The 288,358-nt window shown below is 45.0% G+C and overlaps 4 protein-coding genes and 1 long non-coding RNA gene across 14 annotated transcripts in view; 2 read left to right on the forward strand and 3 right to left on the reverse strand.

The window, feature by feature from the left end:
- Positions 1-17,971: 17,971 nt before the first annotated feature.
- LOC133156190 (N-lysine methyltransferase KMT5A-A-like) lies at positions 17,972-45,345 on the reverse strand. 2 transcript variants are annotated; one of them, XM_061282000.1, is made up of 8 exons: positions 44,667-45,345; positions 22,247-22,363; positions 21,869-22,025; positions 21,397-21,589; positions 20,653-20,757; positions 19,830-19,934; positions 18,911-19,015; positions 17,972-18,432 (listed from the first exon to the last, which is right to left on the reverse strand). In XM_061282000.1, the coding sequence occupies exons 2-8, from the start codon at positions 22,353-22,355 to the stop codon at positions 18,415-18,417; spliced, it is 792 nt and encodes a 263-aa protein (XP_061137984.1). In that variant the 5' UTR covers positions 22,356-22,363; positions 44,667-45,345; the 3' UTR covers positions 17,972-18,414. The 2 variants fall into 2 exon arrangements, with proteins under 2 accessions (XP_061137984.1, XP_061137985.1); XM_061282001.1 differs by lacking the exon at positions 18,911-19,015 and having other exon boundaries at positions 44,667-45,337.
- Positions 26,562-32,514, reverse strand: LOC133156219 (uncharacterized). 2 transcript variants are annotated; one of them, XM_061282045.1, is made up of 2 exons: positions 28,639-32,514; positions 26,562-28,590 (listed from the first exon to the last, which is right to left on the reverse strand). In XM_061282045.1, the coding sequence occupies exon 1, from the start codon at positions 30,679-30,681 to the stop codon at positions 29,614-29,616; it is 1,068 nt and encodes a 355-aa protein (XP_061138029.1). In that variant the 5' UTR covers positions 30,682-32,514; the 3' UTR covers positions 26,562-28,590; positions 28,639-29,613. The 2 variants fall into 2 exon arrangements, with proteins under 2 accessions (XP_061138029.1, XP_061138030.1); XM_061282046.1 differs by having other exon boundaries at positions 26,562-28,593.
- Positions 45,346-51,345: 6,000 nt separating the features above from the next.
- On the reverse strand, positions 51,346-241,029 carry brip1 (BRCA1 interacting helicase 1). Of its 5 annotated transcripts, XM_061280148.1 has the most exons (18): positions 240,673-241,010; positions 225,759-225,870; positions 213,400-213,521; positions 207,820-208,086; positions 206,485-206,706; positions 206,114-206,313; positions 205,874-206,006; positions 189,511-189,665; positions 189,016-189,193; positions 168,525-168,665; positions 148,856-149,017; positions 122,575-122,734; positions 118,413-118,534; positions 100,835-100,947; positions 89,563-89,645; positions 67,683-67,916; positions 52,013-52,084; positions 51,346-51,940 (listed from the first exon to the last, which is right to left on the reverse strand). In XM_061280148.1, exons 1-18 carry the CDS (start codon positions 240,760-240,762, stop codon positions 51,450-51,452), a joined length of 3,057 nt encoding a protein of 1,018 aa, XP_061136132.1. In that variant the 5' UTR covers positions 240,763-241,010; the 3' UTR covers positions 51,346-51,449. The 5 variants fall into 5 exon arrangements, with proteins under 5 accessions (XP_061136132.1, XP_061136133.1, XP_061136134.1 ...); XM_061280149.1 differs by lacking the exon at positions 148,856-149,017 and having other exon boundaries at positions 240,673-241,029; XM_061280150.1 differs by lacking the exons at positions 213,400-213,521; positions 225,759-225,870 and having other exon boundaries at positions 240,673-241,029.
- LOC133155124 (uncharacterized) lies at positions 74,001-80,975 on the forward strand. Of its 2 annotated transcripts, none has more exons than XR_009714585.1 (2): positions 74,001-74,413; positions 79,166-80,975. It is a non-coding gene; the product is annotated as an uncharacterized LOC133155124 (long non-coding RNA). The 2 variants fall into 2 exon arrangements; XR_009714584.1 differs by having other exon boundaries at positions 74,001-74,350.
- A 44,827-nt stretch (positions 241,030-285,856) lies between the features above and the next one.
- LOC133155560 (aldehyde dehydrogenase, dimeric NADP-preferring-like) overlaps positions 285,857-288,358 on the forward strand; it is a 102,435-nt gene continuing 99,933 nt past the window's right edge. Inside the window, exon 1 of one of the 3 annotated variants that reach the window (XM_061280993.1) lies at positions 285,857-286,601. The gene's annotated coding sequence lies outside the window, so the exon portion shown is untranslated. The remainder of the gene's footprint in view (positions 286,602-288,358) is intronic. The other 2 variants (XM_061280994.1, XM_061280995.1) reach the window with 2 other exon arrangements.

Below are 288,358 nucleotides of genomic sequence, written 5' to 3' on the forward strand. Positions count from 1 at the left end.
AAAGTCTCACACGGTCCCTCTGCCTTAGGCGACCAGAATGCTATCAATAAGAAAATGAAAATAAAGCCATGATCCGTTCTGAATGAAGCAGGTCCCGTCCAATGGTGGAGCCATGTTGGCATGAGAGCCCTTACGCCTTGAAGTGGCTCTCCCATTCTGGCACACAGCGGTGATGTCCAAAGCTCCCATCCAGTTTCCTCCTGGAGAGCAGTAGTTGTTAATGCATTTGTGGGTCATGTTTTCTTGGATGAAACACGTGTAGTCCATTCCAGGTAGCGTTCTGGTTTAGTCCACTTGTGGCATCTGTCGTCCTCCAACAGTCACATTGGGATTAATCCTAAAGAGTTTGATCACAGATTCATTCCTGCGAGTCCAGGGCGGTAGGGGTAGCGTCACTGACTGACAGATGCCAGATGTTGATATCAAACTCCTCCCATGGATGCCATACATTTTGCTTCAGTGACATTCATTGCTCTGGCCTCCAAGTGAACTTGTGTGGAGCAAGTGTAGTTTTTGAACACACACATAACATCCCACCTGTGTGTGCGCTCTCACAGTGACCTTCACATACCGGTACCAAGCGTTGGTTTCGTATGGGTTTCTGGGGTCTCATGACCAGTCCTCAAAGTTCTCATCGTGTGACCATCGTTTCCGACGGTCAACATTATCACTTGGTCTGTTCAGATGTGTCCACAGACCATAGCATGCTCCAACCACAACGCAGCAGAGGATCCACCTGGCATGTGGAGCCCCGTTGCTACTAAGATGACAGGAACACCGAGACATACCCCCGCCTAGCGGAGTTGGGATCATTGTTCGCAGACTTCGCCACCGTCCCGAAATGAGGGGTCCAGCACTCCTTGTAGCTTGCATTGGCTAAGGTGAATCCAGCTGGGTCGTTCAGCGATCTTCACTGCGGAAGGGGGTAGTCAGCAAGACTTGGAATGGTCCCTCCCTCCCACCATGGCTGGCCCAGTTCTTTCCTTTGATGACCCTGATGTAGACCCAGTCTCCTGGATTGATGGGGTTGTCGACCTGTGAGGAGGAAAGATCAGGCGGCAGTAAATTTGCATTTGACATATCTTTCGGTTTGAGGGACCTGATCATATAATCTGCCAAGGACTGTTCTTCATCTGCCCTTTGCAACTCTTGTAGTCAATTGTAATGCCCTTTTTAACGAGGCAGATAGGAGTGTTTGAAAGAAGGGTTTGAGCACTTCCTAATGATTCCTCCTAACCAAAGACCGTTCATGGCAGGGGCTTTCCCATTTATTGCCTCCTGTCTTAAAGGAGATTCCCTTATCCATGCCGTCTTCTTCCTAACACATTCGCACCCACACAGGTTGTGCACATAAACGCACACACACCGAGCGCGCACCCAAGGCTCAGACAAACGACAACAGCCTGACACAACTTTACAGAGATTACGCACGAACACAGACAAAGGGATTCTATACATCTCTCATGTAGCTCCTTTTGATAGAACCTCCTATTGGTAACTGGACTGTTCTGCATATAATCCCTTACTCAACTCCCTTTCTTCTACTTTTCCATGTCGGTGCAGTCGTAAGTGATCCCTATTACAGACATTGTCTTGTTAACTGTCGCCTTGTGCGACTCCTATGCATGATTGTGTGAAAGTCAAAAATTTAACGTATCCAACTTTCTGACCACCCAAACTCCACTGTGGTTCAACGAATTTACTATTTTATTGAGTAGGTACATTGAGCAACCTAGCTTCCTCTTGACTGAATTCACTTTAGACCAAATGTCCTATTCTAAAATGTATCTAACTCAATTTCTACTTCTTATGCCTGATGAGCCAAAACATCAGATCTCGCTCTTGTTTCTCACCGTTTTAGCCTATTTGTTTTGTCCAATCTGTTCAATCTCTGACCATGATGCTTCTCTCTGTAGCTCTACGCATTATTCAATTTTTATCAAATCTCCTCAGTTCTGTCAAACTCGGTGCACAATGAAGCTCCTGTCCACTTTGACTCAAGCCCCACCAAGTTTAGCCACGCCACAGCAAGGAGTGCGATTTGGCCGCCGGCCACTTCATGTCCATGTGTCTTCTGCTGCAAGTTGGTGTTCTTTTGTTGTTGCTTCAGAGCCAACCCATCCATCACTATCGAATGAGTCCATTGTTCAAATGAGTCCATTTTCAACATTGTGAGTTCCTCCGCTTCTCACTGTCTTTTTTTTGTCCCCGAGGATGTCGTCTTTCCTCCGGAGTGTACTTGTCCCCCTCCAAGTACAACAACAGTCTTTCTTTGTCCTTGCCAAAGGCCAAAGGTGCCTCAAAGCCAGGCACCGTTTTGTAGACGTCCATGGCTGCAGGCAGAGTCTCGGGATCGAGTTTCAGGGATCCTGGCACTGAGAGTGACAGACTGGGACATCAAACTTGTAACCAAATGTAGCTGCTGCCATCAATTCGCTAGTAACGTTTGTTTACCAAACTTCAAATTCTCCTAGTAACAGCGATCTCGTCTTTATATTGTAAGTCCTGCAACTCATCCTATTTTTGAGCTACGTTCTGTCTATAGTTCCAATTTACTGAGACAGTACATTGTCTTCAGTATCATTATTCAATATTAACTCAACGAGGTCTGCGTTCCACATCTAGCCCTGATCTATGTCTTGACCTCTCAAACGTTATTACCTGTGTAAATTACCTTGCTCAAAAATGTGACTTAGAATATGGTGTTGTGAATTTCCAATCTCCCTGATCAAATTGGATCCCGCTTCTTAGCTCTTCTTTCTCATGCTCCTGTTAGCCTGCAACTGTCCAAATTAATAATGTTGTTTTCTTTTAACTGTCTTTCTTTTGAACCTCTAAACCGCTCCGCAGCTGGTGGCTAACAGCTAGCCACAGTTAGCTCCCTGCTAACTCCCGCAAATCACGGACCGCTGTCCCTCCACCAACTCCTCTCTCCTCTCCTCTGTCATGCTGTGGATCGTCGCGCTGTGCCTGTCTCTCCATCTCTGGCCAACAAGTGTGCAGCCGTCGGCCAACGATCCACTGCCAGCATGCTACTCAAATACTCCGCTCTGCAACTCCTCAAACTCAACAACCACACCACCATACCTCCAGACATCACAGCAACCATCAAAACACACGGACTGTTTCGCCGACCCAGATACATCCACAGAAGCTCCCGCAGAAAGTTTATTTACTCCCGGACTGAACAACACTGCATCCCATCACTCTGGTCACGCAACCGATCCACCCCCAGTGACGTCACACGTCATCACAATAACAAACCACACGTGCGCTCTGCCTATCTACAACCGTTAACCAAAGCTCCCCCACCCATCCAACTTCACCCATCCCTCAAATTCGCTCTGCTCAATACCCGCTCACTCAATAAAAAAGGACCAATACTCAGTGAATTCATAACTGACAACAACATAGACTTTTTCAGCATAACCGAAACCTGGCAAAAACCACTGGAATACATTCACCTCAACAGAGCTACACCCCCAGGATACACCTACATGGATAAACCACGTGACGGTCGTGGTGGCGGTATAGCCACAATATAACACTTGAAACCCACTGCTGTAACCATCACCACCCCCTCCTCCTTTGAGCACCAGTCATTCAAGCTGCCTGGCCCCAAACCCCTGGTCACTGCAATCATCTACCGCCCCCCCAAACCCAACCCTGCATTCCTTTCCGATCTCTCTGAATTTCTCACCCAACTCTGTGCCATTTCACCTTCAGTCATCCTACTGGGAGATTTCAACATTCATGTCGATTCCACCACCTGCAAAACTGCCACTGAATTTCTGGACATTCTCAACTCATTTAATATCACTCAACACATTGACTTCCCCACCCACAAAAAAGGACACACCCTGGACTTAATTTGCACCACTGGACTCTCCATCAGCAACCTCACCAGCTTCAACCTCACAGACATCCTCTCAGACCACCTGGCCCTCACCCTGGACATAGACATCCCCACCCCCCTTATCAAGCAGCAACGCTCCATATCATACCGGAACATGAAATCAATCCACCCCCCCTCTCTTTCCGCCCTACTGACTAACACCACCTCCGATCACACCCTCACTTTGAACGCCTCCCCCACTGAACTGGTTAACAGCTACAACAGCGCACTCTCCTCCTGTCTCAATCAACTCGCCCCCATAAAAACCAAAACTGTCTCCTACACCCACACCGCCCCCTGGTACACTGACCACCTCCGTCACCTTAAAGCCAAGGGCCGGCAGCTTGAACGGCTCTCAAAGAAAACCGGTCTCACTGTTCACCTGGACATCTACACACTACACCAACAGGAATACAGAGATGCCCTCAACAATGCACGCACTTCCCACTACTCCTCCGTCATACAATCTGGTAGCAACAACCCCAAGATACTCTTCTCTACCGTAACCCAACTCCTCAAACCCATGGACACCACCACCACCTCATTCACCACCAGCAAATGTGAAGAATTTTTATCATTTTTTCAATCAAAAATCAACACCATCCACACTGAACTGGCCGCCTCCTCTCCCACCTCCTCCCCTACCCCCGATCATGCCCCCCCCCTTTACTCTCCAACCACCCACTCAACTTCTTCTCCGAAATCACCACAGCTGACCTATCCTCCATAATTTCTGGTATGAAAGCCTCCACCTGCATCCTCGACCCAATCCCATCCACTTTAGTCATAGCCTGCCTCCCCTCACTCTCACCTCTCATCACCACTATAATTAACTCCTCCCTATCTACTGGCTCTGTCCCTCCTGCCCTCAAGCTGGCTGCCATCACCCCCATTCTCAAGAAACCCGGTCTCGACCCCAACTCCCCCAACAACTACAGGCCCATCTCCAACCTCCCCTTCCTCTCTAAAATTCTCGAACGTGCAGTTGCCTCCCAAATTAAATCCCACCTTCACCACAACAACCTATACGAAACGTTCCAATCCGGCTTCCGCTCACTCCACAGCACAGAAACTGCCCTCCTCAAGGTCACCAACGACATCCTCCTCTCCGCCGACTCTGGTTCCCTCTCCATCCTCATCCTCCTCGACCTCAGTGCTGCCTTCGACACCATCAACCACTCCATCCTCCTATCACGCCTCCACTCCTCCCTTGGTTTATCCGGCACTGCCCTCTCCTGGATGAAATCCTACCTCTCTGACCGTCAGCAATTCATTTCAATCAACAACTGCACCTCCTCCACTGCCCCAGTCACCCACGGTGTCCCCCAGGGCTCAGTACTTGGCCCCTTACTCTTCACCATCTACCTCCTACCCCTCGGTCAGATCCTCCGCCACCACGGCCTTCAATTTCACTTCTATGCCGACGACACACAACTATACCTTTCCACCACGACCATCACCACAGCCACCCACTCCACCCTCACCACCTGCCTCACAGACATAAAAACCTGGATGCAAAATAACTTTCTAAAACTCAACTGCAAAAAATCTGAAATAATCATCATTGGCCCCGACTCCCTCACTCGCTCCACTCAGGACTTTTCACTAAACATCGACGGCTCCCTTGTCACTACCTCCACCCACATCCGCAATCTAGGTGTAATTTTCGACCCTACCCTCTCATTCCTCCCCCACGTAAACCACATCACCAAAACTGCATTCTTCCACCTCAGAAACATTGCCCGTCTCCGGCCCTCCCTCACATCCTCTGCTGCTGAAACCCTCATCCACGCCTTCATCTCATCCCGACTAGACTACTGCAACAGCATCCTCTACGGCATCACCTCCAAAACCCTCAACAAACTGCAATATGTCCAGAACTCCGCTGCCCGCCTGCTCACCAGAACCCGCTCCAGAGAGCACATCACACCTGTCCTTCATGACCTCCACTGGCTGCCTGTCAAATATAGAATCACCTTTAAAATACTCCTCACCACCTACAAGGCACTCCATAACCTGGCTCCACCCTACCTCTCTGACCTCCTCCAGCCACACGTCCCATCCCGTTCCCTCAGGTCGAGTGATGCCGGCCTCCTGGAGGTCCCCAAGACCAGGCGCCGAACCTGGGGCGACAGGGCCTTCTCCGTGGCTGCCCCCTCTCTCTGGAACGCTCTCCCCAGGCACATCAGAGATGCCCCCTCCCTCCCTACCTTCAAAACCACCCTAAAAACCCACCTCTTCACATTAGCCTTTCCTAACTGACCCTGCCCTTGGTGTTTCTTTGTTCTTCTTATTTTCTTGTTTTCTTTCTTTTCTTAGTTTTCTTTCCCAATAAAGTTGTTCTTTATCCTCCCTCCTCCCCCAGCCCCCCCCCCCCCCACACACACACATGTAAAGCGACTTTGGGTATCTAGAAAAGCGCTATATAAATCCCAGTTATTATTATTATTATTAAATCTCTCTTGTTGCTAACCTATCTGCACCAGGAAGGGTCTTAAAGAAAAGGACCAACAGATTACTCCCAATATCTCCTCATTATTTATGAGTTAGCCTCCCTTTCCTCACTCGGGTGCATATCTTGTCAGTTGTTAATGGAAACCAGATGTCTCGTGCCAATGAGATCATGGACCAAGGCCCAAACAATCCCGCACGAACCTGACCCGAAACATGACCCGGTCACACTTAGGCTTACTAGTGAGATATACATTGCATGATACCAGAATAGAATTTTACCACAGTGTTGGAATAATTTAAGTGAAGCCTTGGCCTGCCAGACCTGTAGGCCTTGTCTTTACGAGTTTATGGCTTTCCTTTTATCTACGTTCTTTCTCTTTAGTGACAGGGATGTCTTTTGATCCCTGTCAGCCATATGTGTCCTTCCTGTCCTTATGTTGTCTGTGTGTTTTTGTTCCTGTAAGTGGCCTTCACTAACAATGAGCAGAGCTTATTTGCATAGGCGAAATGTTCCTATTTGGTTGAAAGAAACTCCATTCCTTTAGGTTTGGTTCATAGATTGTTGTTGATCAGAACAGTTTTTCTTTGTTAAGTGTTAAACACAGTTTGAAGTGGTTGCGTACAAGTTATCCCATATTTACTCAAGTCTTGTTCAAGTGTTTAGGACAAGTCACTCATTGTTATTGAGTGTTAATTTACTAAGTAGATAAAGTCTAGCCAAGGTTTAGTTGCATTGTTCCACAGGAAAAGCGGCAATTCAAGTTATCTGATCACACTCGAGGACGACTCGGCCAACAACTGGAGAAGAACAGATGGACAAACTCTGCGGGGGTCACGGGCCGACAATGAAGTGCTAATTCACACCACACTACAGTCCTTAGCTAATCAACGTTGCTACAGACACAATCTTCCCTCCCTTTAGTGTAGCAACACCTCTGTAACCAGGGCAACCAAAACATTAAATAGAGGAGCACGTGGAGGGAGAACTCAGAATTGATGGAGATTGTAACAGAGTTTCCTCTCTCTATCGTTCTCCTCGCGAGAAAATACTTAATATTCTGTCTCACTTGTGGTTTGTTTGCTGTTGCTCTTCTCTTAATAGTTATTCAGTCATTGAAATAAACCTGACACACAGTATGACACTAAATGTATTAGAAAATCCATATGTCGTAAAGGTTTGTATTATTACTATCTTCCACTATCTGTCCTATTCACTCCCTCCTTCTGAAGCTTGGCAACGCCCATGCCTCACACCTTGACAAACTTTTTGGGAGAATGTGTTCTTTACTACATATGATTCCATCATTTAATTTGACTTTCTTTCCAAAACGCTTCTCAATTTCCCAGTTCACACATCTTCTGCATGTGTTACTGGTTCTCCAGTTTTTTCTCTAGTTAATCATTAATCCAAAAGCTATGTTTTTCATTTTAGCATTCAACTTACTCAAAACCACTCTTTCAGCAAAGTCGCTCTACTAATTTTCCATAGTAGTCGCCAACAGCTTCAACCATTCAACCTGTATTTACCTATCATTCAAGGCAATCATTCATCAATGCTCATTTGCATCTCACACACAGTCTCCAAAAATGAGTCTTTCCATCACATTGGTCTCAATTCATCCAAGCTCACCACACAACATTCATATACCATTTTCAACTCAAGGTTCCTGATAGAACAATCCACCAATCCAAAAAAAACTCAATCATAAAAACTACTGGCAAATTAATCTGAATTTTTCTTTGCTTTTAGATTTAACTAACTCAATTTCTCAGATTTAGCTCGCATATAGCAGTTTGTATAATTTTAAACAACAATAAATCAATTATTCCTATTAAATGTAGCATTGCAATGTCTTAAATTCACAATTTTGCTTCTTCCAATTCCTGAAAGCATGTTCTGTCGTTTTTTTTTTTTAATTTCTCATGAGGGCTCGACACTTAACATGCACTAGTGTGGATCAATTTCTGCTCGCAAACACATTTCTCTCTTTTCCTCTCATTTTTATCTTTCCAAGTCGTTTCTGTTCTGCGGTGCAAATTGAATAGACCACAGTCTAGCAAATTTCTTTACACTAAAAGTTTAGCCAATCTTCATCATTTTAACACACATGCACAGCTCTCGTGCGCGAAAGGTGGATCCCAGCACCAATGATCACACAGTTTCAATACAAACAGATAAAACCTCTAGGAGTTCTTTAATGTGTGACCTCTATTAAGTTAAAAGTGGGGCCAATTTAAAAAGAAATCAAATACCGAACTTCCTCTTACAGATTGCTCCAAAAGACTTTTTTTTGTAGATCTTTGGCTGTTACACATACTGTAACATAGAACATTTTCATAGTTCTAGGTGAAACATACAACAGAAACTTTATCGATAAAATTTTGTAAAGGGCACTACTGAGCCATTTTTTAAAATCCCATGTGAAACTAATCAGGAACACCCTTATCTGTTTGTTTCCGTAAGTGGTGCAGCTTCACCCTGAGGCACTTACCATTACATATAAAATTATAAAATTTGATGAATTGACCGAAGATAGCAAAGCGGAATCCTCACTGGAAGGGTCTGTAGAAGATAGCTAAACCTTGGAATACAGGTTATTTTAATAACATTAACCTTGCCTGATATGTAAAGACAAATACAGAGGAGCCAACATTTCTGTTCTGGTCCTACAACCATTCATTCATCTAGGTTTTCCCTTGAGTCATTTGCGATGCGTTAGCGACATCTGTTGTCCACTTTTAGTATACATGTTGGTGAGTGTTTTTCCGGTTCTCTTCTCGTTTGGAACAAGAGCTCAGTTAGGCGACACGAGGCAGTTGAAGCTAGCGGTTAACTCAGCTCCGCGAGAAAAGTCTGGACGAAAGCTTTACAGTTGTGATTCCCCATGAAGGCAATGCTGTTTTACAGCTTTCTGTTTTGCACATCTGTGTAAAATAAAGGAGAGAAAATATCAGAGGATCGTTCGGCATTCCCTTTGTTGTTCTCCTCACCTAACTGTTTACACATGCTGGATATCTGAATACCTACACGTTTAGTGAGGCCAGTATAATTTCAATATGACATTGAGAAACCTCTAATACCACTCTGGCTCGTGCAGCTTTAGGACTCTCGGACCACTGTTTAGTACATCTGATCCCGGCCTACAGGCAGAAATTAAAAACTTCTAAGCCTGTGGTGAGGACTTTGAGGAAGTGGACAGTGGAGTCAAGGCAGGACCTCCAAGCCTGCTTTGACTGCGCCGATTGGGGAGTTTTTGAAGCTGCAACTTCAGACCTACATGAACTCACTGACACTGTGACATCATACATCAGTTTTTGTGAGGATCTGTGTGTGCAGACTAAGAACTCTGCACGTACAACAACGACAAACCATGGTTTACACCGAACCTCAGGAGGCTGCGCAAAGTCAAGGAGGAGCGGCGACCGGGACCTGTTCAAGCAGACCAGAAACACACTGAACCGAGAGGTCAGGAAAGCCAGGAGGTGTTACGGAGAGAGCCTGGAGAGGCACCTCTCTGCCAGTCCTGATCCCTCAACAGTTTGGATAGGTCTGCAGAGGATCACGGGCTTCAAGAAACGAAGCGCCCGTCCTGTGGAGAGCCCAAGGCTTGCAAACCAGCTAAAATGTTCTACTGCAGGTTTGATCGGTCCTCCCACTCAACAGGACCTCCTGCACCCACCTTTGCACGGATCTACAACCGTTCCCTGGAGCTGTGTGAGGTGCCCTCGTAATTCAAGAGCTCCATCATCGTACCAGTGGCCAAGAAGCCCGCCATCAAAGGTTTGAATGACTATAGACCTGTCGCTCTGACATCTGTGGTCATGAAATCTTTCGAGAGGTTAGTGTTGAACCACCTGAAGGAGGTCACGGGCCTCCAGCTTGACCCCCTCCAGTTTGCCTACCGGGCAAACAGGTCAGTGGATGATGCAGTCAACATGGGACTGCGCCCCCATCTCGGCTCTTCAGATTACCTATCTGTTATGCTAATCCCTGCATACAGGTCCCTACTGATTAGAGCAAAACCCACAGTGAAGCAGGTGAGGGTGTGGTCTGAGGGGGCCATGGAGGCACTCCAGGACTGCTTTGAGTGCTCTGACTGGGACATGTTCAAATCAGCAGCAACATATGACAACCAGATCAACATTGATGAGTACGCCATGACTGTGTCAGCCTACATCAACAAATACACCGAGGACGACAGCACCACTAAGAACATCATCACCCGGGCCAACCAACGACCCTGGATGACTGAGGAAGTACGTCAAACGCTACGAGCACGGGACTCAGCCTTCAAGTCTGGCGAAAAGGAGGCACCCTCCCCTCGGTGGGTAAAGTTGATGCTGACTTCCTAAATGGACTAAATAACTTCTTTGGGAGGTTCGAGGCACTAAACAGCACTCCAGCAGTTAAAACTGTTCATGTGCGGATGCTGTTCCTGGACATCAGTTCAGCGTTTAACACCAAAACTGGAACACCTGGGCTTCAGCACCCCCCTTCGCAAGTGGCTGTTAGACTTCTTCACCAACAGACCTCAGTCAGTCGGACAGAACACCTCCAATGTCATCACCCTCAGCACAGGCTCCCCTCAGGGTTGCATCCTGAGCCCCCTGCTGTTCACCCTGATGACACACGACTGCGTCCCCAGGTTCACCACCAATCACATCGTGAAGTTCGCAGACGACACAACGGTGGTGGGCCTCATCAGAGACAACAACGACCTGGACTACAGAGAGGAGGTGGAGCAGTTGGTGGGCTGGTGCAGAGACAACAGCCTGATCCTGAATGTGGAGAAGACGAAGGAGATCATCGTCGACTTCAGAAAAAAACAGCCTCACCACGCTCCACTGATCATCAACGGCTCAGCTGTGGAGGTGGTCAGCAGCACCAAATTCCTGGGGGTCCAAATCACAGACGACCTCACCTGGACTGTGAACACCACGGCACTGGTCAAGAGGGCACAGAAGCACTTGTACTTCCTGCGGAGGATGAGGAGAGCCCACCTGCCCCCACCCATCATGAGGACGTTCTACAGAAGCACCATAGAGAGCATTCTGACAAGCCGTCTCTCTGTGTGGTGTGGAGGCTGCAGCGCCTCCGATTGGAAGAACGTGAGGAGAGTGGTGAGGACAGCAGAGAGGATCATCGGGGCTCCTCTTCTCTCCATTCAGGACATTTCCTCTCAGCGCTGCGTGTCCCGAGCCCGTAACATCATCAGTGACCCATCACACCGCCACTATAGACTGTTCTCCCTGCTGCCCTCTGGGAAGAGGTTTCGCAGCATCCGCTGCAGGACCACCAGGTTCTGCAACAGCTTTTTCCCTGCTGGCATCAGACTGTTGAACTGTTGAACTCTAAACTGGACTCTGCATCACACATACAGAGAACTGAACAATATGACACTACGAACCACTATCCTGCACTGCCAACTTTGCTGAACTTTCATAAATCCATGTAAATTTAAATGTACGCAATCTGGTTTAGCATTCCTCTGCACACTTTTTAAATACTGCTTTGTTTCTTTGCACTATTACATATTTATCACTGCTGCACTTTATACTTATTTTATTCTATATTTTTATACAGTATGTTATTTTTATTCAACCGCAATATCACTGCATTGTTGTAAGCCGTATGCAACGGAATTTCGTTTTCTAGGCACCCTGTGCAGACAAAATGACAATGAAGTTAGTCTAAGTCTACGTCTAAGACTGCACTACATCCTGCACCACCTGGACACCCCAGGAACGTACGCCAGGATCCTGTTTGTGGACTTCAGCTTGCCGTTCAACACCATCGCTCCTGACATCCTCCAACAGAAGCTCATCCAGCTCGCGGTGCCTGCCTCGACCTGTCAGTGGATCACCAGCTTCCTGACCATCAGGAGACAGCTTGTGAGCCTGGGGACCATCACATCTGACGCCCGGACCACCAATACTGGCGCCCCTCACCGGTCTGTCCTCTCCCCACTGCTCTTCTCTCTCTGCACCAACGATTTCTCTTCAGGTGACTCTCCTGTGAAGCTCCTGAAATATGCAGACGACACCACTCTCATCGGACTGATCCGGGACGGTGACGAGACTGCATACAGACAGGTGGAGCAGCTGGTCCACTGGTGCAGCCAAAACCACCTGGAGCTAAACCCGCTCATCACCATGGAGATGACAGTGGACTTCAGGCGAGACCCTTCACCACTTTCACCCCTCATTATCCGCAGTAATATTATTCTCTCCACAGAGACCTTTAAGTTCCTGGTAACCACAATTTCTCGGGACCTGAAATGGACCGGCCACATAGACTCTGTCCGGAAGAAGGCCCAGCAGAGGCTGTACTTTCTGATACAGCTCAGGAGGTTCAACCTACCACAGGAGCTGCTGAAGACCTTCTACACTGCAGTCTAGCCTCTGCACCTCCATACTGTCTGATTTGGATCGGCCTCTAAACAAGACAAGCACAGACTGCAACGGACAATCAGGACTGCAGAAAAGATAATTGGAATCAACCTCCCATCTATCCAAGACTTGTACCTGTCCTGGACCAGGAAACGTGCAAGTAACATCTCTGCAGACCCTTCTCACCCAGGTTGCAGTCTGTTCTAACTACTCCCCTCTGGACGGCGTTATAGAACTCTGGACGCCAAAACCAGCAGACACAGAGACAGCGTCTTCCCCCAGGCTGTCGCTCTGATGAACTCACACCACTCTCAGAGTCGTTGCTGTGCAATAACATCCTGCTCTCCACACCTTTTTTTAATTGTCTACACTATTTGTACTGTGTCCTCTGTCCATCAATTGCAGCCTGGTCATCCTAGAAGAGGGATCCTCCCATCTGTGGTCTCTTCTAAAGGTTTCTCATTTCCCCTAGTTGGAGTTTTGAGGTTTTCCTTGCCCTCCCGGGAGTTTAAGTTCAGGGGATGTTTGAGAATATTTGTCATTTTTCACACGTTCTGAGTGTTGTGACTGATCATACCCACGCCTTGTACAAAAAGGGCCAGAGTCACCTCCACCTGCTGGGGAGACTGAGGTCCTTCGGTGTGCAGGGCTCTCCTCCGGACCTTCTATGACTCTGTGGTGGCCTCAGCCATCCTCTACGCTGTGGTCTGCTGGAGTGGGGGCAGTACTGACCGGGACAGGATCTAAATAAGATGGACGGAAGAGCGAGCTCTTTCCTGGGCTGTCCCCTGGACTCCATTGAGGTTGTGGGTAAGAGGAGGACGTTGATTAAGCTTAAATCCATCATGGACAACACCTCTCACCCCCTCCATGAGATTGTGCAGTCCCTGAGCAGCTCCTTTAGCGGCAGACTTTTGCACCCTCGGTGTAGAAAGGAACGGTTCCGCAGGTCCTTCATTCCCTCTGCTGTCAGACTTTACAACATGCATGCCACCTGATAAACCTGTTTCGTCTCTGCTAGCAGCACTTGTGTTTGTCCTTGTCTGTTATTTACCCTTTTTTGTAATTCTGGCACTTGTTTTTATTCTTGCACTTGTATTGTTCTTGCACTCATACGCGCTGCTGTGACAAGTGAATTTCCCCGCTGTGGGATGAATAAAGTTCTAACATCATCATCATCATCATCATCATAAATAACAAATAATGGGTAGCAGATAATGGATAGCAGGAATTCAATAACAGATGTCCTGCAAAAGAAATCCAATAACAGAGGTCTTAAAACAGAGAATGTAAAATATCAATTAGAATATACACAATACTGAACTAAATGTCACATCTTAACATACAAGTAGAATCAGACTTAATCAGACATTAGAAAGAACCTATGGAGCAGTGGTGCCCAACCTTTTTTGCGCCGCAGACCGTTTTACGTCTCAAAAATACTTTCGAGGACCGGCCTTACAATAAATAAAAAATACATTTATATAAATAGATAATACATTTACAATAAGTATATAAATACGATGAAGTAAAATTATACATCTAGCATAAAAACAAATATAAACCACATAGAAATCAATCACACGAAAATCAAACTCACCATTTCGTTGAATTAGTGGGAGCACTGAGCATGTTTCTCAGAAATGAGGCGGTCCCATGTAGGCGTAATCGGAGACAATGATGCCCAACGTGTGGTATCGTTCACGTTTATTTGTATATATACATGTACGTATATACACACACATACATACATAGTATATATATATATGTATAAATATATATACGTATATATATGCACGTATATATATATATATATATATACACGTATATATATGTGATATACATACATACATACATACATACATACATACATACATACATACATACATACATACATACATACATACATACATACATACAGTTTGTATGGCCGAAGGGAGACACAGTGACAACAGCTAATGAAATTGATTTCATTAAGCTTATTTAACTTGATTAACCGGATCATCTGGCCTTAAAAAATCTGTCTACCGAAGCAGCTGTTAGAACTTGGCTTGAGTCATCGCTTTGAAACTACTCAGAAGAATAAACCCAGATTTATTTCAGAGGGTGAGGAGAATTAGACACCTAATCTGCCTGTGTGGTTTCATAAGTATACTAATCTTGATTTGGACATTCCTTGTTTGGTCTTATCTGTGCTTACAGCATTAGCCAGTTAATGCTCTAAATTATTGTGCTATTTGTCAGGTGACTGTCTTTTTGGTTTACAAAGTGATAGAGGCTTAATAAAGAACTATTAAATTATTACATATTATGCAACAACATTTTTCAATTACATATTCAGAAATACAATTTGAGGTTGTTTAAATACCACTAGTTTCATTTGATAGTTACAAATTAAATAAATCATCAATTGGTTAATAACATACTGCAGAATCCTTCACTATGGTAATTTAATGAAATCTCAATTTTACTCGCTTCGATCCTACGTGACTTTCTGTTCAATGCGGTTTGGTCATGGACCCCATTTTTTTGGTCATAAATACATCTTCAGGTATTATTTTAAATGGACGATATAAGAACCGTACAAAGCTAAATGACTAGCGCCTGAGCCTTTGTGCTAGTAATTTGAGGAACTTCCGTGCCCAATTTAAAGGTGTTTGATAATAAGAAGTGGGGCTGTCTGATCTTTATGACTGCTTTATTACAGTGATACGAAGAGCGAAGATTGTTTTGGATACGTAAAGTGGGGAGTTACGAAATCATCTCATCCACAGTCATTCGCGGGTCACAGAGCATGGCCGGAGACAGTAGTAGAATAAGTGGCTGCTTTATTCTCTCTTCCATCCAATTCACATGGGATCAGAATGACTTACTCAATTTGCCTGAAATTATCATCTGCAAATTGCTTCCCTTTTAATAAAATGTCAACTGTGTGAGTGACTGACAGCAAACTGATCCCTTTGGCCGCTCAACAACATGCCTGACATTAATTAATGTAACAAAGGATCCGTTCGGCTGCCTAAAAACATGCCTTTCTAAAAGAACACCATACGACATGCTTTCGGATTTAACACCATTCCCAAATTCTGGACCCTAAACTCCGCATTAAATCAAAATTTTGGTTTAAATTACTTTGTGCAGCATATACCATGATTGTAAAATGACTAAATTCAATAGAATCACTGCAAGTAGCTTTATTGTAATCAACTAAAGAAATAGTGAAATTGCTAATTTAGTAAATTATTAATTTTAATCAATTGTGTAAATCTGTAAGAAAAGAAACATTTATGCTAACTGGTTATTTTATCGAAGCATCAGCTTTTCTACACCTTTTCAACTTTTCAACACCTCACCCCCATCTAAAGAATTTAATTGTGCCATTAGAAAACAAATTACAAACAATTTATAATAATAATAATAAATTATATTTATAACGCACTTTACATTTGGGGGAATCTCAAAGTGCTACATGGCAGATAAAAAACAAGAAAAACAAAACAAGGACAAGTTTAGAACAACTGGACGACAACCAAGATATGAGAGAAATTACGGAAATGCTAAGGTAAAGAGGTGAGTTTTAAGTCCAGTTTTGAAAGAGTCAGTGGATTGGGGTGCTAATTTAGCAATTAGAAAGTTAGATACAATGCACAATCTTAGTTTATATCTGTGTGAAAGAAAGGATATTTAATGCTACTTTAAGGCTGCTGGATTTATGTGTAAAAGAGGGACATAATCCAATTTGTTTTTGTGTTTATAATGTAATAGTGTCTTGTAAGCCACCAAGCCTGGTACGTTGTACTTTGTGAATTGCTTGTGCTGAGGGTGTTTTTGTTGTTGTTTTTTAGGGAGAGGGTAGATTGGGGGATGTCGTCACTGACGGACAAAGCTGCGACCCCCACTAACCAGTTGACACTCCTACTGTTGAATCTACTAAATTCAATCAGACTATATTGTCTCAATTGTGTGTATTAACATCTTCATGACCAGTTTACAAATCACTCTAACCTCCTCCTTTGAGGAAGAAAATGTTTGCAGTCTTCTGTGAAACCCATCCATTTTCCACCGCTTATCATTTTTCCCTTTATTATCCCAGGCTGACCACAGACAGTCGGGTAACCTTTAATTTGTTTGTGGATGCTCTATGTTTAACATGTTCAAGTGGTATGTCAAACATGACAAATTAATGTTTGTGCAATGGAGTTAGCATTATTTTTTGCAATCTGATGTTTAAAGGGCTAGAAGGCTCTCTCTTCCCCTTCCTAAACAAAGTGATGCACACGACAATAATACACACAACTATTATTGAAGTATCATATGGCCACTTAATAATCCATCCATGATGATCCATCTGTGCATTTTCTGTACCGCTTGTCCCCACGTGGGTTGCGGGAGTGGTGGAGCATCAGGCAGTTGGCAGGGGACATCCTGAACCGGTTGCCAGCCAATCGGATGGCACACAGATAAACAACCATCTGCACTCGCAGTCACACCTACGGGCAATTTGGAGTGCTCAATAAGCCTACCATGCATGATTTTGGGAAGTGGGAGGAAACCGGTGTGCCCTGGAAAATCCGTGCTAAAGAGTCTTCTGGAGAAAGAACTGATGCAAGTTGAAGAATTTTAATTATTTGAAGCCTCGCACGCTGGGGGGGAGGAGCTGCAGATCCAGTGATGGATAATGTTCCTAGTGTCTTCCCCATTTATTGTTCAGTGTCAACGAATATGCTTCACTCAAATGATCGATCTGTTGCATGTTTATTTCTTATTAATATAAATTATGTAAATGAACATTTCAGAAATATAATGAAAAAAGTCTTGTCACTTTGTGTGATTTCTAGCCGGAATATTGAAATTAAATGAATAAAAATGTATACAAGCATCCATTTTATACCCTCACTATAGGGGTCACAAGTGAGCTTTCTTTTGAATGTCTTTTTATTGATTTTCAGGTTGACAACGACAAATCAAATATAATTAATCATTTTAGTTCTTTTAACAAAACAAATCTCTTCAACAGCAAACACACACGCGTGCGTGCGTGTGTGTGTTTGCACGCACGCACGCACGCACTCACACACACACACACACACACACACACACACAGCCTTGTTAAACTCCATCTGCAGGACCCAAAGTACTTTACTGAGTTGTGGGGTCCACCCTTTCTAGTGGTCCAAGAACTATGAAAAAAATCAGGCAAGTCCCAAAAAAAATCTTGTTACTAAAAATCAGTTTCAATAAACACAATTCAAAACTTTATTTTACATGTCAGTTTTTCCGTCACATGTGGGGCCTGTTTCTAACCTTCAGGCTTTGCGGGGTCCACCTTTACACACATGAGATTTTTAGTCAGTTATGGGGCTCGCTTTTAGTATTTCAACTTTAAGAGGTCCACCTACACACACATGACAAATAGTGAACAAATGGTGAAACAGGACCAGCCATGTGTTTCTACCTCTGTTAAGGGAAGCTCTTTCACTCATATTTTCTCCTCATGGTGGTTATTCTATTTTTGACAAAGTACTTAACAGCTTTCCAGTCTCTGCTACTCAGTGCTTGTGGTTCTGCAGCAATGCATCTCTCGCAGTCAAACTTACCAGGAACCTGATTTGTCAATATATACTTCCTTAAATGTTTATTTACTGCAGCACATTCCTCTGGGGTCCAGCTTCTTTTTACAACTTTTTCTTTACCTAAGGGCATGAGAAGAGCACTTTTTAGTTGACAACTTAATTAGAACAAGACTGCATAAAGAATACATTCACTTTATGTACAATAGTCCGACAAAATAATTTAAATGAGATATTTTAAAAAGTCAACGACAGTCAGTTGAACGACACATGGACGCATGTTTCAACAATCCATCTATAGGTGAGCCCCACAAGTAGCCATATTTCAGAAATCTGTTATTATGTGTGTGTGAATGATTGGCTTGGTTGGACTTCACATGGAAGCATGTTTCAACAATCCCATCTATAGGTGTGTGTGCCACTGGTTCGTTTGGGCTCCATGAGGAGAACCACTAAAACCGTGTGATCCAATGGTTGGCTGAATGCTGTTTAAGGTACCTTCTGACTAAAGAACAGCTTCCCAACTAAAAGCTGTAAACTAAGAGAACAAGAAAAGGTCTACAAGGTTTATTTCTTACAAAAAAGCCTAACTGACTGCTACCTGTAGGCTGGCATCCTGTTTGATGCTATCATCAGGGTAAGAGTCCTGCAAAGTTCTGGCTGGTTCAAGCAGCGCACCATCAACTAGAGCCTGAGAGCCTGTCACCTGGAATTAAAACCACAAATAAATTACCAACATCATACAGACAACATAAATGACAGACTCAAGACCTGTATAGTTAAATCATGTGAAGTTAGTCCCCAAAACCAAACAAGCCCTTCTAACTTAAGTGTTCCAGTCAGTTCTGGATGTCTCATCAGGTCCTATAACAGCAACTTTATGGATGTAGTGGAGCGTCATTCAGCATGACATTTTAGCCGTTTAGCTGTTGAGGATGTGTGGAACTATAGCCGTAATATAATCAGCCTCCATAATGTCCGTAACCAAAAGTATGATCTGAAAACATAAGACAACCTTCGATCCATACGGAGGGCCCCACAAGTAGCAATATTTCAGAAATCTAATATGTGTGTGTGAATGATTGCCTCGGTTGGAATAACCAAGACAAGCTTAGAGCCAAACGGAAGGCTCCACAATTAGCCATATTTCAGAAATCGGTTATTATGTGTGTGTGAATGATTGGCTTGGTTGGAATAACCAAGACAACCTTAGAGCCTTACGGAGGGCCCCACAAGTAGGCATATTTCAGAATTCTGTTATTATCTGCGTGTGACTGATATGCTTGGTTGGACCCCCATGGACGCATGTTTCAACAATCCATCTGTAGGTGTGTGTGCCACTGGTTCGTTTGGGCTCCATGAAGAGAACCTCTAAAACCGTGTGATCCAATGGTTGGCTGAATGCTGTTTAAGGTACCTTCTGACTAAAGAACAGCTTTCCAACTAAAAGCTGTAAACTAAGAGAACAAGAAAAGGTCTACAAGGTTTATTTCTTACAACAAAGTCTAACTGAATGTTACCTGTAGGCTGGCATGTTGTTTGATGCTATCATCAGGGTAAGAGTCCTGCAAACTTCTGTCTGGTTCAAGCTGCCCACCATCAACCGGAGCCTGAGAGCCTGTCACCTGGAATTGAAACCACAAATAACTTACCAACATTATACAGACACCACAAATGACAGACTCAAGACCTGTGTAGTTAAATCATGTGAAGTTAGTCCCCAAAACCAAACAAGCCCTTCTAACTAAAGTGTTCCAGTCAGTTCTGGAAGTCTCATCAGGTCCTATAACAGCATCTTTATGGATGTAGTGGAGCATCATTCAGCGTGACACTTTAGCCGTTTAGCTGCTGAGGATGTGTGGAACTATAGCTGCAATATAATCAGCCTCCATAATGTCCGTAACCAAAAGTATGATGTAAAAACACAAGACAACCTTCGATCCATACGGAGGGCCCCACAAGTAGCCATATTTCAAAAATCTATTATGTGTGTGTGAATGATTGCCTCGGTTGGAATAACCAAGACAAGCTTAGAGCCATACGGAGGGCCCCACAAGTAGGCATATTTCAGAAATCTGTTATTATGTGTGTGTGAATGATTGGCTTGGTTGGACTTCACATGGAAGCATGTTTCAACAATCCCATTTATAGGTGTGTGTGCCACTGGTTCGTTTAGGCTCCATGAGGAGAACCACTAAAACCGTTTGATCCAATGGTTGGCTGCATGCTGTTTAAGGTACCTTCTGACTAAAGAACAGCTTTCAAACTAAAAGCTGTAAACTAAGAGAACAAGAAAAGGTCTACAAGGTTTATTTCTTACAACAAAGTCTAACTGAATGTTACCTGTAGGCTGACATGTTGTTCGATGCTATCATCAGAGTAAGAGTCCAGCAAACATCTGTCTGGTTCAAGCTGCCCACCGTCAACCGGAGCCTGAGAGCCTGTCACCTGGAATTGAAACCACAAATAACTTACCAACATCATACAGACACCACAAATGACAGACTCAAGACTTGTATAGTTAAATCATGTGAAGTTAGTCCCCCAAACCAAACAAGCCCTTCTAACTAAAGTGTTCCAGTCAGTTCTGGAAGTCTCATCAGGTCCTATAACAGCATCTTTATGGATGTAGTGGAGCATCAGTCAACGTGACACTTTAGCCGTTCAGCTGCTAAGGATGTGTGGAACTATAGCTGCAATATAAACAGCCTCTATAATGTCCGTAACCAAAAGTATGATGTAAAAACATAAGACAACCTTCGATCCATACGGAGGGCCCCACAAGTAGCCATATTTCAAAGATCTATTATGTGTGTGTGAATGATTGCCTCAGTTGGAATAACCAAGACAAGCTTAGAGCCATACGGAGGGCCCCACAAGTAGCCATATTTCAGAAATCTGTTATTATGTGTGTGTGAATGATTGGTTTGGTTGGACTTCACATGGAAGCATGTTTCAACAATCCCATCTATAGGTGTGTGTGCCACCGGAGCCTGAGAGTAATTCAAGTAAAAGAGACAAATATCTTCCTTTTTTTTTCATAACAAATTAATATTCCAACTTGCATACTTGATCTTAATGACTTACTTCTTCATGCCATGGCCATTTAGAATCACCATAGTTGTAATCGATTTCAGTTCCCATTTCTATGTTTTTGATGGCAAAAAGGCACAAATGGGGCTCATCATTTACTATTATTTTTTTCATGGTGCAGTTTGGAGACTTGTGGTTGTCATTCAGTAATCTTCCAAGAGAGCCATCCTCTGTTGATGCATCAATACTAGGAAAGAAAAAAAAGAAATCAAACATTTTGTATAATATAACAAGTCTTTTAGTAAGATAAAAGTTAGCTTACTGAAATAAAAACCTGCAACATTTCAAAAGAAAATTTGTGAGGGAAACAAAACGTCATAGCACTAATTAGAAAAAATGTTAAGGTCACAATCCTGATGTGTTTTTGAAATATTTCTTCTGAGTGACTCACTAATTTAGGGTATTTTATTTCCGTCTCTTTCTAGAGTTCATAATTCTTGTATAGAAAATATTTGGATATACATACCACCAGTAATGATTCTGCCATTCAAAGTCAAAGAGAAAAGTACTCTCCTTTTCAGAGTACTTGCTTGTTTGGCATTTTTCTACTGACAGAAGTTGACCCCTGTATTCTAAGATGAAATCTCCTTGTTCAGAGGGCTGAGTAGCAAACACGTCTCTTCCTGCAAGGACATTTTATATAAAACCATTGGTTATGAAAAAATATTTATTTTAGATACACCTTTAACCAAATAATTGTGGTGTTATCTTACAATTTTAATACTAAGTTATTGCTTAGAAAGAGAAATACAACCACCAATCTGAATTTGATTGTTTTTTGTGTCATTTTCTAAAAGAAATAAATCAATACTTAGGATAAATGGTCTAAAAATGAGTTTATTACCTTTTTGATCATCAATAAATCTTTCTACTAGTCCAGGTTTGTCCTTTGATGACTGAATGTAAAAGGTTGCTTCATCAGCAGGCTTTTTTCTTGCTTTCCTTTTGGACATTTCTGGCTCTAAAAAATAATTCAAAACAGGGCAGAGAGAACTTTAACAAGCACTCTAAATTAATTGTAAAAGATTTGTTATCATCCACTGTATAAAACCTGAGGGAATAAGCCTGGCCTAATAACAGAACAAGAATGATTAAACAAAGAATATTTTTCTATAATCTTTTTAAGAAAATAATGATATATTAATGAACATGTTTGTCGGTTTGAAGCTGAGCTTTGTTATTTTAACTAGTCACAGTTCCAACCAGATCCAAAAAAGGACTGAAACAGCCCTTTCCCTTTGAAAAGTGAACGTAGCATAGCGATTAGCGCTAGCTAATTAGCTAATTTCTGGATAGTTCTATGTGCGTCAGAATACTTGTGTTATTTAAAGACAGCATTCTTACATGATAGTGTGGTGAATTCTCTTCGATGGTCAGCTGGTCTTCCAAACAAGATGGTGAAAAAGTGGTTGGCTTGGGGAAGGAAAACTTCAGTCACACATGGTTGATTGGGGAAAGATTTTATTCAACCGATGTCAGAGAGAAGTGTCTCGCGCCCTAGCCAAAATGTCGAGTCCCTTTGTCTACTCTCGCCCTAAACCTTATACTCTTGCGCTTCCCTCCACGCGGGAGCGCGCACATGGGGCTGTTGGCTGACCTATGACCGCGCTGCCTGCCTCCCTACCGCTCCATGGTGGTATCTTAGCAGTTGTTAATGGAAGCCAGATGTGTCTGGCGCCAATGAGTCTACCTTCCTGGACCAAGCCCCTAACAATCCCACACGAACCTGACCCGAACATGCCCCGGTCACACTTAGGCTTACTAGTGAGATAAACATTGCATGATACCAGAATAAAAATTCACCACATTCCCCCCTGACGGGGCACAACAAGTGCAACAACTCGACACGAAATGACATCGGTACATCCAAAAACCTTCCCCCAACCATTTTATGGTTTTCGTCTACAATTTGGACCTATTTGTCTCATCCTAAATCATGCCAAGGCATCAGAGCTGTGGACTCGGTCGGATTTTTGCACCGAGTCCAAGTCCGAGTCCGGCCTCTTGACCACGAGTCCGAGTCTGAGTCCGAGTCCGGCTGTCCATTTTATCTGTTAATTCATGTGACTGCTTAGTCTTTATTCAAGGCTAATTTAGATCAAAATCTAAATAATTACAACAGTTTTGTGATGGCTTTTTGGTTTATTAAACATATAAACAAAATACAATAAACAGATACTTTCAAGTTTCAATTCAACGACTTGAGTTTGTTCTTAGGAACAAAATCGCCTCAACCAAGTGAGCCTTCATTGTGCCGCGCTGATCAGACATGATGAACCTGAGCCCGGAAAACAGGCGCTCTACGCTGACTTGGCTGATTGGCATTGCTGTTAGTGTCCAAGTCGCTGCCTTGAGGCCGGACGGATAACGATCAGCTGTAACAAATGGGCTCTTTTTCAATCGACCAAGTGCCAACATTGCCCCAATGTCTTCATCTATGTCGGTTGGCGAGGTGGCGGCCGACAAACGCTGGCGGCGCTCAATGCTGAAGTTGTTTTTCAAACTCATCCTCCTCCGTCGATGTGGAGCAATCAACCTCGGCCTCCATCGACGGCTCTTCCAGGTGGTGGTGGGTACGAGACCGGATTCGCCTCACAACGGCACGGAGGCCATTCTTGGCGCGCTCCATCTGCTCTTCGCTGAGGAGAATGCGGTAACGCACATCGACGAAGACGGCTGCCAGAAAAAAATCATTGTCGAAGAGCTTGTCCTCTCGTTGCTCCATTGAATTGGCGATTGGTGAAGCCAGAGGGGGCTGCTTGCGCAACGCTGCCTTCAAGGCCGACCACTCCTTGAGAAAGCTGCCGGGGGTGATTGAGGCCGACTGGAGCTTGACCGTGACATCGTATGGCATCTTGAGGATCGTGGCCAAGGTCTCAAGCTTCCAAGTCCTGGACATGCTCTCGTAGATGAAGGAGCCGTTTTGTCATGAGGTAGGTGCTTCCCCAACGGGTGGGCACATCGACGACAGGGAGAAGACCTCCTCGACGACGGAGGACAGCAAGCAGATTGGGGGTCCGCAGTCTCTTCACCACCCGTCGGACTTTATCCAGTAGTTTCATGACATGCTCCGCCTTCAATCCGTCACGAATTGCCAGTTGCAGCGTGTGAATAGCACAGCGCATGTGATGAATCATTCGAAAATCGGCATCCTGAATCCCAGCGAACTTCTCAAGCTGGACCTCGTCATCCAGATTGACGCCCCCCTCGTCCTCATCCATTGATGCCCATGTAGTTCCGCATGAGCCTGGTGGCGGCGTCTGCCTTGATGAATACGCATTCCTGGCTCAGCTCCGACTTGATTTCCTCCTTCAACCTGTCGGCCTCGGCCACCACCATGTGGCGGATCTGATCTCTGTCTAGGCTGACAGAGAGCTATTAGCAGCAGGCCCTAGCAGTGTCCGCATAGCCGACTGCTGGAATGTTATGAGCGAGAGGCCATCATGAACAATCAGAGAAATGACCGCCTTTTGAAACTCCTCACGGTCCACCATGTATTGGATCGTCTTGCGCGTCACTTTCGCTGTCACAAACCTGAGAAAAAAATAAAATCATTAGTGAAATGGCCAAAGTAATAATGTATCTGACGATCTGCAATTTTCGTTTTGAGTTTTGATCGATACATTTTTCATCATTTGTAAAGATGTAAAAAAACATTTCAGACTATACTTACTTCATCATCGATGTCTGAGCCATCTGCGATGGACCAGGCGTCGCTGTCGTTTTTGGCTTTTTGTTCTCCTCTTCCACCTTTGGACAGATTTGAGTTTGAATTCAGGAATTTTTGTTATGTTCGACTATAGTAATCTCAACACAGTATTATACCGGAAATCAATTGTAATCCACTTATCAAAAGCTTACCTTCGCGAATGCCTCTGGGTGCTTCCTCTTGAGATGGCGCTTCAGGTTGGCCTGCTGATTTGCGCCAGCAGAACCCATCGATAAACAAGCATTACATGTATCGTTTACGATGCACACGACCTTCTCTTCTTGCACATCAAAATACGTCCACACATGACTCTTTCTGGATGCCATGATTATCCGAGGGACAAAATAGCATGCAGAACGAACGCAACTGCTTTCACACTGGCTGGTTCGGCTTATATAGGTTCCCTTGCTGAGAGCGCGGACGTAAAAGTGAGGCGACGTTCCAATTGGACGTCGGATCGCTAACATTTACCCTGCCTGTTGGAATAATTTAAGTAAAGCCTTTTCATTTACCTGTTATGACTTTCCTGTTATTTAAATTCTTCCACTTTAGTGACAGAGATGTCTTTTGTTCCCTGTCAGCCATCTGTCTCCGAGTCCTTACTGTCCTTTTGTTATGTGTGTGTTTTTGTTCCTGTAAGAGGCTTTCACCAACAATGAGCAGAGCATATTTGCATAGGCGAAGTGTTCTGATTTGGTCCATAGATTGTTGTTGGTCAGAACTGTTTTTCTTTGTCAAGCGTTATATACAGTTTGAAGTAGTTGCGTAAAAGTTATCCCATATTTACTCAATGTTTGTTTAAGTGTTTAGGACAAGTTACTTATTGTTATTGTGTGTTAATTTACTAAGTAGATAAAGTCTAGCAAAGGTTTAGTTGCATTGTTCCACAGGTAAGCTGCAATTCAAGTTATCTTTTTGAATTTATCTACACTGTTTTTGCCATTATTCACATGTCCTGAGTGTTGTTAGTCACCTACCGTTTTTTTCCGTGTATAGTGCGCAATATTTTACTAATTTATTGTCCTAAAATCTGGGGTGCGTATTATACATGGGTACAAAGAAAAAAATTTTTAATTTTTTTTTTTTTTTATTTATTTTTATTTTACTTATTTTTTTTTTAAATAAAGTCATGGTACAACAAAACCAACAACAGGACTGACCGACAAAGTCGTGGAACAAAAAGACAGGGTGACATTACCAAAGACAGGAACAGAATGACAGTAACACATGCAATGATCCAACGGTGAGCGAGGGGCAGACAGGACTTAAATACAAAACACGTTACATCGATTGAGGTGACACAGGAAGAGCGGGGTGACACGAACAGAAACTATGGCAACCTAGACACATAGCAAAACTGGGGACGAGACATGACAAATCTCCCCCGAAATAAAACTCACCTTTCTTCTTGTTTGTTGTCAATCGTGCATCGCATTCAGCCATCCTGCCCAACACACTTAGTAAAATTCATAATTGACGACACATCGTTTGATGCGATGGTGCAATCCTCGATGGTGTGTTATTGTCAAATATTGTTTGTTTTTTAATCTCCATCGCGGACCGGACGTCATACGGAGGCCGCCATTACAGATGCGCAGAACGGTTGCGCAAGACACGTCAGCTATATAAAGAGCGAGAGTTCAGTTCTCCACCTATTAGTTTCAATTCACAGTTTAATTAGCAGTTTCAATCAGCAAATAACAAAATGCGTATTACAGGTAATATTTTATTTCACAACACTTTGCCTTGTTCCTTTCGTCTCTGCTGTTCATTTCAAACACGCTCCATACGACCGCAATGCTCTTGTATCAGACGCTCGCTCGATCACCTGCTAGTTTGCCGTCTGTCACAATGTACCCTACACAAATCCGAAACATTTGTTGCGGCTCCGAGTCACGACGAGGGGCAAGTTTTGGTTTCCAAGGGTGTTTTTATTCCTCTTCAACGTCTCTCCCATACAGAGCCGCCGTGTGCGCACGGAGCGCGGTGGTGCGCTTAGGGGCAGTCGGAGAAATCAACGCCAACAAAAAAAATGACATCCAGCCTAGTTAAGACCATACCAAAGACTTTAAAAATGGGACCCATTGCCTCCCTGCGTGTGTGACGATCTTTGGGACTTAAAAAAAAAAAAAAAAAAAAAATTCATAAACATTGTATTATACATGGGTACAAGCTTTTTTCCAGCATCAGCATGCCATTGTTAGGGGTGCGTACTATACATGGGGGCGCACTATACACGGAAAAAAACGGTAAATGTTGAACAGAGGGTGTGTTTTTACCGAAGTCAAATTCCTTGTTTGACATGCTCAAACATGGCGAATAAAAACTCTTGAATCTCTTATCTGATCTCACTCGCGGACAAGTCAGCCAACAATGGGAGACGAACAGCTGGTTGAGTGCTAATTTACACCACACTGCATTCTTTAGCTAATCAGCATTGCTACAGACACAATCTCCCCTCCCTTTAGTGTAGCAACGCCTCTGTAACCGTAGCAGAGCTGTGGACAGTATTCCTACGCGCATTCTCAGCAGCATGATGAAAATAAAATTGAACGTATTTTTTTTATTGTCGGACTCAGTGGACTCGGTCAAAATCAGCACCGAGTCCAAGTCCGAGTCCGGCAAAAATGACCGAGTCCGACCGAGTCCGAGTCCCCGAGTCCGAACCGAGTCCACAGCCCTGCAAGGCATGCTACTTAAGGTTACATTAACTAGGAAAGCTCAACCTAATTTAATAGCAAATTCCTCCCTGACAGCAATCTGAGGCCTCTCAGGAACCACATTTGACCAAGATCGAATCCCCCAACCCCATTAACTGATTGACGCCGTCCGCACACTCCCCTTCGGTAATATATCACCAACGCCATCAATTTGGAGAGGAAAAGTTTGCTGTGGCCCGTTAGAAGCCCCAAAAAGTTGCCGGACCGCCGTCGAAAACCCCCCGCCAATCTAATGACGAGGAAAAAGAGGGAGGCCCATTCTACACCCCCGGAGGCGCCTCTCACCTGACGGGAGCCAGGTGAAGGGAGCTCCGGCACACATCACATTTCACAAAGCGTAGCATGAGCCCTAAACACAGCAACAAACGGAACCACGACCTTCAAATACAATCGGTCAAAATATAATGTCGAATAGTAAACATGCCACGGGGTAAGCAAACGAGGTAACATAACAAAGCAAATAACATGGCAAAAAAAAAAAACAACAACAACAAGGTAACACAGTGAGGTATACACAAACAAGCCATCAAAGCATGCAACAAAGTAACGCCCCACACACCCCCAGTGTTGCCCCACCCCTTGCGTGTGCGAGTGCGTGCATCAGCAATGTCCAGTCCACCGGGGCCTCCTCGTCGAGGAGCACCGGTCGGCGCTGCCCAGGGCCCGCTGTCCATGAAACGTCCCCAAGTCCATTCCACCGTCCTTAGCATCCCTAGAAAGGCCCCGGTCAGCGTCCAAGCGTCCTGCAACGAACGAGAACTACTGCCAGCATTGAGTGATGATAATGACATAAAATGCAAGGCACACCTGCAACATTGGTAAAAGGAACACGGCAATGTCGATCACGGACCGGACGGCCTCTCCATCCCCCCACCCGGACATCGTCCGGGCAACACTGTAGGGCAAACCACATAACAATGAAGAAAAGCAAAACAAAAACACAATCATGCAATCCCATATGAAAAAATAAGCAAAGTCTAAGCTAAAACACCTGGCAAACCGGGCGACCCCATTGTATAATGGTTCATTTCTTCCTCTTTTTTTTTTTTTTTTTTTGTTCCTTCATTTCTCTAAAACCGGTACCTATCATTTACCAGCACCTCCTCCACAAAACCCCGACCCACCCCGCGTCCAACCGGGATCAACGGCATCTGGGTTTGGTCCCCCGGCATCACCACGCCGAACCACCGCAACATCATGGCCTTCGCGCACGTCAATATCACTGTGCAAAAGCAAAACATTACACACAATGATATCCCCAGCGCCCCCAACAACTGAACCAGTACCGCCCCCATAGGCCCCACCCTGTCCTACAGCCAGCCCATAGCCGACCAGCCGGCGCCCTCAGAAGGCCCAAAAGAGTCCCGGATAGTTCTGAGCGCGTCAATGACACTGGTAATATTGTCCGTGTTATCAGGGATTAAAGTGTAACAGGCGTCATCCGACAAATTCAGGGACACGCACAACCCCCCTTGCCGGGCCAGGATATAATCCAAGGCCATGTCGTGTTTAAGCAGGGTCAAGCGATGGCTCTTCTGGGTAAGCGACAACTGCCTGAAGCTCTTGATTGTCTCGTTTGCAAAACCTTGGAGAGTATATGTAATGTTATCGATATGATCCGCCAAAAACGTAACCCCGTACCAGGGGAAAATCCCGAGTCCCCACTTCTCCCCCAGGCTAATCCTCCAGTGGTACGCCTCTGTAGTGTGAAACGCCGCCATCTCCCTTTTAGCCCGACTCGGGACATGACCGAAAACGCTACCTTGGGGCCTGTGGCCCTTCCTAATCGGCATCACCTCGAAAGGGAGTCTCAAGGTCGCCAGATAGCAGCAACCCCCCCCATCCGTAAGGCAAAAACAAATAGGCCCTAGACCCGCATACGTCTCTAAGATTACCTATGGTGGCATTACCAGGTACTGTACGATTCTCCATCCTCACAGTAACGACGCGTGGCGTGCCCGGCAACGCGAAGGTCACGGGAAGGACGGCCCCTCTCTCTCCCCCCTTCTGCACCGGGAATTGCATGAAGTAGGCCTTGCAGTCTGCCACCCCCATAGCCACCCCGGGTCCCCCGTGCGACACAGAACAAAAACAAGTGGGCACCCCTACCGATGGCACCTCTATTGACTCTGGCACCCCCACCCGGATATCATCATGCACGGCAAGCAAATCTAGATAGGGGCGTTCACTTATCCACGCACACTCTCCCGTGGACTCGAAAACCTTCCTAACCTGAGCATCGGTCTCGGGCGCTTTCCACGATTGCTCATACACCAACCAAAGCAGCAACCGGAGCTGACAGTTGTCGGACACTGGCACAGGGACGGTCTGAAAAACCGCCTGTAGTGTACTAGGCGTCTTGACCAGGACTAGACATGGCCCACTCATCGTCTTGGAGGACTTAATTGAATGCGCCGTCAGTTGGTACCACATATTTTTCCTCGCCCATTCGTCGACCCCCGATAATGCCGAGGCCTCAAACCCATAAGCCCTCCATGCAGCCGCTCGTCGCGCCACACTACGCAAGTTATCTCGCCCCTCCGTCGGGGACCAATCCAACTCTGCGAACGCTGGGTCAGTTGGCCTCGCCACGTCAGGCAACGGCCCCTCGGCCTCCACCGTCGTCACAATGCCGTCCGAGACGCCCGACTGGATTACAACGGTACCGTCATTTGTTAACAGGGGCGCGGCGACGTTCTTGGTCGCGACCGCTAACCCCTTCTCGGCAAGCCCAGCGATCGAGCTTCCTGGGTGCCATTTAGCACCCGGCTTTTTCTCTCCCAACTTCACGAAATTAATGCGTATCGCCTTGCCGTGCTCCTCCGAGCGGCCCGCTTCTTCCCCCTCCATTTAAAACAGGTGCATTTATACTGTCCGAAATCAGTGCCGCCAATTTTGGTCATGTACAACGCGCAATCCCCCAACACCTCGAACCGTTTATTTGTATTCAGAAACAGTACATCATCCGCAAATGTTCGGCCCGCCAATGCAAGTACGCTACCCGCATTGTCCTCCCATTGGGCGGTGCGTGTGCACCGAGACCCCTTCTCCTTGGGGCACCTGCACGGCAGCGTGATGGCGCCTCCCACCACCCCTTCAACACTGCTCCACGTAACGTTTCGGTCGGACTCTGCGGCGGACTGGACGTCTGCCGCTTTGTTCCGCCGGACGACCTTGTCCACCGAGGGGGCCCCGTCCAGCCGCACTTGACTCGGTCGTACCGCACTGTGGGGCGTCGCTCCCGGCTGCATTGGGTGCGTCGCCAAGATGGATGCAGTTGAACTGTTGGCCTTCCCGGGCATTGGTTGTGTTGACCCTGGCCCCGCTAGGCACAGGAGCTGCAGGCCCAACAGCATCCACATCTTGGTCATGCCTGTCGACCTCCCGATGCTGGTCCTCTGGTGATTCTCGTTCTGGTAGTCGTTCTGGGTTGTCGCAGGAGCAACTCACTCCTCTGGGTTCTTCGTCCTTGGGTACCTTGACGCAGTGTGTCAGGTGGTACCACGTTGGCGACCCTTTGACTTGCACCGCCGTCCCTGTACAGCGCACAACTTCAAATGGCCCCTGCTGTCTTTCGTTGAACCACTTTCGGCGAAACACTTTCACGTACACCTTGTCCCCTGTCTGAACTGCGTCTTTAGTGTTCGCTTCGAGTCTCTCTTGCACTTCTTCTTGTTTTTGCCTGTTGACAACATAGGTGGAAATGTTCCTATGTACCGTGGTTAGGTGTTTGACATAGGCCTTCATTTCGTTCTCCAAAATTGACAGGCTTGGGCCTTTGCCACTGGTGCGCAGACACGGTGACGGCATGCGTCTCCCGGTCACCAACTCGTGAGGAGTCAAGTGCAAGTCGCGAAGTGCACTTGACCTGCATACCATTAGTGCCAGTGGCAAGGCAGCTATCCAATTCAAGCCCGTATGTTGGCAAATTTTGGAAATTCTGTTTTTTAGAACGCCGTTCATTTTCTCGCAAATGCCTTGGCTTTGTGGGTGATATACGGCCCCTAGCCTGCGCTGGTGAGCTGACGGATGTCTTCACGGACATCTTTAACACTTCCCTGCAGCAGGCCATCGTCCCGTCGTGTTTCAAAGCTGCCACCATCGTACCTGTGCCGAAGAAACCCGCTCTGTCCTGCTTCAATGACTACCGCCCCATGGCACTTACGACCATCATCATGAAGTGCTTTGAGCGGCTTGTCATGGAGCACATCCGATCCGTTCTCCCCCCCACCATTGACCCCTTCCAGTTCGCGTACCGAGCCAAACGGTCTTCTGAGGATGCCATCTGCTCTGCCCTCCACTCGGCCCTCACCCACCTGGAGAGGAGGGACTCGTATGTGAGATTGCTGTTTGTGGACTTCAGTTCTGCCTTCAACACCATTGTGCCACAACGCCTCATCAGCAAACTTGACGCGCTGGGCCTCAGTACCTACCTCTGCAACTGGCTACTGGACTTCCTCAGTCAGAGGCCACAGGTAGTACGTGTTGGCGACAAAATCTCCGCCAGCATCACGCTGAGCACGGGGCCCCCCCAAGGCTGCGTGCTCAGTCCGCTGCTCTTCACCCTCCTGACGCATGACTGCACTGCAACCTACAGCGACAACCGTATAGAGAAGTTTGCTGACGACACGACTCTGGTGGGTCTCATCACCAAGGGAGACGAGACTCAATACAGGCTGGAGGTTGACCTTCTGACCACGTGGTGCAGGGACAACAACCTCCTGCTGAACGTCAACAAGACCAAGGAGATTGTTGTGGACTTCCGGAAGGGTCGCACCCAACACCTGCCGCTGACCATCGACGGTGCTGTGGTGGAGAGAGTGAGCAGCGCCAAGTTCCTGGGGGTGCACATCAGTGAGGATCTTTCCTGGTCCACCAACACCGCATCACTGGCAAAGAAAGCCCAGCGCCGCCTGTACTTCCTGCGGAAACTCAGGCGAGCGAGCGCTCCTCCGGCCGTCATGACTGCATTTTACCGCGGCACCATTGAGAGCGTCCTCTCCAGCTGTATTGCTGTTTGGGGTGGCGGCTGCACTGACTACAACTTGAAGGCCCTGCAGCGCATAGTGAACACGGCTGGTAAGATTGCTGGTGCTTCGCTCCCCTCCTTGAAGGACATTTACACCTCCCATCTCACCCGCAAGGCGACCACGATTGTGAGTGATGTGAGTCACCCCGCTCACTCCTTGTTCGAGCTTCTGCCCTCTGGGAAGAGGTACAGAAGCCTGCGCTCCCGCACCACCAGACTCTCAAACAGCTTCATACTCCAGGCTGTTAGGATCCTGAACTCGCTCCCCCATTCTGCGTAGCGTCCTGTACTTTTACTGTCTGTACTGTCTGTATGCACACTGGCTCTTATTTGTTGTGTTATCTGTTTATTTATTATTTGTTATTACTCTTATTATTTATTGTTTGTGCCTTTTTGTTTATGATGTTTTTTACTTTTGCGCTATGCTTGCTGGCTCCGTTTTGCTCCTCTTATTTATTGTGTTATCTGTTTATTTTTTATTTATTCATCACTCTTACTATTGATTGTTTGAATTTTTGCCTTCTTGTTTTTATATTGTGTCGCGTACTTGTATGTCTATCGTGTTACGTGTCTCGTCACCGTGGGATAGAGAAAAACGTAATTTCGGTCTCTTTGTTTGTTGTGACGTGGAGAGATTGACAATAAAGCTGACTTTGACTTTGACTTGACTTTGACTCCCAATTTTTGAAGAATTAGCTTGACCGTTTTATCCACAAACTCTTTTCCGTTGTCCGACGAAATCCTATCCGGAAGCCCCCATCGGCAGATGACTTCGCGGCACAGAAACTTGGCAACAGACTGAGCATCTTTTCGTTTAGTCGGACACGCCTCCGGCCATCTGGAAAACCGGTCTACGACCACTAACATGTATCTTTTCCCCTCGACCGATTGGATCATGTCGACAAAATCCACCACCAGTTCCCTCATGGGGCTATTTGGAGTCGGGATGTAACCCGTGGGGGTAGCTACCCCTCGCCTCACGTTGTTTTTTAAGCAGATTACACATTTCCCGATGACATGATCGATTTGTTTGAGCAAATATGGCGCCCAAAAGCCATATTCTGCTGTTATTTTTCGCTTCACCTCCCCCCTTGACACGTGGGCTAGCCCATGTGCCTCTTGTATTAGCAGGCCTAACAAATCTGGCGGGGCCACCACCAAGCCCTCGTGGTTTCTCCACACCCCGTCTGAGTCCCGGCACGCCCCCCTTGACACCCACAAATGTTTGTCGATCGGACTAACTGCCTCTTGCATCAGGGTCACATCACGGAGCGTGACCTTGTCCTCAAGGTCAACCTCGTGCGTGACCAGCAAGGTTTTGTCGGTCCGATCACCCTTTGTTATAGCCCTGGCCGCTTCATCTGCCAGTCTATTACCTTGTGTGACTCTAGACCAGTGCTTCTCAATTATTTTCTGTTACGCCCCCCCCTAGCAAGAAGAAAACTATTCGCGCCCCCCCTCCCCACCGTGACTATCCTAACTTGTCTTGTAAGTCGTAAAATGTTGCACTGTCGCAAACGTGACAGAAGTAACAATGAGAGCGCCACTGCCCCCTGCTGTAGTAAACGCGCAATTACACTTTATTCTAGTACTGCCAAAAAAAAAGCCTGTTCCCCAGGGTCACACGCGCCCCCCCAGGAATAGCACCGCGCCCCCCAAGGGGGGCGCGCCCCACTATTTGAGAAGCACTGCTCTAGACGCATGTGACTTGTGGGCAGCACACTTTGCGATGGCTATCTCGCTAGGCCTCATCATCGCATCTAGCAGCTTCAATATCTGAGCATGATGTTGTATGGGAGAACCGTCGGTCTTTTTAAACCCCCGATTTCTCCACACCGCACCGAACAAGTGGCACACACTATGCGTGTATGCTGAGTCTGTGTAGATTGTGACTCTTTTTCCCTCCGCGAGCAAGCACGCCTCTGTTAACCCCACCAATTCAGCAAGTTGCGCTGACGCCGGCTGTGGTATGACTTCGGCCTTAATTGTCACAGATTCTGCTCCGTGCGGTTGGATAACCGCGTAGCCCGCGCACAAAGCCTCCCCGACTCGATAACAAGAGCCGTCCGTCCAGAGTTCTAAATCCGCCTCCCCCAGGGGGATGGCTTGTAAATCTGACCGCAATCTGGAAAACCTTTCCGCCTCATGTACGCAATCATGGGGCTCACCGTCCTCTGAAGTTGGCAAAAAGTCAGCTGGGTTTACTGCAGTACACCTTGCCAGAGTGACATCCTCTTGCTCCAAGAGCCTGTAATAGTCTCTGAGTCGGGACTCTGTCAAGGTGTACTTCCTATGATTCAGAAGAGTCCGAAAGCTATGATGAGTGAGAATGGTCACAGGATAGCCCATCGTGACGGAGGAGGCTTTATCATACATTAAATAGACTCCCACCATCGTTTGATAACAGGGTGGCAGTCCCATCTCCACCTCGGAATAAGCTGTTGAGTAGTAGGCTACAGGTTGGGGTCCGGACCCGGTCCCTGTAGGCTGGCAGAGGACTGCACACGCAAACCTACCCCCCGCCGAGGTGGACGTGAATAAGACAAAATTCTTTGAGTAATCCGGTAAAGCCAAAGCCGGAGCCTCCTGCAATCTCGCTTTGATGGTTTCAAATGCTATGTGGCCATCCTGTGTCCAATCTAGCACTGCGTGGAGTTCATTATTGCCTATGTCTTTGATCATGGCCCTCAGAGGCCCCACTAATTTAGCGTATTCCTCCACCCAGGAGCCTGAATAACCCGCGATGCCCAGAAACGTTAACATCTGCCTGACAGTTCTGGGCTTCGGGGCCGTTCTTATAGCCTCCAAATGGCCATCCAAAATACGTCTCAATGCGCGCAATATTTTCTGGCCCAAATAGTCCACCTGCAATTGGCAGTATTGGAGTTTTTTCTGTGACACCTTGTGGCCCTTCTCCGCGAGAATTTGCAACATTTTGATTGAATCTTTGTGACACGTCTTGACGTCTGATGCACAGACAATAATGTCATCCACATATTGAATGACGGTGCTCTGCACCTGTCGTTCCAACCCTTCAAGATCATCTCTTAGCACTTTGTTGAACACATGGGGGCTATGTTTATAGCCCATCGGAAGTCTCTGGTACTGATAGAACTGACCCTTGAATGTAAAACCAAAAAGTCCTTGCGATTCGCGGCTGAGTGGGACGCTGAAAAATGCGCCACACAAGTCCACCACCGTGAAGCATTCCGCGTCAGGTGGAATTTGTGTCAGCAAGGTGTGTGGGTCTGGTACATCGGCCACCCTATCAACCACCACCTCGTTCACCGCCCGGAGATCATGTACCAGCCGGTGGGAATTGTCTGGCTTTTTCAGCGGCAATATTGGCGTGTTGCTAAGAGGCGTTTGTGTAATTGTCAACATACTTTTCTGGTTCTTCTATATCAAACAAATTTGTTTTAGGTTCATTTACCTGACATGTTTCGGCGGAATCTTCCGCCTTCATCAGACTCTGATGAAGGCGGAAGATTCCGCCGAAACATGTCAGGTAAATGAACCTAAAACAAATTTGTTTGATATAGAAGAACCAGAGAAGTAATTGAAAAAGAAAAAACAAGATGAACCTAGTACAACTAATTGTCAACATGTTTGCCACAAGCAGTCCTTCAATCTGTGTCTCAATCCCCCGCACTGCTTCCTCCTTCAGTGGGTACTGTGTTTTCCACGGAGGCTTGCAGCCAGGTCGAAGGTCCACTCTCACTGGTTGCGCTGACTTTACAAGTCCAATGTCCGTACTATGGCGTGACCACACATGCTCGGGCACCTGTTGTAGCATCTCCTCTTGGAGACGGTCCGCTGCCACACTGAGGACGGATTCGTGCGACAGCTGCACCGTTTGAGGTCGCCCGTATCCTTGTGCTGAAATCATGATCTTCATAAATCGGCTCTCATCACTCGCCCACAGAGCATGGTTCTCCTTTAGTGGGACAAATTTGAGTGCCTCCGCCTCCAACATCATCTCTCCCACATTTTGCTGTTCACAGTCCTCCGACACCATCAAGGTCACGTGGGGGACGCTGTCCTTGACTTTGAATTCCTTGTTGAGGTATCCGTCATTGTGCATCTTCATGGCCACTCCCTGTGGTCCCAGGATGATGCAAGCTCCGTTTAGTTGCACTTCGCGGGGTTGTTGCTGCAACCACTCTTCCGCTTGGGCCTGTGTTGAGTCTTTGGAGTACTGGAGCGTGCAGTGATACGGATATTCGGGGACCCTTGCTCCGTAGGTGTTGGCATAAATGAACATTTCCCATTTCCTGAAAGGTTTCAACAGGTCATTGCTGATGTCACCGATCCAGAACACTGTAGGCGTACTTTCTCTGAGTTTTGACTGCATCAGCACCTTATGGCATGTCTCGTGTGAGGCCTCGACCACACAACCATCAGGAGAACACTTTATGGTGCAGTTCAATCTGCACAGGGTGTCTCTGCCCAGGAGGGCAATGGGGGTACGGTCCGATACCAAAACTGGTATGTTTATTGTTTGATCTTTCCAGCAGAGCTTTACTGGTCTTGTGGAAGGGATCAGCTGTTTTATACCCTCGAACCCTATTGTCCTTACGAAATGACCGGACATGGGGAGATGAATAGCGTCTTCGGGCTGGACGCAAGTGAAAGCCGCTCCGCTGTCAACCATCGCTGTCAACGGTTGATTGTTTACTTTCACTGTTATTGTTGGCTCTCGTTCCGGACCTGACACTACCAGCTGACATCCGCCCCTCTGGGCCCACCGGGCACCTCTAGAATCCAGGTTCCGGGCCCCCGAAAGGGTTCACCGGGCCCTGGGGTTTCGGGGGATGGCTGCTGGACTCTCCTCCAAAGCCTCCTCTTGTGGGCATGCTGCAGTCGCGAGCCCAGTGTCCTACTTGGCCACAATTATAACAAGCGTCAGACCTCTGTCCCGGGCCCCCTGTGGGTTTTGACTTTCCTGCCTTTCCCCTGGCTCCACGCCCCCTGGTGCCCCAGGACTGCATTTGGTTGTGGTGCTAGACTGACGGGCACTGCCATGGCCACCTGCGGTGGTTGGCCAGCGGGCTGCGGGGGCTGCAATAAGATCTGTTGGGGTGGGGCTTGTCCCATGACCATCTGCTTTTTCTCCTTTTTACTGTCCGCGAGTTGCACCTGGTTCAATCTTCTCACCACCTCCTGATCCTGTTCTTTTTGAGCCAGCTCTTTCCTCCTGAACCATTCAACTTGATGCGCAATGTGATCGGTGAACACATTAATGGCCATGCTCCCCAGCCCCACAACTTCGGACAATTTGCTCCTCACCGGCAGGGGCAGACCCATGTGGATCTTCCCTCGCAAGATAGATTTCTCCATTTGGGTCGTGTCGGGGTCATTCCCTGTGACATGCCTCCAAGTCTGATAAGCTCCTGCCACGTACGAGCGGGGGTTCTCTGTAGGTCCCAGGGGCTCGAGTACAATATTGTCCGGATTCACATTGGTCGGGTACGCTGCCTTCAGTGCTCCCCACATCTGGCCCCGGACTGCCGCAAACAGTTCAGAGTCATTCGCTGCCGTTGTGGCAAAGCGTTTAGGTCCTGCCTTCCCCAAGACGTCCCTCATGGCATGAACTCCTACGACATTGGCCAATAGCCTCTTAATGTCTCCTATTGCAAACTGAGTTCCCACCATACATTCCTCCAACTTGGAGATCCATGGGTGCGCTCCGTCTTGGATGGTAGGCAACTTCTCGAGGACAGCTGACATATCCGAGCTTTGCCATGGCTTGTATTCCAGTTGTTGTCCCCTCACCATCACTGGCAGAATTGTGGTTGCTCGGGTCGATCCTTGTTCCCGGCCAAACGGTGTCCCTGGCATTTTGGACGGCACTTTTTTCAACTCAAGCTTGGCCACCTCTAACTTTTGCAACTGTTCCTCTAGATCCTCCTGCTGTCTTGGTTCTACGCTCCATTCTAACTCCTCCAAGCATTGTTCTTTTCTGGCTTCAATGCTCCTTAAAGCGCTCCATGGCAACTGGGGTGGAGCGTAAAGTAGGCACAGGGCATTCATCTCCCCAGCTGTCCTCGCAGCTTCCGCTCTCCGTACTGCTTACATCTGTCATTGCTCTTGTCTTTTTCCCTGGGGTGCGTCCTTTTTTCTCCGCTCTTCTCAACATGCTTTTGATTACGGGTTCGTAGCCCCCCTCTGCTCCTTCTGTGTCACTCTGGCTATCATCCTGTAGCTCCCTCTTGGTGGGCCCTTGTCTCCCCTCTGTCGCATGTCGAGTTTTATTCCTCTTATGGGTCAGGCTAGGACGCATAACAATGGTGGTCCTAGCTCTTCCGGTTTCGGCGATGCCCTTGTCTTCGGTCTCCAACTGATAGCTACCTTCTTGGTTAACTATCGGGAGTTGCGGATAGACATTACGTTTATCACTCACATCGTACGGTGGGGGACTCTTAACCAGGGCCACATGTGAGAAAGGTGTATTAACTTTTTCCATTAGCTTCCTAGCTTCTTCCACATTCTTCAGTACATCAGCTGTGATTCCCTCTTTTTTCTGTTTAAGATCCTGATCCAATTTTTGTCCCTGTTTGTCAAATATTTTCAACAATCCCAATTCCAATTCCTTTTTTTCCTTTCTCTTTTCCCCTTTTTTCCCTTTTTTGACTCCTGCTTTGTATGTCAATACGAGTACACGTATAATCTCAATTACCGTTTTTTTCCGTGTATAGTGCGCAAAATTTTACTAATTTATTGTCCTAAAATCCGGGGTGCGCATTATACATGGGTACAAAAAAAAAAAAAAAAAAAAAAAAATATTTTTTTTAATTTTTTTTTTTTTTTTTTTTAAGTCCCAATGATCGTCACACACGCAGGGAGGCAATGGGTCCCATTTTTATAGTCTTTGGTATGGTCTTAACTAGGCTGGATGTAATTTTTTTTGTTGGCGTTGATTTCTCCGACTGCCCGTAAACGCACCACCGCGCTTCGTGCGCGCACGGGACAGCAAACGAGCAGGTGATCGAGCAAGCGTCTGATACGAGAGCATTGCGGTCGCATGGAGCGTGTTTGAAGTGAACAGCAGAGAAGAAAGGCAAAGTGTTGTGAAATAAAATGCACAGAACGGATGCGCAAGACACGTCAGCTATATAAAGAGCGAGAGTTGTTTTCTTCCTATTAGTTTCAATTCACAGTTTAATTAGCAGTTTCAATCAGCAAATAACAAAATGCGTATTACAGGTAATATTTTATTTCACAACACTTTGCCTTGTTCCTTTGGTCTCTGCTGTTCATCCTAAAACACAAAGGCGCTCTTTAAGCAATGCGACAGTGAGCGCCCGGCGCGCTGCGGTTGCGCGACCGCACCAAATTAAGCTCCCTGCGCAGTGCGCACTGAGGTCCACTTAAATTTTAGAAAGTACATCAGGACTTTAAAAATATCTTCTAAATTTCAGCGACGGCTCTGTCACAATAATCGGCCAGCCCGGTGCAGTTGGGCGGTCGGCGGCGCGCTACGGTTGAGCGTTCTCTCGCACGCTCTCTCTCTCACTTTCTCTCGCACGCTCTCTCTCTCGCTTTCTCTCGCTCTCGCACACACGCAAACCGGATATCATACGGAGGCCGCCATTACAGATGCGCAGAACGGATGAGCAAGACACGTCAGCTATATAAAGAGCGAGAGTTCAGTTCTCTACCTAAATCCGTATTACAGGTAATATTTTATTTCACAACACTTTGCCTTGTTCCTTTCTTCTCTGCTGTTCACTTCAAACACGCTCCATGCGCACGGAGCGCGGTGGTGCGTTTACGGGCAGTCGGAGAAATCAACGCCAACAAAAAAAATTACATCCAGCCTAGTTAAGACTATACCAAAGACTATAAAAATGGGACCCATTGCCTCCCTGCGTGTGTGACGATCATTGGGACTTAAAAAAAAAAAAAAAAATTAAAATTTTTTTAAAAAAAATTCATAAAAATTCGGTGCGTATTATACATGGGTACAAGCTTTTTTCCAGTATCAGCATGCCATTTTTAGGGGTGCGTACTATACATGGGGGCGCACTATACACGGAAAAAAATGGTACTTCCCGGTTAAAAGTCCCTTCCACCGGCCAAGGCCTCTCAATGTCAGGCCATCTCTTGCTCCATTTGTTCGAAATTTCTTTAACCCCTTTGATAAGCGGGTTATTTTTCACCACAACCTCTATGGGGGTCACTGTTGGACTGGTAAGGCTCCTGTCCCCCATGTTTTTTTTTTTTTTTCTTTTTTAGAAAACAATCAAGCACCAGAGGTCACAAAACACATAAGACAATGCAATCAGATTTTGCCAACTTCAGATGTTTCTCACGACCGTTATACAAGTATGTTGGTCCGATATGTGTTTGGTTCCGTATAGGTATGACCCCCCAATCCCCTGTGCTGAGATTAAGATTCGAGATGTCACCTGTTTGAAAACAACCTTACATCAGTTTATGTCGATCAGTCTGTTGTCAAGCCCGCTATGTAATACCTTGTTCCCGAGTGAGAGTAACACACAAGAGTTTGTGGACAAAATCACACTGGCCTTAAGAATTTGGGGGCGGCGCTCCACGAAGCTTTTCCTCAGACGACCTGGGAGTTCCGTCCGTGTCTCTTTGTCCTCTGGGAGGAGACGTGTGCGTCCACCGTCTCGTATTCGTTATGCAAACAGGAGAAATAGAAATCTTGTTCAAGTTAACGTAATCACTCACTTTCTCATCAGTTGCCAGATGGACTAGGGCCGCTAGCTGCCCTCAACAGGCTCTCTCTTAATTTACGAGCGAACCCCCCTTTCCTCACTTTCTCCCCCCACCTATCGGTCTTGGGCCGAATGTGTAGCGTCCTGCCATAAATCACTGCTACCACGGCCCAACTCTTTTCTTAAGACACACAGGTACACATACATTAGTATTTTAATGAGTATTTCAAGCATGTCTCTCTCTTGCCTATTGCAAACTGTTAAACATTAGTGCCAGTGATGTTTCAGTTTCAATCATGCACGTTCGCTGTTGATCATGCACCCTTTGCTCATCAAGATTTTATCTCCCCTCGTCATGTCTCATTTCTCATCGACATTGACCTCTACCGAGGGGGACCCAGCCCCGCCTTTGCGGGCTCCTCGGCACAGCGCCCCCGGACAAGGGGGGGGTCAGCGTATCAATGTTGACGCCACGGTCTGGCCAGGCCCGCGCGTCTCGCCGGCCCCCACCTTTGCCGATATAGCACCGTTCCGCGCCTTGGAGCACCCAGGGCCCCCTCCTTTCTTGAACATTCTCTGATGCATGCCGTCTTCCTTCCCCCATGCGTGTGCACATAAACGCACACACACCGAGCGCGCACACAACCGCACGTGCACACACCTATCCGCGCGCACGCACGCTCGCTCAATACACACAGCGCGCACGCAGAGCTCACACACTCACACGCATCCGCACGCACGCGCACCCCATACACCAAGCGCGCACACAGCTCAGACGAACGACGACAACTGACAGAAACTTTACAGACATTACGCACAAACATAGAACACAGACAAAGGGATTCGAATCCATCTCTCATGTAGCTTCTCACTAACCGCTTCCATGCGGTTTGGCCATTCTGTGGCTTTTTACCGTGCACAGGTGCACTTACAAACATGCCCTTTGCACTTCTTGTCTTTGTTTCTCCTAAGAGCGCTTTGCATTTCCCCTTATACTGCAGATTTTTAACTTCAGTGTGCACACCAATTACTTTGCTTACATGGTATACCAAAATTAAACCTCCTGAGGCCTCTTTTTCCACGTTTTCCAATTTCTATCGGCTGCGCACTCCTCCGCTCTGCCAATTGCGGTCTGCTGCAAGCCGTAAATTTTATCAGACTTTGACAGGAGTGTGTGCTATTACAGTGCGCCTCGCCAATCGGAATCGGACCGTGACGACTTGGGTACGACCGCAGCGCACCAGTTCGCCCCGGTAAGTTGCCCGAAGAGTATCTCTCTAAGAGGCTAACGCACCAGCTGTCAGCCGGGGGAACCTCCAACCCGCACAAACTCCTAATCTGATCAGTGCTCAAATAACGTGGTCTGCGCGCATCATTGTCTTCGGCACCCTGGTCCCAGACCCAGCCGGTAATTTTCCCACATTCGTTCACACAGTTACGGATGCCAAGGCTGCGCACTCCTCCGCTCTGCCAATCGCGGTCTGCAGCAAGCCTCCCTTTTTCGTGCGACCCTTATAGAGACAAATGCCCCCACCGGACCTCTCAACGACCACATTGGGTGTGATCTCAACGTCCCAGCACGACCCCGGGAATTGTGCCTCCGGTGGCTTGGTGGTGCCCGTCTCTTGTCGCACACAGTGTTCAATCGTACCCGTGTTTTCGCCTCAATCACACAGCTAAAATTACCATCCTCCATCGGATCTGTCGCCAAAATAAAGTCCACGTTTTATGGGACTTTCTATTATTCTTCTCTCGTGACAGACGATCAGCGATGTCCCAGACATCCTGTCCTGTTACACGTGCCCTCTCTCGGAGCATTTTCTTTCTCATTCATCATTCACACCAGACATGTCACTCACACTGTTGTGCACATTCCCCATTAAGTTTTATGCTATTTTTTTTCCATTTTTATTTGCCTTTTTTCTTTTTTTTTGTCTTTTTTTATTGAACATTTTCATTTTTCTATTGGGGCTACTCCCCCCTTTCAAAATCCACATCTCGTCGACATCCAGCTAGGGGAGACAAATCCCCCCCCCCCTTTTTGCCAGCCACTGGCACACCAGGCCCGTTAACTGTCCCGCTTAGGAGCCACTCCATCCCCCCCACACCAGGCACGAGCACATTGCGATACTGTGAGTAAAAGCTTCTCACCTCAAACTCAGCCTGCCGGCCGGACGCTCAATACTCGCACCCAGGCGGGCGAGGGCTCCCCGAAGGACAAGAGAACTGTTCGTGACGCCAAAATTGTGGTAAATTCTCTTCGATGGTCAGCTGGTCTTCCAAACAAGATGGTGAAAAAGTGGCTGGCTTGGGGAAGGAAGACTTCAGTCACACATGGCTGATTGGGGAAATATTTTATTCAACCGATGTCAGAGAGAAGTGTCTCGCGCCCTAGCCAAGATGTCGAGTCCCTTTGTCTACTCTCGCCCTAAACCTTATACTCTTGCGCTTCCCTCCACGCGGGAGCGCGCACATGGGGCTGTTGGCTGACCTATGACCGCGCTGCCTGCCTCCCTACCTCTGCATGGTGGTATCTTAGCAGTTGTTAATGGAAGCCAGATGTGTCTGGCGCCAATGAGTCTACCTTCCTGGACCAAGCCCCAAACAATCCCACACAAACCTGACCCGAACATGCCCCGGTCACACTTAGGCTTACTAGTGAGATAAACATTGCATGATACCAGAATAAAAATGCACCAGAATAGAAAACCACGAGACATACAGAAGACATGCAGATATATCATAACACTGATCTTTAACACGTGTTTCACCGTGTTTGGCGAGTTTTGAAGCGGTTTTGGCAACTAGGCCAGAGTGCGATTAGCACACCATTTGCACATCGAAATTTCGTTTAATTTCAAACATCATCCCGAATAGAACACGGAGCAATTATACATTCTGTCGTTCTCTTTTACACCATTGTTTTTAAAACCACTGCAAGCTAAGATGAATGACAAGTTAAAAAGCCGGACTTTTTGAGGGAAAAACGTTACGCCATCCGAGTGACAATATACTCTAACCTAAGCCATAATCTTTGCATATAAACCCCTTGGGGTCTGGATTTAAGGCATTTCTACATCAGTTTCTTGTACTTAGTATTTACATGCAGTTGATTTACTCACCGTGTATGTTGTGTTACGATAGGAGCAGCGTGTCGTCAAGGAGCAGTCAGCCTGGCGCCGTCACACGTTATGAAGCCGGTTTTAGCAGCATGAAGCTAACCACACGTTATGGAGTGCTGTTAAGCCGTTAGCCGCACGAAGCTAACACATGCAATACCATGCAATTTACCGAAGTCAAATTCCTTGTTTGGCACGCTCAAACATGGCGAATAAAAACCTCTTGAATCTTGAATCTTATTTTTATGTTTAGAACATGAAAAATGCACGAGACATTTTTTTAAATAAGCTTAAAAGAATGAACGTATTTTTATAAAGCAAAAAAGTGTAATGAATATTAAATAACATGTAGATAAATTGCAATTGTAATGCAGGAATTTTATGTTTACACTATTTTAGTTGCTACGGTTACTAAAATAATAATTACCTGGTTTAAATCTACAGGAAATACCATTTTATTTTCTTAATCACAACTTGGATCACGAGGTGCCCTGATTGGTTGAATCATACACACTTCCTGTAGTGTGTATACTTGCAATACCACTTGCCACGGTCGGGGGGCCGCTACTGAGCACACACACTTCACACACATTTCTCAAAATTGCTACCGTGAGGGGCAAGTGAAAAAAATGCATGAGGCATGTTTTTAGAGCATTTCAAGCTGTTTTAGAGTGGTTTCCCGAGTGGGGTCCATGATTTTGGGCCCCACAACGACACAGGGCCCCGCTTTGTTGGTTGCCTTCGGACGCCCCATAGTAATAAAAAGTGCACACACACTAAATTACATATAATATTCAAACTGAGCTTAAGCCTATCACTGACTTTACGAAAGAGGGACCCAGAATTAAGACTCAAATGAAAATTTACTTTAACTCAGTATGTTGGACTATTTACATCATATGAATAAATAATATATACCGTGTTTTTCCATGCATAGTGTGCCCCCATGCATAATACGCACCCTAAAGATGTCATGTCGATGCTGGAAAAAGGCCTGTACCCATGTATAATATGCACCCAGATATTGACTCTTAAGTCCGTAAACGTAAAATTATTTCAGAAAAAAGATCATCTTTGGGAACAACTGGATGTTATTCTGCCGGACAGTATCACTGCGCATGCGTTAGCAAACTCGATCGCAAATGTTTCGGATTTGTGTAGGGTACATTGTGAGAGCAAAGGAGCAGGTGATCGAGCAAGCGTCTGATACGAGAGCATTATCTTCGTATGGAGCGTGTTTGAAGTGAACAGCAGAGAAGAAAGGAACAAAGCAAAGTGTTGTGAAATAAAATATTGTACAGACTGGAAATAAAAGATTTCAAGTTTTATTTCGAGGGAGATTTGTCATGTCTCGTCCCCAGTTTTGCTATGTGTCTAGGTTGCCATAGTTTCTGTTCACGTCGCCCCTCCCTTCCTGTGTCACCTCAATCAACGTGTTTTGTATTTAAGTCATGTCTGCCCCTCACTCACCGTCGGATCATTTCATGTGTTACTGTCATGATGTCTGTTTGGTTTCTGTTCCTGTCTTTGGTAATGTCACCCTTTGTCGGTCAGTCCTGTTGTTGGTTTTGTTGTACCATGATTTTCTTAAAAAATAAAATAAAATAAAAACAATTAAAAAAAATTGTACCCATGTTTAATGCGCACCCCAGATTTTAGGACAATAAATTTGTTAAATTTTGCGCATTATACACGGAAAAAAACGGTATGTGTCTTTCATAATTGAATAGTATTTTCTTTAAACAGCATTTATTTTGGATATAAGTATTCATAATAAATTCATAAACCCCTCCGTGAGTCATCACCTTATTGTGGTGGAGGGGTTTGCATGCCCCTATGATACTAGGAGCTATGTTGTCTGAGGCTTCATGCCCCTGGTAGGGTCACCCGTGGCAAAAGGGTCCTAAGTGAGGGGCCAGACAAAGCACGGCTCAGAATAAAATATATGGACCTAGTTTTCTCTCGCCCGGACGCAGGTCACAATTGTGTCTTGACTGTGACCAACTGTACAATGTATAAGAAAAAAAATGAAAATACCTTTGACTACATTTATATGTCAGATGCTTGCCTGAAAGATAAGTTATCTGTTCTTATCTATGCATTAAATAAACAGCAATAAGTTCAAACAGTCTGATGAATGCTTAAATGTTTCTACACACGCCATCAATGTAGGCATACGTGTTGACAAGCATCCAGGGTGTCTTAGACTCCAGGAGTGAATGTAACTAGTGGAAACAGCAAGGTTGGATGTTCACCTACCTAGCAGCGTTCTGCCTAATGACTGGTGGTAATGAGTGATTGCTGCAAAGCGACCTTGGCGGTCTGATCCCTGGCTGCAGAAGCTGTCACCTCTCTGGCTGGAAAAGAGCCCAAGCTGGTGTGTGTCAGGCAGAAAAGTTCCGACTAGACATAGTCGGACTTGCCTCCACACATAGTTCGGCCTCTGGTACAAGCCCTCTCGAGAGGGGCTGGACTCCCACCTCTGTCAGAGCTTTTTCCACGTCCCAGGGGAGGCGGGGCACATTGAGTCCGAGTCCGTGCCTCCATTGTTGAGGCAGCCGACTGGAGCTGTGGCCGTAAGGTGGTCGGTGCCTGTCGTGGCGGCAATCCCCGAACCCGCTGGTGGACACCGGCGGGAAAGGATGCCGTCAAGCTGAAGAAGGAGTCCTATCGGGCCGTTTTGGCCTGTGGGACTCCAAAGGCAGCTGACAGTTACCGGATGGGCATGGGAACGCGGCTTCGGCGGTTGTCGAGGCAAAGACCCGGGCGTGGGAGGAGTTTGGCGAGGCCATGGAGAATAACTTCTGGAAGGCTTCGAGGAAATTCTGGTCCACAGTGGAGATGGCGTGCTGCTGGCCTCGACTCGGGACGTCGTGAGTCGGTGGTGAGAATACTTCGAAGACCTCAATTCCCCCGAGGCGCCTTCTATTACGGAAGCAGGGCCTGGAGACTCCAATCTCTAGGGTTGAAGTCACTGAGGCAGTTAAAAAACTCCTTGAGGGCAAGGCCCCAGGGGTGGATGAGATCCGCCCGGTGTTGTGGACATCGGGGACGGTGCCTCTGGATTGGCAGACTGGGGTGGTGGCTCCCCTCTTTAAGAAGGGGGACCGGAGGGTGTGTTCCAATTACAGCCTCTCTGGTAAGGTCTATTCAGGGGTGCTGGAGAGGACGGTCCGTCGGGAGGTCGAACCTCGGATTCAGGAGGAGCAGTGTGGGTTTCATCCTGGCCGTGGAACAGCGGACCAGCTCTACACCCGCGGCAGAATCCTCGAGGGGGCATGGGAGTTCGCTCGACCAGTCCACATGTGTTTTGTGGACTTGGAGAAAGCGTTCGACCGTATCCCTCCGGAAGTTCTGTGGAGGGTGCTTCGGGAATACGGGTGCCGAACCAACTGCTAAGGGCGGTTGGGTCCCTGTATCACTGATGCCAGAGTTTGGTCCGCATTTCCGGCAGTAAGTCGGATTTGTTCCCAGTGAGGGTTAAACTCTGCCAAGGCTGCCCTTTGTCAAAGTCAAAGTCTGCTTTATTGTCAACGTCTTCACATGCCGAGACACACAAAGAGATCGAAATTACGTTTTCTCTATCCCACGGTGACAAGACATAATACACGATAGACATACAAGTAAACAACGCAATATAAAAAACAAGAAGGCACAAACAATAAATAAGAGATTCTGTTCATAAATTTTGTGGACAGAATCTCTAAGCGCAGCCGAGGCGTTGAGGGTGTCCGGTTTGGAGACCTCAACATTGCATCTCTGCTTTTTGCAGACGACGTGGTGCTGTTGGCTTCTTCAAGCCGTGATCTCCAGCTCTCACTGGAGCGTTTCGTAGCCGAGTGTGAAGCGGTCGGGATGAGGGTCAGCATCTCCAAATCCGAGTCCATGGTCGGAAAAGGCTGGAATGCCCTCTCCGGATCGGGGATGAGATCCTGCCCCAAGTGGAGGAGTTCAAGTATCTTGGGGTCTTGTTGTTAGTGAGGGCAGGATGGAGCGCAAGATTGGTGCAGCGTCGGCTGTAATGCGGACTCTGTACTGGTCCGTCGTGGTGAAGAGAGAGCTGAGCCAAAAGGCAACGCTCTCAATTTACCGGTCGTCCTACGCTCCTACCCTCACCTATGGTCATTAGCTATGGGTAGTGACCGAAAGAACGACATCCCGGATACAAGCGGCCAAAATTAGTTTCTTCCGCAGGGTGTCCGGGCTCTCCCTTAGAGATAAGGTGAGAAACTCGGTCATCCGGGAGAGACTCGGAGTAGAGCTGCTGCTCCTCCATGTTGAGAGGAGCCAGATGAAGTTGCTTGGGCATCTCATCAGGATGCCTCCTGGACGCCTTCCTGAGGAGGTGTTCCGGGCATGTCCCACCGGTAGGATACCCCATGGATGACCCAGGACGCGCTGGAGAGACTATGTCTCTCAGCTGGCCTTGGAACGCCTTGGGATCCCTCGGGATGAGCTGGATGAAGTGGCTGGGGAGAGGGAAGTCTGGGAGTCCCTCCTAAAGCTGCTGCCCCCGCGACCTGACCCCGGAGAAGCGGAAGAAGATGGATGGAAATTCCTAATTCACATCTCAAATTTCATAATTTCAGTATATTTTATTGTAATTTGTAATTTCACCTCTGTTCTGTCTGTCTACTTTTTAGTGGACAACAAAATAAGAGCATGAAACAATTGTGTCTTGACCAACTGTACAATGTATAAGAAAACAAATGAAAATACCTTTGACTACATTTATATGTCAGATGCTTGGCTGCAAGATAAGTTATCTGTTCTTATCTATGCATTAAACAAACAGCAATAAGGTCAAACAGTCTGATGAATGCTTAAATGTTTCTACACACGCCATCAATGTAGGCATATGTGTTGACAAGCATCCAGGGTGTCTTAGACTCCAGGAGTGAATGTAACTAGTGTAAACAGCAAGGTTGGAAGTTCACCTACCTAGCACCGTTCTGCCTAATGACTGGTGGTAGTGATTGCTGCTGAGCATTTAGTTGCACAAATGAGTATAAAAATTGTCACAGAATTCCTTAGCAGCTGACTGCTCTGTAGATCACAGCAGAAGATGCTGGCAAGTATCCATCCATCCGTTATCTGTACCGCTTGTCCCCACGTGGGTCGCGGGCGTGCTGGAGCCTCTCGCAGCCATCATCGGGCAGTAGGCAGGGGACACCTTGAACTGGGTGCCATCCACTCGTAGGGACACAGAGACAAACAACCATTCACACTCATACTCACACCTCTGGGCAATTTGAAGTGTTCAATTGGCCTACCAAGCATGCTTTTGAGATGTGGGGGAAACCGGAGGACCCGCAGAAAACCCACAAAGGCATGTGGAGAACATGCAAACTCCACACAGGGAGGGCCGGAGGTGGAATCAAACTCGCACCCTCTGAACTATCAGTCGGACATCCAAACCAATGCTCCAATGTGCCGCCCTAATCCATCCGTCCGTCTATCCATCCATTTTCTGTACCGCTTTTTCTCCACGGGGGTCGCGGGCGTGCTGGAGGCTATCCAAGCCGTCGTCGGGCAGTAGGAGGGGGACACCCTGAACCGGTCGCCAGCCAATCGCAGGGCACACGGAGACAAACAACCAACCGGACTCGCACTCACACCTAGAGGCAATTTGAAAGGCTCAATCAGCCTACCATGCATGTTTTTGAAATGTGGGAGCAAACCAGAGTGCCTGGATTAAACCCACGCGGGCATGGGGAGGTGGAATCGAACCTGCACCCTCCTAACTGTGAGGCGGACGTGCTAACCAGCGCGTCACCATGTTGTTGTATTTACCACTCTCTAAAATTGTTTGCCCCCTATTGTGTGTATTTACTAGGGGTGTAACGATACATCGATACACATCGATTAATCGATATTATGCTCTACGATTTATTGGCATCGATGCTAAAGGTAAACATCGATTTATATCGCCGTGTTTGACCTCGGACATTAGACGCGACTTTATTTTGAAATCCAGTTCATTGTTGCTTGCTTCCTCTTCCGGGAGCAGGGAGCAGGGAGCAGTGCGCGGCGTTGTTGTGTTGTGAGCAGAGCAGGCACGTGAAAGGGGAGTCGACAACTAGTACGCGGCTCCTGGGCAGGTGCTATGGCTAGTGTCCAAAAAGACGAGGAAATTTGCTCCCCTTTAGGCTTCAAGTCATTCGTTTGGAAGCACTTTGGATTCCAAAGAAAAGATGGCTCAACGGACAAGACACGTGCAGTTTGTAAATCCTGCCATGCGGTGATCAAATATTCAGGGAGCACAAATCTCGCCGCACATTTAAAGAAAAAACACGACATCAAAGTTAAGTGTTAAAGTAAGCAATTTGTATACTACAATACTCTTGTCATTTCCTAAATAAAGAGTTTGCAGTACCTTGTTGATTTTGCGTATGAATTGTTATAAATCAGGATATTGTTCTATATTTTTTATTAAAAAAAAAAAATCGATCGTAGAGCACTATATCGCGATATATCGTGATTGAATCGCAGCAGGCTTTAAGATATCGGCAAATATCGTATCGAAGTTCTTTATATCGATATTATATCGTATCGTGACAAAACCCGCGATTTACACCCCTAGTATTTACCGCTCCAAAATGTTTTTTTACAATGAAAGCTGGCGATGACTGTCTGAATGAAGCTTGGAGGCTTGTAAAAAATGTATATTAACAAAGTACAGTGATTGTTAAATGTTTACTTTATTGTTTCTAAAAACATTCTGGAAAGAATAAACACATACAATTCAAGCTGCATTTGCTACAGTATCTATTTGTTGACCCGAGGCTATGACTTATCTGTTAGAGAAAGGTGAGCTTTTTGTCTGGATCTTGACAACCTGATCTTGTTTCTTACATGCTCTCCTGCAACATTAGTATCTTCTCTGCCCGGTAACCCTATCTTTGTTGCGTCGATTGCAACCACGCACTTTTCATCCAACGGAGAAACTTGGGCAAGCTCAGATCCAAAAAGATTCTGTGGGTGCAGGGTTTGACGCTCTGCTCCAAAAATGATCTGCGATGGAGATTCAATCTCAGCTCCTTTATGGGTATCAGCTTCTCCTGCTTCTGCTTTAAAAAGTTCAGGTGTAAAAAAGACAGTCTTGTCCTCTTTGTTTTCATCTGTTTTGTTTGTTAAAGTCAATTTACTACTGGTGTTTGAATGGGATGTCAGTGTTTTCCATTTCCTCTTTTTGAATTCACTGGATTTAACTGCAGCTGATAATTCAAGGACTGAGTCCTCTGACTTCTTTTGCAGAGAGAGAATTTGTTGTCGCTCTACAAAGGCAAAAAAAAAAAAGTTTTTAAATGCTCTCAATTTTCGAACAGGTTTTTTTTGAAAATAATTACCTGAGGTTAGAAGGGCAGGTGGCGGATGTAAAAGTGGCGCTGAAAAATGATCGTATGTCACCCTTTGCCATTCTACAACAAAGACGACAAAGTTAGCATTTTTACATCTCATCTTTAAACAATATACTATTAAGAGATAAATGGAAACTAAATAAGTACACAGCACACTTGTGTCAAAATGAAATCAAACATCAAAGAATAAAACATTTCCTGTTAGCAAGTGGCATACATGACCAATACATTGAAAAAGAAGTTTGTCGCTGTCTTCAGATCTATCACTGTCATCAAATGTGAGCAATTATGACCGGACTGGATTATGTGAGTATTGTTCCAGTAGATTTTTTTAAGTAGACACTATGCCAAATTCTAAAGTTAATTCCAAATGGCTGACTTATTAAGTATCACATATGGCTGCAAAACCCTTTTTTAGGTCTTTTAGGGCTGTGACATGTATAGATCTTGGTGAAACGTACAAACAAATGCTCCGCAAATTTTTTTTTATGGGGAATCACTTTTTTTTTTTTAAATCACATTTGGCTGGCAACCGATTCAGGGTCTCCCCCGCCTACTGCCCAATGACCGCTCGGGTAGGCTCCAGCACGCCTGCGACCCCCGTGGGGACAAAGCGGTACAGAAAATGGATGGATGGATAATTCATGACATATTGATGATTATATCAAGCCTGATGTATGTGCAAAGTTTAATGACTTTCCCTGCATGTTTATATCCTCAAATTGAGGGTTTTTTCCTTGGGAAGGTCTGTTTCTACGACAACAATCTTTGCCAAACACTCAAACTTAAGCATGATGAAAGCCTTAACACTTTTCTGAGAAAAGTAGTGATAAGATTGACCCGCTAAGACAAAAACATCAAGGAATAAAACATTTCCTGTAACTAGGAGGTGGCGCTACATCTAAGTTAAAAAATAGGTTCAAAGTCAAGTCAAAGTCTGCTTTATTGTCAATTTCTTCACATCCCAAGACATACAAAGAAATCGAAATTATGTTCCCAATATCCCATGGTGACAATACATAGTACACAATATACATACACGTAAACAACACAAAAAAATAAAAACAATATGGCACAAACAATGAATAAATAAGAGTGATGAATAAATAATAAATAAATAACATAATAAATAAGAGGAGCAAAAAGCGTCGAAAGCGGTGTGCGAGGAGGCTGAAGAGGGGCAAACGCGGGGGCGTCCGGGCCAGGCTGGCGGCCAACCCTGCTCGCCCGTGCCTTCCATTCTTCTGGCGAATGTTCGATCGCTGGACAACAAAATGGATTACATTCGCTTGCTGCGATCTACAAACCGGACAGTGCGGGACTGCTGTGTGCTCGTGTTCACGGAGACTTGGTTGACTGTCAACATTCCGGACTCTGCTGTATTATGTATGTGATGCGCATTGTCACATGTTCCCCGATACAACACGTAGCACCAAGGCGGAAGTAATCTGGGGAGAGGACGCTGGCGCTGCTTGTTCGCCGCTTCTCCACCAGAATTAGTTTAGTTTTAGTGTTTTTATTTATTTATTTTTTAGCCATTATTAAGTTTAGTTTTTAGCTTCTAGTTTTAGTGTGCAGTGCGCCTGGACCGCGGCGAACCTCCACAGAGCCGGCTACCTACTACGGCGCGCCCACCCCACCACTCCCCGCCAAGGCATCCTGGCTAGGCTAGCCAATGGCTAACACTCAAGTTCAGTGTTCTCCAACCGGCACTATATTAACTTACTCCATCCCCCGCTTGCTGGAGCTGAGTAATCACACCATTCCAGGGTGTGTCTCAGTCATCAAACAACTTGGACTTCTCCGCAGACCACGTTACATCCACAGAAGCACCCGTCGTAACTTTGTTTTCTCCCAACCCGTCCATAACAGTGTACCATCCATCTGCTCCTCCTGCGCCCGACACCCCGTCGCAAGTAAAACACGTCATCAGATACCTGGCGCACTTGGATCTTATCTTAGCAACCATGCGGGGCTGCAGTACTCCAGGTGGCCTGGAAAACATGGTGCGGACTCTACTCCTACACGGAGCGGACTCCGACACAAGACGGACACCGGGTCGCCGGGAAAACACGGAGTGTTATTTTCTCCACTACGGAACGGACACCAACACGGAGTGGATCTTACTCCAACCCAGAGTGGATTGCACTGCATGCGGCACAGAAAACGTGGAGTGGATTTCTCTCTACTTCGCCCCCTACCTAAACACAGCCCCACAGCCACAATCAAAATGGATCTCCTCAACATCCAAGCACTCACCCGTAAATCATCATTTATTCACGACCTCATCCTGGACAAAGGCCTAGACATAATGTGCCTGACTGAGACCTGGCAACCACCTGATGTCTATCAATCCCTCAATGAAGCCTGTCCCTCTGGTTATAGATACATAACTAAACCTCGCAGCATTGGCCGTGGCGGTGGCCTGGCTGTACTCCACCGTCTTGATCTAGAGCTGTCCCCCCTCCCTCTACCTGATCACTCCTCATTCGAATCCCTTGCATTCAAATGTAAACCTCCATATCCCATCACAGTTTTACTTATTTACCGCCCTCCTAAACCAAACTCCTCTTTCATTCCAGAACTACACGATCTACTCACTACCCTCTGTACCTCCACTTCCTCTAATCTAATCATACTGGGTGATGTTAACATCCACGTCGACACCCCCTCCAGCCCCCCTGCCTCTGACCTGTTGCAACTATTGGACTGTTTACACCTCACCCAATATGTAAATGTCCCCACACATGACAAAGGGCATACACTTGACCTTGTCATCTCCTCATCGGCAATAAGCAACCTGCAAGTTCTCGAGGTCGGTGTGTCTGACCACAAACTTATTCAAATGGAACTTCCTTTCCCACGCCCCCACTCCAAACCCAAGCGGCAAATCTCATTCAGAAATTTCAAAAACATCAATCAAGACACTATAGCACAGGACCTCCAGTTTCTCTCCTCCTCCTCTGCAACCTTTACATCAGTCAGCAAGGCAGTGGACCATTACAATAACTCTTTGGCCAAACTTCTAAGTATCCATGCCCCCCAAAAAACCAAAACAGTCACTTTTTCACACTCAGCCCCCTGGTACACCAGTGAGCTGCGTCTGTTGAAGTCAACTGGGCGCATCCTGGAGCGTCGTCTTAAAGCCTCAGGACTGACCGTGCACAAACAGGCCTACAAAGAACACCAGAAGGCCTACTCAAAAGCCCTTGGGACTGCACGTGCCCAGTTCTATTCCAATATCATAAACAATACCCCTGGAAACTCAAAACAACTCTTTTCAACCATCAACCACTTTCTCAAACCACCTCACACCACTCCAACAGAATCCTCAGAGGTAGTGTGCAATAACTTTATGACCTTTTTTACCGCTAAGGTTAACAACATCCGCACCCAGCTCCTCTCCTCTTCTGGCCCCACCACTTCACCTCCTCCCCCCTTCCTTCCACCCGGGACAGTCCAGCCTCTCCGCTGCTTCTCTCCTATCTTGCAGTCGGAGGTAGAGGACATCATCAAAAAGATGAAACCCTCCACATGTGCCCTGGACCCTTTCCCCACAGCCCTCATTAAACAACAAACCTCAGCCATTAGTCCCCTAATAACCAATGTCATCAACCTCTCACTCCAGTCTGGCTCTGTACCCCCTGCACTGAAGACTGCCATTATTAACCCCCTGCTCAAAAAACCCTCGCTTGACCCGGACAACCTTGCCAACTACAGACCAATATCTAAACTCCCGTTCCTCTCCAAGGTTCTGGAAAAAGTGGTAGCTGCCCAACTTCACACTCACCTTACCCGCAATAACATCGCTGAGAAATTTCAATCCGGGTTCCGCTCTGGCCACAGCACTGAAACAGCACTTGTTAGGGTCACCAACGACCTTCTCATGGCTGCCGATGCAGGCTCCCCGTCACTTCTCATCCTGTTGGATCTGTCCGCTGCATTTGACACTGTCCACCACAATATCCTCCTTAACCAGCTTCACTCCACTGGATTCTCTGGCACTGCTCTAACCTGGCTTCAGTCCTACCTCTCAAACCGGACCGAGTACGTTTCCCTGGGGGGGAAAAAATCCGACACTCACACTGTCACCTCCGGTGTCCCCCAGGGATCTGTACTCGGTCCTACCCTCTTCACTCTCTACATACTACCCCTCGGCAATATAATCAGGAAGTTCGGCATCTCATTTCATTGCTATGCGGACGACACCCAGCTATACCTCAAACTTGACCCCCCGCCCTCCATAACCCAGCCTTCTCCATCTCCCTCATCCATCCTCTCCCTGTGTCTGGAGGAGATAAAGGCGTGGATGAATCTCAGCTTCCTGCAAGTTAACAGTGACAAAACCCAAGCCATGTTAATTGGCACTCCCCATCAGATCCATACCTGCCCAATAACAAGCATCTTATTCGCCGGTCTCACTATTCCCCTCTCAGCCACTGTCACCAACCTGGGTGTGAAACTGGACCCTCAACTCAACCTTGAGTCACACATAAAACACATCTGCAAAACCTCCTTCTTCCACCTCAGAAATATCTCCAAACTCCGCCCCACACTTACCCTGACGGATGCTGAGAAACTTGTCCACGCCTTTGTCTCCTCAAGGATAGACTATTGTAACGCACTCCTCATCGGGATCCCTAGCAAGAGCCTCCAGAGGCTTCAGTACATTCAAAACAGCGCTGCTAGGATCCTGATGGGGGTGCGGAAAAGCAATCACATCACACCCATCCTCCGTTCTCTGCACTGGCTCCCCATCAAATTCCGAATTGATTATAAGATCGCCCTCCTCACTCACCATTGTATCCTTGGACATGCTCCCCCATACCTCAAAGAACTCCTTGCCCCAAAACCTGCCACCCGAAGCCTCCGCTCATCCAATTCACACCTTCTCCACGTTCCTAAAACCAAGCTGCGCACCATGGGCGACCGAGCCTTCTGCTATACAGCCCCTACACTGTGGAACTCCCTCCCCGACCACCTAAGAGCACCCCAATCCACTGACTCTTTCAAAACTGGACTTAAAACTCACCTTTTTACCTTAGCATTTCCGTAATTTTTCCTCATATCTTGGTTGTCGTCCAGTTGTTCTAAACTTGTCCTTGTTTTGTTTTCTTGTTTTTTATCTGCCATGTAGCACTTTGAGATTCCCCCAAATGTAAAGTGCGTTATAAATATAATTTATTATTATTATTATTATTATTGCTGTACATCTGGAGCGGCTGGCGTGCTATTGGGCGGACCGGGCCATTGTACAAGGGGGGAAATCTCGAGGAGGTGGAATATGCGTCTACATCCGTGACGAATGGTGCCGGGACCCTGTAGTGGTATGCAAGCACTGCTCGCCACTGGCGGAGTTCGTGATCATTAAGTGCCGTCCTTTTTACCTGCCAAGGGAATTTACCGCGATTCTGCTCGTCGCGGTTTACATCCCGCCTTCCAACATCGAAGGCGACAGGATCGCGGCTCTTAGTGAACTGTACCAGGCTGTCAGTGAACAAGAGACAGCGCACCCTGACGGTTTCACCATCTTCGCTGGGGATTTTAATCATGCTAACCTGAAGTCTGTTTTTCCGAGGCTTCACCAGCATGTTAATTTTCCTACGCGTGGCGACAGCTTCCTGGACCTGGTCTACTCTTCGCATAAAGGAGCTTTCAAAGCCGCCCCCCTCCCCCATCTTGGACTTTCTGACCATATCACTGTTATGCTTTTGCCCGCATACAGACAAATGGTGAGAGCGTCCAGGCCAGTTCGCAAGCAGGTACGGGTGTGGCCTGAGGGTGCCTCTGATGCACTGCGTGACTGCTTTGGCTCTACTGACTGGGACATGTTTAGGAGGGCTGCCACTTGCGACGATCGGACAGACATTGAGGAGTATACTGACTCTGTTTCCTTCTACATCAGGAAGTGCATTGATGATGTGACTCACTCAAAATCCATCGTCACTCGGGCTAACCAGAAGCCATGGCTGACGGGGGCTGTCTTCAGGCTGCTGAGGGCCAGGGACAAAGCCTTTAGAGCGGGGGATGAGGCTGGCTTGAGGACTGCGAGGGCTGACCTGTCCCGGGGCATCAAAGATGCAAAGAGGGCGTTCTCGTGCAGAATTACCGCCCACTTCAAGGACAGCAGGGACGCACGGAGCCTTTGGCAGGGCATTCAGACCATCACGGATTACAAGCCCGCGCCGCAGAGCTGTGAGGGCGACGTCCGTCTGCTCAATGACCTCAACCGCTTCTTTGCTCGCTTCGACGCTCAGAACAGCACTTGCCCGCTGAAGGCCACTTCCCCTTCACACGAGCTGCCCCTGTGCCTCTCCGCCGACAGCGTGAGGAGGGCGCTTGCCGCTATCAACATCCGTAAGGCGGCGGGCCCTGACAACATCCCGGGTCGAGCGCTGAAGGACTGCGCTGGTGAGCTGACGGATGTCTTCACAGACATCTTTAACACTTCCCTGCAGCAGGCCATCGTCCCTTCATGTTTCAAAGCTGCCACCATCGTACCTGTGCCGAAGAAACCCGCTCCGTCCTGCTTCAATGACTACCGCCCCGTGGCACTTACGCCCATCATCATAAAGTGCTTTGAGCGGCTTGCCATGGAGCACATCCGATCCGTTCTCTCCACCACCATTGACCCCTTCCAGTTTGCGTACTGAGCCAAACGGTCCTCTGAGGATGCCATCTGCTCTGCCCTCCACTCAGCCCTCACCCACCTGGAGAGAAGGGACTCGTATGTGAGATTGCTGTTTGTGGACTTCAGTTCTGCTTTCAACACCATTGTGCCACAACGCCTCATCAGCAAACTTGACACGCTGGGCCTCAGTACCTACCTCTGCAACTGGCTACTGGACTTCCTCTGTCAGAGGCCACAGGTGGTACGTGTTGGCGACAAAATCTCCGCCAGCATCACGCTGAGCACGGGGGCCCCCCAAGGCTGCGTGCTCAGTCCGCTGCTCTTCACCCTCCTGACGCATGACTGCACTGCAACCTACAGGCGTGTGGCGGCGTGGACTTCCAGCCACGGAGGTGGAAGCGAGATCCATAGAATAGGACCGGGCGTGCGTAAAAGCCATGTCCGAGCCCCATCCACCGTGCCCGGACAGTCACCCGGCCAAGCGTCGGCCCCAGACTTCTATCCACGGAGGTGAAAGAGACATCCGTCGAGTAGGATCGGGCGTGCGTAATAGCCATAATAGTTTTTCAAACCTTCTGTGTCACTCCAAATCCTTAAATCCTTCAAACTCTTCATCCTCCTTGTCACTTAGAAACAAAGCCGCTAATGATGCCGGTAGTACGTGGGGCCCTTATTTATCTTCGTCAACCCGTGATCAATCTTTGTCCTTTTTGTAAACAACCGCCGCGCCACGCCGCGTTGCGCTGCTGACGTCACTTGAAATTTAAATTACAGTAATCCCTTGCTACTTCGCGGTTCGTTTCAAAGTCAAAAAGTCAAAGTCAAAGTCAGCTTTATTGTCAATCTCTCCACATGTCACAACACACAAAGAGACCGAAATTACGTTTTTCTCTATCCCACGGTGACGAGACACATAACACGATAGACATACAAGTACGCGACACAATATAAAAACAAGAAGGCAAAAATTCAAACAATCAATAGTAAGAGTGATGAATAAATAAACAGATAACACAATAAATAAGAGGAGCAAAACGGAGCCAGCAAGCATAGCGCAAAAGTAAAAAACATCATAAACAAAAAGGCACAAACAATAAATAATAAGAGTAATAACAAATAATAAATAAACAGATAACACAACAAATGAGAGCCAGTGTGCATACAGACAGTACAGACAGTAAAAGTACAGGACGCTACGCAGAACGGGGGAGCGAGTTCAGGATCCTAACAGCCTGGAGTATGAAGCTGTTTAAGAGTCTGGTGGTGCGGGAGCGCAGGCTTCTGTACCTCTTCCAAGAGGGCAGAAGCTCGAACAAAGAGTGAGCGGGGTCACTCACATCACTCACAATCGTGGTCGCCTTGCGGGTGAGATGGGAGGTGTAAATGTCCTTCAAGGAGGGGAGCGAAGCACCAGCCATCTTACCAGCCGTGTTCACTATGCGCTGCAGGGCCTTCAAGTTGTAGTCAGTGCAGCCGCCACCCCAAACAGCAATACAGCTGGAGAGGACGCTCTCAATGGTGCCGCGGTAAAATGCAGTCATGACGGCCGGAGGAGCGCTCGCTCGCCTGAGTTTTCGCAGGAAGTACAGGCGGCGCTGGGCTTTCTCTGCCAGTGATGCGGTGTTGGTGGACCAGGAGAGATCCTCACTGATGTGCACCCCCAGGAACTTGGCGCTGCTCACTCTCTCCACCACAGCACCGTCGATGGTCAGCGGCAGGTGTTGGGTGTGACCCTTCCGGAAGTCCACAACAATCTCCTTGGTCTTGTCGACGTTTATCGTGGTTTCACTTTTTTTTTGTGAAAATCTTTGAAAAAAAACATAAGTCGCTCCTGATTATAAGTCGCCCCCCCCACCCAAACTATGAAAAGAAAAAAGCTACTTATAGTCCAAAAAATACGGTATATCTTCTCCAATTTTTACATAATTGATGACAGTCCAGGCCTGTCAACATCCACAAACTCGATTGCAGTGGTCGCACCACCTACTGGGTGCAGAAAATGTTTTCTTCTTTTTTGTTTTTTCCTGCTAGTGGGTCAACCACTAGCACCGTTTTCCATTTTCCATCATTTTCCGCACCATATGGCGCAGACTCCATTCTGGGGGCTTTTAATCCACACATAGGATGCGCCGCATTATAGGGTGCATGCAAGCCATGATTTACAGTAAAAATTATTCTACTACTTAGAGATGCACCGATCCGATATCTGGATCGGATATCGGCCCCGATATCAACAAAATAGATGGATCGGGTATCGGGGGATGCAGCCGATCTGTGAGCCGATACTTTCCTTAATCTATTGGGACGCGGGCTACGTCATAAGTCGTGTGCACGTGTGCCGCATGCCACGAGAGTTTTCTAAACAAACGCAAACATGGAGCGAACGTTCGCTTCTCTTCCCCGGGTTGCTAAGCGGACGTCAAACCCTGCGCGTTCGCTTCTCTTCGGGTTGCTAATGGGACGTCAAAGGCTGCGCGTTCGCTTCTCTCCCGAATGGGGGGGGGGGAGGCTAATCGGATGTCAAACGATGCGTGTTCGCTTCTCTTCCGGGGGGGTGTTAATGGGACGTCAAACGCTTTGTGTGGCGGGCTCCATCTAGTGTGGAAACTGAGAAGCTGAGCTCAAGCTTCTTGTGCGGGCCATATTCAATTATGTTTTCAGAATTTGCTGCGGGCCAATAAAAACTGGACCGTTAGTTTGGACACCCCTAATTTAGAGCAAAGAACTGTGTAGTCTGCCTGATGCCACGGCATCGGTATCGAAACTGAAAAAGTCGGATCGGTGCATCTCTACTACTACTTAATCATGTACTGTATTGTAATCACATTGTTAATCAATATTATTACGCAAATCCATCAAAGTCTTCATCCTCTGTATTAAAGTTAAACAGTTGGGCAAGTTCACCATTAAACATGACCGGTTTCTTCTTGTCATTGTCATGTTATGTTTTGGCAATGATCCCAGCTTTCCAGAAAGCTTGAGTTGTGCCTTGTAAGCATGTCTCTCTCTGTTGATACCATTTTAGAGGGTCCTAATGCTGTTTGCTTTGCACAAACGAAAGTATTTATTTATCAATGGTGGCGGAGGGTCTTATTGCCGTAATTGTCGGACTATAAGTCGCGTTTTTTTTATAGTTTGGGTGGGGGGGCGACTTATACTCAGGAGCGACATATATGTTTTTTTTATGTTTTAAGATTTTCAAAAAAAAAAGTGAAACCGCGATAAACGAACCGCAATGTAGCAAGGGATTACTGTAATTTGAATTTCAAGTGACGACAGCAGCGCAACGTCGCGTCAGCAGCAGCTCGTCGAGTCAATCTTTGTCCTTTATGTAAAGAACCGCCGCGCTGCTGACGCAGGGTTGCGCTGCCTCGTCGTTATTCCATAGATCTACTATATAACTATATTGTAGCGTTAACAAAGTTCAAGGAAAGACGTGGGTTTGGTAAACGGCTCTATTTAACGAAAGAAATTTACAGGCGTGTGGCGGCGTGGACTTCCAGCCACGGAAGTGGAAGAGAGCTCCATAGAATAGGACTGGGCGTGCGTAAAAGCCATGACCGAGCCCCATCCACCGTCCTCGGACAGCCACCCGGCTGAGCGCCGGCCCTGGACTTCCAGCCACGGAAGTGGAAGAGAGATCCATAGAATAGGACCGGGCGTGGGTAAAAGCCATGACCGAGCCCCATCCACCGTCCTCGGACAGCCACCCGGCCGAGCGCCCTACTTCAATCCACGGAAGTGAAAGAGACCTTCGTCGAGTGACGCGCGACCGCGACGTCGCGTCAGCAGCGCGGCGGTTGTTTACATAAAGGACAATGATTGACTTGTCCAGGGACGGTGGATGGGGCTCGGACAATGCTTTTACGCACGCCCGGTCCTACTCTACCGAGCTGTCTTTCACCTCCGTGGATGGAAGTCGAGGGCCGGCGCTCAGCCGGGTGGCTGTCCGAGGACGGTGCATGGGGCTTGGTCATGGCTTTTACGCACGCCCGGTCCTATTCTATGGAGCTCGATGTTGACAAAGGACGAGGAATTTGGTCGATGGATTTAATGATTTAGAGTTTGGTAACATTATTGCTTATATAATAGTTATTTGATATATAATTTATATATCGTTATATGGGCCTGTGGAATATTTTGAACTGCAAGAGCCGTCAGCGGCGCGCACGCATTGTTGACAAAGGACGATTGATGGATTTAATGAATTGGAGTGACGCATATGGTTTTATTAACGCGTTATTTATGTAATAGTTTTTTGAATAACTCAGAATTTTACGTCAGGGCCGTTCTCAGCTCTTAGTTTGTGTTTATGTCACGTTAGCATACCTATCGTTTAGCCTGTTGTTGCTCGTTCATGACTGTTCTTGGTGTTGGATTTTGTGGAATAAATTGCCTCCAAAATGCGACTTACACTCCGGAGCGACTTATATATGTTTTTTCTTCGCTTTTTTGGGCATTTTATGGCTGGTGCGACTTATACTCCGGTGCGACTTTTAGTCCGAAAATTACGGTACGTACAGTCTTCTGATTGGTTTTCCGCCCCGATCTACGTAAACCATAATGTCCTCTGATTGGTTCATTGGGTCTACATATCACACAAAACAATTTTACAGATTTGGGAATTCGGTCCACACAAAAGGTGCACCTTATTAAAAGTCGCACCTTTGTTTTTGAAAAAGATTTAAGGCTTTTAAGAGCGCCTTATGGTGCGGAAAATAAAGTACCGTATTTTTCGGGCTATAAGTCGCGTTTTTTTCCATAGTTTGGGTGGGGGGGCAACTTATACTCATGAGCGACTTATATGTGTAATTATTCACACATTTTTACTTGCTCATTAACACATTACTTCCTTATTAGGGGTGTAAATCGCGGGTTTTGTCACGATACGATATAATATCGATACAAAGAACTACGATACGATATTTGCCGATATCTTAAAGCCTGCTGCGATTCATTCACGGTATATCGCGATATAGTGCTCTACGATCGATATATTTTTTTTAAATAAAAAATATAGAACAACTTGATTTATAACAATTCATACGCAAAATCAACAAGGTACTGCAAACTCTTTATTTCGGAATTTACAAGAGTATTGTAGTATACAAAGTGCTTATCTTAACACTGAACTTTGATGTCGTGTTTTTTCTGCGGCGAGATTTGTGCTCCCTGAATATTTGATCACCGCATGGCAGGATTTACAAATTGCACGTGTCTTGTCCGTTGAGCCATCTTTTCTTTGGAATCCAAAGTGCTTCCAAACGAATGACTTGAAGCCTAAAGGGGAGCAAATTTCCTCGTCTTTTTGGACACTAGCCATAGCACCAGCCCAGGAGCCGCGTACTAGTTGTCGACTCCCCTTTCACGTGCAGCAATGCCGCGCACTGCTCCCTGCTCCCGGAAAGAGGAAACAAGCAACAATGAACTGGATTTCAAAATAAAGTCGTGTCTAATGTCCGAGGTCAAACACGGCGATATAAATCGATGTTTACGTTTCGCATTGATGCCAATAAATCGTAGAGCATTATATCGATTAATCGATGTGTATCGATGTATCGTTACACCCCTATTACTTACTAGTATAGTTGATCACTTCACACGTTATTTTCACTTTCAAACGCATGAGGGCGCACTATGGCTGTGGACTGATTGGAGCCTCACTGACAATGAGTTCCATTCACTGACTTCCGGAGTACGGAGATTTGGAGTGGCACAGATGGTTCGATAAACTTATTCACGATATAGTTATTTGATATATAGTTTATTTAGAGTAGCAACGTCTATGTTGTTAGACTTCAGTAGTTTCCGATTGTATAGCAAGGCCGTGAAGGCAGCAGGGGGAGACGGGAAGAGCCATCATCATCGCTTGCTGTGTTGGATTATATGTTGAGCTCTTGTTTTGTGAAATAAAGAGCCGGTTACCAAACCCACGTCTTGCCTGGTACTTTGGTAACGCTACAATAGTTTATAACTATATTGTACTCTCCAGGAGTATCAGGCGCAATCGGCGGCATACAAGGAGTCTGCACCGCAATCGGCGGCATACAGGGAGTCCCAGCCGCAATCATAATCAGCGGCATTCGGGGAGTCCGCGTGCAATCGGCTGCATTTGGGGAGTCCGCGCCGCAATCGGCGGCATACGTGGAGTCACAGCCGCAATTGACGGCATACGTGGAGTCCCAGCCGCAATCGGCGGCATATGGGGAGTGACTATAATATATATGTAGAACTGTGGAATAATTGGAGCCGCAACTGATGACGAGAATGACGTCAGCGGCGCATGGAGTTCCAGAGACAACAGCTGTTGTTGTTTTTTTGTTTTTTTTAAGTGACACAGAGGACGAAGATTTCACTTGATTTAATGAATTCGAGTGACACGGATGGTTCGATAAAATTGTTGTTCATATTATAGTTTGAGCTCTACATTGAATTCAACAAGAAGTTGGCCTTTTTCTTAAAAAAAAAAGGGTCACTTTTGGCCTTTTATTGAGGTCATGTTCATATTATAGTTTGAGCTCTACATTAAATTCAACAAGAAGTTGGCCTTTTTCTTAAAAAAAAAAGGGTCACTTTTGGCCTTTTATTGAGGTCATGTTCATATTATAGTTTGAGCTCTACATTAAATTCAACAAGAAGTTGGCCTTTTTCTTAAAAAAAAAAGGGTCACTTTTGGCCTTTTATTGAGGTCATATTTTATGGCTGTAACGTTTGATAATGTATTCATTTTCTGGAAAATCCAATTCCAATGTGCAAGTATCTCAACGTGCCAGTACCCCAATGTTGCCAGGGCAGCAAAGCTGTTTGAGTCGAGTTGTTTTTCTTTTTACAAACACAAATACTACATCTTTAAAAAATATTTTAAGAGAAATGCTAATAAGATAAGATTTTTTTCCACAACTTCCACAAATATGAGAATCTACGGGCGCTGAATTGTTGAACCCTTTCCTATGGGCTCAACACCTGTGGGAGGGGCCAAGGGGTCAAACTTATGATGAGCTGGGCGGTGCCCAAATGCAGGATATTTGTTGTTCCAATCCCGGGGTAGAGATACAAGTTCCAGGAACATGGAATATAACCTGTCTGGCAGGGAGGTATACTGAGCTGGTGTGCTGACTATTGTTTGTGCTTATGCAGAGCACCCACCCTTTTTGGAGTTCTTGGAGGAGTTCTAGAGAGCACCCACCCTTTTTGGAGTTCTTGGAAGTGTTCTAGAGAGCCCTTTCCCAGTTCAAAATCGTTCAGCTGGGAGATTTTAGTGCTCATGTGGGCAATGACAGTGAGACCTGGAAGGGCGTCAATAGGAGGAACTCTGATCTGAACCCAAGTGGTGTTCTGTTATTGGCCTGTGTCCCACATAGATTGTCCATAACTAACACTATGTTCGAGCATAATGGTGTCCATAGGTGCAATTGGCACAAGGAGACCCGAGGCCACAACTCAATGATCGACTTTGTAGTCGTGTCATCCAATTTGTGCGACAAGTTTAGAACACTCGGATGAAGAAAAGGGCGGCCCTATCAACTGATCACCACCTAGAGGTGTGTTGACTCCAATGATGGTGGAAGATACCGATCTGACCTCGCAGACCCTAACTTATTGTAAGGGTTTGCTGGGAATGTCTGGCAGAATCCCCTGTCAGAGTGGCTTTCAACTCGCATGTGAAAGGATGGACAGATGGATGGACGAACGGATGGAATATATATGCGGAGGCGGACTAATACACTTTTTGTAACGGTTAAATGTGTGTAAAATAATTCAGTTTACTCATTTTGCAAAACAAAATGTTTGTGCCAGACTAGCTTCCTGACCAACAGGAGACAGCATGTGAGGCTGGGGAGCATCACATCTGACACCCGGACCACCAATACTGGGGCCCCTCAGGGGTCATCCTCTCCCCACTGCTCTTCTCTCTCTACACCAACGATTTCTCCTCAGGTGACTCTCCTGTGAAGCTCCTGAGGTATGCAGACGACACCACTCTCATCGGACTGATCCAGGACGGTGATGAGACTGCGTACAGACAGGAGGTGGAGCGGCTGGTCCACTGGTGCAGCCAAAACCACCTGGAGCTTAACCCGCTCAACACCGTGGAGATGACAGTGGACTTCAGGCGAGACCCTTCACCACTTTCACCCCTCACTATCTGCAGTAATACTATTCTCTCCACAGACACCTTCAAGTTCCTGGGAACCACAATCTCTCGGGACCTGAAATGGACCGGCCACATAGAATCTGTCCGGAAGAAGGCCCAGCAGAGGCTGTACTTCCTGAGACAGCTCAAGAGGTTCAACCTGCCGTGGGAGCTGCTGAAGACCTTCTACACTGCCATCATCCAGTCTGTCCTCTGGACCTCCATCACTGTCTGGTTTGGATCGGCCTCCAAACAAGACAAGCACAGACTGCAACGGACAATCAGGACTGCAGAAAAGATAATTGGAATCAACCTCCCATCTATCGAAGACTTGTACCTGTCCAGGACCAGGAAACGTGCAAGTAACATCTCTACAGACCCTTCTCACTCAGGTTGCAGTCTGTTTGAACTACTTCCCTCCGGACGGCGTTAAAGTGCTCTGTACGCCAAAACCAGCAGACACAGAGACAGCCTCTTCCCCCAGGCTCTCACACCACTCTTAAGAGTCTCAGAGTCATTACTGTGCAATAACATCCTGCTCTCCACACCTTTCTTGAATTGTCTACACTGTTTGTACTATCTGCATCCATTGCAGTTTGGTCATCCTGGAAGAGGGACCCTCCCATCTGTGGTCTCTTCTCAAGGTTTCTCAATTCCCCTAGCTGGAGTTTTGAGTTTTTCCTTGCCCTCTTGGGAGTTTAAGATCAGGGGATGTTTGAGAATATTTGCTATTTTTCACATGTCCTGAGTGTTGTTAGTCACCTAAATGTTGAACAGAGGCTGTGATTTACCGAAGTCAGATTCCTTGTTTGGCACGCTCAAACATGGCGAATAAAAACTCTTGAATCTTGAACCTATAAACCAGGAATAGACAACATTTAAATTTGACTCACCTTGTTCACCACATCCAGTGTTAATTTGTGAGTGAGATGAAAAATCCACTGGTTTGGGTAAATCTTGTAATGCCTTAGTTATGGTTATGCTGTTTGGGAAGGAGATGGTTGAGTTCTGGCTGTCTGTGGGATAGCAACATTTCTGTAGTTCTTGAGAGAACTTAACAAGAGATTCCATGGCACTGGAGAAGGTGTCATAATGCTGGACTAGTTGGCGAACCCATTTGGACAGACCTAAGGCACATCAGAAAAACAAGTTATTTAGCAAATTACCATTTTAAGCCCCTATCCCACCAAAGAGTGAACATTTGTGTTTGTGAAGGTAGTGAATGTTGCGTTCATATCAGGGTTTTTTAAGGGTTTCAGTCGCCATGCATTCGCCGTACATTTGCCTGTTGCAAAGTACTTTTGAACATGTTCTTTGAGACAATGGGGGAAAAAAAAAACGACTTGCCGCATGACCCTAACCCCAAGACAGACTGGGTGTATTGACTTTTCCCATATTGCTTTACGGTTTAATTATAAATCTTTTTCCTTTATTTCATGTTCTAAAATAAGAAAATTCCTTTGTTTCACAAAGCATGAGCACGTGGGCGAGCAACTCGGCTCAGCCAAGCTACCATGTGTCCTTTATTTGTTTCTGGCTGGCCCAGCACTATGGAGAGCGCTCTGTGTCTACAATGACAGTGTCTACAATGACGGTGGTTTGCCTCGTTGAACGCGTGCGAGAATAAAAATGAACCAGCCTTGTCTCAATCTTTCCATTTTCCATCTTTATTTTTGGTTAAACATTTTGCCTATTTTGCGGCCCAGGTGACTGCAGAACCACTCCAGAACCCCTTTCAGGTCACCCATTCAAGAACAATCAGACCTGTAGATTTAGACAATAAACATCCACAATAAAGCTGCATTCGTTATTGTGTGTGTCTAAACCTCTAAATTCTTCAAAACTAACCCAATCTTTTTAACTGTAGCCGCCCTCTACTTAATGACTGATTTCATATTTTTCATTTATTCAAGCCTTCTTAAACTATAAGAAAGAAACAACGTGGTGCCCCAAGTCGCGGTTGCAGTTGCGCGGTCGTCGGCACGCTACGGATGCGCGGTCGTCGGTACGGTTGCGCGGTCGTTGGCACGGTACGGTTGCGCGTTCGTTGGTGCGCTGCAGTTGCGCGATGGGACAAAATTAAGCTCCCTGCGCACTGAGGTCAACTTAAATTTTGGAAAGTACATCAGGACTTTAAAAATATTTTCTAAATTTCAGCGATGGCTCGTCGCAATAATGCGACCAGCGCGGTGCAGTTGCGCGGTCGGCGGCGCGCTGCAGTTGCACGATTGGACAAAAATGCGCAAATGCAAAAATGCTTAAAAAAGGCGGGGGTTTTGTTTTGCTTGGAACGGATTATTTATTTTTCCATTATTTGTAATGGAAAAACATGATTCGGAATTCGAACGATTCACTTCTCGAACAGCCTTCTGGAACGGATTGTGGTCGAAAACCGAGGCTCTACTGTATTTATTTTATTATTTATTTCAATAACTAATAATGTTTCCGCAAGTCAGTTTGACTTTAAACATTTTACAAAAGTGTTTAAAAATACAAAAAATGTTTAAAAAAACAAAGTGTATAAAACTACAATAAAGGTTCATAAAAGTCATGTGCGGAGATATTGTATATATTTACTCTTATTTATTTTTCTTTATCTTCCTTTTTATTTAAATGAAAAATGTTTAGGAAAATCAGTTGGACTTTCAAATATTTACTCACGTGTTTAAGAATACAAAAACATTTAAAAGTACAATATATAGTGTTTAAAAATATAATAAAATGCAATAAATGTTCATAAAAGTCAGAACAATAGGATTATATGGACAGCTGTAAGTGTCTACATTTCACTTTTATTAATTTTGTTATTTTTGGTCTGGTTTTGTATATATTTTGTGTTAGGTTTGTACTTCATGAATTTTTGCACTTTCTTATTTTGGTGCTTTTTTTGTTTTCATTATATTTGGATGCATTTGTTTGGTTTGTATGCTTGTGAAGTCATTACATTATCATGTGGAAGGGGGCAAGAACTATAAGATTTTCTTTATACTGTTCCTTCGCAAGCATAGACGTGTAGATATGTGTTTGCTTGCTGGAGTTGAACTGTCTATTGACCAGAAAGCACATCAATGAGGGAGATAAATAGAAAAGAAGAAAAATCTAATCAAAGGGGGACTGTGCCGGTCGTGCACAGGTGTCCACAAGAGGTCACCTTTGTGACACTGGCTCTCTCCTCTGCCCAGTTACACAATCCACTCATGGTATAAGGCAGATCTGGGCAAAATACAGCCTGCGGGCCACACCCGGGCCTTTGTACGTCTCTGTCCGGCCCGCATGAAGCCAATCATAAATTACTGATTAATCTGATTACAACTTAATTTAAAAAAAATCAGTGTCAAATACAACTGTTCTGCTTTTATTTTGAAAGGTGTCACACTTCCGTGTAGCGTACGTGTAAAGGTAGCGTAAAGGTGAACAGTGCGAAGTAATGCTGCCCTCAAAATGTGTGCTGATGCTAAGAAAAGAAAAGTTGACAAGAAGTGCCGTGTTTTCAACAAGACAGACTGCCAAGTATTTCTTTACAGAAATGAAAGGTAAAGCCGTGTGCCTGATTTTAGGTACCGTAATTTTCGGACTATAAGTCGCGTTCTTTCTCATAGTTTGGGTGGGGGGCAACTTATACTCAGGAGCGACTTATATGTTGTTTTTTTCAAAAATTCTCAAAAATGTTTTTTTTTTTTATTTAACAAAACAAACTCACAGGCGTGTGGCGGCGTGGACTTCCAGCCACGGAAGTGGAAGAGAGCTCTATAGAATAGGACCGGGCGTGCGTAAAAGCCATGACCGAGCCCCATCCACCGTCCTTGGACAGCCACTCGGCTGAGCGCCGGCCCTCGACTTCCATCCACGGAGGTGAAAGACAGCTCGGTAGAGTAGGACCGGGCGTGCGTAAAAGCATTGTCCGAGCCCCATCCACCGTCCTCGGACAGCCACCTGGCCGAGCGCCGGCGCCCGACTTCAATCTACGGAAGTGAAGGAGAGCTCCGTCGAGTGACGCGCGACGTCGCGCTGCTGACGTCAGCAGGGCGACGCGATGTCGCAGTCGCGCGTCAGCAGCGCGACGTCACGTCAGCAGCGCGGCGGTTGTTTACATAAAGGACAAAGACCGACTCGTCCAATTGTACTGATTAATGATTTTTTATTTTATTTGACCTATACACCACAATTTCACTAATATAAATATAAACAGAATAATTGTATTCTTCTAATTACCAGTACCAGCTATTTAAAATAAGCAATTTAGTGCATTTTAGAATGGAAGAACATTTAGCAGGTTTAAGTTATTGTTGGTGTGGCCTTCTGACAACTCAGGTTTTTCATGTGGCCCCTTGTAAAAATGAATTGCCCACCCTTGGTATACGGGCTGGTCCCATGTGGAATATGACACTGGGCTAACCAAGACACAATCTGAGGATGCTGTCGTCACTGTTGTGGCAGAAAATTCAAATACAGGGCTGTACTTTAGAGTGACACCTCACACAAAGACAATGTCCAACGAAATCAACAACATGGTGTGTATGCAATTTTGAGAACTTTGAGATTGCATTTGTGTTTCATGTTGTGATGCATATCTGATTATGTCTGCACAATGCCTTACCTACATTAATCTATTGGAATATGAGCTATATGTATTTTAGAATTAAAATGTGCCGTCTTTCAGATTTACTCATGGTTGGTTGCTTGAAGATTGATTAGGTTTCAAAGCTAGATTTGTTATATGCCAAAACTGTGAGCCATTTTAACCCCTGTTCGAATTACACCTAGTATTGGGTTACAGAAACCTTCAGACTATCCCTGAGCTGGGGGCGTGTCTGGTTTGTCTAACGCAGGGGTGGGCAAACTTTTGGACTCGCGGGCCGAACTGGGTTCTAAATTTGGACCGGAGGGCCGGACAAGGAGCAGATGGACGTAGGCGTTGTGTGAAGTCATATAAGCGACCTGTAAAGGTCATTGCATAAAAGATCTTGGCCTTTAGTAGGTAGTAAAGCATGGATATTCCAAACAAGTTTTTTGAAAACAAATGCATTTATTAACAGCATTAAAAAAAAAAAATCACTAAAAATCTGCTATCAGTGATTCTCATAAAATACGACACTGTTATTATGAATAACAATCTCCATCACTTCAGTGCCTGCAGGTCAGATTAATGAAAGATGTTTATCTTATGAGATCACATCAAACGGCAAACATTCTGACCAAATATATCATCTTGAAGAATCGGTGAAAGCATACATCCAAATAAAGTAATCAAAACAGCAACACGGTGAGGGGTATCTGAAAATCAGAGCAGAGTTTTAACTCGCAAACACCTGGTAACAGAGGTGAGGAAACGGGAAACACCTCCTTAAAGTAAGCCTTAAGAACTTTACAGGTTAAGATTAGTCACAAATAGGTGGTGCATCAATGTCCTTGAGCATCCTGCATTGTTTGAAAATGAGAATGGTCGCTAGTTTCAATCCCTGCTATGTGTACAAATCATATTCAAAATGCATTTTTTTACAATAAACTTGAGAGCCTCCCGTTCATTTTCAGTGGGAACAGTGTTGTTGGTCTCCCTTTTTTGCTAGTGCGTCATAGTCTGGAGTAAAATTTGTTGTGGCAATTCTTAGGCGAGATCCGAGGTGTTGGTCCGTTTACCTTGATCTGTGACGGGTTGATGTTGATGTGGCTGAACGTCACGTCGCGTACGTCGAGCCAAATTGTCCACTCTTTTTTAACATTCGGCACTCACTTCTTTTTTTCGGGCCACTCATTTTAATGGAAGGATTCCAGGGGAAGGTTTGTGGGTGGCTTTAGCGCAAAACTGCATCTGAAAGCTCAGCGCGCGAATTATAAGAATGCTGTCGTCAAAGCTCACGCTCTAAATTCGGGACTGATACGAATAGAGCGAGAGTGCGCCAAGTCCGTACTACTGAGTACGTACACGCACTTGTGAGTGTGCACCGAGCTTTCTGACACGGCTTCCGGTAGTAAATGCGCAGGCGAGCGCTTCGCCATCTACTGGGAAAACGCAGTCATTGCAGGCAAAATGACCAAAAAAAAAAAGTTTAATAATACAATTTGTTCAGGGTTGGCGGGCCGGATTAAACGGTCCCGTGGGCCGGATGTGGCCCGCGGGCCGTAGTTTGCCCACCCCTGGTCTAACGTATAAAAGCAGAGGCCACTTCCTTTCTCGCTCTCTTCGCTGGTACCCTCCTCTGAACCCTCTTGTTCTTTGGACATTCTGTGCACCTGCGGCCCTGAGCATGACCTTTTACAACCCCTCCCTGATGGGGGGGGCTGGTTCCCTTGATTCACTGCGAGCATATGGGCAAGCGACTTGGCTCAGCTTCAACCAAGCTGCCATTATTTGTTTTTGGCTGGGCCAGCCCTGTGGATTGCACTCCACTTGTATATGAAGAGAGCAGCGATGGCTTGCCTCGGTGAATGCGTGTCAGAATCGTTCCGGTACACGCACAGGGCAGGAGGCTGCAACAGCCAAGAGATAAAAAACAAGCACGTGCTAAAGAGTTCCCGCTATCACGTGCTGTGCGAGAACAGGATAACAGCCAGGTGATAAGAATCAGCCTGGCAAATGCTGAAAAGCTCCCGTGACCACGTGCTGTGCGAGACCAGCCTTGTCTCAATTTTTTCATTTTCCATCTTTATTTTTAATTTTTCCATCAACCTTTGCTGCCAACTCCTGACTTTGTGGCCCGGCTGATTGCAGAGCCACTCCAGTACCGCTTTCAGCTCATTCATTCAAGAACACAATCTGTTGGGAAAAATATACTTTTTATCATTGGATTCTATGTATCTACTTATGTGTGCAAGATTTTCCGCAGTATGTGACAGTTTGGCCTCGTGATAATGACTTGGGAGCATATGGCTGGCTAAGGAACTCATGTCTGGAGTCACGAGTCGCACTATACAATAAGCCCCATAGTTAGCTATCCATGAACAGATCATGAGGTTGTCATGGGATGGCTGAAGCAGACAAACGTCTTATTTAAGTAGAAGTCATGAGAACGCCGCAGAGGTATCCATCCCATGCGCACTAAGACTACGTCTTTGTTAAGCTAAAGTCATGAGACAACCATACTGCTTCTGTTCGTAATAGTATCGCTGTTGTGCTGTGGTCATGAGATGTAATTGTGGAACGTCTTTCCTGTCTAAAGAAGCTATGCATTCATGTACAATTGCCCCATTGTTGTTCCTCAATAAAAGGCACGACCAAACTGAAGGAAGGGCGCGGATCTCAGCCACACTTGCTGTGTGTCTGATTTGCGCCCATCTGCGGATGATCGCTTGCCATCGAAGACATATCCTGCCTCTGTGAGATTCTTTTCAGATAAATGTTGTGAACCCAACATTTTGTGGGGGCTTGTCCGGGATTCCTGGAAATCTGCTCGCTGATCCGAGGAGTGTTGAAGACGCCAAATCCGTGCACGGCAGAGGTCACAGGACCCTGAAGGAAAGCCCTGGGGAGCGATGTTCATCCACCAGGCCGGCGAAGTCCAGTTCAGCACCTCTCGGCGGCGACGATTGACAGAATCTTCAAGCGAAATCTTTCAGAGATTCGGTGAGACCTGTTCGTTGGCTGCGTGGTTGGAGTATTCTAGTCCCCGGAAAAAAGGGTACCAGGGTAAGGACGGCGGAGTCCTTGTTGTGAATTCCAAGTGATAGGAATTTGGTCTACAGATGGAACTTGTAGACGTAAATACACCTCGTTGTGTTGAGAAAATTCCACGGTGTGAATGTGTGTGTGAATGGTAGCACGTATGTGCTGCATGTAATATAGTGGGAAGAAATAACGAATTTCTGTGGAAGCACAGGCAAGAATTCCTCACCAGGAAACTGGTCGAAGCAAGAATTACCACAGAAAGTTGTTATCCCACTAAAGAAACATTCCAGCTTTAGAAATCCCTAAGATTTTTAGTCCAACTAAATTCATTAAAATGGGGGGGCCGTCAAAGTGCTGACAATGTATAAGGTAATGAGAAGTATATATGTTAAATAAGTTACCAAACCTGAGGCAAGTGTCATTAAGAGCGATGAGGCCGCAAGTATGTTTGTCAGACAATGAAGCCACAGTGCGCGGGCGCACTGTTAAGCAGAGGAGCCTGAAGCAAAAAGCTCCTTCTGCTCCTATGCAAAACATGCATCTAAATTTAAAAGACCTGAAACCTTCCCCATATAATAGCAAAATATGTCATGGTCAGTCAATTAGAACTCCTGTACAAACAAGAAGCATGACGAGGGCTGTTAAATTTCCCCTAAGTATAAACGATGCTGATGTATGCGAATGATACAGGTGTCAAACCTTATTGAAAGATAAGGCCACTTATATGAAAATAAATAAATAAAAATAGTAAAACCAAAACATCAAATAGAGGAAGACGTTTGCGCAGCGCTGTTTGTTGATGTTGTTTGTGTACTGTGTCTTTATTGTGGGCCCTTGTCTTGTCCTTGTGTTCTCTGTGTGTTATGTGTTAAAATTATGAAATTGGCTAAAATAGTGTGCAACGAAATTTACTAGACTGGGGTCCATTCGATTTGCACCACGACACAAAAAGCAAAATGATTTTGAAACCAGAAAATGCAATTTCTGGAGAAATTGCGTGTGAAGGCGTAAAATATAAATAAATACATAGAGGATGCAACAGAATGATGTTAGAGCAGAATTGAATCAGTTGGAAAAATGTAGAAATTAGAAGTGAAAAAATTTATTTTGTGAAATTTTGCAGAAAATTTAATCAATCAATCTTTTATTGGCCAAGTTTGAGCATGCCATACAAAGGATTAATAATTGAACGTGTGTGTGTGTGTGTGTGTGTGCGTGTGCATGTGTGTGTGTGAGAAAGAGAAATGCAAATTAGCAGGAATGAATAACTGACAAGATACAGGTTGAATGGTTTACGTTGTTGGAAACTGCTATGGGAAAAGTAGTAGAACAACTTTGAAAAAAGAGTGATCTTGAGCAAATTTAATGCTAAGAAAAGAAAATAGGGTTTAATTCACAGTGGTTGACTGATTATCATGAATTGAATGGCTGGTTTTACGCTGTCATCTAAAAGTCAAGTTTTGGTCTACATTGATGATAATTGCTTTTGAAACAAAGGAAGCGTGGGGATGAGATTCCTTTCTCCTCATGCAGCATTTAGGCCAGAGAGGAAATGAAGTCAAGTAACAGAAGTTACGATGGGTAAAACCAGAAGTAAACTATCTTGGTTTACTCTCAGGGAAAGGGAGAGCAGTGCAATGAGGCAGGAAACAGGCTATATTAGACACACCACGACCTATCACAAAGAACAGCTTATGTCTTCCTTTCTGTAATTGCTGCAGAGCTTGGGCTCCACATTATGCTGAAATTGCTAAGCCACTGACCGGAGTGGCTCATGGACAGGGGGGGGATGAGTTGTTAGTTACCTTCGGTTTAGATTCTTTAGTGATTTTTTTTTTTAAAAGCATGTCCTGTTTGTGTGAAACATGATCCACACGGGAACCTAAAAGAAACTCTATGTGAAAATCACCCCCACTTCAGAAGGGTTAACACCTGTTGAAAACAAAGTGGAAAATGTGTTCAAGTTATATGTGCTGCTGCAATGGCAGTAGAATCGTCAGATGTTAACTTGTTCCATCCCACAGACCTGTTTGTACAACATGCTGTTGATGTGTTGTTACTTCAAAGTAAAATGAACATGCTGTCTCCAGCTAGACATTTGTCTTATACAGCTCTGTTATTGTCACAAATCATTGCACTGACCAGAGCATGTACTCTCGCAGATGGACAAGACCTACCGTTTCTTTCCGTGTATAGTGCGCAAAATTTAACTAATTTATTGTCCTAAAATCTGGGGTGCGCATTATACATGGGTACAAAAAAATTTGAATTTTTTTTTTTTTTTAAGTCCCAATGATCGTCACACACGCAGGGAGGCAATGGGTCCCATTTTTATAGTCTTTGGTATGGTCTTAACTAGGCTGGATGTAATTTTTTTTGTTGGCGTTGATTTCTCCGACTGCCCGTAAACGCACCACCGCGCTCCGTGCGCGCACGGGACAGCAAACGAGCAGGTGATCGAGCAAGCGTCTGATACGGGAGCATTGCGATCGCATGGAGCGTGTTTGAAGTGAACAGCAGAGAAGAAAGGAACAAGGCAAAGTGTTGTGAAATAAAATGCACAGAACAGATGCGCAAGACACGTCAGCTATATAAAGAGCGAGAGTTGTTTTCTTCCTATTAGTTTCAATTCACAGTTTAATTAGCAGTTTCAATCAGCAAATAACAAAATGCGTATTACAGGTAATATTTTATTTCACAACACTTTGCCTTGTTCCTTTGGTCTCTGTTGTTCATCCTAAAACACAAAGGCGCTCTTTAAGCAATGCGACAGTGAGCGCCCGGCGCGCTGCGGTTGCGCGACCGCACCAAATTAAGCTCCCTGCGCAGTGCGCACTGAGGTCCACTTAAATTTTAGAAAGTACATCAGGACCTTCTAAATTTCAGCGGCGGCTCTGTCACAATAATCGACCAGCGCGGTGCAGTTGGGCGGTCGGCGGCGCGCTACGGTTGAGCGTTCTCTCTCGCGCTCTCTCTCTCGCTCTCTATCGCTCTCGCACACACGCGCACACACGCACACGCGCACACACGCAAACCGGATATCATACGGAGGCCGCCATTACAGATGCGCAGAACGGATGCACAAGACACGTCAGCTATATAAAGAGCGAGAGTTCAGTTCTCTACCTAAATCCGTATTACAGGTAATATTTTATTTCACAACACTTTGCCTTGTTCCTTTCGTCTCTGCTGTTCACTTCAAACACGCTCCATGCGACCGCAATGCTCTCGTATCAGACGCTTGCTCGATCACCTGCTCGTTTGCTGTCCCGTGCGCGCACGGAGCGCGGTGGTGCGTTTACGGGCAGTCGGAGAAATCAACGCCAACAAAAAAAATTACATCCAGCCTAGTTAAGACCATACCAAAGACTATAAAAATGGGACCCAATGCCTCCCTGCGTGTGTGACGATCATTAGGACTTAAAAAAAAAAAAGAAATCATAAAAATTGGGTGCGTATTATACATGGGTACAGGCTTTTTTCAGCATGCCATTTTTAGGGTGCGTATTATACATGGGGGCGCACTATACACGGAAAAAAACGGTAATTGTATACACAGACAGCCAGTATGCATTTTCAACAGTTTTTTACGTTGCAAAACAATGGGAAAGGCGTGGAATGATAACTTCAACAGGAAAGCAAATAACACATGCACAACTTCAAATCCAGCTCCTCCAGGCAGTAATGTTGCCCACAAAGCTTCCAATTTGCAAATGTGAGGCACAGACACGAAGGAAAGACTTGGTATCACTAGGCAATGCCTTAGCAGACAAAATAGCAAAGGAAGCTGGTATAGGCAAATACGGAACCTCAGACCTATTTCTGAGATTGCCGTCAGAAAAGGAAGAACTAATAAATACACAGATCTATCATGATATGCCACATTTAGCCCCTAAACAAGAACAGAAAATGTGGATTGCTAAAGGTGCACATCTGACAAAGACTTATACGTTGTAAATAATAAGCTTGTTCTCCCTAAACCCCTTTTTAGAGCAGCTGCATGTTCGACACAAAGAAGTACTCGTGTCGAGAGGGGGGATGCAGGAGCTAATATCACAACACTTTACAACGTATGGTTTCAATTTGTACTCAAAACATTTTGTAGAGCGTGTGAAGTATGTATAAAAATAATCCACAAGGGAATGTAAGACCAAAAAGAGGAAAATTCCCAGAACCAACATATCCGTTCCAAATATTGCATATGGACTTCAGAGAACTAAACAGGTGTGGACTGTACAGAATATTGTTTAGTCCTAATCGATGGCTTTTCAAGGTGGACAGAAATAATCCCAGCAAAGAACGCAGATGCTATAACAGTAGCAAAGGCTATCTGCAAGACCATCATTCCCAGTTATGGCATCCCAGAGACCATTTACAGTGACAACGGACCACATTTTGTCAATTCAGTCATTAACAAAATGGCTGAACATTTGCAGATTACTTCATTGTTCCTTTCATCCATCGAGTACTGGCCTTGTTGAACGGACAAATGGAACAATCTAAAATAGATGAACCAAATGCATGGCAGAAACGGGAAGACCATGGCCCAAATGTCGAGATTTGGTAGAACTCTATATGAGGAGTATGCACTGTAGCAAGGGTTTAACCCCTTATGAGATCATTCATGGCACAGTATACAGGCTCCCTCTGTTCTCACACGATCAAGACACAGCCACAGAAGAGCTAATTCTAGCTGACTACATGATCAAAACCATGCAAACGGAAAACGTGTCAAATGCAAATTTACTGCCCTCCACTCCTTTATCTCCACAGGATGACTCAGCAAAACCAGGTGACTGGGTCTTCATCAAAGTAATCAAGCGAAAGACGTGGTCTTCACCCCGGTGGGAGGGACCATTCCAAGTCCTACTCGCCACACCCACAGCTGTGCAGTAAGACCCAGCTGGATACATCTCAGCCACTGTAAGCTGCAGAGAGTGCTTGGCTCCTAGGCCCCGGTCAGGGCGAAGTTTCCGGGTACAAAGGGGTTGTCAATTATAGTTTGGCATCAGTCCCAAACCGGTGAAGAATTAAGAACCCTGAGCATTTAGCTCCCTAGGGGTTCAGGTGGCTCTGTGGAACTGAACGGAAAATGGCACTCAGAGGAGTGCTTGTCTGTGCTGTGGCTGTAGCATGCTTGCCAATGACATGGAGTGTCCAGGGTCCCCAAGGGGAAAGTGGAACTTCCGCTCGAATAAAGAGAATGACGACCGACCTGTCGACAAAGTATATAAAGATAAACCCAGATGTACCCCATGCAGACAACATGTGGTACCAGTATGTATCCATGTTGGCCGAAACATACAATCAAACTGAATGTTATGTATGTTCCATAATGCCACGATGAAGTCAACAACCCGTCCTACATGCCCGACCCATGCCAGAGAAAAATGGATGGTGTTTCGCAATACTAAGGGCTTTTGGGTTTAATCCCATCAAAGGACTCAGACGGTCGGGTATTAATGAGGCACAACTAGCCGCCCAACCCTGTTACAACATCTTAAGGCCATTCACAATAGTGTCAAGAAGTTCTGCCGTCACACCCGCACCAGCGACTCTCGAAGTGAGTGAAACCATCTCACATCCCCTGTGCTTCCGACGAAGACGTGTTGATGGAATAAAGGTGGGAGATACAAAACGCTGCATCACCACCGCACTTCTAGAACATTCCAGCGAGACCTCGATGAATACCACAGTAGCAATCAGACAAATCCTAGCAGGATGCGAAAATCCCCACACCATTATCGAAGGGGGATGGTGGCTTTGTGGTCGCCGAGGCTACGCAGTCCTTCCAGGACAATGGGGTGGGACATGTGCCCCCGTATATGTGTCAGATCACACTGTGTTCCTCAGTCTGACACATTTTCAGGAACATCATCAGCAAAAGACACGTGCAGCTGTTGCTCCCACCTTCCGTCCCTACGACAGCGTCTGGGGCTCAGACGTACCAGATGAATACAAGCTTTGAAGCACAGGACAAAAGGTGGCACTCACACTCTTCCCACAGGCGGGTCTGGCTAAGACTATTCTCCGAATGGAAACTATGGACTACAGGTTGAAGACCTTTGCCAATTTTACTCTAGAGGCCCTTACAGGTAAAGCGAAATGTACTTTCAGCAGTTTGCAAACACATTTGATTAAGGCTGCGTTGGACACATATAATCATATCAATATAATTTCTAGTAGTAGTGTGGTCGCTTAATAAGTGGAAAGGAATGTGCAGACTACATGAATTTGTTTTCTTCAAAGTATTGTGGAACAGGATGTCCAGAAAGGGAGGATATCTCAAGGCCGATGGGGAACGCGAAAAACAACTCGTCTTTGTGGTCCAGACACCTGTGCTGAGCAGGGGAAAACCCAAACGAGGAGGAGATGACCATCAACCATTGACCAATCACCACACAATATTTTGCATGCTTGAATATTCATATTGTGTTTCTTTAAAACTGGGCAACCCGGAAGAATGTGTTGTCTCTGATGGTCACGAAAGCACATGAGTATTTTTTGGTGTTAAGGACCCGGGACCCAGGCGCCTGTATTAGCTTGCTTTGTCAGGATTAAACAATTGGCAAATTCGGCTTAATTGATCTACTGGTCTTCTCTTTGACAGAACGAACTCGCAAAATTGTTAGGTGCGACAATGTGTGGATTTGGACATAATTCCTGAGTGGAGTGTTGATCGCAATTTGGAGTCAGATCAATAACTAAATTCCGTATCCTAACAATTTCTTGGCGACCCCGACGTGATGTCAAGAGAAGGGTTATTGACAACTCGTGGTCTGTGTCCAAGTCATCGGACAGTTAGTCTGGGACAGCTGTCTCCCGGTCGGCGTACTGTTTGGGAATAAGAAATAAGCGCACAACGTTGAGCTGGTACGACGTCTCCTAAACCCTGAGCTCATCAATGATAAGGTAAGCAGGATACCTGTTACTATATGTCGAAATTCTGCAATTTGAAAGAGGAAATTTAAGAGGAGACTGTCGTTCAGATCAAACAAGGTGTGCAAGAAGTTAAGTTACATATACGATGAATATGTTTGGAATTTACGTGTGTATTAAGTTACATATACGGTGAATACGTTTGAAACTTACGTGTGTAACGTGTACGGTAAAGTCAGGGACTTGCGCGTACTAAGGATAGGTCAGGGACCTAGTGCTTCGTCGTGGCGGACAAGGGTGCAGTGACGATCGCATTCAAATAGCTGGGGTGCTTGTGAGATCCCCAAGGAGAAGTGAGGCCTCCTCAAAAAGTATCCGGTGGTAACAGTTCCTCCCGTGAGAGACCAGACCGCTAAAATATCCAAAATGTGCAACCAAATTGTGGGGAGTGTGTGTGTGATGAGAAGAATGAATGGAGTGAGATTGAGAGAAATGTATGCTGATGTGGAAGCGCAAATCGTGAGCTACATGAGAGATGGATTCAAATCCCTTTGTCTGTGTGTTCTGTGTATGTGCGTAATCTCTGTAAAAGTTTGTGTCAGTCTGTCATCGTTCGTCTGAGCTCTGTGCGAGCACTTTGTGTATTGGCGTGCGTGCGGATGTGTGTGTGTGTGAATGTGCGGTTGTGTGCGCGCTCAGTGTGCGTTTATGTGCACACCCTGCGTGGGTGCGGGCGTGTGAGGAGGAAGACGGGATGGATCAGAGAATGTTGAAGAAAGGAGGGGGCCCGTTCGGCTCCAAGGCGTGGAATGGCGCCATACCGGCGAGGGTGGGGACCAGCGGGACGCGCGGGCCTGGCCAGATTGTGACGTCAACATTGATACGCTGACCTCCCCCCCCCTCCCTCGTCCAGGGGCGCTGTGCCGAGGAGTCCGCAAAGGCGGGGGTGGGTCCCCCGGGAGAGGTCAATGTTGAGGAGAAGTGAGAGAAGAGAGGGGGGCTAACTTGTAAATAGTGAGGAGATAATTGCTCAATTGATGGGGGTTAATAATTATCCAAATTCTAGTCACATGTTTTGAGCGACCACAGCAACAACTTTGTATTTGCAGGCCATTAATTTAGTAGGTGATGACAGTGTCGAGATAAGTAGACTGGTTTATCAAAAAATGTGAGAGTGAAGGAGGTTTGATTTGTAATCTGGCATTTAGGTGCCACTTTTAAGAGTTGGTGCAGGAGCATAGATTCTTTTTGGTTGTTTGTAAAGATATATTTAACAGTTTATTTCAGTGCAGTAAGAATAAAGCAATTTTGAAAGACTTAAAATTAAAAGCAAAATTACATTTTAATTCTGACATATGCCAGCTAACATGAGGATGGCAAATAAATAAATGAATAAATACTAGCTCAAATGTGGCATGTGTTTTAAATTGGGCGATAAGACATTCACTTTTGAGCACTATCATTTAGCGCTGCTGACAACAATAACTTATGAGATGGTAAATCAAGGAGGAGTGTCATAGTTGGAACACAGGCGCTGTATGACCTATAGATTGAACAATAACATTCACGGCATATGTTGGTAGATTGTTAAATTATATTACAGTTTATTACAAAGGATTTTGGAACTTTATTTCATGATGAACACTGGAACGAGGATTTTAGCCGTGTTAATGGGTAGGGTGGATGGATTGCTCAGAAGAAAAAAAACGGCATTTGATAAGGGCGGCTTGATATTAAGATGATGAGTGTGCGCAACTGATGGGATACAAAAATGTTAATAGGAAGATTTGGGGTGTAAGGAACAAATACTACACAGGAAGACTGATAACACGAAGATAGTTTTGTTAAATTTGTGTCCCAGTGTGTTCTTCCTTAGCACGTGGCATGATTCCTGAACTGAGTCCTCTTACTCCACTGGCTGTCTCAAAATCAACAGAGGTCATGAGACACCTTTGACCTTTGGGAGATCAACAGGAGCTGTTGTCATGCTTGAAGGGGGCAAGCACAGCTCTTCACAGGACAAGAACTATACAGTTGGTGGAATACAAACAGTTGCAGATCAAAAAGAAAATGGACTGAAAGAACAAAGACAAGATGGACGCATTTGAGAGTGGCGGACGATCCAGCCCTGAATCATCATCATGAGAATCTAAGAGGAGAGGCTGCTAAAGACTTGCATGAGTCACATGAAGTCAAACAGGACACGTTGCTAAAGACTGCTGAAGCATTACAAAGTTGGTGGAGTGTGGGACAAAAGGGATGGAAGTGTGTTTGGGTGCTGGGGCAGACATATCTGAAGAGTTTTGATAAAAGAGGGAATAATAAGGCTGCTTATTGAAACAGGGATAACAACAAAATACATAGATATGGACAGTGAAGATGCACTAATAATAACAAATCATACGACAGCGTGATCAGAAACTTTGAAAAGTGGATATTGATCGATAGAAATTAAATTTATCAAAATGACAAAATTTAATTACACATCAACTGCGATTGATTTATAGGATGCATATTTGAGCTTGAAGGGGTGAGGGGCCATAAGAAAGTTGGAATTTTGGATAGTCAGCAAAATAGTAATACAGGGCACTACTTAATTAAAATGGATACAGTAGGGCTTTAAATAACAAATACAGTGACATGACCCTTGCGACAATTGATTTAAATGACACTTTATGATAGGCACTTAGGGTTAGGGTTAAAAATCCATCCATCCATTACTGGTGCGGCTTGTCCTTACGAGGGTCGCGGAGGATTAAAAATAATAACTAGAATTTGTCATTTCTGGAGAAATTGTGTGTGAAGGCGAAGAGGCTGAATAAAAATTGGGGAATGCTACAAGATTATGTTTAAATTTGGAACGTGTTGAATTGGTCAGAAAATGGATGAAAATATCAAAAGAATTTTGTAAAATCGGGCGTGAATTTTAAAGTGGGATATTTTGGAATAGGTAGGCATAAGATGAACAGTTAAAAAGTTGAAATAGGTTGGTTCAGTGAAAAAATAATAATTAGAAATTAGAAGGGAAAAAGCAAATTTTGCAAAATTGTACCGCAATGTTGAAAGTGAAAATGTGAAATTTTAATCTAGAAAGTGAATCAGATGAATTCGTAGAAGTACTTAAGCTGAAAAATGAATAAATAAATAAAAAAGAGGCAGAAGAATGCAGAAGAAGTTGAATAATGATAAAGTCAAGGCAAGTCAAGTTTATTTATATAGCCCACAAGCAAGTCTCAAAGGGCTTCAAATGTACAAAAATTGACAATTTAAAGTACAGGAACAATAAGTGTGAGGGCCACAATGATGATCATGACAGCAAAAATATTCCTAATTGGTTTTGATAGGTAGAAAGGGGGAGCGTGGAAGGTTTTCAAAATTTGTGATATAGCGTGACTCCATTATCAAAAGTAAGCATTTCTTTTTAATTTTAAGAATTGGCATCAACAAAAATGAGAACGATAATCTTCAAGGTGATAGCGTAAGTGGCAGGAGGAAGCTGTGTATATTGTTTTTAAACATTATTTTTGGTATCATTATTGTTTTTTAGGAGGGTCAGTTATGGTTGTGAGAAGACGACTGAGGGAACAAGGTAACAGTAAAAGGGAGTGCTCTATAAATTGTTGTTTTTTGCCAGAGGTAGTTATTGGAGGGATGAATTTAAACTGAAAGCAAAATAGAACTGTTTAGTGTAGGGGTGTCCAAACATTTTGCAAGGAGGGCCATGTTTAGTAACGTGAAGGGGCCCGGGTGCCAATATTTTTTTTCGCTTCTCTTCCGGGAGGGGGGGGGGGAAGGTTGCTAATGGGACGTCGAACGCTGCGCGCTCGCTTCTCTTCCAGGGGGGGGGGGTAATGGTAATCGGACGTCGAACGCTTTTCTTCCGGGGGGGTGCTAATGGGACGTCGAACGCTGCGCGCTCGCTCCTCTTCGGGGGGGCGGTTTCTAATGGGACGTCGACCGCTGCGCTTGATTTCATTTGTGTGGCGGGCTCCATCTAGTGTTGAAACTGAAAAGTGCAACAGAGTTGAGCTCAAGCTTCTTGTGCGGGCCATATTCAATTATGTTTTCAGAATTTGCTGCAGGCCAATAAAAACTGGCCCACGGGCCGCAGTTGGCCCGCGGGCCGTAGTTTGAACACCCCTGGTTTAGTGGAAGAAATTTGGGAATGTGGAAATATTACAGCTCAACACAAAGTGTCAAATAGTCTAAGTGTGAGATGTGAGCAAACTAAATGGGGAGTTAAACCATGTTCCAGCATTATGCATATTGGCAAGCGATAAGAGGACAGGAGACCAGACAATTAGATGTTAATTTTGGATTTAACATAAAGGGAAATTTTAATTGAGGAGAAAATTTTGCGTAGGGACGGTTCCTTTTTACAATTTAATATTGTATATTTTTATCTGTGTGTTGTGGAATGACAGTTTGTTTGTAATGGTGTATGAATGTCAAGTCTGTGCTTGTGGTGTGGTGTTTGTGTATTGTGAATGGTTGACATGATTCAAAGTTGGGGTGATGTGATCACAGCAGAGGATAACATTCCTCTCACCTGAAAAACATAAAGATACTACAGATTTGAAAAAGCACGATTGATCAGGACTAATTTTGGACTAACTATGGGTTTAGGATTACTCAGGGGCACCATCGACAACAAAACAGTGCGATGGAGAAGGCCCATTTCAGTAATATAGTCAGACAAGACAGAACTAGTATCGAACATCAAGACTTTAGACGATTTGACGTGTGACGACTTTGAGCTCACCCAACGGGGTGACGGACTAGGTGGACAGTGACCAAATGTTTGACGCTTGAGGTTGCTTGCGACAAGTGCACGCTCTACTTTGCTTTTCTGTGTGACTTGATTTGTTTTTGCAGCAACAGCCACCAGCCAAGGAGCGGATTGCGTGCTGCTTGCGTAACTTGTTTTCGTTCTTGCAGGTTGTCGATTGCGTTTGTGGAAAGCTTGTATTGAATTTACAAGAATATGTTAACCCTTGCCCTTTTGGTTTTCATGATGTACTTGATGACATGGTTTTCAGGACATGATCCGCGGGCGCCAGGATTCATTTTATGACAGTTTTTATTTTGTTATTTGATGTCTGTGTTTGTGTGTACAAATGTCCGCTGCCAGCAGGGCTATAAGCTCACTGACAGGAGTGCGATGATTTTGTTTGTGTTGCCGAGTGTGTGGTGGACAGTCAAGTTTTAAGGACTTGGAGTGACGGTCCCGGGGCCCAGATGGGAGCTAGAGGTTCCGCGGGCCTGACTACAATGAGTGTGGTGATGAGAGGGGACGCTTTGCAGGTTCCTTTTGATACGTAATGACACATTGGATGAATGTGTCAAAAGGGGGAGTGGTAAAATAGAAATGGGTGAGTAGTAAAAAAGAAATGGGTGAGTAGGTTGTAAAATAGAAATGGGTGAGTAGGTTTCAATTTGTAATTGTGATATACGTTTTTTTTTCCAAATTCACTTGTTTTTAAGCTTTAACAGGACATGCCAGAATTCATCTAGCAGTGATGGACAGAGCAGAGGAAGACCAGTGACATCTGGTTGTGGTGTGCTGACAAAAAATTATATGATCGCTTGCCGAAGGATGCATCAGGTATCTGTGCCCTCGTGTCTTTGATAATGCCTATGGTGGTTGTCCCCATTAAAATGCAGAATCTCAATTGGAACATGGAGTTCCCACTGGCGGGGCTCCTGAAGCGAGCCAAAAGAGATGTTTTGCCCCCATGGTTGAGCGACAACGATCCAACATATATTGACGCCATAGGAGTGCCCCGGGGTGTACCAGATGAGTATGAACTCGTTAATCAAGTGTCCTCGGGGTTCGAAAGCATTTTCCTATGGATCACCCCCAATAAAAATGTATCATTTGCAGCGGTCCATGAACAATTGGCTGCGACGTCATTGATGTCGTTCCAAAATAGAATTGCGTTGGACATGCTATTGGCTAAGGAACATGGTGTGTGCGGAATGTTTGGTGATGCATGTTGTACTTTCATCCCCAACAACATGCCACCAGGGGGCCGACTGACCCAGGCGTTGGAAGGAGTAAGGACACTGAATAAAAAGATGAAAGATCACTCAGGTGTACGCACCGATATTTGTTCTGATTGGATGAAAACGTTCGGAAGCTGGAAAGGCCTCATGTCTGTGCTCGTTGCTGTGGCTTTACTGCAGTGATGATTTTCTGTGGTTAAGTCAAGTCAAGTCAAGTTTATTTGTATAGCCCTAAATCACAAGCAGTCTCAAAGGGCTTCACATAGACAGAAATTGACAATTATTCTCAAAGCATTCCCTGATCTTAAGCTCCCAAAAGGGCAAGGAAAAACTTAAAAACCCCTACTGGGGGAAAATAAGAAACCTTGAGAAGGGACCACAGATGGAAGGATCCCCCTTTCAGGATCACCAGGTTGGAATGGATGCAGGTTGATGTTGTATTCCATGTATTAGGTCACTCACTGTCCGGTTGATCGAGAAAACCGTTGGCCCGTTGTCACCGAATGGCCAATATACCCTGGTGACGCAACATGAGCCGCGGGGGGAAGAAAGGACCGACAGTGTGCTGGTCGCTGCTTGCTAGAGTAACGGGTGATGACCTCATAAATGAGGGCATGAGAGGGAATAAATTGAAATGTACTTTCAGCAGTTTGCAAACACATTTGATTAAGGCTGCGTTAGACACATATCAATATAATTTCTAGTAGTAGTGTGGTCGCTTAATAAGTGGAAAGGAATGTGCAGATTACATGAATTTGTTTTCCTCAAAATATTGTGGAACAGGATGTCCAGAAAGGGAGGATATCTCAAGGCCGATGGGGAACGCGAAAAACAACTCGTCTTTGTGGTCCAGACACCTGTGCTGAGCAGGGGAAAACCCAAACGAGGAGATGACCATCAACCATCGACCAATCACCACACAATATTTTGCATGCTTGAATATTCATATTGTGTTTCTTTAAAACTGGGCAACCCGGAAGAATGTGTTGTCTCTAATGGTCACGAAGGCATATGAGTATTTTTTGGTGTTAAGGACCCGGGACCCAGGCGCCTGTATTAGCTTGCTTTGTCAGGATTAAACAATTGGCAAATTCGGCCTAATTGATCTACTGGTCTTCTCTTTGACAGAACAAACTCGCAAAATTGTTAGGTGCGACAATGTGTGGATTTGGACATAACAATTCTTGAGTGGAGTGTTGATCAAAATTTGGAGTCAGATCAATAACTAAAATCCGTATCCTAACACAGGTTACCAGACGGAGCTGCAAGCTCTGAGACTAATGGCACTACAGTCCCGAATGGTTTTGGACCTCCTGACTGCCGAAAAAGGAGGTGTGTGTGAAATAGTTGGTACCTCCTGTTGTACCTACATCCCAGGAGAAAATGACACCCACATCGAGTATGCTCTACAAGGACTTTGGAACCTCCGTAGGGCTATGTCCCAGGACGAAGTCCATCCCTTTTGGTGGCTGTTTTACGGCAATTGGAGGCAACTTCACTTGAAAGTTGCAGTTCTTTTAGTTGCCATATTTATTTATTTCTCTGTATTTTTACATCATGCATCATACCTTGTATTCGTCACATGCGAGCGCTCCTTCGGCCGTCATGACTACATTTTACCGCGGCACCATTGAGAGCGTCCTCTCCAGCTGTATTGCTGTTTGGGGTGGCGGCCGCACTGACTACAACTTGAAGGCCCTGCAGCGCATAGTGAACACGGCTGGTAAGATTATTGGTGCTTCGCTCCCCTCCTTGAATGACATTTACACCTCCCATCTCACCCGCAAGGCGACCACGATTGTGAGTGATGTGAGTCACCCTTCTCACTCTTTGTTCGAGCTTCTGCCCTCTGGGAAGAGGTACAGAAGCCTGCGCTCCCGCACCACCAGACTCCCAAACAGCTTCATACTCCAGGCTGTCAGGATCCTGAACTCGCTTCCCCGTTCTGCTAAGCGTCCTGTACTTTTACTGTCTGTATGCACACTGGCTCTTATTTGTTGTGTTATCTGTTTATTTATTATTAACTATTACTCTATTACTCTTATTATTTATTGTTTGTGCTTTCTTGTTTTTTATATTGCGTCGTTTACTTGTATGTCTATTGTGTAATATGTCTTGTCACCGTGGGCTAGAGAAAACGTAATTTCGATCTCTTTGTGTGTCTCGGCATGTGAAGACGTTGACAATAAAGCAGACTTTGACTTTGACAATAAATTAGTTAAATTTTGCGCATTATACATGGAAAAAAAACAGTAAGTGAAAATTATTTAAATACACGATCTTACCTTTGATATACTTGTTAGGATTACTCCTATAACGGTCATCCACAAGAATTAGGGCACCCCAGTCATTTCTGTGTCGAATACACCTGAACAACAGGTAAAATTGAACAAGTAGGACATGTATGTTAAACGAGGTGTGTTAGGCTACGTTTGGTCTACAGGTTTACTGCTCATATCAGACTTTGGGGTGAAATCCGATTTTTTGGCAATCCCTCACATTATCTACTGTATTAATTGCAACCTCTGTCTATCTGGTGTGTGAACCAAAATGCATCCCTGTTAGGGTTTGCAGAATATCTTCATCGTATGATTATGTTGGAATGTAACCTGTAATAATTTACCCAGCTTGTCCTGTCTTAACAAAAGTAGTAGACCAAAGTGCTAAGATCTTTTCAACTGATTGACTAGCTGCAGAGGAAGCGATCAAAGTTGCTTTGTTTACACAGTCGTAAAAGGCCCCCTGCAATACTTTGATCAGCAGGGAAGAGGCTTCACCCCATCCTGTGTTCCCACACCTCCACTTTCAACCCCACTCTGTTTCTCTCAATAAATATGCACCTGAAAAGGCCTGGGTCAGACTTCATTCGACCATCGCTGTAAGCACAGCGACGAGTGAACTCTCCACCTGCAGGTGTCTGAAACGACTAACTTGTCTCCAGTGTGGTTCTTGCAAAATAAGTTAAGTGAGCACTACCCTAACGATCCCCAAAGTGACCCGCATGCACACAAGAGACAATATAATATAAAATGTAGTTTACAGAAGTAAATATGGCCAGGCAGTATAGAGCCTAATCATGCTTGGTAGGCCGATTAAACACTCCAAATTGTCCCTAGGTGTGAGTGCAAATGGTTGTTTGTCTCTGTGTGCCCTGCGATTGGATGGACTCCATGTTATTGCTGTGTGTGATGAATGAGTGCTCTACAAGTTAGAAGTACTAAGACTGGAACAGAAGTCCACTGTAAGTTTCATGTTTCAATAGGGAATACATTAAAGTCAAATATTAAGTCAATCCTGAAGTGGAGTCCATGCCTGCCTTCTGTTAATACACTCGAGGGGATCCATGTACAAACCGGATTCGGCTGAAGTTGAGAAATTGTGTAAAATGGAAATAAAACCAAAATACAATGATTTGAAAATCCTTCTCGACCCATATTTAATGGAATACACTACAAAGACAACATATTTAATGTTCAAACTGATAAACTTAATTGTTTATTGCCAAATAATAATTAATTTAGAATTTCGTGGGTGCAACACGTCCAGTAGAAGTTGGGAAAGGTGGCAAAAAATACTGAGAAAGCTGAGAAAAGCTCATCAAACACCTATTTGGAACCTCCCACATGTGATTAGGCTAATTGGGAACAGGTTGGTACCATGATTGGGTATAAAAGGAGCCTCCTTAAACATGCTCAGTCATTCACAAGCAAGGATGGGGCGAGGGTCACCACTTTGCGTGAGAAAATAGTTGAACAGTTTAAGAACATTTCTCAACGCAAAATTCCAAGGAATTTAGGGATTTCAACATCTACGGTCCATAACATCATCAAAAGGTTCAGAGGATCTGGTGAAATCACTGCACGTAAGCGCCACGCCCGAAAACCGGGACTGAATGACCGTGACCTTGGATCCCTCAGACAGCACTGCCCTAAAAAACGACATGAGTGTGTAAAGGATATCACCAAATGGACTCAGGAAAACTTCAGAAAACCACTGTTAATAAATACAGTTCGTCACTACATCAGTAAGTGCGGGTTAAAACTCTACCATGCAAAGCAAAAGCCATTTATGAACAACATCCAGAAACGCCGCCGGGTTCCCTGGGCCCGAGCTCATGTAAAATGGACTGATGCACAAAGGAAAAGTGTTTTGTGGTCTGATGAGTCCATTTTTCAAATTATTTTTGGAAACACTGGACGTCATGTCCTCCGGAGCAAAGAGGAAGCGGCCCATCCGGACTGTTATCAACGCAAAGTTCAAAACCCAGCATCTGTGATGGTATGGGGGTGCATTAGTACCCATGGCATGGGTGACTTACATTTCTGTGAAGGCAACGTAAAGTACATACTGAAAAGTACATACAGATTTTGGAGCAACATACGCTGCCATCCAAGCGACATCATTTTCATGGTCACCGCTGCTTATTTTAGCAAGATAATGCCAAGCCAAATTCTGTGGGCCCCTCTTCTCAGCTTGGTGAACAGGGCGTGCGATTTCATTCGTTTTTGTGAATTAAAACAACCTTGAGCAGAACAAGCTAGTTCTCTTAAAATTCTAGCATAAACAAAGTGCAACATAAGAAACTACCGTAATTTTTGGACTATAAGTCGCTCCGGAGGACAAGTCGCATCAGCCATAAAATGCCCCAAAAAGTGAGAAAAAAAACATATATAAGTCGCTCCGGAGTATAAGTTGCATTTTGGGGGGCAATTTATTCGACAAAATCCAACACCAAGGACAGTCATGAACGAGCAACAACAGGCTAAACGATAAGTAGGCTAATGTGACATAAACACCAACGAAGAGCTGAGAACGGCCCTGACGTAACATTCAGAGTTATTGAAAAAAAACAATTACATAAATAACACGTTTATAAAACCATCTGTGTCACTCTAATTCATTAAATCCATTGATCGTCCTTTGTCAACAATGTGTGCGCGCCGCTGACTGCGCTTGCACTTCAAAATATTCCACAGGCCCATATAACGATATATAAATTAGAAATCAAATAACTATTACATAATCAATAATATTATCAAACCATCTGTGCACTCTAAATCATTAAATCCATCCGTCAAATTCCTCGTCCTTTGTCTACAACGCCGCCCGTGAGCCCTGACGTCAGCCTCGGCGTCATTCCACAGATCTAGTATATAATTATATTGTAGCCTAAACAAAGTGCAAGGAAAGACGTGGGTTTGGTAAACGGCTCTTTATTTAACAAAACAAACTTCCAGGCGTGTGGCGGCGTGGACTTCCAGCCACCGAGGTGGAAGAGAGATCCATAGACTAGGACCGGGCGTGAAAGCCATGACCGAGCCCCATCTACCGTCCCCGGACAGCCACCCGGCCGAGCGTCGGCCCTCGACTTTCATCCACGGAGATGAAAGAGAGCTCCTTAGCGTAGGACCGGGCGTGGGTAAAAGCCATAATAGTTTTTCAAACCTTCTGTGTCACTCCAAATCCTTAAATCCTTCAAACTCTTCGTCCTCCGTGTGACTTAGAAACAAAGCCGCTAATGATGCCGGTAGTACGTGGGGTCCTTCGTCATCTTCGTGATCCCGTGATTAATCTTTGTCCTTTATGTAAACAACCGCCGCGCCACACCGCGTCGCGCTGCTGACGTCACTTGAAATTCAAATAACAGTAATCCCTTGCTACATTGCGCTTTGATTATCGCGGTTTCACTTTTATGGGGGGGGGGAGACATTTTTGAAAAAAAACACATATAAGTCACTCCTTATTATAAATCACCCCCCCACCCAAACTATGAAAAAATGCGATTTATAGTCCGAAAATTACCATCCATCCATCCATCCATCCATCCATCCATCCATCCAACCATCCATCCATCCATCCATCCATCTTCTTCCGCTTATCCGGGGTCGGGTCGCGGGGGCAGCAGCTTCAGGAGGGACTCCCAGACTTCCCTCTCCCCAGCCACTTCATGTAGCTCATCCCGGGGGATCCCAAGGCGTTCCCAGGCTAGCTGAGAGACATAGTCTCTCCAGCGCGTCCTGGGTCGTCCCCGGGGTCTCCTACCGGTGGGACATGCCCGGAACACCTCCCCAGGGAGGCGTCCAGGAGGCATCCTGATGAGATGCCCGAGCCACCTCATCTGGCTCCTCTCAACGTGGAGGAGTAGCGACTCTACTCCGAGTCTCTCTCGGATGACCGAACTTCTCACCCTATCTCTAAGGGAGAGCCCGGACATCCTGTGGAGAAAACTCATTTCGGCCGCTTGTATCCGGGATCTCGTTCTGTCTGTCACCACCCATAGCTCGTGACCATAGGTGAGGGTAGGAGCGTAAATCGACCGGTAAATTGAGAGCTTTGCTTTTTGGCTCAGCTCTCTCTTTACCACGACAGAGTCCGCATTACTGCCGACGCTGCACCGATCCGCCTGTCGATCTCGCGCTCCATCCTCTCCTCACTCGTGAAAAGGACCCCAAGATACTTAAACTCCTCCACTTGGGGCAGGATCTCATCCCCGATCCGGAGAGGGCATTCCACCCTTTTCCGATCGAGGACCATGGACTCGGATTTGGAGGTGCTGACTTTCATCCCGACCGCTTCACACTCTGCTGCGAACCGCTCCAGTGAGAGCTGGAGATCACTGCCTGAAGGGGCCAACAGCACCACGTCGTCTGCAAAAAGCAGAGATGCGATGCTAAGGTCCCCAAACTGGACACCCTCAACGCCTCGGCTGCGCCTAGAAACTCTGTCCATAAAAATTATGAACAGAATCGGTGACAAAGGACAGCCTTGGCGGAGTCCAACCCTCACTGGAAACGAATCCGACCTACTGCCGGAAATGTGGACCAAACTCTGGCATCGGTGATACAGGGACCGAACCGCCCTCAGTTGGCTCGGTACCCTGTACTCCCGTAGCACCCCCCACAGAACCTCCCGAGGGACACGGTCGAACGCCTTCTCCAAGTCCACAAAACACATGTGGACTGGTTGGGCGAACTCCCATGCCCCTCGAGGATCCTGCTGAGGGTGAAGAGCTGGTCCACTGTTCCACAGCCAGGACAAATGCCACACTGTTCCTCCTGAATCCGAGGTTCGACCTCCCGACGGACCCTCCTCTCCAGCACCCCTGAATAGACCTTACTAGGGAGGCTGAGGAGTGTAATTTCCTTTTCGGGCTGTGCCCGGCCGGGCCCCATGGGCGAAGGGCCGGCCACCAGACGCTCGCCTTTGAGCCCTGCCTCCAGGCCTGGCTCCAGAGGGGGGGCCCGGTGACCCGCGTCCGGGCGAGGGAAATCTGTGTCCATATATCTTTTTCATCATAAGGTGCGTTTTGAGCCGTGCTTTGTCTGGCCCCTCACTTAGGACCCGTTTGCCATGGGTGACCCTACCAGGGGCATGAAGCCCCAGACAACATGGCTCCTAAGATCATAGGGGCACGCAAATCCCCTCCACCACGATAACGTGACGACTCACGGAGGGGCGGTCGTTCTCTTTTAAACCCAAATTTACCTCATCAGGATAAGCTGGTTCCTTTTGCATTAAAACTTCAAAACAAACCATTTTGATAAAGTGCTCCATATATCTAATAATAATAATACATTTTACATGTAAAGCGCTTTTCATAAAATAATCTCAAAGTGCTACATAAACAAGACTAGAAATAAAAACACACAAGAAACCAGATTAAAAGCATAAAAGCACAGAGGCAATAAAAGACACCTATGAGGAGCCGGGGAAAGCCTTTCTAAACAGAAACGTTTTGAGCCCCTTTTTAAAAGGGTCCACAGGGTTGACATAGGTGCACAGGGAGGGAGTTCCAGATGTGGGGGGCAGCGGCGCAGAAAGGTCGGTCTCTTATGGTGCGGAGTCGTGTACGGGGCTGATGGAGGTGGTTGGAGCTTTGTGACCGGAGGTCACGGGTGGATGAGTGAGGGGTAAGGAGGTCTTTGAGGTATTGAGGGGCGTTGCTGTAGATGCAGAGGTGGGTAATGAGGGTGATCTTATAATAGATTCTTGATGTTATGGAAAGCCAGTGTAGGTGTTGAAGAATAGGGGTGATATGTTCATGTTCGCGGGTTTTCATCAGAGTTTGGGCGGCACAGTTCTGAATGAATTGGAGTTTCTGGAGGTGTTTGTTGGGGATATCGATGAGCAGGCTGTTACAGTAGTCCAGCCTGGAGAAGATTAGGGCGTGGACGAGCTTTTCTGCATCGGAGAAGGTGAGGAAGGGGCGGAGTTTAGAAATGTTTTTTTGCAGGTTTTGTACAGAAATTTGATGTAGTTGGTAAAGGTAAGTTGTGGGTCGAACTTCACCCCGAGGTTGGTAACAGAGGTGGAGAGGGGGATAGGAGATGGTGGTTATGGGTGATGACCGGTTCTGGTGAGGGGTGCCAATTTGTATGGCTTCAATTTTGGAACTGTTCAGTTGAAGTAAGTTGTAACTCATCCACGCCCTAATCTCCTCCAGGCAGTTGGAAAGGGCCTGTGTGGGTGATGATGAGGGGAGCGTGGATTAGGGTCAGTCCAGAGGTATAACTGGGTGTCATCGGCATAGCAGTGAAAAGAGATGCCATGTCGGCTGATGACCTGACCCAGGGGGAGCATGTACAGAATAAAAAGGAGGGGTCCTAGGACAGATCTTTGAGGGACACCATACGTCACAGGGGCTGTATTTGACTTGGGGGAACCCAGGCTGACGTACTCTGTCCTGTCAGTGAGGTATAAGGGGAACCAGTCCAGTGTGGAGAGATGGAGACCAATGTTGGTGTGGAGACGGTTAAGGAGGATATGGTGGTCGACGTTATCAAAGGCTGCTGAAAGATCAAGGAGGATGAGCAGGGAGGGGGATCCAGAATCGGCGGAGTTGAGGAGGTCATTGGTTACCCTCAGCAGTGCTGTCTCTGTGCTATGGGCAGTGCGGAAATCAGACTGGAAGGTTTCAAAGAGTGACTGGTGTTGAAGGTGTTCCTGTAGCTGTATGGCAACAGGTTTTTCAAGGACTTTGGACAGGAATGGAAGAAGAGAGATGGGCCGGTAGTTGGAGAGACGTTCTGGGTCGACAATGTTTTTTTTCAGGAGAGGCTTGATAACGGCGGTTTTGAGTGATGGCGGGACATGGCCTGAGTTTAGTGAGTGGTTTATTATTTGTGTGATAAAAGGGCTTATGGCAGCCAGGTTAGATTTGATGAGAGTTGTAAGAATAGGGTCCAAGGGGGAGGTGGAGGGTTTCATTTTTTTGATGATACTCTCAATTTCGGACTTAGTGACAGCAGCAAAGGTGCTGAAAGGTGGAGGTTGAGGGCAGGCAGATTGCAGAGATGGTGCTGGGGAGCCTGAGAGCTGAGACCGGATGGAAGTGATCTTGTCTTTGAAAAAGATAAGGAACCTGTTGCATTGTTCTACTGTTGATTCTGAATGTATTTGGTTTTTGGGGTTAAGGAGGTAAAAAGCTGCTTTGAATTTCCAGGTCTGCTATTGATGATGTTTGAGTAGTAGATGGACCGGGCTTCTTTAAGGGCTCCTGCATAGGCCTTCTGATGTTGCTTGTAGGCCAGCTTGTGTACCACCTGGCCAGATGAATTAGCACGCCTTTCAATGGCACGGCCTGCAGTTTTCATCCTGTGCAGTTCATCAGTGAACCAGGGAGCAGTGCGGGAGAAAGACACAGTCCTTGTCTTGAGAGGGGCATGTACATCCAGGAGGCAGCTAAGGGAATGGTTGTAGTGTTCAACCAATTCAGTAGCTGAAGGAAGGTTGACCGAGGCCAGCATTTGGAGGTCAGAGTGCAAAATGGCAGGGTTAATGTTTTTAAGTTTGCGAAAATGAATATCCTGTTGAAGATCATAGATTTGACAGGGACTGAACATTAACAAAAATCAGTATTAATGTGGAATTGATCAGTAGATCTCTGGATGGGACAGAGCAGGCTGGGATCTACACTTCTCCTCCCTCGACAGACAGTATGGACAAGTCTCACGATGTTTCCAGCGCTATTCATTACGGCGGTGTCGGCGCTTTGATGACGTGATGCGACCAAAAGAGCGGAGGACCAGGCGGGCGAGATGGATCCGGCGTCAGGAGGCCGGATGCAAACAAGCCCTCTTCGCAATGCTCCATCCCTAAACTGCGCCAGGGTACCAGGTCCGCCCACCGGAGAAATCAGCGGGAGTGGCACCGGAAAGACGGGCTGGATCCAACGGCCGCACACGAACCGGGCAGGAGGAGAAAATCCGCGGCGCAGCTCAGCCGAGGAGGAGACTCTCAGGTGAGCTTTGAGGCGGACAATCACACCGGCACGTCTTCTTCGTCTTCTGGAGCGCTTTCTCTGGGGGAGAGGGCATGACAGCCGGCGTCGGTGTTCGGAGCCGCAGAGTCCGTTGGAACGTTCGGTCGCGATCCCTCCGGGGAGAGACAGTAGACAGTCGGCGCAGGTGTTCAGGAATGTCCGCCAACACCGGTGTTTGCTGATCGCAAAATGGGCGATCAGGTAGCAGTGAGGATTCAAACCAAGCCTTGAGGTCGAGGAGGGTTTGGCGATCAAATGTCAGCAGAGCAGAAACATATCGGAAGGCAGAAAGCAGCAGGAGCAGGGAAAAATACTTAACAGCAAAGGAGCAAGGCACACAGCTTGCCATCACGGGCGCCATCTTTTTATGGCTTTTTTTTCCTTTTTTATCTAAACAACATTAATAAACATTATCTTTTGTATATGGAACAATTTCGGCAAAGGGTTACAATGGGTCTCATTTACAAACCGGATGCGCAAAATGTGGATAGATATCCATTGATGCCTAGTAACTGATTGTGCTTTTGAATAAATGAGGCAGAAAAACCTTTTTGAACTTTTCTGCTCCCACTACCTTGCATGGCATCCGTTGCTGTTGATTCATACCTAAGGCTTTAGACGGTAGCTGTCTTGTTAAGATTATCATCTTTCTTGCTAAATCCAAAGTGTGTCCATATTTGCATTGTAATCTTATCTATATTCCCTCATTGCCATTATCTATGTTTTGTGCTTGCAGTCTCTGGAGTCAACAGTAGATGATGTGTGGGAGTTGATTAAAAATGACATTCACACTTGAATGAAAAATTATAAATGTATTGGGAATTTTGAGGATACAAAAATGTCAATTTTATCTGTGCAATCGATTGCGATCTGACAAAATTTCTGTGTTGATGAGTGGCCACTGCCCAGCAATGTTGTGCACTTGTCCAGCGTCGTCCGATGTAGCTAAATTGAAGGGCAGGCACATTGATCAAGTAGATGTATTGTTAAAACCCTATTTCAGGCTGTCATAAAGTAAAAACCTATGCAGGTCATATGGGGGAAAAAAATGATTTGAGCTGTATTTGCTTGCATTCTGAACATAGCCTTAGATTTAAAACATGTTTAGGAGGGCTGCCACTTGCGACGATCGGACAGACATTGAGGAGTATACTGACTCTGTTTCCTTCTACATCAGGAAGTGCATTGATGATGTGACTCACTCAAAATCCATCGTCACTCGGGCTAACCGGAAGCCATGGCTGACGGGGGCTGTCTTCAGGCTGCTGAGGGACAGGGACAAAGCCTTTAGAGCGGGGGATGAGGCTGGCTTGAGGACTGCGAGGGCCGACCTGTCCCGGGGCATCAAAGAAGCAAAGAGGGCGTTCTCTTGCAAAATTACCGCCCACTTCAAGGACAGCAGGGACGCACAGAGCCTTTGGCAGGGCATTCAGACCATTACGGACTACAAGCCCGCACCGCAGAGCTGTGAAGGGGACGTCAGTCTGCTCAATGACCTTAACCGCTTCTTTGCTCGCTTCGACGCTCAGAACAGCACTTGCCCGCTGAAAGCCACTCCCCCTTCACACGAGCTGCCCCTGTGCCTCTCCGCCGACAGCGTGAGGAGGGCGCTTGCCGCTATCAAGATCCGTAAGGCGGCGGGCCCTGACAACATCCCGGGTCGTGCGCTGAAGGACTGCGCTGGTGAGCTGACGGATGTCTTCACAGACATCTTTAACACTTCCCTGTAGCGGGCCATCGTCCCGTCATGTTTCAAAGCTGCCACCATTGTACCTGTGCCGAAGAAACCCGCTCCGTCCTGCTTCAATGACTACCGCCCCGTGGCACTTACGCCCATCATCATGAAGTGCTTTGAGCGGCTTGTCTTGGAGCACATCCGATCCGTTCTCCCCCCCCACCATTGACCCCTTCCAGTTTGCGTACCGAGCCAAACGGTCCTCTGAGGATGCCATCTGCTCTGCCCTCCACTCAGCCCTCACCCACCTGGAGAGAAGGGACTCGTATGTGAGATTGCTGTTTGTGGATTTCAGTTCTGCCTTCAACACCATTGTGCCACAACGCCTCATCAGCAAACTTGACACGCTGGGCCTCAGTACCTACCTCTGCAACTGGCTACTGGACTTCCTCTGTCAGAGGCCACAGGTGGTACGTGTTGGCGACAAAATCTCCGCCAGCATCACGCTGAGCACGGGGGCCCCCAAGGCTGCGTGCTCAGTCCGCTACTCTTCACCCTCCTGACGCATGACTGCACTGCAACCTACAGCGACAACCGCATAGTGAAGTTTGCTGACGACACGACTCTGGTGGGTCTCATCACCAAGGGAGACGAGACTCAATACAGGCTGGAGGACCTTCTGACCACGTGGTGCAGGGACAACAACCTCCTGCTGAACGTCGACAAGACCAAGGAGATTGTTGTGGACTTCTGGAAGGGTCACACCCAACACCTGCCGCTGACCACGGTGCTGTGGTGGAGAGAGTGAGCAGCGCCAAGTTCCTGGGGGTGCACATCAGTGAGGATCTCTCCTGGTCCACCAACACCGCATCACTGGCAAAGAAAGCCCAGCGCCGCCTGTACTTCCTGCGGAAACTCAGGCGAGCGAGCGCTCCTCCGGCCGTCATGACTACATTTTACCGCGGCACCATTGAGAGCGACCTCTCCAGCTGTATTGCTGTTTGTGGTGGCGGCTGCACTGACTACAACTTGAAGGCCCTGCAGCGCATAGTGAACACGGCTGATAAGATTATTGGTGCTTTGCTCCCCTCCTTGAAGGACATTTACACCTCCCATCTCACCCGCAAGGCGACCACGATTGTGAGTGATGTGAATCATCCCGCTCACTCTTTGTTTGAGCTTCTGCCCTCTGGGAAGAGGTACAGGACCCTGCGCTCCCGCACCACCAGACTCTCCAACAGCTACATACTCCAGGCTGTTAGGATCCTGAACTCGCCCCCCCCTTTCTGCGTAGCGTCCTGTACTTTGCGCTATGCTTACTGTCTGCTGTACGCACACTGGCTCAGTTTTGCTCCTCTTATTTATTGGGTTATTTGTTTATTATTTATTCATCACTCATTTTATTTATTTATTATTCATTAGTCATTGTTTGTGCCTTGTTATCATTTTGTGTCGTCTACTTGTATGTTTATCGTGTACTGTGTCTCGTCACCGTGGGATGGAGGAAGCGGAATTTCGGTTTCTTTGTGTGTCTTGACATATGAAGGGATTGACAATAAAGCTGACTTTGACTTTTTTGACTTTGAAATCAAAACCAATAAAATTACAGTAGCATATTTACCTTCCCAGGGCCTGGTTTAGAGCTCTGTAAGCCTGAATCTCATACCACTGATGGCCAGAGAGAAGACCTCTACTCTTTGAGTGCTGATCATTGTATTTCATCTTGAGTTTGACCTGTAACACACCGTTATATAGTAAACTTTGGAACCTCTGTAAGATATGGATAATGGCTCTGTCAAAACCCATTAAAAGACCACTTAATTACTTTTGAAAATACATTTATCAACATTTAATCTTTGTAGTTGTCAAAAAAATACTCATGGTCCTTTGGGTATTTTGTTAATGTCCCAGAGATGTGTCCATACTATTTACTTGTTTAATACATGGGCACATGTAATGTGTTGATTTGTGAATAAATGTTAACAAGAATGGCCTGAAACAGCATTTTATTCTGAAAATAAATTTAGTCGTAGCATGAACCTGAACTTAAAACTATGGATAGTTTTATCTTACCTCACATATACAGTATGGGACAGATACCATGACAAGTTGAGGGGATGGAAGTGGAAGTCATTCCTGTCCAAAAACTACAACAATTCTTGCATCCAGTGGAATCTGTCAATGCTGACTACTAGCATCAACATTTTGAAATGGAGCAATGAAAAGTTCACCTGCCATCTGAGGGGTAGCCATGAAGAGCAAGTGACTGAAGAGAGCTATGACTAACCTTGACAGGTACTATCAGTTCGCCCAGAGCAACAAAGGGATGTGACATAATGTTCCTCCATGTGTATCAAACAAAGTCATTGTAGCATGGCTTGCCTTTTTTCAAATAGTTACAACACTATGACTAAGAACAGGTCAAATACTGAAAGAACCACATAACAGGTACTACCGTGTTTTCCCATGCATAATGCGCAAAATTTAACTCCCGTTTTTTTCCGTGTATAATGCGCCCCCATGTATAATACGCACCCTAAAAATGGCATGTTGATGCTGGAAAAAAGCCTGTGCCCATGTATAATCAAGTCAAAGTCAAAGTCAAAGTCAGCTTTATTGTCAATCTCTCCACGTCACAACACACAAAGAGACCGAAATTACGTTTTTCTCTATCCCACGGTGACGAGACACATAACACGATAGACATACAAGTACGCGACACAATATAAAAACAAGAAGGCAAAAATTCAAACAATCAATAGTAAGAGTGATGAATAAATAATAAATAAACAGATAACACAATAAATAAGAGGAGCAAAACGGAGCCAGCAAGCATAGCGCAAAAGTAAAAAACATCATAAACAAAAAGGCACAAACAATAAATAATAAGAGTAATAATAAATAATAAATAAACAGATAACACAACAAATAAGAGCCAGTGTGCATACAGACAGTACAGACAGTAAAAGTACAAGACGCTACGCAGAACGGGGGAGCGAGTTCAGGATCCTAACAGCCTGGAGTACGAAGCTGTTTGAGAGTCTGGTGGTGCGGGAGCGCAGGCTTCTGTACCTCTTCCCAGAGGGCAGAAGCTCGAACAAAGAGTGAGCGGGGTGACTCACATCACTCACAATCGTGGTCGCCTTGCGGGTGAGATGGGAGGTGTAAATGTCCTTCAAGGAGGGGAGCGAAGCACCAGCAATCTCACCAGCCGTGTTCACTATGCGCTGCAGGGCCTTCAAGTTGTAGTCAGTGCAGCCGCCACCCCAAACAGCAATACAGCTGGAGAGGACGCTCTCAATGGTGCCGCGGTAAAATGCAGTCATGACGGCCGGAGGAGCGCTCGCTCGCCTGAGTTTCCGCAGGAAGTACAGGCGGCGCTGGGCTTTCTTTGCCAGTGATGCGGGGTTGGTGGACCAGGAGAGATCCTCACTGATGTGCACCCCCAGGAACTTGGCGCTGCTCACTCTCTCCACCACAGCACCGTCGATGGTCAGCGGCAGGTGTTGGGTGTGACCCTTCCGGAAGTCCACAACAATCTCCTTGGTCTTGTCGACGTTCAGCAGGAGGTTGTTGTCCCTGCACCACGTGGTCAGAAGGTACGCACCCAATTAATTTTTTTGTATTTTATTTAAAGTCCCAATGATCGTCACACACGCATCTGGGTGTGGTGAAATTTGTCCTCTGAATTTGACCCATCCCCGTGTGATTTTGATCCATCCCCTGGGGGAGAGGGGAGCAGTGAGCAGCAGCGGCGCCCCGCTCAGGAATCATTTGGTAGTCTAACCCCCCAATTCCAACCCTTAATGCTGAGTGCCAAGCAGGGAGGCAATGGGTCCCATTTTTATAGTCTTTGGTATGGTCTTAACTAGGCTGGATGTATTTTTTTTTGTTGGCGTTGATTTCTCCGACTGCCCATAAAGGCACCACTGCGATCAGATGAAAAGAGAAGAAAGTGACGTGCGGACATGTGAAAAAGGCGGCTGTATGGGAGAGAAGTTGAAGAGAATAAAAACACCCTTGGAAACCAAAACTTGCCCCTCGTCGTGAGTCAGAGCCGCAACAAATGTTTCGGATTTGTGTAGGGTACATTGTGACAGCAAACGAGCAGGTGATCGAGCAAGCGCCTGATACGAGAGCATTGTGTTCGTATGGAGCGTGTTTGAAGTGAACAGCAGAGAAGAAAGGAACAAGGCAAAGTGTTGTGAAATAAAATATTACCTGTAATACGCATTTTGTTATTTGCTGATTGAAACTGCTAATTAAACTGTGAATTGAAACTAATAGGGAGAGAACTGAAGTCTTGCTCTTTATATAGCTGACGTGTCTTGTGCATCCGTTCTGCGCATCTGTAATGGCGGCCTCCGTATGATATCCGGTTTGCGATGGAGATTAAAAAACAAACAATATTTGACAATAACACACCATCAAGGATTGCACCATCGCATCAAACGATGTGTCGTCAATTATGAATTTTACTGACTAAGTGTGTTGGGCAGGATGGTTGAATGCGATGCGCGATTGACAACAAACAAGAAGAAAGGTGATTTCAAGTTTTATTTCGAGGGAGATTTGTCATGTCTCGTCCCCAGTTTTGCTATGTGTCTAGGTTGCCATAGTTTCTGTTCGCGTCGCCCCTCCCTTCCTGTGTCACCTCAATCAATGTAATGTGTTTTGTATTTAAGTCCTGTCTGCCACTCGCTCACCGTCGGATCATTAAATGTGTTACTGTCTTGATGTCTGTTTGGGTTCTGTTCCTGTCTTTGGTAATGTCACCCTGTCTTTTTGTTCCACGTCTTTGTCCGTCAGTCCTGTTGTTGGTTTTGTTGTCCCATGATTTTCTTCAATTTTTTTTTTTTTTATTAATTAAAAAAAAATTGTACCCATGTATAATGCGCACCCCAGATTTTAGGACAATAAATTAGTTAAATATTGCGCGTTATACACGGAAAACAACGGTAATTTATTGTCCTAAAATCTGGGGTGCGCATTATGCTTGGGTACAAGTAGGATCAAGATGGCGGCGCGTGCATACGCAGCGACCTCTCTCTGTCCCGCCCAAACGGTGTTTTGTCCGTCTAATGAGTGTTTGTCCGGCATTTTTTTTTGTTCGTCTCGTCGTACTGAGTCGTGCTACAAGTACGGCAGGCAGGTTCTGCTTGACATCGGCGAAAGCGAGTTTTGTCGAGTTCTGGACTTTGATGCGGGGACGTCAAAGGAGCTCGGACTGCTACGTTCTGAAGCGTCGCCGGGCTCGTCTGCTATTCCTCCCCCGGTTGGGAAGCGTCGAAAGCGGTGTGCGAGGAGGCTGAAGAGGGGCAAGCGCGGGGCCGTCCGGGCCAGGCTGGCGGCCAACCCTGCTCGCCCGGCCGTGCCTTCCATTCTTCTGGCGAATGTTCGATCGCTGGACAACAAAATGGATTACATTCGCTTGCTGCGATCTACAAACCGGACAGTGCGGGACTGCTGTGTGCTCGTGTTCACTGAGACTTGGTTGACCGTCAACATTCCGGACTCTGCCGTACATCTGGAGCGGCTAGCGTGCTATCGGGCGGATCGGGCCATTGTACAAGGGGGAAAATCTCGTGGAGGTGGAATATGCGTCTACATCCGTGACGAATGGTGCCGGGACTCTGTAGTGGTATGCAAGCACTGCTCGCCACTGGCAGAGTTTGTGATCATTAAGTGCCGTCCTTTTTACCTGCCAAGGGAATTTACCGCGATTCTGCTGGTCGCGGTTTACTTCCCGCTTTCCAACATCGAAGGCGACAGGATCGCGGCTCTTAGTGAACTGTACCAGGCTGTCAGTGATCAACAGAAAGCGCACCCTGACGGTTTCACCATCTTCGCTGGGGATTTTAATCATGTTAATCTGAAGTCTGTTTTTCCGAGGCTTCACCAGCATGTAAATTCTCCTACGCATGGCGACGGCTTCCTGGACCTTATCTACTCTTCGCATTAAGGAGTTTTCAAAGCCGCTCCCCTCCCCCATCTTGGCCTTTCTGACCATATCACTGTTATGCTTTTGCCCGCATACAGACAAATGGTGAGAGCATCCAGGCCGGTTCGAAAGCGGGTACGGGTGTGGCCTGAGGGTGCCTCTAATGCGCTTCGTGACTGCTTTGGCTCTACTGACTGGGACATGTTTAGGAGGGCTGCCACTTGCGACGATCGGACAGACATTGAGGAGTATACTGACTCTGTTTCCTTCTACATCAGGAAGTGCATTGATGATGTGACTCACTCAAAATCCATCGTCACTCGGGCTAACAGGAAGCCATGGCTGACGGGGGCTGTCTTCAGGCTGCTGAGGGCCAGGGACAAAGCCTTTAGAGCGGGGGATGAGGCTGGCTTGAGGACTGCGAGGGCCGACCTGTCCCGGGGCATCAAAGAGGCAAAGAGGGCGTTCTCTTGCAAAATTACCGCCCACTTGAAGGACAGCAGGGACGCACGGAGCCTTTGGCAGGGCATTCAGACCATCACAGACTACAAGCCCGCACCGCAGAGCTGTGAAGGGGACGTCCGTCTGCTCAATGACCTTAACCTGACTGGAAAACTCTTCCAGGAAAGGCACACGGACGGACCTGCACACTAACGGAAAGTAGCAGTTAGCGTCTTTCAACGATCACCAAAACGCATTTCTTTGGCGTGCATTTTGGTGCAAACGATATAACTAAAGCTTTTAACGGTGGGTAAGTACATGTACATTTCGAACATTGCCTGCACGCATGCACACACACACACACAATACAACTAAATTGTTTAAAAAACAATCGAATGAAATGTATTCGCTAACAAGGAAATCAGCTAAAACGGCTAGCTGGTCTACATTTACAAACTTTACGCTATGCCGCCATCCAAAAAAAATGAGGGCTACGATGAACTTAAATCATCTATTGACTTGATAAGGCAAGACATTACCACACTCTTAGAGCAGCAAGCCACCCTGCTCTAGCTAACGTCTGAACTAACGGAGCTTAAGAAAGCGTCCAAGGAGAAAGATGAAAAAATCCTGTCGCTTGAACGGAGAGTTGATGCTCTGGAGCAGTATTCCCGACAAGAAGACCTCATAATCTCTGGTCTTAAAACATCACACTGCTCCTATGCCAGGGCGGCGGGTCCTCCGGATCTCTCGACAGATGACTCTCCTTTGGACGAACTGTCAACGCTCGAAAATCAGGTAGTACAGTTCTTCAAGAGTAGGCATATGGAACTCCAGAAAGGAAACATTACCGCTTGTCACACACTCCCAAGAAATCAAAAACGACCAAAAGATGCTCCAAAAATTATCATTCGATTCATCAATAGGAAACAAAGTGCATCTTCTGAAGCAAGGGAGGAAACTACAGGGAACGGGTGTTTACCTAAATGAGCACCTCACTAAGAAGAATGCTGAGATAGCCTGGAACGCACGCAAACTGAAGAAGGAAAACAAGATTCTCGCAATGTGGGTCAGAAATTGCAAGGTATGGATTAAAACGAACGGAGCAACACCAGAAGATGTCAAAACTCTCGTTGTGAGTGAACTGGAGGAACTGAAGAAATATGGCCTGGTGGTGGGGGAACCTAACATCTACAATGGCTGAATTGATGACCATTAACTGGTACCTATGGACCCTCCGGACGAGAATGGTGGATTACAGCGGAGTACAATATGGCAAACAGAGACTGGCAGGGAGGACATCCATCTCAGGTAGACAGTTCTCTCACACCCTTCATGCCATCTAGTGACATTCTCGCAAATGCAGGAATTTCTGTCCCACCAAATCTAGACTCTTTATTACTTAAGTCATTTGATCTAGAGAATGTTAATGCTGGTATCTATGAGTCCTTCTTTAACCCAGATACTAATTACCGTTTTTTCCGTGTATAGTGCGCAAAATTTAACTAATTTATTGTCCTAAAATCTGGGGTGCGCATTATACATGGGTACAAAAAAAAAAATGTTTTTTTTTTTTTTTAAATTTTTTTTTTTTAATTTTTTTTTTTTAAGTCCCAATGATCGTCACACACGCAGGGAGGCAATGGGTCCCATTTTTATAGTCTTTGGTATGGTCTTAACTAGGCTGGATGTAATTTCTTTTGTTGGCGTTGATTTCTCCGACTGCCCGTAAACGCACCACCGCGCACGGGAAAGAGGCGGCTCTGTATGGGAGAGACGTTGAAGAGGAATAAAAACACCCTTGGAAACCAAAACTTGCCCCTCGTCGTGACTCGGAGCCGCAACAAATGTTTCGGATTTGTGTAGGGTACATTGTGAGACAGCAAACGAGCAGGTGATCGAGCAAGCCTTGTCTGATACGAGAGCATTGCGGTCGCATGGACCGTGTTTGAAATGAACAGCAGAGACGAAAGGAACAAGGCAAAAAGTTGTGAAATAAAATATTACCTGTAATACGGATTTAGGTAGAGAACTGAACTCTCGCTCTTTATATAGCTGACGTGTCTTGCGCATCCGTCTGCGCATCTGTAATGGCGGCCTCCGTATGATATCCGGTTTGCGTGTGTGCGAGAGTGAGAGAGAGCGAGAGAGAGCGAGAGAGAGAGAGCGCGAGAGAGAACGCTCAACCGTAGCGCGCCGCCGACCGAACCGTCAGACAGAGCCGTCGCTGAAATTTAGAAGATATTTTTAAAGTCCTGATGTACTTTCTAAAATTTAAGTGGACCTCAGTGCGCACTGCGCAGGGAGCTTAATTTGGTGCGGTCGCGCAACCGCAGCGCGCCGGGCGCTCACTGTCGCATTGCTTAAAGAGCGCCTTTGTGTTTTAGGATGAACAGCAGAGACCAAAGGAACAAGGCAAAGTGTTGTGAAATAAAATATTACCTGTAATACGCATTTTGTTATTTGCTGATTGAAACTGCTAATTAAACTGTGAATTGAAACTAATAGGAAGAAAACAACTCTCGCTCTTTATATAGCTGACGTGTCTTGCGCATCCGTTCTGTACATTTTATTTCACAACACTTTGCCTTGTTCCTTTCTTCTCTGCTGTTCACTTCAAACACGCTCCATGCGACCGCAATGCTCTCGTATCAGACAAGGCTTGCTCGATCACCTGCTCGTTTGCTGTCTCACAATGTACCCTACACAAACCCGAAACATTTGTTGCGGCTCCGAGTCACGACGAGGGGCAAGTTTTGGTTTCCAAGGGTGTTTTTATTCCTCTTCAACGTCTCTCCCATACAGAGCCGCCTCTTTCCCGTGCGCGGTGGTGCGTTTACGGGCAGTCGGAGAAATCAACGCCAACAAAAAAAAATACATCCAGCCTAGTTAAGACCATACCAAAGACTATAAAAATGGGACCCATTGCCTCCCTGCGTGTGTGACGTTCATTGGGACTTCAAAAAAAAAAAAAAAAAAAATTTTTTTTTTAAAAATTCATAAAAATTGGGTGCGTATTATACATGGGTACAAGCTTTTTTCCAGCATCAGCATGCCATTTTTAGGGGTGCGTACTATACATGGGGGCGCACTATACACGGAAAAAAACGGTATACTCCCCTAAAATCTGTTAAATTGTCATGTGAATATTTTTCTGAAGAAATGTTTAACAAATTGTGCAATACTCCTCCTGGCCACTGCCAAACAAATGAATTCTCCACTGTCCACTTCAATATACGAAGTATCTCTAAAAATCATGATGGTCTAAAAACCTATTTATCAACCTTAACACATTCCTTTTCAGTAATAGCTCTTACTGATGGCGGCGCGTGCACACGCAGCGGCCTCTCTCTGTCCCGAACGGTGTTTTGTTTTGTTGTTTAATGTGGGTTTGTCCGACAGTTTTGTGTGTTCGTCTCGTCGCACCGGGTTGTGCTACAAGTACAGCGGGCTGGTTCAGCTCGACATCGGCGGAAGCGAGTTTTGTGGCGATCTGGACTTTGAAGCAGGGACATTAAAGGCGCTCGGTCTGCTCCGTCCTGAAGCGAGAGCGGGGGCGTCCGGGCCAGGCTGGCGGCCAACCCAGCTCGACCGGCCGTGCCTTCCTTTCTTCGGGCGAACGTTCGATCGCTGGGCATCAACATGCCTGCTGAGATCTATGAAACGGACAGTGCGTAACTGCTGTGCATCTGGAGCGGCTAGCGTGCTATCGGGCGGACCGGGCCATTGTACGAGGGGGAACATCGCGAGGAGGTGGAATGCGTGTCTACATCCGTGACGAATGGTGCCGGGACTCTGTGGTGGGATGCAAGCACTGCTCGCCTCTGGCGAAGTTTGTGATCTTCAGGCTTTTGGCGTCCTGAACTCTCTCCCCCGTTGTTTACTTGTATGTTACTCGTGTACTGTGTCTCGTCACCGTGGGATGGAGGAAACGTAATTTCGATTTCTTTGTGTGTCTTGGCATGAAGGAATTGACAATAAAGCTGACTCTGACTCTGATAATACATCTAGCTACCCTCTCTCTCACTACATTCCTATACACTCTTGCAGACCAAACAAGCAAGGTGGAGGAGTCTCACTGTATGTAATTGACAACTTCAAATTCTCACCCAGAAAGGATCTAAGTGTTAACTTTGATATGACTGTAGCAGAATCTGTGTTTATAGAACTCTCATCTTGCTCACTTACAAACAACAAAAACGTGATAATTGGATGTATATATAGACCACCAGATTCTGATAAAATTACCTTCAATGAAGCCCTCGACTCTACTCTAGAAATCATAAACAAAGAAAACAAATTATGTGTCCTACTTGGTGACTGTTAGGGTTTGCAGAATATCTTCATCGTATGATTATGTTGGAATATAACCTGTAATAATTTAACTAGTTTGTCCTGTCTAGACAAAATTAGTTTACCAAAGTGCTAAGATCATTTCAACTTATTGACTAGCAGCAGAGGAAGCAATCAAAGTTGCTTTGTTTACAGAACGTCGTAAAAGGTCCCCTGCTATGCTTTGATCAGCAGGGGACCGTCTTCACCCAACCTGTGTGTTCCCAAACCCCCACTTTCAACCCCACTTTGTTTCTCTCAATAAATAAGCGCCTGACGAGGCCTGAGTCAGACTTCATTCGACCATCGCTGTGAGCACAGCGACGAGTGAACTCTCCGCCTGCAGGTGCCTAAAATGACTAACTTGACTCCAGTGTGGTTCCTGCAAAATAAGTTAGAGTGAGCAACACCCTAACAGTGACTATAATATTAATTTGCTTGAAACTAAGCAGTCACATACAGCAGACTTCCTCAATATATTATATTCCAGTAACTTTTTCCCTCTTATTAACAAACCCTCCAGGATCACAAGCTCAACGGCCACTCTCATTGACAACATTTTATTTAATTCTCTAGACTACAAGATAACATCTGGCCTGTTGATCTGTGATGTATCTGATCATCTTCCTGTCTTCCATTTCATCCACAGTGATAGTGGTCCGAAAATCAAAAGTCATATTGGTGATCAAATGAAATTACTGAGGAAAACATGGTATCCTTTGTATCTATCATCAGTTCTGTATCATGGAATGAGGTTATTCTCTTGCAAGATGTCAACAAAGCCTATCACTCCTTTCAAACAATACTCACAAATGCATTAGAGTCCTCATTTCCTTTAATTTCTAGTCGCAAAAATAACTCTAAGGGGAAACCTTGGATAACGAATGAACTTAAAAAATCCTCACGTAAAAAGAATAAACTATATAGAAAATCTATTGCAAATCCCACCCCTATAAATATAGAAACATACAAGAAATATAAAAATAATTTTACAGTATTATTAAGGAAAACCAAACAAACTTACTATGCTGATAAATTTACACAAGCCTCTGGTGACATCAAAACAACACATCTACCCCAAGTGAGATGTTGGGGAAGAATGGAGCCCATTCTAACCCAATAGATATTTCTAATGGCTTCAATGATTTCTTTATAAATGTTGGCGCTACATTGGCATCTAGCTTCTCAACCTCTGATACAAGCCCCTGTTGCCTAATTACAGGGCAGTTTCCTTCACTCTCTATTCTTGACCCCCCTAGTGTTGAGGAAGTTTACAGCATCGTCATGAGCTTAAAAAACACGGCCCCTGGCCATGACGAGATCAGAAGCATACTTATTAAGAAAATCATTCATTCAATAAAAATTCCACTGACACACATTTTCTCCTTATCATTAAAGTTTGGCATTGTACCCCAAGAACTAAAAATTGCGAAAGTCATTCCTATTTTCAAAGCTGGTGAGACAAATGAATATGGTAATTATCGACCTATATCCATTCTTCCATGCTTTTCCAAGATTCTAGAAAAAATGGTTTATTCAAGATTGGCAAAGCACCTAGAAACAAACAATATTCTCTATAAACATCAATATGGTTTCCGCAAAAAATTCTCTACTGAGCATGCACTGCTTCAGCTTGTCAACCATATCTCAACAGCTCTTGACAATAAGAATTTCGCTCTTGGTGTCTTCCTAGATTTAAGTAAAGCATTTGATACCGTCGACCATAAGATCCTTATCGCTAAGCTAGAGAGATATGGAGTGAACAATTCTGCCCTGAAATGGTTCACAAACTATCTCGCTAACAGAGAACAATATGTATATATAAATGGTTGTTCTTCGAACAGATCAAAAATACTATCTGGGGTCCCGCAGGGCTCAATATTGGGTCCTCTATTATTTTTGGTGTACATAAATGATTTCTCCATGTCTTGTTCAAATTTTCTCCCTTTGTTATTTGCGGACGATACTAATCTTATTGCCACCCACGATGATTTTAATTTCCTCATTGCAAGTGTAAATACTGAATTGCACGCTGTTACAAAATGGTTCAAAATAAATAAGTTGTCACTCAATATAAAAAAATGTAACTTCATGATCTTCTGCAATATAAATAAATCTTACCCCAAAGAACAGACCAAAATTTACATAAACAATAACGAAATCCATCAAGTTGCTAGCACCAAATTCTTAGGAGTTATAGTAGACAAACAATTAAACTGGTCTGAACACATTGATTTGGTTTGCAAAAGATCCATGAAAATGCTAGGTATTTTACGAAAAGTTTGTCCCTTGGTCCATCCTTCTGCTCATCTCACTCTGTATTATAGCTTCCTGTTTCCTTTTCTTAATTACTGCAACACAGTCTGGACAGCCACATATCCAACATACCTCAACAAATTACTCATCATACAAAAGAAGTTCCTAAGAATGATCTCTTTCTCGAATTGATATGAACCAACGGCACCGCTGTTTAAAAATTATTCACTATTGCCAATTGATAAAGTAAACATTCATCAAACCAGTCTACTCATCCATAAATATATATATAGGAAACACTGTCTTCCAGCCACCTTTTATAATTTCTTCACATTTGTATCTGATCTTCATTCTTATCCAACAAGACAGAGGGACAATCTCCACCCACCTTCCTGTCGAACATCACGCCATCAATATAATATCTCCTTTAGAGGGCCCTCACTCTGGAATGAGCTACCAATCCACATCCGATCCATATCTTCACAGGCTGCTTTTAGAAAGCAGCTGAAAGACCACCTTCTCTACTCATGATCCTACCAGTACCATAATTACTCCACCGCACTAAGCTGATTCATATTAAGAACATCAACTTAAACCACAATTTATACTCTGATTCTTCCTTGTTTTTGTTATTTTCTGCTTGCAGTTTCTTCTGTCCCCTCTAAGCTACTCCTACCTGGTGTCTCTTTGATTGTTTCAACATCGCTATGTGACTATTTTGTTCTCTTGTTTCTCATTTTGTATAGTGTATTTGTTTATGTATATATGCATACACATTCGTAGTATGTATGCATGTATAAATATGACGAATTAATATATAGCTTGTTATGCTTTTATTTGGTTACTTGTGTGTGTGTATGCATGTATATGTAGGTTAATGTGTGTATGTATATGTGTATATATATGTAGGTGTGTGTGTGTGTGTGTGTGTGTGTATGTATGTATATATATGTATGTAGGTGTATGTGTGTGTGTATATGTGTATATGGGTATGTATGTATATATGTGGGTATGTATGTATATATATGTATATGTGTATATATATGTATATATGTTTTTTTTTTTAAACACTTGAATGACATTTGACGACACAGCACTTTGTTTGCTTTGTTTGTTTTTGCACTTTGTTTGTACTGGAGTGGAGCTCTTTACAAGCCCTAGGCTTCGTCTCCCTCCTTGCACTGTTATTGCTATAATAATATGTGCTAAACAATAAACTAAACTAAACTAACCGCTTCTTTGCTCGCTTCGACGCTCAGAACAGCACTTGCCCGCTGAAGGCCACTCCCCCTTCACACGAGCTGCCCCTGTGCCTCTCCGCCGACAGCGTGAGGAGGGCGCTTGCCGCTATCAACATCCGTAAGGCGGCGGGCCCTGACAACATCCCGGGTCGTGCGCTGAAGGACTGCGCTGGTGAGCTGACGGATGTCTTCACGGACATCTTTAACACTTCCCTGCAGCAGGCCATTGTCCCGTCGTAATTCAAAGCTGCCACCATCATACCTGTGCCGAAGAAACCTGCTCCGTCCTGCTTCAATGACTACCGCCCCGTGGCACTTACGCCCATCATCATGAAGTGCTTTGAGCGGCTTGTCTTGGAACACATCCGATCCATTCTCCCCCCCACCATTGACCCCTTCCAGTTTGCGTACTGAGCCAAACGGTCCTCTGAGGATGCCATCTGCTCTGCCCTCCACTCAGCCCTCACCCACCTGGAGAGAAGGGACTCGTATGTGAGATTGCTGTTTGTGGACTTCAGTTCTGCTTTCAACACCATTGTGCCACAACGCCTCATCAGCAAACTTGACACGCTGGGCCTCAGTACCTACCTCTGCAACTGGCTACTGGACTTCCTCTGTCAGAGGCCACAGGTGGTACGTGTTGGCGACAAAATCTCCGCCAGCATCACGCTGAGCACGGGGGCCCCCCAAGGCTGCGTGCTCAGTCCGCTGCTCTTCACCCTCCTGACGCATGACTGCACTGCAACCTACAGCGACAACCGCATAGTGAAGTTTGGTGACGACACGACTCTAGTGGGTCTCATCACCAAGGGAGACGAGACTCAATACAGGCTGGAGGTTGACCTTCTGACCACGTGGTGCAGGGACAACAACCTCCTGCTGAACGTCGACAAGACCAAGGAGATTGTTGTGGACTTCTGGAAGGGTCACACCCAACACCTGCCGCTGACCATCGACGGTGCTGTGGTGGAGAGAGTGAGCAGCGCCAAGTTCCTGGGGGTGCACATCAGTGAGGATCTCTCCTGGTCCACCAACACCGCATCACTGGCAAAGAAAGCCCAGCGCCGTCTGTACTTCCTGCGGAAACTCAGGCGAGCGAGCGCTCCTCCGGCCGTCATGACTACATTTTACCGCGGCACCATTGAGAGTGTCCTCTCCAGCTGTATTGCTGTTTGGGGTGGCGGCTGCACTGACTACAACTTGAAGGCCCTTCAGCGCATAGTGAACACGGCTGGTAAGATTATTGGTGCTTCGCTCCCCTCCTTGAAGGACATTTACACCTCCCTTCTCACCCGCGAGACGACCACGATTGTGAGTGATGTGAGTCACCCCGCTCACTCTTTGTTTGAGCTTCTGCCCTCTGGGAAGAGGTACAGAAGCCTGCACTCCCGCACCACCAGACTCAACAACAGCTTCATACTCCAGGCTGTTAGGATCCTGAACTCGCTTCCCCTTTCTGCGTAGCATCCTGTACTTTTGCGCTGTGCTTACTGTCTGCTGTATGCACACTGGCTCCGTTTTGCTCCTCTTATTTATTGTGTTATCTGTTATTTATTATTTATTCATCACTCTTATTATTTATTGTTTGTGCCTTCTTGTTTTTATATTGTGTCGTTTACTTGTATGTCTATCGTGTAATATGTCTCGTCACCGTGGGATAGAGAAAACGTTCTTTGTGTGTCTTGACATGTGAAGAGATTGACAATAAAGCTGACTTTGACTTTGATTCAGCCATCCTGCCCAACACACTTAGTCAGTGAAATTCATAATTGACGACACATCGTTTGATGCGATGGTGCAATCCTTGATGGTGTGTTATTGTCAAATATTGTTTGTTTTTTAATCTCCATCGCAAACCGGATATCATACGGAGGCCGCCATTACAGATGCGCAGAACGGAAGCGCAAGACACGTCAGCTATATAAAGAGCGAAAGTTCAGTTCTCTACCTAAATGCGTATTACAGGTAATATTTTATTTCACAACACTTTGAAATCACCTGCTCGTTTGCTGTCACAATGTACCCTCCACAAATCCGAAACATTTATTCGCTATCGAGTTTGCTAGCGCATGCGCAGTGATACTGACCGGCAGAATAACATCCGGTTGTTCACAAAGATGATCTTTTTTCTGAAATCATTTTATGTTTACGGACTTAGGTAAGAGTCAAAATTTGGGTGCGTATTATACATGGGTACAGGCTTTTTTCCAGCATCGACATGCCATTTTTAGGGTGCGTATTATGCACGGGGGCGCATTATGCATGGAAAAACACGGTATGTGCTTGTGGAAAAACACAAAATCACCATCATTATTAATACACAGTGGAACACTAGAAGTCTCTTGAGTTGCGCTCAGTCTTTTATATACCGTATTTTTCGGACTAAAAGTCGCTCCGTTTACAAAACTATCTGTCACTCCAATTCATTAAATCCATCGATCGTCCTTTATGTAAACGATGCTGCGTATATGCCGCGCCACTGACGTCGTGAGTTGCAGTTCTAAATATTCCACAGACCCATATAACGATATATAAAGTATACTACATCAAATAATATCATATCACTCCAAATCATTAAATACATCGATCAAATTCCTCGTCCTTTGTCAACAACGCCGCACGCACGCCCCTGACGTCAGCCTCGTCGTTATTCCACAGATCTAATATATAACTATATTCTAGCGTTAACAAAGTACCAGGAAAGATGTGGGTTTGGTAAACGGCTCTTTATTTAACAAAACAAGAGCTCAACGAGCCAACAACTACTGAACTGCAATGATAAAAACATATACAAGTTGCTACACGAAATAAAATATATCAAATAACTATAATAAATAGTTCACCGCCACACGGCCCATAGCACCGGCGTGGACTTTCAGGCGTGTGGTGGCGTGGACAGTCATCCCCGGAGGTGTCACTTCCAGCCACGGAAGAGGCTGGGACCTACGTAGAGTAGGACCGGGCTTGCGTAGGAGCAGTGTCCGAGCCCCATTCACCGTCCTCGGACAGCCACCCGGCCGAGCACCGGCCCCCGACTTCCATCCACTGAGGTGAAAGAGAGCTCCGTAGAGTAGGTCCGGGCGTGCGTAAAAGCCATAATTTTTCATTAAATCCTTTTAACTCTTCGTTCTCCGTGTCACTTACAAACAAAGCCGCTAATGATGCCGGTAATGCGTGGGACCCTTCGTCATCTTCGTCGTCCCGTGATTGAATCCTTTGTCCTTTATGGAAACAACCGCCGCGCCGCGCCACTGACGTCACTTGAAATTCAAATTACAGTAATCCCTTGCTACATCGTGTTTCGTTTATCGTGGTTTCACTTTATTTATTTTTTTAATATTGAAAATTCGCTCCTCAGTATAGGTACCCCCCCCAAAACTATGAAAAAAAACGCGACTTATAGTCCGAAAAATACGGTACCCACTTTGCAGTATGAATACTGCTGAGAAACAGAATCTGTCCTTTCCCGTCTGTCCCATCTATCCATCTATCCATCTGTCCGTCTCTGTCTGTCTGTCTGTCTGTCTGTCTATCTATCTGATCATGCCAAAAAAAAGTGATTGTCCGCCATAAACCGCATGAGACAGCTTCTGCACAAAATGCCAGTAGCCCAGGGGGATTTTGTCATCTAAATCCAATCCTAACCCATTGTAGCATTTGGGCTTCTAACAAACCTGACCTGCACCCTGTCATTGCCAATCTAACATGACAGGTAACATATGTGAAAAAGCCAATTCTGGCTTGGAGCAAATCTCAAAAATGTGCAAGAAACAACAAGCTAGAAGCGATTAGTTAAAATGTCAAGGGATCACTTGCTTGCCTTGGCTTCTATTCCTGAAACCTGTTCATCCTGAAAAATATATTTGACCTTTATAAGCCATGGCTCTCAGCAAAGGACATCTTAAATACTATTTTAAACTGGACTTTGGAGGTGGTGGTTGAATGGGAGGTGAATTTTGAGCTACATGTCTCTCCCTGTGGCAGTTTGCGGCATCACTGAGGTTCCTGGGGCTTTTATATGTTTCTGAAATGAAGTGACATCATTGTGACTCATTGAGATGTGTCTGCTTGAGTGAGCAAGGAACATAGGCATTCGTTTAAAAAATAAACTGCTATTTTATCACATTATTCCTACTAACTAATAGTCAAGTTAGTTCCACGTTGTCTTTTGTTTTGCAAACCCCCCAGCTACTCGAGGCTAGAGGTAAATCTGGAAATAAAAGATAAAATATTGATTATGTATAATTTGAAGTGAATCCCAAATGGTTACTGTCTACAACAAATGTTTGAGGAGACTGTAGATTTATAAAAGGAACTCAGAAATAAACAAAGGAACGTCGGCAATTTAAACACAAAAAGTTGACAAAAATAATTTGGAGATCCTTCATCATGCAGTACTGTTAAAACAACAAAGACAAGTGTACAGTTTTGACAAACTTAAAATTTATACACTGCTCTATGTAGAAAAAAAATTTTTTTCAGTTCAACTCCAGGTGAGTGAGAGCTCAGGATTTCACGACACTGCGCGCTGGCACTCAGGAAATGTGGTCATCTTCATGAAAACACTACCGTTTTTTGTCCATAGGCACCGCAATAATCAACAAAAATTGAATCTTTTGCGGTGTTACTTTGAAAGTTAAGTTAAAGTTAAAGTCCCAATGATCGTCACACACACGTGGGTGTGGTGAAATTTGTCCTCTGCATTTAACCCATCCCCGTGTGATTTTGATCCATCCCCTGGGGGAGCGGGGAGCAGTGAGCAGCAGCGGTGCTGCGCTCGGGAATCATTTGGTGATCTAACCGCCCAATTCCAACCCTTAATGCTGAGTGCCAAGCAGGGAGGCAATGGGTCCCATTTTTATAGTCTTAGGTATGACCCGGCCGGGGTTTGAACCCACAACCTTCCAGTCTCAGGGCGAACACTCTACCACTAGGCCAATGAGCTGGTATCATAGATTAACAGCAACAGTTCATCACCTACTACCTACCTGGAGATTTTTAATATTTGGGAATGGGATTCCAATAGTGATCACTGCTCTGGCATTGTCATCTGTGAAGTCCAGTCCTTCACTCACCTTTCCCCGACACACAGCCATGAACAAAGCACCATCTATGGGAACAAAACCGGGAGTGAAAATTTGCACCACGAGGGAAGGGTATAGAGCAGCGACCCCCAATCTTTTTAGCACCAGCAGGTGTAGGAGAGAATCCAGTCAATTTTTCAAAATGGAAGATCATTCAGACTCAGATAAATAAAATGGAAATAATAAGTTATTTAGACTTTCTTGTGCGGTCTGGTACCAAAGGATCCACGGACCGGTACCGGTCTACAGCCCGGGGGTTGGAGACCACTGGTATAGAGTACAATGAAAGGAATTTAAAATGATTTGGAGCTGCACTCAAAAAGGGGAAGTCACCCGCAAAAAATCATTCGCAATATAGGAGACTGCGGTATGTCTACTACTCTAAACTTGGTATTCTGATTTTGCCACTTGCTGTTGACTGTTGGGTCACAACCAATTACGACTAAGCTTGAGAAAACTGGTGAGCCGTATTGGTTGTGACATTAGACCTGAAAATTAAGATGTCATTTTCAGTCGCTAGCAAGTCGACCAACGAAACATTAATCAGAAAACGTTGTTTTGCCTAGGTTAACTGCACAGTCCAACTAGTCTTTCGGTTGACTTCCACTTTAAACTGAGTGAGTTGGAAAATGAGTCGTCACCTTATCGTGGTGGAGGGGTTTGTGTGCCCCTATGATCCTAGGAGACATGTTGTCTGAGGCTTCATGCCCCTGGTAGGGTCACCCATGGCAAACGGGTCCTAGGTGAGGGGCCAGACAAAGCAGGGCTCAAAAAGCCCCTTATGATGAAAAAGATTTATGAACACAGATTTCCCTCGCCCGGACGCGGGTCACCGGGGCCCCCCTCTGGAGCCAGGCCTGGAGGTGGGGCTCGAAGGCGAGCGTCTGGTGGCCGGGCCTTTGCCCATGGGGCCCGGCCGGGCACAGCCTGAAAAGGAAATGTGGGTCCCCCTTCCCATGGGCTCACCACCTGTGGGAGGGGCCAAAAGGGTCGGGTGCAGTGCAAGCTGGGCGGCGGCCAAAGGCAGGGACCTTGGCGGTCTGATCCCCGGCTGCAGAAGCTAGCTCTTGGGACATGGAATGTCACCTCTCAGGCTGGGAAGGAGCCCGAGCTGGTGTGCGAGGCAGAAAAGTTCCGACTAGATATAGTCGGACTTGCCTCCACGCACAGTTTGGGTTCCGGTACAAGCCCTCTCGAGAGGGGCTGGACTCTTTTCCACTTTGGAGTTGCCCACGGTGAGATGCGTCGAGCAGCTGTGGGTATACTTATTGCCCCCCAGCTGGGCGCCTGCACATTGGGGTTCACCCCGGTGAACGAGAGGGTAGCCTCCCTCCGCCTTCGGGTGAGGGGACGGGTCCTGACTGTTGTTTGTGTCTATGCACCAAACGGCAGCTCAGAGTACCCACCCTTCTTGGAGTCTCTGGAGGAAGTGCTGGAGAGCGCTCCTTCTGGGGACTCCATCGTTCTACTGGGTGACTTCAATGCTCACTCGGGCAATGACAGTGAGACCTGGAAGGGGGTGATTGGGAGGAACGGGCCCCCCGATCTGAACCCGAGTGGTGTTCTATTATTGGACTTCTGTGCTCAATACAGATTTTCTATAATGAACACCATGTTCAAACATAAGGGTGTCTATGTGTGCACTTGGCACCAGGACACCCTAGGCCGCAGTTCGATGATCGACTTTGTAGTCGTGTCATCGGATTTGCGGCCGCATGTTTTGGACACTCGGGCAAAGAGAGGGGCGGAGCTGTCAACTGATCACCACCTGGTGGTGGGTTGGATCCGATGGTGGGGGAAGATGCCGGTCCGACCTGGCAGACCCAAACGCTTTGTGAGGGTCTGCTGGGAACGTCTGGCGGAATCCCCTGTCAGGAAGAGCTTCAACTCCCACCTCCGGCAGAGCTTTTCCCACGTCCCGGGGGAGGCGGCCGACCGGAGCTGTGGCCGTAAGGTCGTTGGTGCCTGTCGTGGCGGCAATCCCCGAACCCGCTGGTGGACACCGGCGGTAAGGGATGCCGTCAAGCTGAAGAAGGAGTCGTATCGGGCCTTTTGGCCTGCGGGGCTCCGGAGGCAGCTGACAGGTACCGGATGGCCAAGCGGCTTCGGCGGTTGCTGAGGCAAAAACCCGGGCGTGGGAGGAGTTTGGCGAGGCCATGGAGAATGACTTCCGGACGGCTTAGAGGAAATTCTGGTCCACCATCCGGCGTCTCAGGAGGGGGAAGCAGTGCAACGTCAACACTGTTTACAGTGGAGATGGCGTGCTGCTGACCTCGACTCGGGACGTCGTGTGTCGGTGGGGAGAATACTTTGAAGACCTCCTCAACTCCACCTACACGCCTTCCATAGTGGAAGCAGGGCCTGGGGACTCTGAGGCGGACTCTTCAATCTCTGGGGTCGAAGTCACTGGGGTAGTTAAAAAACTCCTCGGTGGCAAGGCCCCGGGGGTGGATGAAATCCGCCCGGATTTCTTAAAGCCTATGGATGTTGTGGGGCTGTCATGGCTGACACGTCTCTACAACATCGCGTGGACATCGGGGACAGTGCCTCTGGATTGGCAGACTGGGGTGGTGGTTCCCCTCTTTAAGAAGGGGGACCGGAGGGTGTGTTCCAATTACAGGAGAATTACACTCCTCAGCCTCCCTGGTAAGTTCTATTCAGGGGTGCTGGAGAGGAGGGTCCGTCGGGAGGTTGAACCTCGGATTCAGGAGGAACAGTGTGGCTTTCGTCTTGGCCGTGGAACAGTGGACCAGCTCTTCACCCTCAGCAGGATCTTCAAGGGTGCATGGGAGTTCGCCCAACCAGTCCACATGTGTTTTGTGGACTTGGAGAAGGCGTTCGACCGTGTCCCTTGGGAGGTTCTGTGGGGGGTGCTTCGGGAGTACGGGGTACCGAGCCAACTGAGGGCGGTTCGGTCCCTGTATCACCGATCCCAGAGTTTGGTCCGCATTTCCGGCAGTAAGTCGGATTCGTTCCCAGTGAGGGTTGGACTCCGTCAAGGCTGTCCTTTGTCACCGATTCTGTTCATAATTTTTATGGACAGAATTTCTAGGCGCAGCCGAGGCGTTGAGGGTGTCCGGTTTGGGGACCTCAGCATCGCGTCTCTGCTTTTTGCAGACGACGTGGGGCTGTTGACTTCTTCAGGCCGTGATCTCGAGCTCTCACTGGAGCGATTCGCAGCCGAGTGTGAAGCGGTCGGGATGAGGGTCAGCACCTCCAAATCCGAGTCCATGGTCCTCGATCGGAAAAGGGTGGAATGCCCTCTCCGGATCGGGGATGAGATCCTGCCCCAAGTGGAGGAGTTTAAGTATCTTGGGGTCTTTTTCACGAGTGAGGGGAGGATGGAGCGTGAGATCGACAGGCGGATCGGTGCAGCGTCGGGAGTAATGCGGACTCTGTACCGGTCCGGCGTGGTGAAGAGAGAGCTGAGCCAAAAGGCAAAGCTCTCAATTTACCGGTCGATTTACGCTCCTACCCTCACCTAAGAGCTATGGGTCGTGACCGAAAGAACGAGTTCCCGGATACAAGCGGCCGAAATGATTTTTCTCCGCAGGATGTCCGGGCTCTCCCTTAGAGATAGGGTGAGAAGTTCGGTCATCCAGGAGAGACTCGGAGTAGAGTCGCTACTCCTCCACGTTGAGAGGAGCCAGATGAGGTGGCTCGGGCATCTCATCAGGATGCTTCCTGGACGCCTCCCTGGGCAGGTGTTCCGGGCATGTCCCACCGGTAGGAGACCTCGGGGACAACCCAGGACGCGCTGGAGAGACTATGTCTCTCAGCTGTCCTGGGAACGCCTTGAGATCCCCCGGGACGAGCTAAATGAAGTGGCTGGGGAGAGGGAAGTCTGGGAGTCCCTCCTGAAGCTGCTGCCCCCGCGACCCGACCCCGGATAAGCGGAAGAAGATGGATGGATGGATGGATGGATTGGAAAATAATTTTATAGAACTGGAGCTTAGAAACCAGACGATGACAATTTGTATCTTGCTGCTTCCAAAAGCTAAGAAGACAGCTCAAATATAAAGCAATGTGAGTTGAAAATCACCTTGAGGGAAAGAAGAAATCTCACCTTTTTTCTCACAGGACTTAATCGCATTGTAATAAGCCTGAAGTAGTTCATCCAAGTCATTCTTGCCACCACCACGAGGCTCTGTTATCACTTCTTTTTGTTTTTCAAGTTTTTCCCAAACACCGGTGATGTTCCACCGATCCCGCATCTTATTGAGCATCTGAACAAATTAGAATATCCTCATATTGAAAAAATAGTCATTTGTCAAATTGACTTATTATATAAGAAGAATCCATTGCAGTGGTGCCTTGAGATGAGTTCAATTCTGTGACCATGCTAGTAACTTAAAACACCTCAAATTACCTTTACCTTTTAAAATAAATGGAATTTTGCCTCCTCCAAGAATCAAAACACTTTGTAATGTATATTTACAACAAGGAAAATAGCACGCACTATACAAAAACACATTGTGATAGTATTATTAAATACATTTATTATTATTTAAAAAAAGTATTTTTAAAAACATTTTCTATTTGGGACTTTTTGGTATTGGTTAGGATAACCAATACTGTTTGGGACTGTTTGTACTGTGTCCTCTCTGCATCCATTGCAGCCTGGTCATCCTGGAAGAGGGACCGTCCCATCTGTGGTCTCTTCTCAAGGTTTCTCATTTCCCCTAGCTGGAGTTTTGAGTTTTTCCTTGCCCTTTTGGGAGTTTAAGATCAGGGGATGTTTGAGAATATTTGCCATTTTCCACATGTCTGAGTGTTGTTAGTCACCAGGGTGTGATTTACCGAAGTCAAATTCCTTGTTTGGCACGCTCAAACTTTTGAAGTTTGAACAGTCAAAAACTATATATGATGAAAAAAAACATATGGATGAATAAACAAACAAAAAAAAGAGCTGTGAGCAGCCTTGCATCCCTGGCAACATTGTGTTACTGGCACGTTGGGATACTGGTACATTGGAATTGGGATTTAAAATTAAAAATGAAGTACATCTGCGGTGAGCACATTCGCCTTACAATTCAAAGGAGCTGATTCTGGATTCATGTTCGACCCATGCCTGTGTGGGTTTTCTCCAGGTAATTGGGATTCCTCTCATATCCTAAAAGCATGAAAGGTAGGCAGATTGACCTAGATAGAATAGACCTAGATAAGGCATGTCCAAAGTCCGGCCCGCAGGCCAAATCTGGCACCCGGTCAGATTTCATACGGCCCGCAGCTTCGGTCTTATAATGTATTATTTATGGCCCGCTTGCACTGTCAAACTGAATAAAGAAAAATCACAACACTTGAAGCTGTAATTCCTCCTATTACCAAAAGGTGGCAGGACCACCCCTCTCCGCTCATTTCTGCCAAGGTGAAAACGAGGAAAGTTGACATTGAAGGCCGTCACTTTCAAGAGGGAATTACAATACCATATTTTTCAGACTAAAAGTCGTTCCGGAATATAGGTCACATTAGCCATAAAATGCACAATAACGTGAAAAAAACATATATAAGTCGCTCCGGAGTATAAGTCGCATTTTGGGGGAAATTTGTTCGACAATCCAACACCAAGAATAGACACGAACGAGCAACAACAGGGTAAACGATAGGTATGCTAACGTGACAAACACAAACGAAGAGCTGAGAACTGGCCTGACGGTAGAGTAGGATCGGGCGTGCGTAAAAGCCATAATAGTTTTTCAAACCTTCTGTGTCATTCCAAATCATTAAATACTTCAAACTCTTCGTCCTCCGTGTCACTTACAAACAAAGCTGCTAACGATGCCGGTAGCACGTGGGGCCCTTCGTCATCTTTGTCATCCCATGATCGAATCTTTGTCTTTTATGTAAACAACCACCGCGCCGCGCTGCTGACGTCACTTGAAATTCAAATTACAGTAATCCCTTGCTACATCGCGGTTTCACTTTTTTTTTTTAATTTTTGAGAATTTTTGAAAAAATTCACATATAAGTCATATGAGTCGCCCTCCCACCCAACCTATGAAAAAAAATGCGACTTATAGCCCGAAAAATATGGTACTTCACTGAAAATCAAGGCAATTGTGTTTGTCTAATTTCTAAAGCGACGGTTGCCTTGTTTAACTATTTCAACCTAAAGAGACACTCTCACACTAAACATGCTAACAGATACGACATGCTAACAGGGAGTGACCGTGGTGATAAAATGAAGCAACTCCAAGCTGAACTGGCATCACAACAGTGATTCATCACCCGCGTCTGAGTCAAAGGTAAATCAAAAGTAAATATTGCTTAATATTAAATATTACGAAGTGGCCATGTTAATACTGCTGATATTATGAACCTGTAGACGTGACACAAACGATTACTTTCTGAAAGATATTGTAAATGACAAGAGCAAAATTCACTTCTTTTAAGTTCTAATAATAACAGACAACTTTGCATTACTTATAACTCCTGTTCAAAATGTTCATGAGGCAAAAATAATTTTAAACTCATGTAAATTTAAGGTATTTCATACAGTTTGTTCAATGTTATCTGACTCTTCAGATATGAATGTAAGGCGGAATTTGTGTTTTTAGAGTTGTTCACATCTGCCTGAGTGGCTTATATTTGGTTACCGTTTCCTACCATGTATAATGCGCAAAATTTAACTAATTTATTGTCCTAAAATCTGTGAGTCTTCTTATCTACCCGGGATCCGGCATCCCCTACTCCATTCCCCCCTCGACTCCCTCAGGTCCACTCGAACTCAAACATCTGCACATCCCCATCGCCCGTCCGCATGTTAACGCATGTTAACGCTTACATCCCCCCGGCGACATCGGAACAATGTCAGGTCCACCAAGACCCCTCCTGGCTGAGCCGGCTTCTTACAGAGAAGGGCCTTATCTGCGAGGATTTCAATGCACACCACACGGCCTGGGATGAATTTGCAAAGGCAGATCCCAGGTGTAATGCCACCAATGGGTCGATGACCATGAGAAAACTCTCCTTAAAGACGGTACACCAACAAGGGCTGCCTGTTACCAACAAGGAGCAGGCCTGAGCACTCCCGACTTTACGATAGCGGAGCCCATTACGGCTGAACACTTGTGCTGGGAACTGATCGACGAAATGGCGTCTGACCACAGGCTTATTTTGATCAGATGGAACCAAACACTCAAAGTTGATCATCAAGAACGACAAATGCGTCCCAACTTTTCGAAGGCGGACTGGAAGAAATTCAGCACCATCCTACTAGACCGGCTACCACTGATCTCCTCTGCTGCTACAGCCCCGGTAAAGCTGCAACTCCTAGTCCAGCATATGAAGGAGGCAGCCGCTCTGGCAATACCAGCTAAAGTTACCTGCCAGAAGGAGCCCCCTTGGCTGACCTCGTCCACGAGAGGAATAGACTGCGCCAAAATCTACATACTAACAACGGGAAAAGAAACGTGTCAAGGAAGAAACTGATGTAGCAAAAAATAATTGCATGTCATGCTCACTAAACCAAGATTGCCGAGTCTAAATCTACGGGACAAACGTGGTTCCTCGCAAAGTCTCTCTCAGGCAACAAAACGCAACACTCTGGTGAGACACTGGTCTATAAGAATAAAGAACATGTCAGCGACCGCACCAAAACCACTGCATTTATCAGAGTATGCCTCGGTCAGCGGACGCAAAAGTGACAAACCAAGGAGAAGAGTGGTGCATAATCTTCGAACGACAACCCGCAGCTTACTTGGTTCACCGCGACAAGTACTCAAGCTCCCGTTCATTGTCAATGAGCTACAGGCTGCGCTAAATCAACTCAAAGCAGCCAAGGCAGCTGGGCCTGATGGCATTGCTCCAGACCACCTGATAAACCTCACGGAAACTCCTCTCCGTGAACTGGACCTCATCGTCAATACCAGTTAGCTAGAGAGCTGGTGCCCGCAAGCTTGGTGCGTGATTACCATCATACCCTTCCTCAAAAAAAGGAAAGCACCACAGGACGTTGGAAACTACAGACCCATCGCTCTCACCTCTACGCTCAGCAAAACGAAGGAGCGGCTCATCATCAACTGTCTTGCATGGTGGCTGGAAGACAAACGGTTCCTCAGTCATTGGCAGGCCGGTTTTTGAAAGGGAAGGAGTACGACGGACCAGGCCCTTCAACTGTCGCAGTTAATCTCCGACGGCAACATTCTTCGACTTCAGCAAAGCGTATGATCAGGTCTGGAGAGCAGGTCTCCTTCAAAAAATGGCAGACATGGGGGTCCCCTTTCGTTTCATCAAATGGACCGCCCCCTGGCTCACTAACCATACAGCCGGAGTCAATATTAACATCACCTCAGGAAGGAGCATAACCTTCAAAGAAGGACTTCCACAAGGCTTGGTCCTGTCGCTCCTCCTATTCATCATCTATATTAATGACCTCCTCGGTAAGTTCAATGAAGCCACTCTTGTCAGCGCCTATGCGGACGATTTGGCTCTTGCTTGCCAAGGGAGGAACAAAGAAGAGGTGGAAAGAAGACTGGAGTCCGAGATAGAAAAAGTCTGGCGGTGGAGTGCTAAAGCATACTTAAAACTTATCACAGCCAAGTGGGAGGCGTCGTTTTTCAGCTTGAACTCAGCTGAGGCCAACTGGAAACCAAATATCTCCATAAACTGCGCCATGCTCAAACATAACCCCGTCCCGACCTTCCTTGGCGTTTCCTTCGACCTACAACTCACGTTTACAGAGCACGCAAAAAAAGTCAGATAAGCAATGTCAAAACGGTCTAACCTCCTCCGCAAGCTCAGTGGCACCTCGTGGGGATGGCAACCAAACGACCTCAGAACGGTGTACCTATATTGCCACCCAAAAAAGCCTTGCAGAATATGCTGCACCGGCATGGGGCCTCAGGCTGGCTGCAACCCACCTCAAGTCCCTTGAAACAGCCCAAATGGAAGTAGCCCGCGCTATAACCCATCATGTCCGGTCAACCCCAACCGAAGCAGTCCTGCACGAGGCTCATCTTACACCCCTCTCACCCTGTCTAAAAGTGCAGTCCCTTCTGAAAGCTGACGCGTGGAACCAGCTGCCCCCTACAGACCCCGATACCACCTTCTTCATAAAAACCTTAAAATGCATCTGCAAAAGAAGTCAGACTGGCGCTCAACAACTCCGCCGTCTTACCGCCCTTAACCTCCACCTTCCCTGTAAATATTCTTCCCAGCCCTTACCACCCTGGCTTTTACCTCCTCCCACTCCAACTGTTTTTACTCAAGTTTTAAAGCAAATGCCAGTCAGCATACAAAGAGCTAGGGCCGAAGAGCTGATCCTGAATGTAGGTAAATCAGATCTTCGCCGTAGGGGGCCAGGGGCCGCAGGCCACCCCGCCAATGGGGGCCACAGTGGGCCGGGGGCCATAGGCCCCCATTGGGAGCTGCAGGGGTCGCAGGCCCCTATTGGGGGCCACAGGGCCCACAGGCCCCCATTGGAGGCCGCAAGGGGCAAGCCTGATCCCGGGGGATCAGGCTAAAAGCTCCCTGGAAACTCCTGGATTTTGGCAGTATAGCAACCACAAAACCATTAATTTCATCACTCAATTTCAACAGATTTGTTAAAAAAACATTCCTGCTTGGTGGGCTACCAAGGTTAATATAATACAGTCAACCCTCGGTTTTCGACCACAATCCGTTCCATAAGAAGGTTCGAGAAGCGAATCGGTCGAATTGCGAATCTACTTTTCCCATCACAAATAATGGAACACTTTTAGTCCGTTCCAAGACTTTTTTAAGCATTGTCTCATTTGCGCATTTTTGTCCGATTGCGCAACTGCAGCGTACCGCCGAAGGCGCAACCATAGCGCGGCGCCGACTGCGCAACTGCACCGCACAGAGCCGTCGCTGAAATTTAGAAAATATTTTTTAACTCCTGATGTACAAAATTTAAGTGGACCTCAGTGCGCAGTGAGCTTAATTTAATCCGATCGCGCAACCGCAGCGCGCCGGGCGCTCACTGTCGCATTGCTTTAAGAGCGTCTTTGTGTTCCGAGTTGTAAGATGATGCTACGCTGCTCTCGAGCCATGGCCATCTGAAGCAGTTCCTGATCCCGTTCGACTTGTCTATTTCCCTGGCACGATCCTCGTCTTTTTTCTCTAAAAAACACAAAAACAATTTTCTCAACGGATCTACACGATTCACGAAAATGATACTCCCGACGGAAAAAAACATGGAAATCCACGGATCCGCGTAAGATTCTCATCCCTGAAGACCCTACCATTCAGAGGCTCCAGGGTGATCTCACACTTCTCCCTCCGTCTCAGCGACTCCAATTACTGTGGATCCCGGGCCACTGTCACCTACGTGGGAACAACCTGGCGGACGCGCAAGCTAAACTAGGGTCGAATGACGGCCAACCTCCTACCCCTCCGATGCAGCCACGAGACGCCACATCATCCAGCGTGAAGATCGCCCTCCCCCTTTCTCCCACCCCTGGCTCTTGCAGACATACACCGCAAAAGTCACTGAGGAAGAACTTGCCCAGCTGAAAGGGGATCGCACGGATTTGATTTGTTTCCATAGTGGACATCATCCCCTGCTCCGTCGATGGCTCCATTTTATGGGGAAATCCGACTCGGATCGCTGCCGCTTGTGCGACGAGGATATGGAATCCGCTTAACACCTGTGACTCCACTGTCCGGCTCTACTAACCGAACGCAACCACCGCTGTCTGAACAAATCCATGGATGAACTTAACACACACTACAAATCCCATGATGCAATGCAATTGTCGCCAACCAACGGCAAGCCGCGGTCTGTTGATGTACAGTATACAATGCTTATATCAAATCAAAGCTAAACCCCAACAATGGCCAACAGAAAACTTTATCCTGAAAACAGAGGCTTTCAAAGCCAGTGGGAGAAGGAGTATACAGTAATCCCTTGCTACATTGTGGTTCGCTTAACACAGCCTCAGTACATCGTGTATTTATTTCCAAATTAAAAAAAAATGATACCAACTTCAAAATAAACCTTCTAAATTGAGGAATTATTGCATGGAAGTTGCCCATACGCCACCAGAAGGCGGGGAGTGTCCACACAATTGCAGTACGTACACTTGTACCTTTTTATAAAAAAAAATATCAAAATAAGAGTTCTAAAAACATAGACAGTATTGTACCTTGTTAGATATTTTTTATAATAAAATAGTTCCAAAAATATATTTATAGTATGTACACTTATACTTAATATTAAAAGAGTTCTAAAAACATATTTACATGACATTACATACATTTTCATGTACAGCACTTGGTTGGGGCTCCTTATGCCTCAATTACTGCATTAATGAGGCGTGGCATTGAGTCGATCAGTCTGTGGCACTACTCAGGTGTTATGAGAGCCCAGGTTGCTCTGATAGTCGCCTTCAGCTCCTCTGCATTGTTGGGTCTAGCGTAGTGCATCATCCTCTTCACAATACCTCATAGATTTTCTATGGGGTCAGGTGAGTTTGCTGGCCAATCAAGGACAGGTATACCATGGTCCTAAAACAGGTACTGGTGGGTTTTGCACTGTGTTGTCCTGTTGGAAAGTGAAATCTGCATTTCCATAAAATTGGTCAGAAGCAGGAAGCATTAAGTGCTCTAAAACTTCCTGGTAGACGGCTGCATTGACCTTGGACCTCAGAAAACAGATTGGGCCAACACCGGCAGATTACATGCCACCCCAAACCATCACTGACGGTGAAAACTTTACACTGGACTTCATGCAACGTGGATTCTGTGCTTCTTCGCTCTTCCTCCAGACTCTGGGACCCTGATTTCCAAAGGAAATGCAAAATTTCCTCTCATCAGAGAACATAACTTTAGACCACTCAGCAGCAGTCCAGTTCTTTTTGCCCTTAGCCCAAGTGAAACGCTTCTTACACTGTCTGTTGTTCAAGAGTGGCTTGATACAAGGAATGTGACAGCTGAAATCCATGTCTTTCATGCGTCTCTTCGTGGTGGTTTTTGAAGCGCTGACTCCAGCTGCAGTCCACGTTTTGTGAATCTCCCCCATATTCTTGAATGTTTTTTTTTTCCCAATTCTCTCCAGGGTGCGTTATCCCAATAGCTTGTACACTTTTTTTCTGCCACATTTCTTCCGTCCCTTCACCTGTCTATTAATGCGCTTGGACATAACTGACTTTTTTAAACTTTATTGTGCATTTTATGGCTGATGCGAGGTATATTCCGGAGTGAATTTTTAACTACAAAGGTTTCATGCAAATACACACTCTTATAAAACAAATTTCATTGTCACAATTGTCTTTATTTTTCAAATGACAAAATAACCAAATATAAGCCACTCAGGCAGATATGAACAACTCTAAAACCACAAATTGGAAACAACAAAAATGAAGACTCGGATAACATTGAACAAACTGTATGAAATACTTTAAATTTACATGAGTTTAAAATCATTTTTTCCTCATGAACATTTTGAACAGCAGTTATAAGTAATGCAAAGTTGTCTATTATTATTAAAACTTAACAGGTGAATTTTGCTCTTGTCATTTACAATATCTTAAAGAAAGTACCATATTGGCCTGAATATAAGACGACCCTGATTATAAGACGACCCCCTCTTTTTCAAGACTCAAGTTTGAAAGAAGACTCTTTGAACACAAAATTTAATTTCTATACAGAAAATAACTACCGTATTGGCCCGAATATAAGACGGTGTTTTTTTGCATTGAAATAAGACTGAAAAAGTGGGGGTCGTCCTACATTTGGGTGCAGATATTATACCCATTCACAATGCTAGATGGCGCCAGATATCTTTAAAGCGAATGGTGAACTTAACTCCCCAGGCCAAAGCGAACCCCTGTCCTCGTACACGCACACACTCTTGTTGAGCTCTTGAAAGCGGCCGCTCTGAGGACAACGGAAAGCTTTTCTCTGATTGTGAGCATTTTTTAGGCGATCTTTTTGAGCTCTCCATGTCCGTACATTACACTCTGTGACACCATATTTCACAGCCGCTTTGCAATTGTTTGAAGACTCTGCCTCATTTATCACCATGATCTTGAAGTTTGCATCATAACAATGTCCTCAGCTGCCGGTTAACCTGGCCGATCTTCGACCCAATTTCTCCAGATTGTCACTACGTTTCTCCATTTTTGTTTTCTCTTCTCTTATTTTCCTCTCTTTTCTTGCTTACCTCTATTTTTTATTTTTCTTCTTCGTGCTACCACTATTTTTATTATTATTCTCAGTGACAGAGGTTCGCTTTGGCCTGGGGAGTTATAAGTTCAGCATTCACTTTAAAGAAATCTGGCGCCATCTAGCGTTATGAATGGGTATAATGTTGAGACCCCGAATGTAAGATGACCCCCACTTTTTTTTTTATATTTGGGCCAATACGGTAATAGTTTGTGTCACGTCTACAGGTTCATAACATCAACAGTATTAACATCGCCACTTCGTAGTATTTAATGTTAAATAATATTTACTTTTGATTTACCTTTGACTCATGCTTTAGTAATATTTACTCTTGACTCACAGCCCCGCGTAAAGAATCACTGTTGTAATGCCAATTCAGTGTCACGTCTCATCCCCGGTTGTTTTATTATGTGCATATTGTCATAGTTTCTGTCCGTCTGCCTGTGTGCTCGCCCCTCCCCTCCTGTGTGCCCATGATCAGTGTGATCATTTTCACCTGCCTCTTATTACCTGTCGTGTATTTAAGTCCTGTCTGCCCCTTACTCCCCGTCGGATCATTGATGTTGTCACGTTTGATGTCTTTTTGGTTTCCGTCGTTATCAAGTCTGTTTCTGTTTGCCATCCCTGTTGGTCAGTCAGTCATGTTATTAGTTTGCTAGGTCCCGTGTTCTCCATGGATCGCCACCTTGCCGTGATGGAAATGAAATGCCGCCCGGACATATTTTTACGTCTCAAAAGTAGGACATGTTTGGGAAAAAGAGGACGTTTTGTCACCCTACTTTAGCGTAAAACTATCTGAAAGCTCAGTGCGTGAATTTCGAGAATCTTGACGTCACAGCCTACACTCGAAATGCAATCTCGGCACTGATAAAAATAGAGCGCGGACTGCGCCGGGTCCGTACTACTGAGTACGTACACGCACCTGTGAGTGTGCAATGAGCTTTCAGGCACGGCTTCCGGGAGTAAATGCGTGGACGGGCGTTTACCCATCTACTTTGTTCTCCATGGATCACCAGCTTGCCGTGGTGGAGAGCCTTGGGTGTTCCGATGAACCTAAGAGCGATGCCGTCTGGAGTCTCGGCTCCTGGTAGGTTCAACCATGGCGGTAAGGTCAAAGGGGAGGTTCCAGACAAAGTGCGATCCAAAGACCTCAAGGGTGGGAGTGGCGGAGGATGACACTGTGAGTCACAACGGCACTGAAGCCGGATGAAGGCTGCAACAGAGGGTGGTCTCCAATCGTCATGGACCCATGCCATTGGATCCCGGCCCCTTTCTGCCAAGGACCGTGTTGTGGCTGCAGGCGCATCAGTCTCCCCACGCTAAAAGACGTCACACGCAGGCGTCCTCCTGAAGGGAACCTATTCCATTTTACATCCTGGACAACAAAGTCCTGTGGCGATCAGGAAGTGGTAACGGGGGCAGGACGGTGAGGTCTGGCAGCCCCTAGCCCTAACCCTAACCTGGCACACAGGCGGTGGGTGTTAGATTCAGTCGTTAAGTTCTTGGACTGAGGCGGAAGAGCTTCTCGGCAGCTGCACCCATGACTGAGCAGCCCTATTTAGGATCCACTCTGCTCACCCCATTTAGGGGAGGGGGTTAGAAAAGGTACCCTAAACATAGCCTGCCTCACAAAATCCTGTCTGGAATACCGCATCCAGAGGGATCACCATCACGCGGTCAGAAATAAAAACATGTACACATTGGAGCCTGGAACGTGCGGACCCTAACGGACAACCAAGCCAGTGATCAACCTGAAAGGCGAACTGCCATCATCTCCAGAGAGCTAAGGAAGTTCCAGATCGACATCGCAGCACTCTCCGAGACCCGACGAAGATGAAAGGCAGCTGAAGGAGGAAAAAGGTGGATATACTTTCTTTTGGAAAGGAAAACCTGAAACTGAGCCAAGAATTCACGGTGTGGGTTTTGCTATCAAGAACCGCCTCATCAACCACCTCCAACTCCCTGTGGGCATTAACGAGCGCCTAATGACCATACGCCTGATGCTTGCCAACAATCAGATGGCCACGGTCATTAGTGCCTATTCACCAAAACTTGATGCACAGGACGAAGTTAAGGAGGCCTTCTACGCTGACCTAGACAAAGTCCTATCGGAAGTCCCCAAGGAGGATAAGCTAATCCTGCTTGGAGACTTCAACGCCATAGTGGGATGAAACCACCACCTATGGAGGGGTACGCTGGGGAGAGAAGGGGTTGGAAACACAAATTCTAATGGCACATTACTACAAACCAAGTGGTCAGAACACAACCTGGTCATCACCAACACACTTTTTCGTCAAAAAAACAAGTTCAAAACATCTTGGATGCATCCTCGCTCCAAACTGTGGCATCTCATCGACTATGTCATTGTCCGCTCTAAAGACCGCCGCAATGTCCTAAACACCAGAGCCATGACCAGTGCAGACGACTGCTGGACCGACCATCGCCTCATTCGCTCCATCAAGTTCATCCGCCTAATGCGGAAAAAACGGATGCAGAAAGGACAGTGCTGGCCAAGAATCAACATCGAACTGTTGAATGACACCGCCTACCAACAACACCTGCAGGAGGCTCTTAGTGCAGCGCTGCCCAACCACTACCCAGAGGATACTGAAACACACTGGAGCACACTTTCGACTACCATAATGAACACCTGCAAAAAAATCCTCAGGCACAAAAAGCGGACACATCAAGACTGGTTTGATGAGAATGACACTGAGATCCAGCAGCTAATTAACAACAAGCGGCAAGCTTTCATCACCTGGCAAAATGACATCCACTGCAAGGTGAAAAGAGTAGCCCGTGCCAAAGCGAAGGCAGCCGTCCAAGCACAGGTTAGGAAACTGAAAAACAATGGTGGACAAAGAAGGCTCTGGAGATCGAGCAGCTTGCTGACTCTGGAGGAGAAGACGACAGCCTCCACGTGGCCTCCTCTGCAAGAAACAAGAAATGGTGCAAGACCAACTTGTGAAACGAATGTCGTCAACCAAACGTCGAGCTCAAGCTGGCAGGCTTAGGACCGGCGGACGGGCAGTCATCCCGACCGTCGAAAACCGAGGACTGTCAGTGCTTCAACTCAATGTCGAGGGCCTAACAACCGCCAAAAACGAAGTCATGCGTCACCTGGCTGACTCCAACGAGGCAGCGGTTCTGCTCCTGCAGGAGACACACTGCACATCTGACAACATCCTTAAGATCCCTGGGTTCCATCTTGTTGGGTCCATCTACAGCAAGCAACACGGTGTGGCAACGTTCGTCAGGACTGAATTAAGCTGGTCAGCCAGATGCCAATCCCCACCAGGCTCTAACATCGAGTGGCTGGTTACAAAAATCCAGGAAACATCAGTCGTCAACGTATACAAACCCCCACCATCGGAGCTGTTCGTGACATCACTCCCATCAATAACTGCACTTGCCATCTATGCAGGTGACTTCAACTGTCAGCACACAGACTGGGGGTACAACCACACAACACCTAATGGAGTGGGGCTGAGTGAATGGGCCTCCAACACTGATGCTCTGCTGCTGTACGACCCCAAGGAGCCTCCAACGTTCTTCTCTGCACGCTGGAACACCTCCACCAACCCGGACCTGGCCTTCCCCATCTGCCACAGTAACGACCCAAAACCGGAGAGACGCATCCTGTATAGGTTTCCCCGATCACATCACCGGCCATCCATCATTAAAGTCCCAGAACTGGTGGAACCGGTACAAGGGAAACCCGTCAAGCGATGGAACTTCCGAAAGGCCAACTGGGAGTCGTATGCTGAGGAGACTGAAAGGTCAGCTGGCCTGCCAGACCCAGACACAGCCGATCTGGGTGCGGCAAAGAAGACCATCCCACGGGGCTATAACAGGAACTACATCCCGGGTTGGGACAAGGAATGCAGCCGCCTTCTGTGTGATCACCAGAGGGCTAGCTCCAGAGAAGAGGTGGACATGACTGCAGCAGCACTGCTCCAGAAGCTGGATATCACCCGTAGGGCCAGATGGACAGAAGTCGTCGAATCAATCGACTTCACCCATTCTAGTCGCAAGGTGTGGCAGACCATCAACCAGCTCACAGGCAGAAATACAACACCCCACAGCTGCCCAGTCACAGCAAATGCCATTGCATCACATCTCCTGAAGAACGGCCGCTTCCCGGATGCTGACAAAGTTTTTGCCCGACTGATATCGTGTGAGGTGTCTGGCCTCTCCGGAGCGGCCAGTGTCGATTCCAACCTCTCGGGAGAATTCACAGCAGAGGAACTCAGTGAGGCCTTGAGCAAGCTCAAGCCAGGCAAATCCCCTGGCCGTGACAACATTCACCCAGAGTTTGTCATCCACCAGAGCACAACAACATCTGGTTGGCTCTGGGCTTTCTTTACATCATGCTACCGGAGATTAAAGCTCCCAAAGACTTGACTCCGTGCCTCTGTCATAGCTCTGCCGAAGCCAAATAAACCTGCAGAAGATCCTAAGTCATACAGACCAATCTCGCTGCTCTGTGTCCCATTTAAGATCTTGGAGAAGATGATCCATAGCCGCATCGAGCCAGTGGTGGACTCACAGCTCCCACGGGAATAAGCTGGTTTCCGTCGTGGAAGATCAACAGCAGACCAGGTAACACTACTCTGTCAGGACATCGAGGACAGATTCCAGGACAGTGAGAAAGCTGGGGTAGTGTACCTGGATCTGACGGCTGCATATGACAAAGTGTGGCACCGGGGACTCCACCTGAAGCTGCTGAGGACAATACCAGACCGGCACATGGTGAAGTTCATCATGGAGACAATTTCCAACCGCAGCTTCATCCTCCAGACCAACAGTGGCCAGTGCAGTAGGCTCAGAAAACTGAGGTACGGGGTACCGCAGGGGTCTGTCGTCTCGCCGATGTTGTTCAATGTTTACATCCACGACCTACCTGATACAGCATCAAGAAAGTTTGGCTACGCAGACGACCTTGCCATCATGCTGAGCCGACTAACGTGGAAGGCGATGGAAGAGGGTCTTAATGAAGACATGGGCACACTGGTAGCATACCTTCGGAGGTGGCGTCTACAGCTCAGCGTCGGAAAGACAGTCGCAGCGGCATACCACATTAGCACCAGAGAAGCCAGGAGGGAACTTGAGGTGTGCGTAGACAACAAATGTCTGGAGGTCCAGCAAGCCCCGAAGTACCTTGGAGTGCCCCTGGATCGGACATTATCCTTCAAACAACACCCGGAGGAAGTCAAGGCCAAGGTGACATCCAGAGCCGCGCTGATCCGCCGCCTCGCTGGAACAACCTGGGGAGCCTCCGCTAAGACGCTGCGAATATCCACCCAAGCCCTGGTCTTCTCTGCAGCAGAATACTGCAGCCCAGTCTGGAGCAGAAGCCCGCGTGCGAGAAAGGTCGACGTGGCTATTAATACCTCCCTCCGGATAATAACTGGATGCTTGAAACCTACTCCTGTGTCCCTCTTGCCGGTCTTCGCGGGAATAGCACCGGCCGGCCTCCAACGAGAGGCTGCCACCCTCGCCCTGGCCAGGAAGGCACAGAAATATGACTGGCACATCTTGCACAACACCACAATAACACCAGCACCTCCAAGCAGACTCAAGTCCCGCCACCCCTACAACAAGGCAGCACAAGAGATGCTCAACTCCACCTCTGAGGACGTCTCCAGACACGCATGGTTGGCAGCAGCTTGGAAGCAGGAGTGGGAGTCGGCCGGACCCTCCCAAGTCCACCGCTACATTTGGGACCCAGGAGATGGCGCCATCGGAGGAGACGACCTACCACGCCGGCAATGGACCACGCTGAACCGCCTACGGACTGGGGTCGGTCGCTTTGGGTCATCAATGAAGACGTGGGGCTTGGCGGACAGTGCGGCATGCGAGTGTGGTGACCCTGAGCAGACCGCCGACCATATAATCAACATCTGCCCCTTATATGGACCACCCTTGGAAGCCAGCCTCTTCGACCTAGGACCAGAGATGCGGGCATGGCTACGTGACACCGAGTTGGACATCTGATGTCACACAAAAGAAGAAGAAGAAGAAGCTGACTCTGGAGACACGAGAGGCTGCTTTGATGCCACAAGAGCGGTGTATGGTCCCAGCCACCGCTCCCTAACCCCCCTTTGCTCTAAGGATGGCCTGCTGCTGAAGGACAAGGAGGCAATTGCGAACAGGTGGAAAGAACACTACGAGGACCTCTTAAACAGGGACACTATACCCGAGATGGAGGCTCTTGAACAACTACCACAACAGCCCACAGTTGAAAGCATGGGAGAGCCACCCAGCCTGAACGAGCTGCAGGATGCCATTGGGAAGATGAGGAACAACAAGGCTGCTGAGCCCGATGGAATTCCAACAGAGGTCTTGAAGAAAGGCGAACCCGACCTTCTCAAGCACATCCATACCCTGCTTCTTAAGATCTGGGAAGAAGAGGAAATCCCTGCGCAGCTCAGAGATGCCTTAATTGTCTCCGTATTCAAGAAAGGAGACAAGGCAGACTGCGGGAATTACCGTGGCATTTCTCTCCTCTCCATCATAGGGAAAGCCCTCGCTCGGGTTCTGGCCAACAGACTCACCCCCCTGTCAGAAATCATCCTTCCTGAGTCTCAGAGTGGATTTCGCCCAAGCAGAGGCACCACAGACTTAGTTTTCATTGCTCGACAACTGCAAGAAAAATGCCGGGAACAAAATCAACCACTATACAGGGCCTTTATAGACCTCACCAAAGCCTTCGATTCAGTTAACCGTCAGGCCCTTTGGCTGGTTCTATCCGAGATTGGCTGCCCAGACAAATAAATCAGACTACTGAGACTACTGCATGATAACATGTCAGCCACAGTACTCAGCGGCAGTGGAGACGAGACGGAACCCTTCAGGGTTGACACAGGTGTCAAACAGGGATGCGTCATCGCTCCAACACTATTTTCCATCTTTATTGCTGCTATCCTCCGCCATACAAGCAAGAATCTGCCCCACGGAGTCAAAATCATGTACAGAACTGACCGTCAACTTCTCAACATCAACCGACTCAGGGCTGAAGGTCAAACCACCACCATATCCATGATGGAGCTGCAGTATGCGGAGGACAATGCCCTTGTAGCCCTGTCGGAAGAATACCTACAGAGTATTCTGTCTGCCTTCGCGAAGGCATACAAACAGCTTGGTCTAGCCATTAATATAAAAAAAAACAAATCCTCCACCAACCACTACCAAACTGCAGTTTGCTTGTCCGCCCCCAAACATCTTTATTGATAACATCCGACTGGAAAAGGTTGACCACTTCTCCTATCTCGGCAGCCTCCTGTCATCTAAAGCCACCATTGATGATGAAATTGTCTATCGCCTCAGCTGTGCCAGTAGGGCTTTCTCAAGGCTACGGAAGCGAGTCTTCGAGAATCATGACCTCCAAGCAAAGACCAAAATCGTGGTTGACAAAGCTGTGGTCCTCCCCACCATTCTGTATGGGTCAGAAGCCTGGACCACATAGAGCAAGCACTTAAGGGCACTGGAGACCTACCATCAGAGATGCCTCCGGAAAATCCTCAGGATCAGCTGGAAGGACCAGCGCCCTGGAGGAGGCTTGCTTGCCCACCATCACTGCCACCATTGCCCAAAACCAACTGAGATGGATTGGCCATGTAATCCGCATGCCTGACTCTCGCCTCCCAAGACAAGTTCTTTATTTCCAGCTCGCTGAAGGAAAGCGGGCCCCGGGAAGTCAGAAGAAGAGGTCCAAGGACAACATAAAAGCAAACCTGAAGAAGTGTCACATAAACCTTAAAACTTGGGAAGACAAGGCCGCAGACGGGACGACGTGGAGAAACGCCGCTCAATATAACGTTGATCTCCACCATGCCGCTCAAGACAAACACAGACCTAGAAAGGAGAGAGCCCCCACCAAGCAGGCCCAACCCAAACCCACCACCATTACTTTCCCCTGTCCACACTGCACCAGAGTTATCGGGTCCAGAATCGGCCTTTTCAACCACCTGAAGACCCACAAAGACCAAGAAGGAGGACCGCCATACTCGACTACGAGTGACCGCCAATGATGATGAGTTCCCGTCTGTTTCCCTTGATGCTTCGTTCCACTTCCCTTTACCCTAAATAATTCCTGATCCAAGCTGCATTTGGTCACCATGCTCCATCCCGATCCGTGAAATTCAGCTTGGAGCTGCTTCACTTTATCAGCACAGTCATTCCCTGTTATCTTGTCGTATGTGTTAGCATGTTTAGTCTGGTAATGTCTCTTTCGGTTGAAATGCTTAAACAAGGCTGTGTCTTTATAAATTGGACAAACACAATTGACTTGATTTTCAGTGAAGAAGTATTGTAATTCCCATCTCTTTTGAAAGCGACAGCCTCAATGTCAACTTTCCTTGTTTTCTTTGCAGTCGCCATGGCAGAAATGAGTGGAGAGGGGTTCGCGGCATGGATTCAGACTGATATTTTTAAAGTGGTACTGCCACCTTTTGGTAATAGGAGGAATTACAGTCTCAAGGTTCATGATTTCTTTTTTATTCAGTTTGACAGTGCAGGCAATAAATATCAATAAAATACTTTAATGAACCTTCATTGAATTTTTAAACACCGTATTGTACCTTTAAATGCTTTTATGTATTTTTAAATACTTTTGTAAACATTTTAAAGTCAAACTGATTTTCATAAACAATCTTTATTTAAATATATAAGAAAATAAGAGTACCGTTTTTTTCCATGTATAATGCGCAAAATTTAACGAATATATTGTCCTAAAATCTGGGGTGCGCATTATACATGGGTACAATTTTTTTTTTCCTTTTTTCCTGAATATTTGTCTTTGGCCCCCTGCCTGGGAGAGGCACTGATGAGAGGTTTAGTAGATTAGTCTCCCTTAATCGATGGATGGCTGGGTTCTGTAAGAAGCAGGGACTGTATTTTATAGATAACTGGCCTTCCTTCTGGGGCCGCCCCGACCTGCTGAGGAAGGACGGCCTTCACCCTAACCGTGCAGGCGCCTTCACTCTTTCTAGGAATATAGATTACTGTTTAAGCCACACATGACAGGTCACTTTAGAGCAGGCCGGGTCACAGGTGATTAGACCACCTGTCAAAATGGGTTTGGAGTCTGTTAAGGTAAAGTTAACTAGCGCTAGGCTAGACTCCCAGCATGCACATAGCTCCTTGTGTAGACTAGAGCGTGATAGTTTGAATAGTGCTACAGTACACATAAATGCACTTTCTACTGGGGTAGTAGACAAATCCAATCACTCCACCCCGACCGGTTTTGCTGATGAAACGGTGCCGGTTTCAGATAAATCTACACGTGTAACAAATATTTACTATCAGATTCCCACGGTCGTATCATCCCACCGCACTAACCAACATTTGAGAGGTGATGTCAGGCCTAGAGAACACAATCTTACTTGCATCTCGAATAAATATCCTTCGATAGATACGCACCCGGATCGACCAATTACACTTAAGCTTGGTTTTATGAATATTAGATCGCTTCATACGAAAGCCATTCTCTTTAATGATCTCATCACAGAACATAATCTAAACGTTTTTGGTCTCTGCGAGACCTGGTTAAAACCTAATGAACTGATGCCGCTTAATGAGGCCTCGCCTCCAGATTTTGTGAGCTCGCATGTGGCGCGTCCTCGAAAAAAGGGTGGGGGTGTCGCCCTCATCTCGAATTCCGAGCTTAGTTTTAGGCCTCGTTCGATCAACGTATTTAAAACATTTGAGGTTCTCACTGTCCGATCCACCGCTTTACCGTCATTTTATCTTGCTGTTATTTACCGTCCACCCGGGGCTTACTCTGGCTTCCTGAATGAATTTTCAGAATTTATGGCTGATCTAGTAACCAATGCGGATAATATAATTATCATGGGCAATTTCAACATCCACATGAATTTACCGTCAGAGCCACTTACTTCGGCGTTTCAGACTTTAACTGATCCGTTTGGTTTTACGCAAGCCGTAAAGGCAGCAACGCATAAGAATGGAAATACCATAGATCTGGTATTATCCCGAGGACTTGCAACCTCAAATATAGCAGTACTGCCATACACTACTGTTTTGTCTGATCATTACTTAATAAAGTTTGAAATTCTAGTTCCTTGTCAAAGACAAGAGAGCAATCAGCATTATTGGAGCCGTCATTTCAACTCCATGACTGCAACTGCGCTATCTGAGATACTGTCGCCGGCAACCGCTATATTTCTCACATACGCCGGCTCTATTGATAATCTTACAAATGAATTCAATGCGACATTGTTAAATGCCATTGACGCTGTGGCGCCGTTACGTCTGAAAACTCGCTGTAGAGTGCCTACTCCGTGGTTCACAGATGAAACGCGTACGCTTAAGCAATTATGTAGAAAGCATGAGCGCAGATGGCGTCTAACCAAACTTGAGGTTTTCCATCAGGCATGGCAGGATAGCCTCCTGAAATATAAAGATGCGCTTATTTTAGCAAAAACTCGGTATTTTTCGCAAGTTATTAATCTCAATAAAAATAATCTGAAACACCTATTTGATACAGTGGCAAAGCTGACTCTGCGCCAGCCGACCACCGATAGTTCCTTCCACTCAGCTGACGAGTTCATGAAATTTAGATATTTTATTAGGGCGTCTTAAAAGTTGTGTTGGTATTTCAGGGTCAGCACTAGGCTATCTATCAAACAGGACGCACCGAGTGGTCCATGGCAATGCGTCCTCGGAGCTCTATGTTACGTGTGTTGTCCCACAGGGATCGGTTCTCGGACCAATTCTTTTTAATATGTATATGATTCCGCTTGGCGACACAATACGTAAATATAATATTAGATTTCAATGCTATGCGGATGACACCCAATTATATATGCTGTTATCGATGACAGATCCGCGGGATTGTTGTAATCTTGAGGCGTGCCTTGCGGAGATCAAGTAATGGATGTCTTTCAACTTCCTTCGTCTTAACCCAGATAAAACTGAGATGTTGATAATAGGGCCAACTCGTTATCAACACTTATTCAAGGAAACCGCTATAACTATAGATAACCGTACTATCACTCAAAGCGATACTGTAACTAATCTCGGAGTAATATTTGACCAAACTCTCTCCTTTCAAAAGCACATTAAGAATATAACCAGAATTGCGTTTTTTCACCTTCGTAATATTGCAAAGATTCGTCCGATCCTCTCGACCGGTGTTGCAGAAACTATTATTCATGCGTTCGTCACGTCGCGCCTGGACTACTGTAATGTACTATTATCGGGTCTTCCTAAGTCCCGCATCAAAAGTCTACAGTTAGTACAAAATGCTGCTGCAAGGCTGCTCTCTCGGACAAGAAAATTTGATCACATTACCCCAATACTAGCCAACTTACATTGGCTCCCGGTCCATTTAAGATGTGATTTCAAGGTTCTTCTATTAACCTATAAATCACTGCATGGCTTAGCGCCTTCATATCTCGTCGACCTAGTTGTTCCTTATGTTCCGTCTCGTAACCTTCGTTCGCAAAACGCTACCCTTTTAGTGGCACCGAGGGCCAAGAAAATGTCTGCAGGCTCTAGAGCATTTTCTATTCGGGCTCCAGAGCTTTGGAATGCCCTACCAATGGATATTAGAACTGCTACCTCAGTAGAAACATTTAAGACACGTCTAAAGACACATTTCTATGACATGGCCTTTAACTAACCCAGGGGTGGGCAAACATTTTGACTCGCGGGCCAAACTGGGTTCTAAATTTGGACCGGAGGGCCGAACCAGGAGCAGATGGACGTAGTGTTTGTGTGAAGTAATATAAGCGACCTGTAAAGGTCATTGCATAAAAAAATTTGGTAGGTAGTAAAGCATGGATATTCCAAAAAAGTTTTTTGAAAACAAATGCAGTTATTAACAGCATTAAAATAATAATAATAACAATTCACTAAAAAACTGCTATCAGTGATTCTCATAAAATATGACACTGTTATTATGAATAACAGTCTCCATCACTTCAGTGCCTGCAGGTCAGATTAATGAAAGATGTTTATCTTATGAGATCACATCAAACGGCAAACATTCTGACCAAATATATCATCTTGAAGAATCGGTGAAAGCATACATCCAAATAAAGTAATCAAAACTGCAACACGGTAAGGGGTATCTGAAAATCAGAGCAGAGTTTTAACTCACAAACATCTGGTAACAGAGGTGAGGACGTCGCGAACGTCAAGCCAAATTGGTCACTCTTTTTTTAACATTCAGAACGCCGTCGTCACAGCCCACGCTCTAAATTCGGGGCTGATACAAATAGAGCGCGAGTGCGCCATGTCCGTACTACTGAGTACGTACACGCACTTGTGAGTGTGCACCGAGCTTTCTGACACGGCTTCCGGTAGTAAATGCGCAGGCGAGCGCTTCGCCATCTACTGGGGAAACGCAGTCATTGCAGGCAAAATGACCAAAAAAAAAAAGTTTAATAATACAATTTGTTCAGGGTTGGCGGGCCGGATTAAACGGTCCCGTGGGCCGGATGTGGCCCGCGGGCCGTAGTTTGCCCACCCCTGAACTAACCTGTAGTGGCCGATTCGGCTGGAGTTTGTTTTCTCTCCCTCTACACTCCCTCCCTCCCCGGCTTTCTGTCTATCTGAAGCCCTTTGAGACTGCTTGTGATTTAGGGTATACAAATAAACTTGACTTGACTATTCTTTTTTAAGAACATCCCCCTCGAAATAAAACTTGATGTCACCTTTCTTCTTGTTTGTTGTCAATCGCGCATTGCATTCAGCCATCCTGCCCAACACAGTCAGTAAAATTCCTAATTGACGACATCGTTTGATGCGATGATGCAATCCTTGATGGTGTGTTATTGTCAAATATTGTTTGTTTTTTAATCTCCATCGCAAACCGGATATCATACGGAGGCCGCCATTACAGATGCGCAGAACGGATGCGCAAGACACGTCAGCTATTTAAAGAGCGAGAGTTCAGTTCTCTACCTAAATGCGTATTACAGGTAATATTTTATTTCACAACACTTTGCCTTGTTCCTTTCTTCTCTGCTGTTCACTTCAAACACGCTCCATACGAACACAATGCTCTCGTATCAGACGCTTGCTCGATCACCTGCTCGTTTGCTGTCACAATGTACCCGACACAAATCCGAAACATTTCTTCGCTATCGAGTTTGCTAGCGCATGCGCAGTGATACTGACCGGCAGAATAACAACCGGTTGTTCTCAAAGATGATCTTTTTTCTGAAATAATTTTACGTTTACGGACTTAAGTAGGAGTCAAAATTTGGGTGCGTATTATACATGGGTACAGGCTTTTTTCCAGCATTGACATGCCATTTTTAGGGTGCGTATTATACATGGGGGCGCATTACACATGGAAAAAAATGGTAAATATATTGTTCCAATATCCGCAAGACGTTTATGAACCAGTGTGCCACTAGTGCCGGGGCAATATGATCAAACTTTCTCTTTCTTGTGAGCAGTCTAGCTGCAGAATTTTGTACCAACTGTAGACTTTTAATAATAGACCTAGGAAGATCAAAGAACAAAACATTGAAGTGCTCAAGGCGCAAAGTAACAAACGCATGTATAATAATTTCCGTATCACGGGTTGAAAGGATAGGATCTTAGCAATATTACAGAGGGGAAAAAAAACACACTTTCTAGTTACCGTATTTTCCGGACTATAAATCACAGTATTTTTTCATAGGGTGTGACAAATACTCTGGAGCAATTTATGTGTGAAATTATTAACACATTATAACATAATGTGTTATGTTATTTTCACACTAAACCCCAAGAGGGCACTCGAGGCCTGTGTTGGCAACTGACAAGTCTGACGTTAAGTGACGTAGAAAAGAAAGTGCCGCAACTTCTACCTCCGGAGTTAGCGGAGTTGTTTAAAAGTGACACAGAGGATAACAATTTCATTGGATTTAGTGATTTGGAGTGACAAGGGTGGTTTAGTTAACATGTTTGCGTGTTATTTATTCTATAGTTATCTGAATAACTCTTAATATGTTATGTTAACATACCAAGGTTTGTCATGTAACATTAGCATATCATACAATTATCCAGCTTTATTTTTATTTTGTCTGTTTTTGGTGTTGAAATAAATTTGCCCCCAAATGCGACTTATACTCCAGTGCGTCTTTCCCTTCTTTATTATGCATTTTATGGCAGGTGCGACTTGTACTCTGGAGCAATTTAGGGGGGTATCAACCTCGGCAACCTGCGAGCATTCGCCCGCCTACTGCGACAGCATCTTTTGGCACATCTCAAGGCAAAATTAGTTAAGTTGTGAGTACGGAAATCAGCTTGCCTCTGTAAACCTAACTAACGGGCAGCAGTGATGCGACAACATCCGCCTTATTTTCGGCAGCATTTTGGCGCTACCTTCCACAAGGACCTTTAAAAAAAAATAATGAAAGAAATTAAAAACAAATACCTTTTCCCCATTCCAGCCGGGTGCTGGCGTCCATATAAGTCCGTTACGTCTGACAGCAGTAAAAAGTAACTTTAAAAAACTTTAAAAATAACTAAAAAAAAGGTAACTTTCAACACTTTCAGATCGCAACCTATTTTTCTTTTTTTCTGGCAGTGTCTTGCAACAGTCAAAACACCGGTAGAGGGTCAGCACTTTCTGAACTACCGAAGACCACCAAAATAAAAGCACAGCGCATCAAATTGTGGACTCAAAAAATAAACATGGCATTAGCAGTATTTTACCATTCGAAAACAAAAGCTTGTCAAAGATGATGAACTGACTGTAAATTCTGGACTATAAACCGCACCAGCTAGAATGAGGGGAAAGTCCTGTTTTGTTCATATATAAGATGTACTGGACTATAAGGTGCAGGTGTTTTACATGAAATGTCATCATTTCTATTACCTTGTTTAACCAAAACAAATCATTTTACAATATCATAAAAATCATGAAAAATCCATAGATAAGCCGCACCGGACTATAAACCGCAGGGTTCAATGCATGTGCAAAAAGTAGTGTCGTATAGTCCGGGAATTACGGTAATAATAATAATTATTACAATGAATAATGATAATAATAATACCGTATTTTCCAGACTATAAATTGTGTTTTTTTCATAGTTTGGGTGGGGGGGCGACTTATACTGAGGAGTGACTTATATGTGAATTTTTTCATACATTTTCAAGATTAAAAAAAAAAAAAAGTGAAACCGGGATGTAGCAAGGGATTACTGTAATTTTAATTTCAAGTGATGTCAGCAGCGCGGCGCGGCGGTTGTTTACCTAAAGGACAAATATTTGATCACGGGATGACGAAACTGACGAAGGGCCCCACGTACTACCAGCATCATTAGCGGCTTTGTTTTTAAGTGACACGGAGGATGAAGAGTTTGAAGGATTTAATGATTTAGAGTGACACAGAAGGTTTGAAAAACTATTATGGCTTCTACGCACGATCGGTCCTACTCTACGGAGCTCTCTTTCAGCTCCGTGGATGGAAGTCGGGGGCCGGCGCTCGGCCGGGTGGCTGTCCGGGGACGGTGGATGGGGTTCGGACATAGCTTTTACGCACGCCCGGTCCTATTCTATGGAGCTGTCTTCCACCTCCGTGGCTGGAAGTGCCACCTCCGGGGATGGAAGTCCACCCCGCCACACGCCTGGAAGTCGACGCCGGTGCTTGGGGCCGTGTGGCGGTTAACTATTTATGTTATAGTTATTTGATATATTTTATTTTGTGTAGCAGCACCAGGTTCCTGGGGGTGCACATCAGTGAGGATCTCTCCTGGTCCACCAACACCGCATCACTGGCAAAGCAGGCCCAGCGCCGCCTGTACTTCCTCCCGCTCACTCTTTCTTTGATCCTCTGCCCTCTGGGAAAAGGTACAGGAGCCTGCGCTCCCGCACCACCAGACTCACCAACAGCTTCATACTCCAGGCTGTTAGGATCCTGAACTCTCTCCCCCCTTCTGCATAGCGTCCTGTACTTTTGCGCTATATTCTGACTGTCAGACAATACAGCAGTATGCACACCTGCTCCGTTTTTGCTCCTCTTATTTATTGTGTCATTTGTTTATTTATTTATTATTTATTAATCACTCTTATTTATTCATTGTTTGTGCCTTTTTGTTTTTATTTTTTGTGTTGTTTACTTGTATGTATATTGTGTACTATGTCTTGTCACCGTGGGATAGTGGGAATGTAATTTCAATTTATTTGTGTGTCTTGGCATGTGAAGAAATTGACAATAAAGCAGACTTTGACTTTGACTTTGAACTTGTATATGTTTTTATCGTTACAGTTCAGTAGTTGTTGGCTCGTTGAACTCTTGTTCTATTAAATAAAGAGCCGGTTACCAAACACAAGTCTTTCCTTGTACTTTTTTAACGCTACAATATAGTTATACACTAGATCTGTGGAATAACGAAAAGGCTGACATCAGGGCGCACGCGCGGCGTTGTTGACAATGGACGAGGAATTTGATCAATGGATTTAATGATTTGCAGTGACACAGATACACACATATTGCTTATATAATAGTTATTTTGTATATAATTTATATATCGTTATATGGACCTGTGGAATATTTTGAAGTGCAAGCGCCGTCAGCGGCGCGCACCCATTGTTGACATAAAGGACGATTGGTGGATTTAATGAATTGGAGTGACACAGATGGTTTTATAAACGTGTTATTTATGTTATAGTTTTTTGAATAACTCTGAATGTTACGTCAGGCCCATTCTCAGCTCTTTGTTTGTCTTTATGTCACGTTAGCATACCTATCGTTTAGCCTGTTCTGGCTCGTTCATGTTTGTTATTGGTGTTGGATCTTGTCGAAGAAATTTCCCCCAAAATGCGATTTATACTCCGGAGCGAATTTTAGTCCGAAAAATACAGTAATAATAATCTGTTACAGTTACGCCAACTAGCTCCTCAATACTTACCCGACCAAATCTCTTAAATTCAGAATCTCCAATTATTAGTTAATGTCCGTATTTGTTTCCTAGTGTCGAATCCGTAACCGAGTCATTCATTCGTGTTATTAATCCAAATAAGATCCAAGAAATCAAACAGGACAAAAAGGCTTCAAATGAACACACAGCAACCACCGTGACATTCCCAGAAATATGAAGTCAAAAACGTGAGACTGACATTGAAATCATGGCTCACTTTTAGCCAGCCTTATAACAGTTGCCGTGCTCACAATGCAGAAATGTTGTACGTCACCCGAGGCCAAATACACTTCGCAGATTTTTTCTTTTAAATTGATATGTGTACATATTTACCTTGTAGGAAGGCAAGAAGCAAAGCACACCCTTGGGCACAACTTTGCAGACATTCAGTAGCAGGGCACCAACTTCATCCTGGAAGGCATATGTTTCAGCATGTTGAAAGGTGGCACAGAGCTTTCTACCTTGAGGTCCTACACCAACAGTGCCAACCCAAACCTGCAGAAACATTTTCCAATTAAATGTTCAAGTTTTTCATTTCTCATTCAGAGAATGTCAGCTCTCGTGTGCTATCAAATGTAAAGTTTTGTTATTTCTTTATTTTATAAATTATATTACCAGTTGTTATACGTCATGGGTAAATGTATGTGCATGTGTGGCTGTGGTCCCTTTAACCCAGTGCTTCTCAATTACTATCTGTGATGCCCCCCCTAGGGAGAAGAAAACATTTCACGCCCGCCCTTCATATTAACCCTTATTAACATTAAAGAAAACAAAAAATAAATAAAAAAGAAAGATCAACTTACAATAAAGAATAACTTTATTAATAACATTGTTTTTTTAGTCTGTAACAGAACAGATTCAAAGTGCATCACTTTACTTGAAATTAGAAAATAAATTATAATTATTCAAACAATAAACATTCTTGACCAACTGCCATTTTATGCTGGAAAAAATATGATAAAATAATAATAAACATATATAATATTAAATTATATAACAGCAATAAATAATATTCAGTTCAAAGTAATCAGCAACATTAACTCAGGAGCACAATATATTAAACTTTTTAACCTACAAAACAAAAATGAATAAAACCAATTGTGCTGTTTTTTTATGCAAAATGAGGCAGCGAAAAATAAATGAAATAAATAAATGAAAAGTAAAATAAAATACCCTTCATCCAGATTTCAACCACCAAGCAATAACCATTTTCAACAACATAACATTCATCTTAACTGGATGGCCTAATTCTCAAAACCATTTCAAGCTAAAAGGAAAGACTTGTCACTATCATCTATATTTACAAAACTGAAAGGAAGTCTTATGAAAATAAAATCATCAAACATCAAGTTCTCAAACTAATTTATAAAACCAGAAACATTTATAATTTTTTATTTATTAGCTAATAACTCAAAATAGGGAACTGATTTGTACAACACAACAGTTACAGAACAGAACATTTAACATACATTTTTTTTCTTATTTTTTTTTAACGTTTTTTTTTTTATTAGCAGCTTAACTAAAATCTCCTCCTTTCTCATTATTTTTTCTCCCCACTCCACTCGACAACAAAATAGTTCGGGAACTAATTTGTACAACATAACAGTTACAGAGCAGAACATATAACACATAACTTTTTTTAATGTATTTTTTTTATTAGCAACTTAATAACTAAAACCTCCTCCTTTCTCACTATTTTTTCGCCCCACTCCACTCTACAACACCAGTCTCCTATTTCTTTGTGCAAAAACTCTCACAAATCCATCCATATCCAAGTTACTCGTTATGGACCGCTAAGATGACCAAATTTATCTTTCGCTTGTGTAACATGGTGCGACGATAAGGGGTTAGGACCCGCGACAATGTGGACAAGGAACGCTCACACGATGCTGAAGACACACCAATTACCAGGGCTGTTACATACAATTTATGCAACTCAGGAAAAGCTTCCTTGTACTCCTGTAGGTGTTTACAGACAGTGGATAGTTCTGTTTCATTTGGACATTTCTTGAGCAACATCTGTTTTGCCACAAGAATTAAATTTTTTAGATCATCTGCCACAGTGCCAGCCAGCGCAGACAGAGGATGCAACCCGGTTGAATCTAGAAATGTGCTGGGTTTGGGTGCAAGACTAGATATGGCTCTAACTAAGGAGCGACTTGTGTTTTTTTTTCAAAAATTTTCCAAAAAAAAAAAGGGAAACCGCGATGAACGAACCGCAATGTAGCAAGGGATTACTGTAATTTGAATTTCAAGTGACGTCAGCAGCGCGACGTCACGTCAGCAGCGCGACGACGCGTCAGCAGCGCGGCGACGCGTCAGCAGCGCGACGACACGGCGTGGCGGTTGTTTACATAAAGGACAAAGATTGACTCGACGGAGCTCTCTTTCACTTCCGTGGATTGAAGTCGGGGGCCGGAGCTCGGCCGGGTGGCTGTCCAGGGATGGTGGATGGGGCTCGGACAATGCTTTTACGCACGCCCGGTCCTACTCTACCGAGCTGTCTTTCACCTCCGTGGATGGAAGTCGAGGGCCGGCGCTCGGCCGGGTGGCTGTCCGGGGACGGTGGATGGGGCTCGGTCATGGCTTTCACGGACGCCCGGTCCTATTCTATGAAGCTCTCTTCCACTTCCGTGGCTGGAAGTCTACGCCGCCACACGTCTGGAAGTTTGTTTTGTTAAATAAAGAGCCGTTTACCAAACCCACGTTTTTCCTTGAACTTGGTTAACGCTACAATATAGTTACCGTTTTTTTCCGTGTATAATGCGCCCCTATGTATAATACGCACCCTAAAAATGGCATGTTGATGCTGGAAAAAAGCCTGTACCCATGTATAATATCCACCCAATTTTTTTAATATATATTTTTTTTAATTTTTTTTTTTTTTTTTAAGTCCCAATGATCGTCACACACGCAGGGAGGCAATGGGTCCCATTTTTATAGTCTTTGGTATGGTCTTAACTAGGCCGGATGTAATTTTTTTTGTTGACGTTGATTTCTCCGACTGCCCGTAAAGGCACCACCGCGATCAGTGCGGACGTGAAAAAGGCGGCTCTGTATGGGAGAGATGTTGAAGAACAATAAAAACACCCTTGGAAACCAAAACTTGCCCCTCGTCGTGACTCGGAGCCGCAACAAATGTTTCGGATTTGTGTAGGGTACATTGTGACAGCAAACGAGCAGGTGATCGAGCAAGCGTCTGATACGAGAGCATTGCGTTCGTATGGAGCATGTTTGAAGTGAACAGCAGAGACGAAAGGAACAAGGCAAAGTGTTGTGAAATAAAATATTACCTGTAACACGCATTTTGTTATTTGCTGATTGAAACTGCTAATTAAACTGTGAATTGAAACTAATAGGAAGAAAACAACTCTCGCTCTTTATATAGCTGACGTGTCTTGCGCATCCGTTCTGCGCATCGGATCCATAGTGCGCATGCGCAGTTATACTGCCTCAGTATGACGTCCGGTCCGCGATGGAGATTTAAAAAAAAAAAATTGACAATAACACACCATCAAGGATTGCACCATCGCATCAAACGATGTGTCGTCAATTAGGAATTTTACTGACTAAGTGTGTTGGGCAGGATGGCTGAATGCAATGCGCGATTGACAACAAACAAGAAGAAAGGTGATATCAAGTTTTATTTCGAGGGAAATTTGTCATGTCTCGTCCCCAGTTTTGCTATGTGTCTAGGTTGCCATAGTTTCTGTTTGCGTCGCCCCTCCCTTCCTGTGTCACCTCAATCAATGTAACGTGTTTTGTATTTAAGTCCTGTCTGCCTCTCGCTCACCGTCGGATCATTGCATGTGTTACTGTCATGATATCTGTTTGGTTTCTGTTCCTGTCTTTGGTAATGTCTTTTTGTTCGATGTCTTTGTCGGTCAGTCCTGTTGTTGGTTTTGTTGTACCATGATTTTCTTAAAAAAAAAAAAAAAAAAAAAATTGTACCCATGTATAATGCGCACCCCAGATTTTAGGACAATAAATTAGTTAAATTTCGCGCATTATACACGGAAAAAAACGGTGTATAGTAGATCTGTGGAATAACGACGAGGCTGACGTCAGGGCGCACGCGCGGCATTGTTCAGAGACAAAAGACGAGGAATTTGATCGATGGATTTAATGATTTAGAGTGCACAGAGGGTTTGATAACGTTATTGCTTATATAATAGTTATTTGATATATAATATATATATCGTTGTTCTGCCCTCAGAATTGTTTTCATGACGTAAGAACTGTTTTCTATGAAAAGAAGAATACACAATGGTTATTTGTCGTTCGGAAGCAAACCGGAAATGTATTTTTTGATTGATTGATTGATTGATATCTTTATTTCGAACATCCAATACAAAAAAGAAAGAAAACAAAAAAAACAAAAACAAATAACACTCTAAAGTGCTACATAAGTCCATACAAAACAAACAAACAAAAAATAAACCAACAAATAGAAGTAAATACATTAAATAAATTAATTAATTAATAATAATAATACATAAGTAAATAAAAATAAAGAATGCTCGAAAAGGAGTAGGAGGAAGCATAGCTTTTTAGATTCCTACCCCTTTCTCACTTCATCCATTAAACCAACGATTCAACATACTATACTGTAATTCTACAATATAACACAAGTAGACAAACTTGCACACTTATTGTTCAGTTTCATTTTTACCTGTCTGTAGCCCTTTGGCACTCTTAACCTTTGTACCCGCTAAACAACATATTTTTATAAAATTTTTTAAACTGGTGGATATTTGGACTTTGCTTGAGTTCCTCACTTAGATTGTTCCATAGTTTGACCCCGGTTATAGTTATACAGAAACTTTTTAAGGTTGTTCTTATGTTTAAGATTTTGAAGTTGTGATTCCCTCTTAACTTATAACCTCCCTCCCGATGCCTAAATAAGTTTTGGATATTATCTGGTAGTTGTTTTGCTTTTGCCCTATACATGATGATTGCTGTTTGATAAGATACTATGTCAGTGAATTTCAATAGTTTGGATTGTATGAAAAGTGGATTTGTGTGTTCCAAGTAGTTGACTTTATGAATAGTCCTTATTGCTCTTTTCTGCTGAATGATAAGTGGCTGTAGTGAAGTTTTATAAGTATTCCTCCAAACCTCAGCACAGTAATGCAAATAGGGCAAGACTAGAGAACAATAAAGTGTACGAAGTGAATGATAATCCAGTAATTCTTTTGCTTTGTATATGACAGCCATGCTTCTTGAAATTTTAGACTTTATGTTTTTGATGTGTGGCTTCCAACTAAGCCTGTCATCCATTATAACCCCAAGAAATTTGTTTTCCTGCACCCTTTCAATTTCATTTCCATCTATTTCTATTCGTATCTTTATATTCGCTTTGCCAAATACCATAAACTTGGTCTTACTTACATTTAATGATAATTTGTTCCAGTCGAACCACATTTTTATTTTTTTCATTTCCTCATTCAGCATTGATTCCACTTGTTGGATGTCATCACCTGAACAAAAAATATTTGTGTCATCTGCAAAGTTGACGAGTTTTAGTTCTTTAGAGACTTTGCACATGTCATTTATATACAAAATAAATAATTTAGGGCCTAAAACTGACCCTTGTGGAACACCACAAGCTATTTCCAGATATCCAGAACAGTGATTACCCAACTTTACATACTGTTGCCGTTCTCGCAGATAATCCTTTATCCAGTCTAATACTAATCCCCTTATCCCATATTTTTCTAATTTATTGAAAAGTATATTATGATTAATTGTGTCAAAAGCTTTTTTGAGGTCAATGAAAACTCCTACTGCATGTTGTTTGTTGTCTATTGCATCTGTGATTTCCTCGATTGATTCCATTAATGCCTGTGCTGTTGATCTGTTTACTCTTAAAACCATATTGGTTCTCTGCAAATAATTTATGTTTTTCCAAAAATCCATCCATTCTTCTGTTGAAAAGCTTTTCCAATATTTTTGAGAGTTGTGGCAATATTGAGATAGGTCTGTAGTTTGTAAAGTTGTGTTTGCTCCCAGTTTTGTAAAGAGGAATCACCTTAGCAATTTTCATCTTCTTTGGGAATGTACCAGTTAAAAATGACAAGTTACAGATGTACACAAGTGGCTTTGAAATCCCCTCAATGATTTGCTTAACTAACATCATATCAATCCCATTGCAGTCGGTAGATGTTTTATTTTTACATTGTTGCACAATGTTAATGATTTCATTTTCATCAACTGCCTTCAAAAACATTGAGTGAGGATTCTTTTCTATTAATTTATCTGTGTTGCCAACATCTGGCGCTGGCATCGGTATGTTTTTTGCTATTTGAGGCCCAACATTTACAAAGAACTGATTAAAACTGTTTGCCACTTCTTCCATATTATAATTTTCAGTATCATTTATAACAAAATATTTAGGTAATTTATGTTGTTCGGTACCTTCTCTAATAATGTGGTTTAGGAGAGTCCATATCCCCTTATTGCATTTTGAAATGCACCGGAAGCTGCGCATGTTTTTGTTGAAGCGAGTTGACAACTGATGAGTAGAGACGTTAGCATTACTTGTGTCAAAAACGAATCTTTCTCCTCTCCTTATCCTCACGGAATCAACGGCTGTAAGTTATTGTTATTGGATAACTTTATTATTGTTTATAAGATAAGAATATTCATAATAGAAACTGTTGTTTTACTTGCAGTTTCACTCGTTGTGTTTAACGCTGAACAGAAATAAAGGGAGCAAGACGCTCTGAATCCTGGCTCACGTGTTCTATACATGAGTTTGGCTGGCTGATGAACTGTGACAACGTACACGAAGTACATAACGCACAGGGAGATCAGTACAGTGAAAAGCCGTAGTATAAAGTGAAAAGCCGCGGTGAAGTGGAAAGCCGCGGTGCAGCGATTTGAGGAAACAATGAAAGATTCAAACATGGCCGCCAAAGATGTATCCAGTGTTATCGTCGCGGAGACGGTAGACTCTGAAGAGAATTCACGTCGACCTTCATCATCCAAGTCATCAGTCCACATTCGATCGAGAGCTAGTGCTAACTCCAAGCGCTCGTCATCCTACAATTCCGTTCTGGAGGCAGCTACCAGAGCCAGAGCTTCGGCTGAAGCAGCGGCAACCAAGGTAGCCTATTCAAGGAAGCAGTTGGAAATTAAAAGGCAACGAGCTAGGCTAGACATAGATTTAGAAGAATTAGAAATTGAAAAGGAAGCAGAAGTGGCACAGGTGAGGGCAGAAGTATTGGAAGCAGCTGCAGCTATAGAAAATGAAGATGTGCTAAGCATAAAAAGTTATTTGCCAGTGCACGTGGCTCAAAAACGCACTGAAGATTATGTGCAAAGCCAAACACAGCTCAACGCGCAGTCCCTTGTAGCCTACAGTGGAGTCTGGCGCCACAAAACCACACATAGTCCACCACCTGCGGCAGCTGAGGAGAGGTCCTCACACAACGTCTGCAGACCATCAATGAATGAGGAACGTGAGGAAAAGGAGCAGTTCCAAGAGGCAATCAACACGACGTATTATGGCCCCCCATTTCATGGTGCAGTCAGACCTTGTGAGTACAGCCTCCTGCGACAGTCATCACCCATACCTACGACACCACCACGCATGGATGACTTCAGGCCTTTGCGTGATAACTTCAGGCCTCTTCAGAGTGACATCGGAACCCCGACTCAGCCTTCACATGCAGCAAGGCACACATCTGCCCCAAAGCTACCTGACATTCCACATATGCAACAAGGTCAGTATTCTCCTCCTCATGCCAGCCCTCCACACATGATAGACTTTGCCAAGTTTCTTGCTCGCAGAGAATTAGTGACTCCTGGCCTCACAAAATTTGATGACATGCCAGAGAATTTTAGGGCATGGCAGTCCTCATTCCTAAATGCAACACAAGGCTTAGGTTCATCATACAGTGAGGAGCTGGACCTCTTGGTGAAGTGGCTCGGTAAGGACTCGTCTGAACATGTAAAGAGGATCCGTGCTGTTTACGTCACCAAGACCAAAGCTGCTCTACAACTGTCCTGGGATAGACTGCATGAATGCTATGGCGCACCAGAAATAATTGGAAATGCCCTGTTTAAAAGAGTGGACGATTTTCCCCGTCTCTCTGCTAGAGACAACACGAAGCTAAGATTGCTCAGTGATCTCCTCATGGAGCTATTAGTAGCCAAAAACGATGGATATCTTCCTGGCCTTGCATACCTCGACACGCCTCGTGGGATAAAGCCTATCGTGGAGAAGTTACCTCCAGGCCTGCAGGAGAAATGGCTCGGTGTAGGCTCAAAGTACAAGGAGCGCTACAGAACATCTTTCCCTCCCTTTTCGTTTTTTGTGGACTTTGTGTATGGCCAAGCCAAGGCTCGAAATGACCCAAACTTCAGCCTCTCCATCAGTAGCCAGCCGTACGGCAAAGGTGAGAGAGCTCCATTCAAGCCAAGTGAATTTAAGACTGCTGTATCTGTGCGCAAAACAGACGTGTTTAGTACCACTGATGCAAACACCTTAAACTCTACGGACGATGGAAAGGAAAACAATGACCCGGCTCGTTATTGCCCTGTGCAAAAGAAAAAACACCCATTAGAAAAATGCAAAAACATTACAGGAAAGAAAAGACATTCTTAAAGAAAATAAACGCTGCTTTAAATGCTGCGCTCCAAACCACCTTGCCAAGGATTGTCAGGCATCATTGAAATGCGGTGAGTGTGACAGCCAAAGACACAGCTCTGCGATGCACCCAGACACCTCTCTGCCTCTCGATCAATCGGCCCTTCCACAAATGGACACAGTGGCACAAGGAAATTCCCCACTCGAAGTGACGTCTCGATGCACGAAGGTTTGTGGCAAGGGCAACCTCTCACGTTCATGCTCAAAGGTGTGCCTGGTGCGAGTCTTCTCTCGGGGACAGCCAGATCGCTCTGTCAAGATGTATGTCATACTTGACGATCAGAGCAACCGCTCACTGGCCCGCTCTGAATTGTTCCACCTTTTCAAAGTCAAGAGCAGCATCTCCCCTTACCTGATGAAGACCTGCGCTGGCACCACAGAGATGGTCGGCAGGAAGGCGGCGGGCTTTCAGATCGAAGCAGTGAACGGAGGTGTGTGCCTAGACCTTCCACCTCTCATTGAGTGCAATGAAATAATGAATAACAAATTTGAGATTCCAACTCCAGAGGTAACCCTCGCACACGCGCACTTGAAACATCTCGCTCCTCTCATCCCCAAGCTGGATCCTGATGCAGACATGATGATCCTGTTGGGGAGAGATATGATACGTGCACACAAAGTGAGAGATCAAGTCAATGGTCCTCATAACGCTACCTTTGCCCAGCGCCTGGACTTAGGCTGGGTCATTATAGGCGAAGTCTGCCTGGACAACGCCCACAAGCCAACCCTGAGCATCTTCAAAACTCATGTGCTTCAAAATGGACGTCCGTCACTTCTCGTTCCTTGCCAAAACAACATCTGTGTGAAAGAGAGACCATGCTACGGCGGGGAGGACAAGCATGGCCACACTACACAAACGTTGAAAGCATTGCCAGTCGAGGATCAGCTCGGGCAGACTGTTTTCCAACAAACAGACAGCGACAACAAGTGTGCCATGTCCTTTGAAGACGAATTATTCTTGAAAATAATGAAAAAAGAAGTCGCTCAGGATGAAAGGAATACCTGAGTAACTCCCCTACCATTTAAGTCGCCTCGCCCTCGGCTCCCAAATAACAGAGCGCAAGCCCTGTCTCGTCTCAGCTCTCTACGGCACATTTTGAGAAGAAACGCTGAGATGAAAGCGCAGTTTTCCTCCTTCATGGAAAAGCTTTATGAAAACAACCATGCAGAGATTGCCTTATCCATTGACGACGCAAAAGAATGCTGGTACCTGCCCTTTTTTGGTGTGTACCACCCCCAGAAGCCTGGGCAAATACGGGTTTGACTCAAGCGCCCAACTGAACGGCCTCTCCCTCAACTCAGTGCTACAGGGCCCGACTTGAATAACACTCTGCTTGGCGTGCTGTTGCGTTTCAGGAAAGATCTCATTGCTGTCACTGCGGACATCCATCAGATGTTTTATGGATTCCTGGTGAGGCATGAGCACAGAGATTACCTCAGATTTCTGTAGCACAAAGACAATGACCTGTCTAAAGAGGTTCAAGAGTACCGCATGCGGGTACACGTCTTCGGCAACAGTCCATAGCCTGCAGTAGCCATCTATGGACTACGACGTGCGGCTAAGAAAGGCGAAGCAAGGTATGGCAATGACACAACACATTTTGTGCATAGACATTTCTACGTTGATGATGGACTCGTGTCACTGCCCACAGAGTCTGCTGCCATAGACCTGCTGAAACGTACCTGTGCCTCACTCGCCGAGTCTAATTTGAAGCTGCACAAAATAGCATCGAACAGTATCACTGTGATGAAAGCATTCAAACCTGAAAAGCTGGCCTCTGGCATTAGAGAGCTGGGGGAGGATGATGATACTCTCCCTCCGCAGAGGAGCCTAGGCTTATGCTGGGACATTAACACAGACATGCTCACCTTTAAGGTAGCCATTGCTGATAAGCCTTATACTCGCCGTAGGGTGCTGTCAGTTGTCAACAGCGTCTTCGACCCACTGGGTCTGGCCGCCCCAGTGACCATCAAAGGCAGGCTGCTGCTGCTGCGAGAGCTGTCCAGTGGGGTCCAGGATTGGGACACTCCACTCCCTGACGAAAAGGCGAGCATGTGGGAAACATGGGAATCATCACTCAAAGAGCTGAGCAGCCTCCATGTGCCCCGCTGCTATGTTTCAATGTCACTCTCGGAGCCAAGGTACACCGAACTGTGTGTTTTTTGTGATGCATCTAACTGGGCCACAGGGGTGGTTGCATACTTAAGAGCAGGGCTGTGGACTCGGTCGGATTTTTGCACCGAGTCCGGCCTCTTGGCCATGAGTCCGAGTCCGGCTGTCCATTTTTTCTGTTAATTCATGTGACTGCTTAGTCTTTATTCAAGGCTAATTTCGATCAAAATCTAAATAATTACAACAGTTTTGGGATGGTTTTGTCTTTATTAAACATTTAAACGAATACAATAAACAGATACTTTCAAGTTTTAATCATTAATTACACCATTATAGCTCAGACATTTATCTAAACACAAATAATTAGTGACGACCCCTTATTTGGAAAGCGAAAAACCCGTGTCGTACGGTGTCAGCATGTTGTTTTCAATAAAAACATGAAGACCTCACGTTTGCGTCAGTCAATTTTAATTTTTATAAAGGGTTATTCTCATTTGATGCCATCCGCGTTCTGCCATTGAAGCGGGGTGCATTCAAAGACCAGTCGTACAGACGGAACACTCATTCACTCCACCAAAACGCAACAATATAATTACGTGAGCTCTTTGCATAAACCTCAATGCAAAGAAACTCCTCTTTTTGGGTACAGGGTACAAGGAGTATATATTACAAAGGAGACTTTATACTTAATTGTGATCATCATTCATCCATCCATCCATTTTATTTTATTACTCAGGTATTTTCAAAACAAATTAATATTGTTGCATTTATTAATTTGCTTTAACATGACGCAATATAATTAAAAGCTGACACGATAGCAATGTCAAACGTGTTCATTTAAGAAAAAGCCACACACGTTTTGTGATCAAATCTTTCATAACGAGAATGATTTGAGTGAATTGATTTTACAATTTTTATCCCCCCACCCCACCATCTGTCACTTTGCTTGGGACAAAAGGAGCCTTCAGAACTGAAATTTCGTCTCAATTATTCATTCAAATCATTTCACTCAAATCATTCTCGTTATGAAAGATTTGATCACAAAACGTTTCCGTCTGTACGACTGGTTTTTGAATGCACCCCGCTTCAATGGCAGAACGCGGATGAATTTAAAGACATCAAATGAGAATAATCCTTTATAAAATTTAAATTGACTGACGCAAACGTGAGTTCTTCATGTTTTTATTGAAAACAACATAGTGCTGACGCCGTACGACATCAGTTTTTCGCTATAATTCGGTATAATTCGAGGTAGTCCACGCTCACCCAAAGTTAAGGTTTCATGGGAATATTATTGTCATAATTGTCTGGACCATATATGATAATTGTTTAATGGTAGTTATTGATAGATCTTGAAGATGTCAAGTTATAGGTGCATATAGCACGTTCATTGTAAGAGGGGAAGACATGTGTATTTTGGGCTAACTCATATTCCGTAGTAGAAAACCCCCGGAAGTGGGATGGGCGCATTCTGTGTTGTTGTGGTACGCCCAGTGAAACCATTGTGAGTAAGAAATAAAGCAGTTATCATTCACGTCGTTGTCCGACCTATTCTTGCTATCTAAGAACCTGGAAAATAGTAAGGATATAACATATATCACGGGTCATTACGACGAGTTTGGTGGAGTTTTTACTGCTTCTTCCAACTCCTACCGCGTTGACTGTAACCTGACACTCTCTGGCTGCGTCTTGCCTCTTTTTTTTCATTGTCGGACTCGGTGGACTCAGTGCTGATTTTGACCGAGTCCACCGAGTCCGAGTCCGGCAAAAATGACAGAGTCCGACCGATTCCGAGTCCCAGAGTCCGAACCGAGTCCACAGCCCTGCTTAAGAGCAGTCAGTAAGGAGGGCGATTGCAAAGTGGGATTTGTGATGGGGAAGGCTAGACTGTCACCGCAGCCGGAGGCTACGATCCCACGACTCGAGCTCTGTGGTGCCGTCCTGGCTGTTGAGCTGGCAGAGTTGATCTTGAGTGAACTGGACTACAAACCAGACGCTGTGAAATTCCACTCCGACAGCAAGGTGGTCCTTGGATACATCTATAACGACTCAAGACGCTTCTTTGTGTACGTGCACAATCGTGTGCATCGTATTCGCCAAACAACCTCTCCTGAGCAGTGGCATTATGTGCCGTCGGAACATAACCCCGTTGACTTAGCCACCAGGTCAGTACCTGCATCACAGCTGATGGACACAATGTGGTTCGTAGGACCCGACTTTCTTCACAAGACTCCTAAGCTGGATAAGCACATTTAGTTCGATCTGATAGAGCCTGGGAAAGATGTGGAGGTCAGACCGCAAGTGACAGCTTTACTTACGCACATCGAAACCAAGCCACTTACCTCTTCAAGATTCCAGCGTTTTTCCAAAAAGGAGCTCCTTGCTGAGAGCAGTTTCCTTTCTGATACATCAGATGCGTTTTCACAAGTCAATCGCCACCTCAGACTCAACAGACACACCGCAGCATGCATGCAAAGGCTGGCATCGGTGCGGCGGACCTCGCACTCCTGAGGAGCTTGCAGCAGCCAAGAGACTCATACTAGAGACTGTCCAGAGAGATGCATATCCAGATGAATACGCTGCTCTCAAAGCACGCAGAGAAGTCTCTAACTCAAGTCAGATCTTGACCCTGGACCCCTACATGTGTGAGGGCCTGCTGCGGGTCGGAGGGCGCCTCAGGCATGCTTCTCTCGACTCAGAGATAAAACACCCAATCATCCTCCCGAAGCAAAACCATGTCACCAGGCTGCTTGTGGAACACCATCATGCAGAGGTAAAGCACCAGGGGCGACAATTTACAGAGGGAGCCATCAGGGCAGCTGGACTATGGATTGTCGCTGGAAAGAGGCTGGTCAGCTCTGTTCTCTATCACTGTGTGACATGCCGTAAGCTGAGAGGGAAGTGCAGAAATTGGCTGACCTCCCTCCGGAGCGACTCGACACCTCTCCACCCTTCAGCTATGTGGGGCTGGATGTATTTGGACCGTGGACAGTGGTGACCCGACGCACTCGTGGAGGTGCGGCAGAAAGCAAAAGATGGGCCATTCTGTTCACATGCATCTGCACCAGAGGAGTACACATTGAAATTATTGAATCGATGGATACTCCCAGTTGCATAAATGCGCTACGGAGATTCTTTGCCGTCAGGGGCCCAGCAAAGCAGCTCAGGTCAGACAGAGGGACGAATTTTGTGGCTGCTAGTGCAGAACTAGGGATGAGGCCCTATCATGAAAAACAGAACAATATCTTCAATTATCTCCACAGCAAAGACTGCATGTGGGTGTTCAACCCACCACACGCTTCACACATGGGAGGTGTGTGGGAACGCATGATTGGTGTGGCACGAAGAATATTCTATTCCATGCTTCTGCAGAACAAACGTACTCGCCTGACTCATGAGGTCCTGTGCACGCTGATGGCGGAAGTGTCGGCGATAATCAATGCCAGGCCGTTGGTACCTATTTCATTAGACCCCTCTGCTTCAGTCTTGCTGTCTCCTTCCATGCTACTGACACAAAAGCCAGGCCTTGCTCCTCCGGGCGAGTTTGCCGGGAAAGACTTTCTGGGAGGCTAGTGGAGGCAAGTGCAGGCGCTGGCGAACGAATTCTGGAACCGTTGGAGAAGTGAGTACCTGAGCACTCTTCATCCAAGACGTAAATGGCACAGGACACACCGCGACCTTCAACCTGGGGACATTGTGCTGCTAAAGCAAACTCAAGTGCCAAGGAATGAGTGGCCGATGGCTATGGTCATATCCACCTCCAAGAGCAGCGATGGAAGGGTCCGAAAGGTTGAGGTGAAAACATCATCCCATGGCACCTCGAAGACTTACCTGCGGCCCATTTCTGAAGTGGTCCTTCTCATGGAAAAGGCGGATTAAAAGTGGATTGAGAAAAAGGGAAGTAGTTTCAAAGGTTAGTGGCATTACATGCCAGACGGGGAGTGTTCTGCCCTCAGAATTGTTTTAATGACGTAAGAACTGTTTTCTATGAAAAGAAGAATACACAATGGTTATTTGTCGTTCGGAAGCAAACCGGAAATGTATTTTGAAATGCACCGGAAGCTGCGCATGTTTTTGTTGAAGCGACTTGACAACTGATGAGTAGAGACGCTAGCATTACTTGTGTCAAAAACAAATCTTTCTCCTCTCCTTATCCTCACGGAATCAACGGCTGTAAGTTATTGTTATTGGATAACTTTATTATTGGTTGTACTAGGTTCATCTTGTTTTTTCTTTTTCAATTGATTCTCTGGTTCTTCTATATCAAACAATTTGTTTTAGGTTTATTTACCTGACATGTTTCGGCGGATTCTTCCGCCTTCATCAGAGTGTCACTGATGTGGTTGTGACGCGTCTTTATCAGCTGATGGATGAAGGCGTGGCTCACCTGTCAGATTTGACAGGTGAGTCACACCCTCTGCTGTCAGTTCACCTCTCCAAAACACTGTTCCAGGTTGTAGAGAGCATGCTCATATCACACGACATCATTTCACTCTTCACAAAAACGCCCACAAAACCCACCATACACATAGTACATAACAGACTATCAGCAGACAAGACACTCAAGAAACGGACAAATCTAACAGCACAAGACATCACCCAACTACTTCATTTCATCGCTACCTCCACATACTTCCAATACAGAAACACAATATACAGGCAAAAAGAGGGATTCCCCATGGGAGACCCTCTTTCTGCCATCATGTGCAATTTCTTTATGGAAGATTTAGAACAGAAGGCACTCTTAACAGCCCCGGACACATACAAACCCACTCGATGGAAACGTTACGTCGACGACATTCTGGAAAAAACAAAAACAGGACATACACAACACCTCACAGACCATCACAACACCATAGACACCACGGGTAACATCAAATTCACTCATGAAGAGGAAACAGCTCGATCCATAGCCTTTTTAGACATCAACATACACCACACAGACAATGGTGACATAAAAACAAAAGTACACAGAAAACCCCCACACACCGACCAATACCTCCTCTGGACATCAGAACATCCCACTATACACAAAATGTCAGTAGTCAGAACACTATACGAACGTACAACAATAATCACAGATCCGGACGACATAACACAGGAAGAAAAATACATACAACACGCACTCAAAAAATGTCAGTATCCACAATGGGCAATAACCAAAGGTGCAGAACAGGTAAAAAACAAAAAACACAAAACACAGGAGCAAAGAAAGAAACAAACAAGGAAACAGGAACCCATCGGAATGGTGACGTTGCCGTATGTGAGAGGAATTACGGAACGCATCAAAAGAGCAATGAAAAAATACAACATAAGCACGCCTATCAAACCACATATAACACTCCGTCAGATACTGGTCCACCCAAAGGACAGAGTCAATCCGGAAAATAAATGCAATTCCATATACGAGATTCCATGCAAATCATGTAATAAATCATATATCGGGGAGACAGGGAGGAACTTCATCACAAGAAAAATGGAACACAAGAAGGAATGTGAGAATGAGACAGCAACAAGACAAACAAGAGCAATAAAACTACAAGCACAGCAGGAACACTACAAGTCAGCCATCACCGACCACTGTAAAAGGGAAAACCACATCATGGACTGGGAGAAGGCCAAAGTCATCCGCACTGAAGAAAACAAACATCAGCGTTGGATCAGGGAGGCCATTGAGATCCGCAAGCGGGGCCCGAGGACCATCAACAGGGACGAGGGAGCCTACATGCTCTCTACAACCTGGAACAGTGTTTTGGAGAGGTGAACTGACAGCAGAGGGCGTGACTCACCTGTCAAATCTGACAGGTGAGCCACGCCTTCATCCATCAGCTGATAAAGACGCGTCACAACCACATCAGTGACACTCTGATGAAGGCGGAAGAATCCGCCGATACATGTCAGGTAAATAAACCTAAAACTAACTTTATTATTGTTTGTAAGATAAGAATATTCATAGTAGAAACTGTTTGTTGTTTTACTTGCAGTTTCACTCGTGTTTAACGCTGAACAGAAATAAAGGGAGCAAGACGCTCTGAATCCTGGCTCACGTGTTCTATACATGAGTTTGGCTGGCTGATGAACTGTGACAACGTACACGAAGTACATAACGCACAGGGAGATCAATACAATCGTTATATGGGCCTGTGGAATATTTTGAACTGCAAGAGCCGTCAGCGGCGCGCACGCATTGTTGACAAAGGACGCTTGATGGATTTAATGAATTCGAGTGACACAGATGGTTTTATTAACGTGTTATTTATGTAATAATTTTTTTTAAATAACTGAATGTTACGTCAGGGCCGTTCTCCGCTCCTCGTTTGTGTTTGTCACGTTAGCATACCGTATCGTTTAGCCTGTTGTTGCTCGTTCATGACTGTTCTTGGTGTTGGATTTTGTCGAATAAATTGCCCCCAAAAATGCGACTTATACTCCGGAGCAACTTATATATGTTTTTTATTTTCACTTTTTTGGGCATTTTATGGCTGATGAGACTTATACTCCGGAGCGACTTATCGTCCAAAAATGACAGTACATATATTTTCTACAGCACAAGAATGTTTGTGTCATGATTACCATCTAAAAACCATATTTAAAAAAACAAAACAAAAAAAACATGTTTTTCCATTTTCACGCACTTTTGCAAGAACTCCAGGGAGCCGCTAGGGGCGTCCTAAAGAGCCGCATGCGGCTCTGGAGCCGCGGGTTGCCGACCCCTGTCCTAACCAGACTGACCAGTGTTGTGCACTACCCCACCAGTGCATAAATCAACCATATTTTTCATACAGTATACACATATATACTGTATATGATTATGCTGTAGATTTTAGACGAGTCTGTAATTCGGCTATACATAGACCTAATATAGACAATATAATATACACAGTATATACTGTAAGTATATACTATACTGTATACTGTAAGTATATACACAGTAATCCCTAATAATTGGTTCTAAGACCACCTGTGATAGGTGAAAATCAGCGAAGTATGAACGATGTATGTTTTAATTGGAAATCTACCATTCCCACTGCGCACTTGACGTCTTTAGACGTCTTGTCTATGTGTAGACTGATTTTAGACAAGTCTATAATTTGGCTATACATAGGTCTAATAAAGACATAAATAAATCCAACAAATATGATCATATTTCAAAATATTAAACTCTAAACCAGCTGTAAGTGTTAGAAATAATGTACAAAGTTGTATTGCTTTGTTTGAAACAACCATTGATCTGTGTAAACTGTGGTTATTTTTGTAACCATATTTAGACGCGTCTATAATTGGTTGTTGCAGAGACCAAATATAGACGACAAAATTAAATCCATCAAAGATAAAATATTAAACTCTAAACCAGATGTAAGTTATATAAATAATGTAGAAATGTTATATTGCTTTGTTTTAAATCTTAAATATAACCCATGGACGGAGATCAATTTTAGAGTAAAAACAACTCGATAACTTCCCACTAGGAGACAGCAACGTGCATAAATTGTGTGCCACCGTAAAACAAAACAAGAAGTGTGCGGAGAAAGTAAAGTTTTCCTATGTGTTTGTTGGAGTTTAAGTTGACGACTGTTGGGTCTTATGGACAAAATCACTCCAGAAAGACACTAAGAAAGGCTGCTTAGAGGTGAGTCTTCAAGTATTTCAATAAGAATTGTTGTTTTGTCCTGCAAAGTTTGCCCATTTCATTATCAATCAATTGCAAAGTTGCACTTAAGATGTAGCTTGCAAATGTTATTTTTGACAAGAGGTTATGCTGTATGCATTTACAATTTATATGTGAATTTAAAACTAATGTAAATAATAGCATTGCTTTTGCAGATGTCAGCAGCTCACTTTCAAAAATCGCCATGGCTAATATAAAAAAACAAAAACAAGATCAAACAGTAAGTATAGCTCACAAACGTGAGATTTTCTGATGGCATGTCAAAGATGTAACTTCACTTTTCTACCCATGTAGTGATTTGTGACTCCAGATTTAGCTCAAGGAGTGGCTAGTGTAAAGGTAGGTTTCTATCTGCTATAACAATTATGTCATTAAAATGTGCACCTAACTTTGTTTAATGCTCACCAGACCTTGGAACTCTAAGGCAAAGCATTTCAAAAGTTAAAATTGTGTTGTGTAATGTGATTAACAATGGTTAATGGATGAGTTGTCAAATAAGATTTTTAATATTTTTCCCCTTTCCAAACACAGAGTCAAAACTGGAGAAAAGAGGAGTATCTGTATAAAAAACTGACCTGACTCCAAAAGGTACAGATTGATGATAGAATTAGACTTGATTGCAGAAGTAATCACAACTGCCTTGTTTTATCTTTGGAAATTGGTATATTATTGGTGGTTTGAATATACTTATGTATGCTTAGCTACTGTCGATTTAAAGCATATGCAAAAAGCATATGCCACCTAGACGCCTCCCTGGGGAGGGTTTCCAGGCATGTCCCATTGGAAGGAGGCCTTGGGGATGACCCAGAACACGCTTGAGAGACTGTCTCCCGGCTGGCCAGGGAACTCCATGGGCTTCTCCAGAATGAGCCTGACGAGGTGGCTGGGAGAGTAAAGTCTGGGCTTCCCTACTGAAGCTGCTGCCGCCGTGACCCAACTCCGGATAAGCAGTGGATGTATGTATGGATAGGTGGAAGAACGGATGGAAGGACTGACGGACAGACACTTGAGGGCAGAAGGCACTTTTTGACTTGAATTGTGCATTTGGGATATTCAGATTTTTTTTTCAATTTTATTGTACAGAAATGTTTAAACAAATCCACTTGTAAATTGAAAATATTCACAGATTTTTGGGGGACGGAAGATAATTCCTTGGACAATTTAAACATCTGATCTTGTGTGAGTTCCTTTCTGAAAATTTTTGCTACAGAGTCTTGGTGTAACTGTTGGTCCATGGACGTTGCCTTGATTTTTGCTGAGCACCTACCAAAATGGTAGAGATGTGTAGAGGTGACATGCTATAGCGGTACATGGTACAGTATATTACGAACATGGTTAGACGTAAAAACATTGTCATGTTGCCATTGGTTAGTATTTGGGGCTTCGGTGTATGGTAAAAGGAACATAAAATGTTTAGTCTTGAGTTGTGCACACCAGAGGGCACAAATTACAGAGGCAGATTTCTGGCCCAGTACTTCCCTGATAGTGACGTTTGGGACATGTTATAAATTGTTTAACTTTTTGAGAAAAATCCAATTAAATTGAATTACAAACACACTATATTGACCTGAGATTTGTTGATGACATGGTTGGCCTCCAGTTGAACAGAAAATTTTACTCCAAGTTCCAAGGAGAAGGATGCCATTGGCGCCAATGTTCCTGACGTTAGAACAATGCTGTGCACTGTCCCGCTCAAGTCAGAAAAGACCTAAAAACAGACAAAACACACAACAGTTATTTATTTAATTTCATTGTTTTATTTTGAATTAAACTCAGAGCTCCAGCCGTAATTGTGTGTGGAAATGATTATCTGTTGTGAATGTCATTGCAAATGGCAGTTAAACTGATACCAGGGACGAGAACGGCAAATGTGAAAAACCACTGAAAAGTAGCCGGGGTCTGGGAGCCGCATGCCCCCATTAGAGGGCCCGCAGGGGGGCCAGGGGGCACAGGCCCCCACGGGCAACGCCCCGGAGGGGGCTCCTGGAAACTCCTGGATTTTGACAGTATGGCAACCCCAAAACCATTAATTTCATCACTGTATTTCAACAGTTTTGTTAAAAAAATATTCCTGCTTGGTGGGCTACCAAGGTGAATGTAATACATCAAAATGCCACAATCAAATCTGGAGTTTTTCCTTTTAATGAAAACTGTTAATTTTTTGCAACATATATCTAAAACCACATATCTTATCAAAGAACACTCATAATGCCTATCTTTTGGAAATGAATTGTGAAAGATAAATTATAATCAAAACATATGACAAATATATAAACAGGGATGAGAATGGCAAATGTGAGGGGGGGGCGATGATATATATATACGTATATATACTCCCACATCTATTTAACTAAATAACTTGTCTACAAGTGATGAAAACCCAATCGCAAATTCACATTGTGGTGGAGTCAAAACACTTAGTTCTCCGCGTAAGTTAAGTTAAAAAGGAGAAATGATGTGACGAAAGTAGCGCCAAAATGCTGCTCATTACAGGAGGTTGGCCTTCTGACCACGTGATGCAGGGACAACAACCTCCTGCTGAACGTCAACAAGACCAAGGAGATTGTTGTTGACTTCCGGAAGGGTCACACCCAACACCTGCCGCTGACCATCGACGGTGCTGTGGTGGAGAGAGTGGGCAGCGCCAGGTTCCTGGGGGTGCACATCAGTGAGGATCTCTCCTGGTCCACCAACACCACGTCACTGGCGAAGAAGGCCCAGCGCCGCCTGTACTTCCTGCGGAAACTCAGGCGAGCGAGCGCTCCTCCGGCCGTCATGACTACGTTTTACCGCGGCACCATTGAGAGTGTCCTCTCCAGCTGTATTGCTGTTTGGGGTGGCAGCTGCACTGACTACAACATGAAGGCCCTGCAGCGCATAGTGAACACGGCTGGTAAGATTATTGGTGCTTCACTCCCCTCCTTGAAAGACATTTACACCTCCCATCTCACCCGTAAGGCGACCACGATTGTGAGTGATGTGAGTCACCCCACTCACTCTTTCTTTGATCTTCTGCCCTCTGGGAGGAGGTACAGGAGCCTGCGCTCCCGCACCACCAGACTCACCAACAGCTTCATACTCCAGGCTGTTATGATCCTGAACTCTCTCCTCCTTTCTGCGTAGCGTCCTGTACTTTGCGCTATGCTTACTGTCTGCTGTATGCACACTGGCTCAGTTTTGCTCCTCTTATTATTGTGTTATTTGTTTATTATTTATTCATCACTCATATTATTTATTTATTATTTATTATTTATTGTTTGTGCCTTCTTGTTTTTATTTTGTGTCGTCTACTTGTATGTCTATCGTGTACTATGTCTCGTCACCGTGGGATAGAGGAAACGGTATTTCGGTCTCTTTGTGTGTCTTGACATATGAAGGGATTGACAATAAAGCAGACTTTGAAAATAAGGCCAATGTTGTCGCATCAGTGATGCCAGTTAGGTTTACAGAGGCAAGCCGATTTTCGTAAGATGCCATCGCGGCGGGCAGGCGAATGCTCGCGAGTCGCCGAGGCCACGAACACACTGACCCGAGAGCTCAGGAAAGCTAAGAGGAGCTATGAACAGAGTTTGGAGAGACACTTCTCTGCCGATCCTGATCCCTCATCAGTGTGAAAAGGCCTGCAGAGCACCACGGGCTTCAAGAGACCAACCTCCCGTCCTGTGGAGAACCCAGGCTTGCAAACCAGCCAAACAGGTTTTACTGCAGGTTTGAATGGTCCAACCACGCAATAGGACCTCCAATTAACATACACACCTCCCCCCACAACGTCCCTGTTAAAACCTCTATCGTCATTATCACCTACTCGCTTTCAGAAGCCGTGCCCACACTTCAGATCCGCGAGGAGGAGGTGTGTCAGATGTTCTGGATACGAAAGGTCAGGAAGGCACGGTGCCCAGACGGCGTGTCTCCCTCTTACTTGAAAGTCTGTACTGAACAACTGGCACCCACCTCTGCACGGATATTCAACCGTTCCCTGGAGCTATGTGAAGTGCCTTTGTGCTTCAAAAGCTCCACCATCGTACCGGTGGCCAAGAAGCCCGCCATCACAAGATTGAATGATTACAGAACTGTCGTCCTGACATCTGTGGTCATGATATCCTTTGAGAGGCGAGTGTTGAGCGGGCCCCCTGCTCGACCCCCTGCAGTTTGCCTACCAAGCAAACAGGGCGGTGGACGATGCGGTCAACACGGGGCTGCACTAAATCCTGCGCCACCTAGACACCCCAGGGACGTACGCCAGGATCCTATTTGTGGTGTTCAACACCATCGCTCCGGACATCCTCCACCAAAAGCTCATCCAGCTCGCGGTGCCTGCCTTCACCTGTCAGTGGATCACCAACAGGAGACAGCGTGTGAGGCTGGGGACCATCAAATCCGACACCCGGACGACCAATACTGGCTCCCCCAAGGGGTGCATCCTCTCCCCACTGCTCTTCTCTCTCTACACCAGTGGTTCTCAAATAGGGGTACTCCAGGGGGTACGTGAGATTTTACAAAAATATATACCGGTATTAAAAAAAAAAAAAAACAGTAAGTCTTCAGAATTAGTTATAAAAAGTTTGATGAAATACAAATGTATTCAGTATTCATTATTCAATTTTAATCCTTAATAAACGGACTCTCCACAAACCAATAGCAGTCACCTCCGGTTGCCTTGAAGACGCACTCTAACATGGAGATGTGGCTAAAGCGTAGCAGCGATGCTGCTGTTGAAAACACGGACAAACAAGTACAAATGAAGGCAAAACCATTGCCGACAAAGTACCGACAGTACGTGGAAGACTATTGTTTGATGGGATTTACATCCACAAGTTGTAACCCACCCAAAGTGCTGTGCTTTTTTTGCTGGGAGAAATTAGCCAACGCTAGCATGAAGCCGGCACATCTCCAGCGGCATCTCACCACAAAACACGGATGCCATGTTGGTAAGCCACCGGAGGGCTTCAGGAGGAAACTTTCTGACTTCAAGTCATCCCGAGACACAATGCGAAAAGCCTCCGCTACATCAGCCAAAGCCCTGAAGGCTTCTTATGCGGTTTCTTTGCTTGTAGCTAAAGCCCAAAAAACGTTCACCATAGCTCCATGAGTGACAAAGACTCATTCAAGCTTCAACACTGTTCAACGCTTGTTCAATGCTTGCCAAATCAAAAGCAAATGTTCAATGCAACAATTCAATTTTAAGAGGAAAAAAAGTTTGTTAAAAACTGTCTGGTTTGGATCGGCCTCCAAACAAGACAATCACAGACTGCAACGGACAATCAGGTCTGCAGTGAAGATAATTGGAATCAACCTCCCATCTATCCAGGACTTGTACCTGTCCAGGACCAGGAAACGGGCAAGTAACATCTCTACAGACCCTTCTCACCCAGGTTGCAGTCTGTTCGACCTACTCCCTTCCGGACGGCGTTATAGAGCTCGGTACGCCAAAACCAGCAGACACAGACACAGCTTCTTCCCCCAGGCTGTCGCTCTGATGAACTCACTCTTAGAGTCTCAGAGTCATTGCTGTGCAATAACATCCTGCTCTTGCCACTTAAATATTGTTAGTCACCTGAATGTTGTTAGTCACTTAAATGTTGTACAAAGATCAACCGGAGTCAGATTCCTTGTTTGGCATGCACAAACCTGGCCAATAAAGCTGATTCTGATAACATCAAGTTTACAGAACATTTTGATTTATGATGGGAGTCAATGAGCAACAGAATGGACATTCTAACAAGAACCTAAAAAAGATTTATCTCGCCCATATGAAATAAGTGAGAAACTCCAGGATAGTGCTATTTAGACCTGCATGTTTTAATAATCCTCTTGAAATAACACCACCCAAGTGTTTTTTTCATGCTCCGTCTTTAGATGCAACACATGAAAACATCAAACATGTCCAGAAACGGTACAAAGTCACCCCAAAGTTAACCGAAAAACGAACATGCATTGAGTAAATTGGACATAGAAAATTTGTATTGGTTGTATGCCGTGGAGTGTGACTGGCGCAACCCACATAGAGTAACAATTAAGTGCCAAGCAATAGCACCTGGAATCACCATTTAAAGCAGGGAGTTGTCCTGGATTTTACTATTTCACACGCAACTTAAAGTCTTGGTTTGCTTATTTAAAAAATAAATAAAAAAGTGATTACTAAATATGACACACATTCAACTCCGGGTAACACAACACATATGGAAAAACTTCATTAGTTAAGTGTACTGCAGGGATGGTAAATGGTCTTTTGCTTTTCCACCTGTTAAGGCTGTCATTCACCCACTGATGACGCAGCATCAGGAGCAATTGGGGATAGAGTACAGTAATCCCTTGCTACATTTACACCTCCCATCTCACCCGCAAGGCGACCACGATTGTGAGTGATGTGAGTCACCCCGCTCACTCTTTGTTCGAATTTCTGCCCTCTGGGAAGAGGTACAGAAGCCTGCGCTCCCGCACCACCAGACTCTCAAACAGCTTCATATTCCAGGCTGTCAGGATCCTGAACTCGCTTCCCCGTTCTGCGTAGCGTCCTGTACTTTTACTGTCTGTATGCACACTGGCGTTATCTATTTATTTATTATTTATTGTTACTCTTATTATTTATTGTTGTGCCTTCTTGTTTTTTATATTGCGTCGTTTACTTGTATGTCTATCGTGTAATATGTCTTGTCACCGTGGGATAGGGAAAACGTAATTCCGATCTCTTTGTGTGTCTCGGCATGTGAAGATGTTGACAATAAAGCAGACTTTGACTTTGACTTTGCGGTTTGTTTATCACGGTTTCACTACAACGCGGATTTTTTTTCCAAATTAAAAATAAATTTACAAGTCAAAATAAAATGTTTAAATTGAGGAATTTTGGCACAAAACTTGCCCACACGGCAGCAGAAGGCAAGGAGTGCCCACACAATTGCGGTGCGTACACTTGTACCTTTTTATAAAAAAAATGGTGATAATGTTGGAATAATTTAAGTGAAGCCTTGGCCTGCCAGACCTGGAGGCCTTGTCTTTACATTTTGACTTTCCTTTTATCTAGGTTCTTCCTCTTAAGTGACAGGTATGTCTTTTGATCCCTGTCAGCCATACGTCTCCTTCCTCTCCTTTTGTTATCTGTGTGTTTTTGGTCCTGTAAGAGGCCTTCACCAACAATGAGCAGAGCTTATTTGCATAGGCGAAATGTTCTTATTTGGTTCAAAGAACTTCATTCCTTTTATCTCACTGTAGGTTTGGTTCATAGATTGTTGTTGGTCAGAACTGTTTTTCTTTGTGAAGTTTTATATACAGTTTGAAGTAGTTGCGTTCACGTTATCCTATATTTACTCAATGTTTGTTTAAGGAACTGCATACCAGTTACCTTACATTTACTTAATGTGTGTTGAAGTGTTTAGGACAAGTTACTTATGATTGTGTGTTAATTTACTAAGTAGATAAAGTCTAGCAAAGGTTTAGTTGCATTGTTCCACAGGAAAGCGGCAATTCAAGTTATCTGATCTCAGGGCAACCAAAAACTTAAATAGAGGAGCACGTGAAGTGAGAACTCAGAATTGATTGAGATTGTAACTGAGTTTCCTCTCTCTATCGTTCTCCTCGCGAGTAAACCTGTTCTGGTTCTTTTCTCCTCTTCCTTCCAACGTGTGGTTTAATGTCTGATGGTACTTAGACCTGACAGATAATAAGAATAAGAGTTCTAAAAACACATTTACAGTGCTGTACCTTGTTTTATATATATTTTTTTTATAATAATAAGAGTTTTAAAAACATATTTACAGTATGTACCTTTGTACCTTGTTATAAAAAAATATAATAAAAGTTGTTCTAAAAACATATTTACAGTATGTGTTAAGAAATCTCCATGTTATTTATGTTATCCAGCCGTGCTTTGATTTGAGGTAGGGTGATTTATATTGACCACTTCCGGTTTTACGTTCGTGTACATATGTTGGTTACAGTGATAGAGTCATTGACGATGTAAGTGGGTCTCCTAACAAGAGAAATGAACGATCACATATGTCTAACCTTTAGGACAATGTAGTATTGCTCCAGATGTTGTAATGATGTGATGTAATTCCTTTAGAGGTCCGTTTTCCTGTTAGCACGATCGCAAATTAGCATCTTTCCGCTAACTCGTTAGCCTGCCCAGTACTTCTTGTTAACATGTTACACGCACGCACGTATAATATTTATATTTTAAGAATTTATACATTTTCTGCATGTTATTTATACTATTAATGTATTATTTACGTGTTTGAAACAATTATTTAATGTTCTAATAATAAAATATGCATTTAAATGGTTTTGTATTTGACACAAAAAAAATTGTACAGACGAGAGGGTGACCGTACTTTGCGGATTTCACTTATCGCGGGTGGTTTTTGGAACCAATTATCCGCGATAAACGAAGAAATACTGTATCTTGCTCGACATGGCACAAGGTTTGGCGACAAAAAAGTCAGCCTCATTAAAATTGACAATTGAGTAAGCTGTGTCTTATTTTCAATGCACATGCATTGGTTTTCCCTTCTGTGGAAACACTTTTTACTAACTAGAAAGGATTAGCATTAGCATCTTGCTTAGTAAACCTCATCTCAATAGTTGGAAATCTTTGGTGACTGCAAAGCATTTCAGCATGGGCGACAGTTACTGTCTAGCCTTGTTGACATTCACGTTTAATTAGATTTGACTCAAATTTATTGTCAATGGACAGCACAAGTACAGTACAGCGAAAATAACTTTGACATCCAACCAGAAGTACAAAAAGCAGTAAAGTGCAGAGAGAAAAGAATATTGAGCACTAGGTACAGTGCAATCAGGTAAATATGAGGTGAGATACTATACGGGATAATATACAAGAGGGACGAGGGCGGATATTACTGGCTAATTATTAACAATGAGGCGTAATCTCACTAGTCAGTCTCATATTTATTAATTCATATATTTATCTATTTATTTACTACGTACTAGAGCGCGATGACATGACGTCACGTCAGATTTTTGTTTAGTCATGTGTCAGTGATCAGATAGACAAACTGCAGTTGAAAACCTAAATGTTACTTGAAGCACTCTTCTTATTTTCCTTCGACAACTTATTATTGTACTTACTTGATAAAATTAATGATGAAATTATAATTGGAAGCTGTTACTGAAAAATGTTTCCAAACATTTGACTGGTACTAGAGCATAGCCTGAGGATGTGTCAATGACCTTTCCTTCTCAGGAGTCTGAAATATAGGCAGAGGCTAGAGTGAGAGGATTTTTCAATTTCAATTTGGCAGTAATAACTTTATTTAATTCCAATCCTAAATGTCATCTGGAGGAAGGAGATGTGACGAGAATGTGAATGATTGCTGGTCACAGCCTTGTCTCAATGGTGGCTCACCAGCTCAGTGGCCTCGTGGTAGAGTGTCCGCCCTGAGACTGGAAGGTTGTGGGTTTGAACTCTGGCCGGGTCATAGCAAAGACTATAAAAATGGGACCCATTGCCTCCCTGCTTGGCACTCAGCATTAAGGGTTGGAATTGGGGAGTTAAATCACCAAAATGATTCCCGAGCGCAGCACCGCTGCTGCTCACTGCTCCCCTCTCCCTCAGGGGATGGATCAAAATCACATGGGGATGGGTTAAATGCTGTTGGAATAATTTAAGTAAAGCCTTGTCATTTATGAGTTTATGGCTTTCCTTTCATCTAGGTTCTTTCTCTTTAGTGACAGGGAAGTCTTTTGATCCCTGTCAGCCATATGTGTCCTTCCTGTCCTTATGTTATCTGTGTGTTTTTGTTTCTGTAAGAAGCCTTCACTAACAATGAGCAGAGCTTATTTGCATAGGCGAAATGTTCTTATTTGGTTGAAAGAAACTTCATTCCTTTTAGTTAACTCAGTGCTTCTCAATTATTTTCTGTTACGCCCCCCCTTAGCAAGAAGAAAACTATTCGCGCCCCCCCCCCCCTCCCCACCGTGACTATCCTAACTTGTCTTGTAAGTCGTAAAATGTTGCACTGTCGCAAACGTCACAGAAGTAACAATGAGAGCGCCACTGCCCCCTGCTGGGAAGATCTGCAATTACACTTTATTTTAGTACTGCAAAAAAAAAAAGCCTGTTCCCCAGGGTCACACGCGCCCCCCCAGGTATAGCACGGCGCCCCCCAAGGGGGGCGCGCCCCACTATTTGAGAAGCACTGAGTTAACTGAAGGTTTGGTTCATAGATGGTTACAAGTTATCCCATATTTACTCAATGTTTGTTAAAGTGTTTAGGACAAGTCACTCATTCTTATTGCGTGTTAATTTACTAAGTAGATAAAGTCTAGCCAAGGTTTAGTTGCATTGTTCCACAGGAGTTATCTGATCTCGCTCGCGGACGACTCGGCCAACAACTGGAGGAGAACAGATGGACAAACTCTGCGGGGGTCACGGGCCGACAATGAAGTGCGAATTCACACCACACTACATTCCTTAGCTAATCAGCGTTGCTACAGACACAATCTCCCCTCCCTTTAGTGTAGCAACGCCTCTGTAACCAGGGAAACCAAAACATTAAATAGAGGAGCACGTGGAGGGAGAACTCAGAATTGATGGAGATTGTAACCGAGTTTCCTCTCTCTATCGTTCTCCTCGCGAGTAAACCTGTTCTGGTTCTTTTCTCCTCTTCCTTCCAGTGTGTGGTTTAATGTCTGATAGTATTTAGACCTAATATTTATTTGGTCCTTCGAGCCGGATGCCAAGACACCTGAGGATCCCAGCGGGCGGCAGCGGAGATCCAGAAAGACTGCGCGTGGCAGGACCTCCATAGGTGGGGTCCTAGAATCCTTTTCAAGGGCTGGCTGTCTGCTCCGCCAGCTGGAATCCGAAGGTTGAAGGCAATCCGAGGTGCAGAGGTGAAGAGAACTAGAGGGTGAGTTTGTTTTGTTTTTTAAAAGAATGAGCGGCCGAGGGCTCGTCGTGCCCTATAAAAGTCCTAGGACAGAACGGAGAGGTCCGTTCTAAAGGTACCAAAACGGAGAGGTCCGTTTAAATAAAAGGACAGAGGTGTCCGGCGGAGAGGTCCGTTGAAATAAAAGGACAGAGGTGTCCAAGAAAAGTTACAAAACGGAGAGGTCCGTTCTAACGGTAACAAAACGGAGAAGTCCGTTTAAATAAAAGGACAGAGGTGTCCGGCGGAGAGGTCCGTTTAAAGGGTTAGCGTAGTCCGCGGGAAACCGAGAGTCACGCAATACTGTGTGATTGAGAGTGTGAATGGGAATACGTATCACTAGATATAGTATTCCATATTAAAGCAGTGGGGAACACATAACGTGGTTCTGTGGACGCATTAGGCAAGGATTCTCCACCAGCCACCAGAACGCTGGTCGAAGTGAGAATCACCACAGGATCTTTTCGTTATCCCACTGGGAACACCCGACTTTAGAAACCCCTATGGTTTTACAGTTGGGACCAAATTGATTAAAATGGGGAACGGGAAGAGTAAAACTAATATCCGAGATACTCTAAAATGTAACGATTGGAAAATAATTGAAAGGCAGGATCTCGACCAACTTAGAAATTTCGATAAATGGGTTAAAAAAATATATATATAAATTTGAGGCACAACTAAAAACAACTGAATTATTAGGACTTAGAGGTGCCATAAACGAAACAACAAAAAGAAATCAAAGGCATCTGATGATGTAGAAGAGAAAGAGAAAGAGAAGAGAGAAGAGAGAAGAGAGAAGAGAGAAGAGAGAAGAGAGAAGAGAGAAGAGAGAAGAGAGAAGAGAGAAGAGAGAAGAGAGAAGAGAGAAGAGAGAAAGAGAAAGAGAAAGAGAAAGAGAAAGAGAAAGAGAAAGAGAAAGAGAAAGAGAAAAGAGAAAAGAGAAGAGAGAAGAGAGAAGAGAGAAGAGAGAAGAGAGAAAGAGAGAAAGAGAGAAAGAGAGAAAGAGAGACAGAGAGACAGAGAGACAGAGACAGAGAGACAGAGAGACAGAGAGACAGAGAGCTCAGAGAGCTCAGAGAGCTCAGAGAGCTCAGAGAGCTCAGAAAGCACTGTATTGCAGGTAGGAAGATGATGAGACTGGGCCTAACAGTAGGCAGGCAAGAGAAAACCAAAATTTACAGAGAGTTAGAGAAGAAGGGGGAGGTCTAGAGAAAGTAGAGAAGCATGTAGAGAAAACACAGGCTACAAATTCAAAACTAAAGATCATAGCGGGAGGTATACATAAATCACCTCCTCCATGCGGAAAGAGTAGTAATAGACAAACAAAAACGAAAACAAATGAGCTTAAATATACAGGAGATATTTGTGTTAATAGGATAAAGTAATACAAAGTAACACTTAAGTTAAAATTTGCAAAATAAATGGAAAGGAATTACAAATAGCTTCTAAAAGTAAAATAGAGAATAAATCTGACAAGTAATACGAGCAAAAAGGTGTTCTTGGTGCGTTCATCCTTTTGTGCTGGTGTGTGTGTGCGTGTGCGCGCAGAGGATCCTCATGAATGGGTGTGCGTGTGAGTGCGAGTGAGAGGTGTGTTCTATGGAAGAAATCAGTCATGGAGAATGTTCTGGAGGCTGTTGAGCAATAATAGGGAAATTGAGAAGTGGATGATGGTGTGTTTAAGGTGGTTGGAGAAACTAAGATGAGCAGTGTGTGGAAGTAGAGAAAATAAGACGTGTGTGGCAGGAAGTGACTAGAATGGTGGCTTGATAGGACGAGGATAAAAGACAGCAAATGTTGTGTAGAAGACTGAAAGATGTTGAAGGTGAACATGATGAAGGGGGCAACAGCAAAGTTGGCCTGCCCTTTGAGAAGGTGAGACTGATAAGCGTGCCTGCGCTTGCGCGTAGCCGCGGGGCGGGGCTGTCCGCATGGGCCTGTGCTATGCTCGTGTGGGTGGTGGGCCGGCATCATGATTGTTGCAGGAAATGGCCAGCCTGTGACCAATCAACATTGATGCTGCGCCCCCCCTCGCACGAGGGGTGCTATGGCTGCGGATGAAGCAGAGAAAGTTTGCGTTTCTCAGAGAATGTTTGAATATTTGGAGCAGGGTGATGCTTAAGGAAAATGTGACAATGTTTGCATTAAGGATGAAAGGCACTGATGAGAAAAAAAAAAAAAGTATAACCAAAACGTCAAAGGAGGATGACGTTTGCGCAGCGTTGTTTGTTTGTATCGTTTGTGAGCTGTGTCTCTGCTGTAAGTTTTTGTGTTGTCTGTGTGCTGTCAGTGTTATGTGTTAAAATTGGCTAATGTAGGTGCACAAAAGAATTTGCTAGATTGTAGTCTATATGATTTGCACCGCAAAACAAAAGCAATTTTGTGAAAATAAGAAGAAAAGAAAGGCAAGCAATTTTTTGTGGGCAGGAACTGGTCCACACTGCATTAATGCCTATCCCTGATGAAACCAAATTTGAGAGATGGAAAGAACTTGCTTTCTGGAATTGGATGAAGCAAAATTATAAAATAATGACATTTCGAAGCTAAATTTAAAGGGAATAGTCAATTGGTTGTGTCAAGACTTTTAAGTTTTTACATTTGAGAATAAGAGAGCGATCGAGTTGAAGTTAAGAAACAACAACAATTAACTATTATACTAATTTACTGACGGTTATTTTGTTGATTTTTATCTTTTCCAATTAGTGGATTGGTTTGACACCTTGAGGGAGGAAAGATTAGGATGTGGAACACGGGTTGAGACAACCAGTTACACACGCAAAACGTGTGCACTGGGACACTGAGAAGCGTTTTGAAAGGTGTGTCAAATTAAATGAAGATGAAATCATATGTAGTAATACAACACTTTACTACATATGGATTCTCTAAATCGTACAATTGAGTAAAATAAAACATACTTTTTGATTTTTATTCAGATTGCTAAGATTCTTGTGATAAACGATGAGAAAATGATTGAAAAGAAACTACAACCAAGCTAGTAGCAGTCCAATTGGCACGAAAAATAGCTATATGCACGTGTGCAGGGCACACACGAGACTGATAAGGTGCCAAGACGTAACAAGCTTGCAGACGGAACTGCATAGCTGTAGTGCAAAAGACGCTTCAAATGTATGCACAGAAGAAGCAGATTAAATTACTGAAACATTTTTAAAGATGTGCAGCGACAAAATCCATCGACTGAAATTCAATTATGGACGAAAAGAGGAGCAAGAGTGGAGAATGGTATCTATAAATGACCAGAAGACTGACCTATCCTCCAAAAAACCTATACAAGCGGGCAGCAATATTGAGCCATGGTTGTGTGTCGCATGGCTCAAGAGGAGGGATAATGGGGCAGTTCAGTCAGCTTTATACATCATATGAATTTGATTCATATTCAAAAACGTTTATAAAATTTTTTTTTGTAGAGCTTGTTTAACATGTGCTTAACACAATCCACAGGGTTATAATGCCTGGTCATAATAGATGCATTCTAAAAATGGATTGAATTGGCTTCAAAATAAACACTGGAGGCCTTAACCGTGGCAAAAACGTTATGTAAAGAAATAATAGTTTGTCAACAACTGCTGTAGATGTTAAAGAATGGAATCAATATCTCGAAAATGAATGTGGATAGTTTGTTTACTGATTGTGAAATGTGCGACAGAGTGTTCTATATAATATCCGTTGAATGGAAGAAAAAGAAAAGAAACCATTGCTTTTAGAGAATGTAGTCAACCAAAATTATATATGTACCGACATGCCAAGATCTGGGAAAAAGCTGGAAAAAACAAAAATATAATGTCTTCAAATTTGAGAGGCGACGATGATCTGACTAAAATTGATGCAATTAAAGTCCCCAGAGGAGTTCCGGATTAATAAGAATTAATTGACCAAATTGAAGCGGGATGGGAGTCCTCCATTTGCTGCTGGTGGACGATGAACAAGAACGTTGACAGGATAAATTACATCCATTGCAACATGCAGAAATTGGGCAAACGGACACAAGCGGGACTTGAGGCGGTGCACGAACAGCTAGCCACGCCTTCCCTAATGTCAATCCAGAACCGCAATGCTCTTGTTATGTTGTTGTCTGGGAAAGGAAGGGTCTGCGCAATGTTCAGGGAACAATGCTGCACCTTCATCCACAATGACACCGCCCCTGACGAAGGTGATTGCAAACTTGCAATCCCTCAACACGAGGATGAAAGAGCACAACAAGTGGATGACTGCCTTTGGGAAGTATAAAGCCCTTGTGTCCTCAATTACTGCTATACTCACCTTTTGTGGATGTTGTTGTATTCCATGTCTCCGTGCTCTGTTTAATCGTCTTATCACTACAGCAATATCGCCCATGGAAGACAGGATGGCCCGGGTATGCCTAATGTCTGAACGCCAGCATGTTGATGATAACGATGATGATGATGCATTTTTTGCACTTGAGTTCACAGACTTCTTCCCAGATCTGGGAGTTTCCGAATGATAATATCGTAACATTTATCCTTCTTTGGTGTAAACTTATTTGTGCTCATACTAGTGATCCGACAGCCGAAAATCGAGAGAAGTGGTTGTTTTTGGTGATGTGATTATTGAGCAAATATGTGATAAACAGGAGGGAAATGTTGGAATAATTTAAGTAAAGCCTTGTCATTTATGAGTTTATGGCTTTCCTTTCATCTAGGTTCTTTCTCTTTAGTGACAGGGAAGTCTTTTGATCCCTGTCAGCCATATGTGTCCTTCCTGTCCTTATGTTATCTGTGTGTTTTTGTTTCTGTAAGAAGCCTTCACTAACAATGAGCAGAGCTTATTTGCATAGGCGAAATGTTCTTATTTGGTTGAAAGAAACTTCATTCCTTTTAGTTAACTGAAGGTTTGGTTCATAGATGGTTACAAGTTATCCCATATTTACTCAATGTTTGTTAAAGTGTTTAGGACAAGTCACTCATTCTTATTGCGTGTTAATTTACTAAGTAGATAAAGTCTAGCCAAGGTTTAGTTGCATTGTTCCACAGGAGTTATCTGATCTCGCTCGCGGACGACTCGGCCAACAACTGGAGGAGAACAGATGGACAAACTCTGCGGGGGTCACGGGCCGACAATGAAGTGCGAATTCACACCACACTACATTCCTTAGCTAATCAGCGTTGCTACAGACACAATCTCCCCTCCCTTTAGTGTAGCAACGCCTCTGTAACCAGGGAAACCAAAACATTAAATAGAGGAGCACGTGGAGGGAGAACTCAGAATTGATGGAGATTGTAACCGAGTTTCCTCTCTCTATCGTTCTCCTCGCGAGTAAACCTGTTCTGGTTCTTTTCTCCTCTTCCTTCCAGTGTGTGGTTTAATGTCTGATAGTATTTAGACCTAACAAATGCAAAGGACAAATTTCACCACACCCAGATGGGTGTGTGATGATCATTGGGGATTTAATAGTTATTTTTTTAAATTCATTTAATGTATGGATCTGCTAAATGATTACATTTGTCATTGTCCTCTTGCTCAACGGTGACAGACAACGTTGGATCCCTGTTTGAGGATTTGACACCACCACATGTTCACCTCCATTCCGCCGATTTTGGACTGCATAATTGGATTGTTTTTTTTGACCCGAGGCCAATCATTTTGAAGACTCCTGGCTGGACTGGCAGAAGCGGATCAAGCATACACCACCGACGCGGCATTTGTCCTCCTATCAGCTGACGGTGCCACGGGCAATAGGAGACCGGCCGAGGAGGGACGCTGACGGCTCCCTGCCCGATCAGGTGTCGTCCGCCGGCGACGTATCGGGACGGCGCCGTGTCATTCGTCTGGAGCGGAATCGGTGAGTTGGCGCGCGGGATTTGGGTCGACAAATGTCCGGAAAACTAGTCTTGAGTCGGGCCCGTCCTTTCTCATCGCTTCCCTTCGCAATCGCCGTTTCGGGACCCACAACAGCGTCGGGACCCCGGTTGCTTGAGTAGACCAGGAGGCGCCTGCGCCAAAAGGTGAACACCGTTCTCAGTGCTTCGGTACTTTGTGCACTTTTCAACATGGATTACAGGCTATTGCCCACAGACGTTCTCACTTTCTGGATCACTAGAAATACAGGATTTCCTAATCTGTCTGGGCTACAATCTCCATCTCCATTCCTTTTTTCCAGGGCTGTGGACTCGGTTCGGACTCGGGGACTCGGACTCGGTCGGACTCGGTCATTTTTGCCAGACTCGGACTCGGACTCAGTGCTGATTTTGACCGAGTCCACCGAGTCCGACAATAAAAAAAAAAAATGCAAGACGCAGGTCCAAAAAAAAGTTTTTTCTATTGCAGCAATTTATTGACTCTCCCTTTCTATTATACGTTAAAACCTCATTGAAAGAAAACTGCAATACTCCTAAAAAACCTTTTATCTATGTATATGCTCAGGCGCAATCTAATCATTCTCATGCTGCTTATCTCAGGCAATATACATCCAAACCCAGGTCCAGCTATTCTTAATCAGAATGTTTCTAATTTGTCATCACTTTCTGTTGCTGTCTGCTACAGACCACCTTCTGCCTATTTAACTACCCTCAGTGAACTCTTGGCCCCACATATCTCCTCTGAGTTCATCCTTTTAGGTCAGTGCTTCTCAAATAGTGGGGCGCGCCCCCCTTGGGGGGCGCCGTGCTATACCTGGGGGGGCGCGTGTGACCCTGGGGAACAGGCTTTTTTTTTGCAGTACTAGAATAAAGCGTAATTGCGCATCTTCCCAGCAGGGGGCAGTGGCGCTCTCATTGTTACTTCTGTGACGTTTGCGACAGTGCAACATTTTACGATTTACAAGACAAGTTAGGATAGTCACGGTGGGGAGGGGGGGGGCGCGAAAAGTTTTCTTCTTGCTGGGGGGGGGGCGTAACAGAAAATAATTGAGAAGCACTGTTTTAGGTGATCTAAATCGGGATATGACTAACCCACCGGAACTGGTTGTGCAACAATTTGATGCCCTAAACCTCTTTCAAATTATATCTGAACCCACTAGACATAACCTGAAATCTCCTTCTTCTGCCACACTGCTAGATGTTATCTTTACAAGCTCTAATTATAAGACTGGTGTTTTTAGCCAAGATCTGAGTGATCATTGCGCTATTGCTTGCATAAGCTCTGGTTCTTCGGTTAAACGCCCACCCATGATGGTCTATAAATGCCCCCTGTAAAAGTTTAACCTAGACGCCTTTCTCCATCACATTGCTGCAGTGTGGTGGGAAAAATAACACTTTTTCTACTGTAGATGCTGGCTGGTCCTACTTCAAATCGACTTTTGGACCGATCATCAACAAACATGCTCCGCTCATTAAACTACGAATTAAAGACTGCTGCAGTGCCTGGTTTTCCCGAGATCTGGCTGTGTTAATCCGTCAAAAGAACACCTTATGGTGGAAAGCCCGTTCCTCCAAGTTGCCAAGTGATTGGCTTGCTTTTCGGCAATGTAAAAACAAATGTACACAGGCAATCAGAAAAAACAGTCACCTATTTTCTGGATACATTTGCATCCTGTTTCTGTGACGCCAAAACATTTTGGAAAACAGTCAAATCCATGGAAAATAAATTGACACTTCCCCTATTTCCCAGTGCTATGACTTTTGGTGACACTGTTGTTACCAATAAGTTTCTTATAGCCTCTCTTTGAAATCAAGATTTTGTTAATTCAGCTATTAACCTCCCAGTCATACCCCGCACCGCTGCGATTTTACATTCATCTATGTGTTCTAGCCCGGTGAGGTTCTCCTTTAGACCCATCCTGACCTCAGAGGTTTTTGAGGAACTCTCTAAGCTGTACACTAATAAGTCGGCAGGTTACGACAAGTTGGACCCAAGATTTTTAAAAATGGCTGCTCCCATTATTGCTGCCCCCATCTCACGGCTTTTAATATGTCCCTGGAGTTGTCTGTCTTTCCTCCAGACCGGAAATCCGCATTGATTACTTCACTCTTTAAAGGAGGTTCTGGATCTGACCCCAACTGTTATAGACCTACTGCCATCCTGCCCTGCTTGGCTAAGGTCTTAGAAAAACTGGTCCACAAACAGCTCTTTTTTTGGCCTCAAATAAAATCCTGTCCGAACTGCAGTCTGGGTTCCGGCCTGGCTATGTATGGACGACAGCTACTTTGACATCATTACTGTGATTTGTATAAATTAATTGATTGGACATCACTCCACACCCGACGACATTGGTTTCACTTCATTTACAAATCCATACTCGGGATGTCACCTCCTTATCGTTCCTCCCTCCTGCACCGTCATCATTGTTCCCTCAATCTAAGGTCCAGTAATCTTAAATTCACCATACCCAAAGTACGTACAGTTTTTAGTCGAAACTCCTTCCATTTCTCTGCAGCTTATGATTGGAATACTATGCAAAATACCCTTAAATTCACTGTCATCACATCATTTACAGTTTTCAAACAGAAATTGCAACAAGTTTTAATCGACTCTTGCAGCTTGTCAAGTGACATGGTGGTACGAGATGGTGTAAAATTAGGTAGTGAATTTGGCCCAGGCACATTGGCTATCCCAAAACATGTAGTAGTTCAAAATCCCACCAGGAGATGGTGTTAAAGCTTGACATAGGGGTGACCTGATGGAAATTAACAAATCTAATAAATCAAATAGTTAGCAATTGGGAGGACAGAACCTGTTCAAACACGTAGCAACGCACAATTTTGGAATATGAATTTGCTATGCCATAATTTTAAGATGCAACAGCTTGAGCAATATCAGTATATGTGTTTGGGTTGGAAGAACCCATTATTGTGTTAAGTACTATTATGTGTTGAGATTGATCTTTATTAGACAAGATGTATGTGATTCATGTTGCAATGTTTTGTCCAACCTGTATTTAACATTGGTGTTCCATCCATACCTGAATGCATTAAGTTGAGAGGAGACTTAAGGGCTAATACTAAAAGTAAAGAACGAGCAAAACAGGAAACATCTATTTCCGGTGATTGCTGCTTGAAGCAAGGTTGCCAAGACAACCAGTGGTTTCTAGCTGGCCTGGACAGGCATCAGCTAAGGAACATTCTCAAAACTTCCAGAAACTTCCAGGAAGGCCACCTGACGTGCGGGATTATGTAATTCTAATGAGGTAATGCCAGAAGCCTATAAATAGGTTGCCCAGACACAGAGCGGGCGCGCTTCTTCCTAGTCAGGGCGATGGCCGTGACGCTGCCCGGAGTAAAAGAACGAAGATGGATTTTGCATTATTTTTGAGATTGAACCAAAATCTACTAAGATGAATTTCCAGAGTCTTCGAATTGGACTTTGTCAAATTTTAAGCTTCGAGGAAAGCAGGGGAGAAAGCCGCTCCGGGCAGAAAGGGGAAGTTGCCACTTTTACTTTCTCCTCGCGGCCAGACCTTTCCTCTTTTTTAAACAGAATTCGGATTTTGGAACAAAGGAGAGCCGATCACTCGACTTGTTCAACCAAATAGGATTTTAGACCTTTAGTCCCCTCTCTTGTTCTGTGTGGGTGAGTCTTGTTACTTTGTTTTTCGACTTGCAATTATTTTTCTTGCTTATTCATTAAATCTCTTCTTGAGCCTGAATTCGGTATTGATTATTTCGTATTAACTATGTCGAGCATGGTTTTATATGCGGTAATTACAACTTTAAAATGTCTTTATTTCCCTATCATAGTCATTCTTTAAATCTGTTCAATTCTTTTTAAAGTGAAGACAGCTTTAATCCTTAACATCAGGAATTGTCAGATCTGATTCGAAGTAGTTATCTTGAGCTCAGCTAGGGCGAGGGCGCTCTAGTAAATTAACGAATCCTTGAGGTCTTAACAAAGGCATCTGAAAAATACGTAACGTAATACCAGCATCGAACAACCGAAGGGAGCCATCATTACGGCGCGGTCATACCGGCGACTTGCCTCGAATTGAGTTACTCGGCTCGCGCGTCGGATGACTTGAACGGGGTTGGCGTCGTATAGAAATTAGATTGATTCTGGTAGAATTAAATTAACTCGGGTGGTCAGCTACGGACGAGTCCCTTCGCCCCGGCTTATTGAACCCTTTACTGGGGAGCCGGAGGCACTTCGATAAAAAGTGCACGTTTGACAAGCTGTTAGTTTAAATATGTTATATTGTATAGTTTTATTGTTCTTGGTTGTTCTTTATTTTTGATTGTGTATTTATTAGGGGTGTAAATCGCGGGTTTTGTCACGATACGATATAATATCGATACAAAGAACTACGATACGATATTTGCCGATATCTTAAAGCCTGCTGCGATTCATTCACGATATATCGCGATATAGTGCTCTACGATCGATTTTTTTTTTTAAATAAAAAATATAGAACAATATCCTGATTTATAAAAATTCATACGCAAAATCAACAAGGTACTGCAAACTCTTTATTTAGGAAACTACAAGAGTATTGCAGTATACAAAGTGCTTATTTTAACACTGAACTTTGATGTCGTGTTTTTTCTTTAAATGTGCGGCGAGATTTGTGCTCCCTGAATATTTGATCACCGCATGGCAGGATTAACAAACTGCACGTGTCTTGTCCATTGAGCCATCTTTTCTTTGCAATCCAAAGTGCTTCCAAACGAATGACTTGAAGCCTAAAGGGGAGCAAATTTCCTCGTCTTTTTGGACACTAGCCATAGCACCAGCCCAGGAGCCGCGTACTAGTTGTCGACTCCCCTTTCACGTGCAGCAACGCCGCGCACTGCTCCCTGGTCCCGGAAAGAGGAAGCAAGCAACAATGAACTGGATTTCAAAATAAAGTCGCGTCTAATGTCCGAGGTCAAACACGGCGATATAAATCGATGTTTACGTTTAGCATCGATGCCAATAAATCGTAGAGCATTATATCGATTAATCGATGTGTATCGATGTATCGTTACACCCCTAGTATTTATATAACCTTGTTTTATGTATTTATTTAGTTTTTAGCACGCCATCCCCCACCCCCCTCAAAGAGCCATTGGTCAGGCCATAGTTGTAAATAAGAACTTGTTCTTGATTGTTTGCCTGGGTAAATAAAGGTTAAATAAAAATAAAAACTATAAAACTGTATATGCTGGAAAGAACAACAGCTTTTGGGATATCTATTTAATATTTACTATAGCTGTGCTGTATACTTCATCTAAGGTACTTTGAAATGAAATGTAGCAAACACCATACCAAGTACATAGGTAATCTCACCACAGCAGGATTGAGGCACCAGAAACTTAGTGACAGAGATCCAGTCTTCCCTCTGACTCTTGGGTGTTGCGTTTGACCTTGTTGGGTCATGAAGCCCTGCGTGTCACTCATGTTGGACATGTCTTTCCTTATCCAAGAATATGTCTTTTGAAGTACAACTCTGTAGTCTTCAGAATACCTACAAATACCCCCACATGTGCACACACACATACACGCAAACAAACACGCGGGCGCGCAAACACACACACACACCAGCGAGACACACACACATATGCACGCACGCACACACATGCACACACATGCACACACACGCACACACACGCACACACATATTCAGTCTATACAATAATACTGAGAACTGGTACCATCAGATTAAAATCACGAGGGACAAGTAGTACAGTCAATTGCTAAATGGATGGAAATTGTCAGCAATGTGTATTTTATGATATTTTAAAATTCCATAGATTTGCTTTTATGTTTTGGAATGACTCAAACCTGCAGTTGTCTCTGTAGAGAAAGTCAAGAACCATGAAGAGTCCTTTGAGGATACTGGATGATGATGAGCTTATCGTTGGGACCTGCATCATGTTATCTTTGCCATTTATAAATCCTATAATCTCCTCCTTTTCAAGCACTGCAGCCATGTTTTGCTGCAATATATGAAACAAATGTTAATAACAATGCTGTGACCAGTATTATTTCACAGAAAAAACAAAAGTAATAAGCAGCTATGAAGGCCTTCCCATTCGGGGTACACGTACAATGGAATTGAATGTTTATTTTTAAACTGGCCCAGGCCTGATTCTAGATTTTGTTAGATGTTCAATAACATATTTTCTTGTGTGTCTCAAAAAGTAGCCTTTGACAAAACATTACACGCTTCTTTAAACATATAATAAATAACAATAAAGGAATTCATTCATTCATTCATTCATAATCCAAGCCTAAATACTCCTCAGCGAAATCATATAATATCATATAACCCTCAAGGAGAAGTACATCAGCTAATAGTGGTGGGTTGAAGATATGGCTCCAAGAGACTTTTGGTGCAGGTTTTGGGCTGTTACATGTCTCTCAGTTTTCATGGACATGAGTGAAAAAGAAGTGAAACGGGGCTACTTGGTTGAATATTTCTAGGGTGTGCTTGTGCCTTTTTTTTAAATCATAAGAGCACCCCCTATTGCTTTTCTAGGCCTCATGTGCGTGCAAGTTTCATAAGCTTTCATGAATGTTAGAAAAGGCTCGGTGGCGCACTGGGTAGCACGTCCGCCTCAAAGTTAAGAGGGTGCGGGGGTTTGATTCCACCTCCGGCCCTCCCTGTGTGGAGTTTGCATGTTCTCCCCGGGCCTGCGTGGGTTTTCTCCGGGCACTCCGGTTTCCTCCCACATCCCAAAAACATGCTTGGTAGGGCGATTGAAGACTCCAAATTGTCCCTAGGTGTCAGTGCGAGTGCAAATGGTTGTTTGTCTCTGTGTGCCCTCCGATTGGCTGCCCACCGGTTCAGGGTGTCCCCCACCCTACTGCCCGATGACGGCTAGGATAGGCTCCAGCACGCCCGAAGACCCCCGTGGGGACTAAGCGGTTCAGAAAATGGATGGATGAATGTTAGAAAAAAACTCAGCATAATTTTTCTTGGCAAACAGCATGTCGCTACAGCAACAACATTTGACGAAATAAGCTGTGCATATATGTGTCATTTTTAACATCTGAAAGTGCCATAGTTTCAAGAAAATAAGCAGTATTAGATGCGGACTGGTCATCAGACTAATCAATGTGGAGGGATGGAGAAAAAAATGCTGCACAGCTGTTAATGTTGCATAAAACCACAATGTCTTTACATTTATTAATTTGTAAACTTCTCACAACGGAGGCTACGTTCCTTCCCCTATCTCACTTATTGTTTGTCAAGCTACACTGTCAGGTAGGCCTCACCTCTGACAGACGGCTGATAATGGTTTATATCAAATAAACTACTTCAAAACTCGAAGAACCTTGTTGAAAATACTCACATGTCATAATATGATCATGTGTATGAAGCAATCTTCTGGGTATACAAAATGAAGAAAAAAACTGAAGGATGAAGAAAAGAACAGATGGTCGTGTTTAATTTATTACATATGAAAGGTTCTGCTAATTCATTCCAGATCCAAAAATGTGGCTTTTAGCACACCGTGGTAGCAAACTAGACACCTTGTAGAAGAGCTCTAATCTGAGAATCCTGAAAACCTGTTCCAAGTGTTGTTGTTTGTGAAATTAATGCCGACACTAAGTCCATTAACAGCCATTTATGAGAGAGTATTTTCCAGCATTAACTGTGTAAAAACAGTATGCCGCACAAGTCTCCAGCCTGAAACATTAAATACCCTTATGCACATGTAAATAAAAAAATAATCAGTATTATCCTTTTGTCCTGAGACATCAATTTATTTGTGGATGTTTCTGAATATAGTCTGCTCCTCCTTCCCAGTCTTATCCAACCCCCGTCCTCTTGCCTTCCCACTGTCTGATCATCTCTGCATCATCTTCTCCTCCCCTCTACACTCCTCATAATCCCACAAAATGCACCATTTTCGACCGCAACATCAAGACAGGAAACCCCACTCACACTCTGCCAGCTCATATCGTCTGCCCTTCCCTCTGACCCCACCCCCTCTTCCCCTGATGACTTCGCCATCGTGCTCAATAACATCCTTTCTGACTCCCTTGACTCCCTAGCCTGCTGGAAAACTTCCTCTGTCTCATTCACCAACTCTGCCCCCTAGTACACCCGGAACTCCGCTCCATGAAACAAACTGGCCGTCAATTTGAACGCCTCTACATAATAACCCGTCTCACCGTCCACGCTGAAGCCTTAAAACAACACATTTCCTTCTACCGTGATGCTCTTCTTCAAGTCAAGTCAAGTCAAGTTTATTTGTAAATCCCTAAATCACAAGCAGTCTCAAAGGGCTTCACACAGACAAACAATTGACATTTTTTCTCAAAGCATCCCCTGATCTTAAGCTCCCAAAAGGGCAAGGAAAAACTAAAAAAAAAAACAACCAGGGGAAAAATGAGAAACCTTGAAAAAGGACCACAAATGGAAGGATCCCTCTTTCAGGATCACCAGGCTGCAATGGATGCAGAGAGGGCACATAAAATACGTAATATGAAAATTAATGAAAAAATGGATGTCCAAGTCAAAGCGAAGAGCTAGTCAAGTCAAGTCAAGTTTATTTGTATAGCCCTAAATCACAAGCAGTCTCAAAGGGCTTCACATAGACAGAAATTGACAATTATTCTCAAAGCATCCCCTGATCTTAAGCTCCCAAAAGGGCAAGGAAAAACTTAAAAACCCCTACTGGGGGAAAATAAGAAACCTTGAGAAGGGACCACAGATGGAAGGATCCCCCTTTCAGGATCACCAGGTTGGAATGGATGCAGAGAGGTCACAAATGATACAACATGAACATCAATGAAATAAAAAGTGGATGTCCATGTCAGAGCAGAGGGCTGCCGAAGGAGCCCTCAATTGTCCTGGCAGTGTCTACGAGGAGGTTGAGCTGCAGTTCCCCCATCCTGAATTGACCCACGAGAATCCAGATAGCCGCTGTCAGCATGGGTGCCACCTAACCACCTCCCCGGCCGGGGAGGGGGGAGGGAGGGGGTGGAGAGGGAGAGAAAACAAACACCAGCCAAGTCGGCCACTACAGGTTAGTTAAAGGCCATGTCATAGAAATGTGTCTTTAAACGTGTCTTAAATGTTTCTACTGAGGTAGCAGTTCTAATATCCATTGGTAGGGCATTCCAAAGCTCTGGAGCCCGAATAGAAAATGCTCTAGAGCCTGCAGACATTTTCTTGGCCCTCGGTGTCACTAAAAGGGTAGCGTTTTGCGAACGAAGGTTACGAGACGGAACATAAGGAACAACTAGGTCGACGAGATATGAAGGCGCTAAGCGATGCAGTGATTTATAGGTAAATAGAAAAACCTTGAAATCACATCTTAAATGGACCGGGAGCCAATGTAAGTTGGCTAGTATTGGGGTAATGTGATCAAATGTTCTTGTCCGAGAGAGCAGCCTTGCAGCAGCATTTTGTACTAACTGTAGACTTTTGATGCGGGACTTAGGAAGACCCGATAATAGTACATTACAGTAGTCCAGGCGCGACGTGACGAACGCATGAATAATAGTTTCTGCATCACCGGTCGAGAGGATCGGACAAAACTTTGCAATATTACGAAGGTGAAAAAACACAATTCTGGTTTTATTCTTAATGTGCTTTTGAAAGGAGAGAGTTTGGTCAAATATTACCCCGAGATTAGTTACAGTATCGCTTTGAGTGATAGTACGGTTATCTATAGTTATAGCGGTTTCCTTGAATAAGTGTTGATAACGAGTTGGCCCAATTATCAACATCTCAGTTTTATCTGGGTTAAGACGAAGGAAGTTGAGAGACATCCATTGCTTGATCTCTGCAAGGCACGCCTCAAGATTACAACAATTCCGCGGATCTGTCATCGATAACGGCATATATAATTGGGTGTCATCCGCATAGCATTGAAAACTAATATTATATTTACGTATTATGTCGCCAAGCGGAATCATATAAATATTAAAAAGAATTGGTCCGAGAACCGATCCCTGTGGGCCACCACACGTAACATTATAGAGCTCCGAGGACGCATATCCATGGACCACTCGGTGCGTCCTGTTTGATAGATAGGAATGGAACCAGCCTAGTGCTGACCCTGAAATACCAACACAACTTTTAAGACGCCCTAATAAAATATCTAAGTCTACAGTGTCGAAGGCAGCACTAAGATCGAGTAGTAACAATACCGATGAAGTGTTTGAATCGATAGCTATGAGGAAATCATTAGTCACTTTAGCAAGTGCCGTCTCAGTGAGATGATTAGCTCAAAAACCAGACTGAAAAGATTCATATCGATTATTGGTGACCATGTAATCAATAAGCTGCTGCGCTACTATTTTTTCAAGACGTTTTGCTATGAATGGGAGGTTTGAAACTGGCCTATAATTACTGAGACGGTCCGGGTCAAGAATTGGTCGCTTAAGTAACGGTTTAATTAGAGCGGTTTTAAAGGCTGTTGGCACTATCCCAGAGGAGACAGACAGATTAATTATATTTAAGACGGACGGTCCTAAAATTTGAAATAATTCTTTAAATAGTTAGGCTGGAAGCGGGTCGAGTAAACATGTTGTTTGTTTAGCCGCACTAACCAATTGTGTAAGCCTTTCAAGGGACACGCTTTTAAATTATGAGAGGGTTATTGCATGATCGTCAGCGCCGGTAATCGGCGGTCTCGACTGAGCGATTGGAATGGTCATCTTGATCTCATCCCTAATTGATTCAATCTTTCGAGCGAAAATTTTATGAACTCCTCAGCAGAGTGGAAGGAGCTATCGAGGGTCGGCTGGCGTAGTGTTAGCTTTGCCACTGTATCAAATAGGCATTTAGGATTGTTTTTATTGAGATTAATGACTTGCAAAAAATAACGGGTTTTTGCTAAGATAAGCGCATCTTTATATTTCAAGAGGCTGCCATTCCATGCCTGATGGAAAACTGCGCTCATTCTTTCTACATAATTGCTTAAGCGTACGTGTTTCATCTGTGAACCACGGAGTAGGCAATCTACGGCGAGTTTTCAGACGTAGCTGCGCCACAGAGTCAATGGCATTTAACAATGTCGCATCGAATTCATTTGTAAGATTATCAATAGAGCCGATATACGCGGGAAATATGGCAGTTGCTGGCGACAGTAACTCAGATAGCGCAGTTGCAGTCATGGAGTTAATATTACGGCTGCTATAATTCTGTTTTTGTCATTGACAAAGAACTAAAATTTCAAATTTTATTAAGTAATGATCAGACAAAACAGTAGTGTATGGCAGTACTGTTACATTTGAGGTTGCAAGTCCTCGGGATGATACCAGATCTAAGGTACTTCCATTCTTATGCGTTGCTGCCTGTATGGCTTGCGTAAAACCAAACGTACCGTTTTTTTCCGTGTATAGTGCACCCCCATGTATAGTACGCACCCCTAAAAATGGCATGCTGATGCTGGAAAAAAGCTTGTACCCATGTATAATACGCACCCAATTTTTATGATTTTTTTTAAAAAAACATTTTTTTTTTTTTTTTTTTTTAAGTCCCAATGATCGTCTCACACGCAGGGAGGCAATGGGTCCCATTTTTATAGTCTTTGGTATGGTCTTAACTAGGCTGGATGTAATTTTTTTTGTTGGCGTTGATTTCTCCGACTGCCCGTAAACGCACCACCGCGCTCCGTGCGCGCACGGGACAGCAAACGAGCAGGTGATCGAGCAAGCGTCTGATACGAGAGCATTGCGGTCGCATGGAGCGTGTTTGAAGTGAACAGCAGAGAAGAAAGGAACAAGGCAAAGTGTTGTGAAATAAAATATTACCTGTAATACGGATTTAGGTAGAGAACTGAACTCTCGCTCTTTATATAGCTGACGTGTCTTGCGCATCCGTTCTGCGCATCTGTAATGGCGGCCTCCGTATGATATCCCGTTTGCGTGTGTGCGAGAGCGAGAGAGAGTGAGAGAGAGCGCGCGAGAGAACGCTCAACCGTAGCGCGCCGCCGACCGCCCAACTGCACCGCGCTGGTTGATTATTGTGACAGAGCCGTCGCTGAAATTTAGAAGATATTTTTAAAGTCCTGATGTACTTTCTAAAATTTGAGTGGACCTTTGTGCGCACTGCGCAGGGAGCTTAATTTGGTGCGGTCGCGCAACCGCAGCGCGCCGGGCGCTCACTGTCGCATTGCTTAAAGAGCGCCTTTGTGTTTTAGGATGAACAGCAGAGACCAAAGGAACAAGGCAAAGTGTTGTGAAATAAAATATTACCTGTAATACGCATTTTGTTATTTGCTGATTGAAACTGCTAATTAAACTGTGAATTGAAACTAATAGGAAGAAAACAACTCTCGCTCTTTATATAGCTGACGTGTCTTGCGCATCCGTTCTGTGCATTTTATTTCACAACACTTTGCCTTTCTTCTCTGCTGTTCACTTCAAACACGCTCCATGCGACCGCAATGCTCTCGTATCAGACGCTTGCTTGATCACCTGCTCGTTTGCTGTCCCGTGCGCGCACGGAGCGCGGTGGTGCGTTTACGGGCAGTCGGAGAAATCAATGCCAACAAAAAAAATTACATCCAGCCTAGTTAAGAGACTATAAAAATGGGACCCATTGCCTCCCTACGTGTGTGACGATCATTGGGACTTAAAAAAAAAAAAAAAAAAAAAATTAAAAAAAAAAAAATTAAAAATTTTTTTGTACCCATGTATAATGCGCACCCCAGATTTTAGGACAATAAATTAGTTAAATTTTGCGCACTATACACGGAAAAAAACGGTATATGGATATTGAAATCGCCCATGATTACTATATTATCCGCATTTGTCACTAGATCAGCCACGAATTCTGAAAATTCATCCAGGAAGCCAGAGTAAGCCCCGGGTGGACGGTAAATAACAGCAAGATAAAATGACGGTAACGGGGTGGATCGGAGAGTGAGAACTTCAAATGTTTTAAATACGTTAATCGAACGAGGCCTAAATCTAAGATCGGAATTTGAGATGAGGGCGACACCCTCACCCTTTTTTCGAGGACGCGCCACATGTGAACTCACAAAATTTGGAGGTGAGGCTTCATTAAGCGGCAACAGTTCATTAGGTTTTAACCAGGTCTCGCAAAGACCAAAAACGTTTAGATTATGTTCTGTGATGAGGTCATTAACGAGAACTGCTTTCGTATGAAGCGATCTAATATTCATAAAACCGAGTTTAAGTGTAATCGGTCGATCAGGGTTCGTATCCATCGAACGATTTTTAAATGAAATGCTAGTAAGATTGTCTTCTCTAGGCCTGACATCACCTCTCAAATGTTTATTAGCGCAGTGGGATGATACGACCGTGGGAATCTGATAGTAAATATTTGTTACACATGTAATATTATCTGAAACAGGCACCGTTTCATCAGCGATAGCGGTTGGGGTGGAGTGATTGGATTTGTCTACTACCTCAGTAGAAGGTGTTTTCACGTGTACTGTAGCACTATTCAAACTGTCACGCTCTAGTCGCACAAGGAGCTATACGCATGCTGGAGGTCTAGCCTAGCGCTAATTAACTTTAACTTAACAGACTCCAAACCCATCCTAACAGGTGGTCTAATCACCTGTGTCTGCTCTAAAGTGACCTGTCATGAGTGGCTCAAACAGTAATCTATATTCCTAGAAAGAGTGAAGGCGCCTTCACGGTTAGGATGAAGCAGGTTGGGGCGGCCCCAGAAGGAGGACCAACTATCTATAAAATACAGTCCCTGCTTTATACAGAACCCAGCCATCCATCAATTAAGGGAGACTAATTTACTAAACCTCTCATCAGTGCCTCTCCCAGGCAGGGGGCCAGAGACAAATACTCGATGCCGACTCATCTTTCTGGCAAGATCACAAGTCCTCGCTATGTTTTTCTTTGTGATCTCTGATTGCCTCATCCTAACACCATTGGCGCCGACGTGTATCACTATGTCTGAGTAGCTAGTGTTGTTGATACTACGCTGTTGACTAGGCCTATTGCAAGTCAGGTCCCTGAGATTAGCTTCTATGTCGGGTGCTCTGCCCCCAGGAATACACATTACCGTGGCTGGATTTTTAAGCGCAATATTTCGGTAAATGGAGTCACCTATGACCAAAGTGCGAGGGCCAGTAGACCAACATGACTTTGGACAGCTATGCGTCTTACCTGGCTCATCGCGATTAGCAAGCCGCTTGGGGGTAATGCTAACTGGGCTAGCGGGCCGACTACAGTCCACGTCTGTGTCCGCTTCATCTACTGTTATCGCACTATTCTGCTCTAGCTGGCGGACTAGCAGGGACAACCTCTCTAAGAGAAGGGTGCAGTTGGTGCACAAAGCCGTACAAACCTCTTGATCCACAGCCATACTTTATGTGTCCGATGATTGACGGTAGGCAAACGACCATGAAGCCTCCGCTGAGAGCCGAACAGTGACGTGGTCAAAATGGCAGGGATTGACGATCCGCGACTTTCAACAAAAGTAAACTCCTAAAAGTGGAGTAAAAAACGTAAAAAGCAAGGAAAAACTCAAACCCAGTCACCAGATTAGACCACGGATAGGTAATGGGAAATGTGACTGCATCTCAACCAAAACCCCGAGTTTTCTGACCCGACACGTGGTTTCATGAGGCGACGAGTGAGTGAATCCTAGTGGAGTAAAAAACTTTAAAAGCAAGGAAAGACTAGAAAAGAATATACAAATGTAGGAATGTAGATCGTCTCTCTAGTAACGCTGCGGCGCTCTACGTGGCAAACCGGAACCGTAAATTCTTGCTGCCAAATCCGCTCACTTCTCATCCCTCACTAACGGTACTAACCGGAATCCCTGCATCCTTTTCTCCACCGTCAACAAATTGCTCCAGCCACCGGCCATCGACCCACCCTCCTCAACCACCCTCTGGAACTCTTTCCTTCCCAGCTCTAACAACAAAATCGCACCCCACTTCACTACGGTGAACATCCAGGGATCGGACATTGAGGTAGTGGAGAACTACAAATTCCTGGGTGTTCGCCTTAACAACAAACTGGACTGGACTGATCACACCCACGCCCTGTACAAGAAGGGCCAGAGTCGCCTCCGCCTGCTGAGGAGACTGAGGTCCTTCGGTGTGTGCAGGGCTCTCCTCAGGACCTTTTATGACTCTGTGGTAGCTTCAGCCATCTTCTACGCTGTGGTCTGCTGGGGTGGGGGCAGGGGGAGACTAAATAAGATGGTCAGGAGGGTGAGCTCTGTCCTGGGCTGTCCCCTGGACTCCAGTGAGGTTGTGGGTGAGAGGAGCACGTTAATTAAGATGAAATCCATCATGGACAACATCTCTCACCCCCTTCATGACATTGTGCGGTCCCTGAGCAGCTCTTCTAGCAGAATACTATTACACCCACGGTGTAGTAAGGAAAGATTCCGCAGGTCCTTCATTCCAACTGCTGTCAGACTCTACAACATGGGTGGGACCTGATCATCTGTTTTGGATCAAAACCACACGGGGATGGGTTAAATGCAGAGGACAAATTTCACCACAACCAGATGTGTGTGTGACGATCATTGGGACTTTAACTTTAAAACTAGGTGTTGAGGGCACTGCACTCGACTGCCTCACCTTCTATCTCACCAACAGGCAAGCAGTTTGTCTCTCTCTCCGGCCACACATCCATCTTCTCTCTAGTCACACACAGGGGTCCCTCAAGGCTCAGTTCTCGGCCCCCTGCTATTCAACGGCTACCTCTTCCCCCTGGGCTATATCATCCGCAAACTCAACCTGGACTTCCACTGTTACGCTGATGACACCCAGATCTACATACGCACCACACCTACCCGAAAGCCTCCCCTCACCCACCTTGAACCCTGCATCTCTACAATAAAAACATGGCTGACCCACAACTTCCTCAAATTCACCAGTGACAAAACAGAGCTCCTCCTCATAAGGCACTAAATCCACCCTCAATAAAACAGGACCCATCTTACCATTGATTCATTGACCATCGGTCCATCCTCTCTTGCACGCAACCTCTGTGTTATCCTGAAGCCCAACGTCTCCTTCCACCATGTTATCTCTGTTGTCAAGACCCCCTACTTCCACCTCCAGGGCATCGCCAAAATCCGACACTGCCGCTCTCTCCCTGCCGCTGAATCCCTCATCCATGCCTGTATCTCCTCCCGGCTTGACTACTGCAACTCCCTTCTCACTGGCATCACTGCTCACTCCCTCCATAGACTTCAACTAGTCCACAACTCTGCTGCCCGCCTCCTTACCCACACCCGGTCCTGCGAACACATTACTCCCATTCGCCACTCTCTCCACTGGCTCCCCATAAAACAGCGCATCATCTTCAAAATCTCCTCACCTTCAAAGCCCTTCACCACCTGGCCCCCCCTTACCTATCCGACTTCCTCATCCCCCATTGCCCCACCCGTCCCCTCCGATCCTCCACTACTTCACGCCTGACAGTCCCAAAATCCAAACTTAAATTATTCTGTGACAGAGCCTTCTCCCGCACAGCAACCCGACTCTGGAACTCTCTCCCCAACCTGTCTGCGACTCACCTTCACTCCCCATATTCAAGTCCTGTCTGAAAACATACCTCTTCTCTCAATCTCTCAAGCCTACTACCCATAACCGGTGTACTGTTTCTAACTTTATCTTACTGTCTCGCCCTCGTCCCCCCCTGTGCGTCCTCACCTTGATTCTCTGTAAGCGTCTTTGGTTCCTTGAAAAGCTCCATATAAATTGAATGAATTATTATTATTATGTTGAACACAAAGGCCACAAGACATTGTACACTAAACTGAAAAAACAGTGAGCAGAGAAGAGGAGACTGTGGCACAAGAGTAAATGTCTGAGGAAGATGAGACAGCAACACTGGCATTTTCTAAATTGCCAGAATAATGTATTTTCTTGCTCTTGTTCTGCATTAGTAAAAGTTCCAAAAATGTTGATTTGGTTAAAAGTGTTATAACTTGCATTAAAACATTCATAAAAATGGGCCAGTTCTGTTCATTTCGGGCTACCAAAACATGAAGAGTGCCTACCCGAAGGGCTACAAGGGATTTTGAAATTTTGCAAGCCCTGCTTGTATTATTGCCTGCGCTCCCGCACCACCAGACTCAACAACAGCTTTATACTCCAGGCTGTTAGGATCCTGAACTCGCTTCCCCTTTCTGCGTAGCGTCCTGTACTTTTGCGCTATGCTTACTGTCTGCTGTATGCACACTGGCTCCGTTTTGCTCCTCTTATTTATTGTGTTATCTGTTTATTTATTATTTATTGTTCATTCTTATTATTTATTGTTTGTGCCTTCTTGTTTTTATATTGTGTCGTTTACTTGTATGTCTATCGGGTAATATGTCTCGTCACCGTGGGATAGAGCAAACGTAATTTCGGTTTCTTTGTGTGTCTTGACATGTGAAGAGATTGACAATAAAGCTGACTTTGACTTTGAATTTGACTTTATTGCATTTTTGTGGTATTGTAATGTATTATGTTTTGTTTTGTAAAATGCTTTGCTACAGCGACAACTGTTGTGAAAGGACAATATAAAGATTTTGAAATGTTGCGAGCCCTGCACTGTACGCCATCAGTTTAACTTGCATACATCCAGATAACCGACATTTATAAGCAAAAACTAATATTATGCGTGTATGTTCTCGGTATGTTCTCTGTATGTTAGACGACAATAGCAGTAAACATGTTGTTCACAGTCAGCATAACCTTCTAGAGAAAAAAAAACACAGGAATTTTAGGACCAGGGACGTGGGATGTGCTGTTTTGGCGATGTGTGTGCTGGAGGCCACAGGCCAGATGGATGGAGAGGAAGGAGGCGGGGAACGATGAATGAACTAGAAGTCTACATTTTTTTATCAGCCTTAGCGTGCAGACCGCTTGTGCCTTACGTTCTGTCCCGTAGCCTTCGCTCGCAAAATGCTAGTCTTCAGGGATAAGAACGGCAAATATAAAAAAACACTGAAAAGTAGCCGGGGTTTGGGGGCCGCATGCCCCACTGGGTCGGGCAAAGGCCTCCCAGTGGGGGAGGGGGGGCACAGGTTCCCCCAATGGGGGCCGCAGTGGCCCAGGGGACACAGGCCCTTATTGGGGGCCACAGGCCCCCATTGGGAGCCGCAGGGGGCCAGGGGCAACGCCCCAGAGGTGGCTCAGGTGGCAAAGCTCCCTGGAAACTCTTGAATTTTGGCAGTATTGCAACCCCAAAACCATTCATTTCCTCACTTAATTTCAACAGTTTTGTTAAAAAATTATTCATACATCAAAATGGCACAATCAATTCTGGAGTTTTTCCTTTTGATGAAAACTTTTAATTTTTTGCAACATCTATCTATCTATCTATCTATCTATCTATCTATCTATCTATCTATCTATCTATCTATCTATCTATCTATCTATCTATCTAGTATCTATCTAGTATCTATCTATCTATCTATCTAGTATCTATCTAGTATCTATCTAGTATCTATCTATCTATCTATGAAGATTTACCGTATTTTTCGGACTAAAAGACGCTCCAGAATATACGTCACATTAGCCATAAAAAACACAATAAAGTGAAAAAAAACATATACTATAAGTCGCTCCGGAGTATAAATCGCATTTTGGGGGAAATTTATTCGACAGAATCCAACACCAGGAACAGACATGAACGAGCAACAACAGGCTAAACTATAAATATGCTAACGTGACAAACACAAACGAAGAGCTGAGAACGGGCCTGACGTAACAGTTATTCAAAAACTTTTACATAAATAACACGTTTACAAAAGCATCTGTGTCACTCCAATTCATTAAATCCATTGATCGTCCTTCATGTAAGCAATGCCGCGTATGCGCCGCGCCGCTGACGTCGGACTCGTCGTGAGTTGCAGTTCTAAATATTCCACAGACCCATATAACGATATATAAAGTATATATCAAATAACTATCATATATACAACATTATCAAACCATCTGTGTCACTCCAAATCATTAAATCCATCGATCAAATTCCTCATCCTTTGTCAACGCCACGGGTTCGCCCTGACGTCAGCCTCGTCGTTATTCCACAGATCTAATATATAACTATATTGTAGCGTTAACAAAGTACCAGGAAAGACGTGGGTTTGGTAAACGGCTCTTTATTTAACAAAACAAGAGTTCAACGAGCCAACAACTACTGAACTGTAACGACAAAAACATATACAAGTTGCTACACGGGCCCAAGCACCGGCGTCAACTTCCAGGCGTGTGGCGGTGAGGACTTCCATCCCTGGAGGTGGCACTTCCAGCCGCGGAGGTGGCTGGGACCTCCGTAGAGTAGGACCGGGCGTGCGTAGGAGCAGTGTCCAACCCCCGTCCACCGTCCCGGGACAGCCAGTTGCCGAGCGCCGGCCCCTGACTTCCAGCCACGGAAGTGGAAGAGAGCTCCGTAGAATAGGACCCGGAGTGCGTAAAAGCCATGTCCGAGCCCCATCTACCGTCCCCGGGGAGCCACCCGGCCAAGCGCTGGCCCCCGACTTCCATCCACGGAGGTGAAAGAGACCTCCGTAGAGTAGGACCGAGCGTGCGTAAAAGCCATAATAGTTTTTCAAACCTTCTGTGTCACTCCAAATCAATAAATCCTTCAAACTCTTCGTCCTCCGTTTCACTTACAAACAAAGCCGCTAATGATGCCTGTTGGGCTAAATATACTTTTTATCATTGGATTCTATGTATCTACTTATGTGTGCAAGATTTTCCATAGTATGTGACAGTTTGGCCTCGTGATAATGACTTGGGAGCATATGGCTGGCTCAGGAACTCGTGTCTGGAGTCACGAGTCGTGCTATACAATAAGCCCCATTGTTAGCTATCCATACACAGGACATGAGGTTGTCATGCGATAAGCTGAAGCAGACAAACGTCCTGTTCAAGTGGAGATCATGAGACCGCCACAAGGGTATCCGTCCCATTTGGCTAGCTAAAGTCACGAGCCAACCATACCGCTTCTGTACGAGATAGTATCCTGTTGTGCTGTGGATTGTCCTTCCTGTCTAAAGAAGCTATGCATTCATGTACACTTGCCCCATTGTTTGTTCCTCAATAAAAGGCACGACCAAACTGAGGGAAGGCGCAGATCCCATCCACATTCGCTGTGGCTGGGGTGTGTCCTTCTGCAGGAGTCGCACGCCAAAAAAGATATCCCGCCTCTGTGAGATTCTGTTCAGATAAATGTTGTGAACCCAACAATGCCGGTAGTACCCATCGTCATCCCGTGATCAATCTTTGTCCTTTATGTAAACAACCGCCGCGCTGCTGACGTCACTTGCAGTTCAAAGGATTACTGTAACCCTTGCTACATCGCGGTTCGTTTATTGCGGTTTCACTTTTATTTTTTTAATTTTGAAAATTTGTGAAAAAATTCACATTAAAGTCGCTCCTCAGTATAAGTCGACCCCCCACCCAAACTATGAAAAAAAACGCGACATAGTCTGAAAAATACGGTATTCTTTAATGATATGACAATAGACTAACATTAGCTTACGTGTAACATGTTACCCACATGCTTGTGAAAGTAAAATCGTACCTTTGTGTTTTTTTGTTTTGATGTGCTCCTTAATGTTTGAAGCGCTGCAACCTCCATAGTTTAGTGGCCTAGTGGTAGCGTTTCCGCCCTGAGACTGGAAGGTTGTGGGTTCAAACCCCGGCCGGGTCATACCAAAGACTATAAAAATGGGACCCATTGCCTCCCTGCTTGGCACTCAGCATTAAGGGTTGGAATTGGGGGGTTAGATCACCAAATGATTCCCTGCTCCCCTCTCCCCCTGGGGATGGATCAAAATCACACGGGGATGGGTTAAATGCAGAGGATAAATTTGACCACACCCAGATGTGTCTGTGACGATCATTGGGACTTTAACTTAACTTTATCACATCTTGACAAAGAATGCACAAAACCTTCCCCGGGACATCTAATTTACGGATATGTTCCGACAGGCACAGGTGGTTACGACTGTGTTCTGAGTTGTAAGATGACGCTGCTCTCGTGCCATGCCCATCTGAAGCAGTTCCTGATCCTGTTCGACTTGTCTATTTCCCTGGCACGATCCTCGTCTTTTTTCTCAAAAATGTTAGCCATGCTGGCTAAAACTTTTGCTCATTAGGCAAATGAGTAGTAGTGATGTGACAAAAGTAGCGCCAAAAAGCCGCCGAAAATAAGGTGGCTGTTGTTGCAATACTGCTGCCAGCCGCTCCCCCACATATAAAACAATTTTTTCAACGGATCTACACAATTCACGAAAATGATACTCCCGACGGAAAAAAACAAGATCAGTGGATCCGCGGAAGATTCTAATCCCTGAGTCGTATAGTGACCCCGAGGGCCAAAAAGAAGTCCGCAGGGTCTATCGCATTTGGGCTCCAGAGCTTTGGAATGCCTTCCCGGTAGATACAGTATTAGAACTGCTACCTCAATAGAAATATTTAAGACACAACTACAGACACATTTTTAAGATATGCCCTTTAATTAACCCGTGTTGGCCGATTCGGCTGGAGTTTGTGTTCTCTGTCCTGCCCCAACCCCCCTTAGGTTAGGTGACACCCAAACGGAAAATGGCTGTTGGGATTTCTTGTCGACCAATTGGGATCAGGACAATTGAGGGCACCTTCCTGCAGCTCTTCACTTTGAATATGGACATCCACTTTTTCTTTGGATTTTTCTACATTATGTGTTCTATGTGCCCTCTCTGCATCCATTGCAGCCTGGTCATCCTAGTCTCTTCTCAAGGTTTCTTATTTTCCCCAGTAGTTTTTTTTTTAGTTTTTCCTTGCTTTCCTGGGAGTTTAAGATCAGGGGATGTTGACAATATTTGTCAATTTTTGTACATGTGAAGCCCTTTGAGACTTGTCTGTCATTTAGGGCTATATAAATAAACTTGACTTGACTTTGAGGACCTGAGAAGAATTTTGCATCATTCAATCATATTTTCCCTAGCATATCTTTTTCATTACATCTGGTATTTTAGTTTTTTTTTTTTTTAAATTACCAACTGCTATAGTTATTATTCCAACTATTATTACAATTCGCAGTTATTTTTTCAATGTCCCCTCCGTATCATCATCTATAATGATTTATTTGAAACTACACCTAGGACACGGTCACAATCACAGATTTATGCTTGTTTTATCTGTATACATTTTATTGTTATTGCTTTGGAAAAACAAAAACAAAAAATCTCCAAAGCAACCAACAATTGTAAATGTTATGGTTTCTATGTAGAATAATAATAGCATACCTTCAGCATCCGGACATTTTCAGGACTGATACCCAGGGTGTGGAAAATGCTGAGTATCTCATCTCCATTCCAAACTTTAGATGCATCTTCATATTCCATATCAGACATTAGGCTTTGGCTCTGCCAGATCCAGCTATTCAGACATAAATGCCTTACAATAAGAATAATTTAAAAAACAAACTGTACACAGATGTAGGCCACGGGACGGCTGGAGGAAAAAAGGGAAAAAATTACACTCACTTGACTAAACTATAGCAAAAATCCCTAAGAGGCTCGTGTTTTAAACGCCGGATGTTGTTGTTGACCATGCTGTCAAGCTCGTCCGTGCACATCAGCAAACTATCATGGTCTAACGTGAAACTGGCACTTTCCCGAGCACAGTCTTCAATATTATGGGCTTCATCCAGAACTAATATGTGGCCTGTAAGATTAATCTCCATCTGGTTGACAAGAAAACAATGGATTAGAGAGAGGAGAAAAATGACTGCTGCTATTACCCGTATTAGCTAGTATACTGCAGTTTTAATTATATTCTACATGCATTAAACATTGCGTGAGTAATTGCACCATCACAAATTCCTTTTCTAGCGAAGATTTCCGAGTTTACTCACATTCTCTCTGATTAGTGGATCTAACAGGTAGTTATAAGGACAGAAGATGATGTCGGAGCCTTTGATGAGTTCACGAGCAGCATAATATGAACATGAATGAAGCCGTTTGCCCAATGAGACCAGGTCCTCAATGTCCCAGGCTTGGTGAATTCCATGGACCAACTGCAATGTGCTCTGGCTGCCCATTTTCTGCACTGCATGGAAGTAATGGCATGAGCGTCCCTAAGATTTAAAAACAATATTGTGATACGGACCAGTAAGATTTAGTATATTACTTTCTGTGGCAAATGTGGTGTCATTAATGATAAAATTAATTAAGTAATTATTTAGTCAATGGCAGTGGAATTCTACTGCCTGCAGTACAATCAACCTTCAATAAGGGCATCCCATTGTTTTTCCTCAAAGTTTAAAGAGGCTTAAACTCATGAAAAACCTCTGTCAGAAGGCTGCTTCAGTAAAAAGGTTTTGAGCTCGTTCTGGACCGTATAGGTTACTAGGTTTTATTTAAGCACACTCATGATACCCAGTGTAGCTTTATGATATGGACATTTATTCTCTAAATCTACATGTGTATTACAAATAGTATATCAAGAAAAACTAATTACGACGGAAAGAATAGCAAATAATGAGAATACCAACTGACGAACAAGATAAACAATAAAAGCAACTTAAAATAAAATATGTCATGAAATGGTTTTATGGGGATGGCCATGAACTAACTGAAATCCTGTAACCTTCTCAGCTGGCCTGGGAACGCCTTGGGATTCCCCGGGATGAGCTCGATGAAGTGGCTGGGGAGAGGGAAGTCTAGGAGTCCCTCCTAAAGCTGCTGCCCCCGCGACCCAACCCCGGATGAGCGGAAGAAGATGGATGGATGGATGTTTTTGTGATGTCATGTGAGATGGCTTGGTCTTATGTGTGGCATACACTTGCTAGCTCACATGCTATATATCAGAGCTGTCTCCGCTTTCAGATGATGACAAACCCTCTAAGAATTGTAATATCCTGTTCTCGTAAAACACCTACAAAAGAGTGCTAAGCGGAATAGTGATTGGCCTTAAATTTATTGGCAAAATGACACTCAACAGTCTGAAAATAAATCCATTAATTCACTGACTCATTGTTCAAAACATGTGAAAAAAGTAATGCCAAAGTAGTACGAAAATGATTATGAGTTGTAAGTCAAATAGGCCAACTGTATCACAGAAGGTAACACTATCACACAACCAACTGAGTGTGCATAAACTGCTACGAGAGCAGAGATACACAAAAACATCAGGTTGTAATGCAAAGCCCACTTTGTAAAAGAGTGTGATGGATGTTGGTGGCTCTCACATTTTTAGCTTCCATTAGGTCCTTGCAGAGGTCATTCCGGTTGGCGAGAGGTGCCACATCTGGGTTGACACATGTATAATCTCTGCTGGATAATATGGTCATTGGAGCAGTGGAGTATCCAGTACGCTTCATCTCATGAACAATTTGAGTTATTTGTTTATGAGTACGTGTGCCCAAAAAAATCTTAGGGACCTTCCTTTTTCGATCTTTATTCTTTGCACTATCCTTGGCTGATGCACATGGGCACTGGAAGCATGATTCATGGGACTACAAATAGAGAAAAAAATATAAAGTTGGATTAGACAACAGAAAGACAGACTTCATGGGTCCTCACACCGTATATAAAAAACATTGTAAAACTAAAACATGTCAAAAGATTATCATGGATTGATTGATTGGATTGATTGATTGATCGCAGTGATTTTCACCCTTTTTTGGGCCGCGGCACATTTTTTACATTTACAAAATCCTGGGGCACACCACCAACAAAAATGACACAAAATGACACTAACAGTAATACATATAGTTAATGTGTTTTTTAATGAATTTATACACTCAGTGTGAAAGCTGGGCCTGTTTCGATAAACACAAAATGGATATCCTTCCTCAACAGCTCTCCGTCTCTCTATGTTTTTAGTTTTTATCGCAGTCAAGCTTGAGAAGCTCAGCTCACACAGATATGTGGTTGAAAACTGGAGCAATGTCAAAATAGCTTTGTTGGCCAGAATGGGGGATTCCTTGTCAACAGATAACCAAAAATTGTCCAGAGGAAGATCAGCAAATTTTAGCTTTAAACTGCAATCTTGTTTCAGTTCAATGAGTTCCTCTTGCTCCTTTAAAGACATGTCCTTTCCAGCAACAGATGCTGAGCTGTACGGGTCCCTAACCCAGTCAAGGCATTCTGTGAAGGGTGAATGGACTTCTCCTCAAGAAATTTCAAATTGGTGCCAATTACCTCGCACATTGCAGCAGTGTTACCATCATGCAGTTTCATGGTGAGTGGGAACATCTCAAAGCTGCCACGCTGCACATCTTGTTGCCAGAGCTGCAACTTTAAACGGAATCTGTTCATTTTATCAGTGCTTGTAAGCAGATTTTTATTTCTGCCTTGTATCCGTGTGTTAAGTTCATTCAGATGATGTAATATATATCAGCCAGGTATGCCAACTTTGCACAGCAATCATCACTTGCAAGCAGCTTTGAGTAATCGGACCTCTCGTTTGTCAAAAAAACCTTAAGTTCCTCTCGCAGCTCATACACTCAGGCCAGCACTTTGCCGCGCAACAGCCACCGGACCTCCATGTGGAGCAATAAGACTTAATGTTCCGCTCTCATTTCCTCACACAAAGACGCAAATAAGCAACATTTCAAAGGTCGCATCTTCACAAAGTTCACTATGCGCACAACATCATCCAACACAGGAGCTAGATCTGCTGGTACGGTCTTTGCCATGAGGGCCTCACGGTGCAAAAAAACTGTGTGTAACAGTAAAATCTGTTTTTTTTTTCTTTGACCCTACTTACGAAGCCTTTGCGCATCAAAGACCATGGCTGCTGCCCCATCAGTGCAGACACCTGTGCAGTTTTCCTACGTAAGTCCACTTTTGTAAAGATATCCCGACGTGACCTGAAACACTTCCTCTCCTGTTGAGGCAGTGTCTTGCAAAATAGGAAGTTTTCCCTAATGGCTTCTCCGTCCACAAAACACACATTGGCCAAGAGCTGACAATGTCCATCAATATCCATCGACTCATCAAGTTGCAAGGCAAATTTCTTACTGATGCACATTTTTTCTAAAACAACAGTTTTGATAACCGCAGACATGTCATCAATACGACGGGCAATTGTGTTATTTGAGAGAGGCCCTTTAGCTATCTCTTTGGCTACGTCAGAACATCTAATTTAAAATGGCTTTACAAGCTGGCAGTATTAATGTTTCTGCCACAATGTGCGACGTTTTTGATTTAACTACGAGATCACCGACAAGGTAGCTAGCTTTGAGGGCTCTCTCATTTACCTTTGTGTTTTTTCTCAAAAAACTTGCCTGTTTCTCATTGTTTGTACGTAAGCGTACAAAATAGCCTGTCAGCTTGTTTTGAACGGAAGGGTGTTTGATTTGGAGATGGCATTTAGGCTTGCTTGGCACCATGGCGCTATTGGACATCTTCTCACCACATACCAAGCACAGCGGACTCGGTGCCGTTGCATCCCAGCTGAAAGTGAATCCAAATGAAAGATAGCTTCACTGTATTGCCTCCATCTCACTGTCTTTTCTTTTTCCATTTTTCCAACACTCATATTAGGGGCTTCATCTGTGTCATAATTTTGTCTAGGGTCCTTTTTGGCATTTGCATTTTCCCTTCTCAAACATTTCTCCATCACGGTCAATCGCTTATCTTGCTGTGATCCCAAATTGCCACTGTTACTTGACGCGCAGCTGCAGCACTAACTAACTTTGTTTAGCACCTGAGCGAATCCAAGATGGTGTGATTATAGCCCTCTTCTGTCACTTCTTAGGTGATGCGAGAGTGCTACTGTAACATTTAATATACGTATACAGTATATATGTGTCACTCCAAATCATTCAGATCGTCTTTTATGTAAACAATGCTACGTGTGCGCCGCTGACGCCGGACTCGTCGTCAGTTGCAGTTAAAATTATTCCACAGGCCCAAATAATTATAAACAACAATTTTATCAAACAATCTCTGTCACTCCAAGTCATTAAATACCGTGATCGAACGCCGGGTGTGCGCTGCGCCACTGACGTCAGTTTCAGTTCAAATTACAGTAATCCCTTGCTACATCGCGGTTTGTTTATCGCAGTTTCACTACATCGCGGAATTTTGAAAATTTGTGAATAATTTCACAGTCATTCCTGAGTATAAATTGCCCCCCCACCCAAACTAAGAAAAAAAACACGATTTATTATCCAAAAAATACAGTATTTACCGTTTTTTTCCGTGTATAATGCGCAAAATTTAGCTAATTTATTGTCTTAAAATCTGGGGTGCGCATTATACATGGGTACAATTTAAAAACATTTTTTTTTTTTTAAGAAAATCATGGTACAACAAAACCAACAACAGGACTGATCGACAAAGACGTGGAACAAAAAGACAGGGTGACATTACCAAAGACAGGAACAGAAACCAAACAGACATCAAGACATTATCCGACTGTGAGCGAGGGGCAGATAGGACTTAAATACAAAACACGTTACATTGATTGAGGTGACACAGGGGCGACGCGAACAGAAACTATTGCAACCTAGACACATAGCAAAACTGGGGACGAGACATGACAAATCTCCCTCGAAATAAAACTTGAAATCACCTTTCTTCTTGTTTGTTGTCAATCGCGCATCGCATTCAGCCATCCTGCCCAACAGACTTACTCAGTAAAATTCATAATTGACGACTAGGGGTGTAACAATACATCGATACACATCGATGAATCTATATAATGCTCTACGATTTATTGGCATCGATGCTAAACGTAAACATCGATTTATATCGCCGTGTTTGACCTCGGAGATTAGACGCGACTTTATTTTGAAATCCAGTTCATTGTTGCTTGCTTCCTCTTTCCGGGAGCAGGGAGGGGTGCGCGGCGTTGTGTTGTGAGCAGAGCAGGCACGTGAAAAAGGAGTCGACAACTAGTACGCGGCTCCTGGGCTGGTGCTATGGCTAGTGTCCAAAAAGACGAAGAAATTTGCTCCCCTTTAGGCTTCAAGTCATTCGTTTGGAAGCACTTTGGATTCCAAAGAAAATATGGCTCAACGGACAAGACACGTGCAGTTTGTAAATCCTGCCATGCGGTGATCAAATATTCAGGGAGCACAAATCTCGCCGCACATTTAAAGAAAAAACACAACATCAAAGTTCAGTGTTAAAATAAGCCCTTTGTATACTGCAATACTCTTGTAATTTCCTAAATAAAGAGTTTGCAGTACCTTGTTGATTTTGCGTATAAATTGTTATAAATCAGGATATTGTTCTATATTTTTTATTTAAAAAAAAATATATAGATCGTAGAGCACTATATCGCGATATATCGTGAATGAATCGCAGCAGGCTTTAAGATATCGGCAAATATCGTATCGTAGTTCTTTGTATCGATATTATATCGTATCGTGACAAAACCCGCGATTTACACCCCTATTGACGACACATCGTTTGATGCGATGGTGCAATCCTTGATGGTGTGTTGTTGTCAAATATTGTTTGTTTATTAATCTCCATCGCGGACCAAACGTCATACGGAGGCAGTATGACTGCGCATGCGCACTATGGAACCGATGCGCAGAACGGATGCGCAAGACACGTCAGCTACATAAAGAGCGAGAGTTGTTTTATTCCTATTAGTTTCAATTCACAGTTTAATTAGCAGTTTCAATCAGCAAATAACAAAATGCGTATTACAGGTAATATTTTATTTCACAACACTTTGCCTTGTTCCTTTCGTCTCTGCTGTTCACTTCAAACACGCTCCATACGACCGCAATGCTCTCGTATCAGACGCTTGCTCGATCACCTGCTCGTTTGCTGTCACAATGTACCCTATACAAATCTGAAACATTTGTTGCGGCTCCGAGTCACGACGAGGGGCAAGTTTTGGTTTCCAAGGGTGTTTTTATTCTTCTTCAACGTCTCTCCCATACAGAGCCGCCTTTTTCACGTCCGCACGCCTTTTTCACATGTGCGCACGGAGCGCGGTGGTGCCTTTACGGGCAGTCGGAGAAATCAACGCCAACAAAAAAAATTACATCCAGCCTAGTTAAGACCATACCAAAGACTATAAAAATGGGACCCATTGCCTCCCTGCGCGTTTGACGATCATTGGGACTTAAAAAAAAAAGGATAAAAATTTTTAAAAAAAATTAAAAACAAAATTCTTTATTTTTTTTTTTTTTTAAATTGGGTGCGTATTATACATGGGTACAGGCTTTTTTCCAGCATCAACATGCCATTTTTAGGGTGCGTATTATATACATGGGGGCGCATTATACACGGAAAAAAACGGTATTTAATGTTCTAATAATAACATATGCACTTAAATGGTTTCATATACATTTATCGACACAAAATATGTACAGATGAGAGGGTGACCCTACTTCACGGATTTCACTGACCGCAGAGTGGTTTTGGAACCAATTATCCGCGATAAACGAGGGATTACTGTATCTCAGAAATCAGCATGAAAGGTCTTGCTGGACATCTCCCACAAAAAAAAGTGCGCCCAAATCAAGTGCTGGTACGACCAACTGAGAAATATACCAAAAAATACCAGGTGAAATTAGAGTCCAGGTAAATCCATAATATTAAATAAAGTTATTCTCTGGTCTTGGTTTCTTCTATACAATAAATGCCTTTCACCTATTTTGTGCAAAAATAATCATCACCAAGATGCTGAGTATGTCAAATACTTTGAAAAACTAACAAGTAGGGTCTGATAAAACGTCAGAATGAAATTTAAAAAAAACTAAATTCTGCAGGGACCAAAATTGACTTTTGCGTGAAGAATGTGCTGTAAGGTAACATGCTGTAAAGTTAAATAATAATTGAAAACTTAATCCCACCTTGGGTTCTGCAGTGCAAATGCGTTTCCTCTCAGGCTGGAAATTTGCTTCGTTACCAATGTGGGAAAACTGGTTTGTCTCAACCAGCTCAGAGAGTAACCTTTCTCCGGGAACTGACTTGGCTGACAAACACAACGAAAATCAAGTGAGTACATGTGATAAATATACTGCCTGTGACATCATACATTGTCAATTTTAAACGAACACTTGGTGAGAACAATACGTATGATATAGGGATAGGAAACAATTGTTTTTGCAACCAACCAATTTGTCAGTACCGTAATTTCCGGACTATAAGTCGCGTTTTTTTTTCATAGTTTGGGTGGGGGGCGACTTATGTGGTTTTTTTTCAAAAATGTTCCAAAAAAAAAAGGAGAACCGCGATGTAGCAAGGGATTACTGTAATTTGAATTTCAAGGGATGTCAGCAGCGCGACGCGGCGCGGCGGTTGTTTACATAAAGGACAAAGACTGATCACGGGATGACGAAGATGATGAAGGACCCCACGTACTCCCGGCATCATTAGCGGCTTTGTTTCTAAGTGACACGGCGGACGAAGAGTTTGAAGGATTTAAGGATTTGGAGTGACACAGAAGGTTTGAAAAACTATTATGGCTTTTACGCACGCCCGGTCCTATTCTATGGAGCTCTCTTTCACCTCCGTGGATGGAAGTCTGGGGCCGGCGCTCGGCCGGGTGGCTGTCTGGGGACGGTGGATAGGGCTCGGTCATGGCTTTTACGCACGCCCGGTCATAGTATTCTATGGAGCTCTCTTCCACCTCCGTGGCTGGAAGTGCCACCTCCGGGGATGGAAGTCTCAAGTATTTCTTGTACTTTTCTGATGGGATAGGGGCTCCAGAATTGTCATTACCCTCTGTCTCATTCAGTGCCACAATGGTGATAGCACGAAGAAATTCTTTTGCATGTTGCAAACATTGTGACTTAAGAAGCTGTGCTATTGACCTAACAAAGAAATCCTTAACACAAGGTCTTTTGTTTTTCAGGCAGTCCCATCGGCAGATCATCTTAATACAGTGTGCTACATCTACCCTGACAAAACATGGGGGTAGATGTCCAGGTTGATTCCCACGTGAAATGTTAAAGCACTCATTGATGTAGCTCTTCAGATCAGGATGAGGGGTAAAAGCTTTGACTAGAGCTCCAAGAATCGCCAGAGAAAAGTCACTCACTGCTTCTTTAGGAACAGATGCACCTGCATAGACGCATTCCTTCAGCCACTGTGTGATAGCATTAACATCATGCTTCTCTGACAGCATCTGCACGACTGGGACACTGGAGCTGCTATGCCCTGTCATAACACCCTGATACAGGAAGATATGGCCAGACATGCCATTTAACCTCATCAGTTTTTTAACTATTGAGCCAGTTGCATCAACACATAATATTGGGTGGGATTTCTTTAAGCTCTTGTACACATGCATTTGTGTTTGACTCCAATAGTGACAGAAAAACTTGTCAAGTCCAATGTTCCAAATTTGATGCTGTCACTGTGAGGTGCACTGTATTTCAACATCTGCAATGATAAAATTGGATTTTTGTCACCTAATGCCAAATCATTTTTCTCTTGCTTTGCCTTGCGCAGGGTGGCCAAATTTGGCAGGTGGCTTGGCTCAGGGTCTCCGAAGTCCTCGATTTATTTGCCTGTGATGCTCGCCATACATGTGGTTCCATCCTGCCCTCACAAAGTTCTTTGGCTACCTGCATACGCAACTGTCCAGATAGAAACCGCTTTGAGCTACCAGTGTGTAGGGAGTCATCACTGTTCTTAATGAAACAGTTCAATATTATTGGACTGTTAATTTCTGGCTCTCCGCTACAATTAATGTTGAGAAGGCCATGACACTCCTTGCAGTATCTTTGATTTCGATATAATTATTTGAGACCAACGGATAGACGTTGGCTCTTATAAAAACAAATGTGCAAGGAATTTTGACTGTTTTCCAGATTTGTTCATTTATGATGTGGGTCCAGGTGCCAGGCTTCAAAATTGTATATTCTCTTTTTCGGGTTCGACAGTTCTTATCTTTGTATTCAGCCTTTTCCAGAATAGATTCCATCCACTTGTCAAAAGGGATATGAAGCTGAAAGGACTGTTCAGGTCCTGATTCCGAGCTTGCTTCACTGCTAGTTTCAGGATCAGTTTCATCATGACTGAATCCCAGAGCTGACCAGATATTGCGTCTGTTTGTTTTTACAAAGGTGTACAGAGCCTTTGCAGACGTCTTCTTTTCAAACTGGTCACTCAGATCTGTCCACACAGTAGCGCTTGGAGTGGCTACGTTACCATTTTCAAGTATGGCCTCTTTTGATGAGCAGAGAACTGCAACAATTAAATCATTGTCTACTGCTGGTTGTTTGGGCATCTAGTTGAAGGACAAATATAAATAAAATCAGTATTCATTGCTTGAATAATTAAAATTACACATGCGTGATCATTATAATTGCTATGCATGGACGGAAAAATGATGCAAGGGGAAAAATATTTTGACGTAAAAATGTATCAAGCATGTTTTCTTTAGAAATTTAGTTTTCTTGGTCAGTGCAAATTACACACGTATAATAAGACAATGTTAACCAACTAGCTATTCAGATTACCTAGGGTGTTTTTAATTCTATATTGTAGGAACTCATTTTTTTTTTTTTTTTTAGATATTTTACTTACATTGGTCGATGGTCACTTCCCAGAAAAAGACGCTTTCTGTCACTCACTGTTATTGAATCTTCTGAGATAGTTGTGCATTTGTCGCTTGAAAAAGTTGCACGTCTTTGTTTTTCGCCACCCTGTTGCGATATGTCTTACCGGCCTGCAGAGGTCACTTGGCATGGTAATTAGTTGGATAATACATGTGTAAGAATTAAGGAGTTATGATGTCAAGTGAAAAAGAATAAAATACATGACAGGGGGTTTATGAAGATGCATGATTTTAATAATGAAAAATTGCAATGGCACAAACAAATGGTTAATTAACGATCCATGGAGCAAGGATTTGACATCTCTAGAAAATAAATTAGTATTAAAGTCAAAAAGTCAAAGTCAAAGTCTGCTTTATTGTCAATCTTTTCACATGTCAAGACACACAAAGAAACCGAAATTACGTTTCCTCTATCCCACGGTGACGAGACATAGTACACGATAGACAAATTGAATGATTCACTGAACGCCAACAAATTTTTTTGCGGCACAATCGGTACCATTTCTGCAGCACAAACCAGCACAAACGAAACAAACGAACAGCACTATTTTGGGTCGTTTGGAAGTAAACGGGGGGCGGGGCTACCTGACGTCATCGCTATAAAATAAATGTGTAATATCTCTGAAACGGAAGCAGCACAAACGAATTTTTTTGCTGCACAAACGAACGGTACCATTTTGGGTCTATTTGGAGCGAAATGGGGGGCTGGGTGACGTCATCGCTATAAAATAAATGTGTAATATCTCCGAAACAGAAGCAGCACAAACGAAAATTTTTGCTGCACAAACCAGCACTAACGAAGCACAAACGAACGGTATAATTTTGGGTCCAGTTTGAGCAGATGGGGGGCTGGGTGAACTCTGGATGACCTATAAAAGAATCGTTCATAACTAAAATACCATCGCAGCACAAACAAAAATTTTTGCTGCACAAACCTACACAAACGAACGGTACCATTTTGGGTCCGTTTGGAGTGAAGTGGGGGGCTGGGCGACGTCATCGCTATAAAATAAATGTAAAGTAAAGTAAAGTAAAGTCCCAATGATCGTCACACACACACCTGGGTGTGGTGAAATTTGTCCTCTGCATTTAACCCATCCCCGTGTGATTTTAATCCATCCCCTGGGGGAGAGGGGAGCAGTGAGCAGCAGCGGTGCCGCGCTCGGGAATCAGTTGGTGATCTAACCCCCCAATTCCAACCCTTAATGCTGAGTGCCAAGCAGGGAGGCAATGGGTCCCATTTTTATAGTCTTTGGTATGACCCGGCCGGGGTTTGAACCCACAACCTTCCAGTCTCAGGGCGGACACTCTACCACTAGGCCACTGAGCTGTGTAATATCTCCGAAACGGAAGCAGCACAAACGAAAATCTTTGCTGCACAAACCAGCACTAACGAAGCACAAACGAACGGTACCACTTTGGGTTCATTTTGAGCAGACGGGGGGCTGGGTGAACTCGATGACCTATAAAAGAATCGTTCATAACTAAAAAAACCATAGCAGCACAAATGCTGAATGATGTTGCAGGCAGCATAGCGCTCTCCTTGGCTTCTCCAGACCCTTTCACGTCTATCATAGGTGCTCAGGGTCAACCTGCTTTCATCTGTGAAAAGCAAAGGGCGCCAGTGGCGGACTTGCCAATTCTGGTGTTCTATGGCAAATGCCAATCGAGCTCCACGGTGCTGCGCAATGAGCACAGGAAACACTACAGGACGTCGTACCCTGAGGCCATCCTCGTGAAGTCTGTTTCTGACTGTTTGGGCAGACATTCACACCAGTAGAGTCAGTCAGCTTTATTGTCAATTCCTTCATGCCAAGACACACAAAGACATCGAAATTACTAGGGGTGTAACGATACATCGATACACATCGATTAATTGATATAATGCTCTACGATTTATTGGCATCGATGCTAAAGGTAAACATCGATTTATATCGCCGTGTTTGACCCCGGACATTAGACGCGACTTTATTTTGAAATCCAGTTCATTGTTGCTTGCTTCCTCTTTCTGGGAGCAGTGCGCCCGGCGTTGTTGTGTTGTGAGCAGAGCACGCTGGTGAAAGGGGAGTGGACAACTAGTACGCGGCTCCTGGGCTGGTGCTATGGCTAGTGTCCAAAAAGACGAGGACATTTGCTCCCCTTTAGGCTTCAAGTCATTCAAGCACTTTGGATTCCAAAGAAAAGATGGCTCAACCGACAAGACACGTGCAGTTTGTAAATCCTGCCATGCGGTGATCAAATATTCAGGGAGCACAAACCTCGCCGCACATTTAAAGAAAAAACACGACATCAAAGTTCAGTGTTAAAGTAAGCAATTTGTATACTACAATACTCTTGTAATTTCCTAAATAAAGAGTTTGCAGTACCTTGTTGATTTGGCGTATGAATTGTTATAAATCAGGATATTGTTCTATATTTTTTATTAAAAAAAAAAAAAATCGATCGTAGAGCATTATATCGCGATATATCGTGAATGAATCGCAGCAGGCTTTAAGATATCGGCAAATATCGTATCGCAGTTCTTTATATCGATATTATATCGTATCGTGACAAAACCCGCGATTTACACCCCTAGAAATTACGTTTCCCCTATCCCACGGTGACGAGACACAGTACACAATAAACATACAACAACACAAAATAAAAACAAGAAGGCACAAACAATGAACAACAAGAGTGATGAATAAATAATAAATAAACAAATAACACAGTAAATAAGAGGAGCAAAACGGAGCAAGAGCACACAGCAGACAGTCAGAACAAAGCGCAAAAGTACAGGACGCCACGCAGAAGAGGGGAGAGAGTTCAGGACCCTAACAGCCAGGAGATCACAAACTCCGCCAGTGGCGAGCAGTGCATACCACCACAGAGTCCCGGCACCCTCCGTCACGGATTTGACTGCTGGAGGTCATTCTGTAGGGCTCGGGCAGTGCTCAACCGGTTCCTCCTTGCACAAAGCAGCAGATACCGGTCCTGCTGATGGAATGAGGACCGTCTACGGCCCTGTCCAGCTCTCCTAGAGTAACTGCCTGTCTCCTGGAATCTCCTCCATGCTCTGGAGATTGTACTGGGAGACACATCAAATCTTCTTGCAACAGCACGCATGGATGTGCCATCCTGGAGGAGTTGGACAATCTGCGCAACTTCAGGAGGGTTAAGAAATCGCCTCATGCTTCCAGTCATGATAATGATTCTAGCTAAAGCCAACAATTGTGGAAAAACAGTTTAAAAAGATCAAGAGGGGGGAACTTGAAATGGCCTCCACCTGCAGAATCAGTCCTGTTTTGGGGACCATCTTGTTGTTGCCCCTCTAGTGCACCGGTTGTTAATTCCATCAACACCAATGCAGCTGAAACTGATTAACAACCCCCTCTGCCACGTACCTGACCAAAACCTTATCAGAAAAGTCTAATTGAATTCATGCCATACCCTGAGAAAAAACTGTTCCTTTAATTTTTTTGAGCAGTGTATAATAGTTATTTGATATATAATTTATATATTGTTATATGGGCCTGTGGAATATTTTGATGTTGCAACCGCCGTCAGCGGCGCGCATCCGGCCGGCATTGTTGACATAAAGGACGATTGATGGATTTAATGAATTGGAGTGACACAGATTGTTCTATAAACGTGTTATTTATGTAATCTTTATTTGAACAACTCTGAATGTTACGTCAGGCCCGTTCTCAGCTCTTCGTTTGTGTCACGTTAGCATACCATTCATCATTTAGCCTGTTGTTGCTCGTTCATGTCTGTTATTGGTGTTGGATTTTGTCCAATAAATTTCCCCAAAAATGTGACTTATACTCCGGAGCGACTTATATATGTTTTTTTACGCGTTATTGTGCATTTTATGGCTAATGCGACCTATATTCCGGAGCGACTTCTAGTCCGAAAAATACGCTAACTGAAATCAAATTAGATTTATTACTTTCGAATTACTTACCTGTACTGAATTTTATTCAAACAATACAAAGTGAGGTAGCCAAACAGATTGAAACTTAGAATTATTAAAACAACCCGGGTTGAAACTAAAATTCCTTAAACTGAAAAGTTTAACTGAAAGGGAAATTATTTTCTTCAACTAACGTTGAGTTTAAATGTAAATTGTACGTCTATAGTTTGTAAATTGTATGTCAACTATTTTCTCTACTAAAATAAGCTGGCAGTTCAATTCAAACCTTGGTCTGTGGTCATTTATTTTGCTTATTCTATCACCCCCCTCCGTGAGTCGTCACCTTATCGTGGTGGAGGGGTTTGCGTGCCCCTATAATCCTAGGAGCCATGTTGTCTGGGGCTTCATGCCCCTGGTAGGGTCACCCATGGCAAACGGGTCCTAGGTGAGGGGCCAGACAAAGCACGGCTCACAAAACCCCTTATGACGATTAAGAAAATTGGATCTAGTTTTCCCTCGCCCGGACGCGGGTCACCGGGGCCCCCCTCTGGAGCCAGGCCTGGAGGCGGGGCTCGAAGGCGAGCGTCTGGTGGCCTTGCCTTCGCCCATGGGGCCCGGCCGGGCACAGCCCGAAAAGGAAACGTGGGTCCCCTTTCCCATGGGCTCACCACCTGTGGGAGGGGCCAAAGGGGTCGGGTGCAGTGCGAGCTGGGCGGCGGCCAAAGGCAGAAAGGACCTTGGCGGTCTGATCCCCGGGTGCAGAAGCTGGCTCTTGGGACATGGAATGTCACCTCTCTGGCTGGAGAGGAGCCCGAGCTAGTGTGCGAGGCAGAAAAGTTCCGACTAGATATAGTCGGACTTGCCTCCACGCACAGTTTGGGTTTCGGTACAAGCCCTCTCGAGAGGGGCTGGACTTTCTTCCACTCTGGAGTTGCCCACGGTGAGAGGCGTCGAGCAGGTGTGGGTATACTTATTGCCCCCCGGCTGGGCGCCTGCACATTGGGGTTCACACCGGTGAACGAGAGGGTAGCCTCCCTCCGCCTTCGGGTGGGGGGACGGGTCCTGACTGTTGTTTGTGTCTATGCACCAAACGGCAGCTCAGAGTACCCACCCTTCTTGGGGTCCCTGGAGGAAGTGTCCATGTGTGCACTTGGCACCAGGACACCCTAGGCCGCAGTTCGATGATCGACTTTGTAGTCGTGTCATCGGATTTGTGGCCGTATGTTTTGGACACTCGGGCGAAGAGAGGGGCGGAGCTGTCAACTGATCACCACCTGGTGGTGGGTTGGCTCAGATGGTGGGGGAAGATGCCGGTCCGACCTGGCAGACCCAAACGCTCTGAGGGTCTGCTGGGAACGTCTGGCGGAATCCCCTGTCAGGAAGAGCTTCAACTCCCACCTCCGGCAGAGCTTTTCCCACGTCCCGGGGGAGGCGGGGGACATTGAGTTCGAGTTGACCTTGTTCCGCGCCTCCATTGTTGAGGCGGCTGACCGGAGCTGTGGCCGTAAGGTCATTGGTGCCTGTCGTGGCGGCTATCCCCGAACTCGCTGGTGGACACCGGCGGTAAGGGATGCCGTCAAGCTGAAGGAGTCCTATCGGGCCGTTTTGGCCTGCGGGACTCCGGAGGCAGCTGACAGGTACCGGGTGGCCAAGCGGAAAGCGGTTTCGGCGGTTGCTGAGGCAAAAACCCGGACGTGGGAGGAGTTTGGCGACGCCATGGAGAATGACCTCCGGACGGCTTCAAGGAAATTCTGGTCCACCATCCGGCGTCTCAGGAGGGGGAAGCAGTGCAACGTCACTGTTTACAGTGGAGATGGCGTGCTGCTGACCTCGACTCGGGACGTCGTGTGTCGGTGGGGAGAATACTTCGAAGACCTCCTCAATTCCACAGACACACCTTCCATTGTGGAAGCAGGGCCTGGGGACTCTGAGGCGGACTCTCCAATCTCTGGGGTCAAAGTCACTGGGGTAGTTAAAAAATTCCTCGGTGGCAAGGCCCCGGGGGTGGATGAGATCCGCCCGGATTTCTTAAGGGCTCTGGATGTTATGGGGCTGTCATGGCTGACACGTCTCTACAACATCGCGTGGACATCGGGGACAGTGCCTCTGGATTGGCAGACTGGGGTGGTGATTCCCCTCTTTAAGAAGGGGGACCGGAGGGTGTGTTCCAATTACAGGGGAATTACACTCCTCAGCCTCCCTGGTGAGGTCTATTCAGGGGTGCTGGAGAGGAGAGTCCGTCCGGAGGTCGAACCTCGGATTCAGGAGGAACAGTCTGGCTTTCGTCCTGGCCGTGGAACAGTGGACCAGCTCTTCACCCTCAGCAGGATCCTCAGAGGGTGCATGGGAGTTCGCCCAACCAGTCTACCGTTTTTTTCCGTGTATAGTGCGCCCCCATGTATAGTACGCACCCCTAAAAATGGCATGCTGATGCTGGAAAAAAGCTTGTACCCATGTATAATACGCACCCAATTTTTATGAATTTTTAAAAAAAAAAAATTTAATTTTTTTTTTTTTTTTTTTTTTTTTTAAGTCCCAATGATCGTCACACACACAGGGAGGCAATGGGTCCCATTTTTATAGTCTTTGGTGTGGTCTTAACTAGGCTGGATGTAATTTTTTTTGTTGGCGTTGATTTCTCCGACTGCCCATAAACGCACCACCGCGCTCCGTGCGCATGGAGCGTGTTTGAAGTGAACAGCAGAGAAGAAAGGAACAAGGCAAAGTGTTGTGAAATAAAATATTACCTTTAATACGGATTTAGGTAGAGAACTGAACTCTCGCTCTTTATATAGCCGACGTGTCTTGCTCATCCGTTCTGCGCATCTGTAATGGCGGCCTCCGTATGATATCCGGTTTGCGTGTGTGCGAGAGCGAGAGAGAGCGAGAGAGAGAGCGCGCGAGAGAACGCTCAACCGTAGCGCGCCGCCGACCGCCCAACTGCACCGGGCTGGTCGATTATTGTGACAGAGCCGTCGCTGAAATTTAGAAGATATTTTTAAAGTCCTGATGTACTTTCTAAAATTTAAGTGGACCTCAGTGCGCACTGCGCAGGGAGCTTAATTTGGTGCGGTCGCGCAACCGCAGCGCGCCGGGCGCTCACTGTCGCATTGCTTAAAGAGCGCCTTTGTGTTTTAGGATGAACAGCAGAGACCAAAGGAACAAGGCAAAGTGTTGTGAAATAAAATATTACCTGTAATACGCATTTTGTTATTTGCTGATTGAAACTGCTAATTAAACTGTGAATTGAAACTAATAGGAAGAAAACAACTCTCGCTCTTTATATAGCTGACGTGTCTTGCGCATCCGTTCTGTGCATTTTATTTCACAACACTTTGCCTTGTTCCTTTCTTCTCTGCTGTTCACTTCAAACACGCTCCATGCGACCGCAATGCTCTCGTATCAGACGCTTGCTCGATCACCTGCTCGTTTGCTGTCCCGTGCGCGCACGAAGCGCGGTGGTGCGTTTACGGGCAGTCGGAGAAATCAACAAAAGAAATTACATCCAGCCTAGTCAAGACCATACCAAAGACTATAAAAATGGGACCCATTGCCTCCCTGCGTGTGTGACGATCATTGGGACTTAAAAAAAAAAAAAAAAAATTTTTTTTTTTTTTTTTTGTACCCATGTATAATGCGCACCCCAGATTTTAGGACAATAAATTAGTTAAATTTTGCGCACTATACACGGAAAAAAACGGTACATGTGTTTTGTGGACTTGGAGAAGGCGTTCGACCGTGTGCCTCGGGAGGTTCTGTGGGGGGTGCTTCGGGAGTACGGGGTACCGAGCCAACTGATAAGGGCGATTCGGTCCCTGTATCACCAATGCCAGAGTTTGGTCCGCATTTTCGGCAGTAAGTCGGATTCGTCCCTCAGTGAGGGTTGGCCTCCGCCAAGGCTGCCCTTTGTCACCGATTCTGTTCATAATTTTTATGGACAGAATTTCTAGGCGCAGCCGAGGTGTTGAGGGTGTCCAGTTTGGGGACCTCAGCATCGCGTCTCTGCTTTTTGCAGACGACGTGGTGCTGTTTGCTTCTTCAGGCCGTGATCTCCAGCTCTCACTGGAGCGGTTCGCAGCCGAGTGTCAAGCGGTCGGGATGAAAGTCAGCACCTCCAAATCCGAGTCCATGGTCCTCGGTCGGAAAAGGGTGGAATGCCCTCTCCGGATCGGGGATGAGATCCTGCCCCAAGTGGAGGAGTTTAAGTATCTTGGGGTCTTGTTCACGAGTGAGGGGAGGATGGAGCGTGAGATCGACAGGCGGATCGGTGCAGCGTCGGCAGTAATGCGGACTCTGTGCCGGTCCGTCGTGGTAAAGAGAGAGCTGAGCCAAAAGGCAAAGCTCTCAATTTACCGGTCGATTTACGCTCCTACCCTCACCTATGGTCACGAGCTATGGGTCGTGACCGAAAGAACTAGATCCCGGATACAAGCGGCCAAAATGAGTTTTCTCCGCAGGATGTCCGGGCTCTCCCTTAGAGATAGGGTGAGAAGTTCGGTCATCCGGGAGAGACTCGGAGTAGAGTCACTGCTCCTCCACGTTGAGAGGAGCCAGATGAGGTGGCTCGGGCATCTCATCAGGATGCCTCCTGGACGCCTCCCTGGGGAGGTGTTCCGGGCATGTCCCACCGGTAGGAGACCCCGGGGATGACCCAGGATGCGCTGGAGAGACTATGTCTCTCAGCTGGCTTGGGAACACCTTGGGATCCCCCGGGATGAGCTAGATGAAGTGGCTGGGGAGAGAGAAGTCTGGGAGTCCCTCCTGAAGCTGCTGCCCCCGCGACCCGACCCCGGATAAGCGGAAGAAGATGGATGGATGGATGGATGGATATTCTATCACCACTACACATATAGCCGAACTTAGAACTGGTCCATTATCTAAATTATTGTAAGCACTGTCAAAAAACAAAAAGGTTTTACAATGACATTTCAAATTATATTCCTTGTGCACCGCAACTTTTTCAGTGCAAATAAGGCACGTTCGGGTGCCCCTGTGCTCAATAAAGAAATATTGCACTCCTCACTTTTCCTGAGATTGTCTGTACTCATCACCGACCTTTTTCTTCATTGCAGGCTTTGAAAGAGACATCTTTGGGGCTCTGTAATATGTGATTCCACTTGGAGTCAGTCTGGGGTTTAACTTTAACTTTTAGTTGGGTGGGGCTGTGGCGCATAAGCACTTTCGCTCTCTGATCGTTATCGGAAAAAGGCAGAGAGATCCGGATAGCTATCGGAGTTCTCTGGGTAGCTCAATCGGAGTCCTTCTCCGATCGTATCGGATAACGGCAGTTATCCAAATTTCTCAAGTGTCATGTAAACGCACTTTTAAGTTTCAGTTTCACTTAATTGGAAGACTGTGGGCGCCGAGCGGAGTCAGCGCCTTCATGGCTTCTCCTCCGCCCAGCTGAGTGGAAGAATGAATGAATAAGTGAGCGAGGCACTGGACAGCCCGGCCGATGTCCCGCCTTCCAGAGCCATATACCTCACTGTGATTTGTTCATTCAGCTCCGCTCAGTCATATCAATCTTGCGGGTCCTACTAACATTAAACTGTCATATAAACACGGGGGGCGCTAATTAGCGTCCCAGGGCCACGAGTCTGAGACCCTTAATCTAGAGAGTACTTAATGACGATGAAGATGGAATTTAACAATTCAATACTGTACCAAAGTACCAAAAATTAAAAGCATTCAGGTCACATTTGCACACAACTAACCCGGATAAAAGTTCAGCAGACAATTTGTTTACTGACCAAACTGTGCCTGCTGCCATCCGAGCGTTGAACACAGCAAGGCTAGACTCTTGCCGCTTCCAGTAGGACTCTCCAGCAAACAATGCTGCCCAGAGTTCAACCCTCGTATGATCTGTAAATTTGACGGAAAGTTTAAAATTGTATCCTGTTAGTAATGATACATTGTTGATAATCACGGGTTCTAAACACAATTAAAAGCACTACTGTTTACAAACATAATACAAGAAGAAATTGTACTTACACAACATTTGTCGCTTTAACAAAGCATTTTACAGAACAAAACATAATACAATACAATACATAGAACACTACAAAACGTACGCAATAAAACAAACAGGGTTCGCAAAATTTCAAAATACCTACTGGCCCTTCGGGCAGGCACTCTTCAGGTTTTGGTAGCTCGAAATGAAATGAACTGGCCCATTTTTTGTTTTTAATGCAAGTAATAGCACATTTAACCTAATTAATATTTTGGGACCTTTTATTAATGCAGAACAAGAAAATGTATTATTCTGGTAAATTAGAAAATGCCAGTTAAGGAGGGAACAGTCATCTGACACTGACTCACTGACATTGTCACATCATACATCAGTTTTTGTGAGGATCTATGTGTGCAGACTAAGACTTTCTGCACGTACAACAACGACAAACTTTGGTTTACACCGAACCTCAGGAGGCTGCGCATAGTCAAGGAGGAGGCCTACAGGAGTGGCGACGGGACCTGTTCAAGCAGACCAGAAACACACTGAACCGAGAGGTCAGGAAAACCAAGCGGTGTTACGGGGAGAGCCTCGAGAGACACCTCTCTGCCAACCCTGATCCCTCAACAGTGTGGAAAGGTCTGCAGAGCATCACGGGCTTCAAGAAACCATCTTTTAGAGAGCCCAAGGCTTGCAAACCATCTAAACAGGTTTTACTGCAGGTTTAATCGGTCCTGCAACAGGACCTCCTGCAGCACAATCAACATACTCACCTCCCCCCAAAACCGCTCTGTCCACACCTCTATCATCGTTGTCACCTACTCTCTCTCTTGCAGAGGCCGGGCCCGCACTCCAGATCCGCGAGGAGGAAGTGCGCCAGATGTCCCAGAGAAAAAAGATGAGGAAGGCACCGGGTCCAGATGGCGTAGCTCCTTCCTGCTTGAAAGTCTGTGCTGAACAACTGGCACCTTTGCACGGATTCTCCACCATCGTACCGGTGGCCAAGAAGCCCGCTATCACAGGTTTGAATGACTATAGACCTGTCGCCCTGACATCTGTGGTCATGAAATCTTTTGAGAGGTGAGTGTTGAACCACCTGAAGGACGTCACGGGCCCCCTGCTTAACCCCCTCCAGTTTGCCTACCGGGGAAACAGGTCGGTGGATTATGCGGTCAACATGGGACTGCACTACATCCTGCACCACCTGGACACCCCAGGAACGTACGCCAGGATCCTGTTTGTGGACTCGACGTTCAACACCATCGCTCTTGACATCCTCCAACAGAAGCTCATCCAGCTCGGGGTGCCTGCCTTTACCTGTCAGTGGATCACTAACTTCCTGACCAACAGGAGACAGCGTGTGAGGCTGGGGACCATCACGTCCGACACCCGGACCACCAATACTGGCCCCTGTGTCCTCTCCCCACTGCTCTTCTCTCTCTACACTAACGATTGCTCCTCAGGTGCTCAGGTACTCCTCTGCACCTCCATCACAGTCTGGTTTGGATCAGCCTCCAAACAAGACAAGCACAGACTGCAACGGACAATCAGGTCTGCATATAAGACAATTAGAATCAACCTCAGGCGGTTCGGTGGGGCACTGGGTAGCACGTCCGCCTTACAGTTAGGTGGGTGCAGGTTCGATTCCACCTCCGGCCCTCCCTGTGTGGAGTTTGAATGTTCTCCCCGGACCCGCGTGGGTTTTCTCCGGGCACTCTGGTTTCCTCCCACATCCCAAAAACATGCTTGGTAGGCTGATTGAGGACTCCAAATTGTCCCTAGGTGTGAGTGCGGGTGCAAATGGTTGTTTGTCTCTGTGTGCCCTGCGATTGGCTGGAAACCGGTTCAGGGTGTTCCCCGCCTACTGCCCGATGACTGCTGGGATATTCTCCAGCACCCCCGCGACCCCCGTGGTGACTAAGCGGTTCAGAAAATGGATGGATGGATGGATGGATGGATGGATGGATGGACGGACGGACGGACGGAATCAACCTCCCATTTAACCAGGACCTGTACCTGTCCAGGAAACGTATAACATAACAAAGTTAAGTAAGTAAAGTAAAATCTCTACGGACCCTTCTCACCCAGGTTGCAGTCAGTTCAAACTACTCCCCTCCGGACGGCATTATAGAGCCCTGTACACCAAAACCAGCAGACACAGACGGCTTTTTCCCCAGGCTCTCGCTCTGATGAACTCACACCACTCTTAGAGTCTCAGTGGACTAGTGGTAGAGTGTCTGCCCTGAGACTGGAAGGTTGTGGGTTCAAACCCCGGCTAGGTCATACCAAAGACTATAAAAATGGGACCCATTGCCTCCCTGCTAGGCACTCAGCATTAAGGGTTGGAATTGGGGGCTTAGATCACCAAATGATTCCCGAGCGCGGCACCGCTGCTGCTCACTGCTCCCCTCTCCCTCAGGGGATGGATCAAAATCACACGGGGATGGGTTAAATGGAGAGGACAAATTTCACAACACCCAGATGTGTGTGTGACGATCATTGGGACTTTAACTTTAACTCGGAGTCATTGCTGTGCAATAACATCCTGTTCTCCACACCTTTTTTGAATTGTCTGTATTATTTGTACTCGTATGTGTCCACTCTGCATCCATTGCAGCCTGGTCATCCTAGAAGAAGGATCCTCCCATCTGTGGTCTCTTCTCAAGGTTTCTCATTTCCCCTAGTTGGAGTTTTGAGTTTTTCCTTGCCCTCCTGGGAGTTTAAGATGTTTGAGAATATTTGTCAATTTTCACACGTCTTGAGTGTTGTTAGTCACCTAAATGTTGAACAGAGGCTGTGATGTACCAAAGTCAAATTCCTTGTTTGGCATGCTCAAACATGGCAAATAAAAATTATTGAATCTCCCTCAGACATTTCCTTCTGTGCCACAGTCTCTGCTTCTGCTCACTGTTCTTCCTGTTGTGTACAATATATTTTGTGGCCTTTGTGCGGAACATCCAGAAATAAATAGCTGTCTCAGGACAAAAGGATCCGACTGATTCTCCATTTACGGAGATGTCATAAGGTTGTGGTTATTCCTCTGGACTTTTGCCTTTTTGACCTTTTGCCTTTTTTCTTAACTGTTTGAGTGTAGTTTTTTTCCACAGCCTTGAGACATCTCAGCCTGCATACAAGAGAGTGAGCAAACAGGAGAGCGGGAAAGCGAGCGGGTAAGCGAGGAGCTGCATGGCTGCACACAACACGCAGAAGGACAGCACTGCAGCCAGTCAGGCAGGTGGTGTAAAATCTTAGTTGCCTGACGTCAGGCTAGGTCATTTGTGAGCCCTGACAAGCATAGATCTAAATAAAGTTAGTTTACTAGGGGTGTAAATTGCGGGTTTTGCCACGATACGATATAATATCGATACAAAGAACTACAATACGATATTTGCCGATATCCTAAAGCCTGCTGCGATTCATTCACGATATATCGCGATATAGTGCTCTACGATCGATTTTTTTTTTTAATAAAAAATATAGAACAATAACCTGATTTATAACAATTCATATGCAAAATCAACAAGGTACTGCAAACTCTTTATTTAGGAAATTACAAGAGTATTGTAGTATACAACGTGCTTATTTTAACACTGAACTTTGGTGTGGTGTTTTCTCTTTAAATGTGCGGCGAGATTTGTGCTCCCTGAATATTTGATCACTGCATGGCAGGATTTACAAACTGCACGTGTCTTGTCCGTTGAGCCATCTTTTCTTTGGAATCCAAAGTGCTTCCAAACGAATGACTTGAAGCCTAAAGGGGAGCAAATTTCCTCGTCTTTTTGGACACTAGCCACAGCACCAGCCCAGGAGCCGCGTACTAGTTGTCGACTCCCCTTTCACGTGCGTGCTCTGCTCACAACACAACACGCGCAGTGCGCTCCCGGAAAGAGGAAGCAAGCAACAATGAACTGGATTTCAAAATAAAGTCTCGTCTAATGTCCGAGGTCAAACACGGCGATATAAATCGGTGTTTACGTTTAGCATCGATGCAAATAAATCGTAGAGCATTATATCGATTAATCGATGTGTATCGATGTATCGTTACACCCCTATTGAGAACATTTTATATATATATATACACATGTGACCAGCGCTGTCCAGTTGCGCGGTCGGCGGCGCGCAACTGTTGCGCGTTCAGCAAGTGCGCTGCAGTTGCGCGATCAGACAAAATAAAGCTCCCTGCGCACTGAGGTCCACTTAAATTTTGGAAAGTACATCAGGATTTTAAAAATATTTTCTAAATTTCAGCGACGGCTCTGTCACAATAATGCGACCAGCGCGGTGCAGTTGCGCGGTCGGCGACGCGCTACGGTTGCGCGTTCGGCGGTGCGCTGCAGTTGCGCAATTGGACAAAAATGCGCGGATGAAAAAATGCTTAAAAAAGGTGTTTTTTTGGGGGGGCTTGGAACTGATTTTTCTTTTTTCCATGTTTTGTAATGGGAGAATATGATTCGGAATTGCAACGATTCACTTCTCGAACAGCCTTCTGGAACGGATTGAAGGGAACACTTTGAAAACACATCAGATTTCAATGGTACTAAAAAAACAAGTCAGTTTCATATTTCAGGAACAAAAGGATCAAAGTTTTCAGCCTATAGAGGGCTCAGTATATAGACACCCCAAAAATCTAAGTGAAAAAATAATGTGGCAGGCTCGTCCATTTTGCCTAAATTCAATTTCTGCAACTCAAAATTCTTTTCAATATCTTGTGTGGCCTCCACGAGCTTGTATGCATGCTTGACAACGTCACGGCATGCTCCTAATGAGACGACGGATGGTGTCTTGTGGGATGTCCTCCCAGATCTGTCTAAGGGCATCAGCAAACTCCTGTAAAGTCTGAGGAGCAACCTGGCGGCGTCTGACGGACCGAAACATTATGTCCCAGAGGTGTTCTATGAGGGCCATTCAATTGTGTCAATTCCTTCATCCTCCAGATACTGTATGCATACTCTTTGCCACATGAGGCCGGGAATTGTTGTGGATCAGGAGGAACCCAGGACCTACTGCACCAGCGTAGGGGCTGACCATGGGTGCAAGGATTTCATCCCGATACCTAATGAAAGTCAGACTGCCATTTTCTAGCCTGTAGAGGTCTCTTCGTCCCTCCATAGAAATGCCTTCCCAGACCATCACTGACCCACCACTGAACCAGTCATGCTGAATGATGTTGCAGGCAGCATAGCGCTCTCCTTGGCTTCTCCAGACCCTTTCACGTCTATCACAGGTGCTCAGGGTAAACCTGCTGTCATCTGTGAAAAAGCACAGGACGCCAGTCGGGCTACGTCATACGTCAGCAGCACGTGTGCCGCATGCCACGAGAGTTTTCTAAACAAACGCAAACATGGAGCGAACGTTCGCTTCTCTTCCCCGGGTTGCTAAGCGGACGTCAAACCCTGCGCGTTCGCTTCTCTTCGGGTTGCTAATGGGACGTCAAACCCTGCGCGTTCGCTTCTCTTCGGGTTGCTAATGGGACGTCAAAGGCTGCGCGTTCGCTTCTCTCCCGAATGGGGGGGGGGGGAGGCTAATCGGATGTCAAACGCTGCGTGTTCGCTTCTCTTCCGGGGGGGTGTTAATGGGACGTCAAACGCTTTGTGTGGCGGGCTCCATCTAGTGTGGAAACTGAGAAGCTGAGCTCAAGCTTCTTGTGCGGGCCATATTCAATTATGTTTTCAGAATTTGCTGCGGGCCAATAAAAACTGGACCGTTAGTTTGGACACCCCTAATTTAGAGCAAAGAACTGTGTAGTCTGCCTGATGCCATTGCCTTTGGTCTTTTCTGTTCCACATGTAGAGTTATGTAGCTTGTTAAGTCAACCATAATATCGGATCGGTATCGGGTATCGACCGATACGCAAAGCCACGGCATCGGTATCGGTATCGAAACTGAAAAAGTCGGATCGGTGCATCTCTATTATAGACTCATAAAAAGGCTGTGGACCGCTGTTGTGCTGTTATGTTAATAAAAGTTATGCGCCCCAAAATAATCTATTTCCTGACAATCATCTTTGTGTATATTCTCTTACAAATGGTAATTAAACATTAATAACCTTACGTGATCATGCGGCTACTTTACATGCATTTTTTCTAACGGCCATCAGGGGGGGCTCGAGCAGAAAAGGTAAGAGTGAAAGAGGTGGAATATATGCGTCGAGGAAGACAGCAGTGGCGCGTTGTTAATGAGGAAAGTTAGCATGAACAGAGCCCAATGATGGAAGTCAAAGTCTGCTTTATTGTCAATTTCTTCACATCTCAAGACAAACAAAGAGATCGAAATTACGTTCCCACTATCCCACGGTGACAAGACATAGTACACAATATACATCCAAGTAAACAACACGAAAAATAAAAACAAGTCACAAACAGCAGGCTCCCGCACCTCTTCCTCGAGGGCAGAAGAGCAAACAAAGAGTGAGCGGAGTGACACATCACTCACAATCGTGGTCGCCTTGCGGGTGAGATGGGAGGTGTAAATGTCCTTCAGGGAGGGGAGTGAAGCACCAATAATCTTACCAGCCGTGTTCACTATGCGCTGCAGGGCCTTCATGTTGTATTCAGTGCAGCTACCACCACAAACAGCGATACAATTGGAGAGGACGCTCTCAATGGTGCCACGGTAGAATGTAGTAATGACAGCCGGAGGAGCACTTGCTCGCCTGAGTTTCCGCAAGAAGTACAGGCGGCGCTGAGCTTTCTTCGCCAGTGATGCGGTGTTGGTGGACCAGGAGAGGTCCTCACTGATGTGCACCCCCAGGAATCTGGTGCTGCTCACTCTCTCCACCGTCAATGGTCAGTGGCAGGTGTTGGGTGTTACCTTTCCGTAAGTCAACAACATTCTCCTTGGTCTTAGTGACGTTCAGCAGGAAGTTGTTGTCCCTGCACCACGTGGACAGAAGGTCGACCTCCGACCTGTACTGAGTCTCGTCGCCCCCCGGTGATGAGACCCACCAGAGTCGTGTCTTTGGCATATTTCAGCACGCGGTTGCTACTGGAAGTTGCAGTGCAGTCATGCGTCAGCAGGGTGAAGAGCAGCGGACTGACGCAGCCTTGGGGGGGCCCCGTGCTCAACATGATGCTGGCGGAGATTTTGTCACCAACACGTACCACCTGAGGCCTCTGACAGAGGAAGTCCAGGAGCCAGTTGCAGAGGTAGGTACTCAGGCCCAGCTTGTCGAGTTTGCAGATGAGTCGTTGTGGCACAATGGGGTTGAATGCAGAACTGAAGTCCACAAAAAACAATCTCACATACGAGTCCCTCCTCTCCAGGTGGGTGAGGGCTGAGTGGAGGGCAGAGCAGATGGCATCCTCAGAGGACCGTTTGGCTCGGTACGCAAACTGGAAAGAGTCTATGGTGGGGGGGAGAATGGATCTGATGTGCTCCATGACATGCCGCTCAAAGCACTTCATGATGATGGGCATCAGCGCCACGGGGCGGTAGTCATTGAAGCAGGACGGAGCAGGTTTCTTCGGCACAGGTACGATCGTGGCAGCCTTGAAACAGGAAGGGACGATGGCCTGCTGCAGGGAAATGTTAAAGATTTCCGTGAAAACACCCATCAGCTCCCCAGCGCAGTCCTCCATCGCTCTACCTGGGATGTTGTCAGGGCTCCCGCCTTACGGGTGTTGATAGCGGCAAGCGCCCTCCTCGCGCTATCGGCAGAGAGGCACAGGAGCTGCTCGTGTGGAGGGGGAGGGGTCTTCAGCGGGCAAGTGCTGTTCTGAGCGTCGAAGCGAGCAAAGAAGCGGTTCAGATCGTTGAGCAGACTGATATCCCCCTCCCAGCTCTGCGGCGCGGACTTGTAGTCCGTGATGGTCTGAATGCCCTGCCATAGGCTCCGTGCGTGCCTGCTGTCCTTGAAGTGGGCGGTAATCTTGCAAGAGAATGCCTTTTTCGCTTCCTTGATGCCCTGGGACAGGGCGGCCCTCGCTGTTCTCAAGCCAACCTCATCCCCCGCTCTGAAGGCTTTGTCCTTGGCCCTCAGCAGCCTGAGGACAACCCCTGTCAGCCATGGCTTCCAGTTAGCCCGAGTGACGATGAATTTCGAGTGGGTCACATCATCAATGCACTTTGTGATCTAAGAGGAAACAGAGTAAGTATACTCCTCTATGTCCGTGCGATTGTTGCAAGTGGCCGCCTGCTTAAACATTTCCCAGTCATTAGTGCCAAAGCAGTCTCGAAGCGCATCAGAGGCACCCTCAGGCCACACCCTTGCCCGCTTGCGAACCGGCCTGGATGCTCTCACCATTTGTCTGTATGCGGGTACCGTTTTTTCCGTGTATAGTGCGCCCCCATGTATGATACGCACCCTAAAAATGGCATGCTGATGCTGGAAAAAAGCCTGTACCCATGTATAATACGCACCCAATTTTTATGAATTTTTTAAAAAAATCTTTTTTTTTTTTTTTCTTTTTTAAGTCCCAATGATCGTCACACACGCAGGGAGGCAAAGAGTCTCATTTTTATAGTCTTTGGTATGGTCTTAACTAGGCTGGATGTAATTGTTTTTGTTGGCGTTGCTTTCTCCGACTGCCCGTAAACGCACCACCGCGCTCCGTGCGCGCACGGGAAAGAGGCGGCTCTGTATGGGAGAGACGTTGAAGAGGAATAAAAACACCCTTGGAAACCAAAACTTGCCCCTCGTCGTGACTCAGGGCCGCAACAAATGTTTCGGATTTGTGTAGGGTACATTGTGACAGACAGCAAACGAGCAGGTGATCGAGCAAGCGTCTGATACGAGAGCATTGCGGTCGCATGGAGCGTGTTTGAAGTGAACAGCAGAGAAGAAAGGAACAAGGCAAAGTGTTGTGAAATAAAATGCACAGAACGGATGCGCAAGACACGTTAGCTATATAAAGAGCGAGAGTTGTTTTCTTCCTATTAGTTTCAATTCACAGTTTAATTAGCAGTTTCAATCAGCAAATAACAAAATGCGTATTACAGGTAATATTTTATTTCACAACACTTTGCCTTGTTCCTTTGGTCTCTGCTGTTCATCCTAAAACACAAAGGCGCTCTTTAAGCAATGCGACAGTGAGCGCCCGGCGCGCTGCGGTTGCGCGACCGCACCAAATTAAGCTCCCTGCGCAGTGCGCACTGAGGTCCACTTAAATTTTAGAAAGTACATCAGGACTTTAAAAATATCTTCTAAATTTCAGCGACGGCTCTGTCACAATAATGCGACCAGCGCGGTGCAGTTGGGCGGTCGGCGGCGCGCTACGGTTGAGCGTTCTCTCTTGCGCTCTCTCTCTCGCTCTCTCTCGCACACACGCAAACCGGATATCATACGGAGGCCGCCATTACAGATGCGCAGAACGGATGCGCAAGACACGTCAGCTATATAAAGAGCGAGAGTTCAGTTCTCTACCTAAATCCGTATTACAGGTAATATTTTATTTCACAACACTTTGCCTTGTTCCTTTCTTCTCTGCTGTTCCCTTCAAACACGCTCCATGCGACCGCAATGCTCTCGTATCAGACAAGGCTTGCTCGATCACCTGCTCGTTTGCTGTCTGTCACAATGTACCCTACACAAATCCGAAACATTTGTTGCGGCTCCGAGTCACGACGAGGGGCAAGTTTTGGTTTCCAAGGGTGTTTTTATTCCTCCTCAACGTCTCTCCCATACAGAGCCGCCTCTTTCCCGTGCGCGCACGGAGCGCGGTGGTGCGTTTACGGGCAGTCGGAGAAATCAACGCCAACAAAAAAAATTACATCCAGCCTAGTTAAGACCATACCAAAGACTATAAAAATGGGACCCATTGCCTCCCTGCGTGTGTGACGATCATTGGGACTTAAAACAAACAAACAAAAAAAAACATTTAAAAAAAAATTAAAAAATTTTTGTACCCATGTATAATGCGCACCCCAGATTTTAGGACAATAAATTAGTTAAATTTTGCGCACTATACACGGAAAAAAACGGTAAAAGCATAACAGTGAGATGGTCAGAAAGTCCAAGATGGGGGCGGGGGGCAGCTTTGAAAGCTCCTTTATGTGTAGAGTAGACCAGGTCCAGGAAGCTGTCACCACGTGTTGGAAAATTAACATGCTGATGAAGCTTCGGAAAAACAGAATTCAGGTTAGCATGATTAAAATCCCCAGCGAAGATGATGAAACCGTCGGGGTGCGCCGTCTGTTGTTCACTGACAGCCTGGTACAGTTCACTAAGAGCCGCGATCCTGTCGCCTTCGATGTTGGAAGGCGGGATGTATACCGCGACTAGCAGAATCGCAGTAAATTCCCTTGGCAGATAAAAAGGACGGCACTTAATGATCACAAACTCAGCCAGTGGCGAGCAGCGCTTGCATACAACTACAGAGTCTCGGCACCATTCGTCACGGAAGTCGACACATATTCCCCCTCCTCGCAATTTTCCCCCTTACAATGGCCCGGTCCGCCCGATAGCACGCTAGCCACTCCAGATGCACAGCAGAGTCCGGAATGTTGACAGTCAACCAAGTCTCAGTGAACACGAGCACACAACAGTTACGCACTGTCCGGTTCGTAGATCTCAGCAGGCGAATGTAATGCATTTTGTTGTCCAGCGATCGAACATTCGCCAGAAGAATGGAAGGCACGGCCGGGCGAGCTGGGTTCGCCGCCAGCCTGGCCCGGACACCTCCGCGCTTGCCCCTCTTCTGCCTCCTCGCACACCGCTTCCGACGCTTTCTATCCGGGGGAGGAGTAGCAGGCGATTCCGGCGTCGTTTCAGGACGGAGCGATACGAGCTCCTTTAATGTCTCCGCTTCAAAGTTCAGAACGCCGCAAAACTCGCTTTCGTCGATGTCGAGCAGAACCTGCCTGCTGTACTTGTAGCACGACGTAGTACGACGAGACGAACACATAAAACTGTCGGACAAACACTCAAAGAACAAAACACCGTTCAAGATTCAAGAGATTCAAGAGTTTTTTATTCGCCATGTTTGAGCGTGCCAAACAAGGGATTTGACTTCGGTAAATCACAGCCTCTGTTCAACATTTAGGTGACTAACAACACTCAGGACATGTGAAAAATGGCAAATATTTTCAAATATCCCCTGATCTTAAACTCCCAAGAGGGCAAGGAAGAACTCAAAACTCCTGCTAGGGGAACTGAGAAACCTTGAGAAGAGACCACAGATGGGAAGGTCCCTTATCCAGGATAACCAGGCTGCAATGGATGCAGAGAGGAGACAAAGTACAAACAGTGTAGACAAATTCAAAAAAGGTGTGGAGAGCAGGATGTTATGCTAAGAGGATGCTAAGAGTGGTGTGAGTTCATCAGAGCAACGGCCTGGGGGAAGAAGCTGTCTCTGTGTCTGCTGGTTTTGGCGTACCAAGCTCTATAACGCTGTCCGGAAGGGAGTAGTTCAAACCAGGGCTGTGGACTCGGTTCGGACTCGGGGACTCGGTCGGACTCTATCATTTTTGCCTGACTCGGACTCAGTGCTGATTTTGACCGAGTCCACCGAGTCAGACAATAAAAAAAAAAGAGGCAAGACGCAGCCAGAGAGTGTCAGGTTACAGTCAGCGCGGTAGGAGTTGGAAGAAGCAGTAAAAACTCCACCAAACTCGTCGTAATGACCCGTGATATATGTTATATCCTTACTATTTTCCAGGTTCTTAGATAGCAAGAATAGGTCGGACAACGACGTGAATGATAACTGCTTTATTCCTTACTCACAGTGCGTTCACAGGGCGTACCACAACAACACAGAATGCGCCCATCCCACTTCCGGGGGTTTTCTACTACGGAATTTGAGTTAGCCCAAAATACACAACATCTCTTCCCCTCTTACAATGAACGTGCTATATGCACCTATAACTTGACATCTTCAAGATCTATCAATAACTACCATTAAACAATTATCATATATGGTCCAGACAATTATGACAATAATATTCCCATGAAACCTTAACTTTGGGTGAGCGTGGACTACCTCGAATTATACCGAAAAACCGATGTCGTACGGCGTCGGCACGGCGTCAGCACTATGCTACTATTTATTGTTTTCAATAAAAACATGAAGACCTCACGTTTGCGTCAGTCAATTTTAATTTCTATAAAGGATTATTCTCATTTGATGTCTTTAAATTCATCCGCGTTCTGCCATTGAAGCGGGGTGCATTCAAAAACCAGTCGTACAGACGGACACGTTTTGTGATCAAATCTTTCATAACGAGAATGATTTGAGTGAATTGATTTGAATAAATAGTTGAGACGAAATTTCAGTTCTGAAGGCTCCTTTTGTCCCAAGCAAAGTGACAGATGGTGGGGAGGGGGGATAAAAATTGTAAAATCAATTCACTCAAATCATTCTCGTTATGAAAGATTTGATCACAAAACGTGCGTGGCTTTTTCTTAAATGAACACGTTTCACATTGCTATCGTGTCAGCTTTTAATTATATTGCCCTGTCATGTTAAAGCAAATTAATAAATGCAACAATATTAATTTGCTTTGAAAATACCTGAGTAATAAAATAAAATGGATGGATGAATGATGATCACAATTAAGTATAAGTATAATTAAGTATAGTCCTTGTAGCCTGTACCCAAAAAGAGGAGTTTCTTTGCATCGAGATTTATGCAAAGAGCTCACGTAATTATATTGTTGCGTTTTGGTGAAGTGTTCCGTCCGTACGACTGGTCTTTGAATGCACCCCGCTTCAATGGCAGAACGCGGATGGCATCAAATGAGAATAATTTATAAAAATTAAAATTGACTGACGCAAACGTGGGTTTTTCATGTTTTTATTGAAAAACAACATAGTGCTGACGCCGTACGACATGGGTTTTTCGCTTTCCAAATAAGGGGTCCTCACTAATTATTTGTGTTTAGATAAATGTCTGAGCTATAATGGTGTAATTAATGATTAAAACTTGAAAGTATCTGTTTATTGTATTCGTTTATATATTTAATAAAGACAAAGCCATCACAAAACTGTTGTAATTATTTAGATTTTGATCTAAATTAGCCTTGAATAAAGACTAAGCAGTCACATGAATTAACAGAAAAAATGGACAGCCGGGCTCGGGCTCATGGCCAAGAGGCCGGACTCGGACTTGGTGCAAAAATCCGACCGAGTCCACAGCCCTGGTTCAAACAGACTGCAACCTGGGTGCTAAGGGTCTGTAGAGATGTTCCTTGCACATTTCCTGGTCCTGGAGAGGTACAACAAGTCTTGGATAGATGGGAGGTTGATTCCAATTATCTTTTCTGGAGTCCTGATTGTCCGTTGCAGTTTGGGCGGGACAGAGAGAGGTTGCTGCGTGTGCACGCGCCGCCATCTTGAATCTTGAAGACACTGGAAGGCGCGCGTATGACGCAGCTTTCAAGTTAAAAGCCATTGGGCTGACTGATAAAGAAGGGAACAGAGCGGCACGTAAACTTGGCATAAATGAATCGATGGTGAGACTTTCACACAAGCCACTGCATCCGTGGAGCAGTGTGAAAAAATCCACCATCAACAACAGGTTTTGAAAAGCCGGTCTGCTGGCATGACGGAGAGGAGAGCACAAGCTCAGGAGTGAATTTGCCTCAGGACGAGAGTGACGATGAAAGCGACAACGAAAGAGAGGAAGAGAAAGTGTTGCGACGTACATCTGGCTTCAATCGGACCCTGAGGAGGAAGATTTTGCTGGTTTCGGTGGACAGGAGGAAGACAAAGACGGCTCTCAGTGACTTTGTTGACTGGTGTGTTGTTTTTTTTACCCGCCTAGTTAGTGCTGTTGCTTCCGTGTTTACAACAAAATGTTAGTGTTATTAAAACTTTAGCCTAGCTAGTGCTGTTACTTCCGTGTTTACAAAGAAATGTTAATGCTATTAAAACTTTAGCCCAGCTAGTGCTGTTACTTCCGTTATTTACAACGAAATGTTAATATGATTAAAACTTTAAAAAGGCTTTCTGTGTACTGTCTTTCTTGTAAATAACTTGTGCGCACGTGCGGTTTATAGTCCGGTGCGGGATATATAAGAAAAAAATAATATATCCCCAAATTTTAGCTGGTGCGGTTTATAGTCCGAAAATTATGGTATAAATGTCTTGTGCAGATGCCCTCGCTGCTGAGCTGCTGGGGCGTGTCAGCCGGTCAGCAAGGCAAGGAGCCGTGACACGTTTAAATTTTTAAAAAAGTGTTTGAAATACAATAACATATTTAAAGTACAATAGAGTATACAGTGTTTGAAAATACAATAAAGGTTCACAAAAGTCTTTTATGGATATTGTAACAACATATTTTCTCTACATTGCGGAGCTTCACCTATCGCGGGTGGTCTTGGAACCAATTATCCGCGATATACGAGGGATTACTGTACCTTCCTTTAGACAGAAGAAAAAGAACACACATTGAGTAAGTTGGCATAGACAATCAGTATTAGTTTCATGCCGCGGAATGCGACTGGTGCACTCCCCATTGAGTAATTCAACACAACCCTCAAGAGATATGAAGATATCACAATTTGGTGATGCTGCACACAATCAGAAATAAGACGAAACGTAAAGGCCATGAAAACCACCCAGTTTCAACAATGTTATCTGAAGCCTGCTTATCTGTCCCTCATTTTTATCCCTGGGAAATATTTGTATTTTCATTTTGTAATGACAGTCTTTCTTCTTTTCACTTTGCTCAAATATAATGGCCATAAACACAATGCAAAGAACTGTCTACACAAACATTTAACTTGAGCGTACTGAGCGCGTTCTTTTGAGCTAACATAAACGTGTTTATTTTACATACTGAATTCATCATGGCCAGCTGGGATGGATACGCCTTACACGGGAACTGGATCCGCACACCTCCGATGATGTACTCCAACGACGATGTCATGTTGCTGCTTTTGTAATACGTTTCACTAACACCCACACACTGAAGCTTCGTCCGATGTAGACCAGGTACCGACACAGACTGTGCATTTGACCACCTTCGATGGCATTCGAAGGTCTTCAATTTCCCGCAAATTGAAAAACGTTTTTCAACTTCCCGCAAACTGAACACGTCTACTTCGTCTTCTTCTTGTGCTTTTTCTTCTTCTGCTTCTTTTGCTCTTTCTTCTGCTTCTTCTGCTTCTGCTTTTTCTTCTTCAGCATTTTCTTCTTCTGCTTTTACTTGTTCTTCGTCTTCTTCTCCTTCCTTTTCTTCTTCTTCTCCTTCCTTCTTTTTACCTCGTCGCGGGTGTGAAGGGCAAGTTCACGATGCCTCATGAACCAATGTGTAGATAATTGCATGATTGTGTATTGTGCTAAAAGAATGTCCCGCACGGCTACCGTAGCTGAGACGAAGAAGCTGCTCTCGCTCCCCGGATGTAACGCAACCAAGTGATAGATTTTGTTCTCTGAATCCTTATGTGAGTTTATTAAACTGCTGTCCTCTAAACGTATGGTGCTTGCTTCGACGCACATAACGACATGGTGTCAGAAGACGTCTCGGACCTGCCCTCTGTGTATTGAGTGGTGTTTTTTTTTCTTCGCCGTGCTCCGAAGTGCGAAAGGAATTAAGTAAAGGCTGACTATGGAGGAAGGATTTCGCAGGCCTGATCCTCTTGTTTTTGAAGGAGACGTTGCCGAGAATTGGCGTATTTTTGAAAGTGAATATGACATTTTTATCGAGGCTGCACACGCGGATAAACCTGCCAAGACAAAGGCGTACATCCTCCTCAACCTTGCAGGAGCAGAAGCCATTGAACGGGAGCGTTCATTTGTATACGCTGCGGAAGTTAGAGCGCCAGGAGAAAATGGAGCCGTTATGGTCCCGGCCGAGTCTCGGGACGACCCCACATGTCTCAAGCGAAAATTTCGAGAAATGTGCAATCCACAACACAACAAGACGATGGAAAGGCACAAGTTTCACACTCGAAATCAGAAGCAAGGTGAGACTATTGAATCTTTCATCAGTGATTTGAAGATAAAAGCAAAGAGTTGCCACTTTGCAGAGCTCACAGACGAATTGATTTGTGATAGAATCGTGTGTGGCATCAACAACGACAGTATAAGAAAGGCTCTGCTACGCGATAGTGACTTGACCCTCGCTAAAGCAATTTCTATCTGCCGTATTTATGAAATGACCGAGGAAAACACAAAAGCATTAACTCTGCAAGTAAACCCTGTGGATGCGCTACAACAAAGCTCCAATAGAGGACAGTACAGGTCAAGAAATAAGAAAGCAAATCAATATGATTCAAAGAACATCACTACTTGTAATCATTGTGGAGGCAGCCACCCAGCGCAAAGGGATAAATGTCCAGCGTTTGGCTTGAAATGTCACAGATGTGGAAAGATGAATCATTTCAAGGATTGCTGCAAGTCAAAGCCAGCGTATCACAACACAGAAAGAAAGAGTTTCACAAAGAAAAGCTCCACTAGAAGACCAGTGTATCACGTGAAGGTCGAGCAAGAGAAAGAATACACCGCTGATGATGATACATACTATGTAGATGGAATTTCTGTGGACACTATCAATGCACATATGAAAAATAGAGATGAAGGGTTTGTCACTCTGCATGTGCACGGGAAACCCATCGAAATGAAGATTGAAACCGGAGCGAAATGTAATGTAATGGCTAAGGACATGTTTGTACAACTCTCTGAGGGGAACATTATTCCCTGTGGCAAGTCTACAAATCTAGTGGCTTATGGCGGCAGCAAGATCGAAACTGCAGGTCTTGTCTCACTGTCATGCTACTTGGATGAACAGCAACACACGCTACCCTTCTTCCTCGTGGTTAGTTGATGACATAATTGTGGGAGGTCGCGATGCTGCAGAACATGATGCTAATCTGAAGAAAATATTGGATCGTGCACAAGAGATCAAACTTAGACTCAACTCTCAAAAGTGCAAGTTTCGGCTCGACCAAGTCTGCTATGTTGGTCACATATTCACAAAAGAAGGTCTGAAAGCCGATCCAACGAAAACAGAAGCCATCACGGAGATGCCGGTCCCGCAAGATGCCCTTGCTGTGCAACGATTCCTGGGCATGGTGAACTACCTGGGGAAGTTTATCCCGAATCTCAGCGACATTGCAGCACCACTCAGGCAGCTCACTCACAAAGACGCTGCATGGTGCTGGCTCCCCCAACACCAACAGGCATTTGTGAAATTGAAGTCATGTCTATCCAGCTCACCTGTCCTTTCTTATTTTGATGTAGGGAAACCTGTGATGCTAACATGTGATGCATCTCGTTATGGGTTGGGTGCAGCATGTTTACAAGATGGAAAGCCAATTGCGTATGCATCTCGCACATTGTCAGATACAGAAACCCGTTATGCGCAAATTGAAAAAGAACTCCTTGCTGTTGTTTTTGCATGCACTAAGTTTAAGGACTACATCTATGGCAAGCACTGAAACAGACCACCAACCTCTGGTCACTATACTGAAGAAGCCGATCCTCACAGCTCCAGCTCGTCTGCAGAGGATGCTGCTTCGTCTACAAGCTTTTGACATCACCTTGGTTTATAAAAAGGGCAAGCAAATGTACCTTTCCGACACCCTGTCAAGAGCCCCAAACGGTAAAGTTTCTGAATTATCCAGTGCTCACAGCTCGTTTGAAGTCATGTCCATCAGTTTTATCTCGACAGCCAGGCTTGAAGAGCTGAGAACACACACTGCCAGTGACCAAGTGCTTCAAACTCTTAGCAATGTGATCCAGAATGGATGGCCTAACAAAGAACGTCGGGCACCGCTCTCTGTCCGCCCATACTTTCCATACAGAGACGAGTTGGTAGTGGAAGAAGGCATTGTTGTTAAAGGACACAGACCTGTCATACCAATCTCACTGCAACAAGAGTACATCCAAATTATGCATAGAGGTCACCCAGGCCTTGAATCAACTAAATGTAGAGCCAGAAGTACAGTGTTTTGGCCCAACATGAACACGGACATCACAAAAGTACTACTGTCTTGTGCTGTATGCAATAGCACACGACCACACCAGCAAAAGGAACCGCTGAAAGCTCATCCTGTCCCTACCCTGCCATGGTCTACGGTCGCAACGGACATTTTTGAATGGCATGGTCAACAGTATTCAGTCCTTGTAGACTCTTACTCGGGATGGTTCGAAATTGATCTGCTTCGTGATTTGTCTTCAGCTACAGTGATAAAAAAGCTAAAGAGACATTTTTCTGTTCATGGAGCACCCCATACACTGATTTCTGATAATGGCAGACAATACACTAGCCAACGATTCCGCGACTTTTCCAAACAGTGGGACATTACGCACGTTACCAGCAGTCCCGGATACCCGCAGTCAAATGGATTAGCCGAGCGTGCCGTCCGCAGTGCCAAACAGCTCATGGAAAAGTCACACCGAGATGGAACAGATGTTTTTCTCAACCTGCTCAACCTCAGGAACATTCCTCGAGACAACACGCTTGGATCACCTGCACAGCGTCTCATGTCTCGCCAGACACGTTCTACCTTTCCTGTCAACAACACTCTGCTTGTGCCTACAATAAAGGGTGCAGGACAAGTTGCTACTCAGCTTCAAAGGAAAAGACTTGTTCAAAAGCAGTACTATGATGCAACAAGTCGCCCTCTGGTGCCACTTGTGAGAGGACAAATTGTCCGGTTACAGACTGCAGAGGGATATGACCGCCTCGGGAAAGTGGTCCAGGCTTGCAAAGAGCCGCGCTCCTACATCGTTGAATCCAACGGAGGTATCTACAGGAGGAATCGCCGTCACATCCTTCCTGTTGCTGAACCAACCCCACCTTTGCACGCCGACTCTGACCATCACTCTCAACCACCGGTTCCGAGTACGCCAGACCCTCTTCTATCCAGTCCACATGCCCGACCGTCTCACTTCTCTCAACCATCTGCTCACTACTCCACCAATGAGCAATCGACAACATCTCCAGCTGACGTGCCCACCCGAGTGTCACACAATTGTTCTGCTTATGTGACTCGCTCAGGTCGGATTTCTAAGCCGAATCCGAAGTACAAGGATTGAACTGCATGTTTGTTAGTTGCGTTTTGAAAAAAAAAAGTTAAGCTCTAAGGTTGTTTACATACTTGTTATTATTACCAAGTGTACCTTCGTGCATTTCCAAGAGGAATAATTTGTTAATTCAGTAAGTTTTATGCTGCCAGTTTTACGCAGACTTGTTTATTTGTAGACTGTCACGTCACATTTGTATATTACAGTTTTTTAGTTAATAATATTTTTTATAGAGGCAATGTTCTAAAAGGAGAGGATGTAGATAATTGCATGATTGTGTATTGTGCTAAAAGAATGTCCCGCACGGCTACCGTAGCTGAGACGAAGAAGCTGCTCTCGCTCCCCGGATGTAACGCAACCAAGTGATAGATTTTGTTCTCTGAATCCTTGTGTGAGTTTATTAAACTGCTGTCCTCTAAACGTATGGTGCTTGCTTCGACGCACATAACGACACAATGAATCACTTCAACACTTCAACTGTCCCAAACTTGATACACTTTGAAGAGTGACATCTTCCGGATTTGGAATGCTCTGACGAACGTGCACATTGATTTATGACTAATGTGGCTTGAGTTGTAATAGTTATAATAATTATGACAATAAAGATAAAAGGGGGGAAAATCCAGTCACGTGTACTTTGATGCATTTTATAGCTCTTTTGATGCATGCTTAATAATCAATTACTAAGCTTTTATTGTAGTTTTATTTTTAGGTATTTAGGTAATAATGAATATATGAATGAACTATAAGCATATGTGGATAAAATCTTAATGGAAATATGAGAAATGTGCTTCTGCAACTGGTATAGTGTTTTCTAACTAGTATAGTTCAACAATTTTTATTAAAAAAAAAATCCTTTCTGCAGTGCTTGGCTTTAATCTGCTCCTCTTCTGCCTCATGATAAAACTCTGCTCTCTCTTCACTCTCCAGCTTTGGAGAAGACCCGCTCACACAGCACTGATGTTGCTGCCATTGATAAATATTTTTTTGCCATTTTCTGCAAATGTGGGTAGATTGCTGCCCGTGTAGCCCCTTATTTGAGAGGGTCTTCTCCTCTGGAGAGGAAGGGCTCCGACAAGAAGACAGTGGCATCCGTGGTCGCATTGTGTGTTCTTTGGGTTGCACCTAAAACAAAAATAAAATGAATTATCATTTGAAGATTTCTCAGAGCTCAGTGACCTTATGGTATGAGTGTCCAACCTGAGACTGGGAGGTTGTTGGTTTGATCCCCGGCCGAGTCACACCAAAAGACTATAAAATGGAACCTGATGCCTCCCTGCCTGACACTCAGCATTAAGGGTTGGATTGGGGATGCTGTGAGGAGCTGCGCCCCACAGTCATTATTAATGCGCAATGTATAGCTTCTACTATGGAAGCTCGTCTGAGGACGACCGAGAGATAAAATTGGACAGATAATTATACAAACCAACTCTGCTGTCCAACAGTTCCCATAAGTTGTCCCCATTCTCGTGTTACTCCTGTGGTGCTTCCTGATGAAGTTCATCATATTGAAGGCGCAGCCATATGTTCCAAAATAGAGCATTTCATTAAATGAAAAAGTACCTGTAAAGTTCTGTCGACTCGAACCCCAGAAGCTCATTCTGCATTCAGCCTGTTGACCGCCTCTTTTGCATAAGTTTGGTTTCCAAAGGCAAGTGTTTTAAAACGTGGATCGAGAACTGTGGCAAATGCCAGGACCCTTACAGTTTCCATATTGCATCTTGTAGCCAGAAGATGTTGCAAGTGTTGGCTCAGTTCAATTGCTGTATCATTCGCCAGTGTTAGAGTCCTTGTGGCGAGTTTGTGTCGTACCATTCGGTTTAAACCAGAAATGGGCAAACTACGGCCCGCGGGCCACATCCGGCCCACGGGGCCGTTTAGTCCGGCCCGCCAAACCTGAATAAATTGTATTATTAATTTTTGGGGGGGTCATTTTCCCTGCAATTACTATGTTTCCCCAGTAGATGGGGAAGCGCCCGCCCGCACATTTACTCCCGGGAGCCGTGTCAGAAAGCTCGGTGCACACTCACAAATGCGTGCATACTCAGTAGTACGTAGTAATTTTATCTATCAGTGCTGAATTTCGAGTGTAGGCTGTGACGTCAATATTCTCGTAATTCGCGCGCTGAGTTTTCAGATACAGTTTTACGCTAATGCCAACCACAAACCTTCCCCTGGAATCATTCCATTAAAATGAGTGGCCTGAAGAAAAGAAAGGTGGACACTGAGTGCCGAATGTTGAAAAAGAGTGGACAATTTGGCTCGACCTACGTGTGTGAGAAGACGTTCAGCCACATGAACATCAACAAAGCCCGTCACAGATCTAGGTTAACAGACCGACACCTCGGCTCTATCCTAAGAATTACCACAACAAATTTTCCTCCAGACTATGATGCACTAGCAAAAAAGGGAAACCAACAATACTATTGAATTCTTTATTACTTTATTTAGATGTATTCTTTCACTGATTCTTCAAGATGTTGTATTTGGTCAGAATGTTTGCCGTTGGATGTGATTTCGCCTCATTATATAAACATATTTCATAAATCTGACCTGCAGGCGCTGGAGTGATGGAAAATGTTATTCATCATAACAATGTCGTATTTAATAAGAATCACTGATACCGTAATTTTCGGACTATAAGTCGCTCGGAGTACAAGTCGCATCAGCCATAAAATGCCCAAAAAAGTGAAAAAAAACATATATAAGTTGCTCTGGAGTATAAATCGCATTTTGGGGGGCAATTTATTCGACAAAATCCAACACCAATAACAGTCATGAACGAGCAACAACAGGCTAAACGATAGGTATGCTAACGTGACATAAACACAAACGAAGAGCTGAGAACGGCCCTGACGTAACATTTAGAGTTATTAAGAAAACTATTACATAAATAACACGTTAATAAAACCATCTGTGTCACTCCAATTCATTAAATCCATCGATCGTCCTTTGTCAACAATGCCCTTGCACGGCGCTTGCACTTCAAAATATTCCAGAGGCCCATATAACGATATATAAATTAGATATCAAATAACTTATTACTTAACTATTATATAAGCAATAGTATTATCAAACTATCTGTGCACTCTAAGTCATTAAATCCATCGATCAAATTCCTCGTCCTTTGTCAACAACGCCGCGCGTGTGCCCTGACGTCAGCCTCGTCGTTATTCCACAGATCTACTATATAACTATATGGTAGCGTTAACAAAGTTCAAGGAAATACGTGGGTTTGGTAAACGGCTCTTTATTTAACAAAACAAACTTCCAGCCATGTGGCGGCGTGGACTTCCAGCCACAGAAGTGGAAGAGAGATCCATAGAATAGGACCGGGCGTGCGTAAAAGCCATGACCGAGCCCTATCCACCGTCCTCGGACAGCCACCCGGCCGAGCGCCGGCCCCAGACTTCCATCCACGGAGGTGAAAGAGAGCTCCATAGAATAGGACCGGGCGTGCGTAAAAGCCATAATAGTGTTTCAAATCTTCTGTGTCACTCCAAATCCTTAAATCTTTCAAACTCTTCGTCCGCTGTGTCTCTTAAAAACCAAGCTGCTAATGATGCCGGTAGTACGTGGGGTCCTTCGTCATCTTCATCATCCGGTGATCAATCTTTGTCCTTTATGTAAACAACCACCACGCCGCATCGCGCTGCTGACGTCACTTGAAAGTCAAATTACCGTTGTTTTCCGTGTATACTGCGCCCCCATGTATAATACGCACCCTAAAAATGGCATGCTGATGCTGGAAAAAAGCCTGTACCCATGTATAATACGCACCCAATTTTTATGATTTTTTTTTTATGAATTTTTATTTTTTTTTAAGTCCCAATGATCGTCACACACGCAGGGAGGCAATGGGTCCCATTTTTATAGTCTTTGGTATGGTCTTAACTAGGCTGGATGTAATTATTTTTGTTGGCGTTGATTTCTCCGACTGCCCATAAACGCACCACCGCGCTCCGTGCGCGCACGGGAAAGAGACGTGCGGACGTGAAAAAGGCGGCTCTGTATGGGAGAGACGTTGAATAGGAATAAAAACACCCTTGGAAAACAAAACTTGGTGATTTCAAGTTTCATTTCGAGGGACATTTGTCACGTCTCGTCCCCAGTTTTGCTATGTGTCTAGGTTGCCATAGTTTCTGTTCGCGTCGCCGCTCTCTTCCTGTGTCACCTCAATCGATGTAACGTGTTTTGTATTTAAGTCCTGTCTGCCCCTCGCTCACCGTCGGATCATTGCATGTGTTACTGTCATGATGTCTGTTTGCGTTTGTCTTTGGTAATGTCACCCTGTCTTTTTGTTCCACGACTTTGTCGGTCAGTCCTGTTGTTGGTTTTGTTTTCTAAAAAAAAAAAAAAAAAAAAAAAAATTAAAAAAAAAAAAAATTAAAATTTTTTGTACCCATGTATAATGCACACCCCAAATTTTAGGACAATAAATTCGTTAAAATTTGCGCACTATACACGGAAAAAAACGGTACTAGGGGTGTAGATCGCGGGTTTTGTCACGATACGATATTTTATCGATACAAAGAACTACGATACAATATTTGCCAATATCTTTAAGCCTGCTGTGATTCATTCACGATACATCACAATATAGTGCTCTACGATCGATATAGAACAATATCCTGATTTATAACAATTCATACACAAAATCAACAAGGTACTGCAAACTCTTTATTTAGGAAATTACAGAGTGCTTCCAAACGAATGACTTGAAGCCCAAAGGGGAGCGAATTTCCCTGTCTTCTTGGACACTAGCCATAGCACTAGCCCAGGAGCCGCGTAGTTGTCGGCTCCCCTTTCACGTGCCTGCTCTGCTCACAACACGCCGCACACTGCTCCCGGAAAGAGGAAGCAAGCAACAATGAACTGGATTTCAAAATAAAGTCACGTCTAATGTCCGTGGTCAAAAACGGGCGATATAGATCGATGTCAACAAATCGTAGAGCATTATATCAATTAATCGATGTGTATCGATGAATCGTTACACCCCTACAAATTACAGTAATCCCTTTCTACATCGTGGTTCGTTTATCGCGGTTTCACTTTTTTTTGGGGGGGGGAAAATGTTTGAAAAAAAACCCACATATAAGTTATTATAAGTCGCCCCCCCACCCAAACTATGAAAAAAAACGAACTTATAGTCCGAAAATTACGGTTGTAGTTTTTTGGTGAAATATTTTTTTAATGCTGTTAATTAGGGGTGTAACGATACATCGATACACATCGATTAATCGATATTATGCTCTACGATTTATTGGCATCGATGCTAAAGGTAAACATCGATTTATATCGCCGTGTTTGACCTCGGACATTAGACGCGACTTTATTTTGAAATCCAGTTCATTGTTGCTTGCTTCCTCTTCCGGCAGCAGGGAGCAGTGCGCGGCGTTGTTGTGTTGTGAGCAGAGCAGGCACGTGAAAGGGGAGTCGACAACTAGTACGCGGCTCCTGGGCTGGTGCTATGGCTAGTGTCCAAAAAGACGAGGAAATTTGCTCCCCTTTAGGCTTCAAGTCATTCGTTTGGAAGCACTTTGGATTCCAAAGAAAAGATGGCTCAACGGACAAGACACGTGCAGTTTGTAAATCCTGCCATGCGGTGATCAAATATTCAGGGAGCACAAATCTCGCCGCACATTTAAAGAAAAAACACGACATCAAAGTTAAGTGTTAAAGTAAGCAATTTGTATACTACAATACTCTTGTAATTTCCTAAATAAAGAGTTTGCAGTACCTTGTTGATTTTGCGTATGAATTGTTATAAATCAGGATATTGTTCTATATTTTTTATTAAAAAAAAAAATATCGATCGTAGAGCACTATATCGCGATATATCGTGATTGAATCGCAGCAGGCTTTAAGATATCGGCAAATATCGTGTCGAAGTTCTTTATATCGATATTATATCGTATCGTGACAAAACCCGCGATTTACACCCCTACTGTTAATAAATGCATTTGTTTTCAAAAAGCTTTTTTTAATATCCATGCTTTAGTATCTACTAAAAGTAAAAACCTTTATTGCAATGACCTTTACATGTCATTTATATTACTTCAAACAAACACTACATCCATATGCTACTGGTTCGGCCCCCCGGTCAAAATTTAGAACCCAATTCGGCCCGCAAGTCAAAAAGTTTGCCCACCCCTGGTTTAAAGGTATGACTTATGAAGCGGACAGTTTTTTCTGCAGACAACTCTGTAGAGCAGTGGTCCCCAACCACCGGGCCGCGGACTGGTACAGATCCGTGGGTCACTTGGTACCGGGCCGCCAAGCTGCACAGAAAAAAAAATATATATATATATATATATTAAGGGTGTAAATCGCGGGTTTTGTCACAATACGATATAATATCGATACAAAGAACTACAATATGATATTTGCCGATATCTAGAAGCCTGCTGCGATTCATTCACGATATATCGCGATATAGTGCTCTACGATCGATTTTTTTTTTTAATCAAAAATATAGAACAATATCCTTTATAACAATTCATACGCAAAATCAACAAGGTACTGCAAACTCTTTATTTAGGAAATTACAAGAGTATTGCAGTATACAAAGTGCTTATTTTAACACTGAACTTTGATGTCGTGTTTTTTCTTTAAATGTGCGGCGAGATTTGTGCTCCCTGAATATTTGATCACCGCATGGCAGGATTTACAAACTGCACGTGTCTTGTCCGTTGAGCCATCTTTTCTTTGCAATCCAAAGTGCTTCCAAACGAATGACTTGAAGCCTAAAGGGGAGCAAATTTCTTCGTCTTTTTGGACACTAGCCATAGCACCAGCCCAGGAGCGGCGTACTAGTTGTCGACTCCCCTTTCACGTGCCTGCTCTGCTCACAACACAACATCGCTGGGCGCACTGCTCCCGGAAAGAGGAAGCAAGCAACAATGAACTGGATTTCAAAATAAAGTCGCGTCTAATGTCCGAGGTCAAACACGGCGATATAAACCGATGTTTACGTTTAGCATCGATGCCAATAAATCGTAGAGCATTATATCGATTAATCGATGTGTATCGATGTATCGTTACACCCCTAATATATGTATATATATATATATCTTTCATCGACGATCAATTAATTCAGTTCAAGACGTTCGTCCTGGTCACATGACCGCTTTCCCCAGTCGAGCCCGCAAAGCTAGCAAAAATGAGTTAGAATTTACCGTTTTTTTCCTTGTATAATGCGCGGAATTTAGCTAATTTATTGTCCTAAAATCTGGGGTGCGCATTATACATGGGTACATTTTTTTTATTTTTATTTTTTTATTTATTTTTATTTTTTAAGAAAATCATTGTACAACAAAACCAACAACAGGACTGTTTGACAAAGACGTGGAACAAAAAGACAGGGTGACATTAGCAAAGACAGGAACAGAAACCAAACAGACATCATGCAATGATCCGGTGAGCGAGGGGCAGACAGGACTTAAATACAAAACACGTTACATTGATTGAGGTGACACAGGAAGGGAGGGCCGACGCGAACAGAAACTATGGCAACCTAGACACATAGCAAAACTGGGGACGAGACATGACAAATTTCCCTCGAAATAAAACTTGAAATCACCTTTCTTCTTGTTTGTTGTCAATCGCGCATAGCATTAAGCCATCCTGCCCAACACACTTAGTCAGTAAAATTCATAATTGACGACACATCGTTTGATGCGAAGGTGCAATCCTTGATGGTGTGTTATTGTCAAATATAGTTTGTTTTTTAATCTCCATCGCGGACCGGACGTCATTCTAAGGCAGTATAACTGCGCATGCGCACTATGGGTCAGCTGCGCAGAACGGATGCGCAAGACACGTCAGCTATTTACTAATGAGCGATGAATGTGATAGTTTAATACAATCAACAAATAACAAAATGCGTAATACAGGTAATATTTTATTTCACAACACTCTGCCTTGTTCCTTTCGTCTCTGCTGTTCACTTCAAACACGCTCCATACGACCGCAATGCTCTCGTATCAGACGCTTGCTCAATCACTTGCTCGTTTGCTTTCACAATGTACCCTACACAAATCCGAAACATTTGTTGTGGCTCCGAGTCACGATGAGGGGCAAGTTTTGGTTTCCAAGGGTGTTTTTATTCCTCTTCAACGTCTCTCCCATACAGAGCCGCCTTTTTCACGTCCGCACGCCTTTTTCACATGTGCGCACGGATCGCGGTGGTGCCTTCATGGGCAGTCGGAGAAATCAACGCCAACAAAAAAAATACATCCAGCCTAGTTAAGACCATACCAAAGACTATAAAAATGGGACCCATTGCCTCCCTGCGTGTGTGACGATCATTGGGACTTAAAAAAAAAATAAAACATTTAAAAAGAAAATAAAAAGAAATTGGGTGCGTATTATACATGGGTACAGGCTTTTTTCCAGCATCAACATGCCATTTTTAGGGTGCGTATTATACATGGGGGCGCATTATACCCGGAAAAAAACGGTACTTTGAAAAATGTAAAAAATGTGGCGATTCTCTCCCAATTACATCCGTCGGTGCATCTGTATCTCTTGACACAAGTTAATTCAGGTCAAGACGTTTGTCCCGGTCACGTGACATGTCATGAGCCCGCAAAGCTAGCAAAGATGAGCAAGAAACAGAGATGTTTGGAACGCTTCTTCGGAAAGGGAAAATAAACCAATGAGGAGACGGAAGAAGTAGAGGCTACAACTTCTAAGAAAAGAGAAGCTGCATTTAAAAGAAAATTTCAGGAGTCCTACTTAAACTATGGATTAATCGCCACAAGTGATTCTGACGCGCCAAGCCCACTCTGCACAATATGTGGCCACAGGCTGGCTAACAAGGCAATGAAGCCTTCAAAACTGCTTCGGCACATGGAGACCAAGCACCCTGCATAAAAAGACAAACCTTTGGATTTTTTTTTTAAAGAAAAAAACGTGAACAAGAAGGACATTGTCTCAGATTACATCTAGATTGGACCGGCTCGAGTGCTACCACTAATTCAGGGGTCCCCAACCCCCGGTCCGCTTAGTATTGGGCCGCCAAGCCGCACAGAATTTTCTTTTTTTTTATTGACGATCAATTAATTCAGGTCAGGACGCTCGTCCTGGTCACGTGACATGTCTCCCCAGTCGAGCCCGCAAAGCTAGCAAAAAGGAGTAAAAATGTATTTTGAAAAAATATTTAAAAAATGTCGATTCTTTCCCAATTACATCCGTCGGGTCAGGTCAAGACGCTCGTCTCGGTCACGTGACATGTCACCTCAGTCGAGCCCACAAAGCAAGCAAATATGAGCAAGAAACAGAGATGTTTGGAAAGCTTCTTTGGAAAGGGAAAAAAACCCAATGAGGAGACGGAAGAAGAAGAGGTTCTAAGAATCAGAAAGTTGCATTTAAAAGAGTTCTACTTAAAATACGGATTTATCGCCACAGGTGACTGACGCGCAAACCAAGCCCACTCTGCATAATGTGTGGCGACAGGCTAGCTAACGAGGCAATTAAGCCTTCAAAACTGCTTCGGCACATGGAGACCAAGCATCCTGCATTAAAAGACAAACCTTAACCACGTCGGGTGTTAGGGTAGTGCTCACTCTAACTTATTTTGCAAGAACCACACTGGAGACAAGTTAGTCGTTTTAGACACCTGCAGGCTGAGAGTTCACTCGTCGCTGTGCTTACAGCGATGGTCGAATGAAGTCTGACCCAGGCCTTCTCAGGTGCATATTTATTGAGAAAAACAGAGTGGGGTTGAAAGTGGGGGTGTGGGAACACAGGATGGGGTGAAGCCGCTCCCCTGCTGATCAAAGAATAGCACTTTTACGACGTTCCGTGAACAAAGCAACTTTGATTGCTTCCTCTGCAGCTAGTCAATCAGTTGAAAAGATCTTAGCCTTTTGGTCTACTACTTTTGTTAAGACAAGACAAGCTAGTTAAATTATTACAGGTTACATTCCAACATAATCATACGATGAAGATATTCTGCAAACCCTAACATATCCCTCCTGTTTTATCATATGATTATGTCAACCCCGATCAGTCAAACATAAGTAAGAAAATACAATGACATCAATAACTTCCAGTGAAGATGAGGTTTTCCCTCAATACTCCAGTCCAAATTTTGTGTGTAATTTAAAAACCTGCGGCCAGATTAAATGCAGGAAAAGAGTTACACGGTCTCTCTGCCTTAGGCGACCAGAATGTTACCAATAAAAAAAAGAAAAGAAAAACACAGAAACAGTACATCATCGAATCCATCACTTGCAAGGCATTTTCATCAAGTTTCTGTAAAATAATGCTGAGTTAAACAGCATCTACGCAATCCACGTTTTGCACCACATCATAGTTATCACATCCGTCATCTCTAAGAAGTTGTATATGTACTTGTGCCACGGTAGAAGACACAAACCTTGTCACAGCAGACTTCAAACACGGGATAACACAGGTCGTAAACAAGCACAACAATACCAGCACAGCAAGCACAGGAGCCAAAAGTTTCAACAGCAACTGCCACCAAGCGCCAGAGAATAGCCATGAAAAGAAATCCCATTGATGTGGGATTTTATCCTCCGACATGGCCTGCTGTAAATTCCCAGTGAGTTCATGGCTTCCTTGATGTGCGTGTCGTTATCTCCTGGAATGTATATGCAACAGGAAGTCCCAATGATGTGGCACACACCACATTGTGCTGCCGTCAACAAGTCCAGAACCATCCTGTTTTGCAAGACCATTGGTCTAATAGCCTGGATCTCTCTATTTGGTCCATCATCGACTTGCAGTGAGAGGTTCACAAAGGATTGAAAACGATAGTTCAGTGTCTCGATGAAGAGAGATTGTTTTCCAACTCCGATCCAAGGAAAAAGCGCATGAACAACTTTGTTTCCGACAGGCCATATTTTATGGTCGTCCGGAACATTCGCACCCCAGACAGGGTCATGGGGGTCAAAGGTTGTAATCGCCCTGCGTCGACGTCCAGAAGAGTTGTGTGCTGTCGTCAGCTGACGATGTTGTATCCTGTAGGTGTGGTCTGTCACCCACACTGGTGCACACACTCCTGTCCAGTTGGCGGGCAGCATCGGATAAACCTTGTGACCACAAAGCCACCAGCCATTCTGTATGAAGTATGTTCCGTTTGATGGTGCAGCCATGTTGGTCGGAGAGCCCTCTCCACCTGAAATGGCTCTCTTATCCTGACACTCAGTGGCGATGTCCAAAGCTCCCATCCAGTTCCCTCCTAGAGAGCAGTCACTGTAAATGCATTTGTGGGTCTCGCTTCCTTGGATGTAACACGTATAGTCCACTCCAGGTGGCCGCTCTGTGTAGACCACTTGCGGCAATGTTCGTCCTTTAACAGTCACATTGAGATTTGTCCAGAAAAGCTGATCACAGGTACCTTCCGCAAGTCCAGGGCGGGAAGGGTCGGCGTCACTGACTGTGACAGCACGGTGTTGATATCCAACTCCTCCCATGGATGCCATGCATTTCGCTTCAGTGACATTCATTGCTCTGGCCTCCAAGTGAACTTGTGTAGAGGAAGGAGGAAGTTTGGAACACACATAGCAACCCTCCTGTGTGTGCGATCTCACAGTGAATTTGACGTAGCGGTACCAAGTGTTGGTTTCGTATGGGTTTCTGGGGTCCCATGACCAGTCCTCATAGTTTTAATCGTGTGACCATCGTTTTCCACGGTCAACATTGTCACTTGGTCTGTTCAGTTGAGTCCATAGACCATAGCACGCTCCAACCACAACGCAGCAGAGGATCCACCTGGCATATAGAGCCCCGTTGCTTCTTGGATGACAGGGTTAGGGTTAGGCATACCCTCGCCTAGTGGAGTGGGGATTGTTGTCCTCTTCCCCAACATTGAGACGTCACACCACTCCGAATTAGGGGTCCAGCACTCTCTGCAACTTGCAGTGGCTGAGGTGAATCCATCTGGGCCGTTCAGCGATCTTTACTGCCGTGGGGGTAGTCAGCAAGACTTGGAATGGTCCCTCCCACCGCGGGCTGGCCCAGTTCTTTCTTTTGATGACTTTTATGTAGACCCAGTCCCCTGGCTTAATGGTGTTGTCGACCTGTGAGGATGAAAGATCAGGCGGCAGTAAATTTGCATTTGACACCTCTGTCAGTCTGAGCGTTCTGATCATGTAATCTGCCAAAGACTGTTCTTCATCTGCCTTTTGTAAATCTGCATGGAACACAGGTAGTTTATATGATCTCCCGTGGATGATTTCAAAAGGTGTTAGCCCTTCTGAAGTGGGAGTGATTCTCATATAGAGCTTCACTAAGTCTAGGCACTCTGGCCAATGTCTGCCTGTTGTTTCCATGCATTTTTTCAACCTGCTTTTGATAGTATAGTTTGCTCGTTCAACCAGACCAGCGCTAGAAGGGTGGTAAACGCAGTGGTTTTTTAATGTTATCCCAAGGTGTACAGCCATGTTCTGTACCACTTGGTTCACAAAATGTGGACCATTGTCACTGTAAATGGTTTGGGGGATGCCATGAGTCGCTATGATGGCTTTGCAAACGGCTTTTGCCACTGTTAAGGCATCTGCACGTTTAGATGGAACTATTTCCACCCATTTGGAAAATGCATCAATTATCACTAGGCAGTATTTGTGAGGTCCACTTTGTGTGAGCTCAATAAAATCCAAGTGCATGATTTGAAATGGGTAAGACGGTTTTGGAAATGAGCCTCTCTTAGGTCTCATGTTTCCTTGTGGATTATGTTTTCACAAACGGGACATGCTTTATAAAAAAAAAAATAAGTAAACATCTAAACCAAAGGTAGTGAATTGTTGATGTATGATGGACCTCATCCTCCCTGTCGACACATGGCAAGGGCCATGTGTCGCAATCGCTGCTGCCTTAAAAAGTGATTTTGGTAAAACAGGTTTGTCATTTATGCGGAGGATATTATCTGTATCCTCTATTATCCGCTATTGCACCTTTTGTCGTCCACATTAGTTTTTCCACCATTGGAGCATTGCCCTGCATATCTGTCAGTATAGTCTTATCCAGTGCTTCTCAATTATTTTCGGTTACGCCCCCCCCTAGCAAGAAGAAAATTATTCGCGCCCCCCCTCCCCACCGTGACTATCCTAACTTGTCTTGTAAGTCGTAAAATGTTGCACTGTCGCAAACGTGACAGAAGTAACAATGAGAGCGCCACTGCCCCCTGCTGTAGTAATTGCGCAATTACACTTTATTCTAGTACTGCCAAAAAAAAAAAAGGGCGGCGCGCCCCACTATTTGAGAAGCACTGGTCTTATCTATGAGTTGCGTGTCCTCTGAATCTATTAAAAAAAAATCATGGCCATGTTTCCCTGCTGCTGCTTCTTTAGCAAGTCTGTCCGCTAATCTGTTTCCATTCGAGGCCTCATCTGTGCCTGTGGTGTGAGCAGCACATTTACACACAGCTAGTTTAGCAGGTAAATGAATGGCCTGCAACAAGTCTTTTAACAAGGAGGCATGGGTAACCGGCTTACCGGTCGATGTTGTCATCCCTCTGCGCTCCCATTGTTTCGCAAAATAGAACAGAGTAGAAAACGCATACTGACTGTCTATGTATACAGTGACTTCCTTATCTTCCGCTAATTGACAAGCTCATGTTAGTGCAATTAGCTCAGCAGCCTGCGCTGACCTGTTGTATGGAAGCTTCTCTGCTTCAACAATCTGGTTTGGCAATTTCACAATTGCATACCCACTTTGATTGTTCCCTTTAGGATCCTTCGAACATGACCCATCCACAAACCACTTTTCCCCTTTGTCAAGTGGTGTGTCAATTAAATCTTGTCTGGGCAGCTGTAGATGTTCTGTAGCATCCAAACAGTTATGTGGTGTACCATCCCCTGGCAACGGAATCAACGTTGCTGGGTTAAGGACTGTGCACCTCTTTATCACAATGTGTGGTTGTGACAGAAGCGTAGCAGTGTAGGATAGGTGTCTGGCAGGTGACAAAAAGTTAATCTTGCTTTGCGGTAGCAATACATCTACAGCTCACTCTTTGTTCGAGCTTCTGCCCTCTGGGAAGAGGTACAGAAGCCTGCGCTCCCGCACCACCAGACTCTCAAACAGCTTCATACTCCAGGCTGTTAGGATCCTGAACTCGCTCCCCCGTTCTGCGTAGCGTCCTGTACTTTTACTGTCTGTACTGTCTGTATGCACACTGGCTCTTATTTGTTGTGTTATCTGTTTATTTATTATTTATTATTACTCTTATTATTTATTGTTTGTGCCTTTTTGTTTATGATGTTTTTTACTTTTGAGCTATGCTTGCTGGCTCCGTTTTGCTCCTCTTATTTATTGTGTTATCTGTTTATTATTTATTCATCACTCTTACTATTGATTGTTTGAAGTTTTGCCTTCTTGTTTTTATATTGTGTCGCGTACTTGTGTGTCTATCGTGTTATGTGTCTCGTCACCGTGGGATAGAGAAAAACGTAATTTCGGTCTCTTTGTGTGTTGTGACATGTGAAGAGATTGACAATAAAGCTGACTTTGACTTTGACTTTGAAATGTGGAACTAGTAGCTCTATTTTGTGAAAGAGCACCACATCTGCAGATTGTCTCACTGCAAGCGCTGCCGCGCATACTGCTTAGACACAGTCTGGCAAGGATTGAGCCACTGGATCCAATTTCTTTGAATAAAATGCAATTGGTCGTAGTTTGCCGCCATGACTCTGCAGCAACACTGAGGTCATAAAACCATTCCTGCAGTCTGCTGTTTGTACAAAGGTTTTATTGTAGTCTGGCAAGATAAGAGATGTAGTTTCCATCAGAGCCTGTTTCAGCACTACAAAAGCATCATCTGCTGCTGGAGTCCACATTATTTTTTCTGTCATTGCCATGGGAACTCCATGCGCAATATCTAACAGCGGTTGCGTCTTTTCCGCATAATGTGGGATCCATGCTCTGCAGTAATTGCAGAGCCCCAAAAATGACATAATTTGTTTCTTTGTCTCAGGTTTTGGTGCATCTGCAATGATCTGCTTTCTGGTTGTCTGTATCTGTCTTCCAGAAGCTGTCAACGTGGGACCTAAATAGTTCACTTCCTGTCTGACCCATTGGAGTTTGTTCTTGTTCACTTTATTCCCTGTTTTGCAAAGATAGCGTAACAATGCTAAGGAGTCTTCCTTGCAAGCAGCTTCAGTTTCAGAGGCCACCAGGAGATCATCTACATAAACTAGAAGTTGGCTTTTGTTTGACATCTGAAAACAGGCCATGATAGCTTGCATGAATAGTTGGACGATCAGCAAATCCCTGTGGCAATCTGGTGTACGTATAACCTTGCCCTTTAAAGGTGAACGCAAACCAGAACTGTGAGTCTGGGTGAATTGGCACTGAGAAAAGTGCATTGCTAAGATCAATTACCGTGAAAAACTTCTGGTTAGGTTTCAAAGTGTTCAGAAGTGTGTGTGGGTCAGGCACATTATGTGCTCTTGTCTGCACTGCATCATTCACTGCTCGTAAGTCTTGTATCATTCACCAATCAATTTTATTGGCCTTTCGAACTGGAAAAATAAGAGTGTTGCAAGGAGAATCCGAGCACTTCCTAATGATTCCTCCTGACAAAAGATCATTTATAACAGGGGCAATCCCGTTTATTGCCTCCTGTTTTAAAGGATATTGCTTAACTCTTGGACGCCACTCTGATCTTGGTTTGATCTGCACCGGCGGAATGGATGTTAACCGTCCTACATCAGATGGGCCCTTTGTCTACAGTTTGTCAGGAAGCCCAGCCAATTCCCCCTCCTCCTTTTCATTCAAACAAATGTTAACTAGTCAGTTAGCGCATAAGCGCATGCCCTACCAACAGCTACTTCACACACAGTTTGCTCCCTGTTAGAATAATTAGTTTTGCTGAAGCGCTGGTCGGCCTGAAACCGGAGGTCACATATCTTCGCTCAAGCCAACATATCTGCCAGCCAGCCTTGGGGAGTCCTTATACTCCCTTCATTGTCTTATCTGTGAGAGGCCCTCACTAGTTATGAACAGAACACCTTTGTTCTTTGTTAGTTCAAGAGAAGTCCTTTCTCTTTTGATTGTTTTTGTCCAAGACAGTTTTTTAGTTAGCCCATATTTACTCAATGTTTGTTTAAGTCAGTGCTTCTCAAATAGCGGGGCGCGCCCCCCTTGGGGGGCGCGGTGCTATTCCTGGGGGGCGCGTGTGACCCTGGGGAACAGGCTTTTTTTTTGGCAGTACTAGAATAAAGTGTAATTGCGCGTTTACTACAGCAGGGGGCAGTGGCGCTCTCATTGTTACTTCTGTCACGTTTGCGACAGTGCAACATTTTACGACTTACAAGACAAGTTAGGATAGTTACGGTGGGGAGGGGGGGCGCGAATAGTTTTCTTCTTGCTAGGGGGGGGGGCGTAACAGAAAATAATTGAGAAGCACTGGTTTAAGTAGACTTCATGCAAGTTATCTCACATCTACTTAACGTTTATTGGACTGTATGCACAAGAGGGACACGGCATCCAGGTTTGGAGATTGCAGCCGGGAACGAGGCTGCCAACCATCTAAGAACAGACTCTGCATTCCTGGGGTCACGGATCGGCCAAGGCCATGCGGCCTCGCACCACACATTATTAGCTAGCTCAGTGCTTCTCAAATAGTGGGGCGCGCCCCCCAAGGGGGGCGCGGTGCTATACCTGGGGGGCGCGCGTGTGACCCTGGGGAACAGGCTTTTTTTTTGGCAGTACTAGAATAAAGTGTAATTGATTGGGGGGCGCGAATAGTTTTCTTCTTGCTAGGGGGGGGCGTAACAGAAAATAATTGAGAAGCACTGAGCTAGCTGAACAGCGTTGCTACAGTCACACTCTCCCCTCCCTTTAGTGTAGCAACGCCTCTTGTAACCAGGGCAACCCAATATAAAAAGAGGAGATTACGGTAGGGCAGGTCAGAATTGGTGGAGGACTGTGAACTGGGCCTTCTACCTAATTCTCCTCGCGAGCAAAAGAATACTGGTTGTCTTCTCCTCTTTGTTTCCAGCGTGTAAATAAATGTCTGATGGTATTTAGACCTGACACTTCCACACGTCACAACTGGTACTGTAGCTCCACCCATCACCTTTGTCCTCATAATCAGTGACAGAATCAGCAAGTTTAATCCGGCAACTCACATCTGCCTATGTTATACTGTGAGGTTTAAACAATGAAATGTGGGGTACAGCCGACAACTTGTATTTGTCATCCTGAGGAGCGGGCAGGAGCACGTTAGCAGCTGCAAATGACCTGTGATCAGTGTACAGAGCAGTGATCGTTAAAGTTACTTTTGTGTCACTGAGAAAGCTTTCAATATAGTCATCTTGTGGATCAGTGAGGATGTTCATGGTGACATGTAAGTCATTACAAGTCATTTCTGATTCAGGTCGTGTCAATTGTTTTCGGGCTTCACTCAGCCAATTGCCTGGTAGCTTGGAATTCTGTTCAGCAGAGATGTCATAGGAACAGCAAATCCGCTCACCTGCCTGTGCAGCATATGAGTATACATCTCTCACTCTACATGCTCGCATGCCATCCTTTACTGGAATTATTGCAATTCCCAATCTTGTCATCAGATCTCGCCCCAGAAGATTTATGGGACATGTTGGGGATAGCCCAATCGAGACTGAAGCTATGACTCCCGTTTCATCATCTCTCACTACAACTGGATTGGAGATACTCTCCTTGTGTACCTGCCTATCATCAGATTTTACCCAAATAGTATTTTGGGAGGTCTTTAGATTTGGGACTTTAGTTTTTATTACGGTCTTACACGCTCCGGTATCACACAAAAACTCTACTTCACTTCCTCCAATGTTTAAGGTAACATATGGTTTTTCTTTTAACGCATTCAAAATGTCCCATGCTGCATGGACATCTACTATCTCTTCCTCTGTAGGAGGACAAAAGATCACAGGGGGGCGATCTAGTCATGCTGAAAATTTGGCTTTTCCTCTGCCATTTCCTCTGCCCTTTCCTCCACCCTTTGATTGGTATTGTTTTGCAAAACGACACGCTCTCGCCAAGTGTCCTCGTCTCCCACAGTAACAACAGTTGTCAGAATCTGATGGGGGTTTTGAATTATATGGAGGCCGGCGACCTTGTTGGCCTCTACCTCTTCCTCTGCCCCGCTGGGACCCATGGAAGAAGACTGTTTTATCTTCATCTAGGTCATCATCATCATCGTTGCCTTGATGAAATACATCAGAACTTTTGCCTCTTTTGATCACTTTCTGCATGTCTGGCCCATTGCATAGTTGTTGTCACACTTGCAACATCTACTTCCACCAAATGTTTCCTCACCCAGTTGCCGATTTCAGGGCGGAAATTAGTAAGGAGCGCATTTTTAAGCTGTTGCTGATAAGCACTCTCAGCTGCATCATTGAATGGGATGCCACTATGCACCCTGAATTCTTTTTCAAATCTTAAGCGAAAATCATCAGTATCTTCCCCAGGCTTCTGTTTAATTCCTCCCAAATGACCATAATTCGCTCGTCTTCGAAATATAGTTCTCACTCTTTGCACAAGATCATTCCATTGTGCTGCATACTCCCCTACCAATTGATTTCCCTCAACGGGATAGAGAAAGGGTCCTTGATTATTTCTACCCGTATAATGACCTCTAACCATTGCCCAGTCTTTTCCCAAAGAAGACATTGCAGCTTCCCCTGCCTCGTGCCCATTCAGTCTATAGGAATGTATGATTCCAGCAATGTCTTCTGCCCATTTATCTGGGTCTTCAGCAACAGGGGTAACCCCTTCAACTGCTTTTCTTGCCTCTTCCAAAGTCCATGGCCGAAAAATAAGTTAAATGAGTTGCTGAAACAGTTAAAACTGCTAAAAAATAAATTGGTTTACTAAATTGGGTTTTATTTGTGAAATACACATTTGTGTTTAACCTTTCTCTTTTCAAATTGCAGCATACCAAATATCAAGAAAGAGGTGTTTGTTTCCATATGTGTCTGAGGGGGGAGGGGCGCTAGGAATTCACTGGGGAGCCAAGGGGGCGCCAGCCTGCAAAAGTTTGGGAACCATTGGGCTAAATGGACACTGGCCCGTCGACGGTGTACAGCGTGTCGTCCTCCGTCATCCAGATGGCGGGTATGAGGTTCCCGGGTTTCGGCACCAAAATGTTAGGGTAGTGCTCACTCTAACTTATTTTGCAAGAACCACACTGGAGACAAGTTAGTCGTTTTAGACACCTGCAGGCGGAGAGTTCACTCGTCGCTGTGCTTACAGCGATGGTCGAATGAAGTCTGACCCAGGCCTTCTCAGGTGCATATTTATTGAGAGAAACAGAGTGGGGTTGAAAGTGGGGGTGTGGGAACACAGCATGGGGTGAAGCCGCTCCCCTGCTGATCAAAGCATAGCAGGGGGCCTTTTACGACGTTCTGTGAACAAAGCAACTTTGATTGCTTCCTCTGCAGCTAGTCAATCAGTTGAAAATATCTTAGCACTTTGGTCTACTACTTTTGTTAAGACAAGACAAGCTAGTTAAATTATTACAGGTTACATTCCAACATAATCATACGATGAAGATATTCGGCAAACCCTAACATCGGGTGTCATTGTCTCCGATTACGCCTAGGTGATAAGGCTCAGTGCTCCCACTAGTTCAGCGTAATGGTGAGTTTTATTTTTATGTCGTTTATACTTGTTTTTATGCCAGTCTGTCGAGTTACATGGTGGATAGGAGGGTAAAAGTTGGTGCGTGAGTATTGGAGTGTATTGGATTTGGCCCAGACAAATTGGCTAAGATGAAATTCCAAATTTCAAAGCTTGACATGGAGGACCTGAAGAAGGGGGCCTGAGTAGGGGTTACTTAAAAGTTAGTTCTTCAAAATTAACTATTGTTAAATTGGTAAAGGGGAAATTGTTGGTTGAACCAGTAAACCTCCATTCCCGTTCCAAATTTCACCAGAAGATGGTGCCAAAGTCAGATTTACCTAACATAGTACATTAATAGTTTAAAAAGTCATCGATTAGATGAAGACTTGTTCTGAAGCCTTTGGGAGCTTAAGATCAGGGGATGCTTTGAGAATAATTGTCAATTTTTGTCTACGTGAAGCCTTTTGAGACTGCTTGTGATTTAGGGCTATACAAATAAACTTGACTTGACTATTGATGATCCATTTACACATGAATGTATAGATGTGAGCGAAGACAAGGAGGCGGAAAGGGTTAATGGTGATCCTAAGTGATGGAAGACTGAGATCCCACACATGAGCGTGACTCGAGGTCACGTTCATCCAGTTGAGGCCTAAACAAAATGCTGTTTGACGGAACACAAGTCAGAGAAAAAACATTTGCAAATATCACGTTGACGGACAGTTGACAAGATTTGGAAGTGGGAAACAGGATGAAGCATAATAATAATAATAATAATAATTCATTCAATTTATATAGCGCTTTTTAATGACCCAAAGACGCTTTACAGGGAACAAAAAAGGGGGGGGTACGTATGGGGGGGGGAGACAATAAGATATAGTTAATAACAGGATATCGGTCAGCAGTGCGAAGGAGATGGATGGAGGAGCAGGAGGGGCGGGAGCGCAGGTTGTTGAAGTTGGCAGTACGGGAGGTGGGGGTGACGGGGGGTTGGTAGTCCAAAAAGAGGAGATGGGTGAGCCATCAGGGAAGTACCGGTCAAGATGTAGCGACGACGGCGAAGGATCCCAGCCTCGTGTAGAAGCAGCAGTGGCATCCGGAAATGACGGAATTAATCTAACAATAGATTAGTTACCTGAACAGCGGTTAGACTCGGAACGAATCTTCTTTCCGTACCGGCTTAAATCAATTCTCGTCTCCCCTACAGACTGTGTTACTGCAGAGGGGCTAAAGTACAGAATTTTACCTTTTCAACGGATTCACTTACATCAGATAAGTGCACGATTGACAACTCGTATCATTTTAGTTCATCGTATTTATATATTTATCATAAATGTATTATTTATTTATATATATTTATTATTCATTTATATAAAGGCAGGTCTGCGAAAATATTTCTGACACGTAACCGGTCCGTGGCGCAAAAAAGGTTGGGGACCACTGCTGTAGAGGTCATATTAAATGCCGCCAGGACTTTCAAACATATTGATTGTTTCATCCATACATACATACATACATTTTCTTTTCCGCTTGTCCCTACGGGGGTCGCGGACATGCTGGAGCCTATCCCAGGAGTCATCAGGCAGCAGGCCAATCGCAGGGCACACGGACGAACAACCATCCGCACTCGCACTCATACCTAGGGGCAATTTGAAGTGTGAACCTACCATGCAGGTTTTGGGATGTAGGAGGAAACCGGAGTTCCCGGAGAAAACCCACGCGGGCACGGGGAGAACATGGAAAGTCCACACAAGGAGGGCCGGAGTTGGAATCAAACCCGCACCCTCCTAACTGTGAGGTGGACGTGCTGACCAGTGCGCCACCGAGCCGTGACTGTTTCATAGTCATGGTAACAGAGGGGAAGTACATCGGTTGTGAGGGATGCTAGGGCTGCTTCGACAGGTTCACGCTGTTCATATAGCTTTCAGTTCCAATGTGTTTCAACCTCTTGTATGAGTTTATGTGATGGTTTTTGTCGTTGCTTTTGAATATCCCCAAGTTTTTCTTTTGTTTTGACGCTGGTTTTAAAGTAGGTGACAATTCGGGATGCTTTTACTCTTATTTCAGCAAGCACAGTTAGAAATGTTCCTATGTTCCATCCATCCATTTTCTATTTTGTCTTTGGTGACTTATGTTTGGTGTGTTGTCTAACTTGTCTTAGTTTATAGCTCTTGTAGTATCTAAGCAGTTATGTCCAGTCAGTTACGTAATGCATGCCGTCTTGCAATGTTGTGTGACGTCAGAAGTCGAGCATTGTAACTCACGTGCTGTACGACACCCGGGGGCGAAAAGAGCATACCCTTCCGAGCCAACCCCCTTTACAGTCCTCAGGCTCCCCTACAAGCATAATTAATTCAAAGTCTTTTTTCGCAACAATGTTGAAACTGTGTGCAAAGCATTGCACATTGCGCACTTTTAAGAGCTGTATCAAATCATGTTCTAAGCGTTGTCTGTAATCAAACAGTGAACTGTCTTTTTCAAGCCCCATTGTTCAATTTGCAGCTCCATGGCATCCCTTAAATGTCCGCCTGTGTGTGACTGGGTGAAATGCCCCACTCCCAACAAAACACTCGTTAAATCAGTGCCATTGTCTCTCACATAGTGGCCCCAAGATATCCATCCAGATTCATATGATCATAGCAGCTTTGTCTTAGCAGTCAGACTGACTGACTCTACTTTTTCCAGCTCAGCCATAGCCTTCTTTTTCTCCTCTTCTTATATTTTTTCCACCATACCTTTTAAAGGTTGGCCCTATTCTAGACCTTAATATAAACTAATACTATACAAATACTTTCCCTGGCTGAAGTAATAACTGTGACAAATACCAATGGAAATGACAATCTTCTCCTCTCAACCCCACGGTTTGAGCTGGTTCAGGTCTTCTTTAAATACTCAACGTACAGAACTGAAATGGCCAGATTTTTAGAATTCCCCGCGAAGCTCATGACGCATTGTGACGTACCGAGGCCTCACTCGCAGTGGTCACGTGACAGTGGGCCTGCTCAGCGACACTTCCGCTTCTAAAATTCTCAGTGCTTTGTCGAGCACTGTTTATGTACCGTAATTTTCGGACGATAAACCGCATGGGACTATAAACCGGACCATCTAGAATTTGTGGATATTTTAGGTTTTCTTCTTATATTAGCCGCACCGGACTATAATCCGCGCGTGCATACGTGTTATTTACAAAGAAAGACAGTACACACAAAGCCTTTTTAAGGTTTTAATAACATACTTTAACATGTCTTTCTCAACGCTGCCTGTGACGCAGCAGTAGTACCGCAGCAACACGGAAGTGTGCACGCGAGTTATTTACAAAGAAAGACTGTACACAGAAAGCCTTTTTAAGGTTTTAATAACATACCATAACATTTCTTTCCAAACACTGCCTGTGACGCGGCAACACGGAAATAACACAGCCCTAACAGGGCTGGTTAAAAAAACATACCACTAAAAGTAAAAAAGAGCCATTAAAAGAGTCATCTTCATCTTCCTCCTGTGCACTGAAACCATTGAAGTCTTCCTCCTCAGTGTCCGATTGGAATAGCGTTAGACATCCTTCTCCACACGCTTTCTCAGTCTCTCTTTTGTCGTCGCTTTTATGCATTTCTTCTAGCATTTTCCATGATGAGGGTCTGTTCATGATAATTTTATTCATGCACGAAGCGCTAAGTTACATTCTGTCTTCTTCCACTCACTTCATATCCTCTGGCGGACAAAGAAGAATCTCCGCCGATGCGACCCAGAAGATTGAGTTCGCTCTCCCCGTGGCGGCTCAGGCTTGGACGATCTTGTTTTCTCCAGCGTGGAACTCATCTCCCTGACTCTAAAGTAAGTTTGAATCTTTTATTACACTGTCGAACTTGTTTTTCCCAGCCGGAGTGCCTGGGAGAGCGGAGGCTTCGTGGCCGTTTGTCTGCCGTCGATCATCGGACGCAAAGTATGGCTGCAGATCAAGAGGTTTGTGCGGCTTCGTGCACCAACTGCACCCTTCTCTTAGAGAGGTTGTCCCTGCTAGAGGGACGTGTCCGCCAGTTAGAGCAGGATTGCGCGATAACTGTAGATGTGGCGGATACAGACGCGGGCTGTAGTCAGCCCGCTAGCCCAGTTAGCATTAGCCCCAAGCGGCTTGCTAATCGCGATGAGCCAGGTAAGACGCATAGCCGTCCAAAGTCATCTCGGTCTACTGGCCCTCGCACTTTGGTCATAGGTGACTCCATTACCCGGAATATTACGCTTAAAAATCCAGCCACGGTAATGTGTATTCCTGGGGGCAGAGCACCCGACATAGAAGCTAATCTTAGGGAGCTGACTCGCAATAGGTCTAGTCAACAGCGTAATTCCATCAACACTAGCTACTCGGACATAGTGATACACGTCGGCTCCAATGATGTTAGGATGAGGCAATCGGAGATCACAAAGAGAAACATAGCGAGGACTTGTGATCTCGCCAGAAAGATGAGTCGGCATCGAGTATTTGTCTCTGGCCCCCTGCCTGGTAGAGGCACTGATGAGAGGTTTAGTAGATTAGTCTCCCTTAATCGATGGATGGCTGGGTTCTGTAAGAAGCAGGGACTGTATTTTATAGATAACTGGCCTTCCTTCTGGGGCCGCCCCGACCTGCTGAGGAAGGACGGCCTTCACCCTAACCGTGCAGGCGCCTTCACTCTTTCTAGGAATATAGATTACTGTTTGAGCCACACATGACAGGTCACTTTAGAGCAGGCCGGGTCACAGGTGATTAGACCACCTGTCAAAATGGGTTTGGAGTCTGTTAAGATAAAGTTAACTAGCGCTAGGCTAGACTCCCAGCATAGCTCCTTGTGTAGACTAGAGCGTGATAGTTTGAATAGTGCTACAGTACACATAAATGCACTTTCTACTGGGGTAGTAGACAAATCCAATCACTCCACCCCGACCGGTTTTGCTGATGAAACGGTGCCGGTTTCAGATAATTCTACACGTGTAACAAATATTTACTATCAGATTCCCACGGTCGTATCATCCCACCGCACTAACAAACATTTGAGAGGTGATGTCAGGCCTAGAGAACACAATCTTACTCGCATCTCGTATAAATATCCTTCGATAGATACGCACCCGGATCGACCAATTACACTTAAACTTGGTTTTATGAATATTAGATCGCTTCATACGAAAGCCATTCTCGTTAATGATCTCATCACAGAACATAATCTAAACGTTTTTGGTCTCTGCGAGACCTGGTTAAAACCTAATGAACTGATGCCGCTTAATGAGGCCTCGCCTCCAAATTTTGTGACCTCGCATGTGGCGCGTCCTCGAAAAAAGGGTGGGGGTGTCGCCCTCATCTCGAATTTTGAGCTTAGTTTTAGGCCTCGTTCGATCAACGTATTTAAAACATTTGAGGTTCTCACTGTCCGATCCACTGCTTTACCGTCATTTTATCTTGCTGTTATTTACCGTCCACCCGGGGCTTACTCTGGCTTCCTGGATGAATTTTCAGAATTTATGGCTGATCTAGTAACCAATGCGGATAATATAATTATCATGGGCGATTTCAACATCCACATGAATTTACCGTCAGAGCCACTTACTTCGGCGTTTCAGACTTTAACTGATACGTTTGGCTTTACGCAAGCCGTACAGGCAGCAATGCATAAGATTGGAAATACCATAGATCTGGTATTATCCCGAGGACTTGCAACCTCAAATATAGCAGTACTGCCATACACTACTGTTTTGTCTGATCATTACTTAATAAAGTTTGAAATTCTAGTTCCTTGTCAAAGACAAGAAAGCAATCAGCATTATTGGAGCCGTCATTTCAACTCCATGACTGCAACTGCGCTATCTGAGATACTGTCGCCGGCAACCGCTATATTTCTCACATACGCCGGGTCTATTGATAATCTTACAAATGAATTCAATGCGACATTGTTAAATGCCATTGACGCTGTGGCGCCGTTACGTCTGAAAACTCGCCGTAGAGTGCCTACTCCGTGGTTCACAGATGAAACGCGTACGCTTAAGCAATTATGTAGAAAGCATGAGCGCAGATGGCGTCTAACCAAACTTGAGGTTTTCCATCAGGCATGGCAGTATAGCCTCCTGAAATATAAAGATGCGCTTATCTTAGCAAAAACTCTGTATTTTTCGCAAGTTATTAATCTCAATAAAAATAATCTGAAACACCTATTTGATACAGTGGCAAAGATGACTCTGCGCCAGCCGACCACCGATAGTTCCTTCCACTCAGCTGACGAGTTCATGAAATTCTTTGCTCAAAAGATTGAATCCATTAGGGATGAGATCAAGAATACCATTCCAATCGCTCGGTCGAGCTCGCCGTTTACCAACGCTGATGATCATGCAACAACCCTCTCAACTTTTAAAAGCGTGTCTCTTGAAAGGCTTACACAATTGGTTAGTGCGGCTAAACAAACAACATGTTTACTCGACCCTCTTCCAGCCAAACTACTTAAAGAATTATTTCAAATTTTAGGACCGTCCGTCTTAAATATAATCAATCTGTCTGTCTCCTCTGGGATAGTGCCAACAGCCTTTAAAACCGCTATCATTAAACTGTTACTTAAGCGACCAAATCTTGACCCGGACTGTCTCAGTAATTATAGGCCAGTTTCAAACCTCCCATTCATAGCAAAACTTCTTGGAAAAGTAGTAGCGCAGCAGCTTATTGATTACATGGTCGCCAATAATCGATATGACACTTTTCAGTCTGCTTTTAGAGCTAATCATTCCACTGAGACAGCACTTGCTAAAGTGACTAACGATCTCCTCATAGCTATAGATTCAAACACTTCGTCTGTACTGTTACTACTCGATCTTAGTGCTGCCTTCAACATTGTAGACTTAGATATTTTATTAGGGCGTCTTAAAAGTTGTGTTGGTATTTCAGGGTCAGCACTAGGCTGGTTCCATTCCTATCTATCAAACAGGACGCACCGAGTGGTCCATGGCAATGCGTCCTCGGAGCTCTATAATGTTACGTGTGGTGTCCCACAGGGATCGGTTCTCGGACCAATTCTTTTTAATATTTATATGATTCCGCTTAGCGACATAATACGTAAATATAATATTAGTTTTCAATGCTATGCGGATGACACCCAATTATATATGCCGTTATCGATGACAGATCCGCGGGATTGTTGTAATCTTGAGGCGTGCCTTGCGGAGATCAAGCAATGGATGTCTTTCAACTTCCTTCGTCTTAACCCAGATAAAACTGAGATGTTGATAATTGGGCCAACTCGTTATCAACACTTATTCAAGGAAACCGCTATAACTATAGATAACCGTACTATCACTCAAAGCGATACTGTAACTAATCTCGGGGTAATATTTGACCAAACTCTCTCCTTTCAAAAGCACATTAAGAATATAACAAGAATTGCGTTTTTTCACCTTCGTAATATTGCAAAGATTCGTCCGATCCTCTCGACCGGTGATGCAGAAACTATTATTCATGCGTTCGTCACGTCGCGCCTGGACTACTGTAATGTACTATTATCGGGTCTTCCTAAGTCCCGCATCAAAAGTCTACAGTTAGTACAAAATGCTGCTGCAAGGCTGCTCTCTCGGACAAGAAAATTTGATCACATTATCCCAATACTAGCCAACTTACATTGGCTCCCGGTCCATTTAAGATGTGATTTCAAGGTTCTTCTATTAACCCAGTGCTTCTCAAATAGTGGGGCGCGCCCCCCTTGGGGCCTGGGGGGGCGCGTGTGACCCTGGGGAACAGGCTTTTTTTTTGGCAGTACTAGAATAAAGTGTAATTGCGCATTTTCACAGCAGGGGGCAGTGGCGCTCTCATTGTTACTTCTGTGACGTTTGCGACAGTGCAACATTTTACGATTTACAGGACAAGTTAGGATAGTCACGGTGGGGAGGGGGGGGCGCGAATAATTTTCTTCTTGCTAGGGGGGGGCGTAACAGAAAATAATTGAGAAGCACTGTATTAACCTATAAATCACTGCATGGCTTAGCGCCTTCATATCTCGTCGACCTAGTTGTTCCTTATGTTCCGTCTCGTAACCTTCGTTCGCAAAACGCTACCCTTTTAGTGGCACAGAGGGCCAAGAAAATGTCTGCAGGCTCTAGAGCATTTTCTATTCGGGCTCCAGAGCTTTGGAATGCCCTACCAATGGATATTAGAACTGCTACCTCAGTAGAAACATTTAGGACACGTCTAAAGACACATTTCCATGACATGGCCTTTAACTAACCTGTAGTGGCCAATTCGGCTGGAGTTTGTTTTCTCTCCCTCTCCACTCCCAGGTGGTTAGGTGGCACCCATGCTGACAGCGGCTATCTGGATTCTCATGGGTTAATTCAGGATGGGGGAACTGCAGCTCAACCTCCTCGTAGACACTGCCAGGACAATTGAGGGCTCCTTCGGCAGCCCTCTGCTCACATGGACATCCACTTTTTATTTCATTGATGTTCATGTTGTATCATTTGTGCCCTCTCTGCATCCATTCCAACCTGGTGATCCTGAAAGGGGGATCCTTCCATCTGTGGTCCCTTCTCAAGGTTTCTTATTTTACCCCAGTAGGGGTTTTTAAGTTTTTCCTTGCCCTTTTGGGAGCTTAAGATCAGGGGATGCTTTGAGAATAATTGTCAATTTCTGTCTATGTGAAGCCCTTTGAGACTGATTGTGATTTAGGGCTATACAAATAAACTTGACTTGACTTGACATTAAAATAGCGACCTACACGTATAGCACCAGAGTAGACGTGACTGGGAAATAAAGAAAGAAAACACAATGTCATCAACAATGGGACAAATCGACTGCCTTTAACTTAAAAGCGGTATAACATGCATTTTTTTTTCCCCATAATGACGGTTTCTGTATAAAAGCTTCCTTTCAGTAATGTCCGTCTTGATCTCATTCTGGCTCTTCTTTGTGTGAATTATACGGCACTATTTGCCTGGCGGATGGACATGCAATCAACACACCACTTTTCTCCCCAGTATCCCTCCGCTCAGCAAAGCGGTGCTGCACAACAGCGGTCCACAGCCTTTTTACGAGTATAGAAAAGTGATCAAGTCGTCACAAAAATTCCAGGAAAAATCCTATGTAAGACTATAAGCCGCAGGGTTCAAAATTTGAGAAAACATTGCGGCTTATAGTCCGAATTTTACGATATCTGTTTATGTATTTAACTACTGGCAACTGTAGAACAGCTAGGTGGGGAGAATAACAAAAGGAATGCCAACCTCTGATTTTTCCTCCTTTATTTTACACCAATGTGCAAAACAAAAAAGTGTAAAACTAAACAGAAATACAAATATGTTTTTGGTTACCGTTTTTTTCCGTGTATAGTGCGCAATATTTTACTAATTTATTGTCCTAAAATCTGGGGTGCGTATTATACATGGGTACAAAGAAAAAAAAAATTATTTTTTTTTTTAAATATTTTTTTTTTTTTTTTTTTTTTAAATAAAGTCATGGTACAACAAAACCAACAACAGGACTGACCGACAAAGTCGTGGAACAAAAAGACAGGGTGACATTACCAAAGACAGGAACAGAATGACAGTAACACATGCAATGATCCAACGGTGAGCGAGGGGCAGACAGGACTTAAGACCGAGCCTTCTGCTATACAGCCCCTACACTGTGGAACTCCCTCCCCGACCACCTAAGAGCACCCCAATCCACTGACTCTTTCAAAACTGGACTTAAAACTCACCTTTTTACCTTAGCATTTCCGTAATTTTTCCTCATATCTTGGTTGTCGTCCAGTTGTTCTAAACTTGTCCTTGTTTTGTTTTCTTGTTTTTTTATCTGCCATGTAGCACTTTGAGATTCCCCCAAATGTAAAGTGCGTTATAAATATAATTTATTATTATTATTATTATTACTTAAATACAAAACACGTTACATCGATTGAGGTGACACAGGAAGAGCGGGGTGACACGAACAGAAACTATGGCAACCTAGACACATAGCAAAACTGGGGACGAGACATGACAAATCTCCCCCGAAATAAAACTCACCTTTCTTCTTGTTTGTTGTCAATCGCGCATCGCATTCAGCCATTCTGCCCAACACACTTAGTAAAATTCAAAATTGACGACACATCGTTTGATGCGATGGTGCAATCCTCGATGGTGTGTTATTGTCAAATATTGTTTGTTTTTTAATCTCCATCGCGGACCGGACGTAATACGGAGGCCGCCATTACAGATGCGCAGAACGGTTGCGCAAGACACGTCAGCTATATAAAGAGCGAGAGTTCAGTTCTCCACCTATTAGTTTCAATTCACAGTTTAATTAGCAGTTTCAATCAGCAAATAACAAAATGCGTATTACAGGTAATATTTTATTTCACAACACTTTGCCTTGTTCCTTTCGTCTCTGCTGTTCATTTCAAACACGCTCCATACGACCGCAATGCTCTTGTATCAGACGCTCGCTCGATCACCTGCTAGTTTGCCGTCTGTCACAATGTACCCTACACAAATCCGAAACATTTGTTGCGGCTCCGAGTCACGACGAGGGGCAAGTTTTGGTTTCCAAGGGTGTTTTTATTCCTCTTCAACGTCTCTCCCATACAGAGCCGCCGTGTGCGCACGGAGCGCGGTGGTGCGTTTAGGGGCAGTCGGAGAAATCAACGCCAACAAAAAAAATGACATCCAGCCTAGTTAAGACCATACCAAAGACTTTAAAAATGGGACCCATTGCCTCCCTGCGTGTGTGACGATCTTTGGGACTTAAAAAAAAAAAAAAAAAAAAAAAAAAGAAAAATTAAAAAAAAAAATTAAAAAAATTCATAAAAATTGGGTGCGTATTATACATGGGTACAAGCTTTTTTCCAGCATCAGCATGCCATTGTTAGGGGTGCGTACTGTACATGGGGGCGCACTATACACGGAAAAAAACGGTATTTTGTCTTTCAAACAATTTCCAAATAATAACTTTTCTCTTAATTTTTCTCTACAGAGCTGATTGACACGAGGAAAAACCTGAATGAATGAATGATCGTTAGGACCAACCCACTACTTCAGAATACAGTGGAGCCTCGGTTATCGAACATCCTGGTTCTCGAACAAATCGGTATTCGAACAAAAACTTCGAGATTTTTTTGCTTCGGATGTCGGCCGAAATTCGGTTGACGAACCTCGCGAGATGAGCCGAGAGGACCCGTGTGCCAACTGACTCCGTTCGTTATTACATTCTTGTTACTCTGAGGATTGCATAACTCTAATCGAGCGTACATAGGAAGCAAGTGGGAGCAGTAAAGCCATCCTAAAACACAAAGACTCTCCAAAAGCAATGCGACAGTGAGCCCCCGGCGCGCTGCGGTTGCGCGATCGGAAAAAATCAAGCTCCCTGCGCACTGAGTGAGGTCCACTTAAATTTGGGAAAGTAATATTTTCTAAATTTTAGCGACTGCTCTGTCACAATAATGCGACCAGCATGGTGCAGTTGCACGGTCGGTGGCACGCTACGGTTGCGCGTTCAGCGGTGCGCTGCAGTTGCGCGATCGGACAAAATTAAGCTCCCTGATCACTGAGTGTGGTATGTGACTTTACGTCAAAGTACACGAGTGTGGCTGAGCACGGAGCCGTTGTCCGCGTGTTTCTGAACATAACATCTAACCGTGTCACAAAAAAGGTTGGGGAACGCTGCTCTAGTGTGGCTTATTCATTATTTAATTTGAACTATTTTAATTAAAATCAGCAGTCTTCACACGTAAAAACACTCAATAAAGCACATGGAATCAAAAACTTGTTTTCGATCATGCGTACCACTCCGTTCCAAAGTCCTGTTGTCCGAATCAAACCTTTTAACTCCGGAATTACTCTTCCTTTACTGATGACCTCCTGCTTCGACCGAAAATTCATAGTTGAAAATCGTTTGGATATGTAATCCTCCATTGTAAAACGAGATGTAAAAACGGAAAGAAAAACAAAACGAATGTAAAACGAAATAAACGGACGACTGCTCCTCAGTTCACTAACTTTGAACTGGCGATCTCTTATTCGCATGAGATTTTTAAAGTCCTGATTTACTTTCCAAAATTTAAGTGGACCTCAGTGCGCACTGCGCAGGGAGCTTAATTTGGTGCAGCGCGCCGGGCGCTCACTGTCGCATTGCTTAAAGAGCGCCTTTGTGTTTTAGGATGAACAGCAGAGACCAAAGGAACAAGGCAAAGTGTTGTGAAATAAAATATTACCTGTGTTTTTATTCCTCTTCAACGTCTCTCCCATACAGAGCCGCCTCTTTCCCGTGCGCGGTGGTGCGTTTACGGGCAGTCGGAGAAATCAACGCCAACAAAAAAAATTACATCCAGCCTAGTTAAGACCATACCAAAGACTATAAAAATGGGACCCATTGCCTGCCTGCGTGTGTGACGATCATTGGGACTTAAAAAAAAAAAAAAAAAAAAATTTAAAAATTCATAAAAATTGGGTGCGTATTATACATGGGTACAAGCTTTTTTCCAGCATCAGCATGCCATTTTTAGGGGTGCGTACTATACATGGGGGCGCACTATACACGGAAAAAAACGGTAGATCTTTATTGTCATTGTCACACATGTACAACGGAATTTAAAAAGTGCCAACCGATCAGTGCAAAAAACAAAATAAATAAAAAAATAGAATAATAAGATAAAGAAATACAAGCTAAAAACCACACAGAACATAATAAAAACGTTTTAGCGGCATTTATTGTGACTACCATATAGGGTAAAAACTGTTGGCGAATCTGCTAGTCCTTGATCTAATTGATCTGTAGCGTCTGCCTGATGGCAACAGTTCGAAAAGGGAGTGGCCAGGGTGGGAAGTGTCCTTCAGAATGTTCCGTGTTTTTTTGAGACAGCGGGTTCTGTGTAGGTCTTCCAGTGTGGGGAGAGGGCAGCCAACAATCTTCTGTGCTGTGTTGATGACCCCTTGGAGCTTTTTCCTCTGAGCTGCAGTGCAGCTGGTGTACCAAACACATATACAGTATGTTAGAGTGCTCTCTATGGAGCAGCAATAGATGGACACCAGCAGTCTCTGTGTAATGCTGTAATGCTGTACCACGCTCCAGGTGAAGTCCTCCTCGATGTGGACTCCTAGGTAGCGGAAGGAGGACACCCTCTCCACACAGACCCCATTGATGATAACTGGTGGAATGTACGATTTATTTTTACTTTACTTACTTTTTTTACTTTACTTTACTGATCCCACTTGCTTTCTTTGGAGGCATGATTAGGGGTTAATACAATCCTCAAAGTAACGAAAATACAATAACGAATAGAGTCAGTCGGTGTCCGGGCCACGCAATCGGTTTTCTCGGGTCCTTTCGGCTCATCTCGCGAGGGTCGACCTCCGAATTTTGTTCGACAACCGAAGCATAAAATCTCAAATTTTTCGTTCGAGTTCCGATTTGTTCGAGAACCGGGACGTTCGAAAACTCAGATTTGACTGTACTGTGTTATATTTAAGAGCCTGGACAGCAGATATTTTTCAGGGCAAGCTTTAATGCGGGGCCTTTTCAAAAATGAACATATCTACGAGATCCAACACACCAGCTCAACTTCTGCACACACGTAATGACAAGTAGACGTGCCTGTGTGCACTTACATACGTCACACTGTATTTGTAAACAATAGCCTTTGTTTTTTTCACATTGATTAACTTTTGGGACATTATTTTCTCTATTTTGTCGTGTTTAATTTATTTTTTTGCTCATTATTCGTCTTTTAAATATCCATGTCAAATGCCACATACAAAGTGCGTAAAGATGTCATCCAACCTTTTGCTGTAGTGTATTTTTGTTGTTTATGTTGTGTTTTAGACAAAATTATACAAATTGGTTCAGAACACATAGGCTTTGCTTCTCGACGCTCCCTCTGGAATGATTTAGCCTCAAGATCCGGGGTTCTACTGTCTGCTGAAATGCCATCCTGGAACCAGTGTGACAGGTTGGTGGACCAAAGTTTGTCCCTGTCACTAAACATTCAATACAGCATTTATCCGAAGGAAATCCAATAAGTGCAACTGTTACAAATTATAGAATGCGGTGTATCATACTATACATGCTATACCAACATGTCAAACTGCATTTGTGCATAATTTCTTCAAAACAAGTAGAATTTATGTAAAAACAAGATTTTGACAAAAAACAAAGATGCTATTTAGAGAGAGAAAAATGTTGGAAATTATGGAGGGCATCGCAGGCAAGGGCGTGATGAGATTTCCATAATAAAAGCGAGCATTGTCTTTGAAAACAAAGATGCTTTTGAATAGCCTGAGTTTTCAGGCTTGTGGCATTATGGGGTCTTACATTCATGACACTGTTTGACTATCAACAGTTGTAGCAAGTAATTAAACATTAAAACCACTGCAATTTATACTCAGGTGCGGCCCATAACAGAGCGAACTAATATTTTTCCCTAATTTTAGCTGGTGTGGCTCATAATGAGGTGCTGTAGTCCAGAAATTCCAGTAGTACCCAAAGCTGTGAGAAAACCGACCCAAGCTTGCCTTGCCAATGACTAACCTCACCCTTTTCTGTTATATGCGTCGCTAACTCAGCACAAAGTCTGTCCAATTTTTAACTCATTCTCACTCTGAGATTTCAAACAACAGCACAGGTAGAGCAACAATCCGTAAGACCTGCTCTCTACGACAGGACAACAAAATAATCTATCTTCTCCTTGCATCCAAGCAACAGAAAGGCTCGAGTTTTTTTATGCACTAAATGTGCCAAAACAACTTTCAAAGTGTGTGTTAGTATGTGGCAAACATTTTTACTAGTGACATTTTTAGCAATTTTGGAAAATAAAAATGTGACCGCAGCTCGATGATCGACTCTGTAGTCATGTCATCGGATTTGTGGCCGCATGTTTTGGACACTCAGGTGAAGAGAGAGGCGGAGCTGTCAACTGATCACCACCTGGTGGTGGGTTGGCTCCAATGGTGGGGGAAGATGCCGGTCCGACCTGGCAGACCCAAACGTACTGTGAGTGTTTATAGGGAACATCTGGTATAATCATCTGTCATAAAGAGCTTAAACACCCACCTCCGGCAGAGCTTTTACCACGTCCCGGAGGAGGCGGGGGACTATGTGCCGTGCCTCCGTTGTTGAGGCAGTCGACCGGAGTTGTGGCCATTAGGTGGTTGGTGCCTGTCATGGTGACAACCCCCGAACTCGCTGGTGGACACCGACGGTAAGGGATGCCGTCAAGCTGGAGAAGGTGTCCTATCGGGCTGCTTTGGCCCGTGGGACTCCAGAGGCAGCCGACAGGTACCGGATGGTCAAGCGGAACGCGGCCTCAGCGGTTACTGAGTCAAAAACCCGGGCGTGGGAGGAGTTTGGCAAGACCATGGAGAATGACTTCTGGACGGCTTCGAGGAAATTCTGGTCCACCATCCGGCGCCTCAGGAGGTGGAAGCAGTTCACCGTTAATACTGTTTAGAGTGGAGACGGTGCGCTGCTGACCTCGACTCGGGACATTGTGAGTCGGAGGGGAGAATACTTTGAAGATCTCCTCAATTCTACTGACATGCCTTCCATTGCAGAAGCAAGGCCTAGAGAATCTGTGGTGGACTCCAATCTCTGGGGTCGAAGTCTCCGAGGTAGTTAAAAAAAACTCCTCGAAGACACGCCTTCCATTGTGGAAGCAGGGCCTGGAGGCTCTGAGGTGGACTCTCCAATATCTGGGGTCGAAGTCACCGAGGTGAAAAACTCTTTGGGGACAAGGCCCCAGGGGTGGATGAGATTCGCGCGGAGTTCATAAAGGCTCTGGATGTTGTGGGGCTGTCCTGACTGACACACCTCTACAGCATTGAGTGAACATTGGGGACAATGCCTCTGGATTGGCAGACTAGGGTGGTGGTCCCCCTTTTTAAGAAGGGGGACCGGAGGGTGTGTTCCAACTACCGAGGAATCACACTCCTCAGCCTCCCTGGTAAGGTCTATTCAGGGGTGCTGGAGAGGAGGGTCCGTCGGGAGGTCGAATCTCGGATTCAGGAGGAGCAGTGTGGTTTTCGTCTTGGCCGTGGAACAGTGGACCAGCTCTATACCCTCGGCAGGATCCTCAAGGGTGCATGAGAGTTTGCTCAACCAGTCCACATGTGTTTTGCGGACCTGGAGAAGGCGTTCGACCGTGTCCTTCGGAGAGTTCTGTTGGGGGTACTTCGAGAGTACGGGGTGCTGAACCAACTGATAAGGGCGGTTCGCTCCCTGTATCACCGATGCCAGATTTTGGTTCGCATTTCCGGGAGTAAGTCGGATTGGTTCCCAGTGGGGGTTGGACTCCGCCAAGGCTGCCCTTTGTCACCGATTCGGTTCATAATTTTTATGGACAGAATTTCTAGGCGCAGCCGAGGCGTTGAAGGTGTCCGGTTTGGTGACCTCACTATTGCATCTATGCATTTTGCAGATGATGTGGTGCTGTCGGCTTCTTCGAGCCTTTATCTCCAGCTCTCACTGGAGTGGTTTGCAGCCCAGTGTGAAGCCATCGGGATGAAAGTCAGCACCTACAAGTCGAAAAAGGGTGGAATGCCCTCTCCGGATCGGGGATGAGATCCTGCTCCAAGTGGAGGAGTTCAAGTATCTTGGGGTCGAGCGAGGGCAGGATGGAGCGTGAGATCGACAGACAGATCGGTGCAGCGACTGCTGTGATGCAGACTCTGTCCCGGTCCGTCGTGGTGAAGAGGGAGCTGAGTCGAAAGGCGAAGCTCTCAATTTACCAGTCGATCTACGCTCCTACACTCACTTATTGTCACGAGCTATGGGTAGTGACCGAAAGGACAAGGTCCTGGATAAAAGCGTCCGAAACGAGTTTTCTCAGCAGGTTGTCCGGGCTCTCCCTTAGAGATAGGGTGAGAAGCTCAGTTATCCGGGAGGGACTCAGAGTCGAGCCGCTGCTCCTCCATGTTGAGAGGAGCCAAATGAGGTGGCTCGGGCATCTCATCAAAAGGCCTCCTGGACGCCTCCCCGGGTGAAGTGTTCCGGGCATGTCCCACCGACAGGAGAGCCCAGGGACAACCCAGGACACACTGGGGAGATTATGTCTCTCGGTTGGCCTGGGAATGCCTTGGGATCCCCCGGGATGAGCTGGACAAAGTGGCCGGGGAGAGGGAAGTCTGGACTGCTGCTGCCCCCGTGATGGATAAGCGGAAGAAGATGGATAGATGGATTTTTAAAAGTGAAGACAATTTGCAATTTTAGTAATAACACATGAATTTGATGCTCAATTTATCTTCGCAGGCCACATACAATGATTTGGTGGGCCAGATCTGGCTCCCGGGCCTTGAGTTTGACACATGTGGTTTAGTGGGTCACCCAGCTCCAGAGCGCAGGCCTTCAGCAGATGAGAGACCCTGTCTGGACCCGCAGCCTTTCCGGGGCCGAGTCTCCTCAGCTGTCCACTCACTCAAGCGGCCGTCACTCTCGGTGAAAGGGTATCAGCTGAATAATGGAGCATGGGCAGATCAGGGAGCAGAAGTGGCTGGTGGGAGCGAGGGCTAGCGGGTGTTGTTGAACCTATTAGAGAAGTCATTCAGCTGGTTTTCCCTCTCTACACTGCCACTAATGGTGACACCTTGCTTTGGGCCGTAGCCTTATCCTGTCCCACACCTGCTTCATGCTGTTCCGCTGCAGCTTCTGCTCCAACTTCTTCCTATAAAGTAATCTTGCCACCTTGAGCTCCCTCTGCACTTGCTTGAGTTCCTGCTTATTACCGTACTTGAAGGCCCGCTTCTTGCGATTCACGAGGCTCTTAAAGTCCCAATGATCGTCACACATCTGGGTGTGGTGAAATTTGTCCTCTGCATTTAACCCATCCCCGTGTGATTTTGATCCATCGCCTGGGGGAGAGGGGAGCAGTGAGCACCAGCTGTGCCGTGCTCGGGACTCATTTGGTGATCTAATCCCCCAATTCCAACCCTTAATGCTGAGTGCCAAGCAGGGAGGCAATGGGTCCATTTTTGTAGTCTTTGGTATGACCCGGCCGGGGTTTGAACCCACAACCTTCCAGTCTCAGAGCGGACACTCTACCACTAGGCAATTGAGCTAGGCTGATCCCTCTCATAATCCAAGGCTTGTTGTCATAGCAGTGCACTGTCCTTACTGGAACCACAACATCCATGCAGAAGATAATATACTCAGGGGTATGATCAACTGCCTCCTCAACGTCCTCAATGCATGGCCCCAGCAACACATCCTGACGGCAGTCCCAAAGTAATCCTTCAGAGACTGCTCAGCTTCAGGCAACCACCTCCTAAACAGTTGAGTGGTCTTTGGAGGTCTCCTCAATTTTGTCTTTGTGTATTGTCCAAACAGGACCACGTTGTGATCTACCTTCCCAAGTGCAGGCAGAGGTGTGGCACTGTATGCATCCTCATCGTTCGCATACAGCAGGTCAATCGTCTTATTTCACCTAGTGTAACAATCCACATACCGGGTGAAGTCAAAAGTCAAAGTCTGCTTTATTATCAATTTCTTCACATGCCAAGACACAAAGAAATCAAAATTACGTTCCCACTATCCCACGGTGACAAGACATAGTACACAATGTACATACAAGTAAACAACACAAAAAATAAAAACAAGAAGGCACAAACAAAGAATAAATAAGAGTGATGAATGAATAATAAATAAACAAATAACATAATAAATAAGAGGAGCAAAAATGGGGCAAGTGTGCAAACAGCACACAGCGCTAAAGTGCAGGATGCTACGCAGAAGGGGGGAGAGAGTTCAGGATCCTAACAGCCTCGAGTATGAAGCTGTCGGTGAGTCTGGTGGTGCGGGAGCGCACGCTCCTGTACCTCTTCCCAGAGGGCAGAAGATCAAAGAAAGAGTGAGCGGGGTGACTCACATCACTCACAATCGTGGTCGCCTTGCGGGTGAGATGGGAGGTGTAAATGTCCTTCAGGGAGGGGAGTGAAGCACCAATAATCTTACCAGCCGTGTTCACTATGCGCTGCAGGGCCTTCATGTTGTATTCAGTGCAGCTACCACCCCAAACAGGGATACAACTGGAAAAGAGGCGCTCAATGATGCCACGGTAGAATGTAGTCATGACGCCCGGAGGAGCACTTGCTCGCCTGAGTTTCCGCAGGAAGTACAGGCGGCGCTGAGCCTTCTTCGCCAGTGATGCGGTGTTGGTGGATCAGGAGAGATCCTCACTGATGTGCACCCCCAGGAACCTGGTGCTGCTCACCCTCTCCACCACAGCACCGTAGATGAAAAAGAACCCCATTTCAACCCCTTACACTGAGTGCCAAGCAGGGAAGAAATGGGTATCATTTTTATAGTCTCCGGTATGACCCGGCTGGGGTTTGAACCCTCAACTTCCCAGTCTCAAGGTGGACACTCTACCACTAGGCCAGTCGAGTCTTATCCAAAGTCATGTGGTTAAAGTCCCCGGGGATCAGCAGCAGCGCGTCAGGGTGCTATGTCTGCAAGTCACCAACCGCAGAGTCTCACACTACTACCATATTGGCACACGGACTCACATAAACAAAAACGGCAATGGCTTGTCCAAACTCTCTGGACAGACAGTAAGGACGCAGGCTAACCCCCAAAGGTTCAATGTCTCTGCAGCTGGAAGTTTTGATATACACATGCCAAGGGCGGCACCACCTAACATTCACATACAGAGTGAGACCACCACCTTTACTCTTCTCTCAGACTTTGATGTCTCTATCAGCTTTGATCATGCTGAAGCCCGGTAGCTCAACACTAGCATCCAGTATGCTCGCCGTTAGCCACATCTCTCAGAAACACAGCAAACTGCACTCTCTGAAGGACTTCATAGTCTCCCTCAGCGCAGCCAGGTCATCAGTCTTGTTCTGCAGTGAGGTGACGTTTGCTAGGATCACGGAGGGTACAAGAGGTTTAAAATGCCACTTCTGAGCGAGCCACTTAGCCCTTAGCTTAGCCTTTAGCTGCAGCCACGATAGGGCTTCTTCACCTCCACAGAAATCTGTAGAGTGCTCCCGCTTTACTTTCAATAGCTTTTAACAAGGCGGCCTTGTTAAAAGCTAAATGCAAATTATGTCTAAAGCATTGATGCTGTGGTATTGTGGACAATTATGTGGTTCATTGAAGGGAGAACATACCGTGGAGTTAGTGACATGAGAAATTGTCAGAATCTAGGTTATTCCATTGTGTAGATAGGTAGCTGGTCCTCCCCGATATACTATGCTACAGCTCTGTTTATTTTTGCAGTTTCAGAAGACTTTGGGTCATATTTTCTTTTTTTTCAAATAGCAGTAGAATAGCCTGTTTTTTTTCTGTTTAGTTGCATGATAGTTTCTCTCTGCTTCAGTCTGCATCTTTAACAGAAGGCTATCTTTGCCGCAACAGGCAGGGTCACCCTGAACTGGTTGCCTGCCAGTCATAGAGCACACATGAACAAACATTTGTGTGTGTGTGTTTGTGTGCGTGTGTGTGTGCGTGTGTGCGTGTGTGCGCGTCTGTATGTGTGTGTGTGTGTTTGTGCATGCGTGTTGTGTGGTGAGGTTATAAACTCCCTACTGAACCTCCTACCGCACCCTTACAACTCCAGTTAAAACTGCCTCGAATCATCAGTGTTCATACAATGTATTATAGTAATTCTGTTACATTGTGAAGACATTTGCAGAAGTCTGTGTAACTCTGCAACTCAATGACTGCTGATTAATGATTAAAGCATATTGACCTCCTCTTGATAAGTGTTGATAAATGAGTAATACCTGTATGATTCATTCTGAGACTTATATAGTGGACACATTTGACTAGACTGAATGTCATGGGCAGTGATATATTTGTGTAAGCATTGCTAAAACAGAATAGCCAGAGTTGAACCTAGAATTATGCATGATGTGTTGCAAACACCACTGAGTTTATCTTCTATTTATATATTTAGAGACAATTATAATGAAACATACCAAGAAAAATTACATTTTTAACTCTTTCATCTTTAAATATCAGATTTGAAGTAAACTGTATCAACAGCAAAAACTATTTTTAGGCATACTTTTCGAACACATCCATGTTCTTAATTCGACACTTAGCCACGCGCGGTAATCTTCTGAGATGATGTCATTTCAAGTACGCAGAGTCTCCATTCAACCATTGTACTGTACTGTGTGTCTCATTCACTGCTCTTTTCCGTTGTTATCTTGTTATTCGGCGAAATGCCTCGGCGTCGTGTGGCAATGCATTGCTCACATTTAAGGCAACAGTTGTTTGCGTGGCGAAAAGACAAGAATAGGGCACATAAATGGACCATTTTTGTCCTCAGAGCAAACTGATTTCAGGCCTGTTTCGATACGTTTTTTTTTTTTCCCACAAGCTCTTCAAAGATCTGTTTTTTTCAACTGTTATGCCGATGATATAGGATTTGCAAAAGGGTAGGTGTGATTGTCATCACTTGACATACGTGTAGAATGTCAATACTACGTTGGTGGCCAATAAAGACGCAAAACGTTCTTACGAAAAGTTGTTCAGTTGTCCATCCAAACTGTAGTTCCATGCAAAACTGGCAAGCAGAACAATAAATGAAACAAAAATTGTCCGTTACCTAAATTATATCATACAGTTAAAGGCAGGCAAGCTAATTAAAACTAGCACCAATGGTACGGTAAATTATTAACTTTCAAGCAACGCGCAGGGAGCAATCCAGGCTGTTGTATACTTATTTACCTGTATGATACTGAACAAATAATGAAGACAAACAACAGCACGGATGCGTTCATGTGAATGCCCTCTTCAGAGGTCCCAGGACACTGGTAAGAAATTGGCACATTGACTGGTGATATTTGTGGCTTGCAAACATAGAAACTCATTTATTATATAATGATAAATTACTGTACTTGTGACAAAACTAGATTATATTTGGCATTTCTGAAATTACTTCACTTTTGGTCTAAAGTATTGTCATTGAACATAAATACAGACTATGGGACATGGATAATAGCTGATATATTTACTGGGTTTGGACATTTGACTTTTTTTTCAACATTATGACTATACACCTACAGTTATACATAAAGATTGGGTTGTCCCCTAAATAGAGGTCCTGTCACTTTAAGCAGTGGGACGGACCGTGAACAACAAGCTTCAGTCTGTCACTCAACAAAGCTGCAGCCCATTGGAAATCTGATCTTCTTTCTAATAAGATCTCTCCAACGATTTTCTTTCCACAGAGACACAATTTGACTTCCATTAAAGTAAGTTCCGCTAAATTACTACATAATAGTGAAATGCCCTACATTGAAATTGCATTTTTAAAATCTGAAATGATCTGACATGACACTTCTGCCATAATATGCTCAAAATTAAGAAAATGCCCCAATAATTTGGATAGGTAAATAGTGTATGCATAAAGTAAAGCACAACTTAGCTGAATTGTCATGCCAGCCGTCATGTACATAGTACACCAGGGGTGGGCAAATAATTTTGCAAAGCGGTCCACATGAGAAACTGAAGTACTTGCTGAGAGCCAAGTGAACACTAATCTCAACTCTGAGTTTGTATGTGGAAAACAAATTTATTAATGCATGGTTGAGGACCCAAACACAGTCAAGCGAGGTAGGAGTACAGTGTTCTTCATTAAATGTATTGTGTTCCTCTTCTTTATTAATGTATAATAGCTAAGGCCTTCACACATGCTATTCTACACACCTGACTATCTTCATCTGTTATATTTATATATACGTGTATATATTATATATATATATACTAGGGGTGTAACGATACATCGATACACATCGATTAATCGATATAATGCTCTACGATTTATTGGCATCGATGCTAAAGGTAAACATCGATTTATATCGCCGTGTTTGACCTCGGACATTAGACGCGACTTTATTTTGAAATCCAGTTCATTGTTGCTTGCTTCCTCTTTCCGGGAGCAGTGCGCCCGGCGTTGTTGTGTTGTGAGCAGAGCACGCACGTGAAAGGGGAGGCGACAACTAGTACGCGGCTCCTGGGCTGGTGCTATGGCTAGTGTCCAAAAAGACGAGGAAATTTGCTCCCCTTTAGGCTTCAAGTCATTCGTTTGGAAGCACTTTGGATTCCAAAGAAAATATGGCTCAACGGACAAGACACGTGCAATTTGTAAATCCTGCCATGTGTTATCAAATATTCAGGGAGCACAAATATCGCCGCACATTTAAAGAAAAAACACGACATCAAAGTTCAGTGTTAAAGTAAGCAATTTGTATACTACAATACTCTTGTAATTTCCTAAATAAAGAGTTTGCAGTACCTTGTTGATTTTGCGTATGAATTGTTATAAATCAGGATATTGTTCTATATTTTTTATTAAAAAAAAAAATATCGATCGTAGAGCACTATATCGCGATATATCGTGAATGAATCGCAGCAGGCTTTAAGATATCGGCAAATATCGTATCGTAGTTCTTTATATCGTTATTATATTGTATCGTGACAAAACCCGCGATTTACACCCCTAATATATACACGTATATATAAATATAACAGATGAAGAAGATAGTCGTGTTTTTTTTCATAGTTTGGGTGGGGGGGGCGCAACATATACTCAGGAGTAGGGGTGTAAATCGCGGGTTTTGTCACGATACGATACCATATCGATACAAAGAACTACGATACGATATTTGCCGATATCATAAAGCCTGCTGCGATTCGTTCACGATATATCGCGATATAGTGCTCTACGATCAATTTCTTTTTTTTTTAAATAAAAAATATAGAACAATATCCTGATTTATAACAATACATACGCAAAATCAACAAGGTACTGCAAACTCTTTATTTAGGAAATTACAAGAGTATTGTAGTATACAAAGTGCTTATTTTAACACTGAACTTTGATGTCGTGTTTTTTCTTTAAATGTGCGGCGAGATTTGTCCTCCCTGAATATTTGATCACCGCATGGCAGGATTTACAAACTGCACGTGTCTTGTCCGTTGAGCCATCTTTTCTTTGGAATCCAAAGTG

Source organism: Syngnathus typhle, linkage group LG6 (assembly GCF_033458585.1).
Source record: "Syngnathus typhle isolate RoL2023-S1 ecotype Sweden linkage group LG6, RoL_Styp_1.0, whole genome shotgun sequence".
In the NCBI taxonomy this organism is placed as follows: domain Eukaryota; kingdom Metazoa; phylum Chordata; class Actinopteri; order Syngnathiformes; family Syngnathidae; genus Syngnathus; species Syngnathus typhle.

Coding starts and splice junctions, on each gene's coding strand:
- brip1 (XM_061280148.1), bottom strand. CDS start 240,762: ATGACATCGTCGTTGGAGTACATCATCGGAGGTGTGCGGATCCAGTTC. Junction 208,087..213,399: donor TTTGCACTGCAGAACCCAAG/GTGGGATTAAGT, acceptor CTCTATTTGTAG/TCCCATGAATCATGCTTCCA. Junction 206,707..207,819: donor ACCTAATGGAAGCTAAAAAT/GTGAGAGCCACC, acceptor TTTAAATCTTAG/GGACGCTCATGCCATTACTT.
- LOC133156219 (XM_061282045.1), bottom strand. CDS start 30,681: ATGGAGGGGGAAGAAGCGGGCCGCTCGGAGGAGCACGGCAAGGCGATA.
- LOC133156190 (XM_061282000.1), bottom strand. CDS start 22,355: ATGTCCAAAAGGAAAGCAAGAAAAAAGCCTGCTGATGAAGCAACCTTT. Junction 22,026..22,246: donor ATTTATTGATGATCAAAAAG/GTAATAAACTCA, acceptor ATGTCCTTGCAG/GAAGAGACGTGTTTGCTACT. Junction 20,758..21,396: donor AATGGCCATGGCATGAAGAA/GTAAGTCATTAA, acceptor TTTCAATTCCAG/GTGACAGGCTCTCAGGCTCC.